The sequence below is a fragment of the Bubalus bubalis genome, chromosome 9 (genome assembly GCF_019923935.1).
Source record: "Bubalus bubalis isolate 160015118507 breed Murrah chromosome 9, NDDB_SH_1, whole genome shotgun sequence".
NCBI classification, from domain to species: domain Eukaryota; kingdom Metazoa; phylum Chordata; class Mammalia; order Artiodactyla; family Bovidae; genus Bubalus; species Bubalus bubalis.
Window position 1 is genome coordinate 30,191,341 of NC_059165.1, and position 288,358 is coordinate 30,479,698.

A 288,358-nucleotide genomic window follows, 5' to 3' on the forward strand; every position below is an offset into this window, starting at 1 on the left:
AAGTCGCTCAGTCGTGCCCGACTCTTAGCGACACCATGGACTGCAGCCTACCAGGCTTCTCCATCTGTGGGATTTTCCAGGCAAGAGTGCTGGAGTGGGTTGCCATTGCCTTCTCCCAAGAGGTCAAAAACCCCTGAAAAAACAAAGAAAACACAAAAAATCCCCATGAACAAACAAAAAATAAAACTGCTGGAAATTTCCCAGATTCATGTTATTACTTAGCAGAACTGCAATCAGAATTTTGGTCTTAGACTAATTCATTCACAGAACAATTGTTTGAGGCTCTGCCATCTGTCAGGACTGCTCTGGCCCTGGGGCTAAAATGGTGCCCACGACAGGCCTGATGCCTGCTCCTAGGTGTCCAATACCGTCATGATCACAGATTCAAAACCAAAATATGAACTACGTAAATGCAAGTGGTAAAAACTATTATAATATTAAGCTGAGGTCATTTTGTTACTTCTGACTAGCTTCATGTATATTTATGGTTGGGAAGTCTTATAAATATATGACTCACCATGTTCTCCTAGATAAATGTAAAACCAGTCCCCAGTGCCCTAGGAAAAGCCTTACTGGTGGTATAGGACAAACTTCTACCGTTAGTTATTCCCAGGAACATCTAGAATATAGTAAGAATATAATTTCTACTAGAATTTAACAAGTTCTCTACCATTCATTAATGACCAAATTCTGTTCAGTGCCTATAACGTATTACGTCCTTGATCCTCATGCCACCTAATAAAGCCAGCAAACACTGAGAAGAAATGACTGAGAGGCACTTTTACAGTTTTACGTGGAGCATTTGAAAAATGCAGGCAATAAGACATGGAGCCTCAGGGTCCATCAACACAGGAATGGATAAAGAAAATGTGGTACATACTTACAACAAAATACTATTTAGCCATAACAAGAATGAAATAATGCCATTTGTGGCAACATGGATGGATTTGGAGATTATCATACTAAGTCAGATGGAGAAAGAGAAATACGTTATCACTTATATGTAGAATCTAACAAATGATACAAATAAACTTATTTACAAAACCAAAACAGACTCACAGATGTGGAGGATGAACTTACGGTTTCCAGGTGGGGAAGGATGGGAGGAAGGCATAGTTAGGGAGTTTGGGATCGACATGTACACACTGCTATATTTTAAATGGATAACCAACAAGGACCTACTGTATAGCACAGGGAACTCTGCTCAATGTTATGTGCAGCCTGGATGGGAGGGGAGTTTGGGGGAGAGTGAGTACATGTATATGTATGGCAGAGCCCCTTTGCTGTCCACCTGGAACTATCAAAACATTGTTAATCAAGTACACTCCAATATAAACTAAAAAGTTAAAAAAATAAAAATATAGGCGGTAATTTATCTACAGATACTCTCATACTCTTGTGAAAGGCTGAATGGAAAAGAGAGTAATTAGACGCTGTAAAAGCAAGGAATTGGCAACAACATAAATGTCCCTCAATTCATTTGAACAAGCAGTGGAATACTATGTGGTTGTTAAAAAGAAGGAAATAGCTTACAGATATTGTCCTAAGTGAGAAGAGGCAAGGCTTAAAATAGTCTGGTTAGTATGCCCTTTCAGGTGGGAAAAAAAGAATACATGTGTGAGATTGTATATGCATTGCATATCTCTGGAAAGACAGGAAAAACTGGCAATACAGGATGCCTTCAGGGAGGGAACTAGCTGGTGGGGATGGAAATGTGAAGACTTGTCATTGTAGTGAGGAGTCTTAAGAGTATACTCTAGGTTTAATCCCAGCTATACCACTTACCAGCTGTGTGATGCTGGGCAAGTAACTTAAGTTGGAATGATCTAAAATAGTAATGATCATGATACTATCTACCTGATAGGGCTACTATAAAGATAAATGAGTTACAAATAAGTAAAGCTTCAGGACCATGCTATAGAAGTGGAAGGGTTTGCTACCATAGTACTTGAGTGCCCTTTGGGCTTTGGTGGACTCAGTCCTGTCCAACTCTTTGCAACCCCACAGACTGTAGCCTGCCAGGTTCCTCTTTCCATGGGATTCTCGGGGCAAGAATACTGGAGTGGGTTGCCATGCTCTTCTCTGTGGGATCTTCCCAATCCAGGGATTGAACCCGGGTCTCCTGCATTGCAGGCAGATTCTCAACCATCTGAGCCACCAGAAAGGTTCCTCCTACATAATACACAAGGAACAGCCAGGTAAGGAATGTAGTGAGGAGGTGGGGGAAAGTCTCTGCAGTCAAGAAGGGGGGTGGTGTCTACTCTATCACCCCTCTAGCAGTGGTCCTCAGTGGCCTGGAGAGGGTCATTCCTATTACCGTCCCCTGTGTGACTTTCTGCTAGAGTGTGGGGCTGTACCACTTTGCCTCTGTCTCATTCACATTAGGCCAGTGGGTCCCTCGAACTGTACTGTGCATAAGACTGACATGGGAATGTGGATAAAAGCAGGTCTCTGGGCCATCCAGAGATGGTTGAGAGAGGGGTCCAGGAGTCTGTATTTTAATTTTTATTTATTATCTTTGGCTGCTCTGGGCCTTTATTGCTGCACAGGTCTTCTCTAATTGCAGTGAGCTAGGGCTACTCTTTTGGAGGAGGCAATGGCAACCCACTCCAGTACTCTTGCCTGGAAAATCCCATGGATGGAGGAGCCTGGTGGGCTGCAGTCCATGGGCTCGCTAAGAGTCAGACACGACTGAGAGACTTCACTTTCACGCATTGGAGAAGGAAATGGCAACCCACTCCAGTGTTCTTGCCTGGAGAATCCCAGGGATGGAGGAGCCTGGTGGGCTGCCATCTATGGGGTCGCAAAGAGTCAGACACAACTGAAACAACTTAGCAGCAGCAGCAGCAGGGCTACTCTTCACTGTGGTACGCAGGCTTCTCAGTGCGGTGGTTTCTCTTATGGAGCACGGGCTCTAAGCAAATAGGCTTCAGTAGTTGTGGGGCTTGGGCTTAGTCGCCCCAAGGAATGTGGGATCTTCCTGGATCAGGGATCGAACCCGTGGCCCCTGCCTTGGCAGATGGATTCTTAACCGCTGGACCACCAGGGAAGACCCCTATATTTTTAAAATATATTTATTTACTTATTTGGCTGTGTCAGGTCTTAGTTGCAGCATGAGGGATCTTCATTGTCTCGTGAGAGATCTTTTATTGAGGTGCATGGATTCTCCAGTTGCAGCATGTGGGTTCGGTAATTACGGCACATGGGTTTAGTTGCTTTGAGGCATGTGGGATCATAGTTCCCCAAACAGGGATGGAACCGGCGTCTCCTGCATGGCAAGGTGGATTCATAAGCACTGGGCCCCCAGGGAAGCCTGCTGGCCCAAGATTCTGGTGTGGCTGGTAGTGAGACCTACTCTGAAGACAGCTGCAGCGCTCACTTCAGAGGAAGGAGGAAGAGATTCTGTGACTTGGGTGTTGAAGTCACACAAGCTGATGTCTGCAGCAGTCCCCGCTCAGCAGACATTTGCTCCTTTGATGAGCACATGAGCGAACAAAAAGAAAAAAAAAAAAAACTCTCCTGGCCTGGGGATAGGTTGGGAGGGAATGAGTGGGAAGTGGAGATTCAAAAACCAGGGGAACACTGATGAAGGGAGGGGTAGGGGAGAAAAAGCGAGTGAGGACGTTTGTTCAGAAAGGCCACTTTATTGATGGAGATAAAACTGAAAGGTGTTCTCCACAGCCCTCCCTCACTCGTGTCAGTGGCTTCACTGGGCATGAGACCAGCGTGGGCAGGCCTGTCACCAGCCAGCCCCACGCTGCCCGCTCCACGTCGGGCGGCCACATAAAAACACATCACAGCTCGTGAAGATTCACGGACGCACCTCAGAATCCCTGCACAGTTCCCGTGCATCTTTTTAAAAACATTGTACAAAATACGTTAAGTAGGAAAGGTCAGCTGTGCTGTGACACCTTCAGGACATCCTTTGAGGATTACTGTCCCTCAAACATTACTTCTTATTGCAGTGAAACCTCTAGTAGGTAGATCTGTACAAAAAAAAAAAAATCTAAACAACTTTAAGAAGAGCAGCAACTCAATACTGCTTTAGTTCATTTAAATTTTCTTTCTCAAAAATACATTCCTAAATATACAAACTATACAATCTTGTCATTGTAATGCTGGTTTTTTTTTGTTTTTTTTGTTTTTTTTTTTTTTTAATAATAATAGAACTCAAACTAAAAAATTCTGTTTATCTTCAAATGGACAAGAGTGCTAGAGGACTCATGACTTGGTACCTTCATATAACACCACATAAATAAGTTTAGCCACAGTCTAGGCTCACAGCGTGATCACTGGGACAAAAGAAATACTTTTCTGGTGATTAGACGTCATCTGCAGAGAGGGTCGGGATATTCATCCGAGGCCGCGTGAAAAATGCCATCTTCTCCCTGTAAAAAAGGCCATTCCTTTATGTATTTCTTTCTTTCTTTTTTCCCATCCACACCATGAGGCATGCGGAATCTTAGTTCCCTGACCAGGTATTTGGCTGTGTAAGGTCTTAGTTGCAGCATGAGGGATCTTCATTGTCTCGTGAGAGATCTTTTATTGAGGTGCAGGGGGTCCCGAGCCCCCTGCAGTGGGAGTGTGGACTCAACCACTGGGCCACCAGGGAAGTCCCAGGCCATCCCTTTAGAGCAGGCTTTTCAACCTCACTTTATAGATATTATGGGCCGGATAATTTCTTCATTGTGGGGCTAATCCTGTGCAGGTAGGGTCTTTAGTAGCACCCCTGGCCTGTACCCACAAAACATCAGAAGCATCTCTGCCAGCCCTCCTCTGGTTCTGACAATCAAAAATGTCCCTAGACATTGCCAAATGCCCTCCCCGGAGGCTCAAGTCACCCCTGGCTGAGAATCTCTGCCTTGGGGGAACATCAGCAGGAACAACCACCTCCAGTTCCGATCAGGGGCCTCTGAAGTCTCAAAGGGCCCTTGGCCATTTCCACTGTGGTCTGTTTTAGATTCCCTGCTGGTTAAGAATGAAAAGATGTCCAAGTGTGGTTAGAAAAATGACAGTATATTTTACATCTTTAAATTCCTCCAAGGGATGCATTTTAGCTCATACACAAACATGAATACCTTTCCCGAGAGGATAACACAAACCTAAATGCAAAACCCTCTGTGAACGGGGAGGCCCAGGACACGCCTGGGTCCGGGGGTGGCAAGAAGGCATCTCCCCGAGATCCTGGCAGGTGGCAGGCAGTGCTAGGGAGGCCCAGCAAACATTTTCCACTGCCAGGCTGATTTATCCCTTGGCCAATCCTCCGCAGTTACTGGTGATGGGAACGCTGAGAGGAGAGGCCAGAGCAGGTGGCTCACTCATTAAACAAAAGGATCTAACAAATTAGGTCGAGTTGTGCGGAGACCGATAAAGACAGCTGGGGGGAAGCACCGTGGGGCTCACAGATCACAGGGGAAGGCTCGGCGGAGGACAAACGTCTGCTACAGAGAGCTGGGAGCACAGACAGGGAGCATCGAGACAGAGAGGAGACCGAGGCTGGGAGGGCAGGGTGGGAAGGGAAAGGCCGGCTGGCCAGGCACCCACTTGCTGACCTGAAAGACTGCACCTCCGGGGGCTCCTTACAGCTCTGGCCTCGAAGCCTGTGCACGTCCTTGGCGGCTGACCTCATCATCTTGTCTGTCTGAAGCTCTCCCTTGTGCTCTGCTCGGTCCATCTGGAGGGCAGAATGAGGTAGCAGAGAGTACTTAGGGTCTCTAGAAATGGGTCAGCCACGGAGACCCTTCTAGCATAAATGAGGAGTCTTCTGTGGTTAAAAGGTTTGAGGGTCACCAGAGAGGCACCATGATGTTTCCTGTTCCTCTTTATTCCAAATGATGATGCGGGGAAGTGATCCCAACATGTGTCAGACAGGATAGGTTTTCAGGGCCAGGGAACTGAATACCTACATGCATGTGTCAGAAGTAAGGCAGCAAGGGCTACCTGGTAAAATGCGTGTCACCTCACTGCTCCTCAGGGCCACTTAGGAAGGTAGGCTTTATAATAATCTATATTACAGATGTGGAAACGAAGCATCGGGCATGTTAAGAAACTGCTTTAATGGCATACAACTAAGAAATCGTAGAAACCCAATTTCGAATCATGCAATTATGGTCAAGGGTTTGAGGAACAATACATCCTTCCCTCCTGATACAAACCTAAGGAAGCACTTTAGAGAACAAACCAGAGAGCCCTCAAATATCTATGTTCTACACACTTGAAAACATAGCATGAAGACAGTATTTTGGTTAATGAAGCTATACCATTTAAATGACTCTTTAACAGAATCATCATCAGATAGTCATAGATTTACTGTTAAAAAAAAAAAACTATTTGAAAGGTCAACTTTTCTTGGTAGGTGCTTTCTTAAGGCAGGACACATATATACTTGTTTGCTTACCTCTTTTTGCCTTGGCTACTAGGAAGCTCCAAGATAAATGTAATAGACAGCTACCATTAGAGACATATTTAGTTCCTTCTCTTCCTTAAAACTTTTTCTAATTTTCTATTTTCTCTTAATGCTGTTATTATAACTCTGATGTAATAAACAAGAAAGAAGTAAATGTTTGGGGAACTTCTGACTTACTAGAGGCAATTTGAGGCTCCCACAAGTCCAGACCTAAGAAGCCCAGCACCACCTTCCTGTTTTATGTTTTCATCACCTTAATTGAGAGCTGGAATTTTAGCTAATGGCCCTCCCAACAATCCAGTGAGGCACCGTCTGGAAGGTGCTGTTGCATTGCTTGGCTGTGTGCAGAGAAAACTAGCAAAAGCTTGTCATTTCTGCCATGGACAGCCCTCCTGGCAGGTATGAAAGGAATGAGTCAAAGATGGCCTCTGATGATTATTTCTTCACCCTATGATGTTTATTTCTTCACCACAGTCTGGGATCTGTTAGCTCAAGAGCCCACTGGTGTCAAAGACAATTTTTTACCTATCCAATTGTTTTAAATGAAGCTCAAATAGCAGTTTGGTTTTTTTTTTTTTATAGCCTTTTAGAGCCTGCCTGTTACCTATACCCCCTAAAACTGCACCCAACATCTGCTAGTCATAGATGTGTTCAATCCCAGGTCTATAAAAGACTCCAAACTCCTGCTGCTTTGGAGTTCTCCAACCCAAGACTCCTCATGGTGCTCCAAGTGACATCATCTCCATGTCTAGGTCCCCTTTCCAACCCCCTTTTTCCCTGGGAGTTCGCCTGGCCTCCTCTCCTCTAGGTCAGTCAGTTCAGTTCAGTAGCTCAGTTGTGTCCGACTCTTTGCGACCCCATGAATCACAGCAGGCCAGGTCTCCCTGTCCATCACCAACTCCCGGAGTCCCCTCTAGGGAGTGGAGCCAAAACAGCTGCCTTTGGAGGCTGGGGATGGGGGTGTCTCCTGCAGTGTGAGACCTTCCCAAATACACACGTGTGAAAGCAGCAGCCACCCAAATTCAACTCATCATGTGCTCTGGCCCCTTTGTGGTTGTATCTTTTTTTCTTGAGCAATGCTGAGATCTCTCCGACTCACTAGGCTAGGGATGAGACGCCAGCAGGCTTGTATCCTCAGGCGTCTTCATCAGGATAAAACCCGGCCAGGACCCACTCCTCTCCCCTTTGGAGAAACGTGCTCTGTGGGACTGGGTAGGCAGGCAGGAGGGCAGGTCAGCATTCTTATTTACTCTGTGCAAGTGTGTGCCCCAGCGTAGATAAAGTGCCCCCCATATGCCTGATGAAGGACCAGCTGCTGGAATAAACGTGTGAGTAATAAGGGCTTGCGCACAAACACGGGAATGCAGCAAAAGGACCTGGCAGCCAGTGACAGTGAATCAAGTTTCCTGGGGGAGGGACTGCTGGCTTCCTTTGCTGATGAGCTTGAGGGGCTCTGGGAGCACTCTCGGTGAGTCACAGAATTAAGGACCCATTCAGGGCCCTCGCCGCCCTCCCTTGCAGCGGCGCGCCCTGTGTTCCTGCGGTTCGCCACCCACCCGCTTCTCCAGCATCCTCAGCAGCAGGCGGAAGCGCTCGTCCTCCCGCACCCACTGTGGCAGCTCCTTCTCCCCATGGCTCTTGGCTTGTTCCAGCTGCTCCTTGAGCTCCTTCAGCACCGAGATCTCCTGAGTCAGCTGGCTGTGCCAGGTCCTGGTGGCCTGCAGGTCCAACTCGAGGTCCAGCGAGGTGCGCGGCAGGCGTTCAGCACGCAGGGATTTGACAGATGAAGGCTGCGGGGGTGGGGATGGTTTGGACAGGTTAGTATGGGGCCGGGTCCAGTGACCCTGTGCTCTCCCCTGCTCTGGAGCTCAGCTACCCTCCTTCGTTCATCCGCGGGCTTCCATTCCAAAAGTGAGGCTCGCCCAACCCCTGGGAGCCTGTCTTGATTTTTTCCATGTCTACCCCTCATATTAGTGAGCAGTTTTATGTCCCAAGCATGGTGCTGGGCGCTTTACTTCTGTTACCTGAGTTCATTTTCACCACCCTATGAGGTCCTGACGGTTATCGTGTGCACAGATGAGGCTCCCAGAGGTTAAATCACACACGTTATAAGCAATGAAGCTGAGATTCCACCCCAGGCAGCTGGCTCCGGATCCCATCCACTCACTCCCTACACGCAGTTGCTTCCCTTACTCTCACTGGCTTCCATCTACTGCCTGAGCTCTGCCTCTCTCTGCGTTGACATATCCAGACAAGTTTCTGAGACTGGACATGGGCCAGAGCAAAGGAAATAGCAACCCACTCCAGTATTCTTGCCTGGAGAATCCCATGGACAGAGGAGCCTGGAGGGCTACAGTCCACGGGGTCCCGAAGAGTAGGACATGACTAATGATAGTACAGGGGCAGCAGAGCTAAGCAAAAGCAGCTTCATGTGAGACCTGGAGTCACCGAGATCACTCAGCTGGATCTCCCGGCCTTGCTCATGTATAAGCACAGACTAGACAATGGTCACACTAGAAAAGCACAGAACCACTCCATTGAGTGGTTTCCTGTTCCTAAAAGCATGCTGGAGAGCCTGAAGTGAGGACAGGTCTCATAGTTAATGTCTTATGTATTAATACCATTTTAAAAATCACTTTATTGGGCATTGTATTGGTTTTCTGTTACTGCATAACAAATTACACAAACTAGCAGCTGAACATAATGCAAACTCATTATCCCACATTTTCACTGGGTAGGAGTTTAGACACAGGTTGGCTGAATCCTCTGCTCAGGGTCTTATGAGGCTGAAATCTAGGTTTTGACTGACTGCATCCCCATCCGGGGGTTTGACGAGGGGATGATTTGCAGCCAGGCTCCCTCAGGTCCTGGGTAGGGTTCATTTCCTTGTATGTTCTCACTCAGCTGCTGACCAGGGACTGCTCACAGCTACTAGAGGTCCTCTCAGACCCTTGCCAGGTGGCCCTGTCCACAACACGCATTGCTCAGGCAGCTAGTGGAGGAAGGTCTGCAGTGTGCACGGGTCCTGGCCCAGCCTCTGGACACCCCTGTGCCTCAGGACATGGAAAGGACCTGAAGGGAACATGGGCTCAGACCAGCTATCAAGGGCCCCCTTTGCAAGGCATCCCTTTGGCTGAGGGGAAGAGGAGATGAAGAAGCAGGAACTTCTGTGAGGCTTGCCTTGCGGCAGGGGGTGGGGGGAGGGGGGGCGGGGGTTGTAAGACGTGCAGGGGGGACTGAGTAGGAGCTCCTCGGTGTCATTTCTCCAGGAGTGGATCACGGAACACCTGGTCCAGAATTCTGAGGATCCTATAAAAATGATGCTTCCAGGGCCACACCCCAGCTGCCTGGATGAGGCAGACGGGAGTGTGGCCTCGGAATCTGCATCATCAACAAGCTCCCAAGGTGACTCGGTGCTCCAGGGACTGGAGTGCCAGCCAGCCACAGCAGACGGGGTGGGGCAGGGGATGCCCCTGTCACTTGCGGCCATGCCCACATTCTCCCGAAGCCAGCACCCTCTCCTTTCTGGGAGGGAGCCTCTTCTGCACTGCCTTCTTTCTCCTGCTGTCTCTGGTTCTTTCTGGAGACTTGTGGAGGCAGGGTACGGCCAGGCACAGGACCACTCCCAAGGCCGGTGGTCAGCAGCAGGCCTGCCGGAGATGCTACGGGGCTGCCCCTACACGGGGCTATCAGCACGCTCTTCTTTCTATGCGTTTTTGCTTGGCTGTCTCTACTTCTCTTTCTGACATTCTGGCTTCTGGGTTTTTTCTAGTTTTGTAAGTTCACCAGAACTGTTGTCAAGTCTGCGCTGAAAGCCCACAGTGGGGAGGGCCCCCTGCCCCTCCTGCAGCCCTGACTAGTGAAAGACCCTAGCAGGAGTCGGGCCTTGGCCTAAGGCCTCTTGCCAACCCCCATGCAGCCACGTTCTCCGTAAGGAAAGGCCAGGTTGCTCTGCGGGGACAGCTTGGGGCCTCTTCCCTGGGAGTTTCCAGCTGGACTGAGTCCCATTCGCACCTCCTTGCTTCCAGGTCAGCTCTCGGTGGGGAGGCGTTGGGGGGCAGGGGCATCTGGCCTCTCTTCCTGCAAGGAGGCTGTTGCAAGGGACCTTCAACTGCTCGGTCAGTTGGACGACACAGGGAGCAGAGACCTGCAGGAGGCAGGCTCCCATTGGTAGCTGTGATGTCTTGGGTTGATTGGTTCTTCGTGACTCTGGTTTCTACACAAGTATACCCACTCCTGATCTAACGTACTGGTCACAAAAACTATGTTACATTTACCCCTTGGCACTTTCCCTAGTGCCTACCCAGGCCTCACAGTTCACCAACTTCCATTTGCAAATACCACCATGCTTTCAAGTGCTTTCTTCCAACCAGTGGCTGAGGAGAAACGGTCAGGCATCAGGGGATGTGCGTGAGGGACACCGGGCTTGGGGAAACAAAGGGACCGTCTTACCCGCTTCATCCGGACGCTGCGCCGCTCCAAGGAATTTCGAACAAAAGGTGGCTTCTTGGACAGGGTGGAGCTGTCGCTATCGCTTCGGTTCAGCTGCAGAGAGAAGAGGCGTGGGACACTCATGAAGGTCCGAGTGTGTGCAAAAGGACACTGGGGCCAGGAGGGTGGTGGGGTCCCCAGCCCCGTCCTTCCTCTCCGTGTTCCCCGTGGGGACTGCATGCAGGAGGCAGGTTTCATTCGACCTTCCTTTTCTCTCTGGGTGAGCATTCACTGACTGGGTCCTCAACAATGCGTGGCCCTGTGTGCCAACCACAAGACCTCATTCATCCTTCCAACAGCCCCATGGGAGAGGACATCGCCACTTTACTAATGAGAAGACGGCGGGTGAGGGGCTACCCGACTTGCTCAAGGTTGGAGCTGGTGCAGCCTGGCGGGATGGACACCAGCCACGGATGACCCCAGGACACACTGCCCCCTGGCCTCCTAGGCTAAGGCCTGTTTGCACCAACTCTTTCCTGTCGCCCACAGAGCCCACCTTCAGGGCTCGAATGGAGCCCGTGTCGAGACTGATACATACGTGAGAAGGCAGCCCACAGGCCAGACCTCAGGACTGTATCCTTGGAGGAGATGGGGCAGACAGGTTCTCTGAGGGCTGTGCTGGTCACAGCTCTCTCCTCATCAGAACCCATTCAATCCCGCAGTTATCTGGACTCTCCCTGGAGGGCTAACATTCCTCATCTGTGGCCAGAGATCAGGGCTACGGTCAAACGGATGCTTTTCTCCTGACAGTTCATGTCCCCAGCGGGAGGACGGGAGAGGGAGGGGAGATGGTGGTCTCTCTCTGGAGTCATATTTCCAGGTCAGGGGGATTGTCACAGGCTGATGCTCCAGAGTCTATTTATTTTGGCAGCTGTCAGCTCACTGAGGTGGGTCTCCTCTGAGAAGCTGTCCACACTGTCATGTTTGTGGTTATTAGTAATTATCAGTAATAATGATATTACTAGTCCTGCTACATTGATGAAATAGCTACTGCACTGGGCAGAGTGTCAACCAGAATGAGAAACAGACGACAGTAACAACAAAGCCACACTGGGACTTCCTGGCGGTCCAGTGGCTAAGGGTCTGTGCTCCCGACACAGAGGGCCGGGGTTCAATCCTGGGTCAGGGAACTAGATCCCACGTGCTGCAACTGAGAGTTCACTTGCCCAAGTAAAGGTCCCCCATGCCCCAACTACAGCCTGGTGCTGCCAAATAAAAACAAACAAACAAGACAACAGCCATACGGACGGAGCCCCTATTATGTGCCACGGGCTTTACCGACAGTTTCATTTAATCCTCAAACTATCTTAACTGAGGGGACTGAGGTTGGGAGAGATTACCACACTTTTATAAACCATATAGCTGGTAAGCATCAGAACAACAGTTCAATGTCCCATCCAAGGCCACGTCCTCTTTCAGTTCAGTTCACTCACTCAGTAGTGTCTGACTCTTTTCGACCCCATGAATCGCAGCACGCCAGGCCTCCCTGTCCATCACCAACTCCCAGAGTTCACTCAGACTCATGTCCATCGAGTCGGAGATGCCATCCAGCCATCTCATCCTCTGTCGTCCCCTTCTCCTCCTGCCCCCAATCCCTCCCAGCATCAGAGTCTTTTCCAATGAGTCAACTCTTTGCATGAGGTGGCCAAAGTACTGGAGTTTCAGCTTTAGCATCAGTCCTTCCAAAGAACACCCAGGGCTGATCTCCTTCAGAATGGACTGGTTGGATCTCCTTGCAGTCCCAGGGACTCTAAAGAGTCTTCTCCAACACCACAGTTCAAAAGCATCAATTCTTTGGCGCTCAGCTTTCTTCACAGTCCAACTCTCACATCCATACATGACCACTGGAAAAACCATAGCCTTGACTAGATGGACCTTTGTTGGCAAAGTAATGTCTCTGCTTTTCAATATGCTATCTAGGTTGGTCATAACTTTTCTTCCAAGGAGTAAGCGTCTTTTAATTTCATGGCTTTTAATTTCATGGTCCTCTTTAGGATGCATGTAATGCTCAGAGATGAAACTAATATAAAGACAGAGGGGTGGATTCATACAAATGGACTGGCTGGGTATCATTTCAGAAGGGGGCTTTATTCTGCATTGTTTAAATCCAAAAGTGGCACTCATAGAATATATGTCATACAAACTAGAAATACGTGTCAGGACGACTGATGCTTAAGTCATAGTTGTTTATGTGTTAAAGACCATGTTATAAAAGAGCGATGAAAGTTACATTAAGTCCTTGAATTTAACTTTTTCTTAAGGATGTTTTAGTGCATTTGATCTCAGACATGGTAGAGAATATTGTTGCCTTTTTGTTATCTCCATTAGAGGGAGATTGAGGAGCAGAGAGGCGAAATAACGGGAAGTCAGAGGGGTCTACTTGAAAATTAGAATTTTGGAAGAACTGTATGCTTCAGGTCAAAGTGAGCCAACCAACACGTGAGACAGCGCTGCTGATATGTAGGCGTCAGAGCCACAGGGCTTGTGGGGAGCTGTGGAGAGTATAACACTGTCCCCACCCCTCATGACTTAAAAGTCCAGTGGAAGCCCCAAGCCCAGGAAACTCACCAGGTGACACAGGCCATGCTGAGGACCAAAGAAGGGGACACCCGGCAGAGGGCTCCTGATGTGGCGTCAGGCCAGGAGAAGGGATTGCCTGTGCTCACAACAAAGTGCCCTGACTTGCGGCATCTATGAAATGGGATTAACACCACTTGCCTTGCAGGGCTGTTTGTGAGATTAGATGACACAGGAAAAACAGGGAATTTTTTTGGGGGGGGGGGGGTGTGTGTGTGTGCTGCTAACCTAATTAGCATATGAAACTCCATCCTCTTATGACTCTCAGTGGGAGACAAAGCCTACCTTCCACTCATGAGGCAAAAGTACCAGAGACTTGCTTTCATGGCCTCCCTTGCAGCTAGAAGCCGGCACAGGAGTCAACTATGACAATTAAATGCAACCGCGCTGGTCTTTGAATCACAAGCTGGTCAGCTGGACCAAATCTCGTCGCTGTGCCTCTTGGACTCAGCCAGGCCACTCTCTTCTATTCCGTGTTTGTTGGTTTGTTCGTTGCATCTGTGTTTGTTGGTTTCTCAGGGAGAAGCAGCATCAGTGGTGAACAGTGGCAGCAGCAGCAGCTAGAGCTTTCCTGGCCTCCTGCAGTGTCAGGAGTCTGCTGGGGGACTCAGTGCTGAACCCCAAAGGCAGCTGCAGGGCCAGCTGGGGCCATGTTCTGCAGCAGCATTGTGTCCTCACCTGTCTTTAGGGTGTGATTTCGCTGTGGTCTGGCCCGCCTTGTTCCTGCCTGATTTCTGAGGTTGCTTCTACAGCCTTCTAATGAATCTGTGAACTACTCACTTGCCTGTTTAAACATTTCTTCCCCACATATACTGCTCCCAGTCTGTTTCTGCTGCTTGCTGTGAAGAACCCTGACCAGTATAGGACTTGGTACTAGGGGAGTGGAGTGCTATAAACCACAGGCTGAAAAACAGGGAGCTGGCTGTGTACTAGAGGTAGGAGGGGGCACAGCACAGACACATATTCCCTGCTGGGAATTTGAGAATGCTCATTTTGTGGGTGAGAAACAGAGGGATACATTATTGTTACCTCTTGAATCTCAAGAGACAGACTGCACACCCCTATAGAGTTTTAAGGGAAATGACAAGAAAAAAAATTCAGGATGTTGTACCATTGGCTACTTCCTGTAGCCTTAAGTGAGAATCTACCAGAAACAGATAAGCTTGGGCTGAAGTGTAGTCAAAAAGCAAAAGAAGAAAAAATACACATCTTTGCTAATAAAGGCCCTTTTTGCCTGTGGCAGGTGATCCATGCAGACTGGGAATTTCTTTACCTTCAGCCCTGAGGTTGGAGACTGGTCCAGGTAATAAAATGTGGAACAGGCTCAGCATAGTGCTGCTGCTGCTGCTGCTAAGTCACTTCAGTCGTGTCTGACTCTGCGACCCCATAGATGGCAGCCCACCAGGCTCCCCCGTCCCTGGGATTCTCCAGGCAAGAACACTGGAGTGGGTTGCCATTTCCTTCTCCAATGCAAAAGTGAAAGTGAAGTCGCTCAGTCGTGTCCGACTGTTAGCGACCCCATGTACTGCAGCCTACCAGGCTCCTCTGTCCATGGGATTTTCCAGGCAAGAGGACTGGAGTGGGGTGCCATTGCCTTCTCCGCAGCATAGTGCTAGTTGTGTTAAAAATGCTTGAGACATGGGACTGGACCTCTTTGTTATCAGGAATGCCAATTCTGGAAAAGGCCATTTAAAGTGAATCCATTTACATAGGAGACCAGAATTTTATAGTAAACATTGAGGGGGGAAAGTTTGAGTTTTTAGTTGGAAAAGAGTAACACTTTTCAAAAGTTTTATATTTCATATCTTCCATTTGACAAAATTACAACTGCATTCTAAATCCTGATGACAAAGGATAAATCAAACATTCATTTCTTTTGCTGTGATTTTTCCAACAAGTATCATCCTTCATTTTATGTTTGATTTCCACTGCATGTTCATAAAGGCGGTAATTTTGCCAAAGACAGATTATCCATTATCCTGAGGGCTTTTCTAAATCCTTCAAGTTATTCACATTTGAAACACGGATTGGGTTTTTCTCTTCTTCAGCTGTGAGCTGGGATTAAGCAGGATTCTTCACTTGTGGTTCGGGAAGTCCCTTGCATTAAAATCACACTCAGTGACCGCAGGAAACCCTGTACCTTTTGCAAGATACACAACTATATTACGTGTACCCACACTTTCTTTTCGGATGTTTACAAGCTCTAACATTAAGTAGAGACGACACAGAGAGGAGAGGTTTACGTTATTTCTGGGAGGTACTGCAGGGAATGTTTTGGGGTGGGCACTAATTTGAAAAGTAGCCAGTGCGTTTGTAAAATTGTCACGTTATGAAAAAATTAACTTCACTACTACTGGCTTAGCAGCAAAGAATCCGCCTGCATTGCAGGAGATGCAGGTTCGATCCCTGGTTTGGGAAGATCCCCTGGAGAAGGAAACGGCAACCCACTCTAGTATTCTTGCCTAGAGAATCCCATGGATAGAGGAGCATGCAAAGAATTGGACACAACCGGGTAACTGAACACACACACACATACACACACACACACTCAAGCTTATAACTCGAGGCCTTGGATACCAGATATTAGATGCTGAATCCCCCCATAGCCCCTCCCTCTATAACAATAGACAAGTGGATGTCAGGTTGATGAGGTGGGGCGGGTTCCAGGGGCTTCTCCTGCACAACTTACTGGAGCACGAGACAGGAAGGTTCTGTTTATTATTCTAGTTATTGCTTGCTCATTTTGTACGGTAAGAGATAAGGAAGGATGTCAACATGTCATATGAACCTCAGAAACAAGGTCTGGGTTCTATAGCCCCAGCAACTGGAGTGACCCCTCAGATGGGGGTCATGGATAGAAGGCAAGGGGATCCGGAAGCCAAGACCACTGCACGGCTTCTAAATCGTCCATGGCCTGCAAGAGCAGGTCCAAAAGCCAAATAGGTTAAAGAGGGCCAGGCGGAGGCCACAGTGAACTTGAAAAGGCCCACCAGTCCCTACTCCGAGGGCAGTGGCCCCCACTGAGGAGCTCCAGCCATTCATCACTGTGACAGAACGTGCAGCCCTTGGGGCCAGACAGTGCCCCTTTCCCCCTCTACAGAAACTGGAGTTTTATGTGAAATGGCTGCATTTTAAATTTTATTTTTAATTGAATTTCTTAAGTTTTCAATGGTAGCCAAAAAGTTCAATGAAAAAAAGCTCCTAAACCCACAGCTAAGTAATCCAGGGCTGTTGCTATTTTGCAACCTCAGGCTGCATGCTGCCATTGCCTTGGAGGGGGAGGAACTGTCCATCAGGGAAGGTGAGGGTCAGTCTGATCTCAGCAAGGGGTGTGGAAGAGCAGGGCCGGGCGTAAACAGAGTGGAGAGTTGGTTGGAATTATAAACAGTTCCAAATAGGAAAAGGAGTATGTCAAGGCTGCATATTGTCACCCTGCTTATTTAACTTATATGCAGAGTACATCATGAGAAATGCTGGGCTGGAGGAAGCACAAGCTGGAATCAAGATTGTCGGAAGAAATATCAATAACCTCAGATATGCAGATGACACCACCCTTATGGCAGAAAGTGAAAAAGAACTAAAGAGCCTCTTGATGAAAGTGAAAGAGGAGAGTGAAAAAGTTGGCTTAAAGCTCAACATTCAGAAAACAAAGATCATGGCATCCAGTCCCATCACTTCGTGGAAAATAGATGGGGAAACAGTGGAAACAGTGGCTGACTTTATTTTTGGGGGCTCCAAAAATCACTGCAGGTGGTGACTGCAGCCATGAAATTAAAAGACCCTTACTCCTTGGAAGAAAAGTTATGACCAACCTAGACAGCATATTAAAAAGCAGAGACATTACCTTGCCAACAAAGGTCCATCTAGTCAAGGCTATGGTTTTTCCAGTAGTCATGTATGGATGTGAGAGTTGGACTGTAAAGAAACCTGAGCACCGAAGAATTGATGCTTTTGAACTGTGGTGTTGGAGAAGACTCTTGAGAGTTCCCTGGACTGCAAGGAGATCCAACCAGTCCATCCTAGAGGAAATCAGTCCTGAATATTCATTGGAAGGACTGATGTTGAAGCTGAAACTCCAATACTTTGGCTACCTGATGTGAAGAGCTGACTCACTGGAAAAGACCCCGATGCTGGGAAAGACTGAAGGCAGAAGGAGAAGGGGATGACAGAGGATGGATGTTTGGATGGCATCACCAACTCAATGGACATGAGTTTGAGTGAATTCCAGGAGTTGGTGATGGACAGTGAGGCCTGGCCTGCTGGAGTCCATGGGGTCACCAAGAGTTGGACATGACTGAGCGACTGAACTGAACTGAACTGATAAGCAGCCTTGGCTGTGAATTTCCTGGTGGCCCAGTGGTTAGGACTCTGCACTTTCACAGCAGGGGGCATGGGTTCAGTCCCTGGTTGGGGAACTGAGATCCCATGTGCCATGTGGTTGGGTAAGTAAATAAATATACATATTATATTTATATAATAAGCAACTAAATAAATATATATAAGTAAACAGACACACACATATATAAAAATGTTGGCCATGTACTGGTTACTGAGCCTTTCCCATGCTTTAGCCAATTAAGTCCTTAGAGCAACTGCATAGACTTGGTCTATTAACTCCATAAGGAAACAGGTGTAACATGCCAAGAATGACTGACAACAGGGGTGGGACCAGGACTTGGACCCAGAACCGTGCGAGGCCCAGGGCTCTCAGCTGCAGGGGGAGAAGCGGGTGCTCCGGGGAGGACGACTGTGCAGCTGCTTACCCGGCACACGTACTGGCTCTGGGGGCCTGGAGAGAAGGTCTTGGAACGGATGATGGTGCTCCCTCGAAGAAACGGCCCCGGGGAGGGCGTGCCCACCCGCCGGTCCTTGGGCCGCACCACCGTGGGAGATGGGGCTGGGGTCTCTGTGTTGGTCTCCTTGTCCACCTGAGGAAGAAGTCACGGCTGTGAGGCTGGGAGAACCCAGAGTCTCAGCCACCCACCCTGAGACTCACGGGGTGGACACTGAAGCTGCTCCCCACTCCGATCACCTCACCCCTGGCCCTCAGACACAGCCGGGGGCTTCCGCGGATCCAGCCCGGCCAGCGTGGCACCCGAGGCCCTGCATGCCGGCCCCCAATCCTCCCTGACACCTGTGCTTGGGGCCACTGGGAGAGACTCAGTCCCCTAACAAGCTCACATAAGCAGTAGAGGTACCTCAGGCACGGATGTCCTGGGCCTCACACCCTCAAGAATAATGTGCCAACCATATTTTGACAAAGCCACACCCAAGGCTTCCATCGCCCTAGCCAAGAACTGCAGATGTTTTCTTGGAGTTAGGGAAGCAACTAGCAAACCTCGTTTTTTAAAAACTAGGTGATCAGCTTTTCTATTGTCCTTTCGCAGTAATTACCAGTAGAGATCAACAAATAAAAACACCCAAATGAAAAGCCTTGGTTAGCCTAAACAGTGCCTTTGTGTGCTTTTGAAAAAGGCACCCCCTTTGGCTGGAGAAACTGCAGCAGGATTTCCTCTTGGTGTGGAGTAGTTAGAAGGCAGGCCCAGATTCTTTTCCAACACCCCTACCTCCCCACACAACCTGTACCTCCACCCCTATGTACTCCACTCCCAGAAGTCCCACAGGTGAAAGAATATGGGGATCTCTCTCTATGGAGCATGGAGCCTCTTACAACATGTCACTCGAGTGCAGCAGGAGAGCAGAAGGGGACAGTGACTCGACTAGACCCCCTTTCCTACTGTCCTTCAGGTAGACCCAAATGGAGAAATCCACTGCTTTGAAATCCACCCATCTGCAAGGCTGGCATTATTGCACCCATTTTAGAGATGAGAAAGCCAAGGCTGGAGTGGGATGAAGTCATCGGTCTAAGGCGACACAGCTAGGTAGGAGCAGAGCCAGTATTTGAATCCAGGCCAGCTGACTGTACAGCCTCAGGTCTGCCCAGAGAACTGGGAACCACAGAGGGTGGGAGAGATGAGAGGGTCAATCAACTCCTCCTGATTTTCTGTCACTGAAATGACTCCAATTCCAGGCAGGGACACCCCTAATCAACCCTCTGCAGGTCACCCCACTCTGAAAGCCTGTCCCCTGATGCTGGGGCATGAGACTTAGCCCCGAGACTTTTCTGACAGCCCGGGTTCAATAATTGAGGATTATTTCCCCCAAAACAGCCCTTCCCATGTCCCGGCCCTCCCTACCTTTAACGCTAGGCACCCGTCCATGTCAGGGGAGGCTTCCTCTTCCCCTTCCTCCTCCTCTTCCTCCTCTTCCTCCTCCTCGGCTGCAGCCTCGTTCTCGCTGGTCCCCTCCTCATACCTCCTGTGATGACAAGACACTGTGATTACCCACAGCACCCATGCTCACCCGCTCACCTGCCTTTAAGTGCATTCAGGGCAGGGCTTCCAGGCATTTTCTGGATTAAGGACACTTTAAAAAATCAATTTTAACGAGGTATATTTTTGCATATAAAAAAAAACTCATTTCCTGTAATGTTGGATGAGTTTTGATGTGTTCCCCTGTGTAACCACTACCACACTCAAGAAAAAGAATGTTCTTGAAAGTTTCCCTTATATGCTTTCCCAGATAATCTGCTCCCACCCTCAGCCCATGATTGATCAGCTTTTCATGACTAAAGATTAAATCTGATCTTTCTTGTGTTTCTTAGAAATGGAATCAGATGATACATGCTTTTTTGTCTCTGGCTTCATTCTCTCAGCATCACATTTGGCATATAGTATCAATAATTTACTCCGTCTTATTGTCGAGTCATCTTCCATTGGATGGATGGACCACAGTTTGCTCATCAGGTGATAAACATATGGATTGCTTCCATTTCTTAGAAATTAGGAATAAAGCTTCTGTAGACATTCACCTACAATTCTGTGTAGAAATAGGATTTCATTTGTCTTAAGACACTGGATTAGTTTGCTAGGGCTGCCATAACACAATACCATAGACAGGGTGGTTTTAACAACAGAAATTTATTTCCCACGGTCCTGGAGGCTAGTAAAAGTCAAGATCAAGGTGTGGGCAGGTTGGTGACTTGTAGATGGCCACCTTCATGCTGGGTCCCCACGTGGTCTTCCCTCTGCGTCTGCATCCCCGGTGTTCCTCTGTGTGCCCCAATGTCCTCTTCTTATAAGGACACCAGTCATACTGGATTAAGGCCCACCCTAACTTTAACAGACTCATGTTAACTTAATCAGCTCTGAAGACCCTGTCCTCAAAAACAGTCACATTCTCAAGCATGGTCAGAGCTTCAATATCTGTAATTTGGGGGGAGACAATTCAGACCATAAGATATGTATACATACTCAGGAGTAGAACTGCTGGGTCAGACAATAAGTGTAAGTGGTGAGCTGGTTTACCCACATGGTTATATCATTTTATGTTTCCACAGTAATGTTATGGGAATTCTGGTTCCTCACCTATACTTGGTAACATCCATCTTTAAATTTAGTCATTCAGCTGATGAATACTCGTATCTATTGTGGTTTTCATTGTACTTTCCTGTTGAGAATTTCATTGACCATTCAGATTTTCTTTTGCAAAGTTTCCATTAGAATTTTTAGCCCATTTTAAAAATGGGTTGTCTTTTTATTACTGAGTTGCAAGAGTTCATTATATATTCTAGATAGGAATCCTTTGCAAATATTTTCTCCAAGTCTGTGGCTTGCCTTTCCTCTTCTAAATGGTGTCTTTCAAAGGACAGAAGCTTTTGATTGTGACAAAGTCCAATTTATCCCTTTTCCTCTTTAATGCTTTGTGCTTTTTATGTTGTACCTAAGAAGTCTTTGCAAAGAATTTCTCTTGTACTTTCTTTTAAAGGTTTTTTAGTTTCAGCTTTTATGTTTAATACTATGATCCATTTCAGATTAATTTTTGTCCATGGCACCCAACATTTATTTTTTTCTCTATGGATATCCAATAGGGTTGCAGCACCATTTGTTGAAGAGACTTTATTTTTGGTGATACTCTTCATAATTATCCTTTCCCCTACGACTCTGAGCCTAGAAAGAGTTGGTGTGACAAATGGATGGCATTTGTTAATTAGTAATTTATCTCCATTCCCATCTTTACTTTTCAAAGACATACATAACCGCCAGGCTTCTGATCAGCATGAGGCAGTATTACCATACAGAGCTGAAGGAATTTCAGCCAAAAGCAGCGAGTTTGACATCTCATTAGCTGGCTCAGTGAGACTGTGGATAAACACAAAATCTCCCTTAGGATTTTCCCAACAGGGAAAACAGATCTTGGCTCTCCACCCTCAGCCCTATGCTGAAAACCTCCCTGGCACTTAGATGGGGACTCTCGCTATGGAAGGGCCTCTTTTTTCTCTCCTCTGCCTCTTGATCCACTCATGAAAGAGGCACTAAACATGGATACCAGAGGCTTCCCTGGTGGCTCAGAGGGTAATGCAGAAGACGTGGGTTCTATCCCTGGGTCGGGAAGACTTTCTGGAGAAGGGAATGGCAATGCACTTCAGTATTCTTGCCTGGAGAATCCCATGGACAGAGGAGCCTGGCAGGCTACAGTCCATAGGGTCTCAGAGAGTCAGACACTGAGCAGCTAACACTTTCACTTTTCAAACATGGCCTCGATGACCTCCGGGTGCCACGCTGAGGCCCTTCAACCACACCGAAAGCCCATCATCTCAGAGACTGAGTAGGCCTCGCTCAGTGTCACAGGCCACTCAGCAGTGCAGCCAAGTCTCCGCTCCATGAAGTGCTCAACTGCTAGGGAAGTCTCTTCTTTGTGACTAAGAAGCTGATCGACATATTTTCCAGGAAAGGAAAAAAAAAACAAACCCTCAATTGTAAAGAGAAAAATAATTAGACACATCTTTTCACCCTTTGGAAAAGTGGCCAAAAATCAATAAAAATTGAAAAATATGTATTTGATATTTGTAATATGTATTTGATATCAAGTGAGGGTTTGGGGAAAAGGTGTATCCCTGTGGGGAGTGTTAATTAGAGCAGCCAATGAATACTGTGAAGTCAAATTAGCAGTACCTGCTAGAAAAAAAACATGTATATGTTCTTGATTAAATACTGTTAGATTATATTGTATCAGAGAGGACGTAGCTTTAGGGGCACTCTCAGTCAGTGCTGCTGGGAGCATTTACAATCCTGTTTGAGAATGATGCTGCAAGACCCCGTAAAATATAAACCACACATGCCCTGGGACCCAGCAAGGCCACTTCTCAACCTTTGTCCTAGACAAATACATGTAAGCTCCCAAGGAGGTAAATACAAGGGTTTTCACTCTAGCATTGTTTGTGATTATATTCTCCTGCATGCGTGTGTGTCTCTGCGACATTATGGACTGTAGCCTGCCAGTTCCTCTGTCCATAGGATTTACCAGGCAAGAATACTGGAGCGGGTTGCCATTTCCTCCTCCTCCAGGGGATCTTCCGGACCCAGGGCTCGAACCCTCGTCTCCTGCAGCTCCTGCATTGCAGGCGGATTCTTTACCGGTGAGCCACTGGGAAAGCCCCTATATTCTCCTACATTTTCTAATCCTCTGAGAGTTTTGCTTTGTTTCTGAATCTTAAAAAAAGATCAAGTCTTCTGATGATACGCATTAAAGAAACCCGAACCAATGAAAGGAGGGAACAACAGCGGCATCCTCCACTGGGCCTTGGGTACGGAGGGAGGAGAAGAGATGAGAACAGAAGACCAGTCTGCGGAGCCCTCCACTCTAGAGCTGAGCGGGCAAAACAGAGCTAGTTAACATTCCAGGACCAAAAGAAGCCTCTAGCATGGGGGGAGGCGGCTGCAGATGGAGCCACCCCACTACCGCAGCAGCTCGGGGGGACTCCAGCCCTCTTTGTAAGTCAGTGTCTGGGGAAGTTTGAATGGCCAAGGGTGGGGAGAGAGGGGGCCACAAAGGGTGAGGGAACAGAAGGTGGTTGCTAGGAGACAGTGTGAAAAGCCTCAACACAAGCTTGGAATTTGGTGGAAAACCACTGATCTTGTGCCAGGGTTTTGGAAGACAGGTCCTGGGCCGATTTCCGGCATTGGGACCTTTGCAGAGTGTCAGAGGGAGGGGAAGAGAGGGAGAGAGGAAGGGGGAGAGGGAGAGAGAGAGAAGAGGAAGGGAGAAGAGAAAGGCAGGAGAGGGAGGGGGGAAGGAGGGAACAGGAGGAAGGGGAGGAAGGAGAGAGGCAGTGGGGAGACAGGAGGAAGCAGGGAGGGAGGGGAGGGAAGGAGAGTGGCGAGTGACAGGGGGTGGGACAGAGAAGAGAAACTGAGACAGTTGAGAGAGAACCCTAAAGCAAATGAACATATAAGAATTCAGGAACCTGGCCCTATTCTTCATCGCAGGGAGGAAGAGTCAAGGAGAACAGGAAGAGAGGAGTCAGCCCAGGGGCAAAACCCAGCCCACTGCCTGTTTCTGGACAGTCCAAGGTCCAGGCTGTGAATGGTTTTGATATTTTTAAATGGCTGGGGAAAAAAAATTAAAAAGAGGGTGATATTTCACGACATGTGCAAATGATGTGAAATTCTAGATTCCGTGTCCGTACATGAAGGTGCAAGGACAGAGGCGTGGTCGGCGGGTGTGTGTACTGTCTGTGACTGCTGTCACACCACGATGGCAGAGTTGAGTGGAAGCAACAGAACCTGCCTGGCCCACGAGGCAGACATTCACTATCTGGCCCTTTCTAGAAAACACCTGCTGACCCCTGGAGTAAAAGGTATTAAGGAGAGACTTCTTGTCAGACCAAACATAGAATTTAGGGCTGTAACAGAAGAGTCACTGCGTGCTGCCTGTGGGTCAGGGTCTGTTTTAAGGGCTAACCATGCATAATTTTCAGAGTCTACAAAATACCCCATGTCTCTATGTCACAGATGGAGAAACCGGGTTTGGAGCCTGGTTCTCAGCTCAGGCTTCACCTTAGAATTACCTTGGATGCTTTTTTTCCACCCCCACCACCCCCACCCCCCAAATTAATTTATTTTTGCCTGCCCTGGGTCTTTGTTGCTGTGCACGGGCTTTCTCTAGTTGTGGCAAGCAAGGGCTACTCTTCGTTTTGGTGCATGGGCTTCCCAATGTGGTGGCCTCTCTTGTTGAGGAGCACAGGTTCTGGGTGTGCAAAAGTTTAAGTAGTTGCAACTCATGGGCTCAGAGAGCAGGTTTGGTACTTGTGGCGCCCAGGCCCAGTTGCTCTGGGGCATGTGGAATCTTCCCAGACTAGGGATCAAACCCATGTCCCCTGCACTGGCAGGTGGAATCTTAACCACTGGGACCTCCAGAGAAGTCCTCCCAGGATGCTTTAAATGTACTGATGCTTAGGCTTCACCCAGATCTAGGATCCCACAAGGAGCTGGCTGAGTGAGATTTTGTGAATTCACATCTGTCTGGACTCAGAGCACATGCACTTTAGCACAACGACACACACTTCCTCCAAATGGCAAGGTTCTGAGGCTGTGCTCATTTCCGAGACAGGATTTGCTGTCTCCCTTTCCAGCTGGTACTTAAGCCGTGTTCCTCTTCCATTTCCTGATAAGAATCTCTATTGTCTCCTGCGTGTCTACTACAAGCTTTGCACTTTTACTTCATCAGTGGCTGGTCCTTCAGTCTCTTCTGATCCTTCAGTCAGTGTGATGTCCCCACGTTTGAGCCAAGGATCAGACAGGGTCAGAACGACTTTCGGCTCTCTTGAGTAACAGTGGCCGCTCTTGAGGGGCGGGCAGTGACCGGAGGAAATGTGGTGTGGGCTTCCGGAGAGCTGGTGATGCTCCTCAGTTTGGACGCATGGGTAGTTTGGCTTCTGAAAATTCACTGAGCTGGACACACACACCAGCTTTTCTGAATGTGCATGATGTTGCAATAAAAAGTTAAAAAATGCGTTGCCTAAGGTTATACCAAAAAAGACAAAGCTAGGGTTTGAACCCTAGTCTACATCACTGTTTCCTAAAGTGTGTGATGAGACCTTCTGTGGGGAGACAAGGGACTAAAGTTTCTGATCACACAGTGGAAAAGCTGTGTCCTGTCCACTTCTTCTTCAGACTTGGTTACATCAAGAAGGACGTCTCTCTTTGGCAGCAGCATGTCTTTAACATAGCTGACACACGGACTTTTTTTTTTTTTTTACTAGAGTATAGTTGCTTTACAATATTGTGTTGGCTTCCACTGTACAGCAAAGTGAATCAGCTATTGTTGTTCAGTCACCCTGTCAAGTCCGGCTCTTTGCCATCCCGTAGGCTGCACTGTGCCAGGTCTCCTTCCCACCGAGGTCACCAAAGAGCACTGAGTAGAGTCCCCTGAGCTATGCAGTAGGCTCCCGTTAGTTATCCACTCTGTACACAGTAGTGTATATATGTCAATCCCAACCTCCCAGTTCATCCCCCCATCCCTCCCCTCCTTGGTTTCCTTGCATTTGTTCTCTACACCTGTGTCTATACACATGAACTTATTCGCAAAACAGAAATAGAGACACAGAAGTAGAGAATATATGACCTTACTTTTAACAGTAGGAGAGATCTTAGTCTTAGAACCTTGGCAAGCAATACATCTAGGTAGATTTTAATATTCTTGTATTTTTATTACATTTAATCTTCCACAATTCTCTTCTAAGGCAGGCTTGGCTCATGACCTACTCAATATCCACTCCTACATTCTTCCTTAGTAACAGAATCCTGAATTTTATATCAACTGAGAGACCTCATTTCCCAGCTTCCTTTAGCTACTGGGTAGGCCAAGTAGCTAAGCTCAGCCCATGGAAAGCAAGTGGAAATTGCTGGGTGGGACGTTCAGGAATGCTCGTTGGTTAAAAGGCACTCATGGAGAGACTGTTGTCTTTCCTCTTTCCTGATGCCTGCCTGATGGCTGGTGACTGCAGCCATTCTGTGCTTAGCAGCCTTGATGATGGAGGTCACACAGTAAGGACAGCAAAGCAGAATAAGAAAAAGAGCCTGGGTTTCCAGTAACATCATGGGGCTGATAGACGAGCCTTGGATTGCCTTTTTCCAAGTCTTCTTTTTTAAGTAACAAAGAAGTAAAAGTCTATCTTGTTTAAGCCTGTTATTTCTGCTCCCTATTCCTAGCTGCTGCTGCTGCTACTAAGTTGCTTCAGTCGTGTCCGACTCTGTGCAACCCCATAGACAGCAGCCCAGGCTCCACCATCCCTGGGATTTTCCAGGCAAGAACACTGGAGTGGGGTGCCATTTGCTTCTCCAATTGCAATTCCTTACTGAGGCATTTTCAATTTATGGCAAATTATACTTATTTCCACTTCCCTTCTGGCTCAGTTGGTAAGGTCTCTGCTTGCAATGCAAGAGACCTCAGTTCAATTCCTGGGTCAGGAGGATCTGCTGGAGAAGGGATAGGCTACCCACTCCAGTATTCTTGGGCTTCCTTGTGGCTCAGCTTGTAAAGAATCCGCCTGCAGTGTGGGAGACCTGGGTTCAATCCCTGGGTTGCGAAGATCCCCTGGAGAAGGGAACAGGCTACCTACTCCAGTATTCTGGCCTGGAGAATTCCATGAACTGTATAGTCCATGGGGTCGCAAAGAGTTGGACACGACTGAGCGACTTTCACTTTCATGCTTATTTCCACTTCTAGTAATATAAAGCTTCTAAGGAATTTTTCTGAACCAAAATAAATGTAAGTGCATCACAATAAACACTAACATGTGAACCAGTATGAATAATTGCTAGAACATAAAATCACAAACTGGGAAGGGACTTGGGAAACACTGTACCAGACTATATACTGCCTTGCTGCCTATAGAGAACCATTGAGAGAGGATCTCCGTTTTCACAGGGGGACACTTCTCTTGGTTGCTGTGGTGTCTGGGGATCTCATCCCTGGGCCCAGGTCCAAGCCAGGTCAGCTCCCAGGGGCGCCCTCACTTACCAGGTGTCTTCCAGGGCCTGTGTGCTGCTCCTTTCCTCCTGCCTCTTCTCCAGCTCCACGGCCGTCTGTTCCAACAGAGCAGACACAGCATCCTGCAGAGACGAAGGCCGATGAGCCCTCTGTGCAAGGCAGGCAGAGCCCCATCTGGCAGGAATCAGACCCTATCACCCTCCCAGTGAACAGAGGGTAAAACTGAAGACCAGAGTGGGCAAGCATCTTGCCATAAGGTTACATCAACTGGAAATACGGTCCCTAGTTCTTCTAACTGGCAATTCTACCGAAAATAATCTCTGTATACATGGACAAAATTTGGAAGATGAGTTTAGTGTTTGCATGAGACAGAATTACAGGTCTACAGCTGCAAGATCATCAAGTAGTCAGGGAGACTGTCCCACTGAATGGTGTCCATGCTGAGGAAGACTGTGTGACTTGAGGAAATTAATTAACGTCTCTGAGACTCAGTTTCTTCTCTAATAATTACTCCACCTCTGATGTCCATGCTTCCCTGCTGGCCCAGAGGGTACAGAAATCTGCCTGCAATGCAGGAGACCCTGGTTCAGGCCCTGAGTTGGGAAGATTCCCCTGGAGAAGCGAATGGCAACCCACTTCAGTATCCTTCCTGGAGAATCTCATGGACAGAGGAGCCTGGCAGGCTACAGTCCATGGGGTCGCACAGAGTCGGACAGTGAGTGACTGAGTGACACACACATACACACACACACCCCCCTCTGATGTCCAGCCATCTCCAACTCTGGGAGAGGCTTTTCCTTCCAGCTGACCAGGTGCTGCCTTTTATAGGAGAAGGGTGCACAAAGCTGTGGTCCAGCTCACCGCGCTTTCAGGCCCTGGGATGGGGGCCATGGCTCCCACTGGTTTGGGTTCCCGGCTCTGTTTCTTCAAGTATTTGTAGCTCAGGAGGTTGTACCACCGAGTCGACCTCTCACCGGACCGGCAGACCTCAGCCAGGCTGATCTGGGCGCCTCCCTGTAGAGGGTGGGAAAAAAGCATAAGCAGGGAGTGACAAGGTATTCTGGGGAAAGTAGATAAAACACCACTCCAGGTGAGATAGAAGCATCCTGGGAGGAAGAAATGGCTGGGTATTGTTTTCTAATAACTCATTCATTCACTGACTTATTTGTTCACTGAGTTGTATAGGTTAAGATCTATTTAGATATTAATTTTAAGGATGGGTTCTCTGATGACTCAGATGGTAAAAAATCTGCCTGCAATGGGGGGAGACCCAGGTTCGAACTCTGGGTTGGGAAGATCCCCTGGAGAAGGGAATGAGCACCCACTCCAGTATTCTGCCTGGAGAATCCCCATGGACAGAGGAGCCTGGTGGGCTATAGTTCATAGGGTCGCAAAAGAGTCAGACACGACTGAGTGACTAACATTGTACTTTCATGGGCTGTTTAGATATTAACTCTTTATCAGATATACAATTTGCAAATATTTCAGTAGCTTGCCTTTTCATTTTATTGACGAAAATGAAAGTTCTGCTGTGCAGAAGCTTTTTCGTTTGAGGTAGTTGCACGTGTTGTTTTTTGCTTTTGGTGTTAGAGTTCAGAAAGATAATCACCAAGACTGATGTCACGGAAAACAACTCAAAGCTATAGCAACAGGAGACTGGGGGAATAGACTGTAACCTATATCTATACAGTTATTACATAGCTATGTACAAAAAATAAGGAAGATTTCTAGGTACTAATGTAGAGAGTTGTCCAAAAAGATACAGTCTAATTCAACAAGACAGAGTCTACAGCAGCCACGAAATTACAAGATTCTTGCTCCTTGGAATAAAAGCTATCGACAAACCTAGATAGCATATTAAAAAGCAGAGATATTACTTTGCTGACAAAGGTCTGTATGGTCAAAGCTATGGTTTTTCCAGTAGTCATGTATGGATGTGAGAGTTGGACCATAAAGAAGGCTGAGTGCTGAATAACTGATGCTTTTGAACTGCGGTGTTGGAGAAGACTCTTGAGAATCCCTTGGACTGCAAGGAGATCAAACCAGTCAATTGTAAAGGAAATCAATCCTGAATATTCATTCGAAGGACTGATGCTCAAGCTCCAATACTTTGGCCACCTAATGTGAAGAGCCGACTCATTACAAAAGACCCTGAAGCTGGGAAAGGTTGAAGGCAAGAGGCGAAGGGGATGGCAGAGGACAGGATGGTTGGATGGCATCACTGACTCAATGGATATGGGTTTGAGCAAGCTCCAGGAGATGGTGAGGGACAGAGAGGCCTGGCGTACTGCAGCCTGTGGGGTCGCAAAGAGTCGGATACAACTGAGTGACTGAACAACAACAGCAACAACTATTTGGGGCTGCCTCATAGGTGTGAATGGTCTGCCTCAGTAAACTGGATGCACTTTGACAGCATCTACGCATTCATTCAATCATTTATTTGACACATACACATTTGCCCAGTTGCCTCTACGTGTCAGACACTGTTCTGGGTGTTGGGAACACAGCGGGATTTAGGCAGAGAAAAATCCCTGCCCTCCTGAGCTTATATTCCAGTCTGGGGGAATCAGATAATCAGTAAGTAACTTCTATATTGTGTCTCATAGAGCCTACTGCTGCTGCTGCTAAGTCACTTCACTCGTGTCCGACTCTGCAACTCCATGGACTGCAGCCCACCAGGCTCCCCCGTCCCTGGGATTCTCCAGGCAACAGTACTGGAGTGGGGTGCCATAGAGCCTAAGATGCCATCAATTATAGAGTGTACTATTATTTCATGTATCACTAAGAAAGAAAAATAGTTACCAATTAGAATATGACCTGCCAGCTAGTACACACTGCATCTTGATTTCAGAGATGATAAAAATGTGAAAATAACTTGCGCCCTAATACCTATGATACGGAGAAATATCAGGTGATATAAAGTGCTGCAGAGAAGATGATATAGGCAAAGTGCAGAGGTGGGGATAAGAGGGCAGAGGGGGCAATGCGACTTTACGTAGGGTGGAAGTCCTCATGGAGAAGGCGACATCTGGGTCAAGAAAAGAATGAGGCGAGAGAGTGACTTTTGCCCATCAATATCCAGGAGAAAAGAATTACATTCAAAAAGGATGGCAGTGAGAAAGGCCAGAGAAGGGGGTGTGCTGGTGTATTCAATGGGCACAAGGGGGCTGGAGGAAGAGTCTCGGGGATCAAATCCGAGAGATGGCAAGGAGCAGACCTCAGAGGACCTCAGAGGACCTGGGGAGAGCAGGCAAAGGCCCAGGTGTTGACTCTGGGTGGAGACAGAAGCCTTCCTAAGGATTTAAGGAGAGGACTGGATGGACTCCTCTGCGATTTAATAGGATCACCCTGGCGACTGTTGGAAAGAGATGAAGGGCGGCAAGAACAGAAGCAGAGAGACCCGGTAGGGGATTCTGCAACTATCAGGTGAGAGATGGTGGTGGTCAGGAGCATGGGAGAAGTGGCTGGAATCTGGAGATCTTCTGAAGGCAGAGCTAGGAGTTCCTAAAGGACTGAATGTGGGGTACGAGAGGAAGAAAGGGGTCCAAGACAACCCTGTGGTCTCTGGCTTGGGCAATGGATGAATGAAAGGGGTTGCATTCATTTGAGACAGTGAAGACATGGAAGGAAAGCTCAGGGGTGTGCTGTGGACACATGATTGGTGATGCTGACTGGATATGCAAGAAAAGATGGAAGAGACAGTGGACGTACAGCACTGAGATGAGTGGGGAGGCCCAGGATGGCGCTATTACATGGAATGGTATTGAAAAGCCAGGGGATAGGACAAGATCAATGAAGCAGTGCATGCAAGTAGAAGAGGGGAGGAGAGCAAGGCCTGACCCCTGGGGCCCTTGGAAGGTGAGAGGTCAGGGAAATGAGCAAGAATCCACAGAGCAGACAGACAGGGAAGCCAGTGTTGGGAGAAGGTGGCCAAGAGAGCGAGCGGTCCAGGAAGCCAAGTCAGGGCAAAGGATGTTGAAGAAGATGGAGTGAGCAACTGAGCCAAACACTGCAGACAGGCCAAGAGACACGAGGATGGAGAGAGCTGGCCACTGGATTCAGCAATGAGGAGGTCCCCAGTGACCTTGATGAACACATTTTTGGTGGAATGATGAAGGCCAGAGCCCACATAATCTGAGATGCAGAGAAAACACACACCTCATTCATATGTTGCTTCAGAGAAAACAAAAGAAGTAATGTAGTAGCTGGAGGAAGAAATGGGGTAAAAAAAAAATTTTTTTTTTTTTTTACAGCATGGGATTAATAACAGCATATATATGGAGAGGTATATCGATCTAGTGGAGGAAGGAAAACTGGAGACAGAGCAGAACGGTGAAGATGACCTTGAGCGAGGATGGTCATGGATGGCAGTGCGGAGGGCCCACCCTGAGCTCTGGGCGGAACCACAGAGCCTGCAAGAAGAGCTAACTGTGGCGGGGCAGCTGTGGGGGCTCTCTTCTGGTTCCTTCTACTGTTCCAGGATTGGGTATAAAGCAAGGGCCTCAGCAGAGGGAGAGTAGGGTGAGGAGAAAGGAGAGGATGAGAATTTGGTGCTGTGTGTGTTTTTCTCCAATTGCATGGGGCAGACAGGAGGGGAGAGTTCACTTTGACAGGGCTGGGGTTTTGCCAAGTGTGGATGGCAAAGTGAAAAAGGAGCAAGGGAGGGTTATAATGGTTAGCTCTGGGGTATGAGTGGGCCTGGGCAGTGGGCTGCCTTTACAGAAGCTGCACAGTTGAAGGGTGAGCAACCAGCAGCCGGCTGGAAAGCCTGTGACCCTGTGATACCACCATAAAGTGACTGTGGAACTGCTGCCCATGATATTGGGGAGGGCAAGACACATATTCCATCCAAACCCATAATCCAGTAGGGTAGTTGATGGCTCCCAGGTAGCACAGTGGTAAAGAATCCACCTGCCAATGCAGCAGACACCGGTTCAATACCTGGGTTGGGAAGATCCCCTAGAGAAGGAAATGGCCACCCACTCCAGTATTCTTGCCTGGGAAATTCCACGAACAGAGGAGCCTACAGTCCATGGGGTCGAAGAGTTGGACTTGACTGAACAACTGATCACACACACTGTGATGGTGACATAGGAAGTTGGAATCTGTGTTCAAATCCAGACTTCTCTACCTACCTACTGGATGACCTGAGCTGGTTAATCAGCCTTTCTGGGCCTTGATCCCTTATACTGCTTCCCCGTTGTGAGGATTAAATGAGATACTGCACTCAAGTTCTTAGCCCAGAACTAGACACACAGACGCTGCTCAGGATGAGTACTACTCTTCTTGCCCGGCTGGTTACGTGGCCCAAAACAGACCAGGGTGCCACCAACTCAGCAGTGCGGGAAGCAGTGGGTGGGAGCTGACAGCCCTTCCTCCACGCATCTCCCTTCCATGCCTCCGCCAGCCACCAAAACACGACAGCCTGACACTCCATGTCCCCACGGGACATGGGAGAAGGAGGCTTCCGGCTGGCCGTGGATGGAGACAAGCCACGGTGGGATGAGCACTTTGGCTGCTGCCATGGCAACCAGCAATGGCCAGACTTCAATTAGGAAGGAGGAATAAAAGGGCTCCAATTAGGAGGATAAAACAGGGTTGAGTCTCTTCTCATTTAGGAATGCTCAGGGCTGAGGAAACGCTTCACTGGAGGGGCCTGGATTTGTTTTTGTTTGTTTGTTTTTTTTTTTGTATTTAATTTCTATTCTATCCTTTAGAAATTAATATTATAGAAATAAATAAAGACGTATATTTTTGGGTGTGCCATGCATCTTGCAAGATCTCTGTTCCCCAGTCAGGGATTGAACCTGGGTCATGGCAGTGAAAGCCCAGAATCCTAACCACCAGGCGACTGGGGAATTTCCTGGAGGCTGGATTTGGAAACGCGTTCTGCTCCATCCTTCAGCAGCACCCACCCTGCTTGCCAAATTCTTGAGTCACTGTCTCATGTTTTGGGTTCCTCCAGGGAGCACCGTGCTGACCCAGAGAAAACTCCAGGGTCTGACATGGGTGCACCAGCCTACGTCCTAACTCTACTCTAACCTTGAGAAAGTTCTTTGTGCCTCAGTTTCCCCACTGGTATAATAGTATGGTACCTAGTTTATAAGATTTGTAGGGAAGATCAACAGAAATAATACAAGTATGGAGTTCAGTTCAGAGCCCACGATATAAACTGCATCCAATTAACACAAGCTGTTGTATTACTGCCAGTAATAATAACAATATAAATGGCAAAGAAGCTGTTATAACCCCAGCTGAGCAGAAAGGTGATGGGAACTGATTTCCAGTGAGAACCAGTGTGTGCAGACACTTCATTTCTTTACATCCTTGCTACGGGGACCAGCAGCACCGGCACTGCCTGCGAGCTTGAGAGAAATACAGAATCTTGCTGCCCAGACTTGATGCATCAGAATCTGCATTTAACCTGCATTTTAACCAGGTAACTTGTGTGCACGTGAAAATTCTAGGGGCACTGGTTTAGCACTTCATTCAGTCCCCAGAGAACCACCTATGAAGTAGTCAGGGTTAGCTGGTTTTACAGATAAGGAAACTGAGACAATTAAAGCATCTTAGGCCACACAGTGGGGAAGGCTGGTGGCTCAGCTTCAGGCACAATGAAGGGATGAGGCCCTGCAATTCCACGGCAGATAAAGGAGCTCCCTGCTCTCTCTCCCCTGCTCCCAATAAGTCTACCTAGAACCCACGAAGAGCTGGGCTGATACCACAAGCTATGTTTGCCCCAAGCCTTCTCCCTCAAGTGCAAAGGTGGATCAAGAAGGACAGAAGGCTGGACAGACAGACAGAGCTCTCACCAGGCACTCCTCCAGATGGCACCTGTCGGTGGTACAGACGTCGACTCTTAAGGTCTTCTGGTGGAGGGCTGGGTAGGACATGGACACCCAGAACACCTCGTTGAACACCAGGGTGTCCGCAGCATCCAGGGGCCGGGTCCGGAAGAGGCAGGTGGTGCTCTCGGAGCACGGAAGGAGAGCCGCTCGGATGTTCCTAGAGGGGCAGGCAAGCATGACAGCCAGGGTCAGGTCGGCCCGGGTCGGGGGCTCAGGCCTTAGGCTACACAGCTGCTGCAAATCCCCCAGGAAGCCACAGAGGACAAGAGTTTGCCATTTCCCCAGTCGCTGTGTGTCCAATCTCGTCTGCCTTCTGTTTGGCCTGCTTTCGGGCTTGCCTTCCTCCTTCCCACATGTCACACCCCAGGCGCTGGCCGGGTGCAGACCACAGAGACAGAAGCTCATACTGATGCTCTCAAGGCCTAGCAAAGGAGGGGCACGGAGGCAGATGAGCTCAATGAAACATAAACCCGTCTGCACCAGGCAGAGCTGAGAGGCAAACAGTGCAGGTCTCTGCTGTATTATTGGCCGTAGGGTTAACACCCATCACAATCTGCCCACGAATCACGCTGATGGGAACTGGCTCCTGAGAAAGGCAGGCCAGGCTCTTTCTGCACGAAACACTAGCGCGTAGAGCAGACAAAAGGGGCCGTGACTTCCTCCTTCACCAGGCTTCAAGTTCACAAGGACAGGGGTTTGTTCGCCACCCCATTCTTAGTGCCGGCACCTGGTCGGGGCTCAGGACGCATATGGAAAGCTGTCTGGGGCTCTCCTCTCTATACCGAGCACGTCTGGCACCCTGCCTGCACCCACGCTCACGGCCCCGACACTGCGCATCATGGTGCACTAACCACCCACAGCGGTCTAGGGGGTCCGTGGTCGGAGCAGGGCAGAAAGGAGAGTGTTCCCTGCGATGGGCATAGAGGGCGAGAGGATAATACACAGCCCGTCAGCTACACACTCACACTTTCTGGTCTTGCTGCAGCAACAAAGCAGAAAGGTTGCTCAGCTGGATGATGAATATTGCAAACTGCTTATTCTTCTCATCATACCTGAAATGAAAAGGGGGCATACAGAGCACCTGTTGGTAACACATTTATCTCTCTCTCCCTTAATTATCACGGACCGAGCTGCTGACTGCTCTGGGACCGTGGGGAGCTGGAGATCACAGACCCAGTGTTTGCAGCCATGCAGGGACACAGGTCCAGACCTGTCAGTCTGATTTTTTTAAAGGGAAGCCAGAGGTTGTGTAAAATTTCCTGAGAGCTAAATGTAGGCAATGAATTTCTATTTAAAAATAATCAAGACCATTCCCCATCAAGAGATGAGCAACAACAGGAAATCTAGGCTGTAGCCCCCCAGGGGTTGACTTCAGTCCAGATGAGATTATAAGACAAAAGCTGTAGTAACGATGATGACCAAACACACCAAGAGGCAGGCGGTCTTGGTCCCTGCCTGGCTTGGCCACTGCCCAGCTCAGTGATACTGAGCAAGGTACAAAGTCTTTAAACCTTGTTTTTTTCTCTTTTGTGAAATGGGGAGCTGGGAGGCATAGAAAGAGACCCCCACCTTTAGTTAGGAGCCCACAGCTGTCAGCGGGGCCTGCTGGTTCTGGAGGAGGGTAAATGCTGGACATGAGGCAGAAGGGGGAGGAGGGGACCTGGTGCAGACCACGCCCCTCTGCCCCGCCCTCCCTTCCACTTACTTCAGGGCGACCTGAACCCGGGTGGCACCCACTGCTTCTGATTCATCACTGTCGAAAGCAGTGGCTTCCGAGACACCCAGCCTGGAAGGCAACACGGGGAAGACAGAGAGAGAGGGTCAGGCTGGTCTGCAGTAACCTGGGGCCAAAGTCATTTTCCAGAGACAGGGTTCTCTCTGGGAGGGAGCAGCAGGTTCTTGAGGAAGAAGGTTTGGGTCTACTGAGCCTCCCTGGGGACCCTGCCTGCCCACACGACTCTAGATCCCTCTCTCCAGGGGGCTGCTCTTTCCCCAATACATGTTCCCTGGCCACACGCCCCGTGACAGCACTCGGGGAAATCAGCAGTCTCCCAGATGTGAAGTATCTCTAGCCCCCCACCCTCCTGTGGGTTCCTCCCACACGCCACAGGGGGCCCGGGACTCAGGGACCCACCTCTGCACGGAAGCCTCATACACACCACTGTCTCCGGCCACGGACTCATCTGACACGGCAGCAGAGACACAGGCCACTTTCAGGCCGCACCCCTGAGCCATATTCACAGCTGGAGGAAGAGAGGGCGGAAAAGGCGGGCTTCAGAAATCAGGATACTGCCATCCCAACATGTACTGTGGATCCCCTGTTGTTTTAAGATGGTCCCACCAAAATCCTACTATCTCTGACCTTTACAGCAAGGTCCTGCGTGTTTTGGGGTGAAGGAAAGGGTGGCAGAGGAGTCTGTGTCTAACATCTCAGACTCCATAGGCAAACCACCTGGGTTCAAATCACACACTGCTTTACGACACTGGGACGCTGCTTTATTCCCTCTAGGCCCTGCATTCCCTATCTGTAAAATGGGGATAATAACACCTACTTTGTTGGGAGGACACAAGGAGATGATATAGAGAAATCCTTAGTATAGAGACTGGGGCAGGGGAAGGGCCCTAGAAACCTGTACTGCTATCCTTAGTTACTATGACTACCATTCCCATCACTACAGTGATGCCTTCCAGATCAATTCCTACACACTTGGGACAATAACACAGACCCTGGGCCCTTGCGGGAGGACAAGAAGGGGAAGAAGGATTTAAGCACTGGCTCTCCTACTTGCCTATCCCACTGCACTCCTAAGTCAGCTCATCTCCCCTGCCCTTGACAGAGGCCCTCTGAAGTCTGTGACCCGAGACTCAGACTCAGCACACGCTGCACATTCCTTCCCTCCCCAGGTAATGGGCGCTGACAGTGTGCCAGGGCCACTGCCAAGTTGAGAGCTGCCAAGATGAACAGGACAGCGCCTGACCTCCACGCAGCACAAGAAAGACAGAATCAGGTGTTCCAACCTCAGGGCCAGCACTTCTGAGCACCTGCTGTGTGCCAGGCACATGGGTGGGGGATGGGGGTGGGGGGTGCGCTGGCTGGGCTAGGGGATGGTGACCGTGAGCCTGGCAGAGGCCAAGGGGCCATCTGGGTGTGGCTTTCTCAGCCTGCATCCCACATCTGCAGCCCTGGAGCCCTCCTGCCTTCAGACCCACCCCGCTCCACCCTCCACAAAACCACTTAAGGAGATTAGTTTGTCTGCTGACTGAACAGTGGCACTAATCACATAACCTGCTTAGCGTCTGAGCTCAGCCTGGCAAGGCTTCTGGAGATGGCATGAAGAAATGCCAGCCTGGGACGTGAGCGGTCCCTGGCTCCCAAGCTGCACTGACGCTGTGGGGTGGGGGTGAGGTGGGTTGGGAGGTAGGGGAGGGGTTGCTCCCCACACCCCACTGGAGTCCCAGCATCCCTGATCCAGCTGATCACAGCCCTTAGACAGGGAGCACCGGAACCCTTCTTGAGCCTCATTAGAGGTTCCGCCTGCAACCCCTCCTCTCCAGGGAACAATTTTCTGAAGCTTTCCACCTGCTGCAGTAGGAAGCCTGTTTTTATTTTTGTTTGAGAGGACTCGGCAAGACTGCCTTCCTGATGAGGGAGCCCCAGGGATCTCCCGGCTCTTCTTCTAAGGAAGTGGCTGGCATGCACCCAGCAGAGCCTTTAATTAACCAGGAAATTGTGTTGCTTCTCCCTTGCTCCCAGTGCCCCTTGTAATCGAAGGAACTGATATTTCTGGGTGCTGCAGCTGCCCCCGCCCCCATTCCTGGAGCTGAGAGGGGTTGAGCTTCTAGCTGGCTTCATGGGAGTCAGAAGCAGACCTTTGCCGACTAGGCGGTCCTGAGGCCAGTCCTGACTCTCCTGCCTACCGAGTCTCAAGCCTTTCAGTCTGTAAGATGAGGATAAAATCAACACCCACCTCATAGTGTTGTTTTGAGGTTTACATGATTCAGTATGTGCAACAGTGCCTGTATCCTGTACACCTGAACTTAATAAATCATCCTGTTCAGTCCCAACTTTTATATGCGAGATGGGGTCAGTGAGCGTCAGGGGTATCTTAGGAATAAATACACAGAGCTGCCTCATGTCCTAAGGGGACCGTGGTGATAAAGAGGTTGGGCGCTGGGGTCAGAAAAACCCAGATTCCAGTCCCCACTTCCCCACCTGTGATCCCACGGACGGAGGAGCCTGGTGGGCTGCAGTCCATGGGGTCGCTAAGAGTCGGACATGACTGAGCGACTTCACTTTCACTTTTCACTTTCATGCATTGGAGAAGGAAATGGCAACCCACTCCAGTGTTGTTGCCTGGAGAATCCCAGGGACGGGGGAGCCTGGTGGGCTGCCGTCTATGGGGTCGCACAGAGTCGGACACGACTGAAGCGACTTAGCAGCAGCAGCACCTCTCTGAGCCTCTGTCTCTCCATCTGTGAAATGGGTATTATAATGCTGCTGCTGCTAAGTCGCTTCAGTCGTGTCCGACTCTGTGCGACCCCATGGACTGCAGCCCACCAGGCCCCTCCGTCCATGGGATTTTCCAGGCAAGAGTACTGGAATGGGTTGTCATTGCCTTCTCCAGAAATGGGTATAATAGAAGGAGCCTATTTCACCATATCAAGCGCATTGCTCACCACATCAATGCACCCCAATAAATATTCACCATTATAATTTATTATGTGGTTGCTGTTACAGATGAAAATTTTTCTAATAAACCTTGGCTGTCATTATTGGCATCATCTTTTACTTTGAAGCTTCTGACCTGAATCTCAGTCTAGACTACAATGTCCTTTTTGACCTCATAACAGGAGTGATCTTTTGTCATTCCCTGGCTTCAATCACATGGATCCTTGCTGCAACTAGCATAAAATGTAAACTCCTTACCTTACACAATTCGTTCTCTGCCTGATTCTCTGCCTTGTTGGTGACCCCCTACCTCTGGTCTTTCTTGCAGCCCCTGTTTCAGCCTGAGACACTTTGCTATTGCTTCTTTCAAGGCTGGCTCTTTCTCACTGTTCAAGTCACAGTTGAAATGTCACCTTCCTTCACCACCCAGCCTGAAATGGCAGCCCCACTCCAACCTGAAAGGCTCCATCACACCTTGTTTTATTCTCCTCCTAAGTGCTTTCCCCTGATTTGCTTGTACAGTTATTATTTGTGCCTTCATTTGCATGCAGGCTTCATGCAACCAGGATCTTATCTGTCCTCCACACTGTATCCTCTAACTAACCCACATGGCCTATCTGTCCAATGAAAGAATGAATGAATCCATATCCACCCATTAAGACATAGTTTCCATAGGTACTTAGTATCTGTTGCATGAATGAACCCACCATGGAAAAACCCTTTGCTCAGGGTCTGCTGCTGCTGCTGCTAAATCGCTTCAGTCATGTCCAACTCTGTGCAACCCCCTAGACGGCAGCCCACCAGGCTCCCCCGTCCCTGGGATTCTCCAGGCAACAACACCAGAGTGGGTTGCCATTTCCTTCTCCAATGCATGAAAGTGAAAAGTGAAAGTGCAGTCGCTCAGTCATGTCCGACTCTTCGCGACCCCATGGACTGCAGCCTACCAGGCTCCTCCGTCCATGGGATTTTCCAAGCAAGAGTACTGGAGTGGGGTGCCATTGCTCAGGGTCTGGATGACAGTAAACACGTAATAAATACCTACTGCATGAATGAATAAATCGATACACCGTGTACAGACCTGGTAGGTAGAAAGCAGTAACTGTTGCCCGTAACTGTCACAATTATCACTGGGGTCAGAACTTGGTCCTGAGCACAGCCCCACCTCCCTCCCTCCTGGGATGCGGTGCTCTCTACCTTGGCCCAGCGGCTTGCCCTCCGGGCCGGGTTCCTCCAGCCGGTACCTCTCCCGCGTGCTGCTGCCGAGGCTCAGCTCGCAGAGAGCGGCACTCAGCTCGGGGTCTTCAAACTCCAGGTTGCTCAGGAAGGCTTCCCCAGCCAAGTCAGCGATGAGAGGCGAGCAGGGCGGGGATGGGGAGGAGAGCGAGGAGCGGGGGGACAGGGAGGTCATGGACTTGGGGGTGCCCGATAGGGAGCGCAGGGCCTGCAGGCGACCACCCCCCTCCGCCTTCTGGGTCTTGGCCACTTCGTCCTCGTGGATGGTGGTGATGCAGCCAGAGGGCCGGAAGCCCGTGGCCCCCTCCAGGAGCAGGAATTCCACCTTGTTCTGCAGCTCCGAGTCCAGCTGCTCGAATGGGTCATAGTAGAGGTCGGTGAAACTGGCTGAGGCAGAGGAGTCCAGGCTGGAGGCGGCCAGAGAGCCCCGGCTGGACGTGAGGGACCCCGGACTGCTGCCGGAGGACAGGCTCTGCATGCTGCCAGAGAGGCTGGGGATGGGGGAGCGGAGGACACTGAGTGGGTGGGCCTCCTGGAAGCTCCCCGGAAAGCACTCAGGACACACTGTTTCACTAGACCCCCCGATGGTGCCCAGGGCAGACCGTGCACCCCCGCTTCACTGAAGGGGACATCCTGAGAAGGCCGGCAGAGTTGGGATTCGAACCCAACCCAGCTGCCTTCTGAGTCCACTTCCTCCTGTTTCTCAAACCTCCACCAGCTGCACTCCATTTTCCTATTTTTCCATATTTGAATCCAATGCCAAATAATGAGGCTTAATATTTTTCTCCAAATCAACTCACTTTTTAAACATTAACATAGTTATCTTCAAAAGGAGCCTTTATATCCTAAGTGTAACTTGAAAAGCCCTGTCAATTGATAAAAATATCTGATGAAAAAAAAATGTTGTGATAAAATTCTGGCCACTCTGCCTTGCGAGGCCCCGGCCTGAAGCCAACCCCTTCTGTGTCGTGCAAGTTGGGTGGTAGGGGTAAGGGATGTGAACGAGACTCGCTAGCACCCGACTGGGGCCTTCTGCAAGCTGTCAGAAGGACTGAGGAGGCTGTGGTCTGGGGAGGTGGAGGACCCTGCCCCGGGCCATACCTGGCCCAGCACAACCCCCCCTGGACCATCCACAGACCTGCTGTGCACTCAAGCATATCTGGCCATCCCCCGGGGAACACTTACCCCACTGCCCACCACTCACCTCTTCAGCTGGGAGTGCAGGGCTGCAACCTGCCGGGTGGCTTCCTCCAGCTCTCTCACCAGCTGGTTCCTTTTACTGTTTAACTTCAACCTGAAGGGAGGGAGAGAAGGCATGAGGGGGAAGCCCTGGGGGATCCAGCCTCCATCTCCCTGAGAGAGGAACCGCAGGCATATACTCATGACAATGTCCACAGACCTACACACACACACAGGAATATCCTGGGAGCATTTTACTATGATGTTTGGAGAGATATGGTCTCTATGTACAATGTTATAGTAACTGCTATATGCATTGCCTGCTATATACCAGGGGCTGACTAGGAAACTTATGTTGTTGTTCATTAGTCACTAAGTCGTGTCCGACTCTGCGACTCCATAGACTGTAGCCTACCAAGTGTCTCTGCCCATGGGATTTCTCAGGCAAGAATACTGGAGTGGGTTGCCATTTCCTCTTCCAGGGGATCTTCCCGATTTAGGGATTGAACCTGTGTCTCCTGCATTGGCAGGAGGATTCTTCACTGAGGAGCCACCAGGGAAGCCCTGATGTTGCCTTAAATCATTTGCACAATAACCCTTCTTGGTAAGAATTTTATCATCTCACTTTATGTATGGGGAAGCTGAGGCTCTTAGAGCTAAATAATTTACTTAAAGCTAGAGAGTTAATGGCAGAGTTAAGACTCCACCCAACCATCCCTTCCTGTGCTGTGCACAGGTGCACAGAGAGAGAAGATCACGTGAAGATGTGTAGATGACCATGTGCAGACCCAGAAGCCAAGGAGAGAGGCCTCAGAAGAAACAACCCTGCCAACACCTTGACTTTGGACTTCTGGCTTCCAGGACTCTGCGGAAATACTTAATACATTTTTGTTGCTGAGGTCACCCCTTGTGTAGTATGCTGGTTTGGCAGCCCTAACAAACAAATGCACCATCTTAGGGCAAAATATAAAGGGGACAAAAAAAGGTAGGGTCCACGACCAAGCTCTGAGTCTAAACAGCATCTCAAGGCTGAACAGGCAAGAAGCAGTCAGCAAAGGAGCTTGAGAGAATGGTTCCAGAGCACCTGGGGAAGATCCTGGTGAGTGTGATGGAGCATCACAGAGCCCGGGAGCAAAGGCCTGCACCCAGGCATGCTGACAACGATGCTCAGTTCTGCAACTCCCTTCCTGAGGGCAAAATCCTTGGGTTTTTATTTTTATTTTTTTGGCCGGTACAGTGCAGCTTGTGGGATTTTAGTTCCCCAACTAGGGATCAAATCCAGACCCTTTTAGTAGTGAAAGTGTGGAGACCTAACCACTGAACAGTCAGGGAACTCCTGGGCTCAGGAATATGCATCTCTTCTTTTTTTTTTTGGCCACACCACTCAGAATGTGGGATCTTAGTTCCCTGACCAGGGATTGAACCCAGGCCTCAGCAGGGAAAGTGCCAAGTCTAACCATTGGTCCACCAGAGAATTCCCTGGAATCTGCATCATTATTACCTATCCAGGTGACTTTTTGGGCACACTGCGGTTTCCAAGTTGCTTCACTAGCTGGGGATTGTAAGGCAGGAGCTGTGCCTCGCTCTCCCAGCCCCAAGCACGGTGCCCACAACATGGACATGTTTGAAAAGGCATCACTGAAGGGAAGACTCCTCCCCAGCTGACACAGGGAAAGCTCCTTTGCTCTCCTGAAAAGACCCAGACGTTCAATCTCCCTTGGGACTCCTCTGGTGGCCCAGAGGTTAAGAAGCCACCCACCAATGTAGGGGACTGCAGAGCAACTGAGTCTATGTGCCACACCTACTGAGCCCAGGCTCTAGATACAGCTTGTGCTCTGCAATGAGAGCAAAGAGAAGCTACCCACGTGAGAAGCCACAACGAAAAGTAGCCCCTGTTCGCTGCAACTAGAGAAAGCCCGGGTGCAGCGGTGAAGACCCAGCACAGCCAAAAAGTAAATAATAGATTAAAAAATAATCTCCCATGGACAGATCTTCATATCCCCTTATGCCATCCTACTGGACGAGGAATGACTGACTCATTGCTCCCAAAGCACAGCCAACCCAGCCTGGGGCCTGAGAGAAAGAGTTCATTCCCATGGAAAAGCTAACCATGCCATCCCTTCACTGACACAGCCCAGGCCCCCAACACAGGCCCTGCCATGAAGACCAGAGACACAACTGGAGAGTGATGAGAGACGGGCAGGATCTGTCATTGGGGAGCTGGGTTGTGAAATTACAGAAAAGACCATGGGAACAGTGGGCGTAGTGGCCTCGGCATGGTTCTTGGCTGATTCAACCCCTGGCGCTGTTATTCCAGAGTCCTGCCTGAGGCTGGGGGTGGGGGCAGACAGCAGGCCGGCAGATGGAGCCAGTAATGAACAAAAGCCCAGTTTTCAATGGAATGGACAGGACTGTGGAATGTGGCCCTCTATAAGAGGAAGACCTTGAAAGGGTGTGAGGTCTGGGCGGGGTGGGGGCGGGGGGGGGGGGTCAAGGCACAGCTGGGGGTCACCATTTCTACCTCTGTTTTCCTCTCCTCTGGGAGGAGACCACAGCACATGCACTAGAAGTAAACGTAGGTTCCGCCGCCCCGGAGGCCCAACCGGAGGCTTAGGGGCCTGGGAGCCAGGTGGCCTTGACTTCTTAAGCACGGGGGTGTCGTCACCAGTAACGGCACGCAGGTGCTGAGGCCGCCTCCCAGAGGCAGTGGGCTTCGGCGGCCATATGGCGTTTGCGTGTGATGCCCGGCACATGCTGGGAGGCCAAGGACGCATCAAGCGTGGAAGCTCGCAGAGGACCCAGGGGGTGGGGCTGGAATCCCCACAAGCTGCAGCTCAGCACCTGGGCTGCTGGTTAAAAATGCAAGAGCCTGGGCTGCGTCTCAGGTCTGGGGAGTTAGTCCTTGGGGTGGGGGCAGAGATCCCACCCTAACAGGCACTGCAGCTCTCTGCAGTGGTGGGGAGGGTCCACAGGAAGGGAGGTGGGAGTAGGGGGTAGGAGAGGGGGTGTTGGGGGGTGGTCCGTGCTTCTCACTGATTCCTAATTGGGGTTTGGCAGACCCTGTGGTGTGCTGTTCCTGGATGTGTCTCTTTCTGGCCTAATCAAATCCACCTTGAACAGAGAGGCTGTTGTGTGCAGGTGAGGAGTACAATTGTTGTTCAGTCGCCAAGTTGTATACGACTCTTTGTGATCCCATGGACTGCAGCATACCAGGCCTCCCCATCCTTCACTATATCCCAGAGTTCGCTCAAACTTATGTCCACTGAGTCGGGGACACCACCCAACCATTTCATCCTCTGTCCCACTTAAAAAAATTTTTTTTAATTTATTTATTTGACTGTGCCAAGTCTTAATTGTGGCTGTGGGATCTTCAATCTTTGTTGCAGCATCCAAACTCTTAGTTGTGGCATGTGGGGTCTAGTTCCCTGACCAGGGATCAAACCAGGGTCCCTGCATTGGGAGCCCAGAGTCTCAGCCACCGGGAAGTCCTCTCTGTCCCACTTAACAAGAGAGAGAAGAAAGAGTGGAGCGTGGCTTCCCTGGAGGCTCAGTGGTAAAGAATCCAGTGTAGGAAACACAAGAGACATTGGTTCAATCCCCAGGTCGGGAAGATCCCCTAGAGAAGGAAAAGGCAACCCACTCCAGTATTCTTGCCTAGAAAATCCTATGGACAGAGGAGCCTGGTGGATTACAGTCCATGGGGTTGCAAAGAGTCGGACACGAATTTAGAAACTGACATGCATGCCTGAGAAACAAAAGAGAAAGAAACCTAGATAGAGAACAAGAGAGTCAGAAGATGAACGCAGTCAGTCAGGGGGCTGGAGGCAAAGCACACAGATGAAAACTTATGGGTGGGCTTTCTCCTCTCTCTCCTGCAGGGGCTCAAGCCATCAGTCCTGTCCTTCCCAAGGCTTTCCCCTGGCTTCTCTCTGCGTGACCCAGGGGACCCTGCTCTCTGGGACCTTGAGTCGGCCACTCAGCAGCTGCCGTGGACTGGAGGTTCTGGCTTCCCTGGACAGGCTGTGTGAACTCACTGTTCCAGGAGAGCAGTCAGACCTTTGAAAGATGATGCTGAAGGCAACAATAAAAGGTCTTCTAAGCCGGCAGCAGCCTGGGTAGTAATCCTGGCTCTGTGCCTCGGTGATATTGGGTGAGCCTCAGTTTCCTCATCTATGAAACGAAGATTAATCTCAGGGTTGCTGGGAGGCTTAGATGAGATGACGTAGGTTACAGACTCTGGTACATAAAGGTAACTTTTACATGTAGGATAGGCTTCCCAGGTGGCACTAGTGGTCAAGAACCCGCCTGTCAATGCAGGAGACTCTTAAAAGATGCAGGTTCGATCCCTGGGTTGGGAAGATCCCCTGAAGGAGGGCTTGGCAACCTACTCCAGTATTCTTGCCTGGAGAATCCCATGGACAGAGGAGCCTGGCAAGCAACAGGCTATAGGATTACAAAGAGTCAGACACGACTGAGCGACTAACAGTTTCACTTTAGGGAGTTCTAAGAGCATAGCCAATCCTAGTTTCAAGAAACTGAAATTATTAGAGAAGAGCCTCAGTTCACAATCTGGTCTAACCACCGGCCTTCAGAATATATAAATATTTATATAGAATGTAATTATCTTGTTTTTTTCCCCCGTATTAGGCAGTTGAAGTCCATATGGTCAATGACTTGTTCAAGGTCAGTGGTAGGAAGGGTATTTCTACTGACCTACCAAGCAGTAAGGCTGTCACGGATCTGTTCTTTTCAGCTGCTGGCTGTGAGCATGATGAATAGCTGAGGGCTTCCCAGTGATAGCTGGAGGGCCTGGGAGCAAGTCAGGAACCCAGAGGACCGGCAGACACATTAGGAGATACATGCAGAGGCCTGTAAGGGTCTGCTCAGGTTGGCTAACCATTTATTCTTTTAAATGACACTAAAGTCAAAAAGGCATCTTGTCAGAGGCCTCGTCCCCAAGCTGCACAGCCATGGGGAAAGTAGGACAGGGCCTTGGCACTAAAGGAGATTTCTAGGAGGCGCTTCCTAGGGCTATAAACCACCAGCTACTGAAGCCCTTTCCTCCTCCTCCCACCTGCCTGGTGGTGTGTCAGCAATCAGCCGCTCCTCCCAGGAGAAGGAAAAGGTGAGAAAAGTGACACATCCCTGCGAATAGTTCTGACAAGGGGCTTGGTGGGGAAAGATTTCCCACCACTGACAGTCAATCGACTCTTTGATGTGCTTATAGGAGGCCAGGCAGAGGTGGGTCAACTTGACCCATCTGGCACCCTGCCATATGTAGATAGAACTCACTCAGTTACCAGGGTGGGGCTGAAGCAGGGTGCCTTAGCACAGAGGAGGCTCCCTGAAAGCATCCTAGCCCCCATCACAGGGTGATACAGAGAGCACAGCTGGGCACCGAGGACACCTGGCCTGCTGCCACTGGCCCAGACAGCTTCATCTGCTTTATAAACGGGGCTTCTGCCTCTGAGTACACTGGAAAGAGGAATGCCCCTGCTCATCCCTTCCCCTCTTGCCCATGCCTACCCCACAACAAGTTTGAAAACCACTGTCTTCAATTCTGGGCTTCCCCGGTGGCTCAGACAGTAAAGAATCTGCCTGCGATGTGGGAGACCTGGGTTCGATCCCTGGGTTGGGAAGATCCCTTGGAGGAGGGCATGGCAACCCACTCCAGTATTCTTGCCTGGAGAATCCCATGGATAGAGGAGCCAGGTGGGCTACAGTCCATGGGGTCACAAAGAGTCGGACACGACTGAGCACAGCACGTCTTCAACTGTAGCTCCTTAAGGGCAGGTGGTGGTGGGGGTCGTGGTGGTTTAGTCACTAAGACACATCCGACTCTTGGGAACTGTAGCTTGCCAAGCTCCTCTGAATATTCATTGGAAGGACTGATGCTGCATATTCCTGAATATTCATTGGAAGGACTATTCATTCCTGAATATTCACTGGAAGGACTGATGCTCAAGCTGAACCTCCAATACTTTGGCCACCTGATGCAAAGAGCTGACTCATTAGAAAAGACCCTGATGCTGAGAAAGACTGAAGGCAGGAGGAGAAGGGGACGACAGAGGATGAGACGGTTGGATGACGTCACCAACTCAATGGACATGAGTTTCAGCAAGCTCCGGGAGACGGTAAAGGACAGGGAAGCCTGGCGTGCTACAGTCCATTCCATGGGGTGGCAAAACACTGGACATGACTGAGCGACTAGACAACAGGCTCCTCTGTCCATGAGATTAAGGGCAGGGACTTTGTCCAATAAAGTCTGCTGCCAAAAAAAAAAAGAAGTGAAAATAACTGAATACACTTTAAGAGTATCAGAGCAGAGATCATGACCTATTCACTTCTGAATCCTCCAAATTGCCTTGCATGCAAAATATGTGCCACAAAACATCTCTTGCATGAATGGAGAAGCTGGGGATTGAAGGACCACCTGCAGGACTGTGAACACAGAGATGTGCTCTGTGTAGTATGGGTGTGGAGGCTGGTGAGACACTAAAGGATTAAAGTCTGTTGTGGCTCAGCTGGTAAAGAATCTGCCTGCAATGCAGGAGGCCTGGGTTTGATCCCTGGATTGGGAAGATCTCCTGGAAAAGGGAAAGGCTACCCACTCCAGTATTCTGGCCTGGAGAATTTCATGGACTGTCTATGGGGTTGCAAAGAGTCGGACACGACTGAGCGACTTTCACTATACAGTCTAAACCGGAGAATGTAAACCAGTGGCTTTCATGTTAAATCAAGCCCACAGATGAAGCTAATTTAGCCTCTAGGGTATTAAAAATTGTTTTGGATTAGTTGCCAATATTGAAAAAAAATCAACACCTGGGGCCTGTGCACTGCAGTCTAACATGGCCCATGGCCAAGCAGCCTCTGGCATTTATACCACCTGCTTGACCCCTATAAGCATCTCAGTTTGCAAGCCCCATCTAAACCAGTGTTTTTCAAACTGCAAATTGCAATTCCTTAGCACGGGGCAAAACCAATTTAGTGGGCCACGACCGGTGTGGAGAGAGACGCAATATAAAAGAAAGTATCGGAGGACTCTCGCACAGAAAGACTATGCACTGTTTCGTGAAACTTTTGTCTATTCGGTAATAATACGTGAGTCACCGTCACAAAGCTGGAGAACAACTGCTGTAAATTACATAGAGCTTATCTCAGAAGAGAATTTCTGAAAATCTGCATGTGAGCAGACGTTTTAGTAATGTGATTCCCTCTGGTAAAATTTTGGGATGGTTGGTTGGTGAGTCACTTCCCTAGATTTGCTATTCTGGAAAGTGATGAGCTCTCTAAACTGTGCTCTCAGAGTGGAGCCCGGGCGTCCCAGGTTGTCCCTCTCGCTGAGGGGCTGGAGGATGACCAGCAGCAGGGAAGGGCCCCGTGCCCCCAGCCCAGCCCCACCTCTCGGTCAGCGCCTTGCTCTGGGTGTCCCGGGCCGCCTGCAGGTCCTTCTCCAGCCGCTTGCGGGCCATCTCCAGCTGCTCCACCTCCCCTTGGGTCCACTTCCGGGGGCTGATGAAGCGCATCTCCTTCAGTAGCTCCTCCTTCTCATTGATGAGGATCAGCCGGTCCCTCTCAGAGTCGAGCACTCCGGGCCAGGCCTCGCTGTCGAGCTTGGCGAGCTGGATCTTCAGGTTGGCAATCCTGTGGGCCAAGAGGGTGAGCATTGACCGGTGTGCTCAGCGGCAACCCAGGAGCAGCGGGACAGACTGTGTTGCCAAGGTTACATGGTCCGAGGAGCACTGCTGCTCTCAGAGCATCCTCTTTGACCCTGACTGGATTCCTTTTGATCAGCATGTGGTCTCAAGGAACAGATTTTTATCTAACAAACACACGCGATGCCTACCACATGCCAATCCTGGCTCAGCAGGGAAGGGGGGTAGAGTCAGTGTCCTTGCCCTGAGGGACACGAAGCCTGATAGAACAGAAGTGGATCCTTCACTAGGCAATAGCCTCCTACCACTAGCTATGTGCCCTTGGGCAAGTTGCTTCGTCACTCTGCAGGGAATAACAACACCTCCTTCCTTGTGGGGTAACGGTTGCAGGTTTTAGGACATAATTCATAAAATATCCAAGTGCAATATCTGGCACACACTAAACCAGCACACAATGAATGCTTCTGCTGCTACTGCGCTCACTCCCTGGTTTAACCACTTCTCACGTGTGTAATGTGGGGCACACTCCCTGAGCCTTGCATAGAAGGAAACAGTTACTTCTGCATCAGAATTGGTGTGAAAATGAGCAATTATGTGTTCTGTGTGTCTGGCACGTAAGTGCTGAAACAATGGCAGTCACGGGCCCTCTATGATGACAGAAATACTGCCATCGCCACCCTGGTGTTCTCAGTCCAGAGGGTAGTGGCAGCACCCTGCGAACAACTGCAGACTTGAGGTCAGAGGCTGCCTGTTAGAGTCTTGGCTCCGACTTTCTTAAGAAATCATTCAGGTAACACAAGCTGCTAGCACAGTGCCCGGTACACTGCAGGCCATTAAGAAGTGTTACGGGAAGGAGCTGGGAGCCCTTTGCTGCTTTGAGACTCAGTATCCTCATCTGTGGGCTTCCCAAGTGGCACGAGTGGTAAAGAACCTGCCTGCCAATGCAAGAGACCTGAGAGACGCAGGTTCAGTCCCTGGGTGGCGAAGATCCCCTGGAGGAGGGCATGGCAACCACTCCAGTATTCTTGCCTAGAGAATCCCAGGGACAGAGGAGGCTGATGGGCTACAGTCCGTGGGGTCACAAAGAGTCAGACACGACCAAAACGACATAGCACACACACACGCATCCTCATCTGTAAGGTGGGGATGATACTGGTACCTGCGAGGTGAGTTGTGAGGACCAAACAAAAACGTATCATTAAGAGCTCTTTACACAGATGTACATGAACCCTTTTTAAATTAATATATTTTTTAAAAAATTGGAACAATCCATTCCATTAAAGAGGACTCGAAAAAGAAAAAAAGACCTCATTATACAAGGCCATGTGCTACAGATATTCGGTATGATTATCATTGGATCAACTTAAAATTCATAGTATTGCTAAGAGTATTGCTACAAATACTTAAAAACAATCATGTGATTCTTTAGGATTTAGTCTTTGCAAAGTGTTTTTTTTTAATAGCTATCACTACCAGGCTCCTGTGACCATGGGATTCTCCAGGCAAGAATACTAGAGTGGGTAGCCATTCCCTTCTCCAGGGGACTCTCCTCCACCCAGGGATGGAACCTAGGTCTCCCGCATTGCAGGTGGATTCTTTACCATCTGAGCCCCCAGGGAAGCCCCTTCACTGTCTACCCTGGGGTGGACAGGACCTGATGGTAATCCTGTGGGGCAGGTAGCCAGAGAGGTTACGGTTCCCCTACAACTGCAGGTCATACACGTGACCAGTATTTGTTGGGGTCCCAGGCCTCCAGACCCTCAGTTCAATCTTACCTGCAAACAGTGTGGCCAAATTCTTATTTTACCAAAAACATTGTTGGAGATGAGACCTTCAGGGTGTGTAGTGAGAAGTTCACAGAGAACCACATATACATTTGCTCCTTCCCAGCCAAGTGTCTCAGCAGGGTCTCTTAGAGTGAATTAATCTTAATCCCATACTCACATATACAGCAGTCCACCAAAACCGGCTTTGGGATAACTGTAGCTGTTATCCAGCCAACTGCTTGAGAATAGGGTGCTATGGCCAAGTCGGGGGGTGGGGGTGGGGGCTCTACTACACACGGGAAATTGAAGGGGTGACTGATGCTTCTTTTTTTGTCCTAAATCCACCAGAGTCAATCTCTGTATTTTTAAAACATACTTTAAAAGTCTTTATTGATTTTTTTTTTATAATATTGCTTCTGTTTTATGTTTTATCTTTTGGCCAAGAGGCATGTGGGGTCTTAGCTCCCCAGCCAGAGATCAAACCTGCACCCAATGCATTGGAAAGACAAAGTCCTAACCACTGGACCACCAGAAAAGTCCTTTAAAATTTTTTTATTTCAGTATAGTTGCTTTACAACATGGCATTAGTTTCTGCTATATAGAAAAATGATTCAACTATACATATACACCGGAGAAGGCAATGGCACCCCACTCCAGTACTCTTGCCTGGAAAATCCCATGGATGGAGGAGCCTGGTAGGCTGCAGTCTATGGGGTCGCTAAGAGTCGGACAGGACTGAAGTGACTTAGCAGCAGCAGCATACATATACACATATCCCCTGTTTTTTGTTTTTGTTTTTTAATTTTTCTTCCCTTTTAGGTCGCTAATTGAATGTTTTCTTGAAGGTCAAACATGACCAAACTTGGCAGCAATCAGACCTTGCGTTACAGCCACCTACCCTCCCTGCCTCAAGTCCCACAGCCTTTGCTTCCCCATTGTGCAGGCTACTTTATTCTTTGTCCTTAAACTACTTTTAGGTGAAAGAGGAGGCACAAAGTTGGATAAAGGTAGATGAGTCAGAAAGCTCTGTAATCAGAAGTTTAGTGGCACAAGCCTAAAGGAAAGATTCCAGCCCTTTCATTTCTCCGTAACTGATCATCTAAGATAGCCACCACTGCAAACTGGAATATATACAGAGTTCAGAGGGGCCAGGAAGTGTTTGTCCAAAGCAGAAGTTGTGCTGTTCTGCGGGATCTCCAGGGGGAGCTGAAATAGTGCACAGGGTGTGTTTTTCCCCACCTGAACAGTATCCACTTTCTGCTTCTTTTGTTAACAATATTCCAAGTTTTCTTTGGGAAATCGACATGTCCCCCCATACTTTCAGGTCACTTGGTTCCCACAGAGCTGACCTCAGTCCCCTTCCTATAGTTGGGCACATGACTCATGTCTGGACCTTCAGAGAATTCCAGTTCCTCCCACCCTGCGACAATGACAGGCTCTCCCAGAAAAGCCAATGAGTCTCAATCTCAAAGCTTTGTAAAACTGTATGGGGAAGGTAGGTCCTATTTCTGCTGGGGTTGCTAGCCTGGCAGTATGTAAGTCTAGAAGAGCAGGGGTCATTTTTTGCTTTGACAGAAAAACCTGTCAACACAAAGGCAAGCAGGAAGGAGAAAAGGAGACTGAGTCTATGTAACATCATTTGAAACTCTGGATCCAGCTGTGCCTGAAGCTAGATTACCCCTGCACTTTGGCATTCAATAAGCCTATGAATTCCCTTTCTTGCTTCCAGTTTCTACAGGATTCCCGTCATTGCCTCCAAGCGTTTCTGCATTGTTGGCAGAGGGGCAGGGCTGGGTACCACCACAGTCTCCCTGGCCTGACTTAGAATGTCCATGGGCTGGGCCATATAGCCTAAGGAGGAATGGATGCAATGTGCTTGGTTTCATTTACCATCAGACCTTGTGAGTTCTTTCTTAGAAATATAGGCTCAGTGTATAGGAAGACCATGGACCGTCCAGTTCAGATTCTGAATCTACCTTGAAAAGTCATGAAACATCTTAGATCTTACTTTTCTCTTAACATGGAGAGAATATGAGATAAGCTATGCTATAAGGTTGCTTTTAAAATTAAGTGAGATGATGAGTATACACTGTCTGGACCGTTACAGATTCTCTAAGAATGTCAGCTTTGATTACTATTTGCAGTTGCTGCTGCTGCTGCTAAGTTGCTACAGTCGTGTCCGACTCTGTGCGACCCCATGGACTGCAGCCTACCAGGCTTCTCCGTCCATGGGATTCTCCAGGTAAGAACACTGGAGTGGGTTGCCATTTCCTTCTCCATTATTTGCAGTAGTGGAGTCCAACTGCCTAGGATTCTGTGAAGTCACAGAATATCTAAAGTCCCTGGTGTCTACACAGTTTAAAAACACAGCTTGTTCCCAGTTGGGCAGGAGACACTGAAACGGGTAGTATCAGTAGTCTTTTTAGCCTGTTGCTAAAACCCCAGCTGTGCTCTTTCGCATACAACTATTTACATGATTGTTGGTAAGCCTTGATTTTAGAGGTTGATTTTTAGGCAGGCAAGTGGGAAGATTACTAGGTTTGAGGTTTAAAGTATGGTTCAAAGCATAGTTGCACTCTTTATCTAAGCGTCCCTGGTTCAGTCATTTCCAGAATTTCAGAGAAGACTAAAGTATGAAGATGATAATACTCACCTTCACAATCTTTGTAAGGATTAAACACCATGAAATGTGTAAAAAGCAGGCACAGAGCAGACAGGCTACAATAGTACTGAGTTGGCCAGAAAGTGTGTTTGGATTTTAAGTACTTACAGAAAAACCTGAACAAACGTTTTGGCCAACCAGTTATTACTGGGGGACCATCCTGCCCCCAGACCCCAGCCTCTAATTACCTTCTCTTGGCCTCTTCGTATCGAAGGCGCAATCTGACCTTCTCCGCCAACTGATTGTTGCTGCTGGTACCGAACTGGAGGAAAGAACAGGTCAGGAATTACATGGTTATGGTAGCCAGAGCTGAGCTGGGTTTCAGGGGCTCCTGAGAGACTTGACAGCTTGTGTGGGAAGGAGCTAAAAATAGTACCCAATTATTGAGCTGGCTGCATGAATCTCAGGGAAGCTAGTTAGGAGAAAAACATTTTCTTTCCTTCAGGCCTGGGAAGAGCCCCCAAAGCACACATTTATCACTTCGAGAAGAGAAGCCGAGGGCTCGGAATATCATCTTGCAGCCCCAAAAGGCTTGGAGCTCATTCAGGTGGTAGGAGCGTGGCGGACCGCTGGCCAGGAGGAGACAGGCACGGCCACCACACGAGAAAGCCACTCTGGGCCCGCTGGGGAGGGCTCCACCACACTCTGGGGGCCTGCAGCCCGCAGTGCAACAGCGAGTGACAAGAGCGTCCTAGAGCTTGGAAGAAGGCACATGGTCCCTTCACAAATGCTTCACCACGGTGGCTTGTGGCTGGACAATGCGTGGTGTGAGGACGGAGGGGGCAGCCCCGTTGGCCATGCCAGTCTGTCAAACAACTCTGAGGCTCACCCCATCAGACATGAATGGAGCTTCTCCTCACAAGTGGGAATACGACTGTGGAGACCCCATGGAAGAGCATTTAGGCATGGAGGCTCGTTCATTCAATGCCACCTGCTCCAAGAAAACAAGAGCTCTTCTAAGTTACGGATTGCCATGGGTCAGTCCTGCTCTGAGGCTTTCAGGAGCAATGTCTGGACAGCACTTGCACTATTCATTACTCTAACCAGGGCTGAGCTTTTGAACTGGGAGGTGAGCAGCTGTCTGAAAGCCACATGCATTGGTCTGGGGTGAACAGGAGAGAACTATCTTCTGCTTCTCAGCTGGTGAGAGGAAAACAGAATGGCGCTGCTAATCAGCACAAGGAAAACCTGAGAAAGACCCTTCAAACAAGCTTTCTGTGCAGCACCTAGAGATGCATTCCTGGAACCAGCAGTCAGAGCTGGCTACCCCTCCACGTCGTCATCTCATGTCATTTGGAGGCCAAGAGGTCTGCAAGAGAAGGCTGGGGCAGCACCCAAGCTCAGAGAGTGCCCCGGGCTCTTGGGCAAGTAACAAGAAGGGTACTTTGTTTCTCGGGGCCCCGGGGGCATGTGCTGTGTACTCACACTTCCTGAGATGTCCGTCTGGGAGCTCACATCCAGGTACTGTTTCGGCAGTGGGAAACCTGAACTCTCCAGAGAGCTGCTGCTGGACCACAGGTCAGAGTGGGAGCCTCTGTCGGTGTGGAAGCCGTCCTTCAGCATGGCGAGGCTCTGGAGCGGGGAGGGCAGGCTTAGCAACACCCCCTCCATGGAGGGTGCTCTGGGTCTGTCACTCTCTAGGAATCTACTAGGGGCCCTGACACCCCACTTTTCCTGTAAAGAGCTACCAGTGGGTGGGTATCAACTAGGTGCCAGGCCCTTTACAGGGGAGAGACCAGTGTGGACAATGGCTTTGGAGCTGCACAGCCTGAGTCAGGATCCACTGCTCTGCCACTTCCTAGCTGTGTGCTCTGACCTTGTTGACTAACCTCTCTGTGCCTCAGTTTCTTTTCCTGCAAAATGGGAATAACCATGGGTCCTATCTCACAGGGCTATCATATTGACTATCATATTGTTTAGATAAGATGACCAGTGTAAAGTGCTGGTTTAGTCAATACTTAATAACTGTCTGTTTTACCATGATCTTATTTAATCCTGACTGCAATCTTACAAGGAATAACCTGTGATTATCCCCATTTGGGGCTTCCCCGGTGGTGGCTCAGTGGTAAAGAATCTCCTGCAGTGCAGGAGCCTCAGGAAACCCGAGTTTGATCCCTGGGTTAGGAAGAATCCCTGGAGAAGGGCAGGGCAACCCACTCGAGTATTCTTGCTTTAGAGAATCCCATGAACAGAGGAACCTGATGGGCTACAGTCTATAGGGTTGCAAAGACTTGGACACGACTGAAGTGACTGAGCAGGCACATGTGCACCCCCATTTTATCCATGAGGGAGCTGTTACGTGGAGAAGCTGGCAACTGACAGAGCCAGGATTTGGTCCCGGTCTATCTGACTTAAGGCTTGGCACACTTAACTGCTAAGCATGAATGGAACATGCCTCACTGTCCACTAATGCCTGGTTTCAGTGTTTTCGCTGGGCTGCAGTCCTGGTAGGAGCTTTGAAATTATTCTGTTTGTCACAGAGTGTAAAGCTTCCCTCATCAAGTCATGGGCTTCTGAGTTAGGTGTTGACGGGGTTGAACCTTGGCTCTAGTGCCTGCTCTCTGATCTGTGCAGTCTTTTGCTGTATGCTGGGGATAACCCAGCACTGATATAAGGGGAAAGTGAGGCATGGTGTGGGCCAAGTGCTTGGCACAACTGCCTGGCACAGTGCATCACAGCTATCACCATTAGTCAGTTCCCAGCACAGAGTCGGAACATGCAATGAAACGCTTACAAGGATGCTACGTTTTGATGCCAAGGTTAGTGATGCTGAAGCCAGCTCCCACCATTTGGTTCTGTAAACCAGACAGCTAGAGCTGGTGGCCAGGATGTGACCTTTAATCTTGACCAGAGGGCTTCTGTTCTGGCTCTGCCACTGCCACTGGCTGTGTGACCTTAGGCAGGTCACTTCATGCTTCTGAACCTCCATTCTCTTCTCTGAACTCAGGGATCTGGCAGCACATGGAAATAGCCCACCTGAGTCCTGCCTGGCACAGAAAGGTGCTCGGGAGAAACTGGGATGGGGCCCCCGTCACTGGGAGGTCTTGTACCTTAATGAGATCTTGCTTTTCCTTTTCTCCACAGGTGATGGCCTTTTTGATGGCTTTTGTTTCTCTCAGAACAGCCTGAGCTTCATCCAGTTTGTAGCTGCCCTGAGCATCTGACATCTTCTTATCGATTCTAGGAGACAGTCAAGGGGAAAGGTCAGACAAAAAGAGGGTGATGGATGAGGTTCCCCCAGGGAAAAAACACAGACCACAGTGCTTTAGTCCTGAAAGAAGTCTCCTTTCTGTCCCTTCTTCCTCAGGTCCTGCCTATTGGATAAAGCACAGAAGGTCCCTGTCAAATTACAAATGTCAGTGTTAGGCTGCAGAAGCAACACCATTCTTGAAGTCAACTCTTAGTGGAAGCCTTCCCTGATCATCTCCTGGGTCTCCAGGCTGGACTAGATGTTCTCATAACATATCTTGTAGAGCTGTGACGCTCCGTACGTTGTGTTATAATTAATAATTTATGCTGTAGTGTCATCTGATAAGCTTGAATATGTTTGAGTAGTTTTATTATATAGCACAGAGCCACACTTTTTTTTTTAATGTGATCTTCTTTTCCAAATATCTATTTATTTGGCTGAACTGGGTCTTAGTTGAGGCGTGTGGGATGTAGTTCCCCGACCAGAGATAGAACCCAGGTTCCTGCACTGGGAGTGTGAAGTCTTAGCCATTGGACCACCAGGGAAGTCCCTTTTTTTCCCCTTTTAACATTATTTTATTTTACTGAATGAAAGTCTTTCAATTCTATAGCGCTTTACAATTTTCAAGAGGGTTCACTCACACACATGATTTCCTATAATCCCATAATAATGCCTTTTTGTCCTCTACCCCTATACCGTCCCGCTCCCCTTCCCTCTCTCCACTGGCAACCACAGTTTGTTCGCTATACCTGTGATTCTGCTTCTTTCTTGTTATGCTCAAAGTTTGTTGTATGTTTTAGATTTCACATATAAGTGATATCATACAGCATTTGTCTTTCTCTGTTGGACTTATTTCACTTAGCATAATGCCAAGTCCATCAGCGTCATTGCAAATGGCAAAATTTTATTCTTTTCTATGACTAATATTCCATTGTATATATGTACCACATCTTCCTTATCATTTATCTGTTGATGGATACTTAGATTGCTTCCATATCTTAGTACTGGTAAACACTGTTGCTATGAACATTGGGGTGTGTGTATCTTTTTCAATTAGTGGTTTTTAGATATATATCCAGGAGAGGAACTACTAGGTCATGTGGTAGCTCTATTTTTAATTTTTGGAGAAATCTTCATACTGTTCTGCATCGTGGCCACACCAGTTTACATTCCCACCAACAGTGTACAAGGATTCCCCTTTTTCCACATCCTCACAAACATTTGTGTTCTTTCTGACGATGATCACTCTGACTGGTGTGAGGTGATACTTTTACATTTCCCTGAAGATTAGCGATGTTGAGCATCTTTTCGTGTTCCTTGACTCAGGTCTCTCAACCTCAGGATTCTTGGGGCGGGATCATTCTTTGTTGTCGGGGCTGTCCTGTGCATTGTAGGATGCTCAGTAGCACCCCTGGCGTCTGCGCACTAGATGCTAGCAGCATCTGGACCTTGAGTTGTGACAACCAAAAAAAGTCTCCATACTTTACCTAATGTCCCTTGGATGGGAGGAGCAAAATCACCGCTGGTGAGAAGCATGGCCTTTAACAAGCATTTGTTGGGCTTCTCTGGTGGCTCAGTGGTAAAGAATCCATCTGCCAGTGCAGGAGACGTGGGTCCGATCTCTGGTCTGGGAAGATCCCACATGCCATGGAGCCACTAAGCCCATGTGCCACAACTACTGAGCCTGTGTTCTAGAGTCCAGGAGCTGCAACGATTGGAGCCTGTGCTCCGCAAGAGAAGCCACTGCAACGAGAAGCCCGTGCACTGCAGCTAGAACGTAGCCCCTGCTTGCCACAAAAAGGGAAAGGCCAGTGAAGCAGCAAAGACCCAACATAGCCAGAAGTAAATAAATAAGTAAACTATTCTTAAAGTATAATAATAATAAAAAGCATTTGTTGAAGTTAATGGCCACACAAAGGAAAGGTTAGAAGGATGAAGAAACCCCTTGCTACCACTTAGTAGCATGACCTTGGGCATGGCCCTCGTGCACATGGAGCCTCAGCTTCCTTCTCTGAAAAAAACCTGGATAATGCCATATGCCTCGCCCATGTTCACCAAGCTGTGAGCCATGTTAAGAGGGATAAGGCTGGAACATGAGGTGGGGAGCTAGGAAGTATGAGACAAATGTGAGGGGTTATAATACTTTCAGACTGGGGAGTCTGCTGGCTCATCCAGGCCCTACACACAGGTTCATGTTGATGGAGGAAGACAGAGGTGAAGGGGCACGAGGCCATTTTCTGAAGGTCAAACGAATCCTATTGGTAGGGGGCCCAAGCCCTCTTGGAGAAGGAGAGCTGTGCTGTGTGGACAAGGCTCTGAGCACAGAGAGAAATTTTAACTGCTTCACACTTACATCAAAAGCCAGGGCGGAGGTTTCAGTGCCCAGTGAAGAAAAGGAAGTTTTGTAGTCTGAGGGAACACCACAAACCCATTATTTCAGGATGAGAAACCACTCCGAGGCATGCTTTTCTGGCCTTCTAGAGGCCGAAGTGTCCTGGGCTAAAAATAACCTGAGTGGGGAATCACAGGTTCTCATCCTAGCCTCCTTGTCTGCAAGCGGGGAGGGGTAAGGAGACTTGTCTCACAGCTCCATCCCTTCAGCCTCCTCCTCGGAGGAAGACAAAGCCCCAGTTATGTCTCCCCGCTAAAAATAGCCTGTCTATGTCTTTCGAGGACTTGGGCCTGGGTGAGCCTGCCAGGTCAGCTAAGACTGGTCTCAGATCGAGTTTGAAAACTTCATCTACAGGGAGCTTTCTCAGCAGAGGCCTGACCAACATGCTTGGTGGAGAGAAGGCTCCCCCTAGAGCTGAATGTCCTGGGGCCAGAGGTGGCCCTGTCCCAAATGGAAAGGGGGTCAGGGGAGATGCTGTATTGTCTGAACCTGGCTGGGGGCTCTGGGCAGGGGGCTGTGCCCAGCTGTCCCCTGCCAACCGGGTGAGGGTGGCTTTGAATCCTCAGCAGGAACAGACAGAAGTGGTCTGTCTTCAGGGCCTCGGGCGCCTCACATGGCTTCTACCTGACTGCTCTCAGGGGCCTTAGCAACCCAGGCTCTGGAATTTGGCTCCAGAGAGGAACTCGGACTCTCAGGGACTGGGGAGTGGGGGGAACAGAACAAAGGGTTACCATTATGTACTCAGTGAATGAATCCTTTTTTTTTTTTTTAAGGGAAAGAAAAGTTGCGTGGTTGGTGGGAAGGAGAGGGTGTGTGTGTGCTGGGAGGGGTGGGGAGCAGGACGCGTGTGTTTTAGGATTTCCAAATTACACGGCTGTCCTTCTCTAAGCTCTTGAGACAGTCACACCCGGCAGCCACAGAGAAGCAGGGCAAAGGCTCTGGTGGTAGCCAGCTCCTCTGGGTCTTGTCCAGTCAACTCTCACTGGGCAGGGTGGCTCTGGGGACCAGCAGAGAGATGCTGTCCTGCCCATCGCCCCCAGGGAGGGTATGCCTAGTCTTCCTTATTTACAAAGGCTCAAGGCAGCTGATGGGGCCAAATACCTGGCTTTGGTCCTGATTTTTCTTTTCAGTCTTTTCCGAGAGGTCTGCTTCCATCCTCAGCAACCTTTTTTTCTTTTTAAAATTGGGTTTGCTGACCATGTGTGTGTGTGCTAAGTCACTTCAGTCATGCCTGACTCTATGACACCATGAACTGTGTCCACCAGGCTCCTCTGGACATGGGATTCTCCAGGTGAGAATCCTGGAGTGGGTTGCCATGCCCTCCTCCAGGGGATCTTCCTGAGCCAGGGACTGAATCCATGTCCCTTGTGTCTCCTGCATTGGCAGGCGGGTTCTTTACCACTCGTGCCACCTGGAAAACCCCTTGCTGACCATGAACCAAATGAGTTTTAGCTTCCTCCAGGTTCCACAAAGACAGGATGCTAAGAAGTGACTGGACAGTTCCCCAGTGGATACTGAATGGCAGTCCCTTGGGAGAGGGAAAGGGGCCTGATGTTTTGGGGGTCTGGGGGGTTTATCTGGGATGATGCCAGGAAGGCAGGTATAAGGACATGAGTTTCAAAACCCAGGAGTCCCAGGTCTAGCTCCGACACTCTCGAGGTTGGGGCTATTTGCAGCCCCATCAAGTACCCTGGCCTATAAAGGGAAGCAGAATAAAAGCTGCTCGAGTAGAGACGATGGAAGGAGGTGACTGGTGCCCAAGGCGAAGGCACAGTTCATGTGAGTTCCTTCCCAAGTCCAAACAGTCAACTATCTAGAGGTCACCACCCCCTTCATCTCACCAGGTTTTCCCTACATGCCAGGTACGGTCATGCGCTTGACGCGGATTTTCCAATTCAATATTTACAATATCCTATTTTTCAGATAAAGAAACAGAAGCTCAAGGGGATGAAGCAAAACACTTTTTCATGTTCCCTGGGAACTAAAATTTGAACCCAGGCCATCCGCCCCTGGCAGCGACATTCCTAACCCTCTCTGCCAAGGTGCGCATTAGAGCAGAAACCTTCCTCCACAGGGAACACGGGGGCGGCTTCCGGCCCAGGAGCCCTGAGAGGCCTTATCTGGGCCTGATATCAAAGGGGTGGGGGTGGGCGGGCTGAGGGAGGGGGAGAAAAGGAGTCTTGTCTTTGGGGTTTCAGCGTCAGCTTACCAAGCAACAAGAATGATCAATGCTGCTACAGGGTGACAGAGTGGTAAAACAGGTTTGTGGTGGCTCAGAGAATAATGGGAAGTGTTTTAACCAGAAGTTCCAGAGTACCTAGGAGTTGGGGGAGGGGAGTGGTGGTGGTGGGGGACCATGGCGAGGCAGACATTGGAGGAAGAGGGGAGGGGAGGAAGGAAGAGGAAGGGGGAGGACCCCTGCTCTGAGAGTGAGTAGCCCTTAAACTATGTGCTCAGAACCTGCGCCACAACCTTGGAAGACTCATGAAGCCATTTTCTTTATAGGAATTTTCTGAACTCACATTACTGCCCCTGGCTGCCCTTGGCACCACTGGAGACTACCAAGAAGCATAAAGTGCAGCCCCTTGTCCTGATGAGACTAGAAACTGGCTTGAGAGGCAGGACTGGCATATGTATAGATACACACCTAAACAATATATATCTACATAAACACAAAGCCATAACACATAACACTAAAAGGCACTCTATGCAATCTACAACACAGAGCCATGTTTCCTTATATCCTGGCAGCCCACCTGGACAATCGGGGTCTGAGGAGTGGGGGCATGTGAACAGGAACCCACCAGCCCCACTGGTCAACTCCCCTCGAGAGTTGGACTATAAAGAAAGCTGAGCGCCGAAGAACTGATGCTTTTGAACTGTGGTGTTGGAGAAGACTCTTGAGAGTTCCCTGGACTGCAAGGAGATCCGACCAGTCCATCCTAAAGGAAATCAGTCCTGAATAGTCATTGGAAGGACTGATGCTGAAGCTGAAACTCCAATACTTTGGCCACCTGATGCAAAGAGCTGACTCATTTGAAAAGACCCTGATGCTGTGAAAGATGGAGGACAAGAGGAGAAGGGGACAACAGAGGATGAGATGGTTGGAGGGCATCACCGACTCAATGGACATGAGTTTGAGTAAACTCTGGGAGTTTGTGATGGACAGGGAGGCCTGGCGTGCTGCAGTCCATGGGGTCGCAGAGTCAGACACGACTGAGTGACTCAACTGAACTGAACAACTCCCCTCGATTCACAGGGCTTGGAGATAAACACCCAAAGGCTTGGGGCTGTGGCCAAGAGTAGTGAGGTGGTTTGAGGTCTGGAGAATGAGGAGAAGGTACAGTCAGGGAGAGTGAGACAGCAGTGTCTAGAGAAGATGCTGTCTGTGTACAGGTGACCTCACTGGGAATCTAAGCAGATAGTCCTTAGAACAGAGACATCTACTGACTGTCCTCTTTGGAGCTCCCAGGAGGGCTATGAGGCACCTCTGTAATGACTGTCCCGTGAGCTCATAACACGTACCGAACATAACTCAAGGCACAAGTCTCAGTGATATGAGTGGTTTAGTAACAACAATAAGCTGACACTCAGGAACATGGACTAGGTGCTTCAGTTTCTCCATCTACACAAAGGAATCAGCTAAAAGTGCATTCCTTACAGAGTTGTCATGAGGGGTCACCCAGATAGAAACACTGGAAGTGCTCCCTGGCATGGACTACCTGCTCAATAAATCTCTGCTAGTATAATCATAAAAGTGACAAGGAGCACGTCTTCTCTGAGGAAACAAGAGAACTGCATGTTCGTGGCTGCACGTCAGCTTCTAAAAGTGAAAACTACATTTGGTCAAAGTTCTGGAAATCTCTTCAGCCACCTGCAAAGTACAGTGTGCATGGCATGGAGCCCACTCTTCTAGAAATCCGTTTGTTGGGGAAGGGATCCTTGTTTCTTCTGGCAGCGTACAAGCCAGGGTCATTGTTCACTTTGGGGGGCCATGGAAAGAGCTGGTTTTGTCCATGTGCGTATCAGATTCTCCCCCATCTACAGGAGGGGAGGAGTCAGGTGCCCAGACATGCCTAGCGATACTCATTTCTGTGGCTGGCAAAACTCAACTGAATGGAACAGACTTTAATGACTTCTGGAATTCAGAGGACTGTGAGAACCTGAATCGGAAATGAGTTCCCTTTTCTCTTCCTAAACCTCAAGCTTGGGGAATGGGCTTCAGTAGAATAGAACTGGAACTAAACAATTAGAAAGCCTCATTTCAAGGAGGGTGGAACAAGAATGAAGCAGAGGGGGACAGAGAGGATGGGAGGAGAGCACAGATGAGGGTAATCCCCATACCCTGCACCACGATGTGGACTTACTTCTTCAGTGTCTGAAAGCCTCGCTCTTTGAACTGTAGCTCCTGTTGCAGGTGAACCATCTCTCTCTTCAGCTTGTTAACCTGGACGGCAGAAGACCACACGGAGAGTCAGAGGCGGATATTAACCCAGAGCCCCCAACTGCCCCTGCATAATGACTCAGGTCAGCATCCCCTGGGCACCCCTCACTGATGTTGCTGGGGTCGGCCTCCCAGTCCGGTGGTCCTGTAGGTCATTCTTAGCCAGCCCTTGCTCCGCAGAAACAGGAAGTCGACAGGACCTGGCTGACCTGGGCTAGAGTCTGGCCTTCCCCCTAACTAGCTGGCTGGCCTCTCTCATGCCTGGCTGGCTTCTCTCAAGCCATGTCCTTGCCTCTGTGAGCCTCCCCTTCCTGTTTCTGACAGATGAAGATAATGGCAATTACCTGGGCTGGGCATTACTTAAAGCAGGTACTGGATTCGCTAGTGTAGTGCAGGGAGGCGAGAGGCAACATAATAACTTTATACGCAGCCCTGGCTAGGGAGCCAGCTTCAGCCTGCAGAAATGCTTTGGCTTGCAGTCTTACTAAATTTTTAAAAAATTAGTTGCTGATGGGCATCCCTGGTGGCTCAGTGGTAAAGCATCCACCTGCCAAAGCCAGGAGACACAGAGAACAACGAAGCCTGTATACCACAACTATCGAGCCTGTGCTCTACAGCCTGGGAAGTACAACTACTGAGCCCTCATGCCACAGTAACCGAAGCCCGTTCGCCCTAGAGCCCATGCCCTGCAACAAGAGCAGCCCCCACAATTGAGAAGCCTGTGCCCATGCACCACCACTGAAGTGTAGCCCCGTTCACTGCAACTACAGGGAAGCCCACGCAGACCAACACAGCCAAAAATAAATAAATAAAAATTAAAAAAAATTAGTTGCTAATAATTAAATATTGAGCTGTTTCGTATACTAGGCCTAGACACACAGTTCTTTTATGAAAATACTTGAAGATGTGCCAATGCGGAGCCCACGTTCCAGCATAGGCACAAGAGCACAGAGCTAAAATCCCACTATCCTTTAGACAAGACATACCCTTCTAGGTTACACAGTCCCTGCTGCCTCATCTCCAGCCGCTTCTCCCCTTTCACGTTTTCTCACAGGCATCTGAATTTGTAGTAAACCCATGTTCACAGCACTGATTTCACCTTGAGCAGGTCATTTAAGTGCTGGTCTTCAGTCAGTCTCCATATCAGTAAAGGGGGAATAAAACTATCTGTCCCCTAAGGTAATCAGGAAGTAATTAAATACGATAATGCAGAACAAGCAGTGGCTAGAAGAGAGCACCTTCCATGAAGAAATTTGGGGTAAGCCTGAGTCCACTGTGACCTTGAGCAAGTTACTTAATCCCGCCAAGCCTCTGTTGGCTCATCTTTAAAGTGCAGATAGTGACATGGCTACTTCACAGGGCTATCGCGAGGGCATGAGGTGTTACTCACGGAGCATTTAGCACTACGCCTGGTTAGAGTGATTGCCTGTGAAAGGGTAGCTTCTATCGACACTGCTATCAGGAAAACGAGGGCTACTACAGCTCCTGCTGTTGTTACGCAGGGTCTTGTTGGTCAGCACCAGCTGCCACTGCCTGGTTGAAGCATCTACTCTGGTCTTGTGGGTAGGTTAGTAGCCCAGAGCTGCCTCAGGGACCCCCTTCAACAGCATAAGCAGACAGGACCTACCCGGGATTTTGCTGTGGCAATTTCAGCTTTCAGAATCTCAGGGTCATACTTAGAGCTGGATGACGAGCCAGAGACCACTGCAAAAAGAGAAAAAGGAATTCTGTAGATGAAACATATTTTGGTCAAGTTGGCTTATTTGGCCATCTAGATAAATCCAGAAAGGAATGACTATTAGTGAACAACCTAAATGCCCAACAAAGGGAAATTTGTTAAATAAATAGGGTATACGTATAAAATGAGGACTGTACAACATAAGTGATTTAAAACGATGGTGTAGGGACTTCCTTGGTGGTCCACTTGGTGAAGACTCTGCACTTCCATTGCAGGGGGTGCAGGCTTGATCTCTGGTGGGGGAACGAAGATTCTGCATGCTATGCGCATGGCAAAAAACAACCAAACAAATAAACGATGGTGTAGAAGGATACTAAATATTTAGGAGATGCCCAAAACTTACTGTTAAATAAAAAAGAGTAATTTATGAAAAACTACAAAGAATAAGTTTGAAAATATACAGAGGTAACACACACACACACACATATGTGGAAGGAGACAAGAAAGATTATATTTAGAGATTTGGATGTGGAATAAAATTAATTTTCATCTTTGTATTTTTCTATCTTTTCTACAATTTCTAACACAAACATAATTTTCTAATCAGAAGTTACTAAAAATATCATTTAATGTACTTTACAATATTAATGTACATTTGAAAAGGAAAATAAATTACCTGTAACCCTATCATCCAATACAATTATCTTCTCTTCAAGTTACCCTTCAATGTCTACCTACAGTTCTATCATACACAGGTATCTCAGAGATATTGTGGGTTTGGTTCCAGACTCCCATAATAAAGGGATTATCCAAACAACAAGAATTTTTTTGTTTCCCAGTGCCTATAAAAGCTTTGTTTACAGTATTGCAATCTATGAAATGTGCAATAGCATTATGCCTTAAAAAATGTACATACTTTAATAAAAAAAATACTTTATTACTACAGAAAGCTAACCATCATCTCACAACGCCAGGTTGCCACAAACCTTCAATTTGTAAAATCCACAATCTCTGTGAAGTGCAATAAAACGAGGTATGCCTGCAGCTGTAATCTTAGTGCATTTTAAAAATAGAATTTCTTTGTGTCTTGATAAAGGATTTTAAGGCTTACAAAAATGGACACAGAGTGATCCATCTAAAAGGAAGGAAAATGAAATAAACGTACAGCGAGAGTGAGGAAGCCAGTGGCATGAAGCTGGGCTCACTGCATGCCATGAGGTCCCATTTCTGACCCGCCGCTGCCACAGACCTGGCTCTGAGCTTCCTACCTGCTGATCTGAAGAGGAAAATGGGCCCTGTGTACGATGCATGGTGTCTTTAAACACAACCCCACTGTTCAGGAAAAGGGACAGGCACTGTTCAGGAAAAGGACAGAGAGGCCAGAGAAGCGTTCTCCTGAGTCCTTCATCTTATGGTCTGAGCAATTTTATCACCTCCCCTTTCTGTTTAACATCACTTGCTGGGACCTGGATTTTTCTGGGGCTAAAGAGGCTTATTTGGAGATTGTGGGCAATTTTCCGTGTGTGGAGGTAGAAGGAACAATCATGAAGGGGCTGCTGCTCTGCTCTGTGGACCTGGTTTAAGTACTGGAGTGGACCTTTTGATTTGCTGCCATTGTTTAGTTGCTAAATTATGTCCTACTCTTTTGTGACCCCATTGACTGTAGCCTGCCAGGCTCCTCTGTCTATGGGATTTCCTAGGCAAGAATATTGGAGTGGGTTGCCATTTTCTTCTCCAGCGGATCTTCCTGGACCCAGGGATTGAACCTGTGGAAGATTCTTTACAATCTGAACCACCAGGGGGGACCTTTTGATTATGCTTGTGCAGTGTGTGTGCTCAGTCGCATCCAACTCTTCGTGACCGCGTGGACTGAAGCCCACCAGATGTCTCTGTCCGTGGGATTTCCCAGGCAAGAACACTGGAGTGGGTTGCCATTTCATTCTCCAGGGGATCTTCCCAACCCAGGGAACAAAACCACACCTCTTGCATCTCCTGCATTGGCAGGTGGATTCTTTACCACTCTACCATCAGGGAAACCCCCGATTATGCTTTAAGAAAGTTAAAATGGAACACTGGGAAGTCTGGGAAATAAAACTGTTCTGCGTAGAAACTGACAAGATGTCCTGCACCATGGGCAGCATTTCACCTCTGCTGAGTTTGGAATGATGGTGATGGTGACTGAGGCTGGACTTTCTCAGAAGAGATGAGTGGCAGGAACACCTGGATAGGAAGGACCTCACAGCCCTTGTTGTGAGCATGGAACAGGGATACATGTTTTGTTTCCAGTTTGAAGCTTTCACTTCCTGTGCTCTAACTCCTTCAACTCTGCTGGAACTGGGAGTTTCAGAGGAGAGACCTGGTTGGATACAAAGTTGGAAGCACTGACTTAGGCAACTGCCCAGATAGGCACTTCCGGACAAAATTTTAAGGTCATTGACGATCTTTGTTACCCACCGATGGTTAGTGAAAACATGGCGAAAAGATGAGAGTCATCAGTGAGGAAATAAGATACACCGAAAAAGAATTGTGCCTGTTTTGTGAGCACCCGATCCTGCAACCAGCCTGTTCACCCATGCTGCTGGGCTTGGCCTTCACTGGGGGAAGTGTTAAGGGGAGCGTGGTAGCAGCCTGAGAGAGCCCACGAAACACGGCAAGTCCTGACCCTAACAAGGAGAGGGTGGCCATGGGGACCAACCCTGCCAGGGCAGATTGTGGAAGGCAGGAGTTCTTCCATGGAAACACTCAGAAACCCTCAAGGGAGAACCCGAGAAGGATGAGGCTCTGCCAACGGGGCCACCAGGGGCTGGAATTATCACCCTCTCTGAAGAATCACTGTGACATGTACTGTTTCTGTCCAAAGCTGCAGAAATAGGATGTGGCTTGTTATTTTTTAAGCAATCTTTTTGTTGAAGTAAAAAAGTACATATAGGAATGGAAAAGCACACAAATCGTATGTGTGCAGCTTGGTGGACTTTCACAAAAGAAACACACTCAACTGACCAGCACTCCAGTCAAGAAACAGGTCATGAACTTCCTTTCTGTATCTAGGTCCCCTCAGTGACTCACAACAAAATAATCTCATATTCAAACAGGACCGTATAGATTGCCTTTAAGATGACATCTTTTTCTAGTTTTTAATTTTTAGTTTTTATTCAAGTTATGTATGAACACTCTGACAGTCTATATAAAATGCCACATATTTTATACATACCAGATTTGCTATAAAAAAAGAGCATTTCCCAATCTGCTAATCTTACTAGCAAAAAAGGAACCATTTCAATGGGTTCAGCCAGTTTCTTGGGCATCCAACCCTGTGTGTCTGATGATATGCAAGCTTCGCTGTTTCTTGATTTTTTTTTTCTGTTTTAGGCATCATGTATTCATTTCTCTCTGGAGGATGGAGTGTTAGACTCACTCCCTTTCCCAACCGCTACCCCACACAGGGCACCCCCTCTCAGCTCCTCATCTTCCTTACAGATAACTCTGGCCAGGGACACCTTCAGTGTTTGTATTACTCTTACTCTGTAAACGCTATTCAGGGCCAAGGCATGTAGCCAACTTTGCTTACTTTTTCTTTCCAGCACATGTTTGGGGTTGTTTTTCTTAAAGTTAATAATTATCATTTTTAGGTATGCTTACTTTCCACACATTTATCACTGAGCAACCTCACACTTGGCCAGTTATCTAAGTCTCCTCTCCCTGAGTTCCCTTCTTGGGCTCTGCCTCGCTGGGTGTGTGTCTGTATTCTCCCTGCATGGCTGGCATCCTGGGACTCCCCCCACCCTCACCCTCACTGCTTCCCTCTCTCCTCCTTCCTAAATTCCATGTCTTCCCCCCTGTGACTACCTCCTCATTTTGGTAGAATATCACTTCCAGGAACTTCCTGAGAAAGGTGGCATGAAGGAAATATCACTTTTGGAAAACGTGCGTGTAGAGTCAGACGTGACTTAGCAACTGAACAACAGCAACAACATCCATGATTTAAAGGTAGTTTTGCTGGATATAGAATTCTGGGGCAGAAGTTATTTTCCTTAAATGTTTGAAGGCATTGCTCCATTGTCTTTTAGATTTCCAGTGTTACTACTGAGAAGCCAGGAGCTATTCTGAGTCCTGATCATTTTTGTGTGACCTAGTTTTTCCTCTCTGAAAGCTTTTAGAATCTCGAATCGTTCCCCGTGTTTGAAGTGGCACAATGATATGTCTTTGGTGTGAGTTAACTTTTATCCTCTGTGTTGGGTGCTCACTGAGCGCTTTCAATCTCCTCTATCAGTTCTGGGAAATTTTTCTAAATTATGTCACTGATGCTTCTCTGTTTCTTCTGCTCTATCTGGAGCTTTCATTACTCGGATAGGGTTCTTGGCCTGATGCTATTTTTCCATCTCATTGTATTTTTGTTCCGCTTTTTAGAAAACTTCCTCAGTTTTACCTTCCAGGCTTCCTGTAGGTTTTTCATTTCTACTCTCGTAGTTCAATTTCCAAAGGCTCTTTTGTGCTCTCTGAACGCTCCTATTTATAAAATGCAGCATCCTGTTTCACTTTCACGGTTGTGAGCTTTGCTCCATGTTTTCTTCTCCACGCACACTCCCCATTTCCTACAAGGCCTCCCTGCTGCCAAGTGTTTGTTTCATCTCTACTGTTCATGTAAGAGGCTTCCCATAGATGTCCAGAAACTCAGCCGTCTGCTCACACTTAAACCGGGGACCCAAAAAGCTGCCTGGAGCAGAGTTTGTTGGAAATGGGTTACATGATTTACTGTGGGTTGCGTGGTATATGTGATTTATCTGGACTGTTTCATCCAAGAATCCTTGCTGTCGGTGTTTTTACATCTTTTCTCTCTATTTTTAATGTTATTGATTTACTTATTTTTGGCTCTGCTGGGTCTTTGTTGCTGTGTGGGCTTTTCTCTAGCTGCGGCAAGCAGGGGGCTACTCTCTAGTTGTGGTGCTCGGGTTTTTCATTGCAGTGGCTTCTCTTGCTGCAGAACAGACTCTAGGGCTTGTGGGCTTCTCTAGTGGTGGCACACGGGTTTAGTTGCTCCCCGCCATGTGGGATCTTCCTGGACCAGGGATCGAACCCATGTCCTCTGTATTGGCAGGTAGATCCTGAGCCACTGGGCCACTAGGGAAATCTCATCTTTTCTGTTTATATCTCTTTTCTCTGAAAAAAAGAGACTCAGATTCCCCAGATTCTTCTGAGCCACTGGGCCACTAGGGAAATCTCATCTTTTCTGTTTATATCTCTTTTCTCTGAAAAAAAGAGACTCAGATTCCCCAGATTCTTCTACTGTCCAGCCTGGCAGGCAATAGCCTGGTACTCTTCTGGGAGTCAGGTGGTACATGCCGGCTGGGGTCTCAATCCTCAAGTTCACGTTCACTTGAATACCATGTTTTCAGTACGGTGCACCTCAGTTTTGAATTTGCCTGGTATCCTGTGGTCCAGAGACTCTGTTTTATTCTCTCCTAAAAATAAACCTCCTTTTTCATCAGGTTGGAGATGGGCACTGGCCTGGGTCTCACTGATTTGGGGAAGAGATCTGGTGGTCTGTGTCTCAGAAACAACTTTCCTCCAGTCTTCTTTGAGGGCCTCCTAACTTCATTCCCATTCCACTGAGACAGCCATTGCCTCCAATTCCTGACACTTTTGCACATGCTCCAGGTAGACCAGAGGCCTGTTTTTTCTCACTGTTAGCCCAATTCCTCTTTTCTCTGGTCTATCAAATAGGCTGCTATTTGTCCTTCCACCTTTAAGTCTCCACATTTTATTGCTGCCTTTTCCTCCAAGTCTCCCTGTCCTTGTGCATGTACGCCTTAAAAATCTCTTATCTGACATTTTCTTAGTTTCAGGAATGAGTGAAAGCACGTAGGTGGTTCAACTGGCATTTTTAGCAGCAAGGCGCCCAGTGACTGATTTTCCAAATGGGAAACCAAGGCCTGGAGGAGGAAGGAGCATGGTGAGGTCCCAAAGAACCCAGCTCTCCTGAGCTCTCATCTTTCAAAGGATGGAAGAACCCCAGTGCAGCCCTCAAACCTTAGAATTTGACTGGCTGATTTGGGTTAAATTAAGAGAATTGGTTTTGAAGTCAGATGCTTATGGGTATAAAAACTAGTTCTGCCACTTTTTAACAGTGTGACTTTGGGGAAGCTACTTTCTCTCTCCAGGCCTCAGTTTTCTTATCTGTAAAATGGGAACAACAGTATCTTTTAGGATTGTGTATGTGTAGTAAGGTTATTTGATACAACATATGTACAGTGGCCAGCATATCACCCTGCAGAAATTCGATAGATGCATGTTAAATGAGAGTTCTCTTCTCATTCCCCATGGGGTGAGAGACTGTACCAGTGATGACAACAAAGCCTCCATCCCCAAGGCAGAGCCCCACCTGTAGCCAAGCCCTACAGCAGTCAAGGCCAGGTGGCAAAACTCTCACAAGCCCCGACAGGCCATCTGAGTTAGAGGGAGGCATGTGACCTCACTGGTCTATCAACATGCCAGAGAGCTTGATTTGGAAGGCAAACCTGGTTTGTCAAACCCTAAGAAAGTCATGAGGAGCCTTGGGTCATGCCTGTTTCACTAGAATGCTTGGGCTGAGGGATGCCCCCATCGCTTGCTGATTTGTATCTTAGAACTAGTGATCTGAGATGATTCTCTTTTTTAAAAATTTTTAATTGGAGGATAATTGCTTTACAATGTTGTGTTAGTTTCTGCTGTACAACAATGTGAATCAGCCATAACATACATATATCTCCTCTCTCTTGAGCCTCCCTCCCACCCCCATATCCCACCCCTCTAGGTCATCACAGGTCACAGAGCTGAGCTTCCCATGCTATACAGAAGCTTCCCACTAGCTATCTATTGATTTCTTCTTTAACATTCAAAATGATGGTGTCTTTGAACCTGATGCAGCACTCCATAGTAGCACTGAAGTCATACGACAGGACTGCCTCAATTACTTTCTATAAGGAATTGTCTATTCTTACTGGTTCCAGGGATTGGTTAAAAATCTTGGTCATTTCAATGTCAATGAATTAATAATATCAAATAAATATTGATATTATCTATCATGAGCTTAAGAATGTGATAACTAGTATTCCAAGTATGAACCCTGTAACACACTGGTGGAAGGTAACACTATCATTATGTCAGCTTTATACTTATTTTTGGCCACATCACACAGCATGTGGGATCTTAGTTCCCCAACCAGGGATCAAACTCCTGCCCTCTGCATTGGAAGCACAGAGTCTTAACCACAGGGAAGTCCCTGTCAATTTTACAGATGAAAAACTTCATGCAGAGAGAAGCAGCATCACTTGTACAAAGTTGAACAGCTAGGAAGTTGCATATCCTGGACTGGACCCCAGCAGTCCAGCTACAGAGTCCACATTCTCAAAAGATTATGTGATGTATTTCTTATCAAGAGAATATTTATTGAGCTTTTAATACATTCTAAGGGAATTGTGCTAAGTGGTTTACCTAGACCAGTGGTTTCTGGCTGGGGGCAACTTAGCCCACCCTGGGGCAGTGTCTGCACTCATTTTTGGTTATCACAACTCTGGGTAGGAGATACTATAGGCAGAGACCAGGAATGCTGTTAAACAGCCACAACACACAGGACAGCTCCCACTAAGAATGTGTCACTGCTGCCACTTGGCTCTTTTCCCCACCCTAAACTTTTATTTTGAAACCTTTGTATCTACTGGAAATTTGAAAGCATAATGTGATGAATATTGATAGATCCTTCACCTAGATCTACCAGCTTTTAGCATTTCCCCACATCTGTTCTGTCTATCCCACCCTCCACTCTTATTCTCTCAGTAGGATGCCTGCCTGGATCATAAAAGCCCTCAATAAATGATTATTGGGAAAAACCCGTACCATATCCAAAACCATCAATGAGTCATTGATCTCACTTAGACTGACATCATCGTTTTTTCGTTTACCATACCCGCACCCCCCCCCCCACCCCGCCGCCCTGGATTTTTTTGGAATTAAGTTGCAGACATGATGTCACATGAATGTCTTAGGAACAGGACATTCTCCTACACAGTTACAAAGTCATTATTATACTTAAGAAAATCTTCCAATTGCCTGAGAATATCTTTATGGCTGCTTTCCCCTCCATCCATGGTCTAGTCAAGGTATAAACACTTCATTGGGTTTATGGTTCCTTAACTTTTTTCATTTTGTAATCTAGAACACTGCCCCTCTTTCTGTTTTTTTCCACAGCACTATTTTTTGAAAGTGTGTTGGGTAATTATCTTGTAGGATACTGTGCAGTATGGATCTGTCTGGTTGTTTCTTCATGATTCGATTGAGAGTAAACGTTTTTTGTCAAGAATCCTCGGTGATTTTTTTTATTGCATCACATCAGAAAGGATACAATGTCAGTTCGTCTCATGATTGGTGATGCTAATTTGACCCCTGTGTAAGGTGGTGGTGGCTGCAGCTCTTCAATATAAAAAATACATTTTACCCCCCAAAGTTAGTAAGTTATTCAGGGTGTGATACTTGGGGTCCCTGTATACATCCTGACCTCCAAAATAGGATGGTTTGTTTTTCTACACTTGTCACTATTTCAGACTACAGAAAGTAAAAAAAATTATCTCTTTGAATCTGAATTTCACTAGGGATATTAATATCTCCCTCCAGGGCTCTGGTAAGAATAATGCTATGGACTTGGACTGAATTGTGTTCCCCAGAAATTCATATATTGAAGTCCTAACCCCTATTATAATAGTATTTGGAGAAGGGGGCCTTTGGGAGGTAATTAGGGTTAGATGAGGTTATAGGGATGGGGCCCTTATGATGGGATTAGTGACCTTATAAGAGACACCACAGAGCTTGTTGTTTTCTCTTCTCTCTCTGCCATGTGAAGACACAGTGAGAAGACAGGGAGAGGGTCCCACCAGAACTCAACTGTACTGATACCCTGATCTCAGGATTCCAGCCTCCACAACTGTGGGAAAATAAGTGTCTGAGGTTAAAGCCACCTGGTCTGTGGTAATTTGTTATGGCAGTCCCAGCTGATTAAGACAGATTAAGTGCTAAAACCCTCATGATGGTCTCTAGGACATTATTTGACCTAGAAACAGCTAATGAGTATAATGCAGTTCTTTTCTGTAATCTGAGATTCTGGGTTTTTCCCTGAGTTGCCAAGGAAAAGGGCAGGGCTGGGACATTGAGTAACCTACTCACTGTCCTCCTCCCAGACCAAATTTCTCAAAGTGGGGGCTTCACACAGGGGGAGTGTTTGATTACCCAGCCAAGGCATGGAAACCCTGACACCATGGCTTAAAGCTGGCCCCTTGGCCCAAACCGCAGATGTTGGGGGAGAGGATTGTGTTTGTAACTTATCACCTCTTACCAGCTGTAAGACCCTGGGTATGCTATCAGTCTTCTCTAAGCTGCAGATTTTTCATCTGTTACAGGAAGATATTAATTGTGCTTCCCCACAGAACTGTTATGAGAATTAACTGAAATAACATATTCAGACTGTAGATGAGCATTTAGTAAGCACTCAGTAAACATAGAAAAGGATTAGCTATTAAAAATAGTGGCAGAAGATAAAAAAAAAAAAAAAAAAAAAAACCCAAACCCCAAAACATCAGAGAAGGTCAATGGGCTCTTTGAGAGCTATGGATCTGGTATTTCCCTACACTGAGAATGAAGGGACTGGGGTGCCTGTTCTCCTCCTGCAGATATAAGGGTGAACAAGTGAAACGGGGAATTTCCTCCACTAGGAAATACCAACAGATGTATAAGCAGATGTACTGTGATAGTGCTATGAACAAAATAAACAGCCATTACAGAGGCTAATGCTGGGGAAGGGCATCTGAGGATGGAATTGTCAGAAGCAAGCCTCTCAGAGGAGATGACTGGAAGGGTGAGAAGGAGCCAGCTGTGCAAACGGATCAATAGAAAATCTTTCTAGGCAGGGGAGCAGCAAGGACAGAAGCCCCAAGGTAGAAAGGTGCAGGGCAGGCTAGGGGAGCAGAATGGGTGTGCTTAGAACATCTAGATCCTAGTGACTGGGAGCATCAGCGGAGGTGGGAGTGGCTGGCAGGAGTCTGATCACATGGGGCTGTGTATGGAAAGAGTGATGCAAAAAAATACATATAACATAAAATTTACCAGTTTAACCATTTCAAAATATACATTTCAGAGGCCGTATATACATTTACACTGCTGTGCAGCCATCAGTACCATCCACCTCCAAAACGTCTTCATCTTTCCAAACTGAAACTCTGTACATTAACCAAAAACTACCCCTGCTTTTCCCAGCCACTAAAGGGCTTCAAATAAGGAGACAGGTAAGTCAACTGGCATTCTGAGATGAAAAATGAATGAAAGGAAATGGAATGAAAATGGCAGATGAATCATAGCAAAGCACAAGCAGGAGCAGGAAAAGGGTGGTGGTTTGTACAAGGAGCGGAGAGGAAAGAACACAGGTAGATCTGAGAAGCGTCGAGAGGCAAAACATGCAGGACTCAGTGTGGCCATTTCCTCTTCCTTGAGGTCATGTTGGTGGGGGTACTGGTGGTGGGAGGTACTCACAGCTGACCTGGGAGCCAAGCTTGTGCTCCCAGACGGCGTGCAGCTGCTGATACTCCTGCTGTGCAAGCTCTAAGCGCTGCTGCTTCACCTGGTAGATTTCCTTTTGTGCACTCAGGGCCTCCTGGGCCACCACCAGGTAATCCTTCAGCATGTGCTCCTGCTCCCGCCGCCATTGTATCCGGGGATCCTCGATCTGAGTGGTTTCTGGAACAGACCCCAGAGATCCTAGATTAGCACCTCAAAAATGTCTGTTGAGTTGGTGGCCTGTAGAATCTACCAGAGAACAAAAAGTGTAATAAATATAAAATTACAATAAATGTAAATGGGTTAAACTTGCCTTTTGAATAGCAGAGACTCTTCATTTGGATTAAGCAAACAAACATACACAAAAAACCAGGATCAATTTCCAAACCTGCAGTTACTCAGAGAATAGCCAGAATGAACAGATATGAATTCTACTGTAAGACAGAGAGGTTCAACAATATTAGAGATGCTTAAAGTCATTCATTTTGGTAAATAGTAAAGGAAAATAAAAGAACTGATATTTCAAAAGATGTACAGACATACTGTGTCCACACAGTATGTAAATTAGAACAGCCTTCCTAAAGGGCTATCTGACAATGAAAATCAAGAGACTTAAAATGTTAATACCCTTCATCCAATAATTCCTCCCATAGTAATTTATTACAAAAAGTAATAAATTCAGGCAAAGATGCATTTGTATAAAATCATCTTCATCATAGACAAGCACTTATTTAATGTTTACTCTATGCCAAGCACTATTTCATTTACTTTGTATCTATTTACTCCTCTATCCTCACATTAACTCTATAGAGAAAATTCTTTTATTACTCTGGTTAAACAAAAGAGAAAACTGAGACAAAGAGGTTAAGTGACTTGCTCAAGGTCACACAAGAAATTACTGCTGAAATATGTACGCTATATTTACACAATACACTAAAACAGCCATTAAAAATCATGTCTTTGAAAAAAATTTTGAGAAAAAAAACAGAAAGGTGTTTACAATTAAAAAAAACGGGTGTAAGTACTGAGGTCTCAACAGAATTGGAGACAATTTAGCAACTAAACAATAATAACAACTGGGTAGGAATTGCATAAATAATTTTGTATTTATCAAAATATATATGTACATTCTCAAATAGATTAGGAGGAAACAGCAAATTATCAACAGTAGATATGTCTTGTTGGTAGGATGCTTTTTATTCATTCTTTTTTATTTTTTTAATTATGTATCCAATAAAAATACATAGTGATAATTTAGAAAAAAGTAATAGGACAAAAAAATGGTTTTAAAAGGGTAGCTGGCAGCTCAGCAGATATGGAAGAGGTCAAAGCAATGTTAATGTCAAAGAATCAATGCCCATCGACTGCCAACTCCTCAGTCATCTCCCAGCTGGAAGGTGGGGTATGGGATGACAGACACACCAGAAATTATATAATCACAGCCATATGGTAAATTCAGCTTGCAGGTAAGTTTTGCTTAGCCCAAAGAACTTTAGTAATTTTGAATTGATTACTGGTATATAAAAATAAGGAGATTTTTTTAAAATTCATTTTTTATTTTTTTAAATTGAAACATTATTGTTTTATAATATTGTGTTAGCTTCTTCTGTACAACGAAGTAAATCAGGTTTTCAGTGTTAGTTGCTCAGTTGTGTCCGGCTCTTTTCGGATCAGGTATATGTATACACATAACCCCTCCCTCTTGAGCCTCCTGTCAGCCCCCACCCCCACACCTCCAGGTCATCACAGAGCACTGAGCCGAGCTCCCTGTGCTCTTCAGCAGCGTCACACTAGCTGTCTGCTCTACACATGGTAGTGTACATATGTCAAGGCCACTCTCTTAATTCATCCCGAGCTCTCCTTCCCCTCCTGCGTCCACAAGTCTGTTCTCTACACCTTTGCCTCTTTCTGCCCTGCAAATAGGTTCATCATACCATTCTTCTAGATTAGCAAGGAGATTTATACATTAAAATCTTGATCTCTGGTTTTTCTGGATCATTCAGAAGATGTGGCCGCCAGGGATCCAAAGCTACCCGCTGCACTCATTTCTGCCATGTGTCTGGCTCCTGGGGAATTGAGTTAGAACCTCCGCTCACAGGTCCTTCACTCTCAGTCCTCCTGAACAGGCCCCAGTGAGCTTTTCCAATGAAAGAAAGAAGAGACAGGGAGAATGATCACAGAGGTAGCAGGGCCACGTTCTCATGCCCGCCAGTGATCACTGTGTTACAATGGGCAGGTTGCTTAACCTCTCTGAATCTACTTTTCTGATTATTAAAGAGAATAAGGGGCCCCGCCTCATTGCTTACACCCAGGTAAAGTAAACAAACGATGGTGAGAGTAAAGCCAAAGCTATTCACTGAGGCCATTTGTTTGAATTATCTGTGAATAGCTGTTCTTCAAGCTCTCCCCCTCCCTTTTTCTGGGAAAGAAAACAAGGTGTGAAGATGGCCTGTCTGTCCTGAACTAGTGACACTCAGAGGACATCCTCCCATGCCCAGCCCCTTCTATGCTCACTCTCCTTCCTTAACTTCCATCTCACCAGAGTAGATAACTTCACACCAGGGCAGGTTCTCAGAGACCCCCTTGGTCGACTACTTATTTCCTTGCTTATTTATCTGGCTGTGTCAGCTCTTGGCTACATCATGTGGGATCTTCCACTGTGGGCACAGACTCTCTAACTCTGGCTTTAGGGCTCAGTGCGGCGCGTGGGCTTAGCTGCTCCATGGCATGTGGGATCCTAGTTCTCCCACCAGAGATCAGACTTGTGCCCCCTGCTTTGCAGGGCAGATTCCCAACCACAGGACCACCAGGGAAGTCCTTGGTCAACAATTTTTCAGTTCTTGTTTTTATTAAAGTTAAACATGGACATAGTTAAATCATTCAGCACGTCACAAAATCAGCTTCACACAAAATCATCCCTGCATCCCCTTCCCCTTCATTCGCTCTCTCCCTAAAAAGTAGCTACTTCCAACAAATGTTTAATTGATTGAATACAATCATCATTGAGACCCAGTTCTCCTTCCTCCCTCAGGCCCCAAACCTCTACCTACAAATACACCATACCCTCTCCATACAGCTCACAGTTCACGGGCTTCACATACTCCTCACCCCACCACACACCTGCTTTCTACACGCACCACACAAGCACCCATGTGACTCACACTACTGAATTCTGCAAGGGCTTGAATTACAATTGTCTTCAAAATAGCTGAACATCTGGAGAAAGTCCAACCTTGTTGCTATGCAAAGGAATGCAAATGAAACACAATGAAGTAACAGTTTAAACATGTGATGAATGTATCAAAAGTAAAGAAGTGAAATTAGTCATATACTGATCAAGGTATGAGGAAAACAGTACCCTCATTGCTTGTAGTAATAGATTGACTCCATCTTTTAGAAATATTATCAAACTAGGAAGAGTTACCAGAAGTCTCACAAGTGTCCACAACCTTTCACTTGGCGATCCTACATTTGGAAATGTGACTCCAGGAAAGTAGCCCAGAAGAATAGAGCAATATGCTTAAAGACTCTCCCTCAAGTATTATTTTTTATAACAAACAAATGGAAAAAACCCAAAGGTCAGTTGTTTTATGTGTCATAATGTATTGATGCATCTGTTTGATACATTAAAAATGGAAAATATGAAGACTATGTAGCATCTCTCAAGTATTCATGACATAGTGTGAAAAGAAAACAGAAAACACAATTTGATCACTGATTAAAACCATCTAATCCCGGAGAAGGCGATGGCACCCCACTCCAGTACTCTTGCCTGGAAAATCCCATGGACGGAGGAGCCTGGTGGCTGTAGTCCATGGGGTCGCGAAGAGTCGGACGTGACTGAGCGACTTCACTTTCACTTTTCACTTTCATGCTTTGGAGAAGGAAATGGCAATCCACTCCAGTGTTCTTGCCTGGAGAGTCCCAGGGACGGGGGAGCCTGGTGGGCTGCCGTCTCTGGGGTCGCACAGAGTTGGACACAACTGAAGCGACTTAGCAGCAGCAGCAGCAATCATGATAGATAAAATCAATGCAAGAACACGAAGCTACAATCACTGTAAATTTGAGAAATAAATGCCCACAAATTAACAACTAAATATTTAATAAATAAATGAGTACTCTCTTTATGCCAACAGCTCCCAAATGCCTACCTTCAGCCTAGTTCTCTTTTCCAAACACCAGATTCCTACATTAAACTGCCCAACATCTCCTCTCAGATGGATAACAGGCATGGAACATGTGACCCATCCCAGCAAACCCTTGTTCTTGCTTCCTAAACACATCACTCCTCTTACAGCTTTCTCCATCCAATGGATGGCAATTCCATCCTGTCACCTGCTCAGAGAGGCTCACTCATTCCTTTTTCTTCCATACTGCACATGTAATCTATCAGGAAGCCTTGTTGGCTTTATCTTGAAAACACCTCCAGCCTCAGGCCACTTTTCACCACGTCCACCACTATAGCCTTGGTCCGGGCCACTGTCCTTTGTCACCTGGACTACTGCAACATTCTTTCACAGGTTTCCCTTTGTCTGTCCTTGTTCCATTGTCTACTCTCAGCAAAGCAGCCAATGACCCTTTTTAAGACATAAAACAAATCACACCACTCATCTGTTTAAAATTCTCCGTGCTAAGTTGCTTCAGTCATGAGCGAATCTTGGTGACCCTATGGACTGTAGCCCACTAGGGTTCTCTGTCCATGGGATTCTCCAGGCAAAGATACTGGAGTGGGTTGCCATTTCCTCCACTGGGGGATCTTCAATGGCTCCCATCACGTGGAATAAAAGCTCGAGCCCTTCAGGTGGATCACTGCCCCATCCAGGCCCTGCTACCACCTGGCCTGATGCCCTCCTCCCCACTTCCTCACAAATTCTGCTAAATGCACACCTGCCTCCTTGTCACCCCTTGAGAAGTAAAATGTGATCACACATTGGAGTTTTTGCTTGATCAACCCTCTCTACTTCAAACACTCTCCCCACCTCCTTCAAGTCTTAGCTCAGAGAGCATTTTCTCAACACTGTCCCTCCCCTGACACCCACAAATGCACACAGTACACCTCAGCCCCATGCTCTGCTTCCCCCTTTTCTCATAACCCTGATAATTTAAAAATATACTACATAATGGGCTTCCTTATTCTGTTTATCTTCTGCTGCTTCTGCCAAAATGAAAGCTCTATGAAGCCAAGGATCATTGCCATCTTGCACTCTCATGTACCCCATGCTCCCAGAACAGTGCCTAGAACATTGTAGGAGGTTGATAAATATTTGCTGAATGAATGAATGCTCGATGGTGGATTTAATTTGTTGTTCAATTCTATCGTGTCTATAACTGTATAACAGTAATTTCAGGGGCTTTCCCTGGTGGTTCAGTGGTAAAGAATCTGCCTGCCAGTGCAGGGGACACAGGCTTGATTCCTGGTCCAGGAAGATCCCACATGCCATGGAGCAACTAAGCCCATGCACCATAACTACTGAGCCTGTGCTCTAGAGCCCAGGAGCTGCAACTACTGAAGCCTGTAAACCTAGAGCCTGTGCTCCGCACAAGAGAAGCCACCTCAACGAGAAGCCCGTTTACCACAACTAGAGAGTAGCCCCTGCTCAGCACAACTAGAGAAAAGCCCCTGCAGCAATGAAGACCCAGCACAGCCACAAATAAATACATCAAATTCGTAAACAAAACCAAACCGTAATTGCAGTCACTCACAGAGGATTGGTCCGAGTCCACAGTTCTGAATGAGTGGGCCTTGTGCATACCACCATTTGTATCACTGGCTCCGTCCTCTAGAAGTGGTACCCTCCATCCAATGAGAGCACCTTCCAGCCAAAAGAAACCCTGCAGCCTGACTGCTGGCAGAACTACCAGAGAGAATTCTTCCTTTTGTGGTTTTCATTTACTCACCTTCCTATACACACCCCCGTTTCTGCCACCATCCCCTAAAGAATACACTCTACCATTGCATGACACGCCTTCCATCTCTCCAACGACTCCCAGAAGCACCAGAAAATCCCACTCCTGCCATCAGATTTCAATGAGGGGGATTCACTCAGCAATTAGAGACAGGAAAGGACTAGTGCGGGTTCCTGTACATCAGTGTTTAACCCAATATACCATGCAGCCCTCCAAGCATTAGCCTCCTTCCCCATACACACTCAATTAGGCACATTTACGTCTCATTATCCAATATGCAATCATGAGTGCTAATAAAAACCGTTGCTACCCTCAACAATGTAATCAGTGCCATTAGTCTCTCAGAAACTCTCCTCTGCTCTGGTGCCAAGTCTGCTCACTCACCCATTTATGTAGCCATGCATTCATGCACATGTAACCTTTTCTAGGTAGCAAAGGTCAAGTGCACACCTACTATGTGCCTTGCCAGGCAAAAAAGTCTGGGGAACCTGCCCTGACAGGTAAATGGTTATACTACAGAATGGTGAGGGGCACAGCAGAGATTCAGGTGCTACAGAAACCCAGAAGAGGAAGTGGATGGAGAAGCCCAACTTCACTCCCAGGACGAGTTCAAATCCCAGCCCTGCCATGCTTTGGCTCTGAGAGTTGCGCAGTCAATTTCTATCTCTAAGTTCCATTCATAAGACAGAGTTAATCATCCTAGTGCTTCCCAGGTGGCGCCAAAGGTCAAGAATCTGCCTGCCAATGGAGGAGACTCAGGTTCGATCCCTGGGTAGGGAAGAGACCCTAGAGTAGGAAATGGCACCCCACTCCAGTACTCTTGCCTGGAAAATCCCATGGACAGAGAAGCCTGGCCGGGTCTCAAAGAGTTGGGTACAACTGAAGTGTCTTAGCATGCACACACAGACGCACCCATGGAAGAACCAGGCTCTTTCCCTTCTGGCAGGCTATAGTCCATGGGGTCACAAAGAGTCGGACATGACTGAGTACACACGCACAATCATCCTAGCATCCCACAGGGGTGTTGGGAGGATTGCATGAGATGATGCCTAATCAAGTGCCTTGTCCAGCACATGGCACAGAGTGCATGCTCAGGAAACAAGGGCTACTAGGAGTCAGCGCCCTAATCTCAACCTTCGGACACGTGCCACTGCAATCCATTCTCCTCTTGCCTGAAAGGACAAGAGGAATCCCACAGTTCAGAAGGCTGAGATCGAGACAGAAAAATCCTCTTTCCTCAATTATACATGGACAAATAGGGCAGCAAATTCCCGAGGACAAGAATAGTCTTGGCCAAGAAGGTGCACAATGGATGAGGCCCAAGTACACATCAACTCTTCCTGCCTGGAAGACCTCAAACTGGGTTCTTCCACCTGTCAGACAATATGCTTCTCCCCTTCTCAACCTATACTTCCATCAAAGTCCCAGAGACAAAGACACTAGGAACCTTCATTCTGGATCAGGATATCTGGACCACAGATATAAAATGAGAGTGGGCTGACTGGTGTGATGGGCTGGAGATACATACATACATCACTCAGACTATCCATTACAGACACATGCTGTATGCTGCTGGGGACTTGCTGTAGGGGACTTGCTAAAAAATAATCTGGGGACGACACGGACACATCTACCTTCTGTGAAAAAAATCTGTATGCATGAGCCTCCCTCCACCATCCCTGCCCTCTAGGTTGTCCCAGAGCACCGTTTTGAGCTTCCTGAGTCATATGGCAAATTCCCACTGGCTATCTATTTTACATATGGTGCATGGAAATCAAGGGAAGTGAAAGTGTCAGCTGCTCAGTCATGTTTGATTCTTTGTGACCCCATGGGCTGTAGCCTGACAGGCTCCTCTGTCTATGGAATTCTCCAGGCAAGAACACTAGAGTGGGTAGTCATTCCCTTCTCCAGGGGATCTTCCTAACCCCGAGATCAAACCCAGGTCTCCTACATTATAGGCAGATTTTTTACCATCTGAGCCACCAGGGAAGCCCTGTGGAAATCAATATATGTTTAAAAAAAAAAAAAAAGGAATATATGTATGCACACATGACTGGGAAGTTTCTGGAGAGATACACAAGAAATGGCTAGCAGTGGTTACTTCTGTAAAATTGGGGAGATGGGTTGTGAGACACAGAGTTCTAGATTCTATTTAAAACTCTTCTAAACTGTTATTTATATATGAGCATACATTATCTATCTATATCTACAGTGACATCTCCATCCAACTCTGTGTGAAACGAAACACAATCTGGCTTCACAAGCCCCTGCTGGTAGCTCTTCCAGACGTGGGGGCTGGCCAGGAGGTGGAGGGATGGGTGGAGGGGACTTACTGGTGTTGTGGTCTATGAAGTAATCTCCGACCTGTGGGTCGTATGCCTCTTCCCATCCCAGCGGCAGCTCGTCACTAATGCAGTCAGCAAAGGTGAGCGGTTTGGTGTACCTGGCGAGGGAGAGGAGAAAGAGACTCCGTCAGCCTACAGTCCCCAGAGAGCTGCATTCGTGGCTGCCTATAGCCTCCCTGCCCCTCTGGGCTGGCCCACCAGATGCAGAAGCTCTGCGCCCCCGGCCCCATCGTCCCTGGGAAGATGAACGCTTATTGGAGCAGCAGGATAAGGTCACCTCGGAGGGAGGTGGAGAATCTGCTCTGGTCCCAACTTTGCCACCAACTGGGAAGGGATTTCAAGCGAGTCGCCTGCCTTCTCTGGGCCTCACTGCTACGTCTCTAAGTGAGGGGTCACAGGGAAGGGCTCGAAGGTCGAGCCTGGCTTCTGGACTCAGACTCAAATCTCTCTCTGGCTTCTCCACTCGCAGGGCACTTGACCCACTCCAGCCCCAGCCGTCCTTCAGGCTCTGTCCATGTTTGTCTTACCTATTTCCCCTCTGAAAAGCTAGCTTGCTGCAGCACCGAGAAGAACAGATGTTCCCTCCCTGTGAGTTTGACCAAACGCAGTATGTTTTTTTTGTTGTTGTTGTTTTTTGCTTCCTGGGCTGGTTCCCAAATGCCTGTACCCACGGCTGTCCTTCTTTGTACAATCCAGGCCAAACTGATTTTTTAGCTATAACCACCCTCGAAGTCCCCATATTGGGACTTCCCAAATGGGGAGTGAGGTGGTGGTAACCATTCAGTCTCGCCGACTATGTCAAATAGACAAACCACCCAACTAAATGGACAAAGGGTCGTCAAGGCTCAAAAACATCACAAGCCCTTGGTCCAGCACTTTAGCCAGCATGCAGGGAGCAGGGAATCTGGATACATCGAAGTCAGCCTGAGTGGCCCCTTTGGATGGCCCGGTTAGTTTCTCCCCATCACTGCATCTGCCTAAAATATACACACATAATATTCTCCCTGGCGTGCTGCAGTCCACGGGGTTGCAAAGAGTCGGACACAACTTAGCAACTGATCAACAATATTCTCCCTCTCCTGTCTGCTCCCGCCCCCTCCCACTTCTGGAAGACTGAAAGGTTGTGCTTCAACACTTTTTCGACAGACTGGCAAACTGAGGTACAATGCAACAGGAGGAAAGATGAGTGGGATGGGGTCTAGGATTCCTGGTCAAGAACTTCCCTCCAAGCCATAGGAGATGACTCTCCTAGCCCATGCAATCTCCTTCCCTCTTAAACCCACCCCAAATTAATCTGAAAAGCAAAATATGTGCTGAGACTTCCCTGGTGGTCCAGTGGCTAAGACTCTGTGCTCCCAGAGTCTTAGCCAGGGACCCAGGTCCAGTTCCTGGTCAGGGAACTAGATCCTGTCTGCTGCAACTAAGACCCAGCACAGCCAAATAAATTTTTAAAAAGAAAGAAATGCAAAATGTGTGGGGAAAAAAGAAACCGTGAAAGAGCCCCTGGTAGACAGACCTAGTGTGTTCACATACCACTATATATCCAGGGTCTGGTAGACTGAGAACATATCTACCGGCTGAAGGAGTGGATAGCACCAAAGCTCTGTTAAACATACTGCTGTATTATGGGAGACAAGGAAGAGGCAGAGGTCTATATGATATAAAATAGACTAAGCCCTATCCAATACAGATTCAGTAGGCATCACTTATTAGCTGTGTAAATATGGCAACTTAAGTGTCCCTCTCTGAGCCTCAGTATTTTTATCTGAAATGTGGGGATAATAACTCTCCAAGTTGTCAGGGTAAATAAAGTCATGATTGTAAAAACAATTAGATCCTGGTGCGAATGAATGCTGAAAGAACATTCTTCTCCACTTCCCAGAAGGGTTGGCACTTATGCCAACCTGGATAAAGTTTCTAAAAAGTCGTCTTCAGCGCAATCCACCACTACCCCGCAAGCCCTGCCCACCCCAAGACTCCAGAAGCAAGAGACCATGTTCCTCAGTTCCTCCTCCTCCTCAAACTCCTGTAAAAATGGTTTATTCCCACTTCCTTATGGAGGATGAAGACCAGTGACCAACAGTGAAATCTCATCCAACATCATTTCATCTAACACATTACTGAAAGGGTCTCTGAAGGAAAACTCTGCACGCAGGCCTACCCTTCCACAGCAAGTGACTGTTACTGAGGACAGATACATCTGGGGAGGGAACAGGAGTGCTTGGGCCAACCACAGTCAGACCCTTCTGGTTCATTCCTTTCCTTGGGTGCAGCCCTGAGAAGCCCCACCTACCGGCCTGGTGATGAAGATAGGAATCTTGTTATTTACACTTTGTAACCCAGAAAACCAAGAAGACAAAGATATATTCCCTCTCCACAGCTCCCTGAATCCATGAGTGGATCAAAATTCTTTCCCCCCTCCCAGGGTTGTGGGGGGTGGTGAGGTGGGGAGGAGAGGAAGAACTTTCCTCGTGGTCCAGTGGATAAAAGTCCACCTTCCAATGCAGGGGACATGGGTTTGATCCCTGGTTGGGGAACTCAGATCCCACATGCTATGGGGCAATTAAGCCCATGTGCCACAATGAAAACCCAGGGCAGGCAAAAAAGATAAACAAAAATCTTCCATGGGGATGAATTAAATGATTTCATCAATGGTGCATTTAAGCAATAGAATCTTATGTCCCCCATGATCGGTTATCAATAAATATTTGTGGAATGAGTGAATATGACCATAAATATCTAAGAACAAAAAATAATGGTGTATTTTACATTTTGCTAACATGGAAGAATGTTCTTAACATACTATGAGAAAAATGACATTTTGAACAAGAAACGCTTTAGGATATTGTTTTAATACAGTATTTTTGCCTGAAATGTGTGTGCGTTTGTAGAAGAGAAGCTGGAAAGATATACATTAAAATGCTATCTTGGTAGAGGGATTTTAACAATTTAATTTTTTTCTTTTTAATCTTTTTAAAATTAGTTTCTCTGTAATATTCCTATCTCAACTGTAAGCAAAATAGTTAATGATGGCTAAATCAAGGCCTAGAAAACAAGTTTGTTCCCTCTCTAGGCAGCAAGTGCTTTTCCTCTATTTGACCAGTGAGAAAACACACCCAACATCTTGCAGCTGGCAAACACCAGAGGTATAACCTGAAGCCCCACCGCCTCACTCCAGAACCTGAGCTTTGCTAATAAAAACTGACAAGACCAAGGGAGTCTCAGGATAATGTGGAAGCTATGCCTGAGATACAGATGTCAAAGCTGGGCTGGGGGAAATCGGAAGCAGGCAGAAGGCACCTGAGCTGCAGCCTACCTGCACCTTCAGTTTTCTGCGTCTCGGTGCAAAGCTACTCAACACATTTGGATAATGCACAGTTGCTTCACGAAAAGACAATTAATTGTTCTAAAGTCATCGTAACAAGGGATTCACTGAGCACTCTGTGTGAGGCTGGAGATTGGGGGAGGAGAGGCAGGTCTAAAACACCAAAAATGCATCACTTTTCCAGAAAACCATGAACTTTACTGCTCATTCCAGCCTTGGACATCAAGAAGTCAGACCTGAAATAAATGTTAGTTACAAGCATCAGTCATGTACCTGACACTGGATTTCCTACCAATGCTGAAATGCTGATTCCCGCCTATGGTGAACGCAGACATTGTGCTCAACAGGTATAAAGAAGAGGAATCAAGAGGACCCAATGTTAGCCAGAGGGGGCAGGGGAGACAGGAAGGCTTTTGGGTTTGATATTCGGGCTTCCCTTGAAAGTGATCATGGAGAAAAAACCAGAGGACTGACATCCTGACTCCTACAGCTCTTCCATGGGAAAGAGAAAAGCTTCTATTGGAAGACTACACAACTTACAAGAAATCTGGACAGCAAGCTTCTCTGGAACAAATGCCAAGAGGGGGATGAATTATTCAGTGTGCAGGGACGTGTCATTCAGAGAATCAGGATGAAGAGAAGCATTTTTAGCTGTACAAGGATTTAAATACACACACACACACACACACATTATATATATGTGCACCCACTCCTCATCCCAGACAGAGGAACTGTCCGTTTAAACCAATCCCCTCTGGGAAACTGTGGGTGCTTCTGTGGCCTGCAGTGCTTCCCCTTGGGCAAGTGCCAAGAATGTGAGCTGGGAAGAGATGTCTGCTTTCAGATGCAGCCAGGACTTGGGGGCCTGCCTGCAACTCACAGCCCCCATCCTCTGATGACGCGATTCACCCCCATTCTGTCCGGTGCGGTCCCTGCCTCCAGGCTCCAAGTCCTGGGCTGCTGAAAACCCAGATCGTGAAATCAAATGACCCAAATGCTGAAGGGGTGAGGGGGAATGAGGGAGGGCGCCAAGAGAGAACCAGTTCTGCCTCTTCTTAATTACCAATCTCTGGAGGAACACAAACATTCCTGAATGTTTCACAACAGGCTCTCCTGGAAGAAGGGGCCCGGATGTGTTGCCTTGGAGACAGGTAAGGCTGTGTGGGATCACCTGTCCGAGAACGTGGGCCCCTGTCCTCTGTCCAGCTCCATGTCCCCACGACTGGCTGGCATTCAGTATTCAGACAGTACATCTTTTCTAAGGAGGCAGCTCAGAGGAGCAGAAAGCCTTCTGCCAAGTCTAACACTGGGTGGTGATTCTCTTGGGCCTGAAGAACGCGTAGCATATCTTTCATGTTCCTAGTGCTTCCCGAGCAATCTGAACGCTTCCCACAGTAACCTCTTTATGGCCCGCCAGCATGAGGCTGGCCCCCAACCGGGCTCTCGCCAGGGCCAGCTGGGCGGGATCGCTTTCTAAAGGGCCCTGAGGACCACATGCCAAGAACTGTCCAAACTTTCAGCTGAACCTCTCCTCTCAACCCTGGGCACAATGGCCAGGCTGGCTCTTCCCGCCCTGGGGTGTTTCACACGCATGGTTCCCATAGCTCAGGACTGCACAACTCCTGAGGAGATGCAGCCATCTCTGGACTGCAGCAGAGCCCCAGGACACACAGACCCTCGACTTCCACACCTGCAAGGCTGGGGTGACTGGACAAAAGGGCAATCTTTGAAGCTCTCCTTCCTTCCTTGAATTCCATTTGGTTCAAACACCTTCATTCATTCCTTAAACAAATCTGGGGATGAAAGTAATCACCGTCTCATAGTTGGTTAGGAGGGCTGAGCACACGAACCACAGTGGAATCTGAACAAACTTCCAGCTACAGAAGTGGACAAAAGGACCCTGCCCTTACACCCCTGGCAGGGAGACATCCCAACCAGAAAGTGAATCCACAGGATCATTTCAGGGATTCGTGCTGTTCAGAAAAATACAACAGGGTGGTGGGATTATGTGTAAGGGTGGGGTAGGTTGGGGCAATCAAGGGAGGCTTCTCAGAGGAGGTGATCTTGGAGGGGAGACCAGATGGTGGGAAGCATCAGGAATAGCCAGCACAAAGGCTTTGGGGTGGGATAATGTTGGTGTGAGGAACAGAAAAGAAAGCCACATGTGAGCCACATACGTCATGAGTGATGGAGTAGAGATAGACAGGGGCAGATGCTGGGCTTTTAGGACTTTGGGGTCCCTGTTAAGACTTTGAGAGCCATCCTAGTGTTGAGCCATAGAGGGTGACCCAGAGAGGCTCTCTGATTCACCCTCTCCTCACCTCCTTTCTCCCTGCTTTCCATCAATCCTCCAAACAACAAAAATTTATTGCATGGACACAATAGCCTGGTCCCATGCTAGGAACGACCAGAGCTCAGACATTTGAATAAGCCTTGTTTCTGCCTTCAAGAGCAGAGGGCCTGGCCAAGCAGTTGAGGCTTACCCTTAAAGCAGGGAGTAGCTGATCCCTGTGACAGTATGTACGGAGGTTATGCTACCTTAGGCTGCGAACCGTGGGCAGTGAGAGGATGCAGAGATAGTTAATAAGATGCTAGGTCACAGGCTTCCCTGGAGGCTCAGTGTTAAAGAGTTCGCTTGCCAAGGCAGGAGACAAGGGTTCAATCTCTGATCCGGGAAGATCCCGCCTGCCACGGAGCTGCTAAGCTCATGGGCCACAACTACCGATCCTGTGCTCTAGAACCAGGGAGCTGCAAGTACTGAACCACGTGCTGCAACTATTGAAGTCTGCGTGCCCTACAGCCCTGGTGGTCCACAACAGAAGCCACTGCAATGAGAAGCAACGGGAGAGTAGCCCTCACTCGCCACAACCAAAGAAAGGCCCTTGCAGTAACCAAGACCCAGCTTAGCCAAAAACAAAAATGAATTAATTTTAAAACAAAAAAGATGCCAGGTCTGCTGTACACATGTGAAAGAGCAAAGCGGTGGGAGAAGGGAGAGACTGAGAGGACGGGGCATAGTCAGGGGAGGCCGGAAGGAAGCAGTCCACAGAGGACGGTGGTCAGCTCTGGGGCTAATAAGGAGGCAGGGTAGCTGTACCCACATAGGCTGAGGAACTGATGCTGGGGTGAAACCCACACCCTGCCTCTTCCACAGCCACAGGCGTGTCACCTAACCTTGTTAGGAGTTTCCTTCTCTGTGAAACTTAGAAGGCCCAATCTCATAAGGGTGTTGTGGGAATTAAATGAGATAACCCATGCAAAGTGCTTAGTACAGGGCCTGGCATGTAATAAGCCCTCAGAAAATGTGGGCTGTTAACGTGAACAGCAGAGAGACTTCTGTCCTCTCCACTGCGAGAATTGTGTTATCTTTCACCTTCAGTTTGTTGGATATGTTCGCTATCACCGTTCTCATCATCGCTGTCCCCATTTTTCATCTCAAGAGATAAGAGTGGTGGTTAAAACTCACAAGCTCTAGAGTCAGCCACCTGGGTTGCAAGGCAGGCAGCATCACTTACTCACTCTATCCCGTTGGGCATGAACCCCTAACTTGCCTGAACCTGCTTCTTCATCTGTAGAGTGGGGATACTCAGAGTGACTACCTGGTTAAAATGAGCTATGCTGAGCCCATGGCACACAGGGCTCCACCCACATTCACTTTCTTACCAGTTAGGTTTTACATCCTTTTCTAAAATTAATTTTTTGGGGAGTGTATTTGCTTTATAATGCTGTGTTCATTTCTACTGTGCAGCAAAGTGAATCAGCTACATGTATATGTATATCCCCTCATTTTTGGATTTCTTTCTCATTTAGATCACCACAGAGCACTGAGTAGAGTTCCCTGAGAGGTTTTATATTCCTTTCCATGATGAGGCAAAAACCTGTCCGTGCTGCTGCTGCTAAGTCGCTTCAGTCGTGTCCGACTCTGTGCGGCCCCATAGACGGCAGCCCACCAGGCTCCCCCGTCCCTGGGATTCTCCAGGCAAGAACACTGGAGTGGGTTGCCATTTCCTTCTCCAATACATGAAAGTGGAAAGTGAAAGGGAAGTCGCTCAGTCATGTCTGACTCTTAGCGACCCCATGGACTGCAGCCCACCAGGCTCCTCTGTCTATGGGATTTTCCAGGCAAGAGTACTGGAGTGGGGTGCCAGTGCCTTCTCCACCTGTCCGTGCTAATAGCTGTTAAATCCTGAACTATATTCCACCACCTCCCACCCTAGAGGAGCTGGGGTTGGTTACACTCCCTGGTTTTTTGGAAATTAAACCAGAGAAAGTTAAGAGATGACAGCTGGATTGGCTTTGGCTCTCAAACTGTGTACTCTGAAGAAAGCATTTACACCAGCAATTTCCAAGTTCTCTTTCTCTTAAAACCCTCCCTCCCTCTACTCCCCAGACACCTGTCTTGACATTCTGGTTATCCGACCCCCAGACTTCCTTCCTTCCCTCCTTTGGCTGGGCTGGTTTATCTAGCCGCTTTCTTGGTCTGGACACTCCCTCCCATTCCTGGAATTCTATGGGGAGGGGAGGTTCCAGACTGTTCCCCCTACCCGCTCTAGTCTTCAACCCAGGCTTCAACAAACCAGTAGCTCACCTCCCCCTGATAAATCTAGCTCTCGCTCTGCCCTACCCCCACTGAGCTCTTGGGATCACACACCCCAGCCTTGGGTCTGTTCCCTCCTTCGCCTCCATCCCCATGTCTCTATGCCTACTCATGCCCAGATGCCCTGCAGCTCGCTGACACAGCGGTGACTGTGCTATTCCTCCACGTCTCACTTGCTGGAATTTAAGATTAAGATTCTGAGAAGCAAATTATGGGTTAGCAGGGCCAAGTCTGGCCTCCAGATATGTTTGCTTGTCTACTGTAATGTTGTACTTTAAGAATGGAGTTAGCACGCCTTTTGAAGTCAGCCCCTCACTCGTTGCACACAGTCCCCTCTGCTCTCTAACGTGTTTCTCCTGCATCTTGTCTTATCAAGAGGCAGCCTGTGTGTGTGCTCAGTTGCTAAGTTGTGTCTGACTCTTTGCAACCCCATGGACTAGCCTGGCAGGCTCCCCTGTCCATGGGATTTTCCAGGCAAGAATACTGGAGTGGGTTGCCATTTCCTTCTCCTGGGGATCTTCCCAACCCAGGAATCAAACTCGAACCTCCTGTGTCTCCTACATTGCAGGAGGATTCTTTACCACTGTTCCGCCCAGCAAGCCCAACAAGAAACAGTACAGAGAAGTCATTAGGAGCACTCTAGATCCAGACTCTCTGGGCTTTGACTGCCAGTTTCTAGCTCTGTGACCTTGGGCAAGATACTTATACTCTCTTGGGCTGTTTCACACTTGCAGAACAGGAGAAATAATAACATACTGATGGAGCATGCATTCTGTGCCTGGAATTGTTCTAAGCCCTGTACATATATTGACTCACTTGGACTTCATACCAATGCCATTCAGACCCACCTTACAGTGTTCTCTGAGGATTAGATGAGCTAATGGATGAAACAGCACTTTGGTACACAGTTTGTGCTCAACAAATGTCAGCAACACATCATTATTTTCACTGCTGTTCAAACGAGGCGCCTGATGCAGGAGTAGTCAAGAATGCTAAAACTGAATGTGATATCTGGGATCTGACAAATCAAATCCTTGTTTCATTGGTGAGAAAACTGAAGCACAGAGAGAAAGACTTGGCCAGAGCCACCCAAGGACCCAGAGGCAAGACTGAGACTAAAACCTGGCGACCAACCTCAGGCCTGCATCACTCATGACAGCATGAGATCAAGTCAGCCTGGTGCTGAGTTTAGCTCCATTTGAGATGCAGTGATCACCTGAACAGCCCTCAAGAAACAGCTATTGGTAGTACTGCCCTATTATACTGAAAGGAGAATGATCGCTGGGCCAGAGCCCATATTAAACTATGGAGTTCCCATTCATGGATAGATAAGGTTGGCACATGGGCCCTTCATTTTGCTTGTTTCCTCACTGAAGGGCAATTCTCTTGAACAAAGCACTGGGTATATATGCTCCCGCCTCATCCAGCTTCTTCCAACTCCACTCTCATTTCCAAATTGGGAATTAGGCTAAAGAGGTTCTGGCCCCATAGAAAAGGCCAAGAGAACCAAATGGAATTCCCAGTTCCATCTTCCTTAGCCATATAATCTTAGGCGTTCCTTCCCCAGCTCTAAGCCTGCTTCCCCATAGGTCAAAAATAAAGCAGTCAAGAGAATCTGCCTCACAGGGCTCTAGTAGTGTTGAATGAATTAGTACCTGGGAACAAGTCAGCAGAGCCCTTGGCATGTGATGCTGGGCAGGCATGCAGAGCTCTTCCATTTTGATTTGTTTTTAAATTTTTTGCAAGATCTTATTCCCTGACTAGGGATCAAACCATATTCACCCTTGCCAGGGAAGCCACAAGAGCTCCTCCTTTATGAATGTAGGCCCCTGAGGGCACTCAACCCCCAGCTTTGCCCCTTTCTAGTCTCAAGAACTGGATGTCCAAGGGGTCCTCCCAGGTGCTGGTCTATCCAGGAGCTTCCAGCTCGGAAGGACAAAGGCCACCACCACCCTTCCCTGGAATCTGGCCATTCCTGTTCCTTGACTTCTGACCCTCACCCCAGCCATGCAGCCTGAGGAGCTGGTCCTTCCAGAAATGGAAATGGCCGTGAAGGCTTCTCTGGGATCCTGATCTGTGGCTCATTCCATGACTACACAGTTTAGGCAGAGCATTGGAAGGGGATCTGGGTTTCAATCCTGACGTGGCCACTAGATGAACCAGGCCCTTAGGCAAGGCACCGACCCTCTCTGGGCTTCCCATCTGCAAAACAAAGGAGTTGAAATGTCATGTTTCTAAGGCCCCCTTTATCTTGCCAGTCCTCAAAATCAAGGGCATTGTGAGGTTGCAATGAAACAAAACATCTTACTGGACCATGGGTTCTAAGTGAAATAAATCAAGCCCTTTATCTTCACAACATTTCTGTGAGGCAGATAGAGCCACCCTTATTTGACCACCAGGAAACTGATGTTTCAGTGTCACGTAATAATGATAATACAAGCTAAATCTCCCCGAGTGTTTACAAAGTACAGGCACAGTTCAGGATCCCACACACAGACTCTGTCTCAATGATTCTAAGCTGCACATTTTAAAATACATTGTAGCATCTCTGAGACTGGGATGTGTGTGAGCACTGCTGACATCTTTCAACAGTATCAACCAGGCTGTGGTCCTGATGGAGCTGTCACTGCCCACGTGTGCACAGACATCAAAGGTGTTACAGGCTTGGGATGAAATCCCAGAGACAATAGTGGAGCACTTTTAACCCCTAGGAACCACATGGTTGTGGGGAAGGGTGGAGGAGGCAATGAATAGACATGTTTAGCAACATTCCCAAAGCAGGCGTGCAAGGGAGGCTCCCTCTGCATAATTGCCATGCTAGCCACAGAGCCCAGCACCAGAGCCTTTGAGCTGCTCTGTGGGTCCTATAACAAGGCTGCATCACCAACGCTCAAGGGCATCAGGGACGAGGATATTAGAAGGACAGGCATCAATAATTCTGAGTTAAAAAATGACTCCAAAGAATTTGATTCAAAGTGAGAAAATGTATTAGGAACACTCGAGCATTACCTTTTTTTAGGTATTCCTTTTTATTTTTGTATGAAAAAAGCAGTATGTGAGTTTTAAAAAAATCTGAAAGATTTGAGAAGTATGAAATAAACATTCTAGTTTATTTTAAAACATTGGGTCATAATTTAAATGGCAGCATTTTTCCTTTCTTCACTAAGATAAAATAATGGTACATCTTAAAATCAGTGCTAAGTTGATTAGTGTTAATAACCCCAAGCTGGAAACAGTCCAAATGTCCATCAAGAGGGGAATAGATACATAGATTAGTACATGTGTACACTGGAATATTACTCAGTAATAAAAAGGAACAAACTATTAGCACAAACAATAGCACAGATGAATCTCAGAAACATATTGGGCAAAAGAAACCAGCAGGGGAAAGAGACTATTCTGTACAATTCCATGTATATAAAATTCTGGAAAATACAAACCAACCTATAAGGACAGAAAGCAGATCAGTAGTTGCCTGGGGATGGATAGAGGGAGAGAGGGGTTAAAGGCACAAAGAAAGTTTTGGGGGTGATGGGAATAGTTGTTATACTGATTGTGAAAACAGGCTGACAGATGTATGTGTGCCTGTCAAAAGTCATCAAATTGCACTCTTTAAATACATACAAGTTAGTGTGCTTTAATAATTCCTCAAAACTGTTGTAAGAAAAAAAAAATACAAGAAAATCACATATTTGATGTTTTGATGCTACATATTATCGGGTTTAAAATAATCTAAGTACTATTATCAGCTGCATTTTACAGATGTGGAAACTGAGGCATAGCGGGGCAAGCTGGTACATCCTGGGACACTCAGTTTGTCAAGGGGCAAATCTAACTGGCTTCAAGTCTCAGCTCTGCCACCGAGTGACTGTGGTCAAGTCCCTTCCTCACTCCATTGCCATCATGAGGCGATGACACATGACTGATCACTAAGGGACCTTTCCGGACTGGGTTTCTAACACTGTGACCTGAGGACTTGTCCAGGGTCACACAGCCACAGAGGAATGGTTTCTCCTGGCACCCAGGTTTTCTGACTCTCCTCGATCCCTGGTTCATATGCATTTGTTCTCTGAACACTCCTTCTGACACCTCCTTGTGTATACAGCAGTGATCCTCAGCCTTGAGCTGCAACACAATCCCCTGGAGGGTGAGCGCTTGTTAACTCACACAGAGCTTCATAGAGAGCTGTGACCCAGAGTTTCTGAATCTGGGATGCACTGAGAATCTGCATTTCCAACTAGCTCCCAGGGGATAACGATGCTTCTGGTCCCAGCACCCTACTCAGGACCCACTAGTGTACAACATCCCCTATCTCATAGTTTCAGAAACTTTATTCGTCACTTTTTTTAGTGAATTTTTTTTTGGTGTATAATGGCTCAGTGGTAATGAATCTGCCTGCCAATTCAGGAGCCACAGGAGATATGGGTTTGATCCCTGGGTTGGGAAGATCTCCTAGAGGAGGAAATGGCAACCCACTCCAGTATTCTTGCCTGGAGAATCCCATGGACAGAGCAGCCTGGTGGGCTACAGTCCATGGGGTCACAAAGTCAGACATGACTGACTGAGCAAAAGCACACAGCACATAGTTGCTTTACAATGTTGTGTTAGTTAGATAGCAAAGTGAATCAGTCACGTGTATACATATCAGTTCAGTTCAGTTCAGTCGCTCAGTCATGTCCGATTCTTTGCGACCCTATGAATTGCAGCACACCAGGCCTCCCTGTCCATCACCAACTCCCGGAGTTCACTCAAACTCACATCCATCGAGTCGGTGATGCCATCCAGCCATCTCATCCTCTGTCGTCCCCTTCTCCTCCTGCCCCCAATCCCTCCCAGCATCAGAGTCTTTTCCAATGAGTCAACTCTTCGCATGAGGTGGCCAAAGTACTGGAGTTTCAGCTTTAGCATCATTCCTTCCGAAGAACACCCAGGACTGATCTCCTTTAGAATGGACTGGTTGGATCTCCTTGCAGTCCAAGGGACTCTCAAGAGTCTTCTCCAACACCACAGTTCAAAAGCATCAATTCTTGGGCGCTCAGCTTTCTTCACAGGCCAACTCTCACATCCATACACGACCACTGGAAAAACCAGAGCCTTGACTAGACGGACCTTTGTTGGCAAAGAAATGTCTCTGCTTTTTAATATGCTGTCTAGGTTAACCCCTCTTTTTTTTTTTTAATTTCCTTCCCATTGAGGTCACCAGAACACTAGCTAGAGTTCTCTGTGCTGTACAGTAGGTTCTCACTAGGTATCTATTTTATACATAGCAGTGTACACACGCCAATCGCAATCTCCCAATTCCCCTTCTCATTCCCTTAGGATCACCAGCAGAAGCTCTTTCAAAGCTGAGCCATGCATTTCACATTGAAGGAATCATGCCAGAGCCCCGCAGAGGACACGGCATTGGACCCCCTACTATTCTATGGGCTGTAGAAGCAGGGCAGGCCCCAGGTTATTCATGCAAGCAGGCAGGGCCTTCCTAATGCCTTCCCTAGATGCTGCGGCTGGGGAAGCACACGGCGGCATAGCCTGGCCACGTCTAAGGATCTCAGAACCTGCAGATGCCCGAGTATTTGCTGACGGCACCACAGTGGCCGGCGGACCCAGCCCAGAAGCTCGCCTCGCCTGTCCACCTGACTGCTATTTCTTTATTCTCCAAGACGGCAGAGGCCTATGGTTTCTGATTACAAAGGAGCTCTGCACGGGAGTTGAAAAGAAAATGGTTTTCACCTCTGAAAAGTACAACTGGAAGGGTTTATGTTTTCCTCCCATCGTTTCTTTCTAAAGAATATAAACCCTTGTTCCCTGAAGGGAAGCCCTACCTGCAAGTCAGCGTTAAACACCAGAGGAGGAAGGCGCCTTCAGAGCTGAAGGCGGCTGAATTAAAGTCAGCCGTGAAACAAATAAGCAATTAAAATAGCTATTTTGGGAAGCCTTGGAAAGCAGCAGATACAATATGAATTATTCATTCAGGCTGCCAGGATGACTTCGGGGCACTGTCCTCTGTGCTATTGTTCTCTTGCTCTTGTTCATTCAGCCGTTCAAGCACAGAGAGGGGACACAATACCCTGGCCCTGGGACACGGGCGCCGAGCGAGTGTGTGCGCATGTGCGCGTGCACGCGCGCGTGCGCGCGCGCACACACACACACACACACACACACGTGTCCTCCACAAGGAGGCCAGGTGGCTACTCCAGATGGTGAACCACATGGAAAAGAAACCCACAGGTTGGCAGACACCTTCAGCTCCCATGCCAGGGGAGAATATATGAATTTCCAATTGGCCCAAGAGGGGTGTGTGTGTGTGTGTGTGTGGTCGCGTAAGCACATATGGCATGGGGAGTGAGTCATAGGCGATCACCTGTGCAGAGCAAGAGAGAATGCATACAGTGTTTCTAATACTTCACAAGCTTCCCAGCTGCTCTGGGGTTGATTCGGGGACTCAGGAGGCAATGGGTGGGATCTGGACAATTAGTTGCACATCACACTGAGCCCACCCAAGGTCTGGACATAAAGGAGGAGTCCCCCAGGCTTGGTGGAAGGGCTCTATCTGGGCTCTGAAGCCATCAGCCCCCTCCTGCTGCCTGACCATAGAAGTAGTGCTGTGTTCTCATACCTTACACCCATGCAGGAGACCTTGGACAAGTCCCTTCCGCTCTGTGGGCCTCAGCTTCCCCATCAATGAAACCAGGGATATGAGCTCCATCTTAACTGATCCTTCCAGGTTTGACATTTCATGGTACCATTTTGTCACAAAAATCTAGCATCTCAGAGATGATTTGCATGCTCCTGTTTTGACCCTTTAGCAAGTCAAAGCTTTTAAAGAATACTAACACACAGTACTTTACATGTGCCGCCACTGCTGCTAAGTCGCTTCAGTCGTGTCCGACTCTGTGTGACCCCATAGATGGCAGTCACCAGGCTCCCCCGTCCCTGGGATTCTCCAGGCAAGAGCACTGGAGTGGGTTGCCATTTACATGTGCTACTTGTCATTCGATTCTGATAGCAATCCAGTTAAGTGGTTCCCATGATGATCTCCCATGGTACAGATGAGTACATGGAACTTGGAGAGAGATGTTAAGAGAATGACTGAGAATTTGTATTCAGGACTTAACTATGACTCAGAAGGTGAGTGGAGATACTGACTCTACATAATTGGGAGGACAGAAGGGGAGTTTTTTAAATACCATGGAATTGAAAACTACCCTCTATAGCTTTAAACTATAAAGTCTGGTAAGAAGGGAAAATTAGGGGGCTATTTTTGCCCTGGCTACAAATATTAGGAATGGATATTAGGAATGCTGTGGGTGAGGCTATGAGAGAGGGGGTGGTTGTCTGGGGAAGATAAAGAGAACAACTTTTTGGTCAAAGTTTTTAGACAAACTTCTAAAAGTTTAGACAACCCAGGAGCAGAAGTCACAGGTGACAAAGGACAGGAGCAGTCAGAAGCACCCAGTTCCTAAAAGACAAGGGGCCTCTTAAAAACTTACAAACTTCACCCACTGTCTTAAACAAAACTGCACAAACGCTCCGTGGCCAGCTGCTGTTCTGACCCCACCCAGGTGGGAAGATTTACACTCAAAGATGTTCAAGGCAACATTAGTTATCATAGGAGGGAAAAAATGTGCACAGCCTCAATATCTGTAGGGAATGAACAGGTAGAAAATTTTGGTTATAATCATTCAAGTAACTGTTTGAAATATATGCTCAGGAAGCATTTTGAATGATAAAAGGGAGAAGGCTTATAGTACAGAATTGAAAAGAAAGTTAAAAAGCAGGATACAAAACTGTGCCTGCAGCATAACCTTACCTGCCTGCAACTAAAGAGGAAAATGACCATAAGGAAAAAAACGCCAAAATGTTGAGTGTTTGCCTTTTACTGGTGGGGATGGGGTTTGGGTTGGCTGGTTTGTTGATTTGTTTGGCTGCGTTCATAACCAGGAATAAGGCAAAAACCCCTAAACCACCAAGTATATTTTTCAGCCCTGCTCTTACTCCCTCTTCATAAAAAAAAAGTCATTTGAAAATGAATCCTAATTTTCCTCTTATAGACAAGTTCAGAGTATAGGAAAACACTAAAATAGTGAATGAAGAAGACAAGCATAAACAGTAGTTTTGTGATTCCTGCGTGAAGTGGGGTCACTTCTCTGCACTCCCAATGCAGGGGCCCCGGTTCGACCCCTGGTCAGGGAACTAGATCCCATATGCCATAACTAAGACCCAGCACAGCCAAATAAATGTTTTTAAAAAAGAAGAAGTGGGGCCATGAAGCAGCATGGAGGCCAGTGAGACACCCCAGCACAGCCCTGGTCCATCTGCCAGGAGAGAAACAGAGGCTGCCTCCTGGGTCTCCTCTCTAAAGCCGGAGGGACCAGAAGGGACCAGTCTGGGAGCTTGTCTAGAGACTGATGTGAAAGGCCCTGAGGATATGGGAAAATCATTACTAGATACTCTCCCTGCCAACACCTGGGTATGAAGAACCTTGGAAAAAAAACCAAACCATTACCAATCACCCCAAATGAAGTGTTGTTGGAGGAGGGCTGCTGCTGCTAAGTCGCTTCAGTCGTGTCCAACTCTGTGCGACCCCACAGATGGCAGCCCACCAGGCTCCCCTGTCCCTGGGATTCTCCAGGCAAGAACACTGGAGTGGGTTGCCATTTCCTAGTAGAGGATAATAAACAGGGGGCGGCTTGGAATATTTTATGGTTCGAATAGAAAGTTGATAGAGATCAGACCACAGCCTGTGATAAGACCATGGTTAGAATACTCAGCAGCAGGGGCTGTTAAAACAACCCTCACCCCAGTCTCTCTGCCCCCAGAATGTTCTGGCCTAGGGAAAAATGGTAGCAGCTTCCTGCTGGTGCCGGTAAGAACACAACTCCCAGATCACTCAGTGCAAACTGCACGCTATTTCATGTGATCCGTGCCTTTGTCATCGCTGTTCCTTCTGCCCAGAACACTCCTTCCTTCCTTCCTTCCACCCTCTTTCCCTCCCTTCCTCACTCCCCACTCCTTTTTAAACAATATATGTACTTCTATTATCTGTTTATATATCCACCAGTTCCAGAAGTTTCATGAGGATCTGAGCGGTGACTTACTCATCGCCGTAACCTCAGCATCTTACATGAGTAGACAGTGAGTGAATGTTCACTGAATGAATAAATGTACTTAAAAAAGAGCAAACGAAGAGAGAAATGGTTCCTGGGAATTCCCCGCAGGGTTCAGAGCAAGGTTCACCAGGTTCCAAGTCAGGCTTGACTCAACAAAGGAATTTGTGAGCAGGTCCTCAGAGTGCCTTTGCATTCTTGACCCTATATGATCCTCAAATAACCATCACAAAAGCAGCATCGTTACTATCTTGACTATTCCCCCACTTTACGAAGGAGCAAACCAATACTCAGAGACGCTCCTCAATCAACAGGGCTCCCAAGACCCTGGTTTGTGCCAGGACTGGACCTGGCCCACCACTCAGTCCCATCCACCCTGAACTGTCTCGATGGCTCCCTCCGCTCGTTCCCAGCTGGTAACTGGAGATGTGTGGCAATGGCCAATTCTCCTGCTTCCGGGTAGTGGATTACCCACTGGGTAGCTGAGGGGGGCTCGTCTCCTACTCCTATGTCACTCTCATTAGCGTAATCATCACCATGCAGAAGCGGAATTGCCCCTGACACATGCAGGCCTTGGAGGGCTCTGCTCAGAAGTCCTGGGAGAAGGAGGTGACCCTCGAGGGTGGAAACAACCCTTGTGGATTGTCTCTGAGGGTTGGTTATTCAGGAGCCTCTGCTGACTCTATCACTACACATGCTCCCCAGGTCAGAGCGGGGGGTGGCCTGGGAATGTTCCCATCAGCTGACTTAGAAGACCCTTGCCTGATACTCAAGCACTTCAGCTACTTTCCCACAGACAGCAACATAGAGTGGCCCAGAGCCTTAATTAGGTCAGAGGAGCGGGCAGGGGTTGGGGACCACAGAGGCTTGGGTCCCCAGTTGTGAGATCTGGTGCCAGACTCTTTACCTCTGTGGGCTGCACACAGCTGGCTCCCCACCATTCTGCACAGAACAGAGCTCATGAAGTATGCACTCCATCGCTTCTCTCTACTTTTTCTCCTGAGTGAAGCCTTCCAAGAAATATGCTTTTTTATCTATTTAACAAGTCTGATCAGTAGAAATCATGTGACAAGATTTCATGGTGGAAAAAGAACATATTTGGGTCTAGTATCAGTGGAAGAGGGCTTCCCTGCTGGCTCAGATGAGAAATAATCCGCCTGCAATGTGGGAGGCCTGGGTTCAATCCCTGGGTCAGGAAGATCCCCTGGAGGAGGGTGTGGCAACCCACTCCAGTATTCTTGCCTGGAGAATCCCATGGACAGAGGAGCCTGGCAGGGTCTCAAAGAGTTGGGTACAACTGAAGTGTCTTAACACGCATGCACACACACACCAGTCGAAGAACCAGGCTCCTTCCCTTCTGGCTCACTCTCCATGTCTTACACGGATGGGGACACTCATCCTTGAGTTTCGAGCTTTCACAGTCCATGACCCAGACCTTCAGCAGCTGCATTTCCGAAAGCCCCCAGATCATACCCATTTGTTCTCTTTGGGGTCTCCAAGGAAACTATCACCTTCTTGCTGTCCCTCTTTCCTCTGGCCCTTAGCTCCCCACCCACCCCCTGCTGCTGCCCTTCCTACACTGCAGTCCCCATTCCTCACTCCAGCTGTCGGCTTCCTCAGTTCTACTGCCCGCTTCCTGCTCACCCCTCACTCCATAGAAAACTCCAAGTAAGTCCAACCTTGTCCTTCTACTGCTTCAATTCCTTGAAAGTCTGGCCACCCAAACTAGAAAGAAACCCTAACTTTGGCTGTGGCCCAGCCCCCTGCCTATCTCTCCAGTCTCATTCAGTTCCCAGAACTCAACAGCCTAATTCCCGCCTCTCAGCCTCGGCTCACGCAGCGCCCTCTGCCCAGGATGCCACCGCCTGTCCCTGTCCACAGTCTGCCCACCGTTTGCATGGCTGTTGCCTTCTGTCCATCAGCTCTCAGCCACAACACCGTCTCTAAGACGCCTTCCCAGGCAGCCTTGTTGACTGTCTGTCTGTCCCACTCCATGGAGCCAGTCTGTGCTCACCACTGGCTCCCTAAGGTGGAGCAGAGAGTTAGCTGACGGCCCTATTGTCTGCTGAATGAATGAGACAGAGGACGTGTGAGTATCCCTTTCTCCCCAAGGGGAAAGGTTTCGAGTTTACTTTTTTGTCTTTGTTTTCCTTTACCCTCCCTCCAGAGGCACAGTCCCTGAGCCCAACACCTACCAAGCCAGCACCGGGACTCCTGCAGAGTCCAGGGCCACCAAGCACATGGCCCCACTCCAGGGTGTTATAGGTTTACCCATGAACCTCAGTGCCCTTGCACAGCCCATAGCAAACTGGAAATTCCCAAGAACAGGCCCTGAGAACCCTCCTGAGAAGGCTTTGAACTGACAGGGCCAGAACAGTCCATGAGGGTGAAATTCGCTGATGGAAGGGATGACATGGGCCTCTGGAAACATCTCTCTGTGGACTGGCAGAAGTCAGATCCTTGAACTGGGTCCATGATGAATACCTGAGGGTCCTATAAACTTCAGGAATTGTGATTTATTTTTGTACCTACTGCTCATGTTGGGCACACCCTGGGCTCTCATAGGATGGAGGAAAGAATTTTTTTTTTTTTTTTTTTTTTAAGTAGGGCTTCCCAGGTGGTGCAGTGGTAAAGAATTCGCCTGTCAATGCAAGAGAGGCGGGTTTGATCCCTGAGTTGGGAAGATACCCTGGGGTAGGAAGTGGCAATGAACTCTAGCCTTCTTGCCTAGAAAATTCCATGGACAGAGGAGCCCGGTGGGCTATAGTCCGTGTGCATGTGTGCATGCTAATTCGCTTCAGTCCTGCCCAACTCTTTGCAACCCCATGGACGGTAGCTCACCAGGCTCTTCTGTCCATGGGATTCTCCAGTCAAGAATACTGGAGCAGGCTGCCATTTCCTTCTCCAAGGGATCTTTCTGACCCAAGGATCGAACCCATGTCTCTTACGTCTCCTGCACTGGCGCAGGTTCTTTACCACTATTGCCACCTGGGCTGTAGTCAATGGGGCCGCAAGGAGTCTGACACGACTGAGTAATGGGGTACACAAGCTAAAATATACTTCAGAAATTTATCGAAATAGTTGAAATGTTACTTTTCCCTAGAGAGCAAGCAAACCAATGTAAAAGGATTCAACAATGAACCTTGACTTTTGTCTCCTCGACGGTATTGATATTGAAAAACGGAAGAAAACACATTAGCTTTTGGAGAAGCCTAAACTAATGAACAAATTTCTTTTACACAGTTATTATGTGCCCAGCACTGAATACTGTATATGACCTTACGCGTGTGTTGTGCTAATCCGCTTCAGTCATGTCCGACTCTTTGTGACCCCATGGGCTGTAGCCCCTTGGGCTCCTCTGTCCATGGGATTCTCCAGACAATAATACTACAGCGGGTTGCCATGCCCTCCTCCAGGGATATGAACTTAGAACCAGCTGGAAATAAACACAAATGTTCATTCACGCACAATAATATATATGAAGGCACGAAAACAACGAAGACATTGTTTCAAATGAAACTTTCATGAAAGGGGCCACAGGATTCAAAGAAAGAAGAGCCCCGCGGGCTGGCAGCTCCACGGAGGTTCCCAAAAGGAAGCAGGAAGTAGCCTGGGTCCTGAAGGGCAGCACTTGGAGTAGGCACAAGCAAATAACAAAGTAGATCTTCAGCCTCCACAATGAGACAGGCAAGCGCAGCAGAGGAAACAAAGGTCTCGAGAGGGGCTGAGGTTGGCCCGAGGGCACACCGCTAAGGAGGAACAGCCCCCTGGCCAGGAAGCTTCCATAGGGGAGGTGCAGCAGCCCTAATTCTTCAGGGTGGAAAGATGGTGCAAGGTCAGAGCAGAGTGATGCCAAGAACAAGGCTGTCGCATGTTTGCACATCAATAGCATCTTGTCTCTTTACTTAAGAAGTTCACCTGCAAAGTGCAAGACCTACCTTAGAGTCTGGAAGAAAATTCTAGAAGGAAGAGCCAGGCTGTTCACGGGTCTGCTCTAGGGAAGCCGAGGGAAGAGGAGGAAAGGCAGGAGAGGGAGGTGAGCATTCCTGCAGAGGTGAATGCTTTGGGTGCCCCAGGGGTGAGAGGCCGTCAGAGGGGGCTGCCCTGAGCCCTCTAGAAGGGCCCAAAACACTCAGAAGGGTTTCCACATGGGAGCGAGGCTGCTGATGGAATGGATGGGGCGTGGCTGTCAGAGCCCACAGGCCTGGATTCAAGTGTAAGTTCACTCACTGATCCGCTGGTAAGTAAGGTCACCTCCATAATAACAACAACAGTTCTCACTTATAGAGCATAACTGTCTGGCAGGTGTTGACCTATGAGCTCCAAGTGCGAACTCAGTTTAATTCTCCCAGCAATCCAGTGAGAAGATACTATTTGGTGTCATTAAGGATTATTGTCTGTATTTTAGATGGAAGTTGAGGTATGAAGACCTAGAGCCAGTTACTTGAGGTTCTACAGCTGGAAAGCAGCAGAGCTGAACCCAGGCCAGCAGGTTCTATGCTCATAATACCAATGAGTAAATCAGGACGTAAAATTATGAATACCTTGCAAAGTTATTTTGACAATGAGAAAAAAAAGAAAAAAGTCTGGAAGACTCAGGAATCAAGCTGGAGCTCAATGAGTGATACTTAAGCAATCACCAGATAAACCCAAAACCCAGGTAAGGCCTGGTCAAAGAAAATATCTGCCAAGAGATACTGTGTGGTTCTCTGAAATAAATGTTATTTCAGTGGCTGGGCAAATATCCCATTTTTCAGATGATGAAACTGAGGCTCAAGGAGGTTATCTTGCTTAGGGTCCCAGAGTCAGGAAGCAATGGGAATGGGAGGCCAACTGTGTCTCCACTGTAAGTGCATCTGGAATGTGATTTTTCAAACCACGTTGGTTAGTGTTTACTGAGTGCTTGCCTGTGCCAGGCCGTGTGCTCAGCGCTTTGTGTGCATTGTCTCATTTTACACTGCCAGCCAGCCTCCGAGGTAGGTACTCAGATGACCGCCAATGCGCGGGACAGAGGGGCCCTGGGAAGGCACAGCTGCGGGTTCCGAATCCACAGGGGCTCCTTTAGCTGCACCAGCGGCCCCTCTAGAACGCCTGAGCAGAGACCGTGGAGCAAGCCCGGGTGTCCTGGGGGAGAGCGTGCAGGGAAAGAGCAAGTCACTGGGCAGACAGCCTGGTCTCAGCTGTGAGGGGAGAGCTGATAAACACCACCGTTAGGATCGGGACAAATGTAAACAGGACACACGACCGGGCAGGTGGCACTGGGCGAGGGCATAGCACGCCTGTGGGTGGGCCTCCGTGCTGCTCTCCAGCCCCTGCCCCCCCTCTGCTTGCGATGTCCTGCCCCCTTCTCTGGGGGTCAGAATCCTCCCCAGACTCCTAGGGGCACACCCTCTTCTCAGCTCCCACAGCACTTCATCTGAACCCCTCCTTCTGTCACGTCCTGCCTTGGAGCACTTTGATTTGTGCCTGCCCTCTCTCCCACTAGACTGGAATTTGCTTCAAGGCAAAGTTTGCATTGGATTCCTTTCTGAATTCCACCAGTATTTCACTTTTCCCACGTGTACACGATGCTTTTCGGTGGCACACAGGACAGTGTTATGTGCATACACAAAAGGCAGGACCAGGCAACGGCTCTTTCAGCGAGAAGGTGAACTCCTTCTCAATCCCCTTTCAGTTTTCCAGAACTGATCTAGAATAGAGCCTCAAAGAGCTACCATATGATTCAGCAATCTCCTTCCAGGGCATATACTCTGAGAAAAAAAACAATTTAAAAAGATACATGCATTCCCGTGTTCACTGCAGCACTATTGACAATAACCAGGACACGGAAGTGACTTAAATGTCCATCGACAGAGGAATGGATAAAGACGACAATGGAATATTACTCAGCCATAAAAAAAGAAAAAAAAACCAGTGTCATTTGCAGAGACATGGATGGACCTAGAGACTGTCATACAGAGTGAAGTAAGTCAGGAAGAGAAAAACAAGTATCATATAGTGTCACTTACACATGCAATCTAGAAAAATGGTACAGGTGAGCTAATTTACAGAGAACAAATTTACAGATACCAAGGTGGGGAAGGGGGTGGGTGGGATGAACTGGGAGATTGGGATCGACATATATATACTACTACGTATAAAGTAGATAACTAATGGGAACCTACTGTATAGCTCAGGAAACTCTATTCAATGCTTGGTGGTAACCTAAATGGGAAGTAAATCTAAAAAAGAAGAGATCTTCGTATATGTATAGTTGATTCATTTTGCTGTACAGTAGAAGCTAACACAATATTGTAAAGCAACTATCAGATCAGATCAGTCACTCAGTCGTGTCCGACTCTTTGCGACCCCATGAATTGCAGCACGCCAGGCCTCCCTGTCCATCACCAACTCCCGGAGTTCACCCAGACTCATGTCTATCGAGTCAGTGATGCCATCCAGCCATCTCATCCTCTGTTGTCCCCTTCTCCTCTTGCCCCCAGTCTCTCCCAGCATCAGAGTCTTTTCCAATGAGTCAATTCTTCGCATGAGGTGGCCAAAGTAAAAATTTTTAAAAGATAGAGTCTCAGTCTGGTGATACAGTGTCTTCAACAACTCCAATACCTGGCAAGCTTCCCTTTTAAGAAAGAGATCAAATACAGGTTCAAACCTATCAGCTAGGGACTGATAACATAATTTTGCTTCTATTGGCTTTTGCCGACAACTGAGAAGTGGGAAACTGTGAAGAGAGCACACCTATGTCTGAACGACAAACTAGAAAGACAGCAGGCTAATGACTGTAGTTTGAGAAACCCCGATTTAACTTGGTGCCTAAGATGTCTTAGATGTTAACAAACATGTGTTGAGCAAATAGTTGAGAAATCTAACAGGCAGAAGAATGAGTGAATGGATGAGTGAATGATCATAATGACAGGCTCTCCTCTACTCCCCTACCTCCTGTCCTGTCCTTGGCCAGAGATGATTCATCTTTGAGTGGACGAGAGGAGAGCATTTGCTGGAAAGGAGGGATCAGGGGACGTGGGAAAGTCAGTCCAGAAGAGAACTCTCAACTTCTGTCCAGGTGCCCATCTGGCCCATGTAGGCAGCCTCCTTATGGACCAGGCCCTGGGCACCCCCAGGGGAAGGCATGGAAGACAGTCGGAGCTTTACCACCAGGCACCCATTTCTGCCTTTTTAGTGGGTGTATTGCAAATTTCCTGAGGAAATCACCTCTCTACGATTCTTAGTCCGTGTACTTGGTTGGGGAGTTGATTTCAGCCGAGCTCTAGAGACAGACATTTGATGTGGGCCTGACCGAACCCCATTCTATGCCCCTGAATGTTGACTCCTGGTTCAGAGGCAGGCAAGTGACCCTCCTGTATGAGCCAGTATGATTAGATCCCAGGACTTCTGTCTGAGCCATGAAGGAAAAAGATTCTTTTTGTACTTGTCTTGAATCCTAGAAGCCCGTCATGTGGAAACTGATAAGGAAGTCAAGAGGGTAGCAAGTGCAGTCAGGAGACAGAGAGAACCCAAGTCTTGACGGCAGTACCGGAGCCTTGGAGCTGACAGCCTCTTCTCCTGGATCTTCCCAGTACATCCCCAATCTACTCCTATAGTATTTAATGTCCAACGTGGCTGAGGGCCACCCCCTCCTGGAAGATCGACCTGGAAAAGCAGGTATTAGGCAGCACAGGTGGAGAGCTGACATTGGGGGCCTGCAAGACGGGGCCCGTGTCCTTTCTGCTGGTGAAATGCTGAGTACTGCTTCAAGGAAGCAAAGGCACTAGGGAGGACGCTTCTGGTCACTGAGTTAGGGCTGGGGGAGCTCCTGGTCCAGACCAACTCTCCCAAAAGCAGGAGGGTTTGGGAGAGCCTGGCCCAGTGGGTAGGAGGTTGTCAACCCCAGTCCCTGCTCTGCCTTCTGTCTGCAAACAGAAGCAAAGGAAAGAGGAGCCAGTTAAATGCGGCGGCGGGGCGGGGGGGAGTCACATTCCTTGAGCACCTGTCACGTTTGTAACAGCAGACCAGGAGGTAGCCTGTGTGACCTTAGGCACGTCCTATGCCAGGCACTCAGTAACTCTTAGAGGGCTGGTAATGCCTGCCTATAGGCCTGTGCTGGAGGCAAGGCTGCTTGGCAGAGTGGGATGGGAGGCAGCGAGCTTTTATGGAAAAGAGGAAAAGGGGGTTTTGAGCTTCATGTTGGAAAACATTTAAAACCAAAGCAAACAAAACAAAAATTATATCCTCCCTAGGGACTTCCCTGGTGGTCCAGTGGCTAAGACTCTGTTCTCCCAGTGCAGGAGGCCCAGGTTAGATCCCTGGTTAGGGAACTGGATCCCACATGCCACAGCTAACTAAGACCTGGTGCAGCCAAATACATATTTAAAAAAAAAAAAAGCAAAACACCTCCCTAGGTTTGTAAGGTAGGAGATGCTGTATACAGAAGGGGCATTCAGGAGGCTGGCTCAGAAACAGGTGTGCATGGGAAGACCTGGGCAGAGGTGCCAGAAACCTAGGCACCTAAGAGCACCTGCCTGTGAATGAATGACTCTGCAGGTCCCTGTGACAGTCATGGGGCCTCAGGAGCAAAAGGCCTTTTAGAAAGCATCATGTCCGGGCCTCTCACTGTAGAGAAGGGGAAAACAACGCAGAGGGAGTGAAAGTGACTTGGCTATGGTCACTCGATGGTAGAGCTGAGAGGAGGAGCCAGCTCATTGCTCCAGTCACCAGTCCTAGAATTCAGGGCATGTCTGTTAGCCTCTCCATGCCTCATTTTTCTCTGTAAAATGGGGATAAGAGTAGTCCCCCCTCATGGGGGGACTGGGAGGCTCACAGGACACAGAGTATATAATACTGGGCAGTCGCTCAGTCGTGTCCAACTCTTTGCAACCCCATAGACTGCAGCATGCCAGGCTTCCCTGTCCTTCACCATTTCTTGGAGTTTGCTCAAACTCATGTCCACTGAGTCGATAATGCCATCCAACCATCTCATCCTCTGTCATCCCCTTCTCCTCCTGCCTTCAATCTTTCCCAGCATCAGGGTCTTTTCCAATGAGTCAGCTGTTTGCATCAGGTGGCCAAAGTATTGAAGCCTTAGCTTCAGCATCAGTCCTTCCAATAAATAGTCAGGGTTGATTTCCTTTAGGATTGACTGGTTTGATCTCTTTGCTATCCAAGGGACTCTCAAGAGTCTTCTCCAGCACCACAGTTTGAAAACATCAATTCTTCAGCGCTCAGCCTTCTTTATGGTCCAACTCTCACATTTGTACATGACTACTGGAAAAACCATAGCTTTGACTATACAGACCTTTGTTGGCAAAGTGATGTTTCTGCTTTTCAATACGCTGTCTGGGTTTGTCATACTGGTCATTAGGTCTGACATATAGAAAACAGTTAGAATTTTCAGACTACTCAGAATTTTCAGACTACCTTCCACCAGGAAAGAAATTCCTTCCCACATTCCCAAGCAAAGAATCCAAGCTGAAGTTTGGGGACTAGTCACCCCCAGCCCCTCTTCCAACCAGATTCCTTCCAGGCCACCTTCAGGAAGGGCCCTTTCCCGAGTGGGTCATTTCTTTCTTTGTGTTTCCCAAGTGGACCCTAACCAGACAACTCCTCCTCCATCCTCCCGGTGCCCAGCTCTCCGGGGGGAGCCTCTGCTGTTTCCTCCTTGGAGAAGCCCTTGTTTGTGATGGCTGTCACCCCCGGCTGGCAAGTCGGCGACACTATCCTTTGGCCATCTGACGTCGAGGTGGGATAAAGGCTGGCCTGTGCTCCCAGCCAAGCTCCCACCCCACCCCGGAACTTGCTGAGAGGTGTGCTCCACGAGAGGGACAAAGCTGCGAGGCCCTTCCCTCGGCCAGCAGTGCCAGCGGCTCTTCCCATCCGGCTGTGGATTAAAGGAGCCTGGGTAAGTGCCCAGGCGGAATAAAGCCTGCAAACATCCTGGGGACGTGCCCCTCCTTGGCAGAAAGACAGGAGGGGGGTGACTGTGATGGCTTGGGTCTCCCTGAGCTGCACCCTTCCCCCCACCCCATCCCAACAGCTCAGTCACATCCCTTCTGCTCAGGACCAGCCCTGCAGTCCTGAGTGTGCCTGGCACCCATCCCTTCATCACAGCACTGCCCACCTGTCCCATGTGGCAACAGGTGGACCTCGCTCATGAGCATAAAGGAGCTCAGGCTTGCCATGTGTCTGCACTGTGCCTGGATCCAGCAGGCGCTCAAGACTCTCTGGTGAGAGGTGTGTTGAATGCTTAAGTCACCACTGCCTGAACATCACTCCTCTGACCCTCCAGACCAGGTTAGATCCCAGCCTGACTTCCAGTGACTGACAGTGTTCCCCTGGAGATGGTGACCTCCCCAAGGGCACGCACCAGGACAGTTCAGACCACTGCAATATCCCCAGTGGACAGCACACAGAGTGAGGCTGGCGTGTATGATGACTATGCATATCTAGGGATTTGATCTGGAGACTGATTTTGCTTGGCAATGACTTTACTGAAAAATCGCCATCAGATTCCACCCAGGCTAATAAATGAAATGAGTCCCATGTGGATTCCTCTGCCCTGCCTTGATGCTTGAGTGGAGGGTGTACTTGGGAAAATGAAGCCTATGTTCAAATCAGGCCACAAATGAAAGAATGGCAAAAAGGGGGGTTTTAGGTCCACTTTAGCAGGGGATCCACAAACAGGTCCCAACGGAGTGAGCAAGGACTTCACAGGACCTTTATCTCAGCAGCAGCATCTCAACAAAAGGTGTATGGAGACCCTGGAATCCAGGGCACTCAAGTCCAGGCTCCCTCTCAGGCAAGACAAGGGTGGGCACTGGGGGAGGCAAATGGGAAGTTGGGCAGGGGCCCCAACATGGTGAGCTGAATAAGCAGTCCCCGTGGAACTGCTTCTTCTCTGGGGTCTGCCTCAGAGGGAGTGTGGCTCAAACCTGTTAAATCAAGAACTCTCTGCAACCCAGGTCCCAGGAAACAGCGCTCAACCCAGGGCTCCAAAGCTGCCATCTGACCTAGGGAGGACTTGGCCTTGGCCCTTGGGGAGGACCCTTGTCACTCAGGGGCTGGTCCAGGGGGTTGGGGGTAATGACCAATGCCTGGGGGTGATTTCAGAGGACCCCATCAGGAAAGGAAGGAGCATTTTGAACATAAGCCCAGTGTCACAGATCCAAGCACTCTGCACAGCACCTCTTACCCTACATCTCCACTCCCTATCACCACTGCCCTGGGACTCCCATGAACATTTAGAATGTGTGGCCAGTGCCCCCGAGTCAAAGGAAAAGCATCTGGGGCCAGGAGAGACATAGTGCCTGACTTAACCACACGGCACCTCTAAAATCCTTTTACAGGGACTCACCATCCATTGTCACATTAAAAAAATAAGGTGTGTTTGACAATCACTTCTAAACCACCACCAATTTATGGAACAGTCACTCGAAAAGCACAGCAAACTTAGGCCTTGGGAGGTCCCCAGCTTTTTAACCAATTCTAACTTGCCACACAGGTTTCTCAACAATGGGAAAATGAAGCCCTTTGAAGCCAGCTGAATTCCTTTGCTCAGAGCAAAACAGGAGGAATTCCAGTGCATTCTGGGTATGTTGATTCTCACGACAAGGATTCCAGGCATGCCCATGGCATGCAAGGTGTGTGCTGCCTCTTTGCAGTGTTTCTGTGCCTCCAAAACACAGATGCCTAGCCTAACTGGAGCCCTGCTGGTATCAGTCTACTAGAAGTTGTTCTTCCCATGCCCTTTTCCTTTCTGCTTCTTACCTCAGACACAAGGCACCTGATTAATTTCAGGAAGGGAACTGCAGAGTCAGGGTGGTGGCATCCAAGCCTTCAGGTCCAAGGCTCCCAAAGGTGTGTGCCTCCCTTGGCCATGGGGTTCTATTAAGAGATGGGTCAGTCACTTCTCCCTGCCAAGGTGCTGTTGGGGTAGTCTCTCATGCCACAGAGTCCTGAATGTGGCAATACTCTTGTTCCCAACCTTGAGGTGGTTCTCCTTCCTGCTGTAACCTTGTTTACATTAGACCCTGGACTTGGATGTGGAGTGTCACTAACGTTGTGAACTGCATGCAGCTCCATGGGAAAACTCAGCCACAGATGAGTAAAAAAATTCTGCTGAAAATCATGAACATCAGTACTCAGTAATAATAGCAACACCTACAGTAAACTCCAGGCACTAAACCAAGCTCCTTACCTTAACTATCTCATTTCATCTTCATTAAAAACCCTATGAGTTAGGGGTTATAACATTGTCCCTTTTTACATAGGTGGGAAAAACTGAGACTCTGATGATGATCTTGTCAAGGGTCACACAAATTGTACCAGTAAATACTGAGATTTTAACCCAAATGCTGGGCATGTCCCTGGCAGTCCAGTGGTTAAGCCTCTGTGCTCCACTGCAGAGAGCACACATTCAATTCCTGGTTGGGGAACTAAGATCCTACATGTCATGTGGCACAGCACTCCCCCTCAAAAAAAAAAAATACAAGTGCTCTGACTCCACAGCCCACACTCTTAATCATGAGAAACTGGATATTATCTCAATATCTGTACACAGAGGGACTCCTCAGGTGGCTCAGTAATAAAGAATCAGCCTACCAATACAAGAGACACAAGAGATGTGGGTTCAATTCCTGGGTCAGGAAGATCCCCTGGAGGAGGAAATGGCAACCCACTCCTGTATTCTCACCTGGGAAATTTCATGGGCAGAAGAGCCTGGGAGGCTACAGTCCATGGGGTTGCAAAGAGTCCGACATGATGGAGCACAGCACAGGGCAGGGTATGCAGAAGACCAATTTGGGAAGCAAGAGTCATCATGATCTGAACATTTAACCCATGAACTGAGCACCTATAAACTCAGCACCTGGGGGCATGGTGCCTACTTAAATATCACTCCCCATTTAACATCCGTGTCCAGCACAGACCTTAACATTTCAAGTCAGCAACCTACTGGGTTAGTTGGATGCTGACAAAGCGATGCAAGTATAGTGTGCAGCATCTGAAGGGGAAATAACTAATATTCTAAATGATGCAGCATTTCATGAAGTCAGTGGAAGTGATTCGGAAGAACTAGCAGAATTATACCCAAGGAGTGGCAGAGTCCCTGGGTTAACAAGTAAGGGGAATATCCAGCAAGATGAAGAAGGGGAACATCCAACAGGTTCTTCAGAACAGGAGAACTTTGATGACAATAGGGATCCAATGAGACTCTTGGAAAATTGATGGAGCTCTTGCCAATATTTTGCAAAAATGACCTTCCTTATGCATCTGCTGGGAAAGTTAAATGGGAGGAGAAAGGTGTGCCTTATAGCTATTGTTAACCATGTCGAAACAATTACATAAAAAATAAACCAACACTTTATTTGTACTAAGAACTGGGGGCATGGTTGCAGCTGCAACTGAAATTTTGTTAACTACAACATAAAATCCACTTATGGTCCAAACTGTTTGTTTTTTGTCCAAATAAAGACCTAATAAAATCTTTTCCCCTCAATATGCACTATAGATTTGATCTCTGTTTTAAGTAGTTTCTCTTCTAAGTGAAATCTCTCCTTGAACTAGGAATCCTTGTGCTCCTATGTCAAGCCCTGCTGACCTCCTGCCATGGGAGACCCATCGCCAAGAGCTGGGCGATAATCTCATAGCCTCAGAGATGCAGAGAGCTTCTCACTCTTCAGAGAACTTCCCCATCAACTGTTTCATCGAATGCCTTCCAGAACCCCAGAGACAACGTAAACCACGCACTGGTACTCCACACGCATATATCCACTTCATGGTTTACAAAACGGATCACTTCCACGATCCCACATTGACCAAAAGGAACACTGTGCCAGGCAAAAATAACACTCACACATTACTCGTGAGAAATGGAGGTTTAGATCAAAAGAACACGCTTGAGGTCCCCTAACTCACTGGTGGCAGCTTCAGGACTAAAATCCAGCTTTAAACCTCTTATTCTTTCCCACATGACACCTGGTTCTCGCAAACTTAGAAGGACAAGTGAAAATTCTGCTGGCTAATGAACAGTGTTTCAGGCCAGAGAAGTCTTTTGAGAAACTATCAGCTTTAAAACACCCAGACATGTCTCCTTTCCTTTCACAGAAACAGCCCAACGTCTTAAAGAACAGTGACAATGAACACATTGCCACTGCTTTATGGGGACTGTTCCAGGTGGGAAAAACAGAGTTAGAGCAGAGGAGCTCTAATTCAAATGCTTATCAGAATTACCTTGGAATTTTTTGAAAAATACAAATGCCCAGGTATTGCTTTTTTTTTTTTCCCTCCAAAGCTCCAGCTGTGTTTCTAATGAGCAGCCATGTTTAAAAACAACTGGACTCTGGGATGACCTTTTACTTTCCTCTAGTTTGTTTCGCTTTTTCTATTTCATAGTCAGTGCTCCCATTTCATTTAGTTCCTGTTCTCCCATTTCTCCATCTCTCTCTCTCTTTTTTTATGTTCTTTCTCAAGCCTTTAACAAGCACAGTAGAAAAACTTTTGTATACATATATAAAAACAGTATGTATAATGTATATGTTTTAGAAAACTTATGAAGTTTTGCCTAAGAAATTTATGACACTTTGATTCCACTTGTTTGACTTGGTGTGAATACAATGCCAGATTTCTAATTTAAAAAAATAGATATGTCACAAGCAACAAATGTTTACTGTATAGTATAGGGACCTATAGTCAATATCTTGTAATAACCTAGAGTGGAAAATAATCTGAAAAATAATATATGTGTATATGTATAACTGAATCACCTTGCTGTACACCTGAAACATTGTAAGTCAACTATACTTTAATAAAATATATATGTTAAGGAAGGAAATGCTTAGGATGCAGGGGTCTTGCAAGCCACCTACAGGCAAAGGTAGCAGTGTTCTCAGATTCCTAGCTGTGCCAAAGGAGAAGCATATGAATTATTAAGAAATGCCCGCCAGTGGAAGACTGAGTCTTCTATTTGGGTGTTGGCAAAACCTGTGAGGTCTGAACCTCTGAGGACGAGGAAGAAACACACCTAGTCACCAACATCTTTGCAACCAGTTGTGTGCTGCTGCTAACAAGCACCTTGGCTCCGTGACCTTGGGTAAGTTACTTCCCCCTGTGAGGCTCAGTTTTTCTCATCTGTAAAATGGGAGCGACACTCACACCTGTTTGAAAAGCATATGAGATAACGTGAGACATACAGTGAGCCCAGTGCTAGCTTTGTAGTAAACGCTCAAAGCACAGAGGCTGTCATGATCATAGCCAAGTGCCGGGCAGATGACAGCACTTGATAAATGTTACAATTGTTAGGCCTCTCCACCAAGAAGGTATTTCTGTGTCCCCTATCAAGGGGGCTCCATGACCTTCAAAACCATGACTACAGGCTTGTCCAAACAGAAGAGGGGATTAAGATTGGGCAAGTCGGGGACAGGAGTCTCATCCCTGCAGTGGGAGGTACATGCAGGGCCCCTTGTTCACAGGACAAGAGAATCAGTCATTCCTTGGAGGGTACAACAGGGAGTAACTACTCAGCATTGGAACTGAAACGCCCTTTGCTTTTTGCCTGGGCCTGGGCACGGGTCCTTGGCAGTGAGCACCTGAATAAGCCTGACTGCCGAGGGCGGCAATGCTCAGGGGCTCCACACAGTGCCCTTGATCCATGCACAGCATGGTCAGCTCTTGGCCACACCTGCACTTGTTCTCAGCTTCCCATCCCTCACTGGTTTCCTTAGCCGAGTTTCCTGGGTTTTTCCTCATCTACCCTTTTGAGTTCTTCCAGCAGCCCCTCCTCCATGCAGCAGAATCTGGTCCCTGTGTCCCTTTTCTGCCTCAGTGTCTTGACCTCTGAAAGCCTTCCCCAAAACCTCGGCCTGCCAGTGACCACATCAGGGTTAGCCTTTTTAGAAGCTGTGCAACTTTCAGTGCCTCCACTAAGTCTCCGGGAATCTCCTTCTGCCTGAACCTGTCAGCACAAATTGAAGCCCATACCTAATTTTACTCTGGGCATCACTGGCTGAACTGCGAGAACCTCTGAGGCAGGGCCTGTGGCATCTGCCTCTGGGATTCACCCTCAGTCCCTAACACTGTGACTCAGACCCCACCAAGTGCCTGCCATGTGCCTGCTCAGCTGTTGATGCCCCGAGTCTGGCTCTGTGATTCTCCCCTCCAAGATCTGTGCCCTGGTTGAGCTTCATCAGCCCTAGAAACTATTACCGTGATCTGTTTCCCCTCTCCCTTCCCCGGCTCCACACAATTCAGAGGAAAAGCAGGCCAGCTGGACTGGAGCTGCGTCTGATCTTCCCCATGTCTGAAAGTCACTCACACAGACCACCACGGTTCCCCACACGCCTCCACTGACACGCCCTCATGCAGAGGGGACCATTCCACGGTCTGATGAAGCACTTGGATCCAGCGCCCTGGGGACAGGGAGCTGCTTCCTCCCATCAGTTAGTCTTAGTGGCTCAGTCGTGTCCGACTCTTTGTGACCCCATGGACTGTAGCCCACCAGGCTCCTCTGTCCATGGATTCTCCAGGCAAGAATACTGGAGACGGTTGCCATGGCCTCCTCCAGGACTTCCTCCCATTACACAGGTTGGAGTCCGACCCTGGCAGGAAGCAGCAGGGCTGTGAATGAGCCTGGTGGTCATAGTTAACTAACCCCACCTAATCCTCACCCACCTGGAAAAAAGGAGTGGGCTCAAACGCTGCCAGTAAGAGACGACAAGGGCTTTCTTCTGCCGCCTGTGGGTGAGTCACCCGGTCTTCTTCTTGGCTCACTTAAGAAGGGGTCAGGGAGGGACCTGGCTGGCCAAACCCTCAGCAGGCGTATATACCTGGTGACTGACAACTTTTTTCCCCAACCCAGTTCTCATCAGCACACAAGCCCTGGACCCCTTTGAAGAGTAATGGCTCTTCTCCCCCATGTGAAAGGACAGTTATTGGGAGGGGAGGAGATGAAAACCACCACCCCAGGTTTAGATCTGAAGCATCTCAGCCTTTTGATGTTTCAGATGAGAGGTGGGGACTGAAATCTGGGTCTCCCCAACTGACTGAGACATCAGTAATATCCGACAGCGGGACGTGTTCATGCCTGGTGCTTGAGCTGGAGGGAGTTTTCTCAGTCAGCACTGTCCCTGGGACTCGGTGTCCAGGGAGGCCTGAGCCGACTAAGAGGGCTAAATAAAAGCTAAGTAAATGCCTGGCTTCTGAAGGATATATGCTCTACGGGCCCTACCCTGGAGGGCTCGCACCCATTCAAGGCTGCTAAGCATCTCTGCCTGGTTAGCACCTCTGCCGCCTGCAGCTCTTAGCCTATGAGGTCACGCAGACTTAGCCTTAGCGAGGACACATCCCAGGGCCTGCCAGCCCACCCACCAGAACCTGGAACTCCACTGTTGCAGCTGTCACGTTAGTGGTTCTGTGCATCTCTGGTTACTGCACTGTGGTCTCCCAGTAAGCTTCATAAGGGCAGAGATGTGTCTGTCCGCTTTGTTCTCCTGGTCTCTCTCTCTCCTAACTCCTTTCATAGTAGTTGATACATAGGAAGCTCTCCATGGAGCTTCCTCTGGGGCTAGGCTGCCTGAATTCTGGTTGCAGCTCTGTTATACCCTAGCTGTGGGGCCTAGGCAAGTAACTTAACCTTTCCAGGCCTCAGTATCCTTACTTGTAAAATGAGGTAAGAGTAGTACCTACCAGGGACTTCCTGGTAGGTGGTCCAGTGGTTAACAATCCACTTTCCAATGCAGGGAACACAGCTTCTACTCCTGGTCTGGGAACTAAGATCCCACATACTGCAGAGCAACTAAGCCCACGTGCAACAACCAGAGAGCCCACACCCTGCAACTAGAGAAAGCCTGCGTGCTGCAACAGAGACCTAGGAGAGCCAAAGAAAAGGGATAGTACCTACCGTATATCCAGAAGAAATTCAAACTTATATACACCCCAAAGCTTGTAAATGAATATTCATGCAGCATTATTCATAATAGACAAAATGTTGAAATAAGCAACTACCTATCAACTGATGAATGGATAAATGTAAATCCATACAGAGGAATATCATTTGGCAATAAAAAGAATTAAGCACTGACACAGGATTTAACAATTTGAATGAACCTGGAAAACTTTAAGTGAAAGAAGTAAGACACAAGAATCCACATATGGTTCTATTTATATGGAATGTCCAAAATAGATAAATCTATAGAGACAGAAAGTAAATTAGTGGCTGCCCAGGCTGGGAGAAAGGGTGGGAAGAAATTGATGGGGTGATCGCTAAGGGAAGCTGGGTTTCTTTTTGGGGTGATAAAAAATGTTTTAAAGTGACTGGGTGATGGTTGCAGAACTCTATGAACACTTTAAAAGTCATTTAATTGCACACTTTAAATGGCTGAACTGTATGGCATTTGAATTATATCTCGGTAAAGCTGTTTAAAAAAAATCATAGATACTATCTCATAGTATTGTTTAGGCGATTAAATGTATTACTTGTGAAAGTGTTACCTAAACTAACTGCCTAGTAACTAATACTCATTAAACCTTGATTATATGCTAAGCACTTTACAAAGAGTACATTGTTTCAACCTCACAGCTCTTTCAGGAAAATTTCACACACTTTACAGATGAGGAAACTGAGACTCGCAGAGATTAAGTAATTCACCTTACATGGCTGGTAAGCACCAGAAGCAGGCGAAACCCATGTGCTAAAACCATCACGTACAGAGTGACGTTCCCCAAACCCTGGGGTTCCCTGAACTTGAAGTGGGAAACCTCTTGGCAAAAACTAACAGCATTGACATCAAATGAGAGCCCCACAGGCCCTCAGAGCCAACTGCTTGCGTATTCTCCCCTGCAGGCAGCTAGCTGCGGGGCAGGGCCCTCCACCCCAGCCCCGGCCCTCTGTTCTGGGGAGTCTGGTCTCTGCCAGGGGCCCGGCAGACATGCTCTGCTTCCCCTGCTCTCACGGCATCTCTGTTTGTGTAACTCCAGCTTTCCTCACACCTGCCCAGCCTCTCTGGTCAAGGCTTCCCTGGAGCCCTTGGACCTTCCGATGCCCAGGATTGGTTTCTTAGCCCCTCTCAACATTTTTTTTTTAAGTCTTTATTGAATTTTTCTACAATATTGTTCCTGTTTTACGTTTCGGTTTTTTGGCCACAGAGCAGGTGGGATTTCAGCTCCCCAACTAGGGATTGAACTCTTGCCCCCTGCATTGAAAGGCAAAGTCTTAACCACTGGATCAGGGGAGTCCCTCAACATTTTTAAAAGTGGAAAAATACCTTCCAATTCACACTTTATAAATCTTAAAAAAAATAAACAAGAGCATGCCACGTCTCTGTTACAGGCTTTCCATAGCTTCTCACTGTGTTTAGAATGAAATCTACCACCCTCTTGCCCAGGTGTGAAGACCCCTCCTGGCTGGCTCCCCAGCTTCCTCCAGCTCCTACCACTTTGTCCAAGGCTCCCTCTATTCTGCCACCCTGCACATTTCAGATCACTTCAGGAATCACTCCTCCTCTCTCTGCTTGGCTAGCTCCTGGGTCTCCAGACCCCAGTTACCTGTCACCTTCCCAGAGAGGGCTTATCTGACCAGAGCCATCTTAATTAGGTCCCCCTATTTATTCTCCACCAGGGCACCATTTTATTTTCTTCCCAGAACTTACAACAATGGGTAGTTATATGCCTGTTTCTTTGTTTGGTCATTTAATCCCTGTTCCCCATCCCCAAATTCCCCATGACGCACACTAGAGTACATGATCCATGTGGGCAGGGACCAGGCCTGCATCATGGGTGCTTAACACAGACTTCAGGGTTTCTTTAATTTTTTTAAGTTAATTTATTTTAATTGGAGGCTAATTACTTTATGATATTATAGTGGTTTTTGCCATATGTTGACATGAATCAGCCATGGGTGTATATGTGTCCCCTATCTTGAATCCCCCTCCCACCTCTCTCCCCAGCCCATCCCTCAGGGTTGTCCCAGTGCACTGGCTTTGAGTGCCCTGTTTCATGCATTGAACTTGGACTTGTGACCTATTTCATATATGGTAATATACACGTTTCAATGCTATTCTCTCAAATCATCCCACCCTTGCCTTCTCCCACAGAGTCCAAAAGTCTGTTCTTTATATCTGTGTCTCTTTTGTCATATTGCATATAGGGTCATCGTTAACCATCTTTCTAAACAGGGTTTCTTGACTTTGGCCTTCACCAGGAGCCTCTGCTGACATCTGGGCCCAGATAACTCTTCATGGTATGGGAAGAATTGCTTTATGCATTACAGGATGTGTGGAAGCATCCCTGGTTTCTACCCATTAGATGCACCCTCCCAACCGTGACAACCAAAAATGTCCCTGGACATTCCCAAACGTTCCCCAGGACAGGTGGGAAAAGCTGTCAAAATCTTTTCTAGTTACGAATCACAGACGTAGCTGTTGAAAGACGGAAGTCAAAAGTAAAGATAAAAACCATTCATCTCAAGTGCCATATGGTTTGACAGCAGGGTGTTCGGATACTCAGCAGGGCTGTTTACCACCACACATAAGAATATATGGGGTAGGACTTCCCGGGTGGTCCAGTGGCTAAGACTCCATGTTCCCAATGAAAGGGGCCCTGGTTCGATCCCTGGTTAGGGAAGTAGATCCCACATACCACAACTAAGAATTCACACACCAGGATTCAATGCAAGATTCCATCTGAAGATAGGGCTTCATGACTAAAATGTGTTTGAAAACCCCTGACGAGAGTCCAATGTCCTTGTTTATAGATGATGAAACTGAGGAGCAGAGAGAGGCAAAGTGATCTTAGGTCCCCTAGGGGCAGGAAATCAAGGACTTTGCAGGTGGATGGAACGGGGTTCGAATTCTGGTTCTGATGCCTGATGAAGTTCTCTAAGCCTCAGTTAAGTAATTGGAGAAGTGCGAGTGATCATACCTTCCTCATCAAGTTTTGTGAACAGTTAGGTGAACGGATGTGAAGTACTAGGAAGACTATACCTGGTCAGGTGCCAGCTGCAACTTGGAGACGGCACAGGCATTAGAACAGCGGCGTGGAAGCTCCTAGACAAAGCTATGTTCACATACGGGCACTTCCACACCCAGCTACGTGGACAAAGGCAGGTCTTTCCATTCTTTGAGACCTAACTCCTCATCTGTTTAACTGGCATAATCATCTCTCGCTTACAGGTGTGCTGGAAGGACCAGATGAAATGAAGCAGGCGAAGTGTTTAGCACATTTCCTGGGGGCATAATAGATGCTCAGTAAACACCTGCCACTGTTATCAGCCCACTTTTTTAAAACATCTGTGATATCTCGTTTGGGAAACTGCAGGTGAGATGTTCTGCAAGTGCCCATGGAGTATGTGTCTGCAACCTTACCTCTTCCAGGCTGTGTGAGGCCAATAAGTCTTGGAAGGCACACCTGCACCAGAAAGAAGTAGTTTTGGGTGATGAATGGAGCGTGACTTAGAAGCTCCCACCTCGCAGCTCCCTTAGAAAGAATGTGTTGCATGATTGCCTCTTTTAAGAGAGCAGGGGGCAAAAAAAAAATACAAGCAAGAACTTCAAGGTCAGGTTCACTTCCCTGCAGGCTCCTCCTGGGCTGAAGTGAAATTTCAAGAATGCAGCCTCTGGGCCCAGTTTACATTCCCACCTTCTCGCGTATCCAGGATACCAGAGGGACCTGTCGCATTCCATCCCACCAATCAGCCTCCTCGGTCACATCCTGATGGGGGCGGGGCCAGCCACTGGCTCTTGGGAGAAGCATCACTGCTTAGCAGGAGGGTCAGCCATTCATTTGTTCAACACATGTGTTCAGAGCTTATCAGGGCCAGGCACTGAGGATGGAGTTCTATGAAAAAACAGCCTGACCCCTTGCAGGGAGCTTGCAAGCGCCTCAGAGAAGACAGTCAGTCACACAAATACTGTGAACAGGCCTACAAAGCTGTAGCACACAGGGGCATGAGTCGGTGACTGTCTGTGGGGGTCTGAACTACTCAGCAATGTTAGAGGAGGCTCCTTTGAGTAAGTGATGATTAAGTATAGAGCCGAAGGGTAAGTAGGCACTAAAAGGTGAAGTGAGGAGGGAAGAAGAGTCCGAGTAGAGGACTAGTGCTTGCAAGTAATGCTGAGTTACCAGGCCTTGGCATATCTGTGGTCAGAGTACAAGGCAGGGTGGAGGAGGGCAGGAGGGGGCAGGAGAGGCAAAATCAGGGTCAGACTTTTGTTCCATGTGCCATGCATGGTAGAGCATCAGCATGTCTTGTTTCTTTCCATTTGTTTTTTTTTTTTTTGGCTGTATCATGCAGCATGCTAGATATTCCCCGACCAGGGATCCTCTGCATTTGGAGCTCAGAGCACTAATCACTGGACCACCAGGGAAGTCCACACCAAAATGCTTTTAATGCAGGGGGGCATGATCAGACTGAATTTCTATAAAAAATCATAGATTACATTATATATATATTATTATATATTAAGATCATCTTGGACAGTGGAGTAAGGAGGAGAGAGAAGCAGATTTATCAGTTAGGGAACTTTAGTAGCAGTGTCCAAGTCTGCAAAATGATGGACCTGGGCTAACGGCGCCGGGGAGGGGGAGCCGGGGGCTGTGCAGGTGGGGGAGGGGCTGTCCTCTTGCTCCATGTCCCTCTCCTTCTGGAAAGCCCTGGCAGCCACACCAGCACTGATCTCCTTCTAGTCCTTCTAGACTGACATCACGTCAGAGCAGCCTCTCTGGGTTGCAAAGATCACAGAGGCACTGCCAGGCATTTGGAATCTGATAACTGATAAACCTGCGCTGGCCATCCATGCATCAGGATCACTCCAGGGAGGGGAAGCCTCCACACTGGGGCAGGGGCTGGGGGGAGATGGTCCCAGCATGGAGGGCACATCCTCAGATGTAAAGGCTCTAGAGAGATGGCAAGGACCGTAACGGCAAACATGTTTTGCAGGCACCTCTAGTGCCAGATGATCATCCCTCTCCAGCTCTACAAGGAAGTCTGGAAGGAGAGAGTCTGTAGAAGCCTGTTTGAGGCTATATACACAGGAAAGGCGCGCAAAACACATCTGAGGAAGCAAGGGGGAGAGAGAGGGGAAAGCCAACAAGTTAGTTAATTAGTGATTTCTCTGAAACCCTGATGAGCCTCAGGGGATGCTTGATCTCCTGACTTGGGGGTGGGGGGAAATACTGGCTTTCAGCCTGGTTTGATGGATAACTGAACCTGGCTGTCTCCCCCGCCCCTGCGGTCCCATTCCCAGAGATCAGGAGGTCAGGAGGTCTGAGATGGGGCTTGAGACTTCAAAGGTACTGCTAGTAAAAAAAAAAAAAAATTAACAAAACTAAAAAAGCCAGAGAAAATATAGTGAAAGTATTAAAACAAAACAACAAAACAACCTGTGAACACAGGCAACAAAAACCTCTCCCCTTCTCACCCATGAATGCAAGCCCCCCAAATAACAGGAAAGTTAAGATTTCCTTCCCAGTTATACATGTGTAGACAACAGATCGGTAGCTGCCTGAGGTGGGGGCAGGGGGACCAACTGCATAAAGGGAGTTAAAAGGTACACGCTTCCAGTTATAAAATGAAACAGTCATAAGAAATAATGCACAGCATGGTGACTAAACAATACCATATTGTATATTTGAAAGTTGCTAAGAATAGATCTTCATTTTTTTATTGACATAGTTGATTTACAATGTGTTAGCTTTTGGTGTACAGCAAAGTCATTCAGCTATACATATAGAAATACATATTCTTTTCCACTATAGGTTATTATAAGACATTAAATATAGCTCCCTGTGCTATACAGTAAATACTTATTATCTTTTTTATATACAGTAGTGATAGAACTTAAAAGTCCTCATCAGAAGTAAAAAAAAAATAAAATTATGTAAGGAGATGCTAACTAGATTTACTGTGGTGATCATTTTGCAATACATACAAATATTGAATCGCTATGTTGTACACCTAAAACATATGTTATATGTCAATTACCCTCAATTCAAAAAAAGATTGCCTGAAGGTCCTTCCAGAAACATTTTCATGGACATACCAGCACGTCTATGTACCCAGCATACACACAACATATGTCCACTTGACTGCATCATACCTAAGAGAGCAACCCTATACACAAAAGTTTTATTATGTAAACAACAAAGAAAGAACAGCCCTGCCAATCAACTATGGTCCCAACGCTTTCTTTATCTTGGAATATTTACTTTATATGTATTAAAAATGCTCATTTAGGCTTCTTCAGATGTGGACTTAATTATATGGCTCTCTTTTCCATACACGAAAAGAAAAATGCAAGCGACGTTAGCTCAGGGATTGATAAGACTGAACCCTCCCGAGCTCTGGCACACCTGCGCCTGTGGCCTCCTCACAGCCCTTCTTTGCGCTAGGCTCTGTCTGCTAATGCCTCTGCTTTCCTTCCAAGCTACTGAAAATTACTTTGAGTTTGGGTTCTGATGCTTTCGTGATTTTACCAGACAATGTCAAAGACAGATTTTTTGATAAGAACAAAGGTCCATCCACAAGAGGTCTTATATGGTTTGGGGCTGAAACAGAGGAGTCATGGTACCAGCTACATTTGTAGGAAAAGTAGAGTTTGTGCATGTGTCGGCAATGACCATGCCAACATTTCTAAGATTCATCCCCAATTTGGAGGTGGCAACATGTTAACATTTGAAGACGCTAACATTTCGTTTTTGTAAAACAAACAAAAATAAGCCATTCTTGGAACTGATGGACCACACTGTGGGGCAGGTGCTTAAAGCTCCCTCCACTCTTTCTCCGTCAACTGGGAGCTGCAAACTCAGATTACAACATGAGTCAGGCAGGGAACTGAGTGAACTGGGAAAGGTGAGGCTGTAGGAATAGAAAGTGGTTCCAAGGCAGTGATGCTCGAAGGGTAATGCTGGACCAGTGGCTATTTTGGGGGGCAGGGCAGGGGATTCTCAATAATTTGATTTTTAAAATTTGCATTGGAGTGTAATTGATTTACAATATTGTGTTAAGTTTCAGGCATATGGCAAAGTGAATCAGTTATCCGTATACATACACCCACTCTTTTTTACATTCTTTTCCCATAGAGACCATTATAGAGTATTGAGTAGAGTTCCCTGTGCTCTACAATAGGTCCTTATCAGTCACCTATTTTGCATGTAGTGGTGTGTTTTTACACACGATGCTTTAGGAGCCCCTCTATAAGACTCAACTACACATGGATGTGTATTTTTAACCCCATCTTTAAACACAAAACATACTTTTCTGAATCTTGCAGTCTGCTGAACCATACACCCTGGAATTCTTTCTGTAACAGCACACATAGCTCCATCTCACTGTTAACTGTATTTTGCCCCTCTGTGTGGATGCTCCCCAGCTTACTAGGCAGCTCCCAGCGTGAGGTGTTTTGTCTACTTCCTATTGCTCTCAGGCTCAAGGCTAAACGAGGAAGGGGCAAAGCTGTGGTTTGAAGCATGACTCCCCCAGTGTGGGAGAGGGGGTTCTGGTGGCCCCAAACTAGGGAAGGCAGTGAGTCACCCAGCTCCCTTCCCGGCAGCTCTGCCTTGAGGTCAACTGCAGGCTCTGGGGGAAGTGGGGAGGGATTGGAGGTACAGGACTCTGGAGGCACCAGCTGCTTCCTAGAGTCAGTGAGGACTCAGCAGCTTTAGGGGAGAAGACCGGGATGGGACCCCATTCTTTCCCCATCTTCCTCTTACGGAACTGCAGAACCCTGTAGTCCCCAGAACGAGCTGCTGCCTGCCAACAACCTCACGGCATCCTTCTCCCTGAGCTCTGTCCCTCTCCGTCCCTACCAGCCCCAACTCCTTCTAGAGGAACAGAGGAAAGAGAAAGGCAAAAGGGGTCTCAGGGAGTGTGCACACGGGGAGGTGGAGGGAGGTCCCCAGAAGCCCCTCCTGCTAAGCCACCGCCTCCAGCACATCCCACACCCGCAGGATGGGCTCTGCAGCCGTGAGGGTAGCAATCACGATTACTGAATGCCGGAGCCAACACCCACAATCATCATGAACGCTCATGGTGCTGCACATGTCAGCAGCTCTCCATTTCACTGACAGGAAGACTGAGTCCAGGAGAAGGTGAATGCCTTTGCCCAAGTTGTATAAGGTACACGTGGCCTCCCTCCACACAATGGCCCAGGTTTTCAAGGGCTGCTTCCAAGGGGGTATATCTTAGGCAGCAAATTGGCCTTTGTTTTTTAACTTTTTATTTTGTCTTGGAGTATAAGCGATTAACCGTGTTGTGACAGTTTCAGATGGACAGCAAAGGGCCTCAGTCATAAAGATACATGTATCCATTCTCCCCCAAACTCCCTCCCACCCCAGATTTAAAGCAGCAAATTGAAGTCTTTTTCCTAGAGAATGTGGAAATAAAGTGCAAGTCACTCGGTCGTGTCCGACTCTCTGTGACCCCATGGACTATACAGTCCATGGCATTCTCCAGGCCAGAATACTGGAGTGGGTAGCCTTTCCCTTCTCCAGGGGATCTTCCCAACCCAGGGATCGAACTCAGGTCTCCCGCATTGCAGGCAGAGTCTTTACCAGCTGAGCCACAAGGGAAGCCCTTGTGTGGGTCCCAGGCCAATTCCCCAGATCCTCCTGTTCAATGTATTATGTTCCTGTGTGTGGTGAGGGGGACTCGGCATGGGTGGCAGGAAAGTGGATACTTCTTTTAGTAAGTGTTTGAAGAATTGACATTTCAACCAAAGAAGAAAGAAAGTTAGCTGCTCAGTTGTGTCCAACTGTTTGCGACCCCCTGGACTGACCCCATGGACAGAGTAGCCCGCCAGTCCATGGAATTCTCCAGGCAAGAGTACTGGCGTGGGCTGCCATTTCCTTCTCCAGCATACTTCCCGACCCAGGGATCAAACAGGTCTCTTGAATTGCAGGCAGATTCTTTACCAACTGAGCTACTATGTTAGTTATTAACGATTACGGCTCTATGTCATTTCACCTTCCCATTTATCTTTCTACCCTTTTAACTACTGTTTTGCCCCGTTCCTCCCATATTCATTCACTGACCTCCCCAGCAGATGTTTCCACCTGTGAGTCCTGCTTTCCTAAACTCTCTCCCTTTCCAGGGGACCACAGGCACAAAGTCCAGGAATTTGCACAACTTGGCAAAAAGGTTCTGCCTCCAAATCCCTGTTCATTAGCATGGCTCGTTAATTATAAACGCTCTGCTCCACAGCCACGCATCTCCCCAAACACCCTAAAGAGCAGATTAAGTTTTAACTTTGGCTGGCAGGACACCTGCTTCTGAAATTCCTCCCCACCTCCACCTCACCTCCTAGGATTTACAACACAAAGCAAACATTTACACTAGTTAAGATTTACCAAAAGGAAGTGTGGCTTGGAATGTTTCTTTGAAGTTGTGTCTCAAAAGAAGAAGGAATCCTTTTAAAAAATATATAAAATAAGAGACCTCAAAGCCTTCTCCAGGGTGTCTGACAGGCACTCCGCATAACCAGACCCTCTCAGTTTTTCACTTGGGTCTTGACGTCAGCACATGGTAAATTCTGAGCATAACTCAGAACTATGGGTCCCTCTGCTCCAGGGTAAATGGAGTTATCAATCAAATGGCTTCCTGGAAACTCGACGGTAGGACTTTCTTCCAAAGATACCACCAAGGAGGGAAGAAGAAAAGGGTACCCTATGAAGTGAAGTGAAGTGGCTCAGTCGTGTCCAACTCTTTGTGACCCCCATGGACTGTAGCCTACCAGGCTCCTCAGTCCATGGAATTTTCCAGGCAAGAGCACTGGAGTGGGTTGCCATTTCCTTCTCCAGGGGATCTTCCCAACCCAGTGATCGAACCCAGGTCTCCTGCACTGCAGGCAGACACTTTACAGTCTGAGCCACCAGGGAAGCCCACCAAGATACTACCAAGGAGGAAAGAAGAAAAGGGTACCCTATGAAGGGGGAGCCAAAGGCGAGGCAATTTTCTAGGCAGGAAGGGGCCTGAGATACACCTGCTCGCTCCAGACAAGCCTGATGCTCTCAATGAGGCATGTCTGGTTTACTGGAGGTGGGCGAGGGGTTGGGGTACAGCCAGCCCAGGGTGGATGCTGGCTGAGCTGACAGAGTAAGCGCCAAATGCCATGGCGAACATGAGGTCATGCAGATACTTTGGGGGGAAAGGAAGTGAGAAAATTCCCCATACCTACCCCACCCCACCCCACGATTGCCTGGTGTGACTGGTGGAAAAGCGCTAACAAGAAAAGCAAGGAGGTTGCACTTGTTTGGCCTTTGTATCTAATCAGAACCTTCTATTCCTTTAGCGAGCACACATCGAAGGTGTAATCAACCAAGAATCTTGACCACGTGAGGCAGACCCAGGTGATGGTCGTAAACACGAAGCAAAGGAAGGGCAGATGAAGCATGAGCTCACCAGGAAACAGCAGCATTAACAACTGACTCTGTCCTAGGCACCTGCCGGCTACTTAACCTGACTGCTGTCTAGTCCTCAACACTACTCAGGGTATAAGTGTTCTTATACACGCCCTGCAGGTGAGGGCATTGAAGCTGGCTCACCTGACCAAGACTGCAAGTGATGCTCAAAAGCCCGTGTTCTTTGCACTGTACTGCTAAGTCGCTTCAGTCGTGTCCAACTCTGTGCGACCCCTGAGATGGCAGCCCACCAGGCTCCCCCGTCCCTGGGATTCTCCAGGCAAGAATACTGGAGTGGGTTGCCATTTCCTTCTCCAATGCATGAAAGTGAACAGTGAAAGTGAAGTCGCGCAGTCATGTCCGACTCTGAGCGACCCCATAGACTGCAGCCTACCAGGCTCTTCCGTCCATGGGGTTTTCCAGGCAAGAGTACTGGAGTGGGGTGCCATTGCCTTCTACTACAGGCCTCTAACTGGAAGACGTGGATTAAAAGCAGCCTGCATGAAACATCAGAACCACTGGACCTAGACTCCTAAATTGTGGATGGCCCAGTTCAGCATTTTTTTAGCTGAGTGACCTTGAGCAAGTCCCTCAACCGCCCCCCACCCCGCCCCGTGGGTGTTTCTGATTTCTCTTCTGTCCTCAGCTGCAGCATGTCTGCGGGCAGTCCCATTGGAGGAAGGCGTCAGCATCCACCCACTTGCTCCAACTTCCTCACCCATCCAGCTCAGCGTTCAGAATTTTACCAGCATGAATGCAAAATATTTTGGTAAGACTTCCCCTTACTCCCGGGTTCCCTATAAAGGGAGAAGCATATTCCTTCCAACATGAGCTTATATTCTCTCTATATATCCTTCCAAAGTTGGAAAAGCAGCCAACTTAATGCTCCACTAGGTGATTTTACACTCAGGCTTTCACTAAGCAGACATCTATAAGCACTGACCTCGCATGGTTCTTCAGGTAAACTCAACCCCAGCAAAAATTCATCTTTACTTGGCCAAAGAATGCACCCAGAGCCCCTGAGCACCCTTATTCTTGCTGCCTTGGGCTTTCCAGGATCTCATAAAGCCACAGTCTTGCTCAGAGGAATGGCATGGTTCTGATTCTGAACTCAATTCAAGGACCAACATTACAATTCATTTCTCAACAGTTCTGAAGCTCAATTTCCTGGTTAGTCGACTGGGGAATGAGACAATTTACCGCACAAGGTTATCCCTGAAGAGCTAATAAGACTCCAGGTAAAACTCATTCATCAGAAACAATCCAGCACTTCCTGTGTACTGGGCCCTTTAACACACCACTTCAATGCGTCAATATAAGACATGCACATTGGAAACATTCTAAAACACAGGTCACAGGATGAACAAATAGACCAATCAATAAACGAGGGAAATGGAAGGAGGGAGAGGGGAGGGGCCTCGGAAGGGCAGTGGGGCCCTGAGTCATGCTAAGAAGTTTTGGGGTTTTCTTTGGGCACTGGAGAACCACAAGAAGTTTCTGAGAAGGGTAGCAATTTGCTCTGGAAAATCCTGCGGAACAAAATTCCAGAAGTAGTTGCAACATGAGTTGCGGGAAAATGATCTTGGAACCTGGCCATCCTGTTACAATAGCCAAAGCAAGACATGACACCTTAACTGCGACCACAGGGACCACAAAGCGCAAAGGACTGCTGGAAGAGTGGGGATGGACTTTAAAGCCCTCAACTAGCAAAAAGTGTCAGCAGCTCTGTACCGCGGGGCTAGACTCTCTTGGGTGCTCATTTTTGTTCTAAGTCCCCCGTGTGAAATAAGGCTGTCAAGTGTTCTGAACCACTAATTTCTTATTTTTCTTTTTAAAGAAGGTGGGACAAGGAGGGGGAAACGGTGTTGAATTTTATTTGTTTCTATTTTTTGGTCACGCCACACTGCACTTGGGGTCTTAGTTCCCTAACCAGGGATCGAACGAACCTGCACCCTCTCCAGTGGAACCATCCCAGCCACTGGACTGCCAGGGAAGTTCCTGAACCACTAACCTCTATCCCTGCCTTCACCTCATTACCTTAACACAAAGCAAAATTACACAAAAAGGAATCATTGCTGTCTACTCATGTTCAGAGCAGCAATATTCACAAGAGCCCAAAGGCGGAAGCAAGTCCAGTGTCCACTGACAGATAAATGGATAAGAAACGTGTGGTATGTGCATACAATGGAATATTACTCAGCCTTCAAAAAGGTACTTCTGATGCAGGTTACAGCATGGATGGACCTGGAGGGCATTATATTGGGTGAAATAGCCAGTCGTCAAAACACAAATACGGCATGATTCCACTTGTAAGAATACCTAGTAGAGTCAGATTCATACAGACACAAAGTCGAATGGTGGAAGCCAGGGGCTAGAATGAGGAGCTAATGTTTCCATGGGTACAGAGAGTCATCTTTGCAAGATGGAGAGAATTCTGGAGATGGACGGTGGTGATGGTTGCATAACGATGTGAATGTATAATACTTAATGCCGCTGAACTGTACCCTGAAAATGTTTAAGATGGTAAATTTTATATTTTGTGTACTTTGCCACAATTGTTTTTTTAAAGTTTGAAAGGAAGGAAGAAAGGGAAGGAGAGGGAAGGGAAACAGAGAAAAGGAGAAAAATTATCGCTGGACTGTCAGCAAATGGGACTGAAAATGATGCAATTTCTTTGCCAGCCAGGCACACCCTATCTGGAAACCTCCTCCTCTTCCCCTTCCAGGCAACATTTCGTTATTGCTGAAAAATTCCCCTAATCCTGTCCCCTGCCCCACCTGGTGCTGACTCAGCCCTTTTTCGTTCCCTGTGACCAACCCTGACCCCATCCATCACTCCAGGACCCCAGTCCTCTCCAACCTCAGGTGCACGGCCTCTAGGCCTGGCTGGCATCCCATGTGAGGTCAGCAGGTTCCAGAAAACTCTTTATTGCAAGAAGAGGTGAAGGAGCCTGTGGGAACTCTCTGCAGGGGCTCCCAGAGGAGAGCCCCAGGCCTGCCTTCTCAGAGGCACTCGAGAGACACACACATGCTCCAGGCTGAGCGCAGAACCGGCTGCGGAGTCAGCCTGCTCCTGCCCACTTCTCTCCCATCACTGACTAGGAGGAGACAGGCCGGGAATGAGGGAGTGTCTCCATCAGCCCTTCCCCTTGCGAAGAGCCAGCAAACTTGCTCTGCTGGATCCAGTCACTTACTTATGCATGTATTTCGAACTCAACTATTACGTGTGTATACATCTAGGATTATTATGTATTTCTGATGAATGGGCTTGTTATTATAAAAGCACTCTCCTTCTGCTAATTCTCCTGTTTTGGGTATACTCTGTGTGCCAACATCATAGCCATTCCAGCTTTCTTCTGATTAGTATCTGTATATTATACCTTTTCCATCTTTTTACCTTTTTTTATAAACATTGTTAAGAAAATATTTATTTTAGTACAGTCTATCGGCTCAGATGGTAAAGAATCTGCCTGCAACACAGACCTGGGTTCGCTCCCTGGGTCAGAAAGATCCTCTTGGGAAAGGAACGGCTACCCACGCCAGTAGTCTTGCCTGGAGAATCCCACGGACAGAGGAGCCTGCTGTTGCTGCCGCTAAGTCGCTTCAGTCGTGTCCGACTCTGTGCGACCCCATAGATGGCAGCCCACCAGGCTCCCCCATCCCTGGGATTCTCTAGGCAAGAACACTGGAGTGGGTTGTCATTTCCTTCTCCAATGCATGAAAGGGAAAAGTGAAGTTGCTCAGTCGTGTCCGACTCTTAGCGACCCCATGGACTGCAGCCTACCAGGCTCCTCCGTCCATGGGATTTTCCAGGGAAGAGTACTGGAGTGGGGTGTCACTGCCTTCTCCACAGAGGAGCCTGGTGGGCTACAAAAGAGTTGGACATGACTCAGCAACTAAACAACAACAAAAGCTCAAGACAGTTGGTTCAGGCCTTCTAGAATCTGCACACCTCTTAAATACCAGGGAAATCACAAGAGGAATAAAGCCCCAGTGGTTGGCAAACTGGCTTCCCTTGAAAAGTTTTTTTTCCTTTTTTAAAAAAGATATTTATTTGGCTGCATAGGGTCTTAGTTGAGGCATGAAGGATCTTTCGTTGAGGCACACAGACTTTATAGGTGCAGTGCACAGGCTCAGTGGCCCCATGGTGTGCGGGAGCTTAGTTCCCCAACCAGGGATTGAACCTGCGTCTCCGGCATTGTAGGTGGATTCTTAACCACTGGAGCACCAGGGAAGTCCCCATCCTTTTACTTTTAACCTACCTGTGTATTAATATCAAAGTGCATCTATTGTAGGCAACCTGCAAACTGCAGTCTTGTTTTTTTCCCACCACCTGACAATATCTTTTAACTGGCATGTTTAGTCTGTTTATTTTTAATGAATAATTAATATAGCTAAACTGAAGTCTACTAGCTAACCAGTTGTTTTCTATTTGTCATATCTGTTTCTTGATTCTCTTTTCCTGCTTCAATAAAAATAACACCATCATGTTTGCTTTAAATAGACAATTATCTTTTAAAGAAATTAAGGGAAAAAATTTAAATCTTTTGTATTTCTGGTGCTCTTAATTTCTCGTGTAGATCCAAGTTTCCATCTGATAGCATTTTCTTTCAGCCTGAAGAATTTCTTTTGACATTTTTATTGTGTAAGTCTGCTGGTGAGAAATTCTCTCAGCCTTTATCTGAAAACAAAGGTTTTGACTTTACCCTCATTTTTAAAGGATACTTTTGTTGATACAGAATTGCAGACCAGCTGTTTTTCCCTATCTCAGCACCTTAGAGATATTATTCAATTAATTTTTGGCATGCCTTGTTTCTGATAAGATAACAATAGTTCTTATTGTTCTCCTACATCCAGTATCTTTTTATCCTCTGGGAGATTTTAAGATTTTCCTCTTTCTCTTGCGTTTTCAGCAAGGTGACTACAACGTATCTACATTTAATTTTCCACATGATTATTGTGCTTTAGGGTTCACTGAGCTTCTTGGATCCATGCGTCAATATTATTCACCAGATTTGGAACTTTTCAGCCATTATGTCTTCAAGCATATTTTCTTTTTCATTCTCTCTCTCTCCTTTCCTTTTGGGAATCTAAATATACATTTGTTAGACTGATTAATAACATCTCACAGATCACTGAGGTTCTGACCACTTTTTTTTCAACATTTATTTTTTTTCCTTTCTGTGATTCAGTTTGGATAGCTTCTATGGCCCTGAGTTCACGTTCAATGATCTTTCTTCCTATAGTATCTGATCAAGTGTTAAATCCATCTAGTGAAGTTTTCATTTCAGATATTGTCATTTTCATCTAGAATCGTTATTTGGTTCCATTTCCCTACTGACTTATTTTCCTTAAATATCCTTAAACATATCTGTAATAAGTATTTTAAATTCATTTTCCACTAATGTCAACAGCTCTGCCATTCCTGGGTCTGTCTCCATCATGTTTCTTCCGAAGTCTAGTACCTTTTCTAAGATGTTAGGCCCTCTGAATGCTAAGTTGACAAATATCTGGATTTTATGTTCCTTTTTTAAAGAATGTTAAGTTTTGTTCTGACAGGCAGTCCATTTATTGGCAGATCAGCTTAATCTCTTGAGGGTCTTTAAGTCTGGTTGGGCCAGGAGGTGAGTTTAATGAAGGAAGCCACATGCTAAGAAATGGGGAACCAGAAAGGTACAAGGAACCTGGGTCCCTGGAGCCAGCACCCTGGCCCTAACTGGCCTGCCTCGATTTTTTTTTTTAATAATGTGCTAAAGAAGTCAAGGTCTACCTACCTTGACATTATTAAATTCAATCAGTCACTGTTATTTTTCACTTGGATGACCAGCCACTAAATACTATTTCTGTTTCAATCCCTAAGCATCTACTAAGCAGCAGGCCCTGCACTAGGTGTTGTGGATCAAGCAATTCACTGGTTAGATGTGGTTCCTGGCGTTTCGGAGCTTATGGTCTCAAGCAGAAGAGGGCAAAACATGGCCCATGGGCCAGACTCACTCATGCTTGTTTCTGTGAAGAGAGTTTTCACTGGGGCACAGCCATGCCTATTTGTATACACATTATCTATGGCCACTTTCATGCTACAGAATTGAACAGTTAAGACAGAGAGGGTATGTATGGTCCTCTGGTCCTTTATGGAAGAAAGTTCCTGATCCCTGTTTAAGGCAGTGATTCTCACTCAAACCTTTTGGTCTCAGGATCCCTTCATACTCTTAAAACTTGAGGACCCCAAAGAGTTGTTGTTTATATGGGTTTTTAAAAAATATTTATTTATTTATGCATTTATTGATTTGGCTGTGCTGGATTTTAGCTGCAGCAGGCAGGATCTTTGATCTTCATTGCAGCGTGTGGGATCTTTAGTTGCATATTGCAAACTCTTAGTTGTGGCATTGGGATCTAGTCCCCTGACCGAGATTGAACCCAGGCCCCTGGCTTGAGAGCACAAAGTCTTTGCCACTGAGACCACCAGGGAAGTCCCTATATGGGTTTTATTGATCAGTATGTATTATACTAGAATTGAAAACAGAGAAAACTTGAAAATATTTATTAATTCCTTTGAATTTATTTTTATAATAAACCTATCACACGTTAACACAAATCAGATTCTTATATTCTCCAAACTTCCCTCCGCCACATTATGAGAAGAGTGTCATTATTTCACATTTTTGCAAATCTTTTTAATATATGATTTAACAGAAGACAAGGGCTTCCCTGATGGCTCAGATGGTAAAGAATTGGCCTGCAGTGAGGAAGACCTGACTTTGATCCCTAGGTTGGGAAGATCCCCTGGAGAATGAAATGGCAACCCACTCCAGTATTCTTGCCTGGAGAATCCCATGGACAGAGAAGCCTGGCGGGCTTCAGTCCATGGGGTCCCAAAGAGTTGGACACAATTCAGCAACTAAACAAATAATAACAGAAGACAGTTGGGCCCTAAGAGCTGCTTTTGCATCAGTCTGTTGCAAAACTGCACGTCATGTAGCCTCCAGGAAATGTCACAGTTGTCTCATGACAGGTGGAAAGTTAAAAAGGCAGATGACTTCTTTGGATTATTATGAAGTTTTGACTTTGCAGACCTTCTGAGAGAATCTTGGGGACCTTCAGGGAACAGACTTTGAGAATGGCTGGTCTAGAAAAGTCCAAGGCCGACATTAAACAGAAAAAAAAAAAAAAGGTGAGATCTTAACTAATAATAATTGAACCTTTGATTTCAAGGGAAAGAATACTGCTTTGTGAGGAAATGTGAACACTGGCCCCATTTGGGGAGTAAGAGGATGATCCCTTAAGGAACTGATGTTAGAAGCTGGGCCCTGAGAAGGAGTTAACCAGGTAAACTAGCAGGGGAGGCAGAAGCCCCGCATCCTTCGGTATGTTTCCTAAAGAAGCTGGGTTAGGCTTCAGAGAAGGCTCAGAGATGAGGACTATTTTCCCATGACTCCTTCCCTTGGGCTGAGTGACCAAGTCAGAGATCTGTCCTGGGAAGCAGAAACCAGGGGCTTCTGACACTCCTGGAATTTACCCCAGGGACAGGCGAAGCCCTAATCTCTCTGGGAGGAGGCTGATGTCCTGTGGGTGGGGCACCGCAGGGAGGCCCAAAACCCAGGGAGGACTAAGTATGTATACCTGCAGACAGATCTCCAGGTGGTCTGGGTGCAGCGTCCCACGAAGACACATGCAGCAACACAAACCCTTAGCCAGCCGCTTTACTTCAAGGCAACGAGGAGCCATTCCTCGTCCACGTGGTTATCAGCTCTAAAAGCTCTTGGCCGAAGGAACCAGAGCAGCTACCTTTGCACTGGATTCCCAGGAACAGTCCCATTTCCTGGCCTCCAGATCTGCACACACTCACTCTTAAAACCAGATGCTGCCGAGTTCCAGGATGGATTTCCCCCTGACATGCCCAACCTCAAATTCCAGCTGCCATCTCGCCTCAGACTCCCAAGGCTCCCAAACTTGGAAAAGACTAGGCAGAGAAGAAAACCTGCCCTGGAGGAGGGACGAGCGATAAATGCTGCTCTTCACTCAGAGCGACGAAGCCCAGCACTCAGCAGACACCTTCAGCCAGTCTCGCGCTTCCCATGAGACTGATCTGTATTAGATCACAGAATCCTCCCATCACCCCTGTGAGACAGCTTGCTGATTACCCCATTTTACAGATGAGAAACTGAAGCAGAGAGACATACTGCAAGCGACCTGCAGTTACGATCAGAAAGAAGCGGAGCCAGCATTAAAGCAGGCAGCGTGGCTTCTCCGATTCAGTGCTTGAACTGTACATTTTACTGCCTTTAGCCGTGAAATACTGGGCTTTCCTGGTGGTTCAGACAGTAAAGAATCTGCCTGCCACGTGGGAGACCCCAGCTCAATTCCTAGGTTGGGAAGATCCCCTGGAGAGGGGAATGGCAACCCACTCCACTGTTCTTGCCTGGAGAATCCCATAGACAGAGGAGCCAGGTGGGCTACAGGTAAAGAATCTGCCTGAGTGACTAAGCAGGCACAGCGTTGAAATGACAGGAGATGTTAGTTTTTTTAAAGAAATATCTGTGTAGATGGTCAGCATCACTAATCATCAGGGAAATGCAAATCACGACCACAAGATTCCATGTCACACCCATTAGGATGGCTACTATCAAAAACAAAACAAAAATGGACACTAACAATTGTGTTGGTGAGGGTGTGGAGACACTGGAACCCTGTACACTGCTGGCAGGAAAGGAAAACGGTGCAGCCGCTGTGGAAACCAGTGCGGCAGTCCCTCAAAAAATGAACACTAGAACTATTATATGATCCGACAATTCCACTTCTGGGTGCGCACACACAGGATGTGAAGGCAAGCATGTAAAGCAGGTATTTGTACACCCATATTTATAGCAGCACTTTTCATGCTAATCAAAAGGTGAAAGTGTGTCCATGAATAAATGAACAGATAAACAAAACATGGTGTAAACATACAACAGAATAGCATTCAGCCTTCAAAAGGAAGGACATTCTGACACATGCTGCAGCGTGCAGTGGGAAAGAATCTGCCTGCCAAGGCAGGAAAGGCAAGAGACTCAGGTTCGATCCCTGGGATGGGAAGATCCCCTGGAGAAGGAAATGGCAACCCACTCCAGTATTCTTGCTTGGAAAATTCCATGGACAGAGGAGCCTGGCGGGCCACAGTCCATGGGATCGCAAAGAGTCGGACACAACTGAGCACAATGCTCGTTCGCGCGCGCACACACACACAGGAAAGAAGGACCCAGAGGACATTATGCTAAGTGAAATAAGCTGGTCACAAAAGGACAAACCCTGTATGAGTTCACTCATATGAGGTACCTAGAGCAGTGAAGGCAGAAAGTAGAATGGTGGTTGCCAGGGACTGGGGAAGAGAAGAGAAGGGAGGAGTTAGTGTTTAATGGGGATAGAGTTTCAGTTTTACAAGAAGGAAGAGAGTTCTGGAGACTGATGGTAGCAATGGAATGTACGTATGGCCCCTGAACTCATACACTTAAAAATGGTTAAAATGAGACTTTTGTTATGTATGCTTTGCTGATGCTAAGTTACGTCAGTCGTGTCTGACTCTGTGCGACCCCATAGACGAAAGCCCACCAGGCTCCTCTGTCCCTGGGATTCTCCGGGCAAGAACACTGGAGTGGGTTGCCATTTCCTTCTCTAACGCGTGAACGTGAAAAGTGAAAGGGAAGCCGCTCAGTCGTGTCCGACTCTTCGCGACCCCATGGACTGCAGCCCACCAGGCTCCCCTGTCCACGGGATTTTCCAGGCAAGAGTATTGGAGTGGGGTGCCGTTGCCTTCTCCGTATGTATGCTTTATCCAGATGAAAAAGAAAACTTTTGGAAAAAAGAAATAAGAAAAAAAATTTTTAAGTGAACTAAAACAAATCTCTACATAACAAACCTCAGAATGTTTATTATAATTATGATAAGAATTATCCTGAATAAAAGTCTAGTTTTTGAAAAAAAAAAAAAAAAAAATGGGGCTGATGATACTTTGAATTTCTGGACCTGAGAGAACATATTACAAGCCATGGCCCTTCCTTGGTTCACATGCCAAGCTAAAGAGGTGATTAGCAGGCTTAAACTACTGATTGTTAATCAGAAAGTCTGAAAAAAAAACATCATTCTTTGTCAAAAAGAACAGGAGCAAGGGGCCAATAAACTCAGGGGTTATACAATAAAAGCTGGATTATACCAGGTAACCAGGCCCTTCCATCTCCTCAGCGCTGTATTCTTGCCTGTGAACATGTTCTCTCCCAAAGCCTGGATTTTCATGATGTCATAGGGCTATTGCATTGCAGTGATAACGCATCACTCAGCACGGCGTGGCCCCTCACAAAGGCGGGCGGCACCCCTGACTGCAAATGGGGACGCTCGGGAGACAGACCTTCTTCTCGGACGATGAACAATCGGGTCTAAGTTGTTCCCATACACTTCGCTCTCGCACCCACACAATCCTGCTTTTCTTTCTCTTTCTCTCGAGTGAGCGAGGCTACCAGGACACTGGGAGAACTGGATTCTTTCTGAAAAGTTCTCTGTGGTCACCTTTCCAAACAGCTGTCGAACCCAGGAGGGCAGGCGGCAAAGAGGGAGATAGGAGAGGAGGTGCTGGGAGGCGGAGGGTACCTGGGAAGTGACAGGGAGCACATGGCCTGTGGGTCATCATGACCTGGCTGCTGGCTCCTCCAAGCCACAGATGCAGGTCTCTCATCCTCACCCCACTACCAGTTAGGGTCTAAGGGATCTGACTGCCTGTGGACTCTAGGAAGGAGGCAAGGAGTCTAGCCACTGCTCCCTGGAGAGTGTGAGAGCTTAACTAATCTTCTAACCAGGATGTGTACACAAGATACTCTGAGAAATGGTGGAGAAATGGTCAGTGATGTTACACCCCCAAGCACCAGTGACCTCTATGCGACAACCACGCAGCAAGACAAGCACCTGGGGCTGCAGAGTCACAACGCCTGCATTAAAATCCAACTCTCTCGCCAACTTGCTGTGTGACCTTGATAAATTTCCTAGCCTCTCTGGGCCTTAGCTGCCTCCTCTGGAAGGGAGACACAAGTCAATCAGTAAAATTCCTTAGTAAATGGCAGCCGTCACAACCTCCAGCTGGGGTGGCAGGTGGAGCAATTGCTGTTCCATCAAACGCGATTTTTGAACTCGTATCATTTTTTGAATGTGAACAAACAGGAACATCATCCTATCTTCTTCCTGGAAGCTATCCAAGTGTAATCTGAGAGATGAGACGAGACAGAGAGGGGATTCAGAAATAACATCCTTCTGGGACTTCCTTGGTGGTCCAGTGGCTAAGACTCTGTGCTCCCAATGCAGGGGGGCTGGGTTCGATCCATGCTCAGGGAACTAGATCCCACATACTGCAACTGAGTTCGCATGCCTTGACAAAAGATTCCTCATGCCACAAGGGAGACAGAAGATCCTGCGTGCTGCAATTAAGACCCAGTGCAGCCAAATAGATAAACAACATTTTTTTTAAAGTATGAAAGAAATTCAGTAACGACCTAAAAATCCTATCATACTGATGCCCTCATGGAATTTCAGTGTCGACTTAAAAAAATATTTACCACCTAAAAGTTGAGAGTTATGTCTTATTCGGTGGGAATTTTTAGGACTTCAAGCCCGGAGGACAACATCTCAAGTAACCCTGAGAGAACTTCTGCATGAGGTGAGGAGAGAAGCCAGGTTATATAGAAGCTCTACGACAAGGAACAGGTAGTCTGAACGTTTTAAGATTACTGTTAACTAAAGAAAACCAGATAACCCAGATTAAGGAATTTAGTGCTTTTCTACACAAGGGAAGATGCAAGAATCTGGGCTGAGGGGCACATGAAACCATTCCTTTGATGTGCATCTCAGCTATCTGGGGCCAGTATCTTGTATTTTTCACATTCTGAGCTTCCTTGGGGCTCACCGAAGGGAATGGCTATAGTCTGATGGCTGCCAGATAGCAGATATTCTTTTCCTTTCTGTGTCCCCTTAGGGCTCAACTGGAGAAGGCGATGGCACCCCACTCCAGTACTCTTGCCTGGAAAATCCCATGGACGGAGGAGCCTGGTGGGCTGCAGTCCGATGGATTGCGAAGAGTCGGACACGACTGAGCGACTTCCCTTTCACTTTTCACTTTCATCCATTGGAGAAGGGAATGGCAACCCACTCCAGTGTTCTTGCCTGGAGAATCCCAGGGACAGGGGAGCCTAGTGGGCTGCCGTCTATGGGGTCACACAGAGTCGGACACGACTGAAGTGACTTAGCAGCAGCAGTAGCAGGGCTCAACGGCTCACACTGGAGGGAGGCAATCGCTGACGACTGGACATCCTTGTTGACTGATACAGCAGAAAATAAATACTCCATGTCTCATCGGCAACTGTCTGAAGGATTCCGAGAGCCCACACTTAACACTGGGTACTCCCCCTCAGCTGCTCTGCCCAGTCACCTACAATTCAGCCAATCCTTTCTCTTCAAAGAAACAAAGAAAGTTCTGACTGGACCGTGGTGACATGTTAACCAGTCAGTCTGCCTCCAGGGCTGAGGTCCTCTGTGGTCACAGCCGTCTGGGCTGACCCTAGAGTCTCACCAGGCCAGGTCTTTTTCCAAAGCCACCCTGTTCCCTCCCTACCCCACATATACACAGAGAGGCAGAGATCAGAGGAGGTGCCCTGGACTGGTAAAGCAGGTTTTCGTGGTGCTCAAGTTGTTAAGAATAAGGAAGTGCATTTTGTTTTTCAGAGCGAGGAGATGGGCCACATTCTTCAGCTCACAGGCGCCCAGCTCTCCCTTCACTGACTCCATGAAGGCAGCCGGCCACAGGCTTCTCCTATCTTTGTGCGATTTCTGCTGGGTCGACATTTCCCAGTTTGGCAAATGGCAATTTGGAGCCTCACACTGAAAACGGTGGTAGTGATCTCTGAGAAAGGCTGGGGGAAACTGACTCTTGGGCGTTTCATGGTCTGATAGCTCTATTCTTTGACCCGCCCTGCCTGACAAGGCGAGGGGGTGTTGAACATTTTAGAGGCCTGGGCTTTGGGGTCAGGCTTGGGGCTGGCAAACCATCCTTGAGTCGTTTTTCTTCTGCATCATGCCCCTCCCTTTTTTTAATCTGCTGGAGTTTTTCTAAAATGTAGCTAGGCTTCCACTGGGGACACCTCAGGCCCACATGGGTGGGCTGTGCCCCAGGCCAGCCAGAACCCTGGGCTCTCCTTGAGTCCAGTACTTGTTCTTTGGCTTCAAAACTTAACCAAGGACTTCAGGTTGACTGAGAGGAGAATCAGAATATGGGAGCTTACTATTGGGAAGCGTTGACTTCACCCTCTGGTCTGTGGCTTCATCAGTCCCTCTCAGCTGCCTTCACGTATATTCAGGCATTTATTAGTCCTAATTATGTACACAGCTTTGTGTTGAGCCTGGGGAGATCTGACGGGATGCTTTAAGATTCAGTAGAGAACACAGATATGAAAAAAACGGCACTGATGTGGCAAGAGCCGTGTTAGAAGGGGGGCACAATGGCCCCCCTACATGATCTGGGACAAAGATAGCAAGGTGGGCTCCCAGGAAGAGGTGACCCTGCATCTGGGTGTAGCAGAACAGGAAGGGAGCACCACCAGCAGGCAGAGACAGGACCTGGTTTATGCAAAGGAAAGAAAGTGCCTCACGGGTGGTGGGAGGAGAGGTTTTCAAGTTTTAAGTTTAAGGTGGATTAGAATTGGCTGGGGAACCTAGTAAGAATGCAAATTTTGGGAAACCTCACTGAGATTCAAATTCAGTTGTTTTCAGGTGGGGGCCCAGGAATCTGGGTTTTATAAGCTTCACAGGGGAGTAAGGCAGGGAGATCTGTGGACCACACTCTGAGAAACTCTGCTTTGAAGGAATGCGGCATCCATGGCTTTGATGGGATACTGGTTCATTTTTCTGGAATGTCCCCAAAGGGACTTTGGACAGCTCACTAATGACTCGTTCTTCGGTCATCTTACACAGACACGCAGACAACATCCAACAAACTGGAAATGAATGCAGGGAGGGCGTCAGGGCCTCGCTCACCCGGAGGCACTGGCACTGTGCTCCCAGGATGCTGGTGGGCGGTTATCTCAGGAATGCGTCGGGGCAAGGTCCACGCTTAGGCAGGAACGCTGTTCACAGGTGAAGCTGGGTCAGGGAGCAGCGATGGGAAAGCCCTCTGGGATCCTGCCACACCTCCCCGGCACTCTCCTGCCAGGAAGGTGAGGCCTTGTACAGACTTCTCTGCAGCCTTAGGCTGGATCCCTGCCCCTCCCACCCCTGGGGGCCCCTCAAGGAGACTGCCTTCTCCAGCCCCAGCGCCACCCTGCTCAGGCTGCCCCTGGCTGGGACCAGGGCTGCACCGGATGGGTCGGGGGGTGGGGGGAATGTGTGTGGAGGGATTGATGGACCCTGGCTCAGTTGGCCCCCAGTTTTGGCCATCAGCACTGTTTCTGCTAGTCCCCACATGGCAGTATCTTGCCCTATTCAAAGACAGTTCCAGGGAGAGAGTTGCAGGGAACCTGCTGTTTATTTCGCTGGCTCATGCCCCTGCCTGGGAAGCTTCTCTGGGACCCAGACCTCCTTACCTTGCTCTTGCCACTGTTGTCTAAGGACTGGAATCCTGCCTCTGGTTTCTGCCAGGTGCCTGCCAGGCCACCTCCTCATTCCTTGTTACAGCCAAGGGACACTGCCCCTGCCACCAAAGTTCCCATCTTCTGACTGTCTCTTGCCCCCTGGGGGCCACAGTGGTGGACTGCCCTATAGCCTGCATCGGATCTGACCTCTGACCCTGCTGGTGGGCATGCTGCAGGCTCCAGACCTTTTCTCAAGGTCTTTTCTCAGCAGGTGTGATCCTCTTTCCACTGAGACCTCCCCCACCCCCATTTCTGGATCCAGCTTCAATCCCTTATCCCAAGCGGAATTCCAGGAACAGGCTGAGAAGCTCCCGGTCCTCGGTAGTGTTTATACCTGGATGTGAGAACCCACTGCTTACTGATACTACCTGCTATCTGTGTCTGGAGGCGGAGTCAGTTACAGAACAAAAGAATAAAAGAGGGCTATGCAAGCATTAGTCGTGTTGACCGGCCAGTGCTACTCAAACATTAATCTGCGAAAGGTCCACAGGGGATCTTGTCAAAATGCAGTCTCAGGGGTCTGAGGTGGAGCCTGAGAGTCTGCGTTTCTAACCAGCTCCCAGGAGATGCTGGTGTGCTGGTCCACAGTCCCCACTTCCAGGAGCACAAGTCAGGGTCACGCTAACGAATGGGAACTTGTCATAAGGGGGATGAGGCCAAAAGTGGGGCTCAGAATCAAGCATGTGCTCAGAGAGTAACCACTGGGTCCCCAAACTGCCACAGCATTCCAAAACATGGACTCTGGGGGTTCTGAGAAAGCACAGCCTCGGGGTGCCAGCTACCCACAGCCTCCCCTGAGTGGCCAGCTCCCGTGGGGGTACATGACCCCTGAGCCCTGATGCGGTTCCCTGTAACCAGATGAGTCCAGTTCAAGGCCGGCTCTGTCATCTTTCCAAATGAGTGTCTCGCAAGAATCTGAACTGGGGACACAGAGTTAGCTGTGGTTGCTGAGGTGGAGAATTACGAGACTGGCTGGCGCTGTGAAGGTCAGATGGGTCACCTGCAAGCGAATGCTGTGATGATGTCATGACTGTTAGCATTCTTAAGTAATTATTCTGGGCCTTGCCCTGGGCTGTATGTCCTAAATAAGAGAATCTGTCCTGTAATTCTCACAATAACCCTCACAATGAATGGCAATCTAGTAGCATGAGCTCTGGGGCCAGAGAGCCCAGAGTTTGAATCTTAGCTTCTAGACTTTCTAGCTGTGTGATCTCGGGCAAATTACTTATCCTCTCTGTGCCTTCACGCCCTCATCCATAAAGAGGATAGTAATAGTACCTCCCAGAAAGTTAGTGTGATAGTTAATTGAGCTAATAAATGTAAAGCACTTGGAGCGGGGCTTGGCACTCAATAAAATCTGGGCTATTATTTTACTCCTCTTAGCCTTATTTGTATAGAGGAAACTGAGGCTCACAGAGATTAAGTAGCTTGCCTGGGGGTCACACAGCAAGTTCGAAGCAGAACTAATTCATAACATGGTTTATGAATGTATGAACAAACTTTAGATTTGTATAGTCTGTATAAAGGTTTCAGGAGGTAGCAGAAACCATAACTCTGGGGGTGGGGGGGGGGTTGGGGTTGCGACAGGAGGGAATAGAGGGGCATGTATGGAGACACTGTTTTTCACGGACTCCAGCTATAGCTCCCGCCAGTCCGGTGGTGGGGGTCGCTATGACCTTCCTTCAAGTCCAGCGAAACCTCTAATCTCACAGTAGCCTGTTTCTTGGAGCCATGTCATGTGGGCCTCTGCTGCTTTTGACTAGACCAGGCCTGACTTAAAGTAGATTCCCTCCAGCAGAGCAGCGGGGGTAGATAGCACATGATGAAGGCTTCATGAAGCAAGTGAAGTCCCAAGTGGCCAGTGAGGGAGGTGGCCCTTCAAAGGACAAGGTGGGCATGGTTTCAATGGCCACCAGTGGGTGTGGCCTGTGAGGAGGTGGGGTTTCAATAGACACAGGTGGGGGTGGCTTTGATGGACCCCAGTGGGCAAAGCCATTGGTTGAGTCAGAGACTGAATTCAACTTGAGATCCGTGGTAGTTTGAAGTGCTTGTCTGGGCAGAGAAGTGATATCCAGCAGGAAACTGGGCACCTGAGGTTTCACTGCACAGGAGGTGGTTGAAGGCTTGGGGGACACAGGCCACCACTAGGGAGAAGCTAAGGGATGAGAAAGACCACCAATAAAGGCAGAAGTTGGCAACACCGCTAGATGCTACAGGGAGATCAAGGAAGATGCCATGCATGTCTCCTGGTGACACTTCTGGAACTTTGGTCAGACCGAAGACTTACTCTTGGAAAGAGAACACCTGAGCACTAGAAACATTCATAGATGCCTGAAGAAAGGAAGAGATGTTTTGGATGTGAGGTCCCAGAAGTAGGCCAGGTTATGGGGAGAGGCTGAAGGGATTCTAGTCCTGGTTAAGTCTCTGGAATGATTTGGGACAAGTCTATTGATCATCGCTTCTTAAACTTAGAATGGTATCAAAGGTCCATCAACAGAGGAATAAAGAAAATGTGATATACATGTACAATGGATCACCACTCAGCCATAAAAAAGAATGAAATTTTGCTATATGCAGCAACATGGATGGACTTTGAGGGCATTATGCTAAGTGAAATAAACCAAAGAAAGAATGATGATATCACTCACATGTGAAATCTAAAAAAATACAACAAACCAGTGAATAAAACCAAAAAGAAGCAGACTCGCAGATATAGAGAATAAACTAGTAGTTACCAGTGGGGAGAGGGAAGAGGAGAGGGACCATGTAGGAGGCGAGGGTTATTAGGGGACCATATGAAATCACATGTGTGAAACTTTTGAAAACTGTAAAGTGCTATCGAATTGAAAGAATCTTTCATTCAAAAACAAAAAAAAAGAAAGAAAAACACCTCTTGTTACCACTACAGTGAGTGCCATGCTCTTCGGACTAGAATTAAGAAAACTCAGTTGAAGAGGTTGCGTGGTCATCATAGACGAATAGTGATCCATCTTTCTTTCTTTCTTTTTTTTTTTTTTTAAGCTAAAAGCAAACAGTTTTTCTGACTACAAAACTTTTAAATTCTATAACTTGACATGCGGTGTCATTTACAAGGGCTATTATTTTTGAACACAGCGTCCTCTTTATTTTCCCGATCTGAAAGGATTTGGTGCATGTTCTCATTATGTGTCTATAAGCTTCATGAGGAATGACGTCTGTCTTTGGTCACTGCTGTACCTGCTTCTCAGCACCATTCTCACCAGGAATGAAACACACCAAGGTAATACATTCTTTGCTCTCAATTCTAGCCAACATGCAAGAGAAGAGGAAGGTAATTGAAGTATGGCTGGAGCCACTTCAGACCTGAGATGACCCAACTGACTTCTAGGGAACCCCAAACATCCTAATGGATGTGCCACTGGGCAAGCAAGAATGCTGCAGTCCAAGCCCATGGGCTCTTCAGGAACCAAAGTGTCCGAGGGGAATTTGATTTCTGATAAGTCTTTCACGCTGAAGTAACAAGAGATGGGGCTCCCTTGGGCACAACGGTCTGTGAGGAAGGTGAAGCAAAGATGCTGATCACCACCAGGGACAGGGGAATGTGAGCTGAATCTTGATGCAAACATGTCAAGTGACGCTGACACCTGGTGCAAGAAGTGCAGAGGTCCCGCTTGGACAATAAGCATTTGGGGGACTTCTCTGATGGTCCAGTGGCTAAGACTCCATGCTCCCAATTCAGAGGGCCCAAGTTCGATACCTAGTCAGGGAACTAGATCCCATATGCCACAACTAAGACGTGGCATAGCCAAATATATAAATAAATATTTTAAAAAAGAAATAAGAGTTTAGGGGTTGATATAAAAATGTTCTCAGGCTGATGACCATTTTAACGGGCTGCATCTACCCATACTCAGAAGGCTTTTCAAACCTGGACAGATTTTGCCAGCGACCACCCACAAAATACCTTACAGCATTCTGGCTACAGATGTTCGGCCAGTAGTTTCCAGACTTCAAGGGGCAGTAGAGTCCCCTGGGATGCTCCTTGAAAGACAGCTCGCAGGGCTCCCAACCACCCTCCCCCCAACCAGAGTGTCTGATTAGTAGGTCCAAGATGGGACAAGAGAGTCTGCAGGTCTAACAAGTTCCCAGGTGAAGCTGATGTCCTGATTGGGGACCACATTTTGAGAACCACTCAGGCCTGGGCAGAGTACATCACGAGAAACGCTGGGCTGGAGGAAGCACAAGCTGGAATCAAGATTGCTGGGAGAAATATCGATAACCTCAGATACGCAGATGACACCACCCTTATGGGAGAAAGTGAAGAAGAACTAAAGAGTCTCTTGATGAAAGTGAAAGAGGAGAGTGGAAAAGTTGGTTTAAAGCTCAACATTCAGAAAACTAAGATCATGGCATCCGGTCCTATCACTTCATGGGAAATACATGGGGAAACAGTGGGAACAGTGGCTGACTTTATTTTTCTGGGCTCCAAAATCACTGCAGATGGTGATTGCAGCCATGGAATTAAAAGATGCTTACTCCTTGGAAGGAAAGTTATGACCAACCTAGACAGCATATTAAAAAGCAGAGACATTACTTTGCCAACAAAGGTCCATCTAGTCAAGGCTATGGTTTTTCCAGTGGTCATGTATGGATGGATGTGAGAGCTGGACTATAAAGAAAGCTGAGTGCCAAAGAATTGATGCTTTTGAACTGTGGTGTTGGAGAAGACTCTTGAGAGTCCCTTGGACTGCAAGGAGATCCAACGAGTCCATCCTAAAGGAGATCAGTCCTGGGTGTTCACTGAAAGGACTGATGTTGAAGCTGAAACCCAATACTTTGGCCACCTGATGCGAAGAGCTGACTCATCCGAAAAGACCCTGATGCTGGGAAAGATTGAAGGCAGGAGGAGAAGGGGACAATAGAGGATGAGATGGTTGGATGGCATCACCAAATCGATGGACATGGGTTTGGGCGGACTCTGGGAGTTGGTGATGGACAGGGAGGCCTAGCATGCTATGGTTCATGGGGTCGCAAAGAGTTGGACACGACTGAGCGACTGAACTGAACTGAACTGACTGACAGGCCTGGTGACCAATAAGGAAGCTGAAGAAACATCCAGGGTCCTCCACTAGCAGCTGGCAAATATTTGTTTCATATCAGTAGTGGGAATAAACCATTCAGGTTGGTTTGAAATGTTTTGAGCTATTAAGATACCCCTCCCAGTCTTTGTTTACCAGGAAGATGTGTATATGCTTAAGTATGATCCGTTTTTTTTCCAGAGAAATGAGAAATGGCTTATGTCCAAAAAAATTATGGTGCTCAAAATACATGAACTGAGCAGAAACTACCAAAGTATAGATAAAGCTAGCAAGGAGACCTTAATCACTGCACTTAGAACTATACAGACGGTGACCTTGAATTTGATTCTGACCAAGCCTACAAGGTAGGCTCTAATGTATTCTCATCTTGTCAATGAAGAAACTGAGCCTCAGGAGGCTTTAAGGGGCTTAACCAAGATTGGCGAACTAGCCAGTGAGAAGGGGGAGATGCACAGTCCAAGTCATGGTCAAGGTGAAGAGCCATGGACAAGGCCTCCCTAGAGGATTCAGTTGGGGGGTAGACCTTGCCTCTTCCCTGCCCCTGGACTTCCTAGACTTGGGATAGGAGAGCTACTTGGCACAGGTACCCTGGCTCAGCAGGGAGGAACAGGGAAGACTGTTCCCTCTGCTCCTCTCTGTGACCATGGATACGTGACTCCACACATTCTCAGATAAAGAAAATGTCCTCCCTGGATCTGCTCAGCCCTCTTGCTTCCCTGTACTGTATTTCACAATGTAGGAGAAAACTCTACTGGACTGTGCCACCACTGAGGCTTCGGGTCAGCAAAAGAACCAGAACAAAACTGCTCATAGCATCATAGGGATGCAGGTAAACAGGGCTTGCTCCTGAAGTCACTTCCTTTAGCCCACTTAGCATAAAAAGGAGGGCCAAGCTACCTCATCTGCCTTCTTCGGTTCCTTGTTTGTGAAACACAGATTGAGATGGTGCTCCCCTACTCTCCCCACTTCCAGGTTACTGTTGAGGAGTCAATAAATCAACTGTTTGTGGTGTGCAAAGCACAGACCCAAACCAGCAGTATCGCCTATTTGGAAACTCCAATTTCCAGGCCCCTCAGCAGCAGTGAAGAATCCGCCTGCAATGCAGAAGACGCAGGTTCGATCTCTGGGTCAGGAAGACTCTCGGAGAAGGAAATGGCAACTCACTCCAGTACTCGTCTGAGAAGTCCCATGGACAGAGGAGCCTGGAGGGATATAGTCCACGGGGTCGCAAAAGAGTCGAACACGACCTAGTAACTAAACAACTGACTCAAACTAGGGGCAGCGGTGGGAGCGGACAGGTGGGATTGGGGTTCACAGGTCCTCGAGGTGATTCTGATGCTTCCCCAAGTCTGACGATCATTGCTGTAGAATGTAAACTCCACGAGGACAGGATTTTTGTTGGCTTGCTGCTGCTGCTGCTAAGTCTCTTCAGTCATATTCGACTCTGTGCGACCCCATAGATGGCAGCCCACCAGGCTCCCCCATCTCTGGGATTCTCCAGGCAAGAACACTGGAGTGGGTTGCCATTTCCTTCTCCAAGGCATGAAAGTGAAAAGTGAAAGGGAAGTCGCTCAGTCGTATCCGACTCTTAGCGACCCCACGGACTGCAGCCTCCCAGGCTCCTCCATCCATGGGATTTTCCAGGCAAGAGTACTCACTGCTAAATCCCCAGTGCTGGAACAATGTCCCGCATATTTCAGATACTCTGTCCATTTACAGGCGCTCCATAAATATTTTTAAACTGAGTCCAGATGAAACAGGAGAGAAAAAAAAAAAAAACCAAGGTTCAGAGAGCCTGGGATTTCTATTTGCACAGATTGATAACAGTTTCTCACTAATTTGTAGTAAATGTTATGAGCTGGACACGGTCTTGTGTTACCCTTGCATTCCTAGCACTTAGCCAGGTGACCAGCTCATCCTCATTGGCTCTGGGTAACACCCTATCTACGGAAGGTACAAAGGTCTCTCAGATCCAAATCTAAGCTCACGCCACAACTACCAACTGGTGTCTAAGACATGGTCATCCCTCCATCTTCCTGAGATGGGTCAAACTGTAGCAAATACCAAGCCCCTGGTCATAATGTAATTTGCCTGTTTAACTGTTTGCCCATCTCCCTCACCCGAGGGTACACCCCTTTGTAGCAGGGACTTTGCTCTGATCCTCAGCTAGGGCAACGGAGCCAGAAGCCCAGCAGGCACTCAATAAATACCTGCTGAATGAATGGCCAACCCCAGGCTGGGTGGGACGCGATAAATACCAATGCCCTTCTGTGCTACCTCCACGCTAAAATCAGCAGGTTCTCAAACGGCTCGTCAGCAGGGCACGGGGAAGCCCCAGTGAAGGACCAGGATATCAAAGCAGTTATCAACGAATTCCAAAGACGTGCCCCCACTTCCCACTCCAGTTCCCACAGCAGCCGTTTTCGCTCAGCCATGACCACTGCAATTCATTACCCTTGCCTCACACACCACCCTGGTGCCAGCTCCCTGGCAAGAGTCACTTCACTCCAGAAATTCCAAAGAAGGGCTTGCCTCTGATAAGACCAGGGGGAAAAGAATTTATTGGTTTATTTATACAGTGAGTGCCCCAAGGTAGTTTGCAAACTGATGTCAACGTGGCTCAAGTGAACCCTGGTTCAGCAGGAAGAAACTTGAATTGGAAAGGAGGCGACAATGGTTCTTGTTCCTCTACCAAGGCAAAGAAGGGTAAACTCGCCTAACTAGTCCCAGCTCCCATGTGAAAATCGTGTGTAGCAGGCACTGGGTAAGATCTGCCTTTCCTCTCCCCACAACCCTCGGGGGGGTAGGTAAGCCCTCCTTATGAACGTGAAGTCGCTCAGTCGTGTCCGACTCTTTGCAACCCCATGGACTGTAGCCTACCAGGCTCCTCTGTCCATGGGATTTTCCAGGCAATAGTACTGGAGTGGATTGCCATTTCCTTCTCCATGGGATCTTCCCAACCCAGCGATCGAACCCGGGTCTCCCGCATCGTAGACAGATGCAGGAGACCCGGATATGTCTGAGCCACCAGGGAAGTCATGCCCTCCTTACCTGTGCTTTAAACAATTGAGAAGGGCTTTGTTCAAGTGACCTACTACCCGGAAATGACAGAGGCAGGACTTGACTTGATAGCCTCTGGAGATCCTTATGGAGACCTTTTCCACTGCAGGGAACTGTGTGATATATCAAACCAGCATTGAGCTGGAGCCACACAAATATTTTCCTCCATAGTGAACAAGGTATATATGCTAACAGGTGTGTTATCTCTGTAGTTAAAAAGCTCCCTTTCCTTTGCTCTCCTCCCCTCTTCCCTTCCTCTCTCCAAATGCACTGAGAAGGTCGCAGTGGTGCAAAGAGTAAGGCTCTATAATCAGACAGACCTAGATTCAGATTCCAACTCTCCCCCTTTCTACCCATGCAACCTTGAATTTGTCCCTTGGCCATTCTTAACCTCAGTTTCCCCATTAAGTCAGAAAAATACTGTGCGCAAAAGACTGTGCTTGGCACATGCCAGGTACTAGATAAAGATGACTAAATATAACCATTATCATTGCGATCGCCAGGGGCCGGTTATGATACAAATGCACGTGGAAGAAATTCCTGGACTACACAGTGCCATGCTCACAGAGCCCTAACTATCCAAGAAAAGCCATGACAGATGCAGGATCAGAAGGCTGTCCCAGGGTCATCTCATCCTAACAGCCACCTGATGCCTGGATCTTGACATTTTATCCTCCCTAGTCAGGCACCAGTCAGTGGATCCTAAGGGCAGCCCAGAGACAAACCCAACAAGTAACTGCCACTGGGTGAGGAGGAAGCCAGCTTGGGAACAGCCGGGCTGCCATCAAACCTGGCCCGGCAACAGCAGGCAGCCGGCTGGGGAAAGTCAGCAGCTGCCGCTGGCCTGGTGTCTTGGCTGCCAGAGAGTGATGAATGGAGCAGGGGAAGAAAAAAAACCAACAAAGGTGTCCCTAATCTTGATGCAGCTTCATTTTTTTTTTTTTTTTTTCCTGGCCGACCATTGAAGGAGAACTTAAGCCTTAGTCCTTTTTCTTTGGCAGACATTTGAAACTGAAAGATCCCATTTCTTTGCAATGGTGAGATGTCATGGGTAGAAGCACTGAAGAAGCGATGGGGGCGGGGGTGGGGGTGCAGGGATGTAACCCACTGCACTGGTCCTTTTTTCCGCCCCCTTTCTGCTCTCTTCTCCACCCCCTCTCCCTGGTCCAGCATCTTTGTAGAATTTTCTATGTTCTTCCCACACAACAGTGAATGCCCCCCCACCCCCCGACCCGGCCCCGTTATTTTGGCAGGAGCTTTGCTGCTCAGGAGCCAGAGGCTTAATGGCCCGCTGGTGAAGGTTAAATAACAAAACGCCACTGTATCCAGCTTCTGAGTTTTCTCTTCTTTTATCTCAGTCTGAAACAGGGATCCAGAGCAGCTGAGAAGCTTGTCAGCAGCAGCAACCAGAGCCTCTAGCTGTTCCACCTAAGGGTGTGCGGCTGGCTGGCTGGACCCTCTGTGCTGGGAGAGGCAGGGCATGTATTTTTTACCTGGACTCAGCCCCTATCCAGCCTTCTGCCCTGTCCAAGCGGAAGCACAAGGAGATGCTATCCAGGCCATTTCTCCAAGGGAAGGGGGCTTCTCTTATCCTGGGCCCCTCACTGAGCTGGGGGCAGATCGTCCTCACCTGAAGGCAGACGTGGCTGGAGAGAGCTCCAGGTGCGCTCAGCATGGACAGGTGAGTGCTGTGAAGTTGGCACCCCTGCAGATGCTGCCAAAACCTGACCGAGGGTTCTGCAGCAGCAGGCCGGCCACCCTCCAACTCCCACTTATTCTAGCCTCGTCTCTCCTTCTGTGCACCTGAGCTTGGCGTTCCAACCTTCCCAGTAACTAAGGCAACCTGACTTTCTTCTCTTCAAAAGGGCCGTGTTGCAAGGCTCCCCGGGCTCCCAGGGGAGTAGGGAATCAGGTCAGTTTGTTGAGGCCAAAAGCAGGAGGGGCAATGACATAACAGGAAGGAGCTGCCTTAGTGGTTACTAAGTCCTGGCTGTTGGGAGCATTTACCCAAGCAATTTGGGAATGGCTTTGAACTCTCCACACACTGCATCCTTCAGAGTTTCCCTGCCTCTGTCTCTGTTCTCTCCCTCCCTCCCAGAGCTCTGGTTGGCTGGCGGCTCCCAGAGGGTAGCCTTTGTGCCCGCTGGTCTCCCAAGCCACCATGTGGATTTCACTGGCTTTTCTGATCAAGCCTCCTTGCCAGCATCTTTCCCTGAGATCCACAGCAGGCTGGCCTCATTTTAGGAGTGAATGGTAACTTTCCAGCCCAGTTTGTACACAGGGCATCTGGAGTCCTAAAATGGCTACAATGAGGAGGGCATGGCAACCCCTCCAGTATTCCTGCCTGGAAAAATCCCCATGGACAGAGGAGCCTGGTGGGCTATAGCCCATGGGGTGGCAAAGAGTCGGACACGACTGAGTGACTAAGCACAGCACAATCGGAGTGTGGATTCAGGAGTTCAACCACCTGGGCTCCAGTCCTGGGTGCATCACCTAGTGGTGGTGACCTTGAGCAAATATAAATTCATAACCTTTCTAGTCTCTGTTTCCTTATCTGAAGATGGAGTAACACTATTTACCTTACATGGCTGGCAAAAGGATTAAGTGAGATCATAATATAAAACACTTTACGTGCAGCCCAGAGTACATATTAACATTTATTACTATTCATTTGTGGGTTCCAAAGCCTCTTACTTCTTCCTGTTAGCTAGACTACTGCCTTTTAACCTGATTTCTTTCTTAATGAATGACATAAGATACTCCCGTGCACTGCAGATGCCCACGAGACGTGTAGATCATAAATTCAGGCCTTGGAAGGAGAAGAAAAGCCCTCTCATAATTGTAAAGGCCCAAACTAAAGGTATTAGTGGATCATTAAGAGCAGAAGCATGGAGAATAGAGGCTTTGGGTAAATTCCCTGGCAGGCTGGTTATAATTCCCGCTTAAGAAAGCATGTCAGAATGTAAATTGGTGGAAAGTGACATTAGTCTGACAATAACCTTAAATCTATTGAAATTGATTATAAACATAGTAGTGCACTTGCAATTGCTGTACTTTGCTCGACACATAACACATTCCTATGACGCGACTCACACATGATTGTGACGCTATGAAAGAAACTTGCTGGCCATCAGCACAGCCAAAAAGGATTACAGAGGATAAACCACAAGCATAAAATACTCTCAAATTATTACAGTGGATGAGAAGAAACTGGGTCTGATTTTCAAGGAAAAGTTTACATAAGAGAAAGAAGAAAGGAGACCTTTCCCTGGCAGCTCAGTTGGTAAAGAATCCGCCTGCAATGCAGGAGACCCTGGTTCAATTCCTGGGTCGGGGAGATCCCCTGGAAAAGGGGTATGCTACCTACTCCAGTATTCTTGGGCTTCCCTTGTGGCTCAGCTGGTAAAGAATCCTCCCACAATGCGGGAGACCTGGGTTCGATCCCTGGGTTGGGAAGATCCCCTGGAGAAGGGAAAGGCTACCCACTCCAGTATTCAGGCCTGGAGAATTCCATGGGCCGTATAGTCCATGGGGTGACAAAGAGTTGGATAGGACTTAGCAACTTTCACTTTTCACCAGAGACTCAGGTTGACATTTGCCGTGTGACCTGGGGCAAGACATTGGTTTCCGTTTCATCAAGTGAAATGAGAGGGCTAGACATGACCAGAAAGGTCCATAGCAGTTGCAAACTGCTACAGAGCTGGAGGCTATTGATATTTCTCCTGGCAATCTTGATTCCAGGTTGTGCTTCATCCAGCCCAGCATTTTGCATGATGTATTCTGCATGTAAATTAAATAAGCAAGATAACAATATACAGCCTTGATGTACTCCTTTCCCGATTTGGAACCTCAGATACACAGATGACACCATCCTTAAGGCAGAAAACGAAGAGGAACTAGAGAGTCTCTGGATGAAAGTAAAAGAGGAGAGTGAAAAAGTTGGCTTAAAACTCAACATTCAGAAAACAAAGATCATGGCACCTGGTCCCGTCACTTCATATCAAATAGATGGGGAAACAATGGAAACAGTGAGAGACTTTATTTTGGGGGGCTCCAAAATCACTGCAGATGGTGACTGCAGCCATGAAATTAAATGACGCTTACTCCTTGGAAGAAAAGCTATGACCAACCTAGACAGCATTTTAAAAAGTAGAGACATCACTTTACCAACAAAGGTCCATCTAGTCAAAGCTATGGTTTTTCCAGTGGTCATGTATGGATGTGAGTGGAGAAGGCAATGGCACCCCACTCCAGTACTCTTGCCTGGAAAATTCCATGAATGGAGGAGCCTGGTAGTCTGCAGTCCATGGGGTGGCTAAGAGTTGGACACGACTGAGCGACTTCACTTTTACTTTTCACTTTCCTGCATTGGAGAAGGAAATGGCAACCCACTCCAGTGTTTTTGCCTGGAGAATCCCAGGGACAGGGGAGCCTGGTGGGCTGCCGTCTATGGGGTCACACAGAGTCGGACACGACTGAAGTGACTTAGCAGCATGGATGTGAGAGTTGGACTATAAAGAAAGCTGAGCACTGAAGAATCGATGCTTTTGAACTGTTGGTGTTGGAGAAGACTCTTGAGAGTCCCTTGGACTGCAAGGAGATCAAACCAGTCCATCTTAAAGGAGATCAGTCCTGGGTGTTCATTGGAAGGATTGAGGTTGAAGCTGAAACTCCAATACTTTGGCCACCTTATGCGACAAGCTGACTCATTTGAAAAGACCCTGATGCTGGGAAAGATTGAAGGTGGGAGGAGGGGACAACAGAGGATGAGATAGTTGGATGGCATCACCAAATCGATGGACATGGGTTTGGGTGGACTCCAGGAGTTGGTAATGGACAGGGAAGCCTGGCGTGCTGCCGTTCACGGAGTCGCAAAGCGTCAGACACGACTGAGTGACGGAACTGAACTGAACAGAACTGGATGGAGACTTGGTCTCCATTTGACTTAAGTATTTTCTAGGTGAAAGTGTAGTCGCTTAGTCAGTCCGATCTTTGTGACCTCATTGACTGGGCTCCTCTGTCCATGGGGTTTCCCAGGCAAGAATACTGGAGTGGGTTGCCTTTCCCTTCTTCAAGGGAAGATCCTGCACTGCAGGCAGATTCTTTACTGACCTCCTTGTAAAAGCTAAAAGATTTGACATTCCCAAGTGTCTACTGCTATATGAGGCTCTATGATAAGTTTCCCTGCCCAATTTAACTTATTTCATGCTCAAAATGCCTCGACAGCTGATGTATATCATCCCATCCTAAAGAAGACAAAACTGAGGCTCAGAGAGAATACATAACTTGCCAAGGTCACTCAGGTAATAAGCAGCAGATCAAAGATGTCAGGATTCAAAGACTCTTTTCATTTTCTTTTGTTTTTTAATTTTATCTATTTGTTTATTTTTTGTCCTGCCATGTGGCTTGTGGGACCTTAGTTGCCCAACCAGGGATTGAACCCACAACCCCTGCAGTGGATGTGCAGAATCTTAACCACTGGACCACCAGGAAAGTCCCCTTTTCCCATTTTCTACACTGCTCTCTGAATAACTATGGCCTGGCCACACCAGAATGGCAGCAGGTAAATGAAATCATGCCTGTCCAGGCTCCATTGCCCAAGGCTGAATTCCTTAGGCAGTAGAGCAGAGGTTTTTGATTCTGCAAGGGATTCCAGGCAGCTGAGTGGTCAGAAATGTGGGTTCTGAGTCGACACGCCTGGCAATCACATCTCAGCTCCTCAAGCTGAGTGGTTTTCTCTGAACTTAGGCCCCCTAAACCTCGAGGTTTCTCAGGTAGATAATCTACTCCCAGGGTTGTTAGGGGGATTAAAAGAAATCCTCCATGTAAAGTGCTCAGCAGACTGCCTGAATACAGTCAGTTCTCAATCATTATGTCTCAGCTAAACAGGAGGGCATACAGGTAGTCATGAGCAGTTTCTAAGCTAATCCATGGCAGGGGTTATGAATCTGGGGTCGGTGAACCCCCTGAAATGATGTGCCAAAAGCCCTGTTCATGCTTTTCTTCGAGAAACGTCCTTAACCTCTGTTGGAAGCTTCTAAGGGTCTGTGACCAGAAGGAGATTAAGATCTTTTGCCTGCTGTAAAGCCCAACATCTTACACTATGAATTGTTCCTGTAATAACAGGGTTGGCAAAAATTCCTCTTCATATCATGAGAGAAGTTGCTGGGTTCTCTCAACAAGGCCTGCTAGCCACGTGGGCCTCCAGCACTGATGACACAGACACAGAAACTGTTCCCACCGAGCTCCCAGGTGAAGAAAGTCTGAACACAGTCCCCCTCCCTCCCCCTCACACACCAAGGAGCAGGAATTAGGCTTCAGGAAACTTCTCTGGCAGGGCCAGTTCCAACAATCCATTCTTCCTCAGAGAACAATCAGTGCGTTTGTTGTTGCATACCACTAAGTTAAATACACCCGGAGTGCTGGCCCTTGGCTAGAAGCTTCCAGAAGAATCCAGGGTTATTCTGCTGAAGGGGTATTGCTCCATGGCCAGATGGACAGCACCTGATTCCCCACAGACCTGGCACCTTCTAAGACCAGCCCTACCTCAGGAGGAGCCCGCAGAGCTTGGCGGAGCCTTTGGCCCAGTCGGCAGGGCCCCGAGCTGCCCACTGGCCCCTCTCTGGTTGTTGGGACAACCGTCCTCAGGAATTTCGGCCTCCCAGTCTTCCCCTGGGTGAGAAGGGGAGAGAGTTGGCAAGGCTGGCTGCCTGGCTGCTCTTCCAACCCCCTGGTGAAAGGGGAAGCTGAAAACTGGATTCCCTACCCCCAGCAGCCTCCATGGCGGACACACACAAAACAGCTCAGGCCCGGAGGGAAGAATGTGCCAAGACATTCTGCAGGGTTGGTAACCCGAGACGCTATTTTGTTCTCGGTGGCTAAGAAATCACTTTTCTAACTGAAGAACCATTTGACTTACTTCTTTTAAATTCAGGGGAATGGGCAGGCATATCTCCTTGATTCAGATAAGAAAAAAAAAAGACAAATGCGTGCACACACAGACATACAAACACACACCCAGCAGAATCTTTTTTCTTTTATGTGATATTTTGTTTCATAGCATTAACCAACTGCAGAGATGTAACCACCCTGGCAGAATTCCCCCCCCCACCACCACCGCCAACAAACCCCACCACCCCAAAGAAGTCTGGCTCTTTTTAGCTTTGCTCAATTTTTTCCTCCTCCTTACAGCTCCCTCACCTTCCTGCCTACCGCCCTCCTCCCAATTCTGCCATGGAATCACAGGGGATAAGGTGAGGCCAAGCGGAGTCCATGAGATCATATTTGAGAACTGGCAGGGGACCTCAGAGACCATCCATCAACTTTCATCTCTCGCCAAAGGAGCACTTGCACCTCAGAGAGGTCAGGAGATTTGCCTGGGGCCACACAGATAGGGTGAGAAGGTCGAACTCCCTTCTGGGGTGTGCGGGAGGGAATTCCAGGGAGGCAGAGGTGGACGCCCTCTGTTCAGCTGTTTCCCCAAAGTTGGCTCACTGCAAGAGTGAGCTCAGAAACCCTTAGCATCCCAAGATCAGGGGCCCCACCCCAAACTGGTGCAGGTGGGCTGACGGGAGATACAAAGGCACAGAGTAAAACCAGTGAACAGCAAGGCGGAGAAAGTGAGCAGTTCCTTAAGCGCCAGTTATGTTTTTAATTCCTCTCCATTGCTTGCCAATCTGCCTAAAAACACAGGCTGCAGAGGCCTGTTGCTGGGGCCGTGGACTGGCCACAGGAGTGAATTCAAATAGAAAGGCACTTTTTTTCCCTCTTCCACTGTACTTTTTAAAGGTTCCTTTCTCTTTGGAGCCATAGATATTGCTAGTTTCCCATTTGCAAAAGTGGCTAAAAAGAATTCAGATTGGGTTGATTCAATGTCAAGTATTAAGTCAGCAATAACACAGGTGATATAGCAAAAAAGGTGGTCTACATAATACTGAAATTTGGGAAATCATGCCATAGCCAAGTCAATTTTCCATGGAAGCTATACTGCGTGCCCTCTTCCAAGGGTAAAGAATGACCGCTGCTTAAGCAGCTTTCTGCAGCTGTGTTAGCCTCTCGGTGCCCAAGAGAAGTTCCCAGATTCAGGACCTGGGGTGAGTTAGCAATGCCCTCGGCATTCAACTGCTGACAGCATACTGGACTCTAGCTGCTGGGACCTAAAGTGCAGGACACACAAACTTGAACTTGTGTCTGTCTTAGGCGAGGACAAGGGACTGTGGAGGCTAGAACTTCAGAGCTGGCAGAGAATTTGGCAAAAGGCAGAGTGGTGAGAAGATCAAAACCCCTAAGCACATCCCACCTCCGGATCTCAAAGTTTGTCTCATGTTTGAAAATGGGAGCTGGGCCCTGATCTTCCATACCCCTTCCACTTTCAAGAGTTCCACTATTACCCTTTCCCTTCCAAGCAAATCATTTGTCTGACAAACAGGCAAACTGAGGCTCAGAGGTTAAAGCAGCTTGCCCGTGGGACACTGAGCTCTTCAGCATTAAAAATGTCTTTCAGATTAAATTGATGAGATATTCAGCATAGTACTGAACTCAGAGACGACATCCAGTCCATGTTGAATGAATGAACCAAAGTGCTCACAGAAACTATGAGCAATCTCAGCTCACATATTCTTTCTTGCCTTTTCTTTTTCTCAACTTTCATCTTGATTACACACCCCAACCTAGACTTCTGGAACCTCCATTCCCACCCCACAAGATGAAGCAGCCAAACAATTCAGCTTCATTGTTTTACAAGCCCCTGACACCCAAGGTCACAATTACCAGGTGAAAACTCCGCATTCCTGGGACACTGACCACAGAGATGACAGCAAAGGACAAGCAGCGGTCCCAGAGGGTGGTCCTTCCCCCTCCCCCACCCCCAGGATATTCATGGAGAGAGGGTGCTGTGTGCAAAAAAAATGCTAAGCAGCCAAAACCAGGAGAAAGTCTGGATGCTTAAGAGCCACACCAGCCATCTCACACTCCACCTGCCTCAGCAAAAAAAAAAAAAAAAATCCGGTGCTCCAACCGGCGTGGTGCCCACCAAGGTCAGGACGCGCTGGTGCAGGATTGAGGAACCCCCGTCCCCAGAGGAGAGGAAGGCGGAGAGGAGAAGAGGCGATGGGCAGGGCTTTGCGGCGGCCTCTCACCTCCATCTACATCCTAACAGCTTCCAAGTTGCCGTGAGATTCCTGGAGAACCAGTCTCCCCGATCAGCCCTCCCCCGCTCCTTCCTCTCCTTCCCACTGTCGGCCTCCCGGCCCCCAGAATGCCGCGGCGCCCGTCTCTCCGAGCCTGGGAGGCACCTGTCAAAATTCACACTCTGGGCTGCCTTTCCCGGGACGCAGTGTCCTTCCTCCAGCAGCCTCCCGCTGAGTCCTGGGTGCCTACCACCCCCTCCAAACCAGATGCTTTCCTATCCCCCCTCCCCCCTCCCCCCCACCCCGTGCTGGGGAAAGCCTCCCCGGGAAGCCCCAGCATCACTCGGCTAGATCGCTCCCCCAGCCCCCGCCCGACCTAACTAAGGGGGAGGTGGGGGGGCGGGAGGCGGGGCTAGAGCTTAAGGTCAAAACTCCCGGCAGGTGCCGGCGGGGGGCTGAGTCCCCCTCAGAGGATGACGCGGGGTGAAGAGGTAGCCTGGGCCAACTCACCGGCCGACCCCTCCTCCCAGCTGCCCACCCGGCAGGAGCCGGCGGTCCGGAAGGGCACGGGGGGTGGGGGTGGGGGGGCACACTGAAGACAGCGCAAGAGGCCCGCAGAGCTCCCCGGGGTCCCCGCCCCGTCCCGGCTGGTGGCCCCTGGGGCAGGAGCGGGATGCGGGGGGGCACACGGAATCCTACCTGTCCCGCGGGTCGATCCAGCTGGTGGTGCGGCTCGTGTGGTCTATGTAGTAGACCTTGCCGTCGAAGTCGCGCGCCTCCTCCCAGCCCTCCGGCAGGGGCAGCTCCGGCCGGGGCATCTTCTCGAGCGCGGCCCGCGCTCCCCCATGCAGCTCCCGGCCGCCACGGGGGCCCCCCGGCTCAGCGGCTCCGGCCGGTTCCTTTCGGCTCGGGCGGCCGCCGAGGCACCATGATCGGGGTGGTGGGGAGGGAAGGTGGCGCCCGCGGACTGGGGGCCCCTAGTGAGGGCCGGCCGGGGTGGCGGCGCTGTCCATGCGGCCCTGCGGCCCCGGCCCGGCGCCTCCCGCTTCTCCCGCCGCCGGCCTCTCACGCTGCCATGTGCGCCCGCAGCGGCGCGGTGCGGGCCCGGGTGTGCGCTCGGCCGGCGGGGCAGAGCGAGCCGAGCGCAGCTGCCGCCTGTCCTCCTCCGCGGCGCGCGGCGCCCTGCAGCCTCCACGCCGCCGCCGCCGCCTCTCGCTCCCCGGAGCCGAGTGCTGTCCCCGCTCTCCCTCCGCCGTTCAGCGCTCGCTTGGTTTGCGACTCCTGCCTGCGCCAGGTGCGGCTCGGGCCGTGCAGGTAACCGCGCTGCCCCGGAAACTGGAGGCGGAGCGCCGGGCGCCAGGGTTCCCGCGTCCCCTCCCCGCGCCCAGCGCCGCGAGGGCGGGTCCTAGGGCCCGAGACGCGCCCCCTCGTGGGACAGTCCCAACCGCCGGCCGCCCCTTCGCGGCTCCTGCCGGGAGGAATGGGAGCCCGCCCTTCACCTGGGTCCCGGACCCAGGCTGGAGCCCCGGGAGGCGCGAGCAAGCCCCGTTCTGCCTAGGCTCCCGGCGCTCCGGGCTGTCTCCACCCCGAGTGGCCGGGCTTTTGGCACAGGTGTCCCCAGTCTTATAACTCCCGGCTTCTCTCCTGTAGAATCAGGAGTCAGGCAAGAAGTGGTTAAATGGAAACATTCTTGCAAATCGGGGAACATAAGTTTTCCAGGATCTCTGATCCCTTCCCCCAACACACACACCATCTGTCTCCCTCTTATTCTATTCTTTCCGCGCGTTGTTTCACCCATCCCCCCACCCCTCGTACTTGCAAGTGTAGCTGGCTCTTCCCCGGGTCCCTAAAATGAAGAGTGCTAGGCATCTCCTCCCCCAAATCCCCAAGGACCTCCAGTGGGTGTCGGGGAGGCCCTTTGTAATAGTAATGATGTTGTTGTTCATTAAATTGAATACGTAACCTGTTCCAAGCAGCTTCACCTGCCCTCTTTGAGATATTAACTGATCTGTCATGGCTTTGGGGGGATAGGGGTTATGAAAAAGAAGGAAGCAAACAAAGCAAAATTCCATGTTGGAAAAAATGAGAACTTTTTAAAAATCAATATTTCTTGAGAAATGAAAAATTTGTGATTATTTAATTACAGTTAAGAATCAGCTGTCTGTGTCTCCTGAATGTCTCTAATTTTTTTTTTTCCCCCCTGGATGTATAGCAGGGAGCTGGACTGGAGGGATGAAGCCCAGCCTGCTGTATCCTTTGGGTCCCGCAGCCTCCCAGAGGAGCCAATGTCCTGGGCCAGGGTGTGCTGAGCATAGGGGAGAATCCCATGTTTCTGGTCTCCTCTGCTCTTGGTACAGAAGACCTGTGGCGGCAGCCCCTCACCTCCAGATGCCTTCTGCTAAGCCAGTTACTTCCCTAAGGCCAGGCCCATGGGCTCAGTATTTGACCTTTCCCTCCCTCCCTCGTTCCATAGATGCCATGCACAAAAGTCCAGAAACACAGACCTCAGGCTGGCCTCAGAATACCTAGAAGGAGGAGTTCACCCTCCTACTTCTTATGGGGAGTTTCCCACAGCCCTCTACAACTCACTCAACTTCACTGGGTGTAAAATACTCCCATTAATGATGAGGGCAATGCATACATGCCACTGGGTGCAAAATACTCCCATTAGTGATGTGGGCAATGTGTGCATGCACTCGTGAGGTCACTCAGTTGTGTCCAACTCTTTGCAACCCCATGGACTGTAGCCTACCAGGCTCCTCCATCCATGGAATTTTCCAGGCAAGAGAACTGGAGTAGGTTGCCATTTCCTTCTCCAGGGGATCTTCCCGACCCAGGGATGGAACTCAGGTCTCCCTCATTACAGGCAGACTCTTTACCATCTGAGCCACCAGGGAAGCCCTGATGAGGGCAATGAAAAGTGAAAGTGAAGTCACTCAGTTGTGTCTGACGCTTTACGACCCCATGTACTGTAGCCTACCAGGCTCCTCGGTCCATGGGATTTTCCAGGCATGAATACTGGAGTGGGTTGCCATTTCCTTCTCCAGCGGATCTTTCCAACCCAGGGATCGAACCCGGGTCTCCCGCATTTTAGGCAGACGCTTTACTGTCTGAGCTACCAGGGAAGCTACTGATGAGGGCCATAGCTCAGAATTAAAGCCAACATGGTGCCAGCTGCTTCACAAGCATGATCTCACATAAGCTCACACCACCACTCTGGAATAAGGAATGCTACTTATTATACCCATTTCACTGATGAGAAAACCGATGCTCCAAGATGCTATATTGTTGACCAGGGATACAAAGCTAATAAGTGAACCTAGGTCTGACTTCAGTACGCATGCTCTCCACCATTAACCTATTCTTTCTTTCTGTTTAATTACTCTGAAACTCCTGAACCTACCCAGGGTCTAGATCTGGAATATTATGGATGCTGATGACTGCTTGTCTCTTTGGATGCTTGCTTCGTCATTATTTGGCTGAGAAGCTAAAGCTCTGGAATCAGTCTGTTTGGGTCTTAAACCCTCCCTCTTTTCTAACTGTGTGACTTTGAGTAACTTGATCAAATTTTCAGTCTTAGGTCTGAAAGACACCATAATCATATAGACTCTGTAGAGCTTGCTGTAAGAGCTACAGATGAGAAACGCAGGGGGCTTGACATTTCACAGTACACCGTCATCGTAGGGCTCTCCTAGTGCCATACGCATAACACCATGCCCTCATGTGAAACTGAAGTATTTTCTGTGCCAAACACAAGCCCATGTCCTTTCCCCTCCTGAAAATTGTGTGTGGGGTTTTGTGTGTGTGTGTGACAATCTTCCTCATTGCTGCTTTCGTTTTGTCTTGTTTTGCAACCAAGACTTCCCACTGGCTGATGTTGGTAGTGAAGGGAAAACCCCTTTTAGACCTCCAAATCCAACTTTCTTGCCCACACCCTGGACTTTCCATATGACTTGTCCCTGCAGGTCTTTTGACCTGAGCTGGAAAGTAGGAAATCGAGACCAGAGCAGGAACGGACTCCTGAAAGCCTTCCTCTGTCTGCCTTACCTCCATCTACACTCCCCCGCCCCCCAGCCCACAACAGAAGACTCCTAGGTTATCTCAGAAGCTGCAAGCAGGGTGAGGTAATAAAACAGATGACTGTCTGCCCCATGTGATGGTGGGTGAATCATCCCCAGGCATTCTTTGAGGCTGAGCACAAACGTGAAAGGGATTAAAGGTAAAAACCAGCTCTGCCACGTGATATGGCAAATTGGACATTATTCTACAGGTGAATGAACTGCAGGAATCTGAAGCGAAGACAAGAAGCCCAGCCTTCCTCCTGGGGCTTCGTGAGCCTGCCCAGGAAGTTGGAGGCACAGTCAGTTGTTGGAGCCAAGCAGAAGTGACCACAGGATAAGCCTCTCTTGGTTTGGTTTCACAGCCAGGTTGCCAATTGGACACACCTGAGCCTGAAACGGATGGTCTTTTTTTTTTTTTTAAAGACACCCACTAAAATCCGTCCCCCACTGCAGCAGCAAAGGAGAACACACACGCGTTTCAGAGAATTTCAGAGCGGCAGGGTAACATATTTTATGAAGACGGTAAGGAGAAGAAATTAGCTTAGGAAAAAAAAAGGAGCAGAAATGCCAGCAGTACTTTCCTGTTAGCATCGACATTCTTCAAGGAAATGGAAGAAACCTCTGCGGAGATTTTTTTTCTGACTCCATGACTGTTCTCCCTACATCATGCTCTCCCTCCTACGCACCCTGCAGGATGCACAGTTGCGTTTCTGTGATGGAGCCGATAATGTGCCCTTTCTTTAGTCATGCATTATGTGCGATTCATAATTGGGCCCATGAACTATTTTCTTTCAATAATGGGAAAATATGTCGTAAGCCAGGGAAAATTAGGGTGCAGGAAACCTTGGCAATATGAGAGCTGAGACAGAAGTGGAGATAAATAGAGACCTATTTATCTCTGCTGCTGCTGCTGCTAAGTCACTTCAGTCGTGTCCGACTCTGTGTGACCCCATAGACGGCAGCCCACTAGGCTCCTCCATCCCTGGGATTCTCCAGGCAAGAACACTGGAGTGGGTTGCCATTTCCTTCTCCAATGCATGAAAGTGAAAAGTGAAAGTGAAGTTGCTTAGTCGCGTCCAACTGTTAGCGACCCCATGGACTGCAGCCTACCAGACTCCTCCATCCATGGGATTTTCCAGGCAAGAGTGCTGGAGTGGGGTGCCATTGCCTTCTCCGATTTATCTCTAGGTCTTCAGTGTTTAAGGCTTCCCAGTTGGTGCAGTTGGTTAAGAACCTGCCTGCCAATGCAAGAGATGCAAGAGATGTGGGTTCGAAGAAGAAAATGACAACCCACTCCAGTATTCAATCCCATGGACAAAGGAGCCTGGTGGGGTACAGTCCATGGGGTCACAAACAGACATGAATGAAGTGACTGAGCACACACTTCAGTGTTTAATAGCTTGAAAATACATCAAAATAAATCTAGCACAGTTGATTCATTTTACAAATCGATGGAGTATCTATGAATACTGACTCATTGCCCTGGTTTCTTATTAGTCCTATTTTACAGATGTGTAAACTGAGACTTGAGAGGCAAAGCGACTTTCCTCTAGTGACACGGTAAATAATAGAGCCAAGAGTCCAACTCAGTTCTTCCTAGTTGAGTTTTTACTTCTGAACTCAGGGCAGTGTGTGCTTCAGAATGTCAACAAAGAAGGGACTTCAGGTTATATAAACAGTCTAGTTAGAAGGGGGCAGAGAGCAGCCAGGAGACTACTAGTCTCTGCTTTCACTCAGATTGCATATCTGTTGGAGTGGTTGGAGGTAGGAGAGGGCACCCTGAGGTCATAGCTGAGTTTACAATGAAAGGGCAGAGTTGAGGTGGGGGCTCTGAATTCCAAGCTGAAGACAGACCAACCTGGTTCTCAGCCTCCAGCAATGTGTCAACAAGACCCACCTGGGGTTAAGATAGCTGGGGCTTTAACAGAGGAGCTGTCTCCGTGGAAGGAGGGGCACTTTTCTCCCTATGCAGCCTGCCTCCCTACCTCCCTGCCTTTTTCTTGCTGCTTCATTCATTAGCTGAACTGGATTTCTTCCGGATGGAAGGTTATCCTGGGGCCGCCAGGAGAGGTTTCCAGTCTCCCATCCCAGAGGCCTCTACGGCCTGGGGGCTGGGAGCTGTTGTGTCTTTCACCAATGAGAAAATGAATTATGCACCATAAGAGGAGGTGGAGATGAAATCTCAGTTTCAAGGGCGGGGGTGTGGAGAGGAGAAAGGAAGAGTGTGAACAGAGGGACGGAGTTCCTGCAAAGCAGTGCTTTCCTCCACCCCTACCCCAACCTCTGGAGAGGAGCCCTGGTGGGACACAGGGGTGGGGAATCAAGTGCAATAACCCACAGGCTGAAAGGAGCCTCTCTCGGGCATTTATAGAACTTGCATCACTATGGCACCCAGGCACTTATAGTCCACCCCAACTGCTAGTGGTAAAGAACCTGCCTGGCATTGCAGGAGACAAAAGAGACACGGGTTCAGTCCCTGGTTTGGGTAGATCCCCCTGGAGGAGGACCTGGCAACCCACTCCAGTAGTCTTGCCTGGAGAATCCCCATGGACAGAGGAGCCTGGCGTGTTACGGTCCACGGGCTCGCACAGAGTTGGACACCACCGAAGCGACTTAGCCTGAAGCACAACTGCTTAGAGACTGGTGGAATGAAGTACTCTGTACGTCCACTGCTCATAGTTCGATACCTCATTCTCAGAATTCTAGATGAGCAAACTGAGTGAATTTTATAAGATACTATCAAGAAGGGTACAGGGTTGGAACCTAAGCCCAGATAACCTGTCTGAACAGGGTGACTGGGTGGAGTGGTGGAAAATACATGGGCAGAAAAGAAATATCTGTTTATGAAATATGGCTCTACATTGTGGTGGATGTGTGACCCTGGGTATGAGGCGGTACTTTTTTGGGCCTCGGTTTTCTTATCTGTGAAATGAGAGCCACTGGACCTACCTCCCCGACAACTAAATGAGGTGATGCAAATAAAGTGCTAGCTCAGCCCCTGAAACATAGGAGTTCATTTAAAGGTAGGTCCCTTCCCTCCTCAGCTATTTATTCATTCACTCAACAAGACTCTTGTCTGTCAACTGTAGCAGACAATGGGTTAAGCCCTCAGGACAGAGGGTGGTTTTACGTCTCAGAGAGAATACAGTTTAGTATCAGAGATAAAAAAATCAACAAACAAATATTTGCCTATTGAGACTGATAAGAAGAAGACAGCATGCTATCAAAAAATACAGCATGGTTGGGTGGGTGATGGGTTTCCCTCATAGCTCAGTCGGTAAAGAATCCGCCTGCAATGCAGATGAAGAAGAAAAGTCGCTCAGTCGTGTCTGACTCTTTGCTACCCCATGGACTGTAGCCTACCAGGCTCCTCTGTTCATGGGATTTTCCAGGCAATAGTACTGGAGTGGATTGCCATTTCCTTCTCCAGGGGATCTTCCCAACCCAGGGATCAAACCCGGGTCTCCCGCATTGTAGACAGACGCTTTACTGTCTGAGCCACCAGGAAAGCAATGCAGGAGACCTGGGTCCAATTCCTGGGTCATGAAGATCCCCTGGAGAAGGTATAGGCTACCCACTCCAGTATTCTTGGCTTCCCTTGTGGCTCAGCTGGTAAAGAATCTGCCTGCAATGCAGAAGACCTGGGTTCGATTCCTGGGTTGGAAAGATCCCCTGGAGAAGGGAAAGGCTACCCACTCCAGTATTCTGGCCTGGAGAATTGCAGGGACTGTATAGTCCATGGGGTTGCAAAGAGTCGGACACGACAGTGATTTTCACTTTCCTTCTTTTGGATGGTTGTTAGTGGAAAATCTACTTTAAATATGCCCATGGAGAAGGCCTTTCTGAGGAAGTGATATATATATATATATATATATTTTTTTTTTTTTTTTTACTTTACAATATTGTATTGGTTTTGCCATACATTAACATGAATCTGCCACAGGTATACACATATTCCCCATCCTGAACCCCCCTCCCTCCACCCTCCCCATACCATCCCTCTGGGTCGTCCCAGTGCACCAGCCCCAAGCATCCAGTATCATGCATCGAACCTGGACTGGCGATTTGTTTCATATATGATATTATACGTATTTCAATGCCATTCTCCCAAATCATCCCACCCTCTCCCTCTCCCACAGAGTCCAAAAGACTGTTCTATACATCTGTGTCTCTTTTGCTGTCTCACTTACAGGGTTATTGTTACCATCTTTCAAAATTCCATATATATGCGTTAGTATACTGTATTGGTGTTTTTCTTTCTGGCTTACTTCACTCTGTATAATAGGCTCCAGTTTCATCCACCTCATTAGAACTGATTCAAATGTATTTTTTTTAATGGCTGAATAATACTCCATTGTATATATGTACCACAGCTTTCTTATCCATTCGTCTGCTGATGGACATCTAGGTTGCTTCCATGAAGTGATATTTAAGCAGGCTTCCCAGGTGGCGCTAGCAGTAAAGAACCCGCCTGCCAACGCAGGAAACAAAAGAGACGCAGGTTCGATCCATGGGTCGGGAAGATCCCCTGGAGGAAAGCATGACAACCCACGCCAGTATTCTTGCCTGGAAGATCCCATGGACAGAGGAGCCTGGTGGCAATAGTCCATGGGATCGCACAGAGTCGGACACAACTGAAGTCACTTAGCACACACTCATGCTGAAGTAGCTGGCAATGTAAACAGGCAAAGAACGTGCATTCCTGGTTAAGGGAGCAGGAGATAGAAAGCATGCAAAGATTTGGTGTGTTCAACACATCAAAAGAATCCTGTTTCTATTCCTCTGTAAACCATGGGAAGTTGTTTTTCTTGAGGGATTCGAGCTAGTGGGTGGTTGCCCTAACATCTTGCAAGGTTCTCTGATCCCAGTCACATGTCTTCCAGCACTGTCATTGACATCCTGATTCAGGCTAAACAGAGTCCCTACTCCCTGGTCCATGTTCTTCAGCTGCAGAAGCCTCTAAAAATTGAAGACAGCCTAGTAAAGGTTGAGTACTTTGCTTTTTCTGTCTTTACTTTTAGACGTTGTTATATATCATGATGTGAATTGGAGCAGGGTTGGGGTAGAGGGTCAGTTATCTTCTTTGGCATTTACAAATCAGCTTTTTGAAGCTGTAGTTTGATGATTCCCATCAAAGTTGAGAAGTCTTCAGCCGTTATTCCTGAGTCCTTTGCCAGTTCACCCTTTTTCTCCTCTCCTTCTGGGACTGTCATCTTTTATAATAGTCCCTCAGATCCCTGGGTCTCTGTCAATTTATTTATTTATTTTTTGTCTATTTTCTCTCTGCTGTTCAGATTAGGTCATTTCTATCGTTCTACCCTCTAACTCACTGATTCTTTCCTCTGTCCCCTCCACTCTACACACCCCCCTTTTAAAAAAATATGTATTTGGCTGCATCAAGTCTTAGTTGTAGCACACAGGATCTTTGTTGCATCATTCGAGATCTTCTGTAGTGGTACACGGACTCAGTAGTTACAGCGTAAGGGCTTAGTTGCTCCACAGTATACGGGATCTAAGCTCCCCAACCAGGGATCGAACCCTTGTCCCCCGCATTGCAAGGTGGATTCTTAACCACTGGACCACCAGGGAAGTCCCTCTGCTCTGCTCTTGAGCCCAGCCACTGAGCTTTTCATTTCAGTTGTAATAAATTTTTTAGCTCAAATGTTACCATTTGGTTCTCCTTTATGTCATTTGTTTCTTTGCTGAGATTTCTGTTTCCATGCTGAGGGTGTTTCTCCATTTTTGTCAAGTGTGTTGATAAATAACTCATTGAAGCATTTTTATCATGCTGCTCTAAACTCTTTGTCGGATAATTCTAAATCTCTTTTTTGTTGTTAGGGTTGGGGGTGGGGGTTGATCTATCGACCACCTTTTTTTTTTTCCACTCAATTTGAGGTCTTCCTGGTTCTTGGTATGATGAATGATTTTTGACTGAAACCAGGATATTTTTACATGTTCTGAGACTCTGAATCTTATGCAAACCAGTTTTAGCTGGTTTGCTCTGATACCATTCCAGCAGGGGAATGAAGGGTGGTGGGGAGGGGCACCTCGTTACTACCAGGTAGAGGTGGTAGTCGTGGTACCCACTTAGGCCTTGTTGACGCCTGGAGGTGTGTGTGTGTGTCGGGGGGCGGGGGGGGGGGGGTGGTCCACACTGCTCACAGGCCTTCCCTAACATCATCCAGGGGAATGTTGGGCACCTCATCACAGCCTCTCGAGGGTGAAACTTTAGGGTCCCTTGGCCTATGCGGATGAAAGTATGCTGACATTTTTTTTTCCCCTCATGGTATTTAGCTAGAGTAGGGTGGCTATTGTCTAAAAGTTTTTTGTCTACTAGTCCACCTCTTTGCTAGGTCTTGGCTAGAGAGAGCAGGCTTTTGTTGAACTTTCCTTTGTTGGGACCGTTGGTGTTTATGGGTTTCCATTTCTCCAGCGCTCAGTCTGGGATATGTAGCAAAAAGAAAGCCCAGAGAACTGCCCACCATCCCATTCATCAGATCCTGAGTCCCTAGCCATCTGCTTGCCTTTCTGCACTTTCAGAGTCTTCTTGTGTTTTGTGTATAATGTTCAAAGTTCTTGGTTTTACTTAGTGGGAGGAATAGGAGGAAGCATGCCTACTCCATCATCCTGGAAGCAGAAGTTCATTGTTTACTCTGAGCCGACAAAACCCAGTGCACCTGAGCTGGAATTCACTTTTTCTCAAGCCAGCATCTCTTCCTCCTGCTCCTCCTCCACTCTCTGTCTCCTTTTCTCCATTCACGTTCCTCACAGCTATCTAATGTTAAACTGAGGATCCTGCCTTCATGGCCTCGCTTATGTCTCTTCCTTCCTTATTGATGTGAGCCCTGGTCCAGATCCTTTTATCTGATTCTTGTCATTTTAATGGTCTTTTAACTGATCTCATGACTGGTCCTCTCATCCATCTTTACCATTTCAGTATAGCTACTCATCTTACTTTTTAAAAATTTATTTTAATCTTAAAAAAATTTTTATTTAGTCATTTATTTGGCTGGACTGGGTCTTAGTTGCAACATGCAGGATCTTTTCGTTGTGACAAGCAGGATCTATTTCCTTGACCCAGGATGGGATCAAACCTGGGCCCCCTGCATTGGAAGCTTGGAGTCTTAGCACTGGACCACCGGGGAAGTCCCCCTTCTCATCTTTCTAAAGCAACTGTCCACAGGGGCTTCCCTGGTGATTCAGTGGTAAAGAATCCACCTGCCAATACAGGAGACATGGGTTTAATCCCTGGTCTGGGAAGATCCCACAGGCTGAGGAGCAACTCAGCTCATGAGCCAGAACTACTGAAGTATGTGCACCTGGAGCCCTGCTTCCCAGGAGAAGCTACTGCAATGAGGAGCCCACACATCTCAACTAGAGGGCAGGCCCTGCTTGCCGCAAGCAGAGAAAAGCCACGTAGGAACAAAGACTCAGCCCAGCCAAAAATAAAAGAAATTAATTATTAAAGCAAGTGTCCATAGGTGCATTCTTCAGAGTCGAACTAAAGAACAGTCTGACAGCAAATGAATTTGGGAAATGTTGACTTCAATAAAGAGATTTCTTTACTGTGAGACTTCTCAGAGCTCTCAGTGTATCTACATCTGTGGTAAATAGTCAAGAAAATGACATAGACTATGAATGGCCTAAACTTATTTGACTAAAACATTTTTTCGCTTCCTGAGGCATCTCTGGAACACAATGTTTATAAAGCAGGGGAATGCAAACTTTTTCTGCAAAGAACCAGACAACACATATTTTGACTTTGCAGGCCATATGGTCAATCTCTGTCAAAAGGACTCACTTCCTCAGTTGTAGCTGCAAGCAGCCTTAGACGACACGTAAACCAATGGTGGGCCTGTGTGCCAATAAAACTTTATTTCCAAACAGGCCGCCGGCCCTCAGGTTTTAATTTGCCCACCCCTGTTTCAAAACATCATTTGAATTACAGAGGAGGCCTTATCCTATATTTCTTACTTTTCTTTTCTCTCTCTGTGCATTCTATCTATTCTATTTGGATCCTATCTCCAAAATATTCATCTGTTATCACCTCACATCAATCAGAGTGGCCAACATCAAAAAGTCTGCAAATAACAAATGCTGGAGAGTGTGTGGAGAAAAGGGAACCCTCCTACACTCTTGGTGGGAATGTGAGTTCATGCAGCCACTATAGAGAATAGTATGGAGGTTCCTTAAAAAACTAAAAATAGAATTACGATATGATTCTGCAATCCCATTCCTGGGTATATATCTGGAGAAAAATCTAATTCAAAAAGATACATACACCCCAATGTTCATAGCAGCACCATTTGCTATGGTCAAGTCATGGAAGCAACCTGTGTCCATTGACAGAGAAATGGATAAAGAAGATGTGGTACAGCGGTATACATACAGATTACTCAGCCATAAGAAGAATGAAATAGTGCCATCCATAGCAATGTGGATAGATCTAGAGAGGATCATATCAAGTGAAGTAAGTCAAACAGAGAAAGACAAATGTCATGTCACTTATATGTGGAATTAAAAAAGAAAAATTATATAAATGAACATTTTTACAGAACAGAAATAGACTCATAGACACAGAAAATGAACTTATGGTTACCAGAGGGGATAGCAGGGGTGAGGGGGAGGGATAAATTTGGAGTATGGGATTAACATATACACTACTATTTATAAAATTAGGAACAAGGCTAGTGGAGGTGATGGAATCCCAGTTGAGCTATTTCAAATCCTAAAAGATGGTGCTCTTAAAATGCGACACTCAATATGTCAGCAGATTCGGAAAACTCAACAGTGGCTGTAGGACCAGAAAAGCCTCATTTTCATTTCAATCTCGAAAAAGGGCAATGAAAAAGAATATTCAAACCACCATACAACCATAGTCATTTCACATGCTAGCAAGGTTATGCTCAAAATCCTTCAAGCTAGGCTTCAGCAGTACATGAACTGAGAACTTCCAGATGTACAAGCTGGGTTTTGAAGAGGCAGAACCAGAGATCAAATTGCCAACATTTATTGAATTATGGAGAAAGCAAGGGAGTTTCTGAAAAACATCTGCTACACTGACTATGCTAAAGACTTTGACTGTGTGGATCACAACAAACTGTGGAAAATTCTTATAGAGATGAGAATACCAGCCCACCTTACCTGCTTCCTGAGCAACTTGTATGCAGGACAACAAGCAACAGTTAGAACTGGGCATGGAAGAACTGACTAGCACAAAACTGGGAAAGGAGTATTTCAAGGCTGTATATTGCCACCCTGCTTATTTAACTTATATGCAGAGTACATCATGTGAAATGCCAGACTGAATGAATCACATGCTGAAATCAAGATTGCTGGGGAGAAATATAAACCACTTTAGATATGCAGATGACACCACTCTAATGGTGGAAAGTGAAGAGGATCTAAATAGCCTCTTGATGAAGGTGAAAGAGGAGAGTGAAAAAGCTGGCTTAAAACTAAGCATTCAAAACACTAAGATCAAGGCATCAGGTGCCATCACTTCATGGCAAATAGAAGGGGAGAAAGTGGAAGAAGCGACAGATTTTATTTTCTTCGGCTCCAAAATCACTGTAGAGGGTGACCACAGACATGAAACGAAAAGACTTGCTCCTTGGAAGGCAAGCTATGACAAACCTAGGTAGCATAATAAAAAGCAGAGGCATCACTTTGCCAACAAAGGTCCACATAGTCAAAGTTATGGTTTTTCCAGTAGTCATGTACAAATGTTAGAGCTGGACCATAAAGAAGGCTGAGTGCTGAAGGATTGATGCTTTCAGATTGTGATTCGAGAAAAGACTCTTGAGAGTCCCTTGGACTGCAAGGAGATCAAACCAGTCAATCCTAAAGGAAATCAACTCTGAATATTCATTGGAAGGACTGTTGCTGAAACTGAAGCTCGAGTACTTTGGCCACTTGATGCCGAGAGCTGACTCACTGGAAAAGATCCTGATGCTGGGAAAGATTAAAGGCAAAAGGAGAAGTGGGCAGCAGAGGATGAAATGGTTAGATAGTATCACTGACTCAATGGACATGAATTTGAGCAACTGCCAGAAGATAGTGGAGGACAGAGGAGCCTGGCATACTGCAGTCCATGGGGTTACAAAGAGTTAGACAACTTAGCAACTGAACAACAGCAACAATATGTTAAAGAGATAATCTCTCCCAGATAGCTGTAGTGGGAAAGAAGACACAAGAGATGTGGGTTTGATCCCTGGGTGGGGAATATCCCCTGGAGAAGGAAATGGCAACCCATTTCAGGATGCCTGCCTAGATAATCCCATGGATAGAGGAGCCTGGCAGGCTACAGTTCATAGGGTCACAAAGAGTCAGACACAACCGAACATGCATGCACGCATGTGATATGAGAAAAGAATCTAAAAAAGAATGAATATATGTATATGTATAACTGAATCACTTTGTTGTATGCCTGAAACTAACACAACACTGTAAATCAACTATACTCTGGTAAAAATTAAAAAAAAAAAAAAAGATAATCAACAAGGACCTACTGAATACAGAGGGAATGGTATTCAGTATTCTATAATACCCTATAGTGGAAAGGAATCTGAAGAAGAATATATATATGTATAATTGAATCACTTTGTTCTACATCTGAAACTAGCACAACATCATAAATTAACTATACTTCAATTTTAAAAACAATTTAAAAATACAAAATCTGTTTCCCTCTGTCCATCCATCTCCATTTCCACTGACTTAACTGCAGCTGCTTATCGCCTGTTCCTGGTACAGTTTCCCAGCTGTGGTTCCTCTGCCCACTTGCCCATCATCCTAGACAGTGAACCAGGACATCTGGTCATGTTCCACCCCTCAATGGCACTTGACTGGTCTTAGGATAGAGTCCAAGCACCTTACTATGTCTTCTAAGGCCAGTTTAGGTGGGCCCTCGTCACCCCTCGGCCCCTGCTTCAGCTGCGGCTTGGATGAGACCTTTTCCCCACCATCCAGCCTTGAGTTATGTGTTCCTTCATCTACTTTACCCAGAAATCCAGCCTCATCATTTTTCTCTCTCTCTCCTTATTGATTTTCCTTTCCCCAACTAGACCTGGGAGGCTTCCCTGGTGGCTCAGATGGTAAAGAATCTGCCTGCAATGCAGGAGACCCAGGTGGGGACCCTGGGTTGAGAAGATCCCCTGGAGAAGGAAATGACTACCCACTCCAGTATTCTTGCCTGGAGAATTCCATGGACAGAGGAGCCTGGTGGGCTACAGTCCATGGAGTTGCAAAGAATCGTCAGACACAACTGTGCAACTAACATTTTCACTTTCAACTAGACCTGAAACCCTGTGAGGGCAGGCTTGTTTTTTATCTTTCCCACCTCTCCAGTGCCTACTACAGGCCCACACTGACATGGGCTTGTGTTCCAGAACACAGGCTAAACCCTGATCAAGACCTAAGACTCCCCGACACCACATTTGAAGTTTTTCCTCCTCATAGGGAGCAGATGGCATTAAACTGTTGGAATAATTAGGAGTCCATATGCCCCTCTAAGAAATGATCTGCCCATCTGTGGTGAAGAACGAGAATTATGCAGCATCCAAGGGTCCTTATGGACAGATTTGTCTTTTTAGTTGGAGTCTAAAGTTTCTTTCTCAGAAGTCTTTATTGGACAGCTCTAACTCTTTCTTTACATCTATCAAAACATTAGGAAGAAGCCAATTGCAGTGCATGATCCACAAGTGTATCCTGGATTGCTTAAAAAAAAAAAAAAAGCAAAGCTACAGAGAACATTCCTTCGACCCTTGGGGAAATGGGAATACAGACTGCATTTTAGACAATATTATCATTGTTGGTGCTAATGGTCTCAGGATAACAGTGATACTGTAGTTATTGCAGAAGAATAATCCTGTTCTTAGGAGACAGAAGCTGAAACATTTAGGGGTTAAGTGTCATGATGTCTACAGCTTACTTCAAATGGTTCAGTAACTGAGGATTTTGGAGGGAAGGAGGGGTGAAGAGAATGGAAATGTGGCAATATTGTTAAAAATCAGTAAATAATAGAAAAAGGTACTATATTTTATGTTTTATTCAACTCATCTCAGTACAGTGTCTACCATGGAAAGTTGTTGTTTAGCTGCTAAGTCATGTTTGACTCTCTGCGATTCCATGGCTTATAGTCTGCCAGGCTCCTCTGTTCATGGGATTTTCCAGGCCAGAATACTAGAGTGGGTTGCCATGCCCTCCTCTAGGGGATCTTCCCGACCCAGGGGCTGAACCCAAGCCTCCTCTTGCCAGTCAGATTCTTGACCACTGAGCCACCCAAGAAGCTCCTGCCATGGAGGATACTTCTATAAATGTTGGCTGAACTATGAACCAAGCTAGTGGAGGTGATGGAATTCCAGTGGAGCTCTTTCAAATCCTGGAAGATGATGCTGTGAAAGTGCTGCACTCAATATGCCAGCAAATTTGGAAAACACAGCAGTGGCCACAGGACTGGAAAAGGTCAGTTTTCATTCCAATCCCAAAGAAAGGCAATGCCAAAGAATGCTCAAACGACTGCACAGTTGCACTCATCTCACATGCTAGTAAAGTGATGCTTAAAATTCTCCAAGCCAGGCTTCAGCAATATGTGAACCGTGAACTTCCAGATGTTCAAGCTGGTTTTAGAAAAGGCAGAGGAACCAGAGATCATATTGCCTACATCCGCTGGATCATCGAAAAAGCAAAAGAGTTCCAGAAAAACATCTATTTCTGCTTTATTGACTATGCCAAAGCCTTTGACTGTGTGGATCACAATAAACTGTGGAAAATTCTGAAAGAGATGGGAATACCACCTGACCTGCCTCTTGAGAAACCTGTATGCTGGTCAGGAAGCAATAGTTAGAACTGGACATGGAACAACAGACTGGTTTCAAATAGGAAAAGGAGTATGTCAAGGCTGTATATCGCCACCCTGCTTGTTTAACTTATATGCAGAGTACATCATGAGAAACGCTGGGCTGGAGGAAGCACAAGCTGGAATCAAGATTGCCAGGAGAAATATCAAAAACCTCAGATATGCAGATGACACCACCCTTATGGCAGAAAGCCAAGAAGAACTAAAGAGCCTCTTGATGAAAGTGAAAGAGGAGAGTGAAAAAGTTGGCTTAAAGCTCAACATTCAGAAAACTAAGATCACGGCATCTGGTCCCATCAGTGGAAACAGTGGCTGACTTTATTTTTCTGGGCTCCAGAATCACTGCAGATGGTGATTGCAGCCATGAAGTTAAAAGACGCTTACTCCTTGGAAGGAAAGTTATGACCAACCTAGGTAGCATATTGAAAAGCAGAGACATTACTTTGCCAACAAAGGTCTGTCTAGTCAAGGCTATGGTTTTTCCAGTGGTCATGTATGGATGTGAGAGTTGGACCATAAGAAAGCTGAGCGCTGAAGAATTGATGCTATTGAACTGTGGTGTTGGAGAAGACTCTTGAGAGTCCCTTACCAGTCCATCCTAAAGGAGATCAGTCCTGGGTGTTCATTGGAAGGACTGATGTTGAAGCTGAAACTCCAACACTTAGGCCACCTGATGAGAAGAGCTGACTCATTTGAAAAGACCCTGATGCTGGGAAAGATTGAGGGCAGGAGGAGAAGGGGACGACAGAGGATGAGATGATTGGATGGCATCACCGACTCCATGGACGTGGGTTTGGGTGGACTCCAGGAGTTGGTGATGGACCGGGAGGCCTGGTGTGCTGTGGTTCATGGGGTCGCAAAGAGTCGGACACGACTGAGAGACTGAACTGAACTGAACTGAATTGCAGTAGCAACCACTACTAGGTTGTCTGATGACGTGCCTAAGGTGATCTGTTCACTTCCTCCCTTTGAACTTCTGATATTGGGCTTTGACAACTTTATAATGAAAAAGCCCAGCAAACAGCCATCTCTTTCCTGGTGAGCTGAATGGCTTGATCTCCAAATAGGTTTCTCATAGTTTATCATTTTTATTATAAAGTCTTTATAAAGGAAAACAAACAAAGTTAGGGGAGAAACTTGCTCACCACATTCCAAGTAAGGAAAAAGAACTCTGGGTTTGGATGTGACCGTGGGACACCATGTCTCACCTGATTCAGAATACAGAGGACGGGGCTTCCCAGGTGGTAGGGGTAAAGAACCTATCTGCCAATGGAGGAGACATAGACTCAAGTTTGATCGCTGGGTCAGGACAATCCCCTGGAGGAGGGCATAGCAACCCACTCCAGTATCCTTGCCTGAAGAATCCCATGGACAGAGGAGCCTGGTGGGCTATAGTCCATAGGGTTGCAAAGAGTCCAACACACTGAAGTGACTTAGCATGTACATAGGCACACAGGATACAAAATTAATATGCAGATTATGGAGGACGGAGACACTCTCTGGCTCATCTTCCAGGACAGCTCCCTGGATGTCCCTTTAAGAGCTTGGCTGCCGGTGCACCGCAGCCTCTCTGATATCCTAACAAGCCAACTCAATGACTGAAATTACCTGAAAGGCTGAAGGTTCGCACCTGCATGAAGTTAACAGGGATTCATGGGCCTTTCCCGGCCCCAGTCTCTTGGTATCTTATGTTTTCATTTCATGGCGATCAAATATAAGGTCCAGCCCAGAAGAGGAAAGCCCTCACATATGGCAGCTCTGAAGGCAGAGGGTCAGGGGCCAGAGGATGGCCCAAGAGCAGGTGGATGATGGGTTTGCCATACGCATAGCCTCCAAGGGGGCTCATCTCGGGGACAGGAGCTTCCCTGGGGTCGGCAACAATAGTACTGACAGAGGCTGTGGATTGACTGGGCATCCTGAACCAGGCACTGAGCTGGCACTTCCCACGTCCAGCTGGGGCTGGGGGTCACGAAGGGTCAGACACAACTGAAGCGACTTAGCAGGCATGCACGTGGAGATGCTAGGGACCTGTAGAGCCGATGTAGGGGCTTCCTTGGAACAGGTGCCTCACAGTGTGTTTTGCTGGGGGGCGGTGGGAGAAGTAGGGGGAGGAATCAGACCCAAGCCTGCCTGACATTAAATTCCAGGCTGCAGAGTAGCTGGTGTTAACATAAGACCTCCCACCTGTGGGAGTATGGAAGATTCTCCCAGCACATGAGATCTGGCATCTGAGTGCTTGGTGAAGTTCTAGATTCGTCTGAACGGTGAATAGCATGACGGTTACCCTAAGGGCACAAGGACCCAGAAGCCTTGCCCTCCACAGGTTTTCCTCCTCATTTCATCTTCAGCACCTCAGAGAAGAAATCAATTTCCAATCACCAAGTTAAGGAGTAACATGGTTGCCCCCACCAGGGGCAAGGTTCAGGCATGTGCTCTCACTGAATGCTGGATTGGGCAGGAGGATTGTGGGGTAAGGTGGGAGGCAAATTCTGCCTCTGCATGGAGCCACCAGTGTGGACATGGTCCACTGCCTGGAGTTTGATCAGCAGAGCCCTCTCGTCGGCAGGGAGGCCAGGAACTCCCTTGTTCCAGGTGGTGAGGAGGCTCCCCATCTGTGTAGCATCCTCTTGTGGAGAGTGAGCTGGGGCTCGCCTCACACAGGGAGCTTCCGAGCCAGCAAAGATGCCAAACAGTAAGTGCAGCGAGTGTTTGGGGGAAATGAATAAATGGACTTGTGCAGGAGCGAGTGACATGTGCTAGAGGCTAGGATTTACCTGTGACCAGGAGCTGATCCCAGGACCTGATTCTTCAGCTTCACCTCTTGCACTCAAGGTGAGGTGGGCTGAGTCCTTTCCATCGCCACTGAAGAACCAGGACTGGGAAGGTGGGCTGTGTGTCTGGGGCTGCGTTTTGTGCCTGCAGGTAGAGAGGGCGTGTGTTTCTGCACACTCAGATGTGTTGTGTAGTTAGCAGAGCAGGCGGCTGTTGTCTCAGAGGTCCTGGGTGTTGCTAAACTCAGCAAGCAGGTGGCATTCTTTTGCCTCCCCGCCCCTTGCCATGCCTTTCAACAGGGGTGGAAAACAAACAGCAGCAAAGGCACACACACACACACACTCTCACTCCATCATGCCCCCCTTCCCTACTTCTCCCACCCCACCCCCTGGCAAAACACGCTGTGAGACACCTCTTCCAAGGAAACCCCTACATCGGCTCTACAGGTCCCTGGCATCTCCATGTGCACGCCTGCTAAGTCGCTTCAATCATGTCCGACTCTTTGCTACCCCATGGACTGTAGCCTGCCAGGCTCCTCTGTCCATGGGATTCTCCAGGCAAGAACACTGGAGTGGGTTGCCATGCCCTCCTCCAGGGAATCTTCCCAACCCAGGGATCGAACCCTCATCTCTTATGTCTCCTGCATTGGTAGGCAGGTTCTTTACCACTAGTGCCACCTGGGAAGCCCCTGCACCTGTGCATGGGACAGCCACGCAGCCATGGACAAGTCCTCCCTGCAAAGAAGCACCTGGGGTTGGGCATTAGCTCTCCTGGGCAGTGGTCTCTTTACAGGGAGATGGGTAGGGTGTATTTTAGGATGAATTCCCTGGGAAAAGATTCTGGGCTGAAAATTTGAGTGCAGGAAGCTTCTTAGCATGCCAGGAACACCTGAGAGGGAGGGAGGGAGGGATGCAGGGATGCAGGGTTGGGTGGAGGGGGAAGCTGGGCTGCAGTGCCATAGGAGCAGTGGCCTGGGCCAAACCCGTTGGAGCTCTGGAGCTGGGATAACTCTTCAGAGATGCTGCTCACCCAGGGGAGCAGCCAGGCCTTTGAAGCTTGGGGTGGACTAGTTCCTGGTTGTGAACTCCCCACCCGGGTAGGGGATGGTGTGACCTGGTGCCCCACAGCTCCCTTCAGAGAGGGTACACGAGGCTTCTGCAAGCAAAGTTCCCAGCCTGGGGAGAACCAGTGCCAGGAAGCTGAAGGCAGGAATCTTCGCCTGCACCACGGTCCAGACCGTATCATTGTCAACTGGTTGCACGCACCCTGAAAATGTGGAAGAACGCAGAAAATGTCCTTGTGCTGATTCTGCCACAGCTGTTATCAGTTAGCTAATTGTTGATTTGTTTTAGAATGCTGCCAGGCCGGAGTTCTTCGCCTTGGGTGTCCACGCGCTGTATCTTTGAAGTCAAAGGAGAAAGCTTTCACCTAACCTGTAGGTATGTTCTCTACCCCCTTCTCCCTCTCTCTCTCTTTTTTTTTCATGTTGTAAATAGTAGGGCTTCCTTTTTTCTGTTTTTAAAAATTAATTTTTATTGGTGTACAGTTGCTTTACAAGGCCATGTTATTAATAGTGGGCTTCTACTTCCCTGGTGGCTCAGACGGTAAAGCAAGTGTCTGTCTACAATGTGAGAGACCTGGGTTTGATCCCTGGGTTGGGAAGAATCCCTGGAGAAGGAAATGGCAACCCACTCCAGTACTCTTGCCTTGAAAATCCCATGGACAGAAGAGCTTGGTGCAGGCTACTATCCATGGGGTCGCAAAGAGTTGGGCACAACTGAGCGACTTCACTTCACTTTCACTTCTACTGTACAGCAAAGTGAATCAGCTATGTGTATACCTATATCCCCTCATTTTTGGATTTCCTTCCTATTTGGGTCACCACAGAGCACTGAGTAGAGTTCCCTGTGCTGTACAGCAGGTTCTCATTAGTTATCTATTTTATATTCAGTTGTGTCCCAGTCTTTGCACCCCCATGGACTATAGCCCACCAGGTTCCTGTGACCATGGGATTCTCTAGGCAAGAATACTGGTGCGGGTTACCATTCCCTCCTAGGAGATCTTCACGACTCAGGGATCAAACCCACATCTCTTATGTCTCCTGCATTGGCAGGTGGGTTCTTTACCACTAGCGCCACCTGGGAAGCCGTATCAATAGTGTATATGTGTCAGTCCTAATCTTCCAATTACTCCCACTCTCACTTCCTCCTTGGTATCCATATATTTGTTCTCTTAATCTCTCTCTCTGTCTTTTTTATTTTTGGCCTGGCCACATGGCTTGTGGGATCTAAGTTCCCCAACCAGGGACTGAAGGTGGGCCATGGAGCGAAAGCCCAGAATCCCAACCAGTTGGCCACCAGAGGTGGCCCGCTTAATGGCTCTTTGATGTCTTTATCCTTTCTTGTATTCCGCTACCCCAACCCCACCCCAGTCTCGTGGAAATTTGCTCACGTGCATGGTGTAGCTATCCCCTCTATGGCCCCTGCCAAACTACCAGTGTGATGTCACTGAACACGGGGCTGGGAAGGACACGTCATCTCGGGAGCAGGTTCCAGCACCTCCCTGAGTGCAGGACCAGAGGGAAGGGGCTGGGGTGGGGGCCCTGGGGCCACAAGTAGAGGCCTGGAAGAGCTGGCCTGCTTCCCTCTGCTCTGAGGGCCTGAGCCTGCCTGGGTGTGCAATGGCTTAGACTTGGTCTCCGTCCTGTTTCTCCTGGTGATTTCCCATCCACGGGACATGCTTCTGAATGGGACTCTCTTCCTTTCTGTGCTGGTCCTCAGTTCCCCCTCTGCCAGATCTCCGGCAGGACAACACAGGGGTTTCCAGCAGGGGTGGGGGTTGCAAAGAGGGGGAAAAGGGCCTCCAGGGTGATGCTTCTGCCTTCGGGTATGACAGCTGAGCCCTTGGCAGAGTCCAGGTTCTCTGTCCTGGCATTGTTGAGTTGGTGCTAAGTGCTGAGTTGGGCATTGTTAAAGAGTTGGTGCTAAGTGCTATCTTCTGTATCCTGCACTTAAAAAGAGCCAACATGTGGGACTGTGGCATCTCCGTGTAAGTGCTTTACACAGAGTGGGTGTCAGTGAAGTCTCATAACACCTGCAGGAGATATGGAGCATCATTTTCTCCACTTCACAGAGGAGGAAGCCGGGTCTTAGGGAGCTTGTCTGAGGCTTGGAGCAAGTACATAGTGGAGCAGGGTTCAACCTCAAATCATTGATTCCAAAGCTTGTGCCAGAAACCCTTTCACTGCACACCTCGAGTGTAGAGACTGTCAGATGCCCCATCCTACAAGGTCAGAAGAGGCGCATAAAGTGGCCATCCCCCTGTACTTCTGTATACAGAGTCTACATCTGTGCCGAGAGTGATGCCACACAAACTTCCTGTCTTTCCACACCAGGGGTTCTGGGACTAAGGACTGGTCTCCGCCCTGAGTCTCCCCTTCTGGGATCCAGCACCGAGGAGATGCTACTCAGTAGCTAAGTTCATGAGCCAAGTATGGAGAAGAGAATGGATTGCTGCCCCACCTGCCAAGTCCTCCCCTGTCCCGCCAGCTCCTCCTGCTGAAAGGGAGGCAGCGACCTGAACATTGCAGACGGAGTGGCAGTAGATCTGTTCGGGTGAGGTGCAGCCCCCAGGGTCCATTCCAGTGATGGACATCAGAGCCATCCCAACGAGAAAGTGACACGTGGAGAGGGGCAAGGGACCGCTCAAGGGCCCTCCTTTGGGACCTAGGTAGGATGCTGGGGCCTGAGGTGGCTGGGTAATGTTGTATTTCCTCCTTCCTCGCCTGTTCTGTTCCAGGAGTCCCTTGAAAAGGGGCATCTGATGGTGATTGATGATTTCCAGTGTTCTCCGGAAGGGGCTGGGCATGGTGCCGTGGCATCCATGGCATTTCTAGAGAGAATATGAGTCAGTGTCCGTCTGCGCCAACCTATAAGTCTTCCAGGGCGGCTTGCAGGAGGTGGTGTTTTTCTCAGGAGCACTAGTCTGGCAAGCTGTTGTCCTTCTGATTATTGTGGAAACCTCCACTGGTCAGGTGTATCTTGACTCTTTCAGCTCTGGGGGTATACCGGACATCCTGATGCCAGTGACATTGGCGTGAAGAGTGAGAAGATGGGTTAGGGAGAGGCATGTCTTAGTTTGTCCAGAAGTGTACAGCAGACCGTGTTCTGAGTGATGGGGTGGAAGTCCCGGGATCTGCACCGGGTGCTATGACCTGCATGTGTGTGTCTGTGGAATTGCAACACACATTGTATGTTTGCCCTTGTGCAGGGGGGCACATGGTGCATGCTCAGAGGAGCACAGGTCTGTGCACTCAGGCATGATTTCCAGTGTGGTCCGCATGGAGGAAGAACGTGTGTGTGACACACTGCAAGGAGCTGGGGAGGACTGCACGGGTGCCAGGACACTGGGCATGAGCGAAGGCATCACACAGAGCGGTGAGCGGCTACCTGCACCGTGCGGGGAATGCACGGAACTCGTGAGAACCTGGGAGCAATGGAACGTGCAGAGCAAAGCGGTGCGTGCAGGGGAAGGAGCACACCCTGGATGAACTTGGGTGAGTACTGACAAATGTCTGCCTAGGGGGAGCTAGCCTGCCTGACCAGGGGGCTGGAGTCTGGGGTGGAGGAGCGATGAGGGAGGGGGAGTGGGGAGGCACTAGAGCAGCACTTCTCAACTAAGGGCATTTCTCCCCACCTCCAGAGGAGAGCAGGCCATGTCTCGAGGTGTTGTCACAACTAGGCAGGTCTTCCCAGGGGGCTCTAATGGTATAGAACCCACCTGCTAATGCAGCAGACATAAGAGATGTACGTTCGATCCCTGGGTCGGGAAGATCCTCTGGGAAATGAAATGGCAACCCACTCCAGTATTCTTGCCTGGGAAATCCCATGGACAGAGAAGCCTGATGGGCTACAGCCCATGGGGTTGCATAGGAGTCGGATACAACTGAAGCGGCTAGGCATGCACACGACTAGGCATGGAGAGCTATCTTAGTGCTTAGAGGTCCCGGTTGTTGCTCAGCCTCCTACATGGACAGGGCAGCCCCATGACAGACTGGCCAACCCTAAGTGTTTGTGGAACTTGGCAGGAGACCTGTGCAGTATAGCAGAGGCTGGTCTGATGGGCAGAGCCACCTCTGCTGACAACGCAGTTGACACTAAGGGGAGGTCCAGCTCCCTATGTGCTGGGGGCAGGAGAGAGGAAGTGAAGGGGCAGGAGGGATGTCCAGCCCTTCCCCATCCCCAGATCTGCCCAGTGACAGGTTCTCTAGGTTGGTGTTGGGAGGAGGTTCCCTGCCTTCGCAGAGGACTGGAAAGGCCCATGGTGGGCAGTGGCAGGTGCGGGGGGAGGTGGATAAGAACCTTGGCAGGAAGACTTGATGGGCTTGGTGCCTTTTTGCCCATTAAGTTTCAACCTAGATCTTCCCCATGTGATACCTGTGCACGTGTTTCTTTCTTTTTAATATTTACTTATGTGGCTGTGCTGGGTCTTAGCTGCGGCATGTGGTATCTAGTTCCCTGACCAGGGATTGAACTTGAGTCCCCTGTACTGGGAGTGCAGAGTCTCAGCCGCTGGACCACCAGGAAGTTCCTATGTCCTTTCTTCCAAATCCCCACCAGCGTGGAATTACCTGCTCCCCCCGCTGTGTCTCCGTCATGCCCCGCGGTTCCCTCCCCAGCACTTCTGTGTTGAATTGTGATTGTTGTTTTGTTGGTTGGCATTCCCCACCAGGCTGCTCCCAGATGGCTGTGTTTGTTCATCCTTGGATCCCCAGCTCCTGACCTCGTCAACCGAGCGCCTAAGATGTGTGGGGACGCTTTGTTGACAGTATAGACAAATGCGTGGTTTCAGTGGATACATCAGCAGCTAACGTGTTTTTGTCTAAGCGCTTATCTTTCCCGGGGGGAACCACCTTTCCCCACTCTTTATGGCCCCAGGGTTCTAAATTTTTCCTGTTGAAGTATAGCTGATGTACAATGTTGTGTTAATTGCTGCTGTACAGCAAAGTGACTGGGTTATATACAGATATATGCATACGTGCCTTTTCATATTCTTTTTCATTATGGCTTATCACAGTATTGAATACAGTTTCCTGTGCTATACAGTGGGAACTGTTTTTGCCCATTCTATTAATATATATACCAGTTTGCATCTGCTAAGCCCAAACTCTCGATCCATCCCTGTCTTACTCCCGCTTCTCCTTGGCAACCACCCATCTCTTCTCGATGTCCCTGATTCTTTTTCTGTTTCGTAGTGTGTCATATTTCTGTTCATTTGTGTCATGTATTAGATTCCACATATAAATGATATCATATGATATTTGTCTTTCTCTCTCTGACTTACTTCACTTAATATGATAATCTCTAGTTTCATCCATGTTGCTGCAAATCTATGGCCCCCAAGTTCTGGTGGGATTTGGGCCAATTCAAGGTCTTCTGTGGGTAGAGGGAGGGTTCTCTGCTGTTTCCCCGGGTGCTGCAAGGATATAGGTTTGGGGTTGTTAGCAGTCATGGTTCCCACACATGGAGAAAGCCTACTTGGGAATACAGCCACTTCCCACGGGAAGCAGAGGTGGAGGCGGGGCAATGACATCCTTTGAGCCCCTGGATCTGACCATGTCTGAAGTCAGCCATGCCTTTGGACTTGCCAGTTTTTGCTTCGTGTTAGGGTTCTGACACTTAGCATCACAGGTGCTCTGATTAGCACAGTGATGCTGCCTGGGGGCAGAGCCAGTCTGGAATCTTCCTCTCATGCCCCCCCACCCCACTCCAGCCTCCTGCATGATAGATTGCACCTGGCTGACTTCAACCCGTTGGGCAGATCCTTCTGGCCAATGGCTCCTGCCTGAGAACAAATCCGTGTTTGACTGAGGTCCCACTAAGGTGAGGGGTTGTTGAGGGAGGGGCCTGGCAAAGAAAATAATGAACCATAATATAATGAGATAGTAGACTGAGAACCGGAGGAGGATTTCCAGACACTAGGAAGGATCTGTTGTGTTGTGTGACTTCATCTGGTCACTTCCTCTCTTCCAGCCTCAGTTTCTCGACTGTTCCTGACTGTCTCACTGGGTGAATGTAAAATTCAGATAAGATCAATTAATTTGAGTGAAAGTTTTTTTTTTTTTTTTTTGAGGTGGACCATTTTTAAAGTCTTTATTGAATTTGTTACAGTATTGCTTCTGTTTTATGTTTTGGTTTTTTGGCCAAGAGGCATGTGGGATCCTAAGTTGCTAAGTTGTGTCTGACTCTTTGCAACCCCATGGACTGCAGCAAGTCAGGCTTCCCTGTCCTTCGCTATCTCCCAGAGTTTGAGCAAACTCATGTCCATTGAGTCAGTGATGCCATCCAATCATCTTGTCCTCTGTCCTCCCTGACCAGCGATCAAATCCACACCCCGTGAATTGGAAGGCAAAGTCTCAAGCACTGGACCGCCAGGGAAGTATCAGGTGAAAGCATTTGATAATTTCATTGGGTTTAGGGAGTGAAGGGGACCAGAGGTTCACTGGAAAGGACAGATGAGCAATCGCTAAGCGGAAAGGATGGAAGAGGATGCTGCATGAAAGTGGCCACCCCCACCGAGGACTAAAGGTGCGTCAGTTCAGCTCAGTCGTGTCTGACTCTTTGCGACCCCATGGACTGCAGCAAGCCAGACTTCCCTGTCCATCACTAACGCCGGGAGCTTACTCAAACTCATGTCGATTGAGTCAGTGATGCCATCCAACCATCTCATCCTCTGTCGTCCCCTTCTCCTCCTGCCTTCAATCTTTCCCAGCATCAGAATCTATTCCAATGAGTCATTTCTTCACATCAGGTGGCCAAAGTATTGGAGTTTCAGCTTCAACATCAGTCCTTCCAATGAATATTTAGGATTGATTTCCTTTAGGATGGACTGGTTGGATCTCCTTGCAGTTCAAGGGACTCTCAAGTCTTCTCCAACACCACAGTTCAAAAGCATCAATTCTTTGGCACTCAGCTTTCTTTATAGTCCAACTCTCACATCCATACATGACTACTGGAAAAACCATAGCCTTGACTAGATGTACCTTTGTTGGCAAAGTAATGTTTCTGCATTTGAATATGCTGTCTAGGTTGGTCATAGCTTTTTTTTTAAGGAGCAAGCATCTTTTAATTTCATGGCTGCAATCACCATCTGCAGTGATTTTGGAGCCCCCCAAAATATAGGTGGGTGGGGCAAAAAGAGAGGTGGTCTGTCCTGCTCAGCTGGAGGCCTGATGAGGACTGTGTAGCAGGCCAGGTGCCAGGTGATCAACCCCTACCTTCACTACCCTCCTAACTGAGAACCCAGGTAACCCAGACCCCACCAAGATCCTTCTATTTCGTTCTCTGGGAGGGTGACCACTGGGTTGACTGTTCCTTTGGGGGTTGCAGGCATAGCTTGTTTTCCTCTTGCCCCAGGGTCTGCTAGCTGAGCGCACGCTTATTGCTTTCTGTAGTTTATGTGCGGGGCGGATGGAGAGGGAGTGGTGACCTTTGCTCTTTGACAGGTCAAGTTTCAGGACTAGGACCATGTCTAGCTAATCTCGGGACAGGGGCTCCACCTTCTGTTCTCACAGGCTAAGAGTAATCATGCTTCGTGTTGGATAAATAGTCATCCCCATTTGCCAAGCACTAAATTGGGTGCTCTGGGAAGGCAATGGTACCCCACTCCAGCACTCTTGCCTGAAAAATCCCATGGATGGAGGAGCCTGGTGGGCTGCAGTCCATGGGGTCGCTAAGAGCCAGGCACAACTGAGCGACTTCACTTTCACTTTTCCCTTTCATGCATTGGAGAAGGAAATGGCAACCCACTCCAGTGTTCTTGCCTGGAGAATCCCAGGGACGGGGGAGCCTGGTGGGCCGCCGTCTATGGGGTCGCACAGAGTCGGAAACGACTGAAGCGACTTAGCAGCAGCAGCAGCAAGCTGGGTGTTGGTTACAGCATCTCCCTGTGAGATGGGATCATCATACCCATTTCAGAGGGCAGGAAAGTGAGGCTTCAGAGGTTAGGTAAAGAGCCCAGGCTTAGCTAGAAATGGGGGCAGTGGGATTTAAGTGGTAAAATGCTGTGAAAGGAAAATGGCATCATTTTGGGGTTATGATCTTTGGAGTAGAAAATAAAACTTTAGAGCTTCCCTGGTAGCTCAGTGGTAAAGAACCTGCCGGCTAATGCAGGAGACATGGGTTCCATCCCTGATCTGGGAAGATCCCACATGCCATGGAGCATCTAAGCCCATGTGCCACAACTACTGAGCTTGTGCTGTAGAGCCTTCGAGCTGCAGTGACTGAAACTCATTTATCTAGAACCTGTGCTCCTCAACACAAGAAACCATTGCGATGAGAAGTCCACATACCACTAGAGAGTGGTTCCCACTCACTGCACCTAGAGAACAGCCCGTGTAGCAACAAAGACCCAGCGAGCCAAATAAATAAATACATAAAATTATTTTAAGAAAAAACAAAAATTTAAATCCCAATTTTGTACTTGCCAAGCACTTCATATTTATTATTTTTGTTACTCTTTTCAAATAATCCTATAAAGTAATTTCCCCCTGTTTTGCACCTGAGAAACGGGTTCCTCAGGAAGGGGAAGGTTTGTATGAAAATCTACTCAGGGAATAGGTGCTGGAGCTAGGCTCTGAATCCAGTCTGGCTGTTCCCAGGGCTAGTATTCTTTGGAATCTCGCTTCCTGGAACCGATTCCAGGGGCCTCTTTGAGGGCACAGGACTCTTCTCTGGGCCCAGGGCTTTTTTTTTTGCTGTCTCTTGATTCTCAGAGTGGAGCTAACATTTTCGGTAAACCAGTCCCAGGTGCCCAGGCCCAGATCCAGGACGATTTCGTGGGAAAGGCTGCCACCTTGTGGCCAGACAGCGAGCATGTACCAGGAGGAAGCAAGGGTTTAGGAGGGTGGGGCTTGGGCAACAGGTGAGGTCAGTCTCTGGAAAGACTCCAGCTGGTGCAGACTTGGTTTTGGAGGGCTGCCCCGCAGTTGGAGGGCCAGCTTGGGCCTCAGAGGGAGGGTTCAGGCTTCCCAGCAGCGTCAGGATGGATGGTGAGGCTTGGCTGTGGGCACACTGGATCAGAATTTTCCTGCAAAGTCCTGACGTGAGCCCATCAGAGGAATCCTGAAGGTAAGCCTAGGTTAGACTTCTCCTTCAGCCCTTCTGAGGCACTGGTTCTTTTAGCTGTGTGGAGAGGCCATGTTGGTGTCTGTGACACTTTCCCTGCAGGACACCCTCTGAGCTTCTGGACTGAATCCTGCCTGAGCTCGACCCTGTACCGACACTGTCCCCAGCTCTGAGGGAGATACAGAGCCTCCTCCTTCCTCCAAAACCTAATCCTGTGTCTCCTCGTCATCTGGGCTGTTACACGGGGGCTGATGCAGCCTCCCAGACTCAGTTCTTTCTGCTTCTCTCCTCTCTCCACTTTGCTAGTCAAAGGATTTCCTAGTAATATTTTTCACCAGGTGCAAGAGCCTTGCGCTTCCCTGGTGGCTGAGACAGTAAAGAATCCGCTTGCCAAGCAGGAGACGCGGATTCAATCCTGGAGTCGGGAAGATCCCCTGGAGAAGGGAATGGCAACCCACTCCAGTATTCTTGCCTGGGGAATTCCAAGGACAGAGGAGCCTGGTGAGCTACAGTCCATTGAGTCGCAAAGAGTCAGACACGTCTTAACTACTAAACAACAAGAGCCCCACTGCACACTCCTCGCAGTATGGAAGAGGACGTTGGGTTTCTTAGCCTGGTCTTCCTTCCTGCCTCACTCTGACATCGATGTCTGAGGCCAGGTACCTCCTGTTAAGGCTCCAATCAGTACTTCTCCCCTGGCTGCAGGTTCGCATCACCTGGGAACTTCAGAATCGGCCCCTGGCAGCCACGCCCCCTCAAGATCCTGCTCTGATTGGTCTGGGCCCTGGAGGTTGTGGGCGTGTTCAGAGAGCTCCACATGGCTGGGAGGGTCCTCGTGCGTAGCCATTGCTCTGTCCTTTGGCAAGTTCTCCGCGGTCAGCTTATGACTTTCTTCTCACTCCTGGAACCTATTTCTTAGTCCGGGTAGCCCTCTCACCTTCTCTTCCCCACGTTCTCGTCCCTGTGAGTACCCAGCTCTAAGCTCGTGGACAGAACTTGTGGTCCTCTTCCCCCCCTTTCACTGTTTGGGGCATCACTTCTTTGCCAGCGTCGAGCCCTCTCTGTCCCACAGATTGACTTGTGAGTTAGTCCTCACGCTTTAGACGGTGAGATTTTGGACCACGTTTTATTTCTCTTGGTAGTCCAAGCTTCTGACGGTGCCCGGGAAGACCCTGTGCTTGGTGACTGGGAATGTCGACGAACGACTGAATGGACAGCCAGACTCCATGTTGCTGAGATCTCCGAGCCTTTCCGAAAAGCCGTGAGCAGCGTCCTGAGGTACATGTTCCTGTGTCCTGGGCCTGGGAGGGAGGAGGGGCACCCCCGAGCAGGATTTGAGGGCCAGTTTTCTCCATCTTCCTTCACAGCTGCATAAAAATCTCTTACCCCTAGGATGAACAAGTCATGCCTCAAGTTCTACTTTTAGAAACTCTGCTTGGAGCAAAGAATTGGAAATCATAAAAGCTAGCGTTTACTGGGGACTTACTATGTGTTGGTGATATATGCAATCTCATTTAATCATCCAAGCAGCCCCGTGTTTATCAGCCCTGATTTACGGGTCAGGAAACAGAGGCTCCCAGATGCTGCCTTATGTGGCAATGACTGCTTAGACTCATGAACATCTGGTCTCCTCTTCCTGGATTCCTAGTCAGACTACACTGTCTAAGTGTCCTTTGCAGTAGGAAGGTCCACGGAACCCCTCATGGAATGTGAGTGGAGGGGATGAGTATACCTCCAAGTGTGGCCCATTAAAAATAAAGTAGTAACACATGGGCTCTTGGCGCTACTTCACAGATTCTGAGGAGGAGGAAGAAGGTGGAGCCAAAGATGGAAGGAGCCTGGGGCGCCCACTGGGGCAGAGCCATTCCTACTGCTGGCCCACAGTGGACAACTATACAAGTAAGGATTCAACGTTTTCTGTGTTAGCTTATATTGGGTATCTCTTTCTCTCTTTAAACTTATTTGGCTGTGTCAGGTCTTAGTTGTGGTATGAGGAGGTTTTAGTGGTGGCATGTGGACTCTTAGTTGTGGCATGTGGGATCCCTGAGCAGGGATTGAACCTGAGCCCCCTGCATTTGGAGCATGGGCCTTAGCCACTGGACACCGGAAGTTCCTGGGTTTATCTCTTAAAGTAGCTAATGCTATTTACCCCAATTAATACATGTAATTTCCCAAAGGGCTTTCCTGGTGGCTATGATGCTGTTGAATGAAAAAAACTAGGATTGAATGAAAATATCGTGTCTAGAGCACATAACACTATTCTTGGCATGTAGCTATAAAGAATATGCCTGCAATGCAGGAGACATGAGTTCCATCCCTGGGTCAGGAAGATCCCCTGGAGAAGCGAATGGCTACCCTCTCTCGTATTCTTGCCTGAGAAATCCCATGAACAGAGAAGCCTGGTAGACTATCATCCAAGGGGTTGCAAAGAGTCAGACGTGACTTAGTGACAAAACAACATAAATGAACCTTCCCAAGCCCTGTGTTTCATGAGTGGTCAAGTTAGGGTTTGTTCCCATCACGCTGACTTCAGAGTGTACAATCTTGTCCCCTGAAAGGCCTTTCTGGAATTGTCTTTCATTGTTCTAATACTGAGTTGGCTGTAAAATTTGTTCAGGCTTTTCAATGAGATGTTACGGAAAAAGTGTGGCCAACCCATACTTTTGGAAGAGGTGAAATATTTTATGCTGGTCATTCTAGGTCTGGCTCGAGGAAAGACATAATTTTGTTTGTTTTTAACCCAAGACCATCTCCTTCTCCAGTATTATGAGTGTGCATGTTGTGAGGGGCTGGGCTTGCCTGGGTATAACAGAACACTTATGGATAATTCAAAGATGGCTGGCATAGAAGAAGAGAGTTTCACCTTCAAGGGAAACTCTGGTGACATGTGACTGCCTGTGTGCTGTGCTGTGAGCCCACCCTTTTTGGTCTGCCTGCTGCCCCCACCCTGCCATGAGGCTGGTGAGGCTGGGCAAGCTCCCACAGCCTTGTTGCCTGAGATCCCCTCCATCTTGGTGGCCCCACTGGCTGCATCTTCCCTGGAGAGACAGGGCACAGCAGTTGGTCCCCATGTGGTTGGGATTCAGCCTGGCTTTATGACCAACTGGAGGCTGTTCTGTGGGCACAGATCCAAGGGGTCCTGACACCAGTCAGATTAAACAAGGCAGCTGGACCAAGCACACGGGAGGACCTGTGTCCTGCTTCCTGTTCTTCTAAAAGAAAATAGGGAAAGAAAGCTTTACATGTGCTTCTTTTTTAAAGGTATTTAAAAAATATTCATATTATTTGACCGTGCTGGGTCTCGGTTATGGCATGTGGACTCCTGGGTCACAGCATGTGGGCTCTAGTTCTCTAATCAGGAAGTCAAACTAGCCCCCCTGCATTGGGAGTGCAGAGTCTTAGCTATTGGACCACCAGGGAAGTCCCTACACGTGCTTCTGAGAAGGAAATTCTCTGGTGTATTTTTGTTCTCCTGTTTGATTCACTCATCACAGCTTGCTCTGCTGATAAGAGGGCCATGGGATCTGATACATCATGGCCTCTCTAGCCTGGCCTCTCTTCCCATCTCCTTCCACCTGGGGAAGCCACCCCTGGTCAGGCTAGAGAATTGAAAGGCAGTGATGGTTCAGAAACCTTGGAGGGCTCAGGGTGACATGTCATCCAGATGTGCTGGAGAGGTTTGGGAATCAGCTGCAGCTGGGCTTCAATCAATCCACCACCTCCCAGCTTGTGACAAGCAGCCTGTTTCTCCACTTGCGAAGTGAATGATACTAGGAGCTTGACTTTGCAATCTGTCCACTCAATTTACTTTTGTTTCCTCCTTGATGGCCAGCAACCTTCCTTGTTATCTCACATAGATGATTGCATCAGCTCCCCTGCCTGGTCACACCGTATTCAGAGCACTTGTTGGTATCAGAGATTAAAGCAGACTCCCTGTTTGTAATACAAAAAAAAAAAAAAAAAAAAAAAAAAATCCAGTCTTTAATCAGGGTGTTTTCTGAACCTTGAAAGCCTTTTCTGTTTTCTGGCCTAACTGACTGTGTGACCACTGTCCCTTTGCACATACTGTTCTCTGGGTCTGGGATGTGTTCACCTCTTTTCATCTGATTAACTCCTCCTTAACTTTCAAATCTCAGTAACTTCCTTTGCATTCTCAGTCTAGGCCACATCCCCAGCTAAGTGCTTTTATAACTTTGTAAATCTCTCCTTCTTGGTATTGACCCCTGTCATTTTACTTTATAGTGTAACTACTTGACTGTTGTCTGTTTGCATCCCTGACTGTAAGTTTCATGAGATTAGTGCCCCTATTCATGTCACCTCCTTTATCCCCAGAATTTAGCATAGGGCCCAGCATATAGTAAGCTCTCAGAATAATGCTGTTGAATGAAAAAAAAATAGAATTGAATGAAAATATTGTGTGTGAGCACTTAGCTCTCTTCTTGGCATGTAGTAAACATCAAAAAATGGGGCTTCCATGTTGGCTCAGACAGTGAAGAATCTGCCTGCAATGTAGGAGGCCTGGGTTCAATCCCTGAGTCAGGAAGATCCCCTAGAGAAAGGGACAGCTACCCACTCCAATATTCTTGCCTGGAGAATTTCATGGACAGAGGAGCGTGGTGGGCTACCGTCTATGGGGTTGCAAACACTGTTCTTGGCATGCAACAAGCCTTAATAAATATGAACTCTTAATGATAGTATTACTATTCTGACTGTGGGACTGGTGGGGAAAAATTCATCCAAATCATAAATGTTCTTCTGTTGTATATGTAGGGCTGAGTTCCTTTGCTGTTCACCTGAAACAACCAAAACATTGTTAATCGACTATACCCCAATACAAAATACAAAGTTTAGTTTGGGAAAAAGAAAAAAAAAACTTTTATTAAAAAAAAATGATCTGACTTTGGTTGCCCCAAGTTTGCAAGTTTTGGGGTAAAGTGATCTAGTGTGGAGGGAAATATACACATACACACATACACACTGAGCTGCACAGACACATGCATGTCTCCCACAGGGACAACTGTGTGTGATTTCAGTTTCCTGGCAGCACCTTCTACAACTAGAATGTGGCAGCAGGGAGAAGGCCGACTGTCCCAGGAGTCCTGGAGGAACCCATCCAGGCACCGGTGGGCCTGAGGGTCTTCACCACCCACTGGTCCCAGGCCCACACTCTCCTTCTCATCTCTGCTCCATGCAGAGTAGGGCTGCAGATGTTGGGAGAGATCACTCTAGAGAAGCTTGGAGAACAGGGGATGCCTCTAACAAAGACTCCCCCAAAGTTCAAAAGTCCATATCTGCCCGAGCATCTTGACAAGATCCCTCTTTCTTCCAGCTTCTCTAGTGGCTCAGATGGTAAAGAATCCGCTTGTAATGTAGGAGACCTGAGTTCGATCCCTGAGTCGGGAAGATCCCCTGGCAAAGGGAATGGCAACCCACTCCAGTATTCTTGCCTGAAGAATCCCATGGACAGAGGAGCCTGGTGGGCTATAGTCTGTGGGGTCTTAAGCATGGGACAAAACAGCGACCAAGCACGCACACACACCCTTTTCTCCAGAACTTTTGACCTTGCCCTCACCGCAAAGCATTTCCACAGAAGACCAGTGTCCACAGGAGTTTTAGAGACTTTATTATGTATAAACAATTTAAACACTTTGCCATAAATTATCTTTGCCTGTCCCTAGTCTTTGCTTAGCAGCAAATTAAAATTAATATAAAAACTCGATGAACAAGTCATACATGTATATTACAAAAAAGTTCCTGTACCAAAGTTCTTATTAGACATTTTTTTATGGTTTTTTTTTAAACTTTTTTTTCTTGTTTTTTGTGGGTTTTTAAAATTTTTTATTTTCTCTCCTCGTGGTGACTGTCATGTGATTGTCTCAGTTTCTGGACCAAACAAACACACTAATAATTGTAAATCTCAAACAGTGATTGTGCCTCGAGGCTTAGGTATGTACAGGGTGATCTGAAGTGGTGCCCGTTTAGCAAAAGAGTGTCACGATGCCCACACCTCTACTGCAACTGATACCCACGAACTACGGAATCTAAACAGACTACACCCTGTAACTGCGTATTACTGTCCACAATGGAATCTTCAAAGACAAAAGAGTATGAAATTGATCTGTAGTGATTATAGCCACCCTTGGAATTAAATTTTACACTCTGCGCTCAAATAAATTAGCTCAGGCCAGACTAAATCAGGACCTGAGAGTTAAGTGCTGAACGGTATTATTTCGCTTCGATTTTTGATATTAATTTCCTTTTTTTTTCTTGTGTTTTTCTATTTTTTTTCTTTAAAAAGTTATTTCCAGTGCTCACTCTTTCACTTTTACCCCCCCTCCCCAGTCGCTACACACAAATCACCCCCAAAGTCGTGGTTTAAATGCACCTGTATTTGTTTAAACGAAAACGTCTGTAGTTATCTATCCAACGAGCAGTCTGAATCGTGGTCCTTAGCTGGTCCTGGGATGCTGGCCCTCACGGATATCTGTGTGTCGCTCACGTGTGAATGAGTGAGGTAATAGAACATGAGGCCTTCTCGTCTTCACGTCTCTGTTTTGCGGTCGGTGTGTTTTTGTTTTGTGTGTGTGTGTGTGTGTGTGTGTATGTTGTTTGTTTCCTGTGTGCATATGTATGTTCTTTTGTTTCTTTTGAACATTTTGCGTCTCTTTCCGTCTCTTGGCTGTGTAGACCCTGAACAAGTGGGTCATTATTTTAGGGGAACTTGGAACATGGTTGTGTGTTCGTCTATTTGTCTGTTTTGTGTTTTGTTTGTTTGTTTGTTTTTTTCCTCAGGAATTTTGCCGCCGGGCTTTAGTCTACTCCAGGAGGTGGGACTTCTCGTGTGGACAGTAGCATTTGAACTCAAAAAATGTGAGCTTTCTTGCCACTTGGTCTCCTAAAGCAGCCCGGCCTTTAGTGCCCCAGTTAGGTCTTCATCTCCTTAGGAGAGGAGATAACAGTGACTCCCGCTGAGCCATCCAGGCGAGGAATGGCAGCAGACGATTTTGTTACCTCTTTCCCATCTCGTTCTGTCTTAAAAACTGGATGTTGCTGCTACTGTCCGCCAGCTCAGGGTACTGCTCGACAGGCAGCACGTAATAGCCTTCGTAGCCCTGCACGCGGCCCGTGCTCAGCAGCTGCTGCTTCTCGCCCTCCGTCCACAGGCGGCTGCCCTCGCGGCCGTCCCTGGCTTTCTGCTGCTCCTTGGCCCAGGCCGTGCCCAGCGCCCTCTGCCTGGCCTGGTCCAGGACGCGGGCCTTCTCTTCGTCCAGGGTGTCGGGGGTGAGGCCGTAGCGGATGCTGAGCAGCAGCGTGGAGTACTGGAACTCGATGTTGGTGAACCTTCGAGTCCTGCCATTGACCAGCAGCGTGGGCTGCGACACGGTCACATTCACCCCGCTCTCCAGCACCTTGCGGCCGATGGTGGTGCCCAGGGTGACCAGGTCGGCGTCGGCTGAGCCGATCTTCACGAAGTAATGGGTGTCCTTGCCCTCGATGCTGTAGTGCATCTTGTCCAGGTAGTAGGCGTTGTTCAGCACAGACGCCACTTTGCGGCTGTCCTCGCTGGCGATGCTGGACACGCCGGTGGTCACCCGCCCCTCCTTGATGGCGAACATGATGCCTTTGCCGATGATGGGCGTGGTGGTGGCGAACCAGTGGCCTGCTTTCTCGCGGATGCTGGCGTGGAGCTTCTTAGAAATGACCTGCCCTTCAAGAGCCAGGAAGGCCTGGTTGTGCCTCTCGGTTGTCTGCTGGACACCTGTAATGAGCTGTGGGCAGAAGAGACACAGAGAGCTGAGAGGGTGGGCTGGGCTCACCCTGTGCAGTTAGGGGCTGGGTCAGAAAGAAGAAGGCTGGGACACCCCTCCAAGAATACATTTTGCATCTGTCATGATCAGAACTAAGAGAGCCCTACCTTTTGGAACTAGGACAGGCTGGCTTGTTTCCAGCGCTCTGATGGTATGGCCTCCCTACCTTGTAATGATAAATGGGGGTGCAGAGGCATAACACCTGACTGGCATTTATACCCAGGCCTACCTACTTACCGTGTCCCTCCATCATTGCAGAAGAGAGAGTCATTTGGCCTGCTGATGGTTTAGCAGCTGCGTTATACATATATAGGGGCTTTCCTGGTGGCTCAGTTGGTAAAGAATCTGTCTGCAGTGCAGGAGACCTGGGTTCGATCCCTAGGTTGAGAAGGTCCCCTGGAGGAGGGAATGGCTACCCACTCCAGAAGGGGATGTTTATTAACTTCCTTGAGTTGGCACTGTGCTACTCCAAGTACGGCTAGGAGCCGAGGCATCACCAGGACCCTCCTTATTAGCAAAGACTAGAATCTTGGGCCTCCCTCCTGACCCAACGAGTCAGAAGCTGCATCTTAACAAGACCCTCTACCTGGTCTGCGTGCATATGAATGTTTGAGAAGCACCAGGCTAAAGAGATTCCAGCTTTGTGGGCCAGAGGGAATATCCCTGGGCTTTTTGAGCCATTTGCTTTGGATCCTAGCCCTGCTTCTGCAGGGGGACGAAATCCCCATTATCTCCTTGGCCTTGAGTTTTCTACTCACAAATTACAACTCATCTCAATTGGTGGTTGGGGGACAGACTGGGATAATGGAGGAGGCTGTGCTGGGGAGGTAACTGCACTTAGATGAATGAGCGAAATGATGGCTATTCATCCAGTGAGTGGTCCCCACGGGGCAGAACTGTGAGAATGCTGTTCTCAATTACCCGGCAGTTCCTCCTGGTCTCTCTCTAGTGACACAGTCTGGACAATTATTCAGAGCAGCTGAGACCTTTCAGAGGTTGATCGTGCCAAGCACGGGTTCTGCAGCAGGAGAGATCCAAATGCAGATGCCCACCCCTCCTATCCAATAGTGGCCGCGGTCTCAGCTGCACCCAAATTGAAACTGACCACCTCTCGGTCATCACTGAGAAACCCAAGCACAGATTATGTTCTGAAAACTCAATCTGTATACGTTTGGGCCATAAAACGCTGAGATTTTATGTGAGGCATAAAAATGTTCTTTAATGGGACAGAAACTGCAAACCACCGTTTTATTATGTCCCATAAAAGCCAAAAGGGTTATGATCTTACAGGCAGTGCAGATGGTAGGTTGCTGCTAGATTTCTCAGTGCTGTTGTTAATCAAGGAGTGACTCAAGGGTATACACTGAACAGATAATGACACCACAATTAAGGTAATAATTGAGGTTGGGAAGAAATATGTGCTGCGCCAGACAAGTGACAGCCCTGATGTCTGCTGTCTCGTGAAGCCACCCGGTTTCATGCCCCTTTTATACCCAGCTCCAATGTTTTCTGCTGCCACTGACACGTCCTTGGCCCCGACATGGTTCTGTTTGCCAGAGGGAATGGTGACGGTCTTTCGGATTCTTGGCAGGGACCTCCGCTTACCTGTCCGCTCTCACTTGCTTGACTCTCTGACAATTCATAGGGCGGAGGCACGAAATACATTTTGGCTCTTGGGAAGCCAGGAATTATGTTGCTGAGCTGAAATCCAAACATCACAAGCCAGCTTTTCACATCTATGGTGGAAACAGAAATAAAGACTTCTGAAATCATGATGGGTAGAAAGCCAGAGGGGATCTAGGAGAGAGAATGAAATAAAGTGGGATGTTGAGTATGGAGTCCAGCAGGAGAGGGAGGTAACGGCCTGTGAGGGTCTCCTGGTCTGGACCTAGAGCTGCTTTACCTGGGCTCTAGGAAACAGATGTCCTTCCAGACTTGGGCAGTTGACCCCAACCTCCCACTCCATGTGGTGATTTAGGACAGTGCTGGAGTAAGCTAGATCTCCCTTGGGATGCTCTTGTTGTGTGACCTTTGGCAAGTTCCTGGCCCTCTCTCAGCTTCAGGTTCATCAGATATAAACTACTAATGTCATTGGGCTGTCGTGAAGGTTGAGGGAGAAAATTCACGTGGAGGGTTTAGCATGGTGCCTGGCATGTGGCTTGTTCAGTCACAATGAATTCCTTCATTTGGCAAGTACTTCAGTATTGATGGGCCAGTCAATGTGCTTAGAAGCTAGAGATACAATGATCGGAAACATGTAGATGTGATGATTAACACTGTGCAGGACCTCCAGGCAGGGGCTGCTGCACCGAGCCTCGCTCATTATGAAAGTGGGGGTGGTCCCTGAGTGTATGCAATGCAGACAGTCACCTGGCTCCTGAGACCCTTTTCTCAGGTGTCTGCTCTTCAAATAGATGTCAAGAGAGTGCTCTTGTGTGCTCAGAATACAATTGCCCTTTCCTGCTAAGGCCTAGGGTTGGGTCGGCTCCATTGTCATGCTCCATCTCTATTCCTGAATTCCCTCCTTGTGATTTCGTTATACAAGCAGTCAAGCCTTCCAGTATCCTGGCCTCTTAGTTTTTTGGTGATCCTCCACTTACTAACTCTCCTGCTCATCCTTTGAAGCTTGTGATCATGAGTAATTCTACCTCAATTTCATAGACATCACCCTCTGAACACCGCCTGGACTCTCTCTAGTTTACTCTTTTTTGTAACCTCACCCCTCCATACTCCCAGAACGTCTCCCTTCCCTAGGACCTTCAACCCAACCTAAACTACTTTTCCCATCCCCCAGCTTCTTTGTCTGTCCTCTCTTCTTACCTAGCATGCATTCCACGGTCAGTCATTAGAATCATCCCCTTGTGTATATTCTCAGATCCGTTGCCACTTTCTCACTTCATCACGCTTGCTTGGTGAAATCATGGCAGGCTCCTGTTTGTCCCTGTTGCAGCTGAATGCGGCAGCAGAAACGAACGAAGCCACACTGACTGGTGTTAAATTCCTGACCATGAACCCCAGCTGTGCCTTCCTGATGCCTGGTAATCTGACCATATCCCCTTTTTCCATTCAGTCCTTCTCCCATTCTCCCGGGTGATTGGCTACTTCTCATCTCTCCTAAAACACCCCACACCTTCCTCACTCTAGCAGCTGACCTTTAATTCCTATCTGAGAAAACTGATGCGGTCAGGGGGAATTTCCATCAAACGCTCATCATATTTACCAGCTTACCAGCATTAGTACTCATATTCTCACTTTCCTTCTGTTACTCCACATGAGCTGCTGGAAAAAACCCTCCGCTGGTATAACAGGTCACCCCATCAACATACAAACATGGCACTAAATACGCACCTTTAAAATTCCTCTCTTGTCCGTCCTTCTCCCTTTAGCCACCATACGTGTCTCACCCCCTTTATAAGAACTTCTCAAACTCAAAATAGTTCTCTAGACATAGGAACTCCCATTTCTCCCCTTTGAATCAGGCTTTGCTCCCAAAGATGCATTAAAACAACACTTGTCAAGGCCATACATGACCTCCATGTTGCTGAGTCCAGTGCTGACTGTGGGCCTCATCTTACTTTGACCTATGAGAAGTCTCTGACAAGTTGAACGCTCCTGCATCTCTCTCTGTTTTAGCCTTGTGGACAACACACTGTCTTGTCCCTCTCCCACCTTTGTGGCCACCTCTTGTCCCTCTTTGGTTCCTCCTCACCTCTGTGCTCTGAATGCTGGGATGTCCTAGATGCAGTCTGTGAACTTCTTCTCCACTCTATCTGTTCTTCCCAGACATGGTGATCTGACCCAGTCTCAGGGCCCTCAATACCATTTTTTTTTCCTTCCAAGTTTGAGATAATATTGACATACAGAACTGTATAATTTTATACAGCATGATTTAACTTACATCATGAAATGATTGGTACATTTAGTGAATACCTATTGTCTCTTAGAGATATAAAATAAGAGAAAAACATTTTTTTCTCTTATGATGGAAACTCCAGGATGGAAAACATACATCAGTTTTAGGTATATTTATCATGTCATACATTCTATCCCTAGCCCAATCTATATTCTAAGGCAGATCACCCTAAATATACTCAGAGTCAGCAAAAATGCACCTTATCATTTTCACATGGTACCTTAATGGAGAGGAGAATGCCTAATAGAAACACTTGTCCATTATTTGATTTGATGATACACAAAAGGATTCATATAAGGACATGTTTGTTTTTAAATAATTTATTTATTTTTGGCTGCACTGGGCCTTCTGCTTGGGCTTTTCTCTAGTTGTGGCGAGTGGGAGCTACTCTCTAGTTGCAGTGCTTGGGCTTCTCACTGAAGTGGCTTCTCTTGTTGCAGAGCACAGGCTTTAGGGCACACAGCTCCCAGGCTCTGCAGCACAGGCTCAGTAGTTGTGGCGCATGGGCTTTAGTTGCTTCACAGCATGTGGGATCTTCCTGGATCAGGGTTTGAACCCATGTCCCCTGCACTGGCAGGCAGATTCTTTACCACTGAGCCACCAGGGAAGCCCCAGGACATGTTTTATTTGCACCTCAGTACCACTTGCGTGCTGATGCCAACTCCAAAATTTATGTCTCCATCTAGGACTTCTCCCTCATGCCCGGCTTCTGTCCAAACCTCAGCTCCTTGTCTTCCTCTCCACATCTGTCACAGTAGCCTTCTTCATCCCTGACTATGGTAACGCCATCCTTTCAGCTACCATCCTGGACCTCTTTCTTTTTCTCACCCTCGATGTCTAATCCATCCATAAATCCTCTACTTTTTTTTTTTAATTGAGGTAAATCTCATGTAACATAAAACTCATCATTTTAAAGTGCACAATTCAGTGGCTTCCAGTTACACTCACAATGTTGTACAATCATCGTTTCTGGAATTCATGAATTCCAAAACATGTTCATCATCCCCTCAAAAACTGCAGCACTGTTAGTAGTCCTTCTGCATTCTTCTTTCCCCTCAGTCCCTGACAACCACCACTGCTTTCTAGTCTCCATGGATTTGCCTTTTCTGGATATTTCATATAAATGAAATCAAAGAATATGTGGCCTTTCATGTCTGGCTTCTTTCGATTAGCATGTCATTTTCAAGGTTCATCCGTGTTATAGCATGTATCAGTATATTATTATTATTTATGGATGAATATTCTGTTTGGATATATCCCATGTTGTTTATTCATTCATCAGTTAATGGATATTTGGGTAGTTTACACTTTTTTTTTTTTTACCTATTATGGATAATGCTGTTATGAATATCCATGTAATTTATATATTTTTTTCATTTACTGTCAAGGTTTTTATTATTATTAGGATAACATTTAAACAAATGAAGTATAGTGATTTACAATGGTGCATTAGTTTCAGGTATAGCAAAGTGATTCAGTTATGTACATACATATATATTCTTTTTTTTACTTTAGTTTTTATTTTATATTGGAATATAGTTGATTTACAGTGTTGTTTCAGGTGTACAGCTAACTGATTCAGCTATCCATATGCACATATTCATTCTTTTTCAGATTATTTTCCTATATAGGTTATTACAGCATATTGAGTAGAGTTCCCTGTGCTGTACAGTAGGTCCCTGTTGATTACCTATTTTATATATTAAAGTGAAGTTGCTCAGTCGTGTCCAACTCTTGGCGACCCCATGGACTGTAGCCCACCAGGCTCCTCTGTCCATGGAATTTTCCAGGCAAGAATACTGGAGTGGGTTGCCATTTCCTTCTCCAGGGGACCTTCCTGACCCAGGGTCTCCCCCATTGCAGGCAGATAATTTACCATCTGAGCCACCAGGGAAGCCCATTTTATATATAGTAGTTGTTATTTAGTTGCTAAGTTGTGTCTGACTTTGCAACCCCATGAACTGCAGCACTCCATGCTTCCCTGTCCTTCACCATCTCTTGCAGTTTGCTCAAACTCAGGTCCATTGAGTTGATGATGCCATCTAACCATCTCATCCTCTTGTCCCCTTCTCCTCCTGCCTTCAATCTTTCCCAGCATCAGGGTCTTTTCCAGTGAGTTGGCTCTTAACATCATGTGGCCAAAGTATTGGAGCTTCAGCTTTAGCGTCAGTCCTTCCAATGAATATTTAGGGTCAATGCCCTTCAGGACTGACTTCCTTGATTTCCTTGCTGTCCAAGGGACTCTCAAGAGTCTTTTCTAGTACCACAGTTTGAAAGCATTAAATTCTTCAGCACTCAGCCTTCTTTATGGTCCAACTCTCACATCTGTACATGACTACTGGGAAAACCATAGCTTTGACTAGATGGACCTTTGCCATTTGTCAGCAAAGTGATGTCTCTGCTTTTTAATACACTGTCTAGGTTTGTCATAGCTTTTCTTTCAAGGAGAAAATGTCTTTTAATTTTATGGCTACATCTGCACTGATTTTGGAGCCCAAGAAAATTAAAATGAAATCTGTCACTGTTTCCACATTTCCCCCCATCTATTTGCCATGAAGTGATGGGACCAGATGCCATAATCTTCATTTTTTGAATGTTTAGTTTTAAGCCAGCTTTTTCACTTTCCTCTTTCACCTTCATCAGGAGGCTCTTTGGTTCCTCTTCACTTTCTGCCACTAAAATGGTATCACCTGCATATCTAAGGTTGTTGATATTTCTCCTGGCAATCTTGATTCCAGCTTCATCAAGCCCAGCATTTTGCATGATGTCCTCTGCATATAAGTTAAATAAGCGGGGTGACAATATACTCCTTTGCCAACTTTGAGCCAGTCCATCGTTCCATGTCTAGTTCTAAATGTTGCTTCTTGTCCTGCAAACAGGTTTCTCAGGAGACAGGTAAGTTGATCTGGTACTCCCAATTGTCTAAGAATTTTCCAGTTGTGATACACACAGTCAAAGGTTTTAGCATAGTCAATGATGCAGAAGTAGATGTTTTTCTGGAATTCCTTAGCTTTTTCTACAATCCAACAAATGTTGGCAATTTGTTCTCTGGTTCCTCTGCCTTTTCTAAACCAGCTTGTACATCTGGAAGTTCTCAGTTCATGTACTGCTGAAGCCTAACTTGAATAATTTTGAGCATAATTTTGTTAGCATGTGAAATGAGTGCAATTGTATGGTAGTTTGAACATTCTTTGGCATTGCCTTTCTTTGGGATTGGAATGAAAACTGACCTTTTCCAGCCCTGTGGCCACTGCAGAGTTTTCCCAATTTGCTGGCATATTGAGTGCAGCACTTTCACAGCATCATCTTTTAGGATTTGAAGTAGCTCAGCTGGAATTCCATCACCTCCACTAGCTTTGTTCATAGTAATGCTTCCTAAGGCCCACTTGACTTCACACTCCAGGATGTCTGGTTCTAGGTGAGTGACCACACCATCATGATTATCCAGGTCATTAAGACCTTTTTTTGTACAGTTCTTCTGTGAATTCTTGCCACTTATAAATCTCTTCTGCTTCTATTAGGTCCTTGCTGCTTCTGTCCTTTATTGTGCCCAACTTTGCATGTTCCTTTGGTATCTTTAATTTTCTTGAAGAGATCTGTAGTCTTTCCCATTCTATTGTTTTCCTCTACTTCTTTGCATCATTCACTTAAGAAGGCTTTCTTATTTTTCCTTGCTATTCTCTGAAACTCTGCATTCAGTTGGTTATATCTTTCCCTTTCTCCTTAGACTTTCACTTCTCTTCTTTTCTCAGCTATTTGTAAGGCCTCCTCGGACAACCACTTTGCCTTGTTGCATTTCTTTTTCTTGGGGATGGTTTTGGTTACCACCTGTAGAGAGTTACGAACCTCCATCCATAGTTCTTCAGGCACTCTGTCTACCAGATCTAGTCCCTTGAATCTATTTGTCACTTCCACTGTATAATTGTTAGGGATTTGATTTAGGTCATACCTGAAAGTCCTAGTGGTTTTCCCTACTTTCTTCAATTTAAGTCTGAATTTTGCAACAAGGAGCTGATGACCTGAGCCATAGTCATCAACTGGTCTCGTTTTTGCTGACTGTATAGAGCTTTTTCACCTTCAGCTGCAAAAAATATAATCAATCTGATTTTGGTATTGACCATCTGGTGATGTCCATGTGTAGAGTCATCTCTTGTGTTGTTGGAAGAAGGTGTTTGCTATCACCAGTGTGTTCTCTTGGCAAATCTGTTAGCCTTTGCCCTGCTTCATTCTGTACTCCAAGGCCAAACTTGCCTGTTACTCCCGGTATCTCCTGACTTGCTGCTTTTGCATTCCAGTCCCCTGTGATGAAAAGGACATCATTTTTTGGTGTTAATTCTAGGAGGTCTTGTAGGTCTTCATTGAACTGTTCAAGTTCAGCTTCTTTGACATTAGTGATTGGGGCATGGACTTGGATTTTTGCGGTGTTGAATGGTTTGCCTTGGAAATAAACCCAAGTACTGCATTTCAGACTCTTGTTGACTATGAGGGCTACTCCATTTCTTCTACAGGATTCTTGCCCACAGTAGTAGATATAATGGTCATCTGAATTAAGTTTGCCCATTTTCGTCCACTTTAATTCACTGATTCCTAAAATGTTGATGTTCACTCTTGCCGTCTCCTGTTTGACCACATCCGATTTACCCTGACTCATGGACCTAACATTCCAGGTTCCTATGCAATACTGTTCTTTACAGCATTGGATTTTACTTTCACCACCAGTTGTTGTTGTTCAGTTGAGACCCCATGGACTGCAGTATGCCAGGCTTACTCAAACTCATGTCCTTGAGTTGGTGTTGCCGTCCAACCATCTCGTCCTCTGTCCACAACTGGGTGTTGTTTCTGCTGTGGCCCAGCCTCTTCATTCTTCTGGAGCTATTTCTCTGTTCTTCCCCAGTAACATATTGGACACCTACCGACCTGGGGAGGGGCTTATCTTTCAGTGCCATATCTTTTTGCCTTTTCATACTCTGAATGGGGCTCTCAAGGCAAGAATACTGAAGTGGTTTTCCATTCCCTTCTCCAGTGGATCACATTTTGTCAGGCCATAAGTAGCAGGGACATGCCCTCTAGCCTCTCCACATAGCTGGCAGACATGTCTGGTGCTCTGGCTGTCCCACTGCTGGCCCTCGTTCAGTGTGTAAACCTTCATGGGCCACTGGGTGTTGGTCAATGTGAAGCCTGGGGCTGAGGCAAAGGCCCTGCTGCAAGAGGGTCTGAGAGAGGCTGGAGCTGATGTTGGAGGACGCCCAGGAACAGAGGGCTCCTCCTGTTTTCCATTGCCTCTGGCTGCCCTGGGGCTAATCCACCAAGCTTCTAATTTATCCCTCCCTACCATGTTTTCCCCCAGCAACCACAAGTCTGCTTTCAAAGTCTTAGTCTATTTCTGTGTTGCAAATGAGTTCATTTGTATCATTCTTTTTTAGATTCTACATATAAGTGATATCAAATGATATTTGTCTTTCTGTGTCTAATTTTACTCAGTATAACAATCTCTAGGGTCCATCCACATTGCTGCAAATGGCATTATTTTGTTCTTTTTATGGCTGAGTAATATTCCATTGTATATATGTTCCATATCTTTATCCGTTCCTCTGTTGATGGACATTTAGGTTGTGTCCATGTCCTGGCTATTGTAAATAGTGCTGCAGTGAACACTAGGGTGCATGTATCTTTTCTAATTATGGTTTTCTCCAGATATTGTGCCCAGGGATTGCTGGATCACACGGTAGCTCTGTTTTTCTTTAAGAATTTCCATACTGTTCTCTGTAGTGGTGGTACCAATTTACATTCCCACCAACAGTGCAGGAGGGTTCCCTTTTCTGCACACTTTCTTCAGCACTTATTGTTTGTAGACTTTTGATGATGACTATTCTGACTGGTGTGAGGTGATACCTCATTGTAGTTTTGATTTGCATTTCTCTGATAATTACTGATGTTGAGCATCTTTTCATGTGCTTTATGGTCACGTGTATGCCTTCTTTGGAGAAATGTCTGTTTAGATCTTCTGCCCATTTTTTGATTGGGTTGTTTGTTTTTGGCATGATCTGTTTGTACATTTTGGAGATTAAACACTGTTGGTTGTTTCACTTGCAAATAACTTCTCCCATTCTGTATGTTGTCTTTTCATTTTGTGTACAGTTTCCTTTGCCATGGAAAAGCTTTTAAGTTTAATTTGGACCCATTTGTTTGTTTGTGTAGTGACTATCTCTTATAATAGTTTTTAAGGTCTATTTTGTCTGATATGAATATTGCTACTCCAGCTTTCTTTTGATTTCCAGTTGCATAGAATATTCTTTACCATTCTCTCCCTTTCAGTCTGTATGTGTTCATGTCCCTAGATCTGAAGTGGGTCTCTACTAGACAGCGTATATATGGGTCTTGTTTTTCCATTCAGCCAGTCTATGTCTTTTTGTTGGAGCATTTAATCAATTTATGTTTAAAGTAATTATTGATATGTATGTTCCTATTGGAGAAGGAAATGACAACCTACTCCAGGATTCTCCTGGAGAATCCCATGCGCAGAGGAAGCTGGTAGGCTACAGTTGATGGAGTAGCATGCAAGCACCCACATGTCTTTATTGCTGTTTGGTTAATTGCTTTGGGTTTGTTTTTATAGCTCTTTTTTCCCCCTTCCTCTTTTCTTGCGGTTTGATGACTATCTTTAATGATGTGTTGGATTGCTTGTGTGTTTGTATCTGTTGTAGATTTTTGGTTTGAGGTTCCCATGAGGTTTTGATATAGCATCTATGTGTATGAGATTGTTTTAACTTGCTGATCTGTTAATTTTCTATGCATTTCTAATATCCTACATTTGTACTCTTCTCTCTTCTCACAGTTGCTGGTTTTGATAACATATTTGTGTGTGATTTCCTACTCTTATGTTTGCCTTTACCATGAGCTTTTTGATTTGTAATTTCCTTGTTTCTAGTTGTGGCCTTTTCTTTTCTGCTTAGAGAAGCTCCTTTAGCATTTGTTGCAAAGCTAGCTTGGTGGTGCTGAATTCTCTTAGCTATTGCTTGTCTGTAAAGCTTTTGATTTCTCCACTGAATCATAATGAGAGCCTTTCTGGGTAGAGTACTCTTGCTTGTAGGTTCTTCCCTTTCACCACTTTTTTTTTTTTTTCCTTTCACTACTTTAAATGTATCATGCCACTCTCTTCTGGTCTGCAGAGTTTCTGGGGAAAATCAGCTGACAGCCTTATGGGGATTCCCTTAAATATTATTTGTTGCTTGTCATAATTTTTGGTTGTCTTTTATTTTTGTCACCTTGATTAATATGTGTCTCAGCATGTTCTTCCTTGAGTTTGTCTTATATGGGACAACTCTGAACTTCATGGACTTGAATGAGTATGTCCTTTCTTATGACAGGAGAGTTTGGTGCCTAATCTCTTCAAATATTTTCTCAGGCCCTTCTCTCTCTCTCATCTCCTTCTAGGACTCCTATAATGGGAATATTGATGTATTTAATGTCCCAGAGGTCTCTGAGACTGTTCTCATTTCTTTTTATTTTTCTTTTTTTCTATTCCACAGCACTGATTTCTACCACTCTCTTCCAGCTGACTTATTCATTCTTCTGTCTCACTTATTCTTCTATTGATTTATTCTGGACTATTTTTATTTCAGTTATTGTATTGTTAATCTCTTTTCTTTAAATATTTTAGGTCTTTTAAAAATGTTTCTTGTATCTTCTCAGTCTGTGCCTCCATTCATTTTCCAGGATCTTGGATCATCTTTACTATCATTATTCTGAATTCTTTTTCAGGTAGATTGCCTACCACCAGTTCACTTAATTGTACTTCTGGCTTTTTATCTTGTTCCTTCATCTGAAACATTTCTTTGCCATCTCATTCTGTGTTTCTGTGTTTGTGGTCTCCTTTCTGCAGACTGTAGGGTTGTAGATCTTCTTGCTTCTTCTGTCTGTCTCCTAGTAGATGAGGCTGGTCTAAGAGGCTTGTGCAGGCTTCCTAGTGGGAGGGACTAGTTCCTGCCCACTGTTGAGTGGAGCTAGGTCTTGCCCCTCTGGTATGCAGAGCCATTTCAAGAGACATATTTTCAGGTGGCTTGTGATCTCAGTACAACTTTAGGCAGCCTGCCTGCTGATGAGGTTGTGTTCTCTCTCTGCTGATTGTTTGGCCTGGGGTGTCTGGGGACTACAGTCTGCAGGCTGTTGGGTGGGGCCAGGTATTGGTGCCAAAATCATGACCTCTGGGAGAGCTCACACCAATCACTGTTCCCTGGCACTTCTACCACCAGTGTCCTTGCCCCTACAAGTGAGCCACAGCCAATCGCCACATCCCCAGGAGACCCTCCCTACACTAGCCTTGCCAAGACCCACAGGTAGGTCTGGCCCAGACTCCTATGTGGTCACTGCTTTTGCTGAGTGCCAGTACATGTGAAATCTTGTGTGCATCCTCCAAAAGTAGAGTCTCTGTTTCCTTCATTCCTCTGGAGCTCCTACACGAAAGCTCTGCTGGCCTTCAATGCCAAATGCTCTGGAACTCCTCCTCCTGTTCGCAGACTCAGCCTGGAGAGCCCAACATGGGGCTCAGAACTCACTCCTATGGGAGAACCTATGTGATATGATTATTTTCCAGTTTATGGGTTACCCATCCAGTGGGTACAGGATTTGATTATGTCATGAAAGTGCCCCTCCTACCATCTGGTTGTGACTTCTTTGGATGTTAAAATATCTTATTTGGTAGGTTCCAGTCTTTTTTGTCAATGGCTGTTCAGCAGTTAGTTGTGATTTTGTGAGAAGAGGTCCTACTCCAGTCCTACTCTGCATCCTGTCCAGAATTGAGGGCTCTACATATGTTCTTTTCCAGATACTTTTCCATTAAAGGTTATTACAAGAATTGAACATACTTCCCTGTGCTATACAGGTCCTTGTTGTTTATTTTATATAAAGTATTGTGTCTGTGTTAATCTCAAACATCAAATATATTTCCCCCTCCCCCTTTCCCCTTTAGTAATCACCATAACTTTGTTTTCTGTGTCTGTGAGTTTCTCTGTATTTTTAAAAATAACTTAATTTGTACTATTTTTTAGATTCTACACGTAAATTATATCATATATTTGTCTTTCTGACTTTTTCACTTAGTATGATAATCTCTAGGTTTATTCATATTGTTGCAAATGGCATTATTTTATTTTTTTATGGTCAAGTAATATTCCATTGTATATATGTACCACGTCTTTTTTATCCATTCATTTGTTGATGGGCATTTGGATTGTTTCCATGTCTTGGCTATTATGAAAAGTGCTGCTATGAACATAGAGGGGACATGTATCTTTTTGAATTATAATTTTATCTTTTCTGGTTATATGCCTGAGAGTGGGATTGCAGAATCATGTGATAGCTCTATTTTTAGTTTTTTTTTTAAAGGAGCCTCCATACTGTTCTCCATACTGGCTGCACCGATCTACATTTCCACCAACAGTGTAGGAGGGTTCCCTTTTCTCTACACCCTCTCCAGCATTTGTTATTTGTAGACTTTGAAAAAAATTTAAGGGACTTCCCTGGTTGTCCAGTGGCTAAGATGCTGAGCTCCCAGTGCAGGGGCCTGGGTTTGATTCCTGGTCAGGGGACTAGATCCCACATGCCACAGTGAAGATCAAAGATCCTCTGTGCCATAAACCAGGGAAGCCAAATAAATAAATAAATAAAAATTTTAAATATTTATTTGGCTGAGTCAGGTTTTAGTTGCAGCACTTGGGATCTTTAGTTTCAGTATGTGGGATCTAGTTTCCCCACCAGGGAGTGATCCTGGGCCCTTTGCATTGGGAGCACAGAGACTTAGCTACTGGACCACCAGGGAAGTCCCATTTGTAGACTTTTTGATGATGGTAAAAATTGACATTTGAAAATGTATTTTTAGTTCTCTTGTGTATACACCTAGGTGTGGAATTGCTGAGTCCTATGGTTAAATCCTTTAGTTTTATTTTTAAAACAGACCAGAATCTGTGTCTTCTCACCACTTCTACCATCTCAACCCTTGCCTCATCTTCTAACTGGCCTCCCTGCTTTCACCTCTGCTCCACACACCCTGTCAACACAGCAGCCAAAATAAGCCCTTGTTGTTGTTGTTGAGTCACTTCAGTCATGTCCGACTCTGTGCGACCCCATAGACGGCAGCCCATCAGGCTCCCCTGTCCCTAGGATTCTCCAGGCAAGAACACTGGAGTGGGTTGCCATTTCCTTCTCCAGTGCATGAAAGTGAAAAGTGAAAGTGAAGTCGCTCAGTCGTGTCCAACCCTCAGCGACCCCATGGACCACAGCTTTCCAGGCTCCTCCATCCATGGGATTTTTCCAGGCAAGAGTACTGGAGTGGGGTGCCAATAAGCCCTTAGCATTCCTCTACTCATTACACTCCAGGAATTCCCTCGTTTCTCTCAATGAAGAAGTGAAAGTCCTGCTAATGGTCTGTAGGGACCCTTAACGTGATCTCTCTTCTCCTGCTCTCTCTGCTTCAGCCTCTCTGCTATTTCTTAAACATGCTAGGTGCACAGTCATCTTGGGGCCTTTATACTGGCAACCCCTCTACCTGGAATGTGCTGTCTCACTCTTCCCTTTTTCAAGTCTTGCTCAGATACTGCCTCCAATAAGGCTGACCTCAACCACCTAACAATCCCTGGTCCCCTTCCTTTTGCATCCCCCACTGCCAAAACTGTAACCACACTTTAACATGTGTCTCATATGGTTATTTATTGCATTCATTCTTTATTGTCTGTCTCCCTCACTGAGAATGTAAGCTCCACCAGGACAGGGAGTTAAATGTCTATTTCATTCACTGATGTCTCCCCAGGGCTGGCACAAAATAGGTGCTCAGTAAGGATTCATGGGGTGGATCAATGAAGAAACACTGAACATATGTGGCAAAAGCCACCCTGACTACTGTGTGTGACAGAGGAACTACCTGTACCTGTCTGAGAAGATGCATCTGAAAGGGTTGAATAAGGTCTACCCACCTCCTGCCCAGGGGCTGGTATGAGGGGCTTAATGCAACTTTGCTACTAAACACCCAGGCCTAGAAGACCCTCTAATGAGGGAGATTCTGGGATCCGTGGTGTATCCATCAGCCTTAGGTACAGACTAGGTATTGAATGACTTGGTAACTATACTTATTAGCGATAGTCCATTTAAGACTGATTAACATCAATAATCATACATGTATACAGGCTAAGTTGCTTCAGTCATGTCTGACTCTGTGTGATTTAATGTAGCCTACCAGGCTCCTCTGTCCATAGAATTCTCCTGGCAAGAATATTGGAGTGGGTTGTCATGCCCTCCTCCAGGGGATCTTCCCAACCCAGGGATTGAATGGGAGTCTCTTATGTCTCCTGCACTGGCAGGTGGGTTCTTTACCACTAGCACCACCTGGGAAGCCCATTTAAGAGTCATTATCATCAATAATCATAAGAGAGATGCACATAAAAACCACAGTGAAATAGTACCTCATACCTCTCAGAATCACTGTCATCAAAAAGACAAGAAACAATAAGTGTTGGTGAGGATGTGGAGAAAAGGGAGTCCTTAAGCCCTGTTGATGGGAATGTTAATTGGTGTAGCCACCACAGAAAACAGTATGGAGGGTCCTCAAAAATTAAAAATACAACTGCTATATGATCTGGCAATTCTACTCCTGGGTATTTATCCAAAGAAAACACTAATTTGAAAAGACATATGCACCCCTATGTTCACTGCAGCATTATATATAATAGCTAAGACATGGAACCTAAATGTCCATGGACAGATGAATGGATGAAGACAATGTGATGAATGAAGACATCTATAATGGAATATTACCCAGCTATAAAAAAGAATGAAATCTTGCCATATGTGACAACACATATGAGGCTATTCTTATTGAAAGAAGTTAGCGAAAGACAAATACCATATGTTTTTACTTAAGTGTGGACTCTAAAAAACAAAACAAATGAACAAATATATTAAAAAATAGAGTCACAGATACAGAGAACAAACAGGTGGTTGACAGAGTGGAGATGAGTGGGGGAATGAGCTAAATAGATGAAGGGGATTAAGAGCTACAACTACCAGTTATAAATAGGTCACAGGGATGTAATGTACAACTCAGGGAATATGGTCGATAGCACTGTAATAACTTTGGTGCGTAATCTATAAAAATATTGAATCACTATGTTGTACACTTGAAGCTAATATAATATTGTAAGTCAACTATACATCAATAAAGAAGTCATTTAAGAATACAGGTTTGAAATTGCTTTAAAAATTGTGTCAGCATCCTAGCAGAGAGAAGCCTGGCTTTAGCCCAGCAATAATCATATACCCACAGAGCACCTGTGTGCAAAGTACTAATAGATGATGAATGGTGTGCAGTGTGGATTTCTAAACTGGGTATTCCTGGTCACCCATCATGGTCACCTATCAAGATTGTTCTGCCATATCTAGGTATTATCTTACTGGTATTTGCTATCTAATTAAAAAAATTGTTTTGCCTTGTCTACTTAAGGAAATCCATTTAAAAAAAGAAGAGACTTTATGTCACTACCATAAGTAGGAAAGCAGACTCGCTGCAAACAGAAAATAACTGTAAAATTAAAACAAAGCAATGCAATTAAATTGGAGCATGATTTTGTTACCTGCTACCGGGGGAGTCTTAGACCTGCTCTCTCCATTAAAAAGGGAGATTAGAAGTGTTAATGAGGTGTTAAATACAACCAGCATCAACTGGAGGCTTTCTCCTTTGCCGATTTGGGAGAATAAAAAGAGCATGGAAAGAAACTAACTTTCCCCATTTGTGTTGCCATGTTATTTAATACCTCATCTATACAACGTATAAAATCATCACATCTTTCACCAGGGATATGAAGGGAATCCCATGAAAGGCAAGAGAAGAGGTCTTTGCCTTCAGCAGACTCTCCGCATCCTGACCTCTTCCCTGAAGGCATCTCTCCCTGTTCTCCAGGAGATAAGTTAACAACACCCTGCCTTGGGGACCAGACATTTCTTCATTTTTTTTTTTTTTTTGGCCACACCATACGGCATGCAGGATCTTAGTTCCCTGGCCAGGGATTGAACATGTGCCCCCTACAGTGGACACACAGAGTCTTAACCACTGGACCACCAGGGAAGTCGCAAGGGACCAGACATTTTAATGGCCGCTCCGATGAACACTAATAGTTCATGTCATGTGTTTTCTTCTTTTAAAGTTTCTAACGTGGCTTGGTTTCCAAGTCTAAACCTCTTCTGAAATGTTTATTCAAGTTGCTTGTCTCCTCCATTTCGCAGAAGGCACTTGTGGCATCATACAGACACCTCTCCTCCTTTCAAAGTCATTGGTGTCCTCTGATGATAGCCTCCCTAAACAATCAATCCTCGAGGTAGGAGCTGGCGATGTGGCCCCTCCTAATAGCTCATCACTCCCCCTCCTTATGTTCTTCGCAGCAAGTGCCGCTGGAGCACGTGCTCTGTAATACACACTGTCAGCGCAGCGGCTTAGGTGCTAAGTGCAGACAGAGCAGAGGGTAGAGTGAAGAGGAGGCTGGGCCTCCCTCCTCTCAGGGAAATCAACCTCCATGAAGTCCGACTTCAAACTTGCATGAACCTGGGGGTCTGTAAGCCCAGAGATCTCCAAGGGAGAAAGGTGGGGAACCAACCCAAGTCATCGTGGGTAACATTTCTGAGGTATGCTTACCTCAGAATGTGGGGTTTGAGATTTGCCAGAGCAATGCCACTCAGGCCAGAGTTTGGGATCTGTTTCAAAGTAGAGCTGTAGACCCCTGGGAGCCCTAGGGAATTACATAAAGGGGATAACTTCACTTCTCACCTACAGACTTCCTGTCTCTGAGTCTAGAGCTTCTTATAAAGCCAAATGCATTCCTACCATCAATCAGGCTTTGTGCAGGCCTCGGCTCTTTACATATCATGACTCACTTGCTCCTAACGGGGGGTCTATGCTGCTCGCCTCTGTGCCAGTAGAGGAAACAGCCTCCACCAGCCTTAAGAGGTGTCTGCTGCATTCAGAGAGCTGTATTTCCAAACAGGAAAGACTCTTTTGAGCACAAGAGAGGGGGAGAGAGAGAGAATTTCTATTGGTGGCGTTCCTGCTGACTACACGTTAATTACTTCTTAAATTGTGAGTGGCAAGTTCAACCACTCTGCTCATCTCCTAAGATTCAAATTAAGAGTCACAAAGATGGGTTTACAGATGAGCCAACACTTGAACAATGGAGAATGATTTGATGTTCTCCCCTGGGATGCGTCCTTCAGAGGTCATCTCATCTGCAGCAGGCAGCAGGTGTGGGCTTGTGCCTGGTCTAGCGCTCTCCACCCAGGTTCTTACTCTGCTTTGACTGCAGACATTAGTCCTAGGCGTGGAGATTCTCTAATATGACCTTTTATTTTAGACTCTTTCTAGTGTTTTCTGGATTCAATTTTGTTGGACTTTGTTCAGCCTGGTTTTGATGCCCATTTATTGAGTCTCCATGAAGCACTGGAATGAGGAGTGTCATCTTGCTATTCAAAAAACTCTGCTAATTTCTTTTTTCTATTTTTACTGGAGAAGAGTTGATGTATTTATTTTAAATTATACTCCAGTAAAAACATTTGGAGTATATTATGCTCCAATAAAGTCATTTAAAAATACATGAAATTCTAAAATGATTTTTATTGGAGTATAGTTGCTTTACAATGTTGTGTTAGTTTCTGCTGTGCAGCAAAGTGAATCAGCTATACGTATTCGTATGTCCTCTCTTTTTAAAATTTCCTTCCCGTTTAAGTCACCACCGGGCACTGTTCAGTTCAGTTCAGTCACTCAGTCATGTCCAACTCTTTGCGACCCCATGAATCGCAGCACACCAGACCTCCCTGTCCATCACCAACTCCCGGAGTTCACTCAGACTCACGTCCATCGAGTCGGTGATGCCATCCAGCCATCTCATCCTCTGTCGTCCCCTTCTCCTCCTGCCCCCAATCCCTCCCAGCATCAGAGTCTTTTCCAATGAGTCAACTCTTCACATGACGTGGTCAAAGTACTGGAGTTTCAGCTTTAGCATCATTCCTTCCAAAGAAATCCCAGGGCTGATCTCCTTTAGAATGGACTGGTTGGATCTCCTTGCAGTCCAAGGGACTCTCAAGAGTCTTGTCCAACACGACAGTTCAAAAGCATCAATTCTTTGGCATTCAGTCTTCTTCACAGTCCAACTCTCAATCCATACATGACCACAGGAAAAACCATAGCCTTGACTAGACAGACCTTTGTTGGCAAAGTAATGTCTCTGCTTTTCAATATGCTATCTAGGTTGGTCATAACTTTCCTTCCAAGGAGTAAGCGTCTTTTAATTTCATGGCTGCAGTCACCATCTGCAGTGATTTTGGAGCCCAGAAAAATAAAGTCTGACACTGTTTTCCACTGTTTCCCCATCTATTTCCCATGAAGTGATGGGACTGGATGCCATGACCTTCGTTTTCTGAATGTTGAGCTTTAAGCCAACTTTTTCACTCACCTCTTTCACTTTCATCAAGAGGCTTTTTAGTTCCTCTTCACTTTCTGCCATAAGGGTGGTGTCATCTGCATATCTGAGGTTATTGATATTTCTCCCGGTAATCTTGATTCCAGCTTGCGCTTCTTCCAGTCCAGCGTTTCTCATGATGTACTCTGCATATAAGTTAAATAAACAGGGTGACAATATACAGCCTTGACGTACTCCTTTTCCTATGTGGAACCAGTCTGTTGTTCCATGTCCAGTTTAACTGTTGCTTAGTGACCTGCATACAGATTTCTCAAGAGGCAGATCAGGTGGTCTGGTATTCCCATCTCTTTCAGAATTTTCCACAGTTTATTGTGATCCACACAGTCAAAGGCTTTGGCATAGTCAATAAAGCAGAAGTAGATGTTTTTCTGGAACTCTCTTGCTTTTTCCATGATCCAGTGGATGTTGGCAATTTGATCTCTGGTTCCTCTGCCTTTTCTAAAACCAGCTTGAACATCAGGAAGTTCACGGTTTCATATTGCTGAAGCCTGGCTTGGAGAATTTTGAGCATTACTTTACTAGCATGTGAGATGAGTGCAATTGTGCAGTAGTTTGAGCATTCTTTGGCATTGCCTTTCTTTGGGATTGGAATGAAAACTGACCTTTTCCAGTCCTGTGGCCACTGCTGAGTTTTCCAAATTTGCTGGCATATTGAGTGCAGCACTTTCACAGCATCATCTTTCAGGATTTGAAAGAGCTCCACTGGAATTCCATCACCTCCACTAGCTTTGTTCGTAGTGATGCTTTCTAAGGCCCATTTGACTTCACATTCCAGGATGTCTGGCCCTAGGTGAGTGATCACACCATCGTGATTACCTGGGTCATGAAGATCTTTTTTGTACAGTTCTTCTGTGTATTCTTGCCATCTCTTCTTAATATCTTCTGCTTCTGTTAGGTCCATACCATTTCTGTCCTTTATCGAGCCCATCTTTGCATGAAATGTTCCCTTGGTATCTCTAATTTTCTTGAAGAGATCTCTAGTCATTCCCATTCTGTTGTTTTCCTCTATTTCTTTGCATTGATGGCTGAAGAAGGCTTTCTTATCTCTTCTTGCTATTCTTTGGAACTCTGCATTCAGATGCTTATATCTTTCCTTTTCTCCTTTGCTTTTCGCCTCTCTTCTTTTCACAGCTATTTGTAAGGCCTCCCCAGACAGCCATTTTGCTTTTTTGCATTTCTTTTCCATGGGGATGGTCTTGATCCCTGTCTCCTGTACAATGTCACAAACCTCATTCCATAGTTCATCAAGCACTCTATCTATCAGATCTAGGCCCTTAAATCTATTTCTCACTTCCACTGTATAATCATAAGGGATTTGATTTAGGTCATACCTGAATGGTCTAGTGGTTTTCCCTACTTTCTTCAATTTAAGTCTGAATTTGGCAATAAGGAGTTCATGATCTGAGCCACAGTCTTTTCGGGAGAACCAGGAGAGTAAGTGAGGTTGAATATGCTTTGCAAATGATTTTATTTGGGTCTTGATAGCTGTAGGGTGTCTGTTTAGCTCACGCTGATGACTTTCTATTTGCTTCTGGCTGATCCATCCCCAAGGTGTCCAGTGCCAAGAGGGCTCTGGGAAGTGCATTCTTGGGTGTGGAGGCCTTCTTCTATGCCTGAGATAGGCGTGGCCTGCCGCCCCATTCCTATTGTTGTCTTCATCTGGAGACTCTTCCTCTCCCTTCCCCACTTCATAATGGCCTCAGCTCAAACGGCCCTTCCTCTGTGAGCACCCCAAAGAAATGAGATCCTTTGTTCTCTAACTCTTAGCTGTTTCATTTATCTTCACGGCCCTTGTCATTATCTGAAACTATATATATAGGGGTGTGTGTGTTTTCCTGAGACACCCTTGAGTTAGAAACTGCAGTGTGGTCAGTGGGAGAAGGAGAAGGTGGGATGATTTGAGAGAACAGCATTGAAACATATACGTTACTATGTGTAAAACAGATAAGCAGTGCGAGTCTGATGTATGAAGCAGGGCACCCAAAGCTGGTGCTCTGTGACAACTTGGAAGGATAGGGTGGGGGGTGGTTCAGGATGGAGGGGACACATATATTCCTATGGCCAATTAAAATTGACGTACGGCAAAAACCACCACATGCTGTAAAGTAATTATCCTCCAGTTAAAATAAATGAATTAAAAAAAAAAAAAAGAAACTGCAGTGAGCTGGGTGGACACAAACCCTGCTAAGCCCTGGGTAAGAGAGGAAGCCCTGGCAGAGTAGCATGTCAGGGCCTCCCGATGATTCACAGTGGGGCGACTAGGAGGGAACTAGCTTGGCTGTAACTCCTGAGGAACCAGCTGCTTCGGTTGTAGGGGGATGCTGGGTTCAACTTCAAAGGCTCTGGAACTTGTCAGTAAGGCACAGCATGGCCAGAAGTTGACCTTTAAGGTCATCTATTTCTGCAGCATGGGGCACTGAGGGCCACACTGTGCTCCAGGGAGCTGCTGCTTCCTTTCCTGTCTTGGCGATGGATAAGTGATCCCTGGTTACCTGAGGGTAGGGATCTTCTGGGCTTGATGCTTCCCTGGCCCATGGCTAAGAGCTATGAGTTCCCTGGAACTTGGAGTGGGGCTTGGAATTGGGGTCCTCACTGTTATTCATCTACAATGCATGTCAGGTGAGATGGCTCCATATTCTTTGCTGAATATTGGTCTTTTTCCTTCATCTATCCATTCGTCTATCCAGATTTCCTTGTTTCTCTCCCCGAAAAAAGGGGTTCTATCTTGTAGTCCACTGCATCTCTAGTACTTATATGTTAGATGAAAATATCTGTCAATAGGTGAATAGACAGATGGATGGATAAGGACCCTCATTTAACCAATTTCTCACTTAGCATGAAGAAGCAGATTATTTGCCTTCCTTGACCTGTCTATCCAGACCTCTCTCCAAGCTTCCTATGTCCTTTTGACCTGTTTTTCTTTTTCATGTGACTGAGCTCTGAGTGGCATGCAGGATTTAAGTTTCCCAATCAGGGATTGGACTTGCGTCCCCTGCAGTGGTAGCACAGAGTCTTAGCCACTGGACCACCAGGGAAGTCCCCTGTCCTTTTTGACTTTTGCTCATGTCTTTCTTCAGCCTTGAGCTCATTTCTACCACCAAGATCCCCTTCATTCTCAAGGTTTGAGGTGAGGCCCTTCTGGACTATGCCAAAATTTTCAAAACTGAAGTCATCTGCACATGCACTACACACACACTTCTTTGAGAGAAGTGTCTGCCTTGTTTCCATTGCATCCCCAGTAGGCATCACCGACTTGACGGACATGAGTTTGAGTAAGCTCCAGGAGTTGGTGATGGACAGGGAAGCCTGGCGTACTGCAGTCCATGGGGTCACAAGGAGTCGGACATAACTGAGCGACTGAACTGAACCCCAGAATGAAGCATGTTGGTGCCTTAAAAATGCTTGTTGAATAAATACCTGGACAAACACCTATATGGTAGCATGGACTTAATCCCATTTTCCATTATCACTGCTTATTTGTATTTGTTTCTCACCAGCCTCATCGTTAAGGTCAGGAGCTGGGTCACAGTCATCTCAGTACCCACGCTGTTTCGTTGCTTCACTAGTAATGGTGATGTTAATAACACAAGCCGATACCCTTTCGTGAACATCCTCTAAGTGCCAGGCACTGAACTTTACATACATAAGTTCATTTCCTTCTTATGATCACTCTGTGAGATGATTTTGTTAGTGCTCTTTTGCAGAGGAGGATACTACAGCTCAGAGATACTGGACAACCAGCCCAGGGTCCTTTGACTTATAAATAAAAGAATTTGAACCAGGTATTTCTGAGATCAGGGTCTTATCCTTTCCTCCTTCATAAGGTTGCTTTCCTCTTTTAAGTTAGAGAGGGCTCTTATAAAAGTTATCTCAATGGAATGGACTTGAAAATAGCCAGGATATCTTCAAACAGAACTGCCTGGCTAGCTCAGTTGGTAGAGCATGGGACTTTTAATTCCAGGGAAGATGCCCTGGAGAAGGGAATGGCAACCTACTCCAGTATTCTTGCCTGGAGAACTCCATGGATAGAGGAGCCTGGCAGGCTACAGTTCATGGAGTCCAGAGAGTCAGACATGACTGAGTGACTAACGTTTTCACACTTTTCTTCAAATAGAGCTAAGGACTGCTCTGTACTGTGATTGCTTGACTGTTCTCAATCCTGTACCGGCAGTGTACACAGCCCTCCAGGATTCTCCTAGCATCAGACATAAGACCTTGTTTCAAAGTCCCTGATAGTCTACTAGGACAACCACCCCACAGGGAGCCACTGCTCAACTGAGGTGGCCAGGTCCTTACCTGTCACGTAGTTCTTCAAGTCCAGCTCATTGCTGAGAGGATTGTTGCTCTTGAACATGTACAGGTTAAAGGGGGCCGGCTCCTTGCCCACATTTTTCCACATGGTGTAGTCTGGAGAGGTCCATCGTCCCGCCAGTACATCATAATCACGCTGTGTGAAGTGGACCAGCTTGGTGAGGGGATCGTAGAGTCCCCCATGGAAGCCAATGACCATCTGGAAGTCAGGGTTGGAGTCGTAATAAATCTCCCCATAGGCGGTGTACTGCAGCTGCTTGATCATGAGACCATTGATGCTGAACACAGCCAGGGGCGTCCCTGTGTTATCCGAGGCAACATAGTACTCCTCTCCACTGCTGCTCTCCATGGCAAAGAGGTGCCCCTGGAGGTCATAGTAGAGCGAGGTTATCTCTGAGTTGGAGTGATTGTAGACATGGGTGATGCGAGTCGGGTTGTGAAGGTCAGAGTAGAAATACTGCAGGTGGTGGCCCAGGTTGGTCTTGTAGGAAGCCCGCCGCCCCACGCCATCATAGCGGTACTGGACGCTCCAGCCACTGGCCTTATTATAAGCCCTCGTTAGGAGGCCCTTGGAGTTGTACTCAAAGATGTCAGCCCCTCGCTGGCACAGATAGCCATCGTCGTCAATTTTGTACTGCACGTCGCCAAGCCTGGTTATCCGATCCCGGAGGTCGTAGCGCAAGGGCATGAGGCGCACACTGTTCCCTGGGTTCAGCAAGTGGAGGTTCCCGTTGAGGTCGTAGCTGTAGCGCCAGGTGGGGCGGTCATTGACGGCCACACTCTGGAGCTGCCCGTCCCCATCATAGTCATAGGTGTACTTAGTGGTGTTGGCGTAGGGCCCCAGTTTCAGCTCCCTCTTGATCACCCTGCCCATGCTGTCATACTGCACCGTCATCCAGTACATGAGGGACCGGAACATCTCGTATTGGACTTCCTTGATCCGCCCATGGGTGTCAAAGTGTTTGCTGAGGGTCATCACGGCCGTGGTGATGATCTGGTTGATGTCATAGTAGATGACCCCGAACTTGCCAAAGTGCTCCACTTTGCCGGAAATCTCATCATAGCGGTAGAGGTCAACGGGAAGGGGAGTCTCACTTATGACGGGCTTGATGCTTGCGATCCGGAAGCTGTTGTCGTGATAGGTGTATTCAAACCTAGCGTTGACCATGCCTTCCTCGGAGAACCTGTAGATCTGCTTGTCCACAAGTGGGCCGATCTTTCGGTACCTGATGGTGCAGGAGAAGCCCCCGCTTTGGAGGTTGACCATTTTTAAGACGCCAGTGGTCTCATCATATCCGAAAGTGATGGCAGTGCTGTCATAGACGATCTCCGATAGCTTGGAGAGTTTCCCATACTTGTAGAATACCTGGCGTCCAGTGCCCAAAAAGGATGTCTTTAGGATGCGGCCATCATCACTGTAGTCAAAGATGACGGAAGCGTTGCTTTCAGGCGGGTTATAAGTGTTGCGGATGTAGCCAATGGAGGTGTGGGTGGCCATGCTGTGCCGGGCGACGCTGGGCATGGTGACAGCGTGGAGGCGCTCAGAGGAGTCGTACTCAAATATGTACTGACGCTGACTCTGTAGCAGGAGCACCATGGACTGGAGGAGGAAAGGGGAAGGGAACACATGAGTTAGCCATTTAGGACCCAGTGCTCAAATGGACGGAATTTATTCCATCTCCTGGATGGCAATTCAAAATCTGTGAAGGATGGGGAGATTTAGACTAGCGATTTGGGGTGAATTGATGTCATGGGGCATGCTACTTTATGGATCATGGCCGCTAGAGGAATGCTCCCCAAACTTTAATGTATGTGTAAAATACCCAGGGATCTGGTGAAAAGACAGATTCTGATTATATAGTTCAGTGCGAGAGGGCAGTGGGGAGGTGGCCTGTGAATCTGCTTTGGGAACATCCCAGGTGATGCTGGTGTTGCCTGGACCATAGTCTGAGTTGTAAGGGGTTTGAAGGACTGAGATGAGAGTCACTGGGTTCGCCTCTGGGCTCAATGACAAGACATCCTGAGACTGGTGAGAAATGACTGCTGCTGGCCCGGCAGGGGACAGGTATGATGCACATATTATGTTTGGGGGCACCCCCTACTAAGTCTCACCGTAAAGCACATCCTTCGCTTAGAAGCCCCTGGAAAGATTAAGTAACCTGGAATCATTGATTCTTTGGGGGAAAAAATGACATCCAACTTGAAGCCATGGGGAGATTCTTGCCTTCCCTGTTGACCATTCATTCTGATATCTTCTGTCCTAATGAGAACAGTATTGAGAAGGGACCAAATAGACAGAAGCCCCTCTTACAGAAGAGGTAACAGCTCTGTCTGCAAGTGACCACTGTCATCAGGAGGCAAGAAGGGAAGAAATGGAAATGGGCTTGAGTGGACGTGAGTCCAGGTGAGAGGCCCAGGCTGAGCAAGCCCCTGTCTAATGATAGATGACCAAGGCAGTCTTTAAAAGTCTTGTCCCCCACTCCCAGAAGGGACCTCTTTTTTACTGCTGCTCCAACCTGACCTTTTCTAACATGGAAACCTGAGTCTGGCACTTTCAGACACAGGGAATTATGTAGCAAGAATCTGTTGACTGCTTCAGCCAACAAGCCACGTAGGAGGGGGCTGCTCCGTGTGCTGGAGTTTTAGGCAGAGTTCCCTACCCTGATGGCTTAATTCCAGGCATGGCAGAAATGAATCACTGCATTTCCAATTCATAAGGAATGATGAACTGTGCTGCTAGTGACATGATTCTGTCCACTTCAACAGCACTTTTCTGGGGGAATAAAATCAGACAATCTATTCTTTTCGCTATTACCGAGTGTCGAGCAGGTTTTTTTTTCTTTTCTGTTGATGGTAGTAGTGCTGGGCTATGAATAACATTTTCCTTGGGATTTCCTCCCTCCCAGAGGGTGGTGGGAGTACATGGGAGCCCTGGTAGTGTCAAAGTAAAGATGTTAAAATGTCTTATGGCAAAGTGTATCAGGTCAGCTTAAAAAGAGCAGCGTGAATGAGAGAGACGGCCCCAGCTGAGCAAGGGCAGCATGTCCACCCACCTTGTCAAGGTAGGAATAGCTCCACACCTTCCCGTCGGCAAACATGCGGGACACGATCCGGCCCTGCTTGTCGATGTCCGTCCTCTCGCTCATGGCCCCGCGCTGAAGGCCAGCCAAGCGCCCATTGAAGAAATAGGAGACATTCACGGCCGCCAGCCCGCTGCTGGGGAGCCAGAGGAAGGGGCGGCCCACTTGGTCATAAATGATCCTCAGGGTGAACTTCCGGTGATCATCATAGATCTTCTCTGTCCGAATATTCCGGTCATAGTCAATGGACAAGAGATTTCTTCCATGGACCTAGGAAAACACAATGTGCCTGCTTTGAAAGACATCACGGGGCATGTTAGCTCAGGTTGCTATGGAGGGTGTGGCCAGGTCATGTGTGTGCTTTAGAGGAAGAAATACTCTTGAAGTTATTTAGGGAAGTGCTTCCTAAAAGCCTTTACATCATAGTACACACAGGAAATGGTAATTTTTTGTAGCATTCACTAGATACAGAAACAAGGCTGCTTATGGCTGGAAATGACTGATCTGGGCATGACCACCATGAACAGTTATATAGGCTGTACACTGCACAGCTCAGGGGTGCCATCATGTAGACCACGTAAATGGTGAAATTACATGGCCATCCACAATAGCCCTGGATCCCAGGGTTCTGACTGTCCTGCCTGGCCATCTTGGTAAGCAGGAGAATTTGTATATTTACACACTTAAAACGCTTTTTGGGCACGTCATCAACTAATGGGTAGCTAACGATTTTTGAGAGCAGGTGCCAAGATTTGTTCCAAAATCTTAAAAGGTACCCAGGAAGGTGATGAGGAGCTCTTAGAAATCCATGTTTTACCACGATCTGGGAATATGAAGCCTTATTCCTACGTGATATCCTTTAATTCTCCCACCTAGAGAAAAATCTCGCCATTGCCAAGGATGCAAGACACCAGTGGGATGATAGCAATAGGGCTGGGGAATCCCAACAAAGGGAAGAACTGATTCACTTAGATTTGAAAAGAACAATCCAGATATAATTTAATATTTATTTAGCAGTTGATCTGTTTAGAAAAGAGAGCCTCTCTCCGAAGGCAGAGCTGAGAGACTACACTCTGGGTATGGGGACATGAGAGGGACTCTAGAGATTCAGCTAGCCTGGAGTGGATGCCTGGAATTGAAGGGAATGAGGCCAACTCAGCCCAGGCTCTTTCAACATAATTGACTACAAATCTGCACATCCCTGGGGTGACTGCTGAAGGCAAGAGAAGGTATAAACATGCAGAAAGAAAGGATGTGAAAGATGTCTGGTACCTCCCTACCTTATAGTAATAATTCAATAGCACTTAATAATAATGATGGTAATACTAACTTGGACACATGTTCAGAGCCAGTCTATATAGGCATTATCTTGGGCAATTTACATCCACTGTCAGAGCTGATGCTCACAAATGAGGAAACTAAGCCTTGAACAGAGGTTATACACTTGCCCAAGGTCATGCAGCAATGAAGTGGTAGGTTAGTCTGGGACTTAGGTCTTTAGACTTTGACCAGTTAACCAACCAGCTCTACTATTTCCCACACTGTTTATATTGGATGTGCATTGAGTGTCCTGAGATGTGTCAAATGACTGTAGAGCATTGCCACAGCCCTTGAAGGGTTCCACATTGCAGCTTTGGTGGGGGCACTAGGAATAATTTTAATATGACAGACAGCTGTTATACTGGGGAGCAGCACTTTTCCCAGGTAAAGAACTACATTTCACAGCTTTCTTGAGACTTGGGTAGAGGTAAAGTGATTTAAGTAGTAGTCGTTGGCTGGGTCTTCTGGGAACCTTGAAGAAAGCAGACATAGCCGGGAAGCAAGCACCCCTTTTGTTCTTCCTCCCTCCTTTCCTTAGGTGGAATGTGGATGTGATCACTGGCCCTCCAGTATTCACTTTGTGAATATGGGGTGACTTTGAGGATGTTAAACCTCAAAGACTCATCCAGAGAAAGAGTCTAGATCTCTGTCAACCTAGGTGTCCTCAAGATGACCTAGGTCATCTGTACCAGCAAGGAGATCCAACCAGTCTATTCTGAAGGAGATCAGCCCTGGGATTTCTTTGGAAGGAATGATGCTGAAGCTGAAACTCCAGTACTTTGGCCACCTCATGCGAAGAGCTGACTCATTGGAAAAGACTCTGATGCTGGGAGGGATTGAGGGCAGGAGGAAAAGAGGACAACAGAGGATGAGATGGCTGGATGGCATCACCGAATCGATGGACGGGAGTTTGAGTGAACTCTGGGAGTTGGTGATGGACAGGGGGGCCTGGCGTGCTGCGATTCAAGGGGTCGCAAAGAGTCAGACATGACTGAGCGACTGAACTGAACTGAGGAGAAGGGAATGGCTACCCACTCCAAGTATTCTTGCCTGGAGAATTCCATGGACAGAGGAGCCTGGCAGACTATAGTCCATGGAGTCACAAAGAGTCAGACATGACTGAGTTACTAACACTTTCACTTTTCAGACTCCTTTTAGATCCTGAAAATAATGTCTATATCTTGTATAATCTCCTGTTATTTCTAATCTGTTACCAGCAGTTGAAGCTAATCTAAACTGATAAAAGTCCCTGATGCTTTGACAGATATTGTGTTAAGTACTTTACATGCTTGATTCCATTTTATTCTCACACATAGGTAAAAATTGTTTTATATATGGGCATCCAAGCTCGAGGGGGGTCACATAACTAGAGAAGTGCTAGGATCTGAGCCCAGGACTACCTGATTCTCCAAACCATTGCTGTTTTCATGAAATCATCCCAGAGGAAAGGGAACAGAACATGTGAGATAGAACATTTATCTAAAGGATGGAAAGAGAATAAAGGTGTGAGTTCTTGGGCTTTTAAGGAAATCCAACTTTAAGTGGAAGATTCATATCATCAAACCTGCAGTAATTGGAAGAATCCAAAAAAGGAGTGAGTATGGCAGGATATTTCTAACATGTCCAAAAGTCAATGCTGTCAGAATCATTGAAGATGCTGAAGATACGGTATTAGAGTTATCATAACCAGAGCAAACCACAAGCTTGGGTTAGAAAGATCACTTCCTCTGGGAACAGAAATGTGGCCACACTGGGTCGCTTCACTTGGGACAAGAGCAGCAGAAGGCCACCGATATCCTTAAGCCTATTGTCTAAGAATTTCAGTTCAAGACCCCGTCAACATTTTATTCGGCAGAGTGAAACACATGGCAACAGGAAGGATTTTCAGGATTTCCTAAGCCGCCTGTACCTATGTATTTCCCACTTCCTCAGTCACCCGTCCATCCCTTTTCTTACTCTTTTCCCCTTTGTTTCTCTTCACTAATATCACACAGCCCCCAGGGCATTTATTATTGATTAAACATTATATCTCTGCCAATGTCAAGCATGGTGCCTGCTCTGGAATGCAAGGAGGGATGCCACCAACAAAGCAACACGCCCTGATAACTTTTTTTTTTTTTTTTTGAGAGAACTTTTTGCCATGGGCTTGGTGTGTTCTCAGCACTGCCCATGTTTTTCTTGTTGAATCCTCACAACACTCACAGGCAGGCACTATTATCCCCACATTACATGCAAGGCACAGATGGTTAAAATGCTGTGCTCACGCTTACACAGTAAGTGTTGGGGCCAGGATCCCAATCCTGAGCTCACCACCTCCACCCCTAGGCTGTACCGCCGCCCCCACACCCCCACCCCATGGGCGGCTCTCCATCAGACGTGTGATTCTAAACCCTCGGGGATGCTCTCTCAAAGCACGGCGGCTGCACTGACTCCACCACTGCTGAATCAGCCTCCCAGGGAATCCAAGCTGGGCGATTCTGATGCGTACTACTGGCTAAAATACTTGGTGAGCCATAAGGCTGTATCTTCAGTTACCTGGGGGAGACCAACAGGCAAATCATATATCCATAATTGTGTGTGTATGCATGTAAGTATAGTGCTATAACATGCATTCATGGGGGATACTAACATGTAAATCATATGTGCAAGCATGACTATCATAGTACCAACTATATTAGTGTATGAAGGTGTTGAGAATGCAGAAAAAACAGAATAGTAGGCAAACACAGAAGAGGGTTCCCAAACCTCTGACTGCTACCATTTGGGTTTGCTGCTGTTACTGAAAAGCTTATGAGGCCCAGGTACACCAACCATAAAAAAGTAATAGGTGCTAATCATTCAGTTCAGTTTAGTTCAGTCGCTCAGTCGTGTCCGACTCTTTGTGACCCCATTAGCCATTGATAATTCAGGGTGGGATTTTATTCCCAAATTCATTACATTCTGGGAATGGGATTTTATTATAGAGCTAATTTGAGATTTTCCCCCGTTTATTGAGATAATTGGGCTTCCTTGGTGGCTCAGACAGTAAAGCATCTGCCTGCAATGCAGGAGACCTGGGTTTGATCCCTGGGTCGGGAAGATCCCTTGGAGAAGGAAATGGCAACCCACTCCAGTATTCTTGTCTGGAAAATCCCATGGATAGAGGAGCCTGGTAGGTTACAGTCCATGGAGTCGCAAAGAGTCAGACATGACTGATTGTCCTCACTTCACTTCACTTCATTGAGATAAGTGATATACCTCATTGTATAAGTTTAAAGTGTACAGCACAGTGATTTAAGTTACATATATTATGAAATGATTACCACAATAAATTAGGTTAAATCCATCATCTCATATAGACACAAAAAAAGGGAAGTCTTAGGATTTACTCTCTTCACACCTTTCTTTAAAATCAATGATTTTTATGTTTATTTTTAAAGTTAAGATCAAATTGACATATTCTATTAGTTTCAGGTATACAACAGAACGATTCAATATTGTACGTACTGTAAAACAGTCAGCTCAGTAAGTCTAGTTAACACTGGTCACTGTACACGGTTGTGAAACACTTTTTTTTATGATGAGGACTTCTAAGATTTACTCTTCAGTTCAGTTCAATTCAGTTCAGTCGCTCAGTCATGTCCAACTCTTTGCAACCCCATGAATCGCAGCATGCCAGGCCTCCCTGTTCATCACCGACTCCTGGAGTTTACTCAAACTCACGTCCATCGAGTCGGTGATGCCATCCAGCCATCTCATCCTCTCTCGTCCCCTTCACCTCCTGCCCCCAATCCCTCCAAGCATCAGGGTCTTTTCCAGTGAGTCAACTCTTTGCATGAGGTGGCCAGTATTGGAGTTTCAGCTTTAGCATCAGTCCTTCCAATGAACACTCAGGACTGATCTCCTTTAGAATGGACTGGTTGGATCTCCTTGCAGTCCAAGGGACTCTCAAGAGTTAGTAACTTTCAAATATGCAATACAGTGTTAACCATAAACACCATGCTGTACATTACAACTCAATTACTTATTTAAGTGGAAGTTTGAGTCTTTTGACTCCCTTTCCTCATTTTGAGCACCGCAACCCCTTACCACTGTCAACCACGAATCTGTTCTCAGTAACTATAATCTTTTTTTTGAATATTCAGGACTGATTTCCTTTAGGATGGACTGGTTGGATCTCCTTGCAGTCCAAGGGACTCTCAAGAGCCTTCTCCAGCACCAGAGTTCAAAAGTATCAATTCTTCAGAACTCAGCCTTCTTTATGGTCCAACTCTCACGTGGACCTGTACATGACAAATGGAAAAACCAGAGCTTTGACTAGACAGACCTTTGATGGCAAAGTGATGTCTCTGCTTTTTAATACACTGTCTGGGTTTGTCATAGCTTTTCTTCCAAGGAGCAAGCATCTTTTAATTTCATGACTTCTGTCACCATCCGCAGTGATTTTGGAGTCTGAGAAAATAAAGTCTACTACTGTTTCCATTTCTTCCCCATCTATTTGCCATGAAGTGATGGTTTCATCATCTTATATTTTGAATGTTGAGTTATAAGCCAGTTTTTTCGCTCTCCTCTTTCATTTTCATCAAGAGTCTCTTTAGTTCCTCTTCACTTTCTGCTCTTAGGGTGGTGTCATCTGCATATCTGAGGTTATTGATATTTCTCCTGGAAATCTTGATTCCAGCTTAAGCTTCATCAAGCCCAGTATTTCACATGATGTACTCTGCACAGAAGTTAAATAAGCAGGGTGACAATATATAGCCTTGATGTTTGCTGTTCCATGTCCAGTTCTAACTGTTGTTTCTTGACTTGCATACATGTTTCTCAGGAGGCAGGTAATGCAGTCTGTCCTGAGGCCAAACTATGGTAGAGGTAACGGTCATCTCCTCCAAGAGGACTTATGCCAGCACACCATACCTCCCAGGACTGTTGATGTCAGTGCTCCTGACCCCGTGGCAGGCCACTGTTGACTCTCAGACACTCACAGGCAAGTCTCGCTCAGTCTTTTGTAGGGTCACTGCTCCTTTCTCCTGGATCCTGGTGCACACAAAGTTTTGTTTGTGCCCTCCAAGATATTCTGTTTCTCTAGTCCAGTGAAAGATCTGTAATCAAATCCCACTGACCTTCTAAGTCAGATTCCCTGGAGTTTCTCAGTCCCTTTGTCAGATGCCCAGGTTAGGAAGTCTGTTTTGTGGGGCCTAGAATTTTTGCAACAGTATGAGAACTTCTTTGGTGTAATTGATTAATCTTTAACATGTTGTTTAATCTCCACATATTTGTGAATATTCTAGTTTTCTTTTGTAATTGACTTCCAGTTTCATACCATTGTGGTCAGAAAGGATGCTTAATATGATTTTAGTCTTATACATTTGTTAAAACTTATTTTGTGGGCCTAACATATGATCTGTCCTGGGGAATATTCCGTGTGCACTTGAGAACAATGTGTATTACATTGTTTTTGGATGGAATGCTCTACATATAACTGTTAAGTTTATTTGGCCAAATCTATTGCTTAAGGCCACTGTTTCCTTACTGATTTTCTGTCTGGACAATCTACCCATTGATGTAAGTGGGATATTGTCTCCTACTATATTTCTGTATATTTCTCCCTTTAGATCTGTTAATATTTGCTTTATATACTTAGGTGCTCCTATAGTGGGTACGTAAATATTTGTAAACACTATATCCTCTTGCTGAATATACCTTCTTGTCATTATGTAATGCCTTCCTTTAACAACTTTCCCATATCATACAATAGTGTTAAATTATGGTCATAATGGTCATTACTCATAGCACTTATTTGTCTTAACACTGGAAGTTTGTACATTTTAACCGCCTTCTTCTAATTCTACTTCCCTCATTTCTGCCTCTGGTAACCAAAAATCTGATCTGTTTTTTACAATGAGTTTGGGGTTTTTTGTTTGTTTTACATATTTTAACTGTAAGTAAAATCACGTAGTATTTATCTTTCTCTGTCTGACTTATTTCACTTAGCGCAATGCCCACAAGGTTCATCCATGTTGTTGTTACTGGCAGGGTTTCTTCATTTTTATGACTGAATAATATTCTGCTGTCTGTCTGTCTCCATCTACCTACCTATGTACAGATTCTTTATATGTTTACTTTCAGTGGACACTTAGGATATTTCCATATCTTGGCTATTATAAATAATGCTGTTTGTGAACATGGGAATACAGATAGCTCTTTGACATAGTGGTTTTTCCCTTCAGACATACTCCTAAAAGTATAATTGCTGGATTGTATAGTAGTTCTATTTTTGCCTTTTTGAGGAACCTCCATACTGTTTTCCATAGTGTCTGTGCCAATTTGCAATCCCAGTAGTGTAAGAGTTCCCTTTTTTCTACATCTTTGCTACTTTTATTACCTCTTCTCTTTTGAGGATGGCCATTCCAATAAGAGTAAGATGCTGTCTCATTGTGTTTGTGATTAACGGCAATCCACTCCAGTACTCTTGCCTAGAAAATCCTATGGACAGAGGAGCATGGTAGGCTCCTACAGTCATGGGGTCGCAAAGAGTTGGACAAGACTGAGCGACTTCATTCACTCAGTGATCAGTGATGTTGAGCATCTTGTTGAGATGTTGAGCACACCTGTTGGCCACCTATATATTTTCTTTGCAAAAATGTCTATTCAGGTCCTTTGCCCATTTTTAATTGGATTTTTGCCATTGAATTGTATGAGTTCTTTACATAGTTTAGATGTTAACCCTTTATCAGGTATATATGTATGTGTTTGCTCAGTTGCTCAGGTATGTCCAACTCTTTGCAACCCCGTGGACTGCAGTCTGCTAGGTTCCTCTATACATGATGTTTTCCAGGCAAGAATACTGGAACAGGTTGCTATTTCCTACTCTAGAGGATCTTTCCAACCCAGGGATCAAGCCTGTGTCTCTTGCGCCTCCTGCATTGGCAGGTGGATTCTTTACCACTGTGCCACCTGGGAAGCCCTATCAGATGTATAGTTTACAAATGCTTTTTTCCAATTTTATAGTTATTCCACTTTGCTGTGTTTTTTGTTTTTTTTTTTTTTTCTTTTTTTTTTCTGTGCAGAACTTTATAGTTGATGTGTTCTCACATGTTTATTTTTGATTTTGTTGAGTATGCTTTAGGTGTCATACCAAAAAAATCATTATCAAGACCCATGTCAAGGATTTTTTCCCCTATTTTTTTCCTCTAGGAGTTTTATAATTTCAAGTGTTACATTTAAGTTATTACTCCATTTCAAGTTAATATTTGTGAGTAGTCTAAGGGGCCTAGTTTCATTCTTTTACACACGAATATCCAATTTTCACAGTACAATTTATGGAAGAGACTTTGTTTTCTCCTTCAAGTATTCTTGGCTCTTTGTTAAATACAGTTGACCACGTATGCCTGAATTTATTTCTGGGCTCTCAATTTTTTTTATTGGTTTGTTTGCCAGTATCATACATTTTGATGACTATAACTTAATACTAGAGCTTGAGACCAGGAAGTGTGATACTTTTTGCTTTGTTCTTAGTTCTTAGGATTTCTTTGATCATCAGGGTCTTTTGTGGTTCCATACAAATTTTAGGAGTGTTTTTCTACTTCTGTAAAAAATGCCATTGGAATTTTAATAGGAATTGCATTGAACCTGTAGATGGCTTTTGTTCAGTTCAGTCGCTCAGTCGTGTCCGACGCTTTGCAACCCCATGAATCGTAGCACACCAGGCCTCCCTGTCCATCACCAACTCCCGGAGTTTACTCAAACTCATGTCCATCGAGTCGGTGATGCCATCCAGCCATCTCATCCTCTGTCGTCCCCTTTGTTAGTATTGACATTTTAGTGATCTTAATTCTTCCAAATCATGAACATGAGATATGTTTCATTTATTTGTATCTTCTTTGATCAGTGTTTTGTTTTTTAAAGCAGAAATATTTCACCTCCATAGTAAATTTATTCCCAAGTGTTTTATTGTTTTTGATGCTATTGCAAATAGTATCATTTTCTTAATTTCTTTTTCAGATAATTCATTGTGAGTGTATAGCTACACTTCTGATCTTTTTATGTTAAATTTTTTATCCCAAACTTTTCTCACATTTGTTGATTAGAGCTAGCAGTTTCCTGGTATTTAGGATTTTCTATGTATAACATCATGTCATCTATAAATAGAGACAGTTTTACTTCTTCCTTTTTCAATTCTGGTACTTAAAAAAATTTTTTTTTTTTGCCTAATTGCTCTGGCTAGACCTTCCCAAATTATATTGAATAGGAGTGGTGAGAGTGGGCACCCTTGTTTTGATCCTGATCTTAAGGGAAAAGGTCTCAACCTTTTACCATTGTGATGTAGCTGTGGACTTGTTACATATGGCCTTTATTATGTTGAGGTATGCTCTATCTATACCTAATATGTTAAGAATTTTTATCATGGACAGGTGTTGAATTTTGTCAGATGATTTTCCTGCATATATTGACATGATCATATGAATTTTTTCACTCATTCTGTTAATGTGATCACATTGATTATTTGCAAATTTGGAGTCATCCCTGTATCCCAGGAACAAATCTCAGTTGATCCTGTGAATGATCCTTTTAATATGCTCCTGAATTTGATTTGCTAGTATTTCATTGGGAATTTTTACATCTATATTCATTAGGGACATGGTCTGTAGTTTTCTGGTAGTGTTCTTTTCTGTTTTGGTATCAGCGTAAGCCTGGTCTTGTAAAATAAGCTTGGGGGAGTGTTCTCTCCTCTTAGATTTTCTGAGAGAGTCTGAGAAGGACTGGTGTTAATTCTTAAAAATGTTTAGGTAAATTCATCAGTGAAGCCATCCGATCCCGAGTTTTTCTTCATTTGGAGATTTTTTTGATTACCAGTTTTCTTCTTACTAGTAACTGGTCTGTTCAGATTTTCTGTTTCTTCCTAATGCAGTCTTGCTAACTTCTATGTGTTTAAGAATTTTTCCATTTCTTCTAGGCTGTTCAGTTTGTTGGTGTATAGCTGTTCAGAGAAGCCTCCAATGATCCTTTGTATATGTTCTTCATTTATGATTTTGTTCATTCGGATCCCCTCTCTTTTTCCCTTGGCTGGTGTACCTAACGGTTTGTCAGTTGTATTGATCTGTTCAAAGAAGCAACTGTGAGTTTGTTTTATATACTTTATATATTTCCTGTTGTCTATATCTGCTCTTTATTGTTTCTTCCTACTGGTAACTTTGGGTTCAGTTTGTTCTTTTTCTAGTTACATATACACGTTATCTATTCTTTTTAAAATTCTTTCCCCACGTAGGTTATTACAGAATCTTGAGAAGAGTTCCCTGTGCTGTACAGTAGGTCCTTATTGTAGGACCTACCTGCGCTGTACAGTTCAGTTCAGTCGCTCAGCCGTGTCCGACTCTGTGACCCCGTGAATCGCAGCACGCCAGGCCTCCCTGTCCATCACCATCTCCTGGAGTTCACTCAAACTCACATCCATCGAGTCGGTGATGCCATCCAGCCATCTCATCCTCTGTCGTCCCCTTCTCCTCCTGCCCCCAATCCCTCCCAGCATCAGAGTCTTTTCCAATGAGTCAACTCTTCACATGAGGTGGCCAAAGTACTGGAGTTTCAGCTTTAGCATCATTCCTTCCAAAGAAATCCCAGGGCTGATCTCCTTCAGAATGGACTGGTTGGATCTCCTTGCAGTCCAAGGGACTCTCAAGAGTCTTCTCCAACACCACAGTTCAAAAGCATCAATTCTTCGGCGCTCAGCCTTCTTCACAGTCCAGCTCTCACATCCATACATGACCACAGGAAAAACCATAGCCTTGACTAGACAGACCTTTGTTGGCAAAGTAATGTCTCTGCTTTTGAATATGTTATCTAGGTTGGTCATAACTTTCCTTCCAAGGAGTGAGCGTCTTTTAATTTCATGGCTGCAGTCACCATCTGCAGTGATTTTGGAGCCCCCAAAAATAAAGTCTGACACTGTTTCCACTGTTTCCCCATCTATTTCCCATGAAGTGATGGGACCAGATGTCATGATCTTCATTTTCTGAATGTTGAGCTTTAAGCCAACTTTTTCACTCTCCACTTTCACTTTCATCAAGAGGCTTTTTAGTTCCTCTTCACTTTCTGCCATAAGGGTGGTGTCATTTGCACATCTGGGTTATTGATATTTCTCCCGGCAATCTTGATTCCAGCTTGTGCTTCTTGTGCTGTACAGTAGGTTATCTATTTTAAATATAGTGGTGTGTATATCAATTCCAGACTCCAAATTTGTCCCCTACATTTCACCTTTGGTAACCATAAGCTTGTTTTCTAAGTCTGTGAACTTATTTGTAAATAAGTTCATTTGTATAATTTTGTTAGATTCCACATATAGGCAATATTATATGATATTTTTCTTTGTCTGACATTTCAATTAGTATGATAATCTCCAGGCTCATCCACGTTGCAGCAAATGGCATTATTTTGTTCTCTTAAATGACTGAGTAATATTCCATTATATATATGTACCACATCTTCTTTATCCATTCCTCCTCTGTCAATGGACATTTAGGTTGCTTCCATGTCTTGACTATTGTAAACAGTGCTGCAGTGAACACTAGGGTGGCATATATCCTTTTGAACCATGGTTTTCTCCAGATATATGCCCAGGAGTGGGATTGCTGGGCCATATGGTAGTTCTGTTTTTAGTTTTTAAAAGGAATCTCTACATTTTTCTCCATAGAGATGGTACTAATTTACCTTCCCATTAACAGTGTAGGAAGGTTCCCTTTTCTCCACACTCTCTTCAGTATTTATTATTTGTAGACTTTTTGATGGTGATCATTCTCACTGGTGTAGGTGGGGAAACAGTGGAAACAGTGTCAGACTTTATTTTTTTGGGCTCCAAAATCACTGCAGATGGTGATTGCAGCCATGAAATTAAAAGACACTTACTCCTTGGAAGGAAAGTTATGACCAACCTAGATAGCATATTCAAAAGCAGAGACATTACTTTGCCAACAAAGGTCTGTCTAGTCAAGGCTATGGTTTTTCCTGTGGTCATGTATGGATGTGAGAGCTGGACTGTGAAGAAGGCTGAGCGCCGAAGAATTGATGCTTTTGAACTGTGGTGTTGGAGAAGACTCTTGAGAGTCCCTTGGACTGCAAGGAGATCCAACCAGTCCATTCTGAAGGAGATCAGCCCTGGGATTTCTTTGGAAGGAATGATGCTAAAGCTGAAACTCCAGTACTTTGGCCACCTCATGTGAAGAGTTGACTCATTGGAAAAGACTCTGATGCTGGGAGGGATTGGGGGCAGGAGGAGAAGGGGACGACAGAGGATGAGATGGCTGGATGGCATCACCGACTCGATGGATGTGAGTCTGAATGAACTCCGGGAGATGGTGATGGACAGGGAGGCCTGGTGTGCTGCGATTCATGGGGTTGCAAAGAGTCGGACACGACTGAGTGACTGAACTGAACTATTAAGTCATTTTGAGCATCATTTCATGTGCTTCTTGGCTATGTGTATGTATTCTTTGGAGAAATGTCTATTTAGGTCTTCTGTCCATTTATTTTAAAATTTTTCTGATTTTGAGCCACATGAACTATTTGTAGACTTTGCATATTAATTCCTTGTCTGTCACATTGTTTGCAAACATTTTCTTCTGTTGTATGGGTTGTCTTTTTGTTTTGCTTATGGTTTCCCTTGCTGTGCAAAAGCTTTTGAGTTTAATTAGGTCCCATTTATTTTTGTTTTTAATTTCCATTACTCTAGGAGACAGACTGAAGAAGCTATTGCTCTGATGTATGTTAAAGTGTGTTCTTTCTATGTTTTCCTTTAAGAGTTTTATAGTGTCAAGTCTTACATTTAGGTCTTTAATTCATTTTGAATTTCTTTTCTTGTATGGTGTTAAAGGATGTTCTAATTTAATTTTTTTTATATGTAGCTGTTCAGTTTTCCCAGCACCATTTATTGAAGAGACTGTCTTTTCTTCATCGCATAGTCTTGTCTTCTTTATCAATAGATTAACTGACCACAGGTGCATGGATTTACCTCTGAGTTTTGTGCCTGTTCCATTGAGCTGTATTTTTGTTTTTCTGCCAGCACAATGCTCTTTTGATGACTGTAGCTTTGGAATATAGTCTGAAGTCAGAGAGCCTGACTCCTCCAGCTCTGTGTTTCTTTCTCAAGATTACTTTGGCTATTTGAGGTCTTTTGCACCTCCATACAAATTTTAAGAATTTTGTTCTAGTTCTGTGAAAAATGCCATTGGTAATTTGATAGGGATTGCATTGACCCTGTAGATTGCCTTGGGTAGTACAGTCATTTTGACAATATTGATTCTCCCAATCCAAGTACATGGTATACCTTTCCATCTGTTTGTGTCATCTTTGATTTCTTTCATCAGTGTCTTACAGTTTTCAGAATAGAAGTATTTTGCCTCCTTATGTAAGTTTATTCCTAGGTATTTTATTCTTTTTGATATGATAAATTGTTTACTTTCCCTTATCTTTGTTAATGTATAGAAATGCAACAGATTACTGTGTAGTCATTTTGTGTCCTGCAACTTTACTGAATTCTTTGATAAGCTCCAGTAGTTTTCTGGTAGCAGCTTTAAGATTTTCTATGTATAGTATCATGTCATCTGCAAACAGTGACAGTTCTACTTGGTGAGAAAATGCCAGCCTCCAGGAGAGCTCACACCAACGAGTGCTCCCCAGAACTACTGCTGCCAGTGTCTTTTTCCCTGCAGTGAGCCAAAGCCTCCGCCTTTGTTTGCAGAAGGCCCTCCAATACCAGCAGGTAGGTATTCTATGACCAGGCTTCCGGGAGTCAGGTCACTGCTTTTTTCCCTGGGTCCTGGCACACACTCACTCCTGTGGGAGAACCTCTGCAAAATAATTATTTTCCAGTTTGTGGGTCATCTACCAGGTGAGTGGACTTCCTTGGTGGCTCAGACGTAAAGAACCTGCCTGCAATGCATAAGATTTGGGTTCAATCCCTGAGTTGGGAAGATCTTCTGGAGAAGGGAATGGCAACCCACTCCGGTATTCTTGCCTGGAGAATCCTATGGACAAAGGAGCCTGATGGGCTACAGTCCATAGGGTCACAAAGAGTCAGACATGACTGAGTGAATAACACTTTCACTTTTCACTTTACCAGGTGGGTATGGACTTGATTTTAGTGATTGTGTCCTCCTACCATCTTCTTGTGGCTTTTTTGTTTTCGGATACAGGATATCTTTTTTGGTAGGTTCCAGTATTTTTTTGAGGATGGTTGTTCAGCAGTTAGTTGTATTTTTGGTGTTTTCATAGGAAGAGGTGAGCTCATGTCTTCCTACTCTACTTTGTCTCCACCTCCAGACTGTTTCTTTAGGAGCTTTCTTGCTTCCTAGTATAGGTGGTGGTGATGTGAACTGTCTTAGAACTGCTTTTGCTGCATCCCGTAAGGTTTGGTATATTGCATTTCCATTTTCATTTGACTCAAGATTCTTTTAAATTTCCTCTTTAGTTTCTCTTTGATCCACTGGTTTTTCAGGATTGTGTTTTAAAATTTCCATGTATTTGTAAATTTTCTAGTTCTCCTCCTATTATTGATTTCTAGTTTCATACTACTCTGGTCAGAGATGATACTTGCTATGATTTTAGTTTTTTTGAATTTGTTATGACTTGTTTGGTGCCCCAGCATATGGTTTATCTTAGAAAATGTTCCATGTGCACGTGAAGACTGTGTATTCTGCTGCTGTCAGACAGCATGCTCGGTGTGTCTGTTAGGTCTATTATATCTATCTATACTGCTGTTCAAATCTGATGTTTTCTTATTAATTCTGTGTCTGAATGATGCATCCATTTATTGAAAGTGGGATAGTACGATTCCCCACTATTATTGTATTGCTGCTTATTTCTCCTTTTAGTTCAGTTTTTGTTTAATATATTTAGATGTTCCAGTGTTTGGTATATAAATATTTATAATTGTATTTTCTTTAATGAATTGACCTCTTTATTAGTATATAATGACCTTCTTTGTTGTTGTTTTAAACTATTTTTAAAGTCTTTCGTTTGATATAAGTACAGCTACCCCTTTTTTGGGGGGGATTATTTTTTGGTGTACTATCTTTTTCCACCTCTTCACTCTGAGTCTATACATGCCTTTAAGGCTAAAGTGAGTTTCATATAAGGCAGCATATTGTTGGATTTTTAAAAAATTAGCCATTCTATGTCTTTTAGTTAGAGAATTTAATGTTTATGTTTAAAGTGATTATTGATAGGTAAGGATTTACTACTGCAATTTTGTTCATCATCTTCTGGCCTTTGGTAGATGCATTGTTCCTTTTTTTCATAACCTGCTATCTTTTTTTGGGTGTGTTTTGATGTCTTTTGGCACGAGTGTTCTTTGACTTCTTTATCATGTTCTTTGTGTAATTACTACAAGTGTTTCTATTGTGGTTACCACTAGGCTTACATAAAATATCTTAAAATTATAATATTCTATTTTAAATTGATAAAAACTTCAATATAACTCCTGAAATTTACACTTTAACTTTTCCCATTTTAGTTTCTGGTGTTATGGTTTACATATTTTTAAGATTACATACCTAATAACAGATTAGTTATGATTATTATTATGTTAGCTTTTTAACTTATAACTAGAGTTGTACGTGAATTACATTACACTCTTACCATATTACATAATCTAACTTTGACCGTACCTTTATCATTACAAGTGAGCTTTACTTTCTTCATTTTTACGATGCTAGTGAGTGTCCTTTTATTTCTACTCAAAGAACTCCCTTTATCACTTTTGTAAGGCAGATCTAATGGGGACAAACACCTTGCTTTTGTTTGTTCATGAGTCTTTATCCTTCTTTCATTTCTGAAGGACGGTTTTGCTTGGTATAGAGTTTTTGGTTTAAAGTTTTTTCAAGATTTTGAATATATCATCCCATTTTTCCTAGCCTGAAGTTTCTGGTGAGAAACCTGTTGATAGTCTCATGGGGGTTCTTTTGTATGGGATGTCTTTTTTTTTGTCCTGCTGCTCTCAACTTTCTTTATCTTAGACTTTTGACATTTTTTTTTCCTTCTTTTAAAAGAAAAAAATTCTTGTTTTAAAATTTAAAATTTCTTTTTCTTTTACAAATTTGTGTGGAGGGCTGACTTTCAGTAGATTACAGCAAGGGAGCTGCTCTGCTACCTATGAAACCCTGACCCAGAAGCAGGTCTATGAATGATTTAGCAACAGGTTCCTCACGAACATGCAGTGTGTGACAGGTGAGGGGGTGGCCACTTTTCCCGCTGTGCCCCATGTCCCAGGATGAAGGGCTCTCCACACTGACCCTGGTTCTGACACCATGGTGGGAACGGTGGGGGACCAACTTTTGAAGATTTTAATTGTAATGTGTCTCAGTGTAGCCCTATTTGGGTTCAAGCTATTTGGGGTCCTTTGAGCCAAATTGATCTGGATGTCCATTTCCCTTTTTTTTGATTTATAAAAATTTCAGCCATTATTGCTTTCAATATACTTTCTGTTCCTTTCTCTTTGTCTTCAGGAATTTCTGTAATGCAAATATTCTTTGTGCAGGAGCTGGGGTGGGGTGGATAAGTGCAAAGCCTTTCATCACTGTTTTTCTGTTTTGTTTTTGTTCCTCTGGATAATTTCAACTGCCTTATCATCCAGGTTGCTGATTTTTCTTCTGTGTTGATTCTGCTTTTGAAGTGCTTTATTGACTTCTTCGGTTTAGTTAGTGTATTTTTTTTAGTTTTTGTCATGGTTTCTATTTTTGCTCAACTTGTGTTCAGTAGTTGTTTTCCTCATTTGTGTGCTCTTGCAGTTCACTAGAGTTCTTTAAGAGGACTATTCTGAATTCTTTGGCTGACAGCTGACAGATCTTCATTTAAGTAGGGTCAGTTATTGAAGCTCTCTTAGTTTCCTTTGGTGGTGTCATATTTCTCTGGTTTTTCATTCTTCATGGTGGTATCTGTGCAACGAAGTAAGTGGTCTCTCTTCTAGACCTCATAGGTTTGCTTTGGTAGAGAGAATTCTTCACCAGTTAGCTCAGTTTTGGTTTCTGGATGTACCTACTGATAAAGTCTTTGAGCAGGTAGGGCTTGATATTAGGATCTGTTTTTGAGTAAGGTAACTGCCTGAGGCCAGGGGTGAGAGGGTGTGCTGCTGACTGCGAACAGTTGGATAGGACTCTTGTCTCAGTTTCCTGCCTAAGGGATGGTATAGTATAGGCTCTGCAGTTGCCTAGGTTCTCTGGTCAGGCTTTTTAGACCATTGGGCCAGGTTACTATACTCAGCAGTAAGTAGCGTCCTTGTCCTAGTCAGGCAGCAGAATGGAATCCAAGGACTGAGTGGCTTTTTGTCGTGGGACTTGAATTTGGGAAGCGTATATACTGAATTCCCTGTCCAGATGGGGCTACTGGTTTTGCTCTGCAGATGGGAAAAGCCACGGAGTGTTTCTGTTCAAGTGCCACTATAAGCAGGGCTCTGGTTAGTTTCCTTGGTTGGGTGGGCTGAAGCCTGTAGTCAGCACTGAGTGGGGCTACACATTAGTTTCCCTGCTTGGGCACAGTGGGAGAACTAGCTCCAAGGTTTGTAAGGCTATTCGTTTGTGGTCTTGATCCAAACCAACTCCTGCCCCAAGCTCCCTGCTCAAATAGGGCCACTGGCTCTGCTCTACAGGCTATCAGCTCAGCCTTCCCATCTCTCTGCTTGAGACTGCTGTGAAGTCCATTCTCTACGCATTCCTGGCAGTGACCCTGGCCAGTCTGGGTGGGAGCCACACTCACTCAGCAGCTGGCAGGACTATGATCTGCTCCCCTGCCTGGATGCTGTGTGTGTGTGTGTGGTTCACCTCAGGCATCTCCCACATTTTCTGAAGAGGTTTTTCTGGTTTGCAGGAGCTGAGAGCTCCACTTAGCAGCAATGGGACTGTGGATGAACTCTCCCTGTCTGGGCATAGCAGGGGAAGCCTCCATGCCTGACACAGACTGTGCTCTGGGGGCCATCAGCTCTGCCTGCCTGCCTACTGGCTTGAGCACTGTTGGGCTTCCATGCCTTGGAGAGGGAGGTGGGCAGATCGGGCTCCAGGGCTGGCAAAACACCCCCCATTTGAGGACCTGACTTGCACCCAGTTGAGTTCCCCTGGTCAGACTTGGTTCTGCAGCTGAGCAAAGCTGCCGGACAGGATTACTACCTGGGTGCTGCAGGCAGGGACTTGGTCTGCTGTGCTCTTGAGTGTGGGTTGTTGCAGGCCCCTCCCCATTTCCCCCATCAAGTCCGATTCCCAGTGGTTGAGCCCTGCAGATTCCCTTGCAGGCCTGGGGGGACGATACAGGTGTAGTGGCTCTGACAAAGCAACTCACATTGCTGGGGTGGGGGCGGGGGGCCCTGAATGTCTCCCATGAGCTTGCCTTTTCCACTAGTGGAGCTGTGCTAGCTGGGGGAGGGGCAATGCAGTCCGTGGGCAGCTGTGCCCCTTACCCTTCTGATGTACCTGTCTTTCCCTCTGTGGTGCGTGTTGGGGGTTGCCTCAGCCTCACCCTGCATTGTAGAATGCTCTCAGTGATGCCTTGTTAGTTGCTGTGCTTGTAAGGGCACAGCAGTCAGGAATGACCTGCATTCCCACCTTGGTGATACTGCTGAGTTTAACTTTGGAAATGTGTAATTTCTATAAAAATGTCCAATCCTTCTAATAATTAAGTGTGATAAATTCACTGGAAGCAGAGCCAAGGAGTCTGGGCCAGCCACATCATCTAATCAAATATCTTGAATTGTGAGGGTCCCTTTGCTAAAGAGGAGGTGTCTGGGCTGTAGGGGTCGAAATTGTGGGGAGTCTGACAGGCAAGCTCAGCTCGTCGTGGGCACCTGCCCCGCCTCATCTTCAGAGTGTGCGGGAGTTTTCACTTAGCCACACGGCTCTCTTATTCCGAATTAAATTACCCATCTAACAATATTTAAATTAACCTTGAGGCTTCCTGGAGAACATAAAAGTTATTTTGAATTATTTTCACTGCCAGAATCAGCACAATTCCCTTCCCAGCCAGCTCGGTAGGTATTCAGTGATTGAGAAACCAATTTTTAAATTAATACAATTTTGTGTTTCCAAGGAAGCCATTATTTTTAATTATCGGGCATTTTCCTCAGCCTGGCTTCCCCAGTTAATAAAACTCAGCTACTTAGCATGGCTTTTATTTTTGCAGAGGGCAGACTTTGGGAAGTAGTTTCCCCATGTGGAATCTCCCTCCAGAATGTTTTGATCTCACCAAGCACACGCCTGTCACAAGGAGGCTCGTAAAAAACCCCGAGAAAAGGAAACGCTGTCGTCAAAATGGCCCTGCTGGGCCCATAACGGATGACTCTAACTTAGCTTGAGGGGCAGCGTGGGGAGCCGGTGAATCGAGAAACTGCAAAGAAGAAATTAACACTGAGCTGGGTCCCCTCCCGGAAGTGGCACTGAAGCACAGGAGGAGAGACCTCAGTTAGACTTAGAGCAGAACCCTTGCCTCTTCTGCTTTAAGTCTGGGAAACCCTGAAAAGATTCGTGAGGGAGGAGGGGGAGAGAGTCTCCTTGTCTGGCAGCATTGAAAAGCAGAACTCCCCGCTTGGAGAGTTGAGCTGTTCACCCACCCAGAGGAGAAGCCTGGCCTGGTTGACATCTTCATTTCCTTTCTGGGTCAGTCCTCTAGGATTTAAAAAGCAGCTCTCCCCAGCTCCCATACAACATGACTCTGTGCTACGTTGGGATCAGGGCTGGAGCAGACAGAACAACTTGCTATCAATTTAATGTTAGCTTAAATAATGCATAATTAGAAGGTTAAGCCTCTGCAAACACGTTAAATAATGTATTCCCCAAGCAAACACGATTTGGTGATGATGTGCTATTTTGGATGGTGGTGAGGTGGAAAGGTGGAAGAGACCTGGATCTGAGCTGCATTGTTGATATGGATCGTTTTTGTCATTATAAAGTAGAACCTTCCCTGGTCATGCCGTGGTTTCCTTATCTGTCATGGCCTGTGAACTTCTGGTGGGTAGAGGCTTTAGCTTAAGTTTCTCAGAGTCTCTATTATTTTGGAAAGTGCTTGGTGCTTGACAAGCATTTGTGAGTAAGGGGACGGAATTAGACTGGGTATAAGCGTGTTAGATCTGGGCTCTAACGTGAAAAACTGAGACAAGAAAATGTGAGCAGGACACTTGTGACCTCCAAATATCTGAAAGGCTGTCTTCATTCTAAACAGTGATAGTCATTCTGGGAGGAACCCTCGAGTCCTGGAATGAACACAGATGAGAGGGGGTGGATTTTCAGGATGTCAATTTAAAATCACATCCATTAGTTGAGCATTTCCTGAGCACCTACTATGTATGCTTGTTGATGTGATCCATACTTAAAATAGAGCAGAACAGTTAGGGCCCCTGCCCTTGTGAGCTTACAGGTCAGAGGAGGATAAAGACATACAAACCGACAGTGGAACACGTGTGTGGTTGTGAGCGGAAACACAGGAAGGCACTATGGAACGGAGGAGGGACAGACTCAGAACTGAGCTGACAAGGACAGCAGCCCAGAGAACGTGCTGCCTCGGGTGTGGGGTCGGGGTCCCAGAGTATGAGAGTTCAACAGGTGAGGGCAGGAGGTGGGTTAGGGAGAATATTCCAGATGCAGTGGTCAGGAAGTGGAAGCTTGAGTGGTTAGCAGGGGCCCTGCGCGGGTGTCAGAGAACTTCACTTCTGATGGAGGTGGAGGCAGGTGGTCCCTGGGGAGGCATGTGGCACAGAGGACAGGTGTCTGATGTGGAGGCTCAGCCTAGATGACCTGAATGGGGCTTGTACTTGTCATCCTTCAACCTGAACTTCTGGATGTCGAGTATGCCGTATGTCTCTTTAGCCTCTAAGAAGAAAGGAAGACGGTGCAGCCTATGGATGAATGCTCCTTTGCATTCAACAGTGGGTACGTCTGGTGAGGACTTCTATATTTCTATAGTCACTAAGTCATGTCCAACTCTTTTGTGACCCCCATAGACTGTAGTCCACCAGGCTCCTCTGTCCATGGGATTTCCCAGTCAAGAATAGTGAAGTGGGTTGCCATTTCCTCCTCCAGGGGAGCTTTCCGACTCAGGGATCAAACCCGCATCTCCTGCTTGGCAGGTGGATTCCTTACCACTGAGTCACCTGGGAAGCCCTTCCAAGATCCTTACCAGCACAATAAGGTCCCAGTCCCTTGACCTCACCACCCCCAGCTAATTTGCTCTAGCCCTTCTGCCTCATCTTCTGCTCAGATAACAAGCAATAGTCTTTTCTGCCTCAGGGCCTTTGGATGTGCTGGCAGCTTAGCCCAGAAGGCTTTCTTTCCATTCCATTACTGGAAAATTCCTACTCTTCATTCATTTTCTTACCCCAAATGCCATTTTCTTTGTGTGGCCTTAACCTCAATCAGATATGCCTTGTTTTCTCAACCATGTTCCCTCACAGCATCCATCACTATTTCTTTACATTATTTGTAGTTAATTTGATTACCATCTGTTTTCCCCTTGCTACAGTATAAGCTCCACGAGGGTATTTTTACTTTTCTATCACACCAATCAAAATAGCAAGTAATCCATAAGTAATGCTTGTTTGGGGATATATTATTGAACATATTTGCAGAGGCTTACCCTTCTATTACATATTATTTAAGCTAATGTTAAATTCGTAGCAAGTTCTGTGTGTACAAGCTCTGCTCAGAACTGAGTGTCCTGTCTGTTCACTAATATATCCTCAGTGCCTAATACAGTGCCAGGAACATAACAGGCGCTTGGGGGAAAAAAAGAAAACATGGGTTGGTGCAAAGTGAATGCACTGGGGCAGGAAGGGCTGACAAAGTTCAGGCTTTTGTGCTGACACTGTAGGTTAGCAGACCTACCAGAGTGGGACCCACGCGGAACTGAGTTCACGTGTGTGTGTTCACAGGCACACATGCACATCTGCCTCCCACCTTGTTCCCGTGTCACTGTCATTTGCCACAAAAGTAAAAGTAACACAAGCCAACGTGTAATTGCAATGTCATGCTAATTATACAGAAACCAAAACAAAATTACTAACTCCCACTCCTTCTGGGAATACTAATAACACTAATACCAATATCATGATGGAAGATTATCTTGGCAGCAATTTTCCTTTTGTTCTGCTACCTACACATGTAGCTGTTTCGTGCTTTTGCAATCTCGGTGTAAATCATAATCAGGAGGAGATATCCTAGAGGGTGGTTATATGCCTTCCTTATCAGAGAGAATCATGCAGTAAGCCTGTCTTAGCAAAGAGCAGAAGTTTTAAATCTTAACAGGAGGAGTTGGTTTCAGTTCTCTCTTCCAAAAGTATAGAAAGAAGTCTTGCTGGAGGGGAGGAGCATTAAAGCATGAACAAGTCCTCAGGACCAGAAGTTTGTTTTATGATTAGGCTTTGGAAGGATGGACGAGGAAGACTAGATCGGGGGTGTGTGAGTGTGATGTGACCATCTCTCTCTTCCTTCTTTGGGAGCAGCGCCCCCTTTCTTTGAGGTTTCCCCATCTAGAAGTTTTTCCTGAGCCATCCGTCATGTGGTACATGTGACCCAGCCATGTACAGACTCCCCGCCCCCTCCCGGAGCAGTGGGACTGGCCCAGGGCTGTGACTGCCATTCCAGCTGTGGCAGGCCCTTCAGAGGGCTGCAAAGGGATTTTGGTTTTTAATTCTGTAACAGATCCCTTTCTCGTTCCTCTGGGTCACTAAGCTGAGCTAATAGCAGCCTGGAGTCATCTTTAAGCCAAGCCAGCCTGATCTCCCCAGTGTGAAGAGATCACCAGTTGAAGGTAGGGGTAAATGAGCCTAAGTATCAAGGGAAACACTGATAAGAGATGGAAGGGGTCCAGGAGAAAGATGTCAACGTGATGATATTGTTTGAGCTGGTGAAGTCACTGGTGGGGAGAAGCAAGGCCACGCACAACACATGCCCTTTTTAAAAGCTCATTTGAGTACATGTCCTATTTCTTGCAGTGGAAAGATTCCTGACAGACGCATTTATGGACTAGGCACATTCCACGGAGGAGCCTTTTAAGGGGGCGTGGTCATCATATCTTCATCACCCACTGCCTAAATGCCCATCACATGTCATCAGGGATATAGCCGTGAGATGGTCTTCATGCCCGTAGAGCTTACAAGGCACCCTGATGTAATAGCTTTGTGAGAAGGTCAGAGGAAACAGGGAAGAGTGGTGGGTGGTGAGGGCTGGAGGCAGGAGGAAGTTTTCAAAAGAGATTCCTGGAGCAATCCTTGGGAGGCAGAAGGAAAAGTCTTCTCCACTTTGAGTCTAGGCAGCAACAACTGCTCGAGATTTTGCCCAAGTAAAAAAGCCATAAAGCTTTTGGTGGAAGGGAATGGCCATGGTCCATCCAGCCACCATTTTACACTTCAACCTTTAGGTAAGGGCTGCTGGTGCATCCCTCCCCTGAGAGATGCCCTTGGCTGGAATGCTGGAAGAAGCAGGTACCTAGGTGGGTTAGACTTGCACTGGGGACCATTCTGGGGATTCTGAACTCCAGGGATGCGCAGAGCCTTTGGCCCTCACTGCTCAACTGGCCAGACTCTCAGGAGTGGGCCAGCCCCTGGGAAAGGTCAGGCTGTTTGCGTCAATGCAAACAGATCCACAGGGGTGGGGCGCAACGATGGAGTGGTGCTGGTTCGGTGGTAGCACGTGACAGTTCATTCAGTTTCTTCCCCCTCCAAGAGGCAGGGCTGGGGCTGCCGGAATCGCACATCTCTGTCTCAGGGTTCAGGTCCCAGCTTCTATCCCACAGCAGAGCCTGGCAGGCTAGTCCTTGAAGTCTGGAGGACTCTTTGGCTTCCCAGTCTACCTGATCTCGGAAACGGCCCCTTAAAGGTGAGCCTGATATAGCCACCCTGCTAGCTGCCAAATCCCATTAACTAACTGTGTGCGCTAAGTAGCGCTCAGGTCTCCCTCTGTCTTCTCTGCTAGGGATTTTCTTTCTTGTTTGAATTACCCCCTCCTCCTATCCTGTCCCCATCTGATTTATCTTCCTCTGTACCCAGGGAAGCCTGAGAGGTCTTTCTAACACGACAAATCCCAACACGTCACTCTGCCAACCAAACCCTGAAGCAGTAGCACTCCCACCCTAGCAAAATATGCCCTTCATTCCCTTCCCATCCTGACTCTGACCAACTCACCATGTCTCACAGTATAACAACACAGACCTTTCTCTCCAGCCACACTGAGTTAGTTTTCTGAAATGCCATTTCTTTTTTTGAGGTGGGTGGGGGCAGAAACCTCTTTGCCTTTTCACAAGCGACGCTTTGATCACCCCTTGCTGATAATCTTTGCCTGGCTAATTCCTCCTGCTCTGTAGAACTGATTCCAACTCTTCTGTGAAGCATCTCTCAGCCCCGAGCTGGAGGGCAGGGACCCTGCTACGTGGTCACCAAATCTCCTTTCATTTTCTTCTTAGGCGTGTAGAAAGACACCATTTCCTAGGCTTCCTTGCAGTTAAGTTGAAGTCACCCCACTGTGTTCTCACCAGGGGGAATGGCAGTGATGCCTGCCACATCTAGCCGTGTTCATTAAGCCCCCACTTTCAGGGCTTATCTGTGCCCATTTGTTAACTGATCATAGCTCATCCTCCCCCGACTGATACAGTGGCGTTCCCCCTTCTTGACATCCTGGCCTCGTTGACAGCTCACAACATCACGTGACTCGCACTTGCCACTCCACCTTCCTCCTCTACCTTCTCCCAACGGCTCCCCAGCAATTTCCAGGAGCTGCTTTTATTTCATTCACTAAACAATTTATGAATTGAATTAAAATAAATGAGATGCAAATAAATTCCAGGCTTTCTCCCTCATTTTCAAATTACATTTTCAGTCCACTCAACCTGTTATAATCTCATAGTGATTTTCATTTAAGAGAGCTAAATGGATATGTGATTATTGTTACAGGAACTAACACCAGACAATTAAATGTTGAGGTGTTGATAGATAAAGCTGTGTTTCGATTTGCATAAACATGATGCCAGCAAATCTAACCCTGGCAGAAATTCAGTTATAAGACTTGCGTGCCTAACTTCTGCTAATTACCACGAGTACCATTATTACGACTTTTAATATTCGGAGTTGGGATTATGGCCATTTTATTTGAGGGCTGCATTTATCTGTATTTCAAAAACTCAGTCAAAATGCATCACTGACTTATCAGAGAAAAGGCATGATTACTACTCCTAATCAACTTCTACGGTGCAGTGTATCAAAAATCAATTATACAGCCCCGAAATCCAGTCATTAAGGATTTAGTTACTAATCTCATTTCATTTTTGTCTTTAGGAAGATACTGCAGCTTGCAACTCTACAGATACCAGCAGAGGAAGAAAAACATGGGCGACTGCTGATAACCTAATGTGGAGAATTAAACCCCAACTAAACAAAGGTAGAATCTTAACACGGAGTGGCCTGGTTCTGCAGGGAGTCACCTGGGCTGGCTGGATTTCAAGCCAATAACACAGTAGCAGTTATGACCCAGGTTTTTTTGTGGGTGAGCCTTCTGAGCTCGGGAATTCCAAAGCATTTGTTAAGCCCTGCAGCATCACATTGTTTACCATCTTCCTGGTGAGTATCTCGATCTACAGTGGTTTTTCATCTGTTAGTCGGCTTGCTATCTGCTACCTCACCTGCTGGCTGTAAGAGGGCAGGGATCTTGTGCTGTGGAGCTCCAGTGCGCGCCACAGTGCCTGGCTCCTCGTTAGGTGTTCAATAGATAGGTGCTGAATTTGACAAAGACTGAGATCCCAAAGATGTTCCCAGTGAGCATGAAAGTAAGAACCCGTCCCTCTTCACGCCATGTAAATGACCAGAGCAGGACCCAGGCTATCTGGATGACTGTCGATGGAATCAGGAGTTGTGAAGCCTATTGGCTAAGAATCCTAGCACGTGAGACAGAAAGAGAGAACTGGAGCTGAGTTCTGTCCTTGGCATTTTCAAACCATTGTACCCTGGAATTGGTTACTTAGCTTCCCAGAGCCCATGTTTTCTCCTCTGAAAAATGGAAATAATACCTACCCCCATTGGAAAGTAAGATAATGTAAGCAAAGCATTTAATGTCGTGTTTGCATCATAAAAGTCCTGCATGAATGTTATATATTGGTTTTAAAAGCTGTAACTTGTGGTGAGTTACCTAGTCTGCGGAAGCTAGAGTTGGTTGAAACTTCTTGCTGCAGCTTGCTTGTTACTTCCTCTTAGGAAGCCTTCCCTGATGCCTGCAGGGTGGATGAGAGCTCCTCCTCTGTGATCCCACCAAGCCCTGGATGCTCCTCCAGCTTCTCGCTCAACCCACTGGATTATCCTGAGTTCATCTGTTCTACCAGACTGTCAACTCCTTGCGCCTAGAGAGTGTGTTATAAAACTTATTTAGCAAAGCACACAGTAGGGCATAGGCACCAGCTCATTTGTTAAGTTGGCCAAACAGTGAAAGTTGACAGAGAAAATGGCAAGTGTGAAAAGAACACCAAAGGGAATCTCTACTTTCAGCTGAAGGTAAATCCTCACCTTTTCCATCCTAGGAAATGCAGAACATTTTCACTGAGACTAAGTCCCCGAGGGATGTGACTCACGTGTCTCTTCCCGGGAAGAAAGGAGCCATGCAGGCTTGGGAGAGGGCCTCAGCTCCTGAGGAAAGGGGGTGTACTCTGCCACTTTGTGGGGATAAGTTGGGTGGGCCGACTTACCCGGAGCTTCCTGCCAAAGATGGTAACTTTGCCTTTAATCTGTTCCTTTCTTAGGCGCCACTCAATGGAGTTGAGGCCATTCTCCATGGGCAGGGAGATATTGCAGCGCCCGATGGTGGGGGTGATGGTGCCCGCGAGCACGTGGGGCTCGCTGTGGAAGCTCACGCCCATCCCATTGGCGTACATCACCCGCAGGGTCCCGTTGTTGCAGAGCTGGTAGCTGTTCCGCACTTGATCTGGAGAAATGGAAGTGGGGGCAGGGAGAGGGAAATAAATTATCCATGCTGCTAGTCATGAGAGAACAGAACCCCTATTTTTGTAGGTTTCCATGGTACTTTGCAGCTGTCAGTCTAAGGCTGCCTTCAATTAGCTCACGTGCAATGTTAAGGTGAGTAGCAGAGATGCTACTGATCCGTGGAAAGAAAAACATTATTAATATGTGGCATTCTAGAAATAATTATGCTGTGATATTTTTCTTCTACTCACTGAAGACTATTAATAGTACATTTAAAGATGTATCTTGCCTACACAATTCGTGTCAATCAAATCCCTGATCTTTAACATATATATTTTAGCTGAAATGGAAAAAAATAAATGAAAACAGACTTAATTTTGTTTCCTTTCCCCTACCATCTAACCTGAGGCTGATGGTTTACCATGGGTCAGATCCACTGCAAATCAAGTCTAGGATTCTTCAAGAAGCAGCAGCCTTCCTGCCCTCATCTCTTTGCTGCTAACTCTACCATGATGCCACCTCCACACCAGACAAATCTGAGGAGCCTCAAATAGCAAGAGAGAGACTGAGCCAGTGGGTGCTGATAATGTGTGTTTATCTGCCCAAATGGAATCTACACTCGTCCATCAGACTTCTGACCTTTTCCCTTATCGAAAAATTCCAGGTAGGAAATGTGAGTCTGAGACTCTTCTTATGGATAAGTTGCTTCCTGATTATTTGGGCAGAGTCCAGCTGGGCTGGCCTCCGAGATGCTAACTTTTGGGGGTAGCAAGCAAGGGGGACCTGTCACTCCTGCGACTGCAGCCATCACGCAGAAAGACAAAAATCTACATCATTAATCATCTGGCAGAGTAGAAAGAGAGTCATGGAAACAGGCTCTGTCATGGGATAATAGTCCAGAAATGTCACCATTTATCTGCCACGAGGACACTTTTATCCTCTGACAACGGGCTAGCCCACCGACAGTCTATCTTAATTAAAAGAAAAATTAATCTGCACAATTCCTTTTCTTGCCAGGCCCCGTGCTTGTCCTGGAGTGTGCGTCATGTTGAACAGCAAGAGTAACTACGAGCTGGTCAGAGACCTTTACGGTCTGGGCAAGAGACTGCTAAAGGGCTCTGTGACTTGAGGACAACGGACTCATCACACAAATGTTTAATAGAATGAGACTAAAACCACCTTTGAGGAGGCAGCTGTGTTTGTTGGGTGAGTAGGGAGTGCTGGTGACAGAGAAGTGGGAATGGAAAGGGACATTCTCCTGTATCTGATTAAGTCCTTTTCTATAAAGTGGATGTCTTATAGAGTTAGTTTGCTATGGGCTAAAACTGCAGGCTGAGGGGTGCTAGGAAGTCCTCCCAGGCTTGGTAACTCACACCTGCCTCTGGCCTTGGCTGCATCTGAGGGTGAGGGTGTGGGTAGGATGGTGATGAGTGAGGGACTTACCTTGTACCACTGTGTAGGAGGCCTCCACCGAAGACAGGTTGGTAATGACGGTGACATCATCATCACGGTTGGAGTTCTCAATGTCGATAGTGATGGACTTCTCCATTTCCCGGTGTAGGCTGGTCACCACCCCCGTGGGGCGTGTCACGTTGGTGAGGCGGCCCTCGTGGTCATAGCTGGAGAAGAGATACACTGATGAGAAGCAGTTCCTGGGGCTGAAGACTTCCTCAAAACTCAGAACCCCACAAGGGATAGACTCACGGGGCTAGGAGAGAGAGGGGGAAGGTGGGGTGGCCAGATGGTGCAGCACGCCCACCTGCCCTGGGAAATGGTGATGCTTTCTACTATCCACCCATTTACCTAACAACATACTCAGTGAAAGCATTTCACCTCAGGCAAGGGGTACTTAATTACGCTTTCCCAAGTTAGTGAGAACAGCTCCTTTATGCTCTTTAATTTGGGCTCCACAAAGTAAAGGACTAATGAATGAACAAGAAAATCTGAATAGACCAATGAGGAGTAAGGAGACTGACTCATGAATCAAACCCTCCCACCAAACGGAAGTCCAAGATCACTCAGCTGGCTTCCTGGTGAGTTCTACTGAATATGCAAAGAAGAATTAATACCAGTCTTTTTCAAACTCTTCCAAAAAATAAACAGGAAGGAACACTCCAAAGTCATTTTATAAGGCTGGCATTACCCTGATACCAAAGCCATACATGGACACTGCCAGAAAACAAAATTACAATTCAGTGTCTCTAAACATAAATGCAAGCATCCTCAACAAAATATTAGCAAATCAAATACAACAGTACAGTAAGAGGCTCAGACACCATGATCAAGTGGGAGTTATTCTAGGGAATGCAAAGATGGTTCACATCAGCAAATCATTCCATGTGAAATACCATATTATCATCTCAATAGATGAAGAAAAACATTGACAAAATTGACAAGAAAACCCTCAATGAAGTGGATATAGAGGGAACATATCTCAACATGAAAAGACAGACCATAGCTAACCTCAGACACAGTGGTAAAATCTGACCATTTTTTCCTCTAAGATCAGGAACAAGACAAAGAATGCCACTTTATTCAACATAATATTGGAAGTCTTATCCAGAGCAATTAGCCAAGGAAAAAAGGTATTATTTGATAATAACATATTCTATATATGTGTATAAAACCCTAAAAACTTCACCCAAAAAAACTGTCAGAAATAAGTTCAGTAAAGTTGAAGGATACAAATATATAAAATCTATTGTGCTTCTATAAACTAATAACAAAGTACCAGAAAGAAAATTTTAAAAACCATTTATAGTTATATCAAAGAAGAAAAAAATACCTAGGAATACATTTAACCAAGGAGGTAAAAAACCTGTACATTGAAAGTTAGGACACTGATGTAAGAAATCAAAGAATATACAAATAAATGAAAAGATAGTATATGCTTATGGATTGGAATAATTAATATTGATAAATTATCCATGCTGTCCAAAGCAAGTTACTGTCTCAATGCAATCTCTGTCAAAATTCTAACGGTCTCTTCAGCAAGTGGTGTTGGGAAAGCTGGACAGTCACCTGAGAAGGAATGAAACACTGTCTTCTGCCACTCACGAAACTGACTCAAATGGAATGAACACCTGAATAGAGGGCCTGAAACCACAAGTCCTAGAAGTAAACAGAGGCGCTAAGCTCCATGACATTAGTGTTGTGGTTTTTATTTTTTGCACTTGACACAAAAGCAAAGGTAATAAAAGCACAAACCAACAAGTGGGATTATTTCAAACTAAAGAGCTTTTGCACAGCAAAGCAAACCATCCACAGAATAAGGCAATGTACTGAGTGAGAGAGAATATTTGCAAATCTGACAAGAGAAAATATCCAAATATATAAAGAATTTATACAACCCAATAGCCAAAAGCACGAACAATTGGACTAAAAAATGAGAGAACATACAGATGGTCCATCAGGTACATGAGAAGATACTCAGCATCGTTAATCATTAGGGAGTTGCAAATCAAAACCATACTGAAATATTGCCTCACAATAGTTAGAGTGGCTCTTATGAAAAAACAACACCAACCATGTTGGTGGTGACCTGAAGGAAAGGGAACCTCCTACACGGTTGTTGAGAATGTAAATTGGTGCAATCACTATAGTACACAGTATGGGGATTTTCACAGAGTAGAATTATCCTGTGATCCAACGCAACGGCTCCACTTCTGGGTGGAATCTGAGGAACACAAACACGCTAATTTGAAAATATTTATGCACTCACATATTCACTGCAGCATTATGTACCACAGTCAAGATATGGATTAAGGGGTCCATCTCCAAGATGAATCAAAAGAAAAAGCTATGCTATAAACAGAACATTATCCAGCCATAAAAAGAATGAAATTATGCCATTTGTGACAACACGCATGGATTTGAGGGCATGATGCTAAGTGAAATACGTCAGACAGAGAGACAAATCCCCTATGATTTCAGCTATATGTAGGTCTCAAAAACAACAAAACCCCACAAAAAACCAAGCCTATAGACACAGAGAACTGATTGGTGGTGGCTAGAAGTGAGGGGTAGATGAAGGGGGTCAAAAGGTACGTAATTTCCAGTCTCCCAAGGCAATAGAAATAAAAAATAAACAAATGGGACCTAATCACACGCACAAGTTTTTGCACAGCAAAGGGAACCATAAACAAAACAACAGACCTACAGACTGAGAGAAATATTGGCAAACAATGTGACCAAGAAGGGCTTAATTAGCAAAATATACAAACAGCTCACACAACTCAGTAACAAAAAAGCAAACAACTCAATCAAAAAAATGGGCAGAGGACCTAAAAAGACATCTCTTCAAAGAAGGCATACAGATGGCCAAGAGGCACATAAACAGATGCTCAACATAGCTGATTACTAGAGACATACAAATCAAAAACTACAATGGGAGTTTGGGTCAGAAGAACCACCATCAAAAAGTCCAAAAATAACAAACACTGGGGAGGATGTGGAGAAAAGGGACAGCTCCTGCACTGGTGTGGGAATATAAGCTGGTGCAGCCACTATGGAAAGCAGTATGGAAGTTCCTCAAAAAACTAAAAGGAGAGTCGCCGTATGATCTACAATCCCACTCCTGGGGATATACCTGGACAACACTGTACATGCACCCCAGTGTGCCCAGCAGCACTGTTTACACCAACCAAGACATGGAGACAACCTCAACCTCCATCGACAGAGGAGCGAGAAAGACGTGGTACACACACACAATGGAATATACTACTCAGCCAGGAAAAGAACGAACTAACGCCATCTGCAGCAACATCAGCGGACCTAGCGATTACCATACTAAGTGAAGTAAGCCAGAGAGAGAGACAAATACCACACAGTAGCACTCATGTGTGAAATCTAAAACATGACATAAATGGACTTACCCACGAAACAGAATCCGACTTACAGACAGAATACACTTGTGGTTCCCAAGAGAAAGGTGGGGTTGGGGAGGGATGGACTGGGAGTTTGGGATTAGCACATGCAAACTGTTACGGATAAATTACAAGGTCCTATTGTATAGCACAGGGAACTATATCCAGTATCCTATAATGAAGAATAATGGATAAGAATATGAAAAAGCATTGACTGAATCACTTTGTTATACAGCAGAAATTAATGAAACACTGTAAACCAACTATGCGTGCATGCATGCTAAGGCACTTCAGTCGTGTCCGACTCTGTGCGACCCCATGGACAGCAGCCCACAGGCTCCTCTGTCCACAGGATTCTCTAGGCAAGAATACTGGAGTGGGTTGCCATTTCCGTCTCCAGTAAATCAACTATACTTCGATAAAATAAACTTACAAAAGGTACAGATTTTCTGTTGTAAAATAAGTCATGGGGAAGTAATATATACCATGGTAACTGTAATTAATAATACCATATCACATTATTTGAAAGTTGCTATTGCTAAGAGAGTAGAACCTGAAAGTTCTCATCATAAGAGGTTTTTGTAACTATATGGTGACATGTTAAGTAAATGTATTGTGGTCATTTCACAACATATACAGAATCATTATGTTGTATCTCTGAAACTAATGTTACACATTAATTTTACCTCAATACATAAGAAAATAAAAAACAGTTCTAAGTGTTTTGATGTGGGGTGCTTAGTGGAGAACTCAGACTGTGTTCCAACTCTTGCTGCTAAGTAGGGACAGTGTGAGCAGTGTATTCTACGAGTCCCAGGCAATGATTTAATTCCAATCCACTATATTACCTGGACACCTACAGTGTGTAGATTGCTGTGCTTTGCTGTGAGAGAAATAGTAGGAACCAGAGCTTCTACTTTCGGGGAACAGAGAATTAAGGCTGAGACCAGAATCTCAGTGACCACCAGGAGAAAAGCAGGTTTTCTTTAACTTTCAAAGAAGATTCAGCTTTTGATACCCCTGGAATAAATGTCTAAGATTCAGGTCTCTCTGCAAAGAAGCCTGGAGACACTGGCAAGGAGCTGTGAGTTCCAGTAATGGGGCCTCATGGCCACCCAGTGGAACCAGCTCTGCCTTTCTTGTCTCAGGTGGGGCTGGAGGCTGCATTTGACTCCATTCAGCACCTACTCACTGAGTTCCTCGTAGGTGCCACTGTTCAAGGATCCGGGGACCCATCTAGGAACAAAATGGATGAAAATCCTTGACCTCGTGATGTGTGCAAACTAGATGCAGAGGGTCAAAATAAAGCTCACAATACAGAGTATGTCATATGGTGACAAGCGGTAAGGATTAAAGTAAAGGAGGAGAGAGAGAGAGCACGTGTAGAGCTGGTTGTCCTTTTCAGTAGCCCCGTGCCCTTCAGCGATAACAGACCGCTCGCGCCCATTCTGAGAACTTAGCAGACACAACAGCAGTCCAGACGGCATTCCCATGTTGGCTTCATCCCTGCCCAGCTCTCCACAGGGCACTTCCCAACTCAAAGGGGAGCGGGGAGAAAGGTAGCCCCTTAAAGGGACCCACTCCAGGCTCCTCGAGTGGCAATGCTGGCTGATTCTAGAAAGTAACTCTTGAACCCTGCTTCCTGGAATGTAACGTCCCTCCCTCCCTCAGAGCTGATATTCAGTCCTTCCTCTGTTGCTTTGTTGGGAGGAGTTGATCAGGACTAGTTATATTACTGTATTTTAGTTTATATTTAGTAATGCTAAAAGTATTTTAAATTAAATATTAAAGTACTAAAGTATTATTTTATATTGTATAATAAATGTATTTTATATACTATATAAATATATTTTATTAAAATTTTTATAAATACTTTATAAATAAATATATATAGGCTAATAATAAATAAATATATATAGGCTAAGTTGCTTCAGTCATGGCTGACTTTTTGTGACCCCATGGACGGCAGCCCACCAGGCTCTTCTGTCCATGGGATTTCTCAGGCAAGAATACTGGAGTGGGTTCCCATTTCTTCCTCCAGCGGATCTTCCTGACCCATGGATCCAATCTGTGTCTCTTACATTTCTTGCATTGGCAGGTGCATTCTTGACCGCTAGCACCACCTGGGAAGCCTCTCCTTGCTGGGGGGCCGGTCCTCTGGGCCCCAGGTCTGGTAAGGCAGGCTCTGCCCTGGCAGGAGAGAGAGTGGCAGGAGTACAGGGGGTGAGGAGAGAGCAGGATGAATTCAAAGTGGAGTACTGGTCCAGTGGCTAAGACACCATGCTTCCAATTCAGGGGGCCGGGATTAGACCCCCAGTCCAGAAACTAGATCCCATGTGCCGCACTTAACAGATCCCGAGTGCGGCAACTGAGACCCAGGGTAGCCAAGTAAATGTTTTAAAAAGTTTTCAAAGTGAAATATTATGTAGAGATCAGATGGGAAAACTACATGCTTTAATTCTGACTCTTTAAACTGAATCCAGGCGTCTGTGGGGTTTTGTTCATGACTTTGTTGACTCCTTTCTCCAAAGTTTTCACTAAGGTGACCGTCTCAACAGGAAGTCAAATTTGTGTCTATTAAACAACCAATTTGCTGACCATGTGTGAAAAAAAAATACCACTAAACAGAAGCTACCATCTTTTTTAGGAGGCTAAGAAAACCATATGCATTGAACTCCTACAATGGAGAATGTATGATCTTTTACCAACTTTATGGAAGAAAAGCAACTCTTCATATCAAGAGAGAAAAAAATTCTCTCTTCCGTGTAACTTCTGAACAATCATGAGGGGGAAAAAAAAGTGACCATGTTTTCATTTAGTTCAGCGCCCCTTCTGCAAACTACTCTTCTACTTAAGAGTTCCTCAGGATGCACCTCAGCCTGAACTCTGTCACTCCAGCCTCTTACACCTGGCCCACTTCAGACTGGCCTCCTGAGAGTGACACCAATTCTCTCTGAAATGTGTTGGGTCTTCAGGTGCAAGTGAGAAGAGAAGTTGAGAATCTAAGAGGCATTTGGATTACAGCGCAGCTTTAGCTTAACTTTGTGTGAGAGCCAAAGATGACACTCAGATGGCACCTTCAGGGACAGAGTCACCTGGTAAAGTGTGATCCAGTCCCAGCGCCCTGAAGGATGTCAGGCTGCTTCGGAAGTCTGAGAAAGACAGCTTTGCCCAAAGGAAGATGGCAATGCAACCTATTTCCAGCAGATGGCAGAAGCTTCCTTTACATTCTCTCAAAGCCTTTGGAATGCAAACAGAAAGTGAACATGCCTGAATTTAAGACTGATCATCAACGAAGTCTTCTGTTCTCTCTCCTGTCCTTTCCTTCCGTGACAACACCTGGCCAACATACTAAATTCTCAGCTAGCAGCATCACACAGACAGAAAGCAATGACTCCGAATTGCATAGTGGTTAACCAGATCCTTCACCATCAAGAACAGCCAGATCCTTACCCATGCCATCCCTGTCTCAGCCAGCCAAGGAGCAACCTTAGCAATCATGCCTTAGCAACCTCCTCCCACTGGCATCCCACTGGTTAATACCTGGTGCAGCAGGCAGGTGACCAAGAACTGCCTGCAGGAGTGAGGGAAAACAGCTTTTTGGTAAAAAACAAACAGCAGGACTATCAAGTATGAGATAATTGTTAGGGGAAATATGACCAGCTCTCACATCTTTTAATATACCTAGCACTTTATCTGTATTGATCTGCTTCTGCTAAAGAGGAAATTCAGAGTTTATCTACCTGTCTGTGCAATCAAGTGTGTTGCTGGACCTATCGGCAAATTACAGGAGCCCCACCAGGACCATGCCTTTTAGTTTCTAATTTCCGCACCCATGGCAAACATGAATAATCAGCAGAGTTAATCAACACTTGATCTCTCAGGTGCTGTGCGTGTCCAATATCCTGAAACTGGAACGGCAAGCAGACAACAGGAATTCCCAACTCTTGTAGGGAGGATGTTCAATATCAGACACCCAATAATGCAAATCATTTACGAGTCAGGGAGAGGGGACAGGACTACCCCGAAGCATTAAAGTCAGGAAGACAACATGACTGATTTTAAAAGCCACACCAACAGCCGATCCTGATGCCAGCGAGGGTAGTAGGGTAAGTGCTCTGAGGAACTATTTTAAAAGTCAACTTACTCATAGAACGTTGTCCATCCCGTTTCATCACTCTTGGTGGCTAGGAGGCCAGTGTTCCCATCATAGGTCATGAGGCCAAGCTCCAAGTTCTGCGTGGACACGACTTTGAGACCTCCGTTGGTGCCCACTGTGAGGGTGATGATCTGGTTGTCGGGCATGAGCAGATGGCGGGGCGTGCCACTGCTGTCCCGACGGATCTTCAGGGAATTTCCATTGTTGTCAATCAGCTCAGTGACATCATTGTCAGCACTGTACGTGAAGTTGTACAAGTACTCCCCCGTCACCAGGCTCACGGTGTACTGGTGGATACCCTCGGCGTTGAAGACGTACAACTCCTGTTCCCCAGGGGAGGCTGCCTCATACTGGTTAAAAGCATTCAGAACGGGCTTGTTCTTGCTGACTGCCCTGATCCGAATATTCCCAAGGTCCGCGATGTAGATGGTACCGTCAGGAGCTACAGCTAAGGATGATGGGGAATTCAAGATGGCGTCAGTCGCGTAGGCATCGTCTCCTGAGTAGCAGTTGCAATTGACATCGTTTTTGCAGTCACAGTCAGAGGCTGCGCCTGCTAACAGGCAGATCTCCCCATTGGTTGTTACCTGGCGTAGTCGGTTAATCTTCTTCTCATCCGTCTCGGTGATGTAGAGGACCCCAGTGTGAGAGATGGCAATGGCGCTGGCTGACTCCAGGGCAGAGTGAATGGCTAGTTTGCTAAGCGAGTAGTCAATGCCAGGAACCTGGCAGTGCATGGGGCGTCCCGCGATGATGCTGACTTGATGGTTCTCGGTGATGCGAAGGATGACGTTGTTCTCCAGAACATACAGGGAGTTGTCCATGGGGTTGACGGCAAGGTCTGTTGGCCACTCCAGGCGAACCTATGGATGATACAGCACCAAATCAAGGACAGCCTCTAACATGCTCAATGTTTACCTGCGCAGGGCACTTCTATTGATTTTATGCAACTGGGGGAAAAATACTTTTTTTTTTTCCCTAACACAGTGTAGAAGTGCCCATCATGGGACCACTTGCTCACTGTCCATGCCGGGCATGATGGAGAAGAGACTGTGGAACAGATCTCTTCTGTGGCATCACCTGCTGGGGCTAGAGTAGGTCACCAGTTCTACCCACAATGCTCTTTGCAGCCCCAGATGCTTAGGCCAGGGTTGGATTCACCACACATAGTTGGACAGGTAGTTCATAGCTCAAGGGCTAGTGTAATGTAGTCCAGGCTCTGCTCACCAAGCCATGGGCCTGAGAGGGCTATGTTCACTTAGAGGGGGCACCTTGATCTAATTCACAAGGAACCATGCAGTTTAGAAGGGGTCCCTGCCCCAAGGGCAGCCAATGCACAGGCTGGCCAGTGAACTACAACCTGCGTGTTTGCCTGAAAAAGTAAACTGCATAAAACACTTCCCTTCTCTGCAGAATCGGAAATGAAAACCTTAGGAATCAGTTGTCAGTTAGTTCAGGAATTTGAGCTGGAAGTAATTAGGTTGACTGAGGGTTTTGGAAAAGACCCTTTTGGAAGACTAAGCACAGACTCAGGTTGAGGGCCCTTATAGTCAAGTCCCATTTCTGAAAATCAACTGTACTTCAATAAAGTTGTTTAAGTATACAGTCCTTTTACTCCTGTTGTACATTTGAGTGAACCTCTGTTCTCTGCTAATGTAAGAGCCCAGACTAAAAGACTATCACTTGGGGGAGTATCACAGAGGGATCTGCTCAGTTACAACTTCACAAAGTAAAGGTTTATATAGTGAGGATGCAATTGCTTCAGATTAACAGGGAAGTTCTGATTGACACGTCGTACCGTATGGTATGTTCTCAAACCCACAATAATGATGGAGAAGAGAGGTAATTACACAGTAACGCCTACCCTATAATCTGCCACGGCTGGAGCATGTCACCAGCTCCACGCTTCTGAGCGGAATTCCCCTCTCCCTTTCTCCTATTTCTCTCTCATGCCTGTCTCACATGTCCCATTCCATCTTGCTGTCCAGTTCATTTCAAACCTTCTGCAGACAAACCTGGGATCTGTATCTCCTCCTCCCACTCCATTCTAACACAAAGAGAACCCAGGTGAGAAGTTCAGGCTCAGAATCAGGTGTGGCACAGTGATGGGAAATGAGAGCAGAGAGAGAATCCCACCTGGGCCACGTCCATGCTGGAGTCACAGCTCAGGGGCCGGACAGCCGTGAGGTCGTTGGAGCCCAGCAAGGTGGAGATGATTCCATTCTGGTCGACCTTGCGGATCATGGTGGCGTCGACAAAGTACATGAGCCCATTCTTGTCAACTGCAATACCTGAGTGGGGCAAACAGCAGGACTGTGTCTCTTGGCAAGGGACAGGGCTCCTGGGGCGGAGGTGGTAGTGGGGATGCCCTGCTAGGCATTATCTTCTTGGATGAGGAACCTGACTGGACAGACACTCAAGAGTCGTTTAAGGCGACACCCTTTCTCACGAACACTGTGCTGAGAGCTGGCTAATTCCTGGGGTATTGGCTATTTCACCATGCAAGTGAAGAAAGAACCTTGGGCTGCAAATGAACCAAGGCTCCGAATGAATGAATGGGGAGATCATTTTGCATCTGCTCTTTTTTAGAAAAGAGCTATTTCCCAAGTTCACTGCTTGAAAAATTATTGGTAGTAAATTACTGGAATACCCTTCACAACTGATTGCCACACTAAGGTTGAGAAACAGTGACTCTTGCAGAGTCACAAACTCCTAATTCAAAATATATCCTCCAGGAAGTATTCCCAGTTAAGCCGTGACTCCACTCGGCACATTGCTATTCTGGGGGAATGCTGGTTCTAGCACTCCCTTGGTAAGAGGCAGACAGCAGCTTTATTTCTTCTGCATTTTCACCCCAGTGCCCAAGCCCAAGGCTCCCCGTCTTTAATCTTCACTGCTGTGAGCTTTCAGCTTAGCTAAAAGTGCTAACAAGGATCGGACCTTTCAGTGATGGTCCTTAACCTTCAGCATCTTTAGTCCTTTTCAAATAGAGATCCCTCAGAGCCAAGAACCCCTCCTTGCCAATCCCAGTCCCTTGGAAATTATACCGATTCTTAATTGCTACCATTATGGGGCATTTGCAAAATGTCAGGTACTGTTTGGACTTTATATACACTGCTATCTAACAGGAACAGCTGGGAGTGGTTGGAGGCTCCCCTCACTGGGCTCTGTTCTGTCTCCAGCCCACACAGCTGGCCTTCGGGCTCACACAGCGGACATTTCCTTCTGACTCTCTGTGACTGGCAGCAGTCAGCAATCTCTAGGGGCAAGTGACCACACTTTCCATTTGTAGCCTATGTGGGAGATGAAGTTTACTTCAGATAAAGAAATGCTTCTTCTTAAACAACAGTCACCCACCCACCAAAGCCATCTATCAGAGTTAAATGATTCTTGGAGAAGCTGGGTTTGGGACTGCCGGGGCTGAGTTCACTTCGAGCATGAAGGGAGCCAGGTGTGCGGGGAGCTGTCTCTGGGGTGGGGCTTTGTTGCTGGGCAGCCTTTACCTCGAGGGCTCATCAGGGTGGCATCCACAGCCTTGCCTCCGTCCCCGCAGCGGGCTTCGTCAAAGGGCAAGCACTGCTCGCCTGTCCCCGCCACGACTTCCGAGTTCCCGGCCAGGTCTTTGGCTCCACTCAGAGACTTGACTCGGTAGATCCGCCGACTGTTGGTGTCAGACACGAAGAGCGAGCCGGACACGGGGTCCACCGCCAGGTAGTACTTGTGTGCCGGGTTGTTGCTTCAGGAGAAGAAGCACAAAGAGGAGTGAGACGATGCCACGCAGCTGGCCTCCTGGGTCAGAGAGATGACAAACATCCCAGCGAGACTCCAACCACCTCTGGTGTCTATTGGGTTGGCCAAAAAGGTCGCTGGGTTTTTCCATAAGATGATATGGAAATACCTGAACCAATTTTTGGCCCAACCCAATACTTTAGTGAACTGGAAAGAATCTAATCTAGTAAGTTAGTGTTCTAACATATCATGGCTCTGAGCTATTTCTGCTTGGGCTTAAGCTCCTCACACTATCAGAGAATTCATCACTTCCCATCATGCTAAAATACCACTGCTTCATTTAGCCAGTGTGAAAAATCCCACTCTGATCCTGCTTTTGTGTTTGTGTTTTGTGGGCACTGGTCTTCTTTACTTCCCTTGTGGGTTTACTCTGTTCTCAAGTGGGATTGAGGAACACTTCCACGAGACAATGTCCTCTTTCTAATCTATGCTCCCTCAGTGACTCCAAGGTACTAGCCCATGAAGACTGGGGTAACCTTGAGTCTTTCTAACTTTGTGATGGGCAGCTCCCTGCAGCCATCTCATATCCTCAACCTCAGATCTTCTCTACTGTTCCTCAGTGTGGATACGAACAAAATTGGTATTTTGTGTGACAACCTGTGATATCTTGCTGATGATCATGTTCAGAATCTAAATTATAAAGGAAGGAGATGTAGTTTTCAAATATTGGGTAACAGTGAGATCTGGGGGTTTCCCTGGTGGCTCAGTGGTAAAGAATCCACCTGCAATGCAGGAGATGTGGGTTCGATCCCTGGGCAGGGAAGATGACCCAGAAAAGGGAATGGCAACCCAGTCCAATATTCTTGCCTGGGAAATCCCATGGTCAGAGGAGTTGGTGGGCTACAGTCCATAGAGTTACAAGAGCTGGACACGACTAAGCAACTAAACTACCACCAACCAATAGTGAGGTCACAGGTGTGCCCCAGAAGCTGCTAGGACTCTTAAGTCACACTGGGTGAGAAGTACCTCAGCGTGGAGGTGATGTATCAGAAGAGCATGAAGCCTCAGAGACCTGGATCTCTTTCTCTGCTGTGCGTCCAGCTCTCCTATGGGTAAGATCTGTAAACTTGGCTCAGAACTAAGACTTAGGAAACTCTAAACTCAACTTGAACTCAGCTGGGGACCTTAAGGAAGACTTTTGGCCACAGCGGGTCCTAGATTCTTTATTGGGGGTAATGAAGTTGAATCAGAGTATCACTCATGTCCCTTTTGGCTCAAGCCCTAAAGTTTTGTCCCTCTCTAGTGTGTCTAGTGTGGAGGTTGCAACAGAATGGGTCCCTGTGCTATTCCCACATGGGTTATTAGCATCACTGTCCCTAGGATACAGGTGGCAGATGTCTCTCTGTCTTAGGTTTTGGTGCCACAGGTCTAAATGAGCACAGGTCATTTTTTTTTCCTAGTCATTTTGCATCTGTAGTTTGGAATTATGGGAAGAGAGGAGCTGGAAAAGGTGAGGCAAAGATGAGGGCGATGAAGGTGTTGGATACATTTGTCCTGTAGACATTAGCTGGTAAATTACTAATTAAAACACCACCACTTGGGTTCTTTGCTGATTTAAGTAAGAAAAGAACTAGAAAGCTATTTTTAGAACAGTTTATGCATCAATACCATCTTTATTCCAGCTTCTCCTCAGGTGGCTGTTAAGACCCATAACTGAACCAGAAGTCAACGGCTTTCTAAAATTCCAGCCTAGATGATGAGTCTGGGAGAGTAGGCTACCTGGAGTCCTTGCCTTCCTTCATTATTCCTTTTATTTATTATTTATTTTTGGCTATTAAGTCTTAAGAGACTGTCTATACAGGCAAAACAAATAAGAGCAGAAAGGGAAAAACTCATGCAGGTTTTTAATTAGATCCTGTTACTTTGTTACTGGCCTTGGAGGAGCTGGTGCCATCCTCAGAAGAACGGGGCATTGCACGTTTGTGCCTATCTTAGCAACAGGATAATTAATTCTGGACTTCCTAGGGAGCCCAAATCAAGGAGGCTTTTCAAAGTTTCTGGCAGAAGAGCAGCCAGTTGAGGGTATGGGGTCAGTTCCTATTGGGAGCCCATTCTTCCCCATGGTCTCATACTCATTCCAATTGAGATGCTTACAGGAGCTCAGGTAGATGGGCAGTCATGCTTTCACACTGGGGCTATGGTGAAGGTCAAATGGAGTATGGAAATTTGAGGGGGTGTCCTTCCACAGTGTTGCTGCTTTTTAAAAAATTTGGACCAATTGGGGTGTCTATAACTAGCCAATTTTGGCAGTGCCTGAGATGGAGGAGGCAGAGGACTTCTATGTATGGCTTTTACACTGACTTTGATGATCTTATACAACTTAACTCTACTCTTTGCCTGTGTGTGTGCTCAGTCACTCAGTCATGTCCGACTCTTTGCAACCCTAAGGACTGTAGCCAGCCAGGCTCCTCTGTCCATGGGATTTCCCAGGCAAGAATACTGGACTGGGTTGCCATTTCCTCCTCTAGGGGATCTTCCCAACCCAGGGATTGAACCTGCATCTTCTGCATCTCCTGCATTGGCAGGAGGATTCTTTACCACTGAGCCACCTGGGAAGTCCCACTCTTGATTTTGACCTAACATGATGCAGAAGCTTCTGCCAACATTTCATTTCAAGGAATGAGGAGAATTCCCTCGAGTATTAAAATGCACTTTTTCTTCTCCTCTTCCAAGTAAAAATAAGGTCACTTTTCTGATGTTTTAGTGCAACCCGAAGTTTTCCTAACTTTGAACAGGAAGCTCCTCAGAGCACTATGCATGTAGATATGAACTGTACCAGTACGGTTTTAAGTGATAACCTCAGAGCGGCTGAATGACAAAGGGTATTTAGACAAAAAATACTTGGTCCACACCCTTCATACTACTTAAAAGTGACTGAATTTTATGAAAATTCCCAGTGCATCTGACTGTTGGATTCATTTTGACCAGCAGATTGGCAATTAAATTGTTTTTTTTTTAAGTGACCATACATTCAGGGGAAAAAAATCATTAATGAGTTGAAAATGAGTTTTTGACCCGTTTCCAGTTCATTAAAGCTTTTGTGAACCCAGTCCAGCATTTACAAAAGCCAGAAGTTTGCCTCAACTGTTTAGCCCAATTATGGACCGCAATGAGCAGTCAGGGTAAAAGTTCGCTGAGGGTTCATTATCTCACACTTGCATCTTCCGGAAATTCTAATTACTGTCAGCTTATTTGGTTCTTTTTTTGACTGCATTTCATAATTGCTAAAGCTTATCATATCCACAACACACAATTAGCACATAAAAAAGTTACTATATTTGGCATATAAAAATATACAACATTCCACAAGAAAGCACAAAAACAAAACGGAAACACAAGGAAGCAAACGAACCATATCAAATTATATGGGAACGAGTTCTTCATCTTACCTATGTTTAAACTCTTTATTTCTTTATAGAAAGAAAACAGAAGGAAAAAGAACAAACAGTTAGCGGAAGAATTGATGATAAAGCAAACATAACATTTTCGTTTCTTGTATAAAGGGCCCCCCTCAAAGGCAGTCTTCTTCTTTTTTTTCCCTTCTAGCTGACAGCTCCTAGTACAATTACAGAAATGAGCCCTCTACATACAAATAAGTTCCCTTCCAAGAGCTCGTTTGTAAGTCTGATTTGTTAGTAAAGTCCCACAAAGTTAGTCTTGGTACCCAACTAACACAGTCGGCTATATAGTGCTGTACTGTAATAGGTTTCTAATACTGTTCGCACAACTGAGCATAAAAAACAAACACAAAAAATGAAGAAACCATTCTTAATGTTACAGTACAGTACCTTGAAAAGTACAGTCATTCAACAACTGGTCTACAGGGACTGGCATTAAGTGAGTAGGCAAGAAGAGTTTGGAAGAAGAGAGAAGCGAGAAGAAGTGGGAGATGGCAGAGCTGAAGGATCATTAGCAGTAGGAGATGGAGGGCAAGCTGCAAGTTCACGTATGCCTTAGGTGACTGGACCAGGGTACAGATTGCATCTTTGAAAGTTTGCAACTTGAAGGTTCATATGTAGGACACTTACTGTATTTGGGAAGCTCCTCTAGTTTTAGATTCTTGCCAGCCACTGGAAAATCTAGACAAGAATGCTTAAATTCTCTGACCAGCAGTGTGGCTTTATGTGACTCAGGTGAAACAGCCTAATGCAGGGATGGCACACAGGTGACCTCTTGGGTGCCAACACCTATCCACTGGTACTGGCTGCTGGGAGGGTGGGAGGGGAGGATTCTGAAGCCACATTCAAGCCCATCTACAGCACAGAGTGCTGTAGTCATTTGGGATATCTGCCTTGGGTGTGGGAGGGAGCCTGGTGACACCCGTGTCACCTACTTGCCATTGGTGCATCACAGAATCAGGGAGAGAGGGACTCTGCCCCCAGGAGAGAGCCCCTGCCCCAGACAATTGCATTTGCCAAACACTGTTGAGACCCTGAGCGTCTCAACTATTTCCTCACCCTGCTCCATGTCTCCTCCCCATCTGACATGCATGTGTGTGCCCCCTGCCTAACATGCACTCTTCCTTACAGATAACGCTCATCAATGAAACTCACAGGTGATGCCATCCTCTCATAATCGGACCCAAAGACTCCAGTGAACATTCTTTTTCAGAAAGCTAGTGAAAGTTTTGCTTCTTTTTTCTTTTAAAAGTGAAAACACAGGGACTTTCCAGTGGCTAAGACTCCAAGCTCCTAATGCCGAGGGCTCGAGTTCCATCCCTGGTCAGGGAACTAGATCCCACATGCCTCAACTAAAGATACCACATGCCACCATGAAGATAGAAGATCCCACCTACCATAACCAAGACCTGGTACAGCCAAGTTAAAAAAAAAAAATCTTAAAAAAAAAGAATGAAAATACATGTCAAGTTCAACAGAAAAGGAGCTGAATCTTAACAGCATTAAGAAGAGGAGAGAGACTAGGGCCTCAAATAGAGAAGTACCCCCCATTTCTGAGGTTTCCTGGCCACTGTGGAAGGAACCCCTGACCTCTCTTTCCCTTCCAGCTAAGGGAGGAGGCTTCAGGGAAGGAACGAAGAAGGTTGAATGCTCTGATTCCTGTCTGGGTGCAGCTCAGGCCTTTGCCAGGGGCCATCATTAGTGGTGGGTTTGCACAGGGATTACATTTTTATATTTTATTCCAACATGTTAGTTTTTGCAAAAAAAAAAAAAAAAAGTTAATTAAATGATGCTGATAACACTTGAGCTCTGACTGACATAGTGCAATTTAAGATTCATTCTGCAAAGCCTGGTGTGTCAGGGTGGCAGCCGGGAATTCTCGCATCTATTTTATATTGCTTAATGAAAGTGAAATGTTATCTGCCACCAGTGGTAGTCATATTTGGCTCTTAATTATTACAATATCAATTTCACTTTTTTAAAGTTAAGATTTTGTGAAAAGACTGGTTGGGATTTGGGTCTGTAGACCTGACCTACTTCTTTGCTAAGAACATCTACTTTAAGTTGATTAATATAATATCTATGTTGGGGGAAGGAGAAGGCAGTGGGGACTCAGTCACTGAGACTGCAGGGTCCGAATGATCATATGGATCTGAGTTTTGGACAAAGGCTGAGATCACGGCTGTTCCAGTCCAGGGCCATTAGCAAAGTGGGTGTTTAGGACCAACAAACCCAAATAACAGCACCATTGAGTCAATCTCCGTACATGTGCGTAGGTGCCCTACTTACAAGGGATAGGCCTAGTCTTTGGGTCCATGGCCTCAGGACACCAGCCCTTTGAGGGAAGGGTTGTCTCTGATTCAAGAATTGAGATGGATTAGTTCTCCACACTGTGGAGTTTCAATGACTCCCCTGCAAAGTCTTCAGGGTCTCTCCAAGCCTTCTCCACTTGTCTCAGGGATCTCTCCGTAGGCTGTCTTGTGATTTATGTGTGTGTGCTTATCTTCCTTGATCCATCAGCAACGGAAGTGAGTGAGTTGGACATGACTGACTTATCTCTGTGTGGCTGATTCTTAGTAGAGAGCCCTGGAGAAAGGCAGGGCTGGAAAAACGGGTTCTTGAGTAGAGGAAGGAAGCAACGGGCTGCTTCCCTTCATGCTGGAAGACCTGCCTTGGATGAGGTCCAGTCCCTCATGTTCTGCTGAGAATCACAGAGCTGCCATCAGTGGACACTGTAGTCTCTTTCTATTCCAATTCTGTCACTCTGTGGCATAGAACAGGGTGGATGTGGGGTGGCCAGAGTTTTTGTTTACATGTATTACTTCTTAAAAAAAGTGAGTTGGGTTACATTTAGTTTAATTTAGGGGGATGTGCTTCTGCGGCTCATAGATAGTCCTTCACTATCTTTTAGATGACAGTGGTATTCATGGCTTTAAGGAATGCTCCTGCCCTGTTATACCAACTCACCTAACATCATTACAGGAACTAGAATGTCCAGTGGAGAAGTCATATATCATGGAAGTGCAATGGTTAATTAACAACAAACTTTAGGTTATTTGTCTGGATTTTGTTATGTCTGCACTAATTGCCAGCTTTTCTAAATTTGTCATTTGCTTTGGGTTCTTTTCTTATTTTAAATGGTAGACCGTTTCATTCTAAAATTGCATGAAGATTCAGACCCCATGAAACCTGGATCTGTCCTTGGTAAAAACAGCTTTGAAAACAGTGCCAAGAACTGTCTAAAATTTTGTGGCAATATTGTTGTCACTTTTACTCAGGGTAGGTGCTGTGTTATATTTTGTTTTCTGATCTCCATGTTTATACGCTGTTTACACAGAGAAAGCATTTCCCCCCGGCTACAATCTCATTCTTCTCCCTAACTTTCTATGTTGGCATTAAGCAGGCTCTGTTGGAGGTGAACTCTCAGGCAAAGTTGGCCTTTGGTGAAGCCTCCTTTCAATTTCTGCTGCCCTTACCCACTCGCCTAGGTTTCTGCATTCTGGCATCTCTTCCCTTTCCAGCACTCACACACCTGGGCAGGACAATCCCCTCCCCTAAACAGCTTCCCTAGGGCAGTGGTGCTGCTGACCCCCCACCACCAGCATCCTCAGAATCTCAGCATGGGGAAGTGTTTTAGTTGGAAAAAAGCATAGCTCATATCACAGTATAATCTAATAATGGGAAAAAGAAAAAAAGCTTAGAATTGCAAACATGAAGGAAAGTGTGAGATTCTTATGTTTATGGAAAGGGGCCAAGTCAAGAAAAGGCAGAGAGACATTGTCCCATCCGTTATCATTTCCTGCCTCATATTGGGGTTCAGGTCCAGAGATAGTCTCAAACAGGGAAGACAGGAAAGCTTGTTTGTTAATAGAACTTCACCCCAAGATGTGAGTGACTGACAGATTTACTCTACTCCACAGGGCTTGGGTTTTCTAAGAACCACCTGCCGAGGATAATTGTAAGAAGGGAAATGGGCTCCCAGAGGCAGGTTATCAGGCTTTTTGGGGATGTGGGTATTGAAAATGTCTTGAATGCTGGTGGAATTAGAGCAGGCAGGTGATAACTGGTTTACATAAGAAGAAGGCTTCTTCCAGCATCGGTTCTTCAAGTGTGTAGAGCTCTGCCCCTACGTGTTTGGGATAGGCAAAGGAAGAAGTGAGGGAGAAGGAGAGTGAACACTGAAATAAAATTAGGGTTTGGAGGCTCAGCTCTGGGACGGGCACCAACTCCCAAAATTGGCTAATTCGGCTGCCAACTCACAATGGAGAAAAGACAGAAGCATGACAGGTCTCTCCCCATCGCCCCCTCCCTTTGCTGGTTACTGTTTTGAAGAGAGGGGATTGACAGCCCTTTGTTTTCAGGTATGTGGTGGGAAGCAAAGAAGAATCAAACCAGTGTTCTTGTTAAAGCTTAACTTCTAATCGTCTGGATACCTGGCTGATGAAATAAGAGCAAGTCTAAAGGTGGTTACAAAGGAAAAAAAAAAAAAATCACACAGCTGTCAAGGGAAATTGACAGTTACACTCCTTCCAGCTGTCTTCAATGTTACCACGTGGGGCCCTTAACTTGTGCCATTGATGTTGTGGCCCCTGCAACTTGAGAGATGTGGAATCAGGGACAAACTCCAACCAAAGGGAGGATGCTGGGCTTTATCCACTTTAACTCAAGGAGCACGTCTCGAGCTCCTCCTGTGGGCCAGGCACCTCTCTGGGCATCAAGGGGCAAAGATGTCAAAGGTGCTGGCTCTATAGATGTTCACACCCCGGGGCCCTGCGGACTTGCAGAAATAGCTGAAAAACATGACAGTCCCATGGTGTCACCTTTGTGCAAAATGAGAGTTAAATGGCTCAGGGGAGGGAGAGAATTTTTTCTGCTGGGGAGACCAGGCTTCACGGAAGAGGAGGCCTTCAAACTCCATCTCTAAAGGGGAACCTGATGCGGGAGATGAGGCGGAGAAGGTATTTTAAGTGGAGCAAGCAGCACGAGTCAAGGCGTGGAGGCGGGGAAGTGGCAGGCGTGTGCTGACGGGGCCCTGAGCAGGAACAGCAGAGGCAAAGGAGCAGGAGCCAGATGCTAGATGCGGACATGCAGCCCCTCAGAACAGGCCCAGCGCTCGCGCCACTGCCGTCCCTGCCTCCTCTCCTGGCTCTCCACTGCCCACAGGATGCCTGTGAAGATGTTCTACTAGAAAAACAAAGGGAATAAACAGCTTGGCAAAGGGACCCGGCTGGGGAGCGCTAAGAAAGTGGCGTGTCTCCCTGTCAGCGTGACCTCCTGAAGATGACCCAGCCTCTTCCCTTTTGCCCCCCCCTTCCTCTCACTGATTATCTTTTGGTCATTACACCCTCTGCCCCATGGCCCCCGCCCACCCCACCGTGTTTCTGTGATGGTTGGTTGTTGGCTCTTCTAGAACACTCAGCTTGAACTGCTTTTCCTCTCCCAGGTGCCCATATCTCGTCCTCGAACGGGCTCTCTTTAAGCCTGGGTTTCATCCCCTTTGGGACCCAGCTCAGGGTCTGGCTCACCCTTATGCTCAGTAAACGCCTCCAGGATCCCCGATCATTGTATCATTGAGACTGTCACCTTCTTGGGGTGGAGCTGGGTTGTATTCTCTTCTTCTACCCACTCCCCACAAGTGCCTGGCACAGTCTCAGCCCCCTAGGACACCAGCGACACTTGCTGGTGGTCAGAGCATTGACTTCCCTCTCAGAAGGATCTCAAAATGCAGGGGCAGCCTGTGGCTTCTTCCAAGTCCTTTACTTGGCAGCTGAGGCTGCCTCAGAAAATACCACCGCCCACTTGGCTGCTCAGATCAAAATCTTAGCATGACCTTTGATTCTTTTCTCTCTCTCTGGTTCTCCCCACCCCAATTTCTGAAAATAGTCTACTGACATTTCCTATGAGATTTGCCCTGAAAATGTATTTCAGTTGGAAGCTCCCCATACCCCTGGCTACCACCCTAGTCCATGTCACCATCAGTGAAATCCTGGACAATGGCTACAGTCTCTCTATTGTCTCCAACGCCTACAGTCCCTTCCTCACCTGATAGCCAGAGTCATCTGTAAGAAAATGCAAATCAGATCATATCAGCTCCACCCATGGCTGTGCATTGCATAATGAAAAAGAATATAAAAAGCATCTATATGTATGTATAACTGAATCACGCCATTATACAGCAGAAATGAATACAACATGGTACATCAACTATCTTCAATAAAATAAATTAAAAAGAATATGATCCACACGTGTAGACATGGGCATTCCGATCTTGAGGCACTGGTCCCCTACCTACCTCTCTGCTCTCCTCTGAGACACTCTCCCCTGAGCTCCCCACGTTCCTGGATTTCTATCAATCCCATAAATAAGCAGGTTATTTGCTGATACTGGGGCTTTTGCACAACGTTTCTCTGCCTGGGATACTCTTCCCTAGTACACCACATAGCTAACCTCATCATTCAGGTCCCACCTCATGAATCACCTAATACAAGGGGTTTTTCTGAATACTTTATCTTATGTAGCTTTCTTCTTCCTCCTCCCCATCACCACAGTCCCTATTTCTCACCCTGCTAGAGTTTCCTTAGAGCACTGAAGGCTACTTGAAAAAAATTTTAAAATTTGTCTACATGATTTAGTTTGAAGTTCCCTATCAGACCACCACCTTTGGCTGCCTGATGTGAAGAGCTGACTCATTGGAAAAGACCCTGATGCTGAGAAAGATTGAAGGCAGGAGGAGAAGGGGACGACAGAGGAGGAGATGGCTGGATGGCATCATGGACTCAGTGGACATGATTTTGAGCAAACTCTGGGAGGTGATGGACAGGAAAGCCTGGCATGCTGCAGTCCATGGGGTTGCAGAGTCGGACACAACTTAGTGATTGAACAACAACAGACCACCAACGTGACAGCTAGGGCTTTGCTTTTTCCATGTTTTTTTTCCCCTGCTTCACCAGACAGTCCTGCACATGGTATATATTCACCAAGTATTTGTTGAATGAATCTTCCCCCTTGTTTATAGACTGCATTTCTCCCTCTACTTATAGATGGATTCCTCTCTAGGTTTGAGGACCTGGAATCAACTTTCCCAAAAAGAGAGTTTCAAAGAGCTTTTGTCCAGACAGAGACCTGGACTTGAGAATCCCCTGGAGTGGCTGGAATTTACCTAGAAAGGCCTATGCAGTAATTCTAAGTCAGATCCTAATAAATGTGCAAAGATCTAGAAAATTCGCAGAGAGCTAGCACACAGAAGTGCTCAATAGAAATGTTTGAATTAATGAATGAATGTTAGCAATTCTCAAACTTCGATGCGTATCAGAATTTTCTACAGAGCCTGTCAAAGAGAGAGACACCTTGACGCTGCTCTAGACTTACTGAACCAATTCTCTCAGGGTGGGCTCTGGAAATCTGTATTTTTAAGATGTGCCACTTTAGAAACCAGGGAAATGGACCATCAGCTTAGAGTAGTGGTTCTTTCACTGTTGGGTATGTATTAGATTCTCTTGTGGAGGTGTTATAAAATATAGCTACCCAGGTCCCACCCTCAGCACAATGTCTGAAGCTTTCGCCTTTGCCGTAAGGTAGGCGTTAACATCTGTATTAAATACATGGGTAGTGTTTTATCGCTACACCAAGGATTTTCCCCAGTCCTTATTTGATCCCAGACCTGGGTTATCAAACCTCAGCCCATCACACCGAATGTGCATCCTCTGGAGAACCCCACACATGGCCACCATTTACCCAGGGAAGTTTTGTAGCAGTGGGAGCCATTGAGTAAAAGCAGGTTTTCTGTGCTGTCACTTACCGTAACTCCAAGATGCTGGTCACGTTTCGAGAAGGAAAGATGCGCCGGATGTAATTGAAGTCACCAACGAAGAGGCTCCCGTCGACTCCAACAGCCAGGGCGACTGGAGCGAGCAGCTTGTTGCCTTCAGCAAGGCCGTTGCAGCTGGGACAGGAGATGCTCCGGCGGCGGCCGTTGCCCATGATGCTGGTGATGATGGCGGGCTGCTGCGTCAGGAACTGGTTCTCCCCAGTGCCCTTGTGCAGGATTCCTGGGCGGGGTGGGGAGGCAGTAAATTGGGATGGTTACTGCAGCCCTCCGGGGTGGACATGTCTATCAACTTACTGAGGATGGGTGAAAGTGACAGAGGGAAGAGAAACAGTAGGAAACGTCAACTGTGGGGAGGTCCCCAATTTCCTCATAATGCCAACAGCACTGCAACAGGATGGGTAACCCCAAGGCCACGGTCCGGGGTAAGAAAACATTTGCAGAGATAATTGAAGACTTGTGAGGGACACTAAGATGCATGGTCTGGGAAAACCAGCTCTACGGTGTTTGACATTTCAAAGGAGAAGGTGGAAAAACCTATGAGTATTTTGGGCACTTGATGAAAAATAGATGCAAGAAGGGGATGGTGCTTTCGCTTAAATGTCAAGGCTGGAGAGAAGGTTCCAGAGGCAAGACTATGTTGTATGCAGGAAAAGGAGCTGTGCTCACAAACCACTTTTTTGGGGGGGGGGATGTAGGCCATTTTTAAAGTCTATTGAATTTGTTATAACATTGCTTCTGTTTTACGTCTTTTTTTTTTTTTTTTTTTTTGGCACCAAGGCATGTTGCATCTTAGCTCCCTGACCAGGGAACTGAGTTTGCAATGGAAGGTGAAGTCTTAACCATCAGATCATCAGGGAGGTCTCCCACATACCACTTTTAACGTTGAGGATATGGTGTTTGTCCAGGGACCAGCCACCGAGGTTGGAAGGGTCCAGCTCAAATCCCTGAAGGAGGGCTGTCCTTTTCTCCCACAGGATGAGACTGGGGCAGGTCTCGTATTCAAAGCCGACGGACACTGAAAGATACAAGGGGGTGGGGCAGAGCGGGAGATGAGAGAGTTTACTTGATTACTCCAGAGCCCTTCAGCAGGAATAAGAAACTTGTATGCACAGTAATACAGATTCAGTTCAAAAGACTCACTCAAGGAGGCAGGCTGATTGCTTTTCTCCTTGTGATTCCATACAATATTAAATTCAAATTTCAGGCTGAACTCAACCTTGAAACTTTACACAGTAGTAGTCTGTGGGGATGGAAAGACCTTTCCAATGAACAGCCGGCTTTTCAAAAATGACCCCAGTGATGGAGAGGGAAGAGATGAATCATTTAAAAACTGAATACAACGCTCCTTTAGAGATGGACAGGAGACCGTTTCCCTCAGCCTGCTGCTCACGGCATGCGTTCGCTATATTCTGCGTTATTTATTTCCACTCACTAGGAGAAAGACCTATGGAAGCTTTGTGGCTCATTTATAAGGAGATTTTGGAGGCAACAGCTTGTGTTAGTTAAGGCACTTTGTACATTCACTCAGGATTCCAGAGGGTTCCAAGTGAGGCAGGCACGGGGACACAGCCTGCCAATTATGTGGCAGTGCAGTGGGGAACAGAATCCAAAAACTATAAAAATCCTGCACTTGCCACATGGACAAATAGGAGAGAGGGGCGGGAGATGAAGGACTTGAGTCCCAATTCTGTTACAGCTCACACTTCCTCGTGGTTCCATTTCCCCCATGTGTAAAACAGAGCAAGTGAAGCTTCAATTTCTGAGAGATGTCGTGAGGATAGATGAGACAAAACACCGAGATGCCATACATTTTTAATTGGAGTGCTGCTTTAGAAATATGAGGCGTTGTTATTATTGCTGTTCCTACTACATTAAATTCTTAACTATGTGTGTCACCTTTGGGGATTCTCCTCCGCTTCTTTTAAATCCTGAGATATAGGAGTGTCGAGATGAACGAAAGATACATTTCATCTTTTTAAAAAAAGCTCCATGTATTTCCTGGCTTGTCCTCTGAAAATTCTAAGAAACAATGACCAACTCAGTAGCAAAGAGAATTGCTAGTGCTTGGTCTGTGGCCTTGAAATATTATTTCTCATTAAAAGGAATCAGGGCTCCTTGAAGACATGGCTGAGGCAAGAAATGAACAACAAAAGACCAGGCCATTTTATCAGACCAGATAGGAAGGAAATAAAATCTACTAGGGCAATGGCAAAAGAATTTGGGAATCAGCTTGAAGAGGCTTCTGTTGACCAAAGATGAGGCAATCTGACTATTAGGAAAGACAACTTGAAAGGATATATTAAGAGGTATTTCATCCTGTGAGTGTATAATGGTATTTAAAAAATGGATTTGCCACTGTTAGAGGATATTAGAGAGCCAACTTACAATGTTGAAAACTAGTAAACAAAGGGAAAGAATCAAGCATTTATCTTATTTAAACTGTACTTCAAATAACAAAGTAGTTAATGAGAAAGTATCTCTATAGAAAAGTATTCTAGCTAGTAAATAATAAAGAAGCAATGACATTATTAAAATATCATTTTGTAATCCCTAATGACCTAATGAATCTAGGTAATGAGCATCAATGCTGCAGAAAGCATAAAAGAATAGACAAGCTGACATTAGTCACCTCCTGACAGAAGACGAGAGCACCACCTGTCTTTCTTAAAAAAAAAAAAAAAAAAAAAGAATAAAATACCTAGAAATAAATTTAACCAAGGAGGCAGAAGACCTGTACACTGAAAACTCCAAGAAATTGATGAAAGACTAGAGAAGACACAAATAAATGGAGAGATACTCCATGCTCACGGATTAGAAGAATTAATATTCTAAAATGTCCATACAACCCAAAGCAAAGTATAGATTCAGTGCATTCCCAGTCAGTATTCCAGGGGTATTTTTCACAAAAAAAGAACAAACATTCTTAAAATATGCATGGAACCACAAAACCCTGAATAGTCAAAGCAATCTTGAAAAGAAGAGCAAAGCTGGAGGCACCACATGCCCAGATTTCAAACTATATTACAAAGCTACATTTATCAAAACAGCATGGTGTTGGCATAAAAACAGACACAAAAATCAGTGGAATAGAATATAGAGTCCAGAAATAAACCTAAGCATACACAGTCAACTAATTTATGATGAAGGAGCCAAGAATATTTCAGTGGGCAAAGGACACTCTCTTCAATAGGTGGGCTGGGAAAGTTGGACAGTCACATGCAGAAAAAAAAAGAAACTGTCCCACTCTATACTATTCATAAAAATTACCTCAAATGGATTAAAAGGCCCCAAACCCATAAAACTCCTAGAAGAAAACCAGGCAGTAAGCTCCTTAACATCAGTCATGGCAATGATTCTTTGAATTTGACAGCCAAAGCAAAGGCAACAAAAGCAAAAAAGAGCAAGTAGGACTACATCAAACTAAAAAGCTTCTGCACAGCAAAGGAAACCATCCATAAAATGAAAAGAGAAAATATTTGTAAATCATATATCTGATATGAGGTTAGTATCCAAAGTACGTACAGAACTCGCAACTCTTGACAACCAAAAGCCAAAAAATCCAATTAAAAAAACAGGCAAAGGAACTTAATGGATATCTATCAGAAGACATACATAAGGCCAACACTACATGAAAAGATTCTTAGCATCACTAATTTCCAGGGAAGTGCGAATCAGACCCACAAAGTGATATTACCTCACACCTATCAGAATGGCTGTCATCAAAAAGAATACAAATGACAAATGTTGGTGAGGATGTGGAGCAGAGGAACCCTTGTGCACTACTGGTAGCAATGTAAACTGGTATAGCCATGGCAAACAGTATGGAGGTTTCTCAAAAAATTAAAATAGAACCACCATGTGACCCAGCAATTCCACTTTTTGGTATTTACCTAGAGAAAACAAAAACACTACATTGTAGCATCATTTACAATAACTAACATATAGAAACAACCAAGGTGTCCATCGACAAATGGATGGATAAAGATGATGTGGTATACAATCAATGAAATATTCAGCCATGTAAAAGAATGAAATCTTGCCATTGGTGACAACACACATGAACCTTGAGGGCATTATGTTAAGTGAAATATGTGAGACAAAGAAAGACATATACTGTATAATCTCACATATATGTGGATCTAAAAATTTGTGTAAATAGGAATATTGCTGCTGCTGCTGCTAAGTCACTTCAGTCGTGTCCAACTCTGTGCGACCCCATAGACGGCAGCCCACCAGGCTCCCCCGTCCCTGGGATTCTCCGGGCAAGAACACTAGAGTGGGTTGCCATTTCCTTCTCCAATGCATGAAAGTGAAAAGTGAAAGTGAAGTCGCTCAGTCATGTCCGACTCTCAGCGACCCCATGGACTGCAGCCTACCAGGCTCCTCCACCCATGGGATTTTCCAGGCAAGAGTACTGGAATGGGGTGCCATTGCCTTCTCCGAAAGAGGAATATTACTTACTCTAAATGCCTTAATTCTTTATCGTGATAAATAGAACATTTCTTTTTGTGAGATCTAACTAATCTTTTTAAAGTGTTTAAGATGATCATAAGCAGACTAAAAAATTAAAAACAAGCAAAAAACCAAGATCATGTACAGGTAACAAATTGGTGGCTGCCAGAGGCAAGGGCTAAAAGGTGGACCAAACAGGTGAAAGAAATCAAAAGACAGAAACTTTCAGTTAAAAAATAAATGAGTCATGGGGATGTGAGGTACAGCATGGTAACTATAGTGGGGTAATACTGTATTGCACATTTGAAAGTTGCTGAGAGAGTAGATCTTAAAAGTTCTCATCACCAGGAAAAAATTTTGGATCTAAGTATGGTGACAGATGTTCACTAGACCTATTGCAGTCATCATTTTGCAATATATACCAATATTGAATCACTATGTCTTACCCTTGTTATATGTCAATTATATTTCAAAAAAGTTGGTATAGATAAAAAATCAAACCTGTACTTAGGAAACCTCCAGGTTCAGCTATCGATTTACAGGAGATACAGAACAGCGGAATATGTTAGACAGCCACAGGTGTGCAATCAGAAAACAAACCAGACGATGAGAAATGCTACAGGCAAACAGTTTCTTCAACAAATACATCAAACAAAAATGAGCTAGAAGTGAGAGGAAAAACCATAGTTTAAAATAATTGACGAGAAATCAACTAATCACACAAGGCAGATCTCATAGTAAGCACAGGGAAATATCTATAGTAATTACACAAAAGAACATGATAAATAAGTCAAAGTGACTAATATCACAGACAGCAAAAAAGAAAGAAGGAACAATGGTTCATAAAGAAGCTAGAAAACAGAGGCCAAAATGACAATGCTAAGTCCCTACCTGCCAATAAGTTATTTAAATGTAAACACTACAGTCTCCAATCAGAAGACATGAAATGGCCAAGTGAACAAATCAAACAAACAAGATTCAATGATATAACGCCTACTATAGGCTTAAGGCGGAGAAGGCAACGGCACCCCACTCCAGTACTCTTGCCTGGCAAATCCCATGGATGGAGGAGCCTGGTAGGCTGCAGTCCATGGGGTCACTGGGAGTCGGACACAACTGAGTGACTTCACTTTCACTTTTCACTTTCATGCACTGGAGAAGGAAATGGCAACCCACTCCAGTGTTCTTGCCTGGAGAATCCCAAGGACGGGGGAGCCTGGGTGGGCTGCCATCTCTGGGGTCGCACAGAGTCGGACACGACTGAAGTGACTTAGCAGCAGCAGCAGCAGCAGCAGCATAGGCTTAAGGACCCATACAGACTGAGAATGAAGGGATGGAAAAATACATTCAAGCTTTCAAGCAAGTGGTAAACCTCCCTACCCTGCCTCAAGCAAGGGTAGCTATATTTATATCAGATGAAATAGACTTTAAACTAAAAATGTTCAAAAGAGACAAAGATGATCATTATACAATTGTAAAGCAGTCAATACATTGAGAAGATATACCAATTATAAATATTTATTCACCCAACATTGCAGCATCTAAACATATAAAGCACAACTAATGAAGCTAAAAGGAGAAATAATACAGTAAAGTTAGGGATTTAATATCTCATTCTCAAAAATGGATAGATCACCCAGACAGAAAATCATAAAGGGGACAGCTGATTTGAACAACACTATAGACCAAATGGACCTATCACACATAGAACATTGTATCCAACAACACCAGAATACAGATTGTTCTCAAGGGTACAAGGAACATTTTAGGTCACATGTTAGGCCACAAAACAAGTCTTAGCAAATTCAGGAAGATTAAAATCATACCAAGTATCTTCTCTAACCACAGTAGCACGAACCTAGAAATCAATAACAAGAAAACTGGAAAATTAAAAAATACATGGAAATTAAAAAATGCTCTCCTGAATAACCAACAGATCGAAGAAGAAATTAAAGGGGAAATAAAAAGAGACAGATTAAAATGGAAACACAAATACCAGAACTTCCAGGATGCATTAAAAGCAGTACTAAGAGGAAGGTTCACAGCAGTAAACACCTACATTAAGAAGGATCCCAAATAAACAGCCTAATTCTATGTCTTAAGGAATTAGAAAAAGAACAAACTGAGTCCAAAGTTAGCAGAATAAAGGAACAAATAAAGACCAGTGCATAAATGAATAAAATAGAAAGCAGAAAAACAATAGAAAAGATTAACCAAACCAAGAGTCAGTTCTTTGAAAAGATAAACAAAACTGAGAAATCTTTAATAAGACTAACTATGGAAAAAAGAGAAAGGACTCAAATCAACAAAATTAAAAATGAAGGACACATACAGAGTGAAGTAAGCCAGAAAGAAAAACACCAATACAGTATACTAACACATATATATGGAATTTAGAAAGATGGTAACAATAACCCTGTGTACGAGACAGCAAAAGAGACACTGATATAGAGAACAGTTTTATGGACTCTGTGGGAGAGGGAGAGGGTGGGAAGATTTGGGAGAATGGCATTGAAACATGTAAAATATCATGTATGAAACGAGTTGCCAGTCCAGGTTCGATGCACGATACTGGATGCTTGGGGCTGGTGCACTGGGACGACCCAGAGGGATGGTATGGGGAGGGAGGAGGGTTCAGGATGGGGAACACATGTATACCTGTGGCGGATTCATTTTGATATTTGGCAAAACTAATACAATTATGTAAAGTTTAAAAATAAAATAAAATTTAAAAAAAATGAAGGACACATTATAATTTATACTACAGTAATACAAAGGATCATAAGAAGCTCTTCTGAATAACTACACACCAATAAACTGATCTGGAAGAAATAGAAAAATTCTTAAAGGCATAACTTATCAAGACTGCATCAGGAAGAAATAGAAAATCTGAACAACCAATTACTAGTAAAGAGATTGAATCAGTAATCAAAAATCTCCCAGTGAAGAGAGGCTTAGGGCCAGATGGTCTCACTGGTGAATTTCTCTAAACACTTTATGAAGAATATACAGCAATCCTTTTCATATTGGAAACAATCACAGTGTCCAATGATGGATGAATGAATAAAGAAATGGCAGTGTATACACACACATACACACACACACAAAATGTAGTATATGTGTACATACACAATATTTCCTTCTCCAACGCGTGAAAGTGAAAAGTGAAAGCGAAGTCGTTCAGTCGTGTCCGACTCTTTGCGACCCCATGGACTGCAGCCTACCAGGCTCCTCAGTCCATGGGATTTTCCAGGCAAGAGTACTGGAGTGGGGTGCCATTGCCTTTTCCAATACACAATATTACTGAGTCATAAAGAACCGGAAATCCTACTATTTGTAATAACATGGATGAAACTTGAAGGCATTATGCTAAGTGAAATAAGTCAGACAGGGAAAGACACTGTGTGATCTCACTTGTATATGGAACCTAAAAACAAAGTGAACCAAACTAATAGAAAAAGATCAGACTCGAGGTTCCCAGAGGCAGAGAGTGGGGAAAGGGGAAATTGGATGAAGGTGGTAAAAAGGTACAAATTTCCAGATATAAGATAAATAAGTACTAGAAAGAAAGCAAAAAAGTACTAGGAATATAATGTATACCATGATGACTGTTGTTAACACTGCAGTATGATACACAGGAAAGTGGTTGAGACAGCAAGTCCTATGAGTTCTCATGATAAAAAGAAAAAATTGCCCCTTTTCTTCCCTTTTTTGCTCTATCTTTATGAGAAGATAAATGTTAGCTGAATCTACTGTGCTAATAGTATATGTCTTACATAGTAATGTATGTCAATTATTTCTAAAACTGAGGAAAAAATTCAGAGATGAAAGGGAAAACCACTGATTTAAATTTTTTAAGAGAACTCAGCTATTCCCTTCTTGGTATTTATCCAGAGAACACTAAGACATTAATTCCAAAAGATATATGCACCTCTGTATTTATTGCAGTATTTACAATAAAGATACAGAAACAACCCGAGTGCCCACTGGTGGATAAGTGAATAAATAACTTGTGGTACATATAGACAGTGGAAATACTACTTGGCCATAAAAAGAATGAAATCCTGCCATCTGTGACAACATGGATGGACTTTGAAGGTATCATGCTAAGTGAAACCAATCAGAAAGAGAAAGGCAACATTCTGAATGGTTTCACTCATAAGTGGAATGTAAAAAAAAAAAAAAAAAGAACAAAAAAAAAAAAAAGCAAAGATACTGAGATCAGACTAGTGGTTCCCAGATGGGAAGGGAGTTGAGGATGGGTCAAATGGGTGAAGGGGATCAATGGTATGGTAACAGGTGGTAACAAGATCTGCAGTGGTGATCACTTTGTAGTGTGTACATAAGGCAAGTAATAATGCTCTATATCTGAAGCATATGTAACAAAAAGAAGAAATCAACCAGTTACAAAAGGTAGATCTTATCTGGATTCTGATTTAAGCAAACGAAGTACTTCTATTTTCAGATATTCATAAGGCAATTGAAATATTGAATGATGATTGGCTGTTTGATATAAAGAAATTCTGTTTCCTTGTGTAATGATGATGTTGTTAGGTTTTCAAAGTCCTTTTTAGAGATACATTCTGATATATTATGAATGAAATGATGTGATGTCTGGGAGTTGCTTCAGAAAAATACAGGAGGCAGAGGAGTAGCTGAAGGTAAGGAAGAAACAAGAGTCAACGAGATGTGTTGATAATGGTAGAAATTGGAGTACATGGGGTGTGTTATAGTGTTCAGTCTATTTTTTGATGTTAGCTATCATTTTGATATTGGCTAAAGCCTGACATACTGTTGACAATAAATGCACTGGTTACTCCAATAACTTATTACTGTTCTGAAGAATAGCAAGGAAAGATAAGAAAGCCTTCCTCAGTGAACAATGCAAAGAAATAGAGGAAAACAACAGAATGAGAAAGACCAGAGATCTCTTCAAGAAAATTAGAGATACCAAGGGAACATTTCATGCAGAGATGAGTACAATAAAGGACAGAAATGATATGGACCTAACAGAAGCAGAAGATATTAAGAAGAGGTGGCAAGAATATACAGAAGAACTATACAAAAAGGATCTTCATAATCCAGATAACCACGATGGTGTGATCACTCACCTAGAGCCAGACATCCTGGAATGCGAAGTCAAGTGGGCCTTAGGAAGCATCACTACAAACAAAGCTAGTGGAGGTCATGGAATTCCGGTTGAGCTATTTCAAATCCTAAAAGATGATGCTGTGAAAGTGCTGCACTCAATATGCCAGCAAATTTGGAAAGCTCAGCAGTGGCCACAGGACTGGAAAAGGTCAGTTTTCATTCCAATCCCAAAGAAAGGCAATGCCAAAGATTGCTCAAACTACCGTGATATTGCACTCATCTCACACGCTAGTAAAGTAATGCTCAAAATTCTCCAACCCAGGCTTCAACAGTACGTGAACTGTGAACTTCCAGATGTTCAAGATGGATTTCAAAAAGGCAGAGGAACCAGAGATCAAATTGCCAACATCTGCTGGATCACCAAAAGAGCAAGAGAGTTCCAGAAAAACATCTACTTCTGCTTTATTGACTACACCAAAGCCTTTGACTGTGTGGATCACAACAAACTGTGGAAAATTCTGAAAGAGATGGGAATACCAGACCTGCCTGACCTGCCTCCTGAGAAATCTGTATGCAGATCAATAAGCAACAGTTAGAACTGGATATGGAACAACAGACTGGTTCCAAATCAGGAAAGGAGTATGTCAAGGCTGTATATTGTCACCCTGCTTATTTAACTTATATGCAGAGTACATCATGAGAAATTCTGGGCTGGAAGAGCACAAGCTGGAATCAAGATTGCCAGGAGAAATATCAATAACCTCAGATACTCAGATGACACCACCCTTATGGCAGAAAGTGAAGAAGAACTAAAGAGCCTCTTGATGAGAGTGAAAGAGGAGAGTGAAAAAATTGGCTTAAAACTCAACATTCAGAAAACTAAGATCGTGGCATCTGGTCCCATCACTTCATGGCAAATAGGTGGGGAAACAATGGAAACAATGAAAGACTTAATTTTTTGGGGCTCCAAAATCACTGCAGATGGTGACTGCAGCCATGAAAGTAAAAGGCACTTGCTCCTTGGAAGAAAAGCTATGACCAAGTTAGACAGCATATTAAAAAGCAGAGACATTACTTTGCGAGCAAAGTCCATCTAGTTAAAGCTATGGTTTTTCCAGTAGTCATGTATTGATGTGAGAGTTGGACTATAAAGAAAGCTGAGTGCCGAAAAATTGATGCTTTGAACTGTGGTGTTGGAGAAGACTCTTGAGAGTCCCTTGGACTGCAAGGAGATCCAACCAGTCCATTCTAAAGGAGATCAGTCCTGAATATTCATTGGAAGGACTGATGCTGAAGTTGAAACTCCAGTACTTGGACCACATAATGCGAAGAGCCAACTCATTTGAAAAAACCCTAATGGTGAGAAAGATTGAAGGTGGGAGAAGGGGATGACAGAAGATGAGATGGTTGGATGGCACTGCCGATGGAATGTGTTTGAAAAGGCTCCAGGAGTTGGTGATGGACAGGGAAGCCTAGCGTGCTGCAGTCTGTGGGGTCACAAAGAGTCGGACACAACTGAGCAACTGAACTGAACTGAACCACTCCCTGACAAAGCAGACCACAGGACCATATTCTGAGCATGTGTAACCCGCTAGGTGTGTGTCTTTAGGTAGCTTGCTTACCCTGCCCTCCTGTCCCATGTAGATAATGGGGATTATGAGAGTGCCTTCTTGACAGTGTTAGTGAGAGGTCACCCAAGACAAAAGATTTAGCACAAAGCTCTGCACAAAGGGAGTGTCTGATAAACATTGGAGGCCAGTTACAGTGAACATTTCTGAGTTTGCTGGTTTCTTATTTTGGTAAACTTATTGCATTTCTTGAAAACCACAAGCCTATTAGTGAAGAATATACAGGATTCTGGATTTTAATTAATCCCAGACAGCTTTATACAAGTAAGAAAATATACTGGGTGGGTTGATATGAATCCACAGTTCACAGTTCTTCAAAGACTGACAACTTAGG

The 288,358-nt window shown here is 46.6% G+C and overlaps 2 protein-coding genes and 2 long non-coding RNA genes across 21 annotated transcripts in view; 2 read left to right on the forward strand and 2 right to left on the reverse strand.

The window, feature by feature from the left end:
* Window positions 1–3,624: 3,624 nt before the first annotated feature.
* On the reverse strand, window positions 3,625–162,465 carry WWC1 (WW and C2 domain containing 1). Of its 3 annotated transcripts, XM_025292279.3 has the most exons (23): window positions 161,854–162,446; window positions 83,839–83,948; window positions 75,575–75,778; window positions 64,973–65,049; window positions 63,269–63,348; window positions 56,370–56,499; window positions 54,745–54,891; window positions 53,508–53,581; window positions 48,638–48,880; window positions 41,262–41,351; window positions 40,019–40,548; window positions 36,290–36,398; window positions 35,861–35,941; window positions 35,121–35,207; window positions 34,120–34,312; window positions 28,169–28,321; window positions 27,338–27,429; window positions 19,672–19,792; window positions 18,238–18,402; window positions 10,859–10,951; window positions 7,963–8,196; window positions 5,553–5,674; window positions 3,625–4,388 (listed from the first exon to the last, which is right to left on the reverse strand). In XM_025292279.3, exons 1-23 carry the CDS (start codon window positions 161,970–161,972, stop codon window positions 4,322–4,324), a joined length of 3,321 nt encoding a protein of 1,106 aa, XP_025148064.2. In that variant the 5' UTR covers window positions 161,973–162,446; the 3' UTR covers window positions 3,625–4,321. The 3 variants fall into 3 exon arrangements, with proteins under 3 accessions (XP_025148064.2, XP_044803284.2, XP_044803285.1); XM_044947349.2 differs by lacking the exon at window positions 83,839–83,948 and having other exon boundaries at window positions 161,854–161,971; XM_044947350.2 differs by lacking the exons at window positions 3,625–4,388; window positions 5,553–5,674; window positions 7,963–8,196; ... (1 more) ...; window positions 18,238–18,402; window positions 19,672–19,792 and adding an exon at window positions 20,758–21,483 and having other exon boundaries at window positions 161,854–162,465.
* Window positions 162,466–179,809: 17,344 nt separating this feature from the next.
* Window positions 179,810–252,229, forward strand: LOC102411198. Of its 14 annotated transcripts, XR_006641372.1 has the most exons (7): window positions 179,812–180,766; window positions 182,199–182,285; window positions 184,241–185,401; window positions 192,113–192,231; window positions 192,765–192,869; window positions 251,183–251,285; window positions 252,095–252,229. It is a non-coding gene; the product is annotated as an uncharacterized LOC102411198 (long non-coding RNA). The 14 variants fall into 14 exon arrangements; XR_006641373.1 differs by lacking the exons at window positions 251,183–251,285; window positions 252,095–252,229 and adding an exon at window positions 229,240–229,807 and having other exon boundaries at window positions 179,810–180,766; XR_006641374.1 differs by lacking the exons at window positions 179,812–180,766; window positions 182,199–182,285; window positions 184,241–185,401 and adding exons at window positions 189,649–191,933; window positions 245,047–246,788 and having other exon boundaries at window positions 192,113–192,248.
* The window catches only part of TENM2 (teneurin transmembrane protein 2), a 1,791,425-nt gene continuing 1,699,642 nt past the window's right edge, over window positions 196,576–288,358 (reverse strand). For all 3 annotated transcript variants that reach the window (XM_044947351.2, XM_044947353.2, XM_044947352.2), the window contains 12 exons: window positions 277,725–277,868; window positions 276,824–277,073; window positions 269,017–269,037; window positions 265,342–265,574; window positions 263,975–264,129; window positions 261,827–262,701; window positions 254,258–254,433; window positions 252,580–252,815; window positions 225,568–225,864; window positions 222,500–224,114; window positions 200,384–200,514; window positions 196,576–198,739 (listed from right to left, as the gene is read on the reverse strand). In XM_044947351.2, coding sequence (XP_044803286.1) covers window positions 197,978–198,739; window positions 200,384–200,514; window positions 222,500–224,114; window positions 225,568–225,864; window positions 252,580–252,815; window positions 254,258–254,433; window positions 261,827–262,701; window positions 263,975–264,129; window positions 265,342–265,574; window positions 269,017–269,037; window positions 276,824–277,073; window positions 277,725–277,868 — 4,895 coding nt within the window. In that variant the 3' untranslated portion in view covers window positions 196,576–197,977. The remainder of the gene's footprint in view (window positions 198,740–200,383; window positions 200,515–222,499; window positions 224,115–225,567; window positions 225,865–252,579; window positions 252,816–254,257; window positions 254,434–261,826; window positions 262,702–263,974; window positions 264,130–265,341; window positions 265,575–269,016; window positions 269,038–276,823; window positions 277,074–277,724; window positions 277,869–288,358) is intronic.
* On the forward strand, window positions 252,247–257,317 carry LOC123335006. Its single transcript, XR_006553219.2, has 5 exons — window positions 252,247–252,388; window positions 252,634–252,795; window positions 253,223–253,478; window positions 253,832–254,020; window positions 254,376–257,317. It is a non-coding gene; the product is annotated as an uncharacterized LOC123335006 (long non-coding RNA).

What these genes read in the sequence shown, in the direction of transcription:
- WWC1 (XM_025292279.3), bottom strand. Translation starts at nt 161,972, where the DNA reads ATGCCCCGGCCGGAGCTGCCCCTGCCGGAGGGCTGGGAGGAGGCGCGC. An exon ending in GGGCAAGCCGCTGGGCCAAG is followed by an intron (nt 36,399 to 40,018) that starts GTAGAGAGCACC and finishes CTCTTCCTCCAG; the next exon opens with CTGTGAATATGGCTCAGGGG. An exon ending in CAGGCCCTGGAAGACACCTG is followed by an intron (nt 19,793 to 27,337) that starts GTAAGTGAGGGC and finishes TTGTCATCACAG; the next exon opens with GAGGTATGAGGAGGGGACCA.